Raw genomic sequence first — 243,793 nt, 5'->3', positions numbered from 1 at the left:
GGGACCGCTAAACACTGAGGATGGAATGGAGCTTAAGGATAATCTAGGCATGGCCCAATATCTAAATAAATACTTTGTCTCAGTCTTTAATAAGGCTAATGAGGAGCTTAGGGATAATGGAAGGATGACAAATGGGAATGAGGATATGGAGGTAGATATTACCACATCCGAGGTAGAAGCCAAACTCGAACAGTTTAATGGGACAAAATCGGAGGGCCCAGATAATCTTCATCCAAGAATATTAAAGGAGCTGGCAGATGAAATTGCAAGCCCATTAGCAATAATTTTTAATGAATCAGTAAACTCAGGGGTTGTACCGTATGACTGGAGAATTGCTGACATAGTTCCTATTTTTAAGAAAGGGAAAAAATGTGATCCAAGCAACTATAGGCCTGTTAGTTTGACATCTGTAGTATGTAAGGTCTTGGAAAAAATTTTGAAGGAGAGGGTAGTTAAGGACATTGAGGTCAATGGTAATTGGGACAAAATACAACATGGTTTTACAAAAGGTAGATCGTACCAAACCAACCTGATCTCCTTCTTTGAGAAGGTAACAGATTTTTTAGACAAAGGAAACTCAATGGATCTAATTTACCTGGATTTCAGTAAGGCATTTGACACGGTTCCACATGGGGAATTATTAGTTAAATTGGAAAAGATGGGGATAAATATGAAAATTGAAAGGTGGATAAGGAACTGGTTAAAGGGGAGACAATGGGTCGTACTGAAAGGTGAACTGTCAGGCTGGAAGGAGGTTACTAGTGGAGTTCCTCAGGGATCAGTTTTGGGACCAATCTTATTTAACCTTTTTATTACTGACCTTGGCACAAAAAACAGGAATGTGCTAATAAAGTTTGCGGATGACACAAAGCTGGGAGGTATTGCTAGCACAGAGAAGGACCGGGATATCATACAGGAAGATCTGGATGACCTTGTAAACTGGAGTAATAGTAATAGGATGAAATTTAATAGTGAAAAGTGCAAGGTCATGCATTTAGGGATTAATAACAAGAATTTTAGTTATAAATTGGGACACATCAGTTGGAAGTAACAGAGGAGGAGAAGGACCTTGGAGTATTGGTTGATTACAGGATGACTATGAGCCGCCAATGTGATATGGCCGTTAAAAAAGCTAATGCAGTTTTAGGATGCATCAGGTGAGGTATTTCCAGCAAAGATAAAGAGGTGTTAGTACCGTTATATAAGGCACTGGTGAGACCTCATCTGGAATACTGTATGCAGTTCTGGTCTCCCATGTTTAAGAAGGATGAATTCAAACTGGAACAGGTTCAGAGACGGGCTACTAGGATGATCCGAGGAATGGAAAATCTGTCTTATGAAAGGAGACTCAAAGAGCTTGGCTTGTTTAGCCTAACCAAAAGAAGGTTGAGGGGGGATATGATTGCTCTTTATAAATATATCAGAGGGATTAATATCAGGGAAGGAGAGGAATTATTTAAGCTTAATACCAATGGGGACACAAGAACAAATGGATATAAACTGGACACTAGGAAGTTTAGACTTGAAATTAGACGAAGGTTTCTAACCATTAGAGGAGTGAAGTTCTGGAACAGCCTTCCAAGGGGAGTAGTGGGGGCAAAAGACATATCTGGCTTTAAGACTAAGCTTGATAAGTTTATGGAAGGGATGGTATGATGGGATAGCCTAATTTTGGCAATTAATTTAGCAATTGATCTTTGATTATCAGCAGATAAGTATGCCCAGTAGTCTGTGATGGGATGTTAGATGGGTTGGGATCTGAGTTACTATAGAGAATTCTTTCCTGGATGCTGGCTGGTGAGTCTTGCCCACATGCTCAGGGTTTAGCTGATCGCCATATTTGGGGTTGGGAAGGAATTTTCCTCCAGGGCAGATTGGCAGAGGCCCTGGAGGTTTTTCGCCTTCCTCTGCAGCATGGGGCACGGGTCACTTGCTGGAGGATTCTCTGCAGCTTGAGGTCTTCAAACCACAATTTGAGGACTTCAATAACTCAGACATAGGTTAGGGGTTTGTTATAGAAATGGATGGGTGAGATTCTGTGGCCTGCATTGTGCAGGAGGTCAGACTAGATGATCATAATGGTCCCTTCTGACCTTAAAGTCTGAGTCTATTTATTTTGCAGGATGTTTAACCCTTTCTAGGCATGCAACAACTGATTTTTTTTGATCCTCACTGTTTAGTAAGTTACTCTGTACGATCCAATTTGCATACTGAGTGAGTCAAGGACAGGAGCTGCATGGGCCACCTTAACACTGGCGATTTGACTGAGTGCTTTACTCTGCAGCCTTAATGCTTCTCTATAATGGGGTGTTTTTTGTGATGGAATAAAATACATTAAATACCATGGAGTATTTGTGTTGTAATATAGTCTATCTAGTCTGGATGCTTAGGGCACTGCTCCTGCTGTTCTTACTGTACCGGACTAGAGAGCCAAGTCTGACAAAGGTTGACATGTATTGGGGATGGGGGAAGGATGCTTCACCCTCCCTCTCTAGGCAGAGCAGGGTGCACATTTTAGACCAGATTCCTCAGCACCCAGGAGTACCTGCAAGGGTTTTTCCCTTCCCTTCTGTTAGCACTTTGTCTCCTCCAGGAGGAGTAGGCTATGTTATATTGACTCCGGTGTCAAAGGGAGGATATTCAGACAACTAGGGTGGCTGCGCCATCCCTGCCCTGCAACCTTGAGTGCCTTACAATGGCTTGCTGAGATAGCTCCCACTTGGGCCACTCACAAACAGCCTTCCCATACGCAAGCCACACTCTGAGTATCTGTGTGTAACTGCAGCCTGCCAGCTACACCCTGTCTCTCACCAGTCTTGGTTATACTGCAGGGTGACCCCAACACAGCCCCAGTTCTGGATCTCTTGTCAGAAATGTATGTCCTGTACTGCCCAGCCATCTCCTGGACAGTACAAACATTTTAAGTCCATTATTCCTTTAAGGGAATAATGTATCTGTTTATTACTTTAAATGGAGTTATCCAGATGCTTCAACTTAAGCACACTGAATTAGATAAAACAGTAAAACAGTTATTAACTACAAAGAGGGAGATTGTGGGTACAAGTAAAAGAGGCCTAGAAGTCAGAAATGGTTACAAGAAAAATAGATAAAATGCTTTCTAGTGCTAACTTAGCAAACTATATTAGATTCAAGACAAATTTCTCACCATATGCTTCTAGTAAGGTTACTGACCAAACTCTTCAGGTCAGGACCCCTCTGCCCCAGAATCCAATGGTGGTTCTCCTTTGTCATCTTAGGTGCAATGCCAAAGGCAGACAGGGAGAGAGAGGGGGTGGTGTTCCTCGTTTTTATAGTTTCAGTTCTCTTCTTGTAAAATATTTCCATTGGAGCACCAGAGGACAAAGAGTCCATGTGGAAGGATGTTCCATGCTGACTTTTTTCACCTGTTAGAGCTTTCTTTGTTTTTCCTTCCTGCTGGATCACTCTGTTTACTACCTAAATGCAAATTAAGGCAAGCATACAATCCTTCCTTTGGTTAGGACAGACCTGACTTCTGCCTGGGTAGGGCTGTGTGGTTTGAACATAGGTATATCTCCATATAATAAAAAAAATATTAACCCATCTCATAGAGCTGGAAGGGACCTTGAAAGATTGAGGCCAGTCTTCTGCCTTCACAGCAGAACCAAGTAGCATCCCTGATAGATTTTTCTACCATATTCCCTACATGGCTCCTCCAAGGATTGAACTCACACCCCTGGGTTTAGCAGACCAATGCTCAAACCACTGAACTATCCCTACCCTAACCCCCCCTGAGGGGAATATTTTAATTTCACATACAGTGTTGCCACGCGTATTTTATCAGGACAATATGTACCAGCAAATTGAGTTTTCAGATAATACCTTACAAAACCTACCTTGTACAAAGATTATTACACTACTATGCAAGGTGTGAATACAGAGGTGTATTCAGTCACAGAAGAGGTCATGGCAGTTCTCTGAATGGTGCTGCTGACAGTGCTAATGATATCAGCTGTAGAAAACTCACTCACCTTTGCTTCCTGGCATTGGGTGAGAGGAAGGAGAAATTGCTAGTTACAAGGTATAGGAAATGCAGTCTGAGGTCTGTCAAGCATTGACTGATGTGGAAGGGAGCAAAAGTACAGCTAGGTGTGTGTGTGATGGGGGAATTCCTGGATTTTCTTAATGAAAAATGAACTGAAGTGCTCTTGGCAGTCTGGATTGAAGATTCTTCACAAGGAAATGGTCAGTGGTCCCCAACCTTTTTCATCTGGCGGGCGCCAGACGACGAGCCACGGAGGACTGTGGCGGTGGACGAGCATCCGCCGAAATTCCGCTGACAAGCGACAATGTCAATAGGCGTCGTCGCTGAAATGCCGCCGACAAGCAGCAGCATCCAGAGGTGTCGCCGCCAAAATACCGCCGAAAACTGGCAGCATTTCGGTGGCAACGCCTCTGGATGACACAGCCTGTCGACGGCATTTCGCCGGACGCTTGTCCACTGGCCAGTATGTGGGTGCACTTAGACGCCCCAGAGGCACCATTGAGGACTACGTTGGGGACTTCTGGTCTAGATTGCTTGCTTTGGTTTTTAGGGTTTCACCTAGACGGCTTCTAAAGTCTGCAGGATGCTCATGGATTGCTGAGAATTTGGGAAAACATATAGACCCATTCTAAGAGTAATTCCCCAAACACTGCAAAACATTGTAAAAGGCACCAGTCATCATGGAGGACAACTGTTTCCAAGGTAAATATTCCCATTACAAGAACAAAATAAAACAGTTTTCAAAATGTTGAAATAACTTGGCTTTCTCAGATGTACAAATCAAAAACATGTTGTTGTCCAACAAGCCTCACACTTGCAAAAGCAAATTTTAAAACTTCTCTAGCAGCAGTGTATGACCAATATTTCAGGTGGATGGAGTTAGTTCTGGTACTGTTCAAGTGGAATCAAAATAGGACTTATAACAAAGCAACCACAACCTTAGCTACTCACAGGTGAGAGTGATGTTAGTTTTCTCTAATTATCACCTCCAGGTTACTTAAAAGATTACAGGCAGTGTGTAATTCACTGAAGCTACATAAGGCCAAAGGTTGCTGCTCCTGAAGCTAACTGAGGAACACACATACAGAGGCGGCTCTAGCCATTTCGCTGCACCAAGCACGGCGGCATGCCACGGGGGTCGCTCTGCCGGTCGCCGGTCCCGTGGCTCCGGTGGACCACCCGCAGGCGTGCTTGCGGATGCTCCACCGAAGCCGCAGGACCAGCAGACCCTCCGCAGGCATGCCTGCGGGAGGTCCACCGGAGCCGCCTGCCGCCCTCCCGGCGACCGGCAGAGCGCCCCCAGCGGCATGCCGCTCCAAGCACGCACTTGACGTGCTGGGGCCTGGAGCCGCCCCTGTACACATAGCCAGTTGAAAAACTGGTCTCATTCTTTTGAGAGGGAGCAACTTGTGTCAGGCGACCTTGGTTGCCAGGGGTCCTGAGATTAAATCTTGGGCAAACCATCTGAGATGGGGAAGGTGGTACCTTTAAATTTTATAAAATATTTCTCCAGACTAACTTATAAAATCCTTCACATGGGGGACATAGGCTCCAACACAGTGTCTTGTTGATAAAGCAGGCTATCTTAGGCCTTTTCTACACAGGAAAGTTGCACCGTTTTAACTTACATGGGTTTTAAAACGGATTTAGTTAAATTTGTATAAACTCCGTGTGGCCTAGCAAATAGAGCACTGAACTGGGACTCAGAAGACCTGATTCTATTCCCTGCTCTCTCACTGGCCTGTTGGGTGATCTTGGGCAAGCCAGTTAACTGCTCTGTGCCTCAGTTTCCCCATCTGTAAAATGAGAATGATGCTATTGATTTCCTTTGTAAAGTGTGTTGAGACCTACTGATCAAAAATACTAGACAACAGCTATCCAGACTACTATTTTTTCAGTATAAGTATGTTTTTTTCCCAGTTTAGCTTAAGTCTATTGGGAATAAACTATGGCACAGCAGATTTAGATTAAATCTCAGGAAAAACTTCCTACCTGTAAGAACAGTAGGACAATGGAACAGACTGCCTAGGGGGGTTGTGAAAGCTCCTTCATGGGAGGTTTTCAAAAGGAGGCTGTAAAGCCATCTGTCTTGGATGGTTTAGACACAACAAATCCTGCATCTTGGCAGGGGGTTAGACTAGATGACCTTTGGGTCCCTTCTAACCCTCTGGTTCTATGAAATTTCAGCTTAACTGCAATAAGCCTCTCTAAAACCAAAATAAGTATCCATACACCCAGGGATTGCACCAATTTAACTAAATCAGGTTAAATACACACCTTGTGTTAAACTGGAGCATCTTCAAGTAGACAAGACCTTAAATTCAGGTCTGGGGTTCAAATTCTGGACATTCCCTGTAAGAGCATGAAAGCTGTAGTCCCTTTAAATTTGATGACTGGGTCAAGCCTAAGTCATATCAGCAGAGATTTTCAAAGGAGCATAAGGGATTTAGGCATCAAAACACATTTAAAATTCAATGGGAGTTGGGCTTCTTGAAAGTGTCAGCCACGGTTCTTCCCCGGATGTACACCGTACATGGAGTCCAAATCAGAGTTCTGGCTTTTTTGTCCAGTGCTCTGTCTCACTTTGGATATAATGTAAGTGATGAAGAGAGTTCAGTGCGTACTGACCTAGGCATTTAAAAATATCCTGAACTGAAGTGTGCCTGTTCCTCTCCCATCTGGGGGCCAGGCCTTTCATAGAATCATAGAAGATCAGGATTGGAAGAGACCCCAGGAAGTCATCCAGTCCAACCCCCCACCCAAAGCAGGACCAACACCAATAAAATCATCCCAGCCAAGGCTTTGTCAAGCTGGGCCTTAAAAAACTCTATGGATGGAGATTCCACCACCTCCCTACATAACCCATGCTTCACCACGCTCCTAACGAAACAGTGTTTCCTAATATCCAACCTCGACCTCCCCTCTCCCTAGACAGACTTATGTGTAGTGCTGGGGAGGAGCCGGTGGTCGTGGTACATGTAGGTACCAATGACACAGGGAAGGGTAGGAGAGATGTCCTGGAAGCCAAATTTAGGCTGCTAGGGAAGAGACTGAAATCCAGGACCTCTATGGTGGCATTCTCAGAAATGCTCCCAGTTCCATGTGCAGGGCCAGGTAGGCAGGCAGAGCTTCAGAGTCTCAACGCGTGGATGAGACGATGGTGTAGAGAGGAGGGGTTCACGTTCATTAGGAACTGGGGAAACTTCTGGGATGGGAGGAGCCTATACAGGAGAGATGGGCTCCACCTAAACCAAAGTGGAACCAGACTGCTGGCACTAAACATTAAAAAGGTTGTAGAGCAGTTTTTAAACTAGGAGATGGGGGAAAGCCGACTGCTGCAGAGGAGCATGTGGATCGGACACAGACTTCTCTTAGGGGAGAGTCTGATGATAGAGAATCTCCAGGTTATAGTCAGGAGCAGAGGACAGAAAAGGATAATGTAAGGGCCGGATCAGATGATAAACAGTCACATAAAAAAGAATCTGGCACATCAGAAAAAGGCAGACTAATAAACAGGGACAAGTTTTTAAAGTGCTTGTACACAAATGCTAGAAGTCTAAATAATAAGATGGGTGCCTTGTGATAAAGGAGGATATTGATATAATAGGCATCACAGAAACCTGGTGGACTGAGAGCAATCAATGGGACACAATCATTCTGGGGTACAAAATATATCGGAAGGACAGAACAGGTCATGCAGGGGGAGGAGTGGCACTATATGTGAAAGAAAGTGTAGATTCAAATGAAGTAAAAATCTTAAGCGAATCCACATGTTCCATAGAATCTCTATGGATAGAAATTTCATGCTCTAGTAAAAATATAACATTAGGGATCTATTATCAACCACCTGACCAGGACAGTAATAGTGATGATGAAATGCTAAGGGAAATTAGAGAGGCTATCAAAATTAAGAACCCAATAATAGTGGGGGATTTCAATTATCCCCATATTGACTGGGAACATTTCACTTCAGGACGAAATGCAGAGATAAAATTTCTCGATACTTTAAATGACTGCTTCATGGAGCAGCTGGTACGGGAACCCACAAGGGGAGAGGCAACTCTAGATTTAATCCTGAGTGGAGCGCAGGAGCTGGTCCAAGAGGTAACTATAGCAGGACTGCTTGGAAATAGTGACCATAATACAATAGCATTCAACATCCCTGTGGTGGGAAGAACACCTCAACAGCCCAATACTGTGGCATTTAATTTCAAAAGGGGGAACTATACAAAAATGAGGGGGTTAGTTAAACAAAAGTTAAAAGGTACAGGGACTAAAGTGAAATCCCTGCAAGTTGCATGGGCCCTTTTTAAAGACACCATAATAGAGGCCCAACTTCAATGTATACCCCAAATTAAGAAAAACAGTAAAAGAACTAAAAAAGAGCCACCGTGGCTTAACAACCATGTAAAAGAAGCAGTGAGAGATAAAAAGACTTCCTTTAAAAAGTGGAAGTCAAATCCTAGTGAGGCAAATAGAAAGGAGCACAAACACTGCCAACTTAAGTGCAAGAGTGTAATAAGAAAAGCCAAAGAGGAGTTTGAAGAACGGCTAGCCAAAAACTCCAAAGGTAATAACAAAATGTTTTTTAAGTACATCAGAAGCAGGAAGCCTGCTAAACAACCAGTGGGGCCCCTTGATGATCAAAATACGAAAGGAGCGCTTAAAGACGATAAAGTCATTGCAGAGAAACTAAATGGATTCTTTGCTTCAGTCTTCACGGCTGAGGATGTTAGGGAGATTCCCAAACCTGAGCTGGCTTTTGTAGGTGACAAATCTGAGGAACTGTTACAGACTGAAGTGTCACTAGAGGAGGTTTTGGAATTAATTGATAAACGCAACATTAACAAGTCACCGGGACCGGATGGCATTCACCCAAGAGTTCTGAAAGAACTCAAATGTGAAGTTGCGGAACTATTAACTAAGGTTTGTAACCTGTCCTTTAAATCGGCTTCTGTACCCAATGACTGGAAGTTAGCTAATGTAACGCCAATATTTAAAAAGGGCTCTAGGGGTGATCCCGGCAATTACAGACCGGTTAATCTAACGTTGGTACCGGGCAAATTAGTCGAAACAATAGTTAAGAATAAAATTGTCAGACACATAGAAAAACATAAACTGTTGAGCAATAGTCAACATGGTTTCTGTAAAGGGAAATCATGTCTTACTCATCTATTAGAGTTCTTTGAAGGGGTCAACAAACATGTGGACAAGGGGGATCCGGTGGACATAGTGTACTTAGATTTCCAGAAAGCCTTTGACAAGGTCTCTCACCAAAGGCTCTTACGTAAATTAAGCTCTCATGGGATAAAAGGGAAGGTCCTTTCATGGACTGAGAACTGGTTAAAGGACAGGTAACAAAGGGTAGGAATTAATGGTAAATTATCAGAATGGAGAGGGGTAACTAGTGGTGTTCCCCAAGGGTCAGTCTTAGGACCAATCCTATTCAATTTATTCATAAATGATCTGGAGAAAGGGGTAAACAGTGAGGTGGCAAAGTTTGCAGATGATACTAAACTACTCAAGATAGTTAAGACCAAAGCAGATTGTGAAGAACTTCAAAAAGATCTCACAAAACTAAGTGATTGGGCAACAAAATGGCAAATGAAATTTAATGTGGATAAATGTAAAGTAATGCACATTGGAAAAAATAATCCCAACTATACATACAATATGATGGGGGCTAATTTAGCTACAACGAGTCAGGAAAAAGATCTTAGAGTCATCGTGGATAGTTCTCTGAAGATGTCCATGCAGTGTGCAGAGGCGGTCAAAAAAGCAAACAGGATGTTAGGAATCATTAAAAAGGGGATAGAGAATAAGACTGAGAATATATTATTGCCCTTATATAAATCCATGGTACACCCACATCTCGAATACTGTGTACAGATGTGGTCTCCTCACCTCAAAAAAGATATTCTAGCACTAGAAAAGGTTCAGAAAAGAGCAACTAAAATGATTAGGGGTTTGGAGATGGTCCCATACGAGGAAAGATTAAAGAGGCTAGGACTCTTCAGCTTGGAAAAGAGAAGACTAAGGGGGGATATGATAGAGGTATATAAAATCATGAGTGATGTTGAGAAAGTGGATAAGGAAAAGTTATTTACTTATTCCCGTAATACAAGAACTAGGGGTCACCAAATGAAATTAATAGGCAGCAGGTTTAAAACAAATAAAAGGAAGTTCTTCTTCACGCAGCGCACAGTCAACTTGTGGAACTCCTTACCTGAGGAGGTTGTGAAGGCTAGGACTATAACAATGTTTAAAAGGGAACTGGATAAATTCATGGTGGCTAAGTCCATAAATGGCTATTAGCTAGGATGGGTAAGAATGGTGTCCCTAGCCTCTGTTCGTCAGAGGATGGAGATCGATGGCAGGAGAGAGATTACTTGATCATTGCCTGTTAGGTTCACTCCCTCTGGGGCACCTGGCATTGGCCACTGTCGGTAGACAGATACTGGGCTAGATGGACCTTTGGTCTGACCTGGTATGGCCGTTCTTATGTTCTTATGCACCATTGCTCCTTGTTCTGTCATCTGCCAGCACTGAGAACAGCTGAGCTCTATCCTCTTTGGAACCCCCTTCCAGGTAGTTGAAGGCTTCTATCAAATCCCCCCTCACTCTTCTCTTCTGCAGACTAAACAAGCCCAGTTCCCTCAGCCTCGCCTCGCAAGTCATGTGCCCCAGCCTCTGATCATTTTCGTTGCCCTCCATTTTCCATCCGAAAGTCAGTACACACTCCCTCTCCGCTGCTGTAGTTCAGACATTCAGCATGAAATGATATGTGCCTTAGGATCAATGAATGGACAACTGTCCTTGGGATTGTCAGAAGAAGCATGGATGGGGTCAGGAGGGAGGACATGTACTGCAGGGGCCATAAGCTTGGTTCTGCCTGAGGAGTGGGATGGAACGAGGGATATGGAGGTCAATGCATAACAAAGATGCTGCCATTAATTGGCAGGAGTCAATTTACCTGCAAGCTTTCTCCACACAAACACCTTGGTGTGCATACTCAGTTTTCCCTGTGGAAAGGTTTCAGGTCTATAGTTCACTCTGGAAGGGGCTCTCAGAGAGAAGGTATTTTTTGTTTAACACTTATCCACAAAATAGTTCTTCCCCAGGAGGTGCACACGTTCATTTTCTCTATGAAAAAGGCCAAGATACGGGTTTTTTCCTTTCAAAAGATTCACACGTATGAGACTCCACATGCAAAGTCTCAACAGAATGTTTTCTGTCAACAGAGCTTTAATGACAAATACTGGGCCATGCCCTTTGCCCTGTTCCACAGCTCAGCAGGGAATTCCCCTAGCCGAAGAACAGTCTTCCCTTCCCTTGATAAGCACAAACCAGCTCCTCTCATTTGCAATTGTATAACATACCTGTGGTAACTGCACAGAAAAATCTTCCCAAAGATTCTCAAAACAGTGGTCACTGGGCACTTGCTAGCAGTAAATGATGAGGTGGCAGGTCACATGGTGTTGGCTCCTCCTCCTTGACAAGAGTGATCATGTGCTTGTTAAAAAGTATTAAACATGTCTTGTCATGCCAGCTAGGAGTTTTATTACAGAATTTTAACAAATAGCTGACATAAAACAGCTCAAAATGAATACCACTCCCACCCACTGCTACTGCTTACAGGAATTGTACTAGGTGTATAGCACCAGCAGTAGGTTAAGTGGATATTAGCAACAATACTATCACTTTTCCAGGAGCAAATGTCCAACGTATGGTAACAAAACTCATATAAAAGCTAAACCAAATAACCTTATCTTGCATTTTACTGGAAGCTCAGGTTCTTTCAGATAAGCAAGTTCAGCTCTGGGAACTTATGGTGACAACATCCCCACTGATTTTAACTGCCATGGTGGAGTATGGAGTAAGAGGCACCTCTCAGATAACAAGATCCCCCCACTGAGCTTCAGCTGAATACAAGAAAGCCAGGGCAGAAACTTGAGTGCAGGTGTTATGTATCCATGTTGTCTGTGACTCTCTGGAGATGGGCAGCTGTGTTCTCCATTAGAAGGAACTCCCAAGTGGACTTTAGAAGTAGTCACAAGTAGAGCACACTGCAGCAATCCAAGATGGAACTGACATGATGTAGAGGAGAGTTGTTGGATCTTCACTGGAGGGGAAATGGATGTAGGGCTCTGGACAGAGGCAGATAGTGAAAGGGAATATGGTCCACAGATGGTGTTTGTCAAGGATTAGAAATCAGCGAGGAGGTAGGAATCAAAGAGTAGTAACAAATGTCATTTGCAACTTGAAAAGAGGTTAATGGATGCCCACAAGCATCTGTACTAGGAGGACTGGTGGTGTTAAATAGTTTAATGATTGGGGAAAGGGGAGGAACAGTGAAGTATCAGTTTGTGATGGACATGCAATTATTGGGGAGATAGCCCAAGCACTGTGATTGGTGATGCTGATTTCCTGGGATCTGTATCCAAATAAAACACTTATAAACAGAGTGGTGCTGTTAAAGTCAAGAGCTGCACTACTGTTAAATTTAAAACTAATTCAGGGGTGGAGATGACTTGTAACGATTTGTAAGATCATTACAGTTAAGTTAGAGCAACTCAGGGTCCTGTTCACTAGTGCAGGGAGACATAAGTTGTCTAGGCAATTTAAATCCAATACTAGTCACAACAGCAAGGAGTCTATGTGTGTGTGTGTGGGGGAATCACGTTTGTTATAGGGCCCATTACCCGTACCCACTAGACTAAGTCACGTCTGTTCAGAAGGGCCCCACACAAATGCACAGAAGAAATCCCACTGTTTCTCAGAATGAGCAATGGGAGAGAATAATGTGATCGTGCATTACTGAGCCAACAGAATGCTGTGTGACTATAGTGCCTATTATGAAAAGATAGGAGCATACCGTTATTTGTACAGAAGTGGCTAAATAAAACTGGAGGTGGGGGGGAGAGGTATATTCTTCTCATTTGATGCAGGACCAGGGATGGTGGGAAGTTGGGGAGAGAGGTGGCTTAAGTTTTCATCACCTTTGCAGCCTCTTTCTTGTGGAGTTGGCTCACAGCCACTTTGGTTCCTGGTGCAACATACAGCTGTCTAAATTGGTGTCAATGACATCCTGCTGCTTATAATCCCAAGAAGTTGGAGAGGAATGGGGGAGTCAGTGTAGAGTCATTGCCCCAGTGTTGTGCCACCTGGGCATTCCCAGGTTAGGTAGATAGTTAAGCCTGCTTTCTGGCTGTGTTGTGCCACCAGAGCAACACAAAATAGCTGTACTGAAGGGGAGAATTAGGGGCTTCCTCTCTAAATGAGCAGATGCAATAGTATTCTTCTCACTAGATACAGCTAGAGGAGTCTGGCAAGTACGGCTCTATTCTGGCAGTGACAAGCTGACAATTGTATCACTACTTGGCAGATATGGCTTTCACTGCCTCCTGTTCAGCATTTCAAATGTCTCAGAAATCATCCAAAGAGAAATGAGATTCGATGCGGCCAGCAGGGAATGAAGGTTTATGTGGATGACATCATAGGTAAGGGAAGCCTGTGGAACAACTTAACCTAAGGCTAGAGCAAGTTCTGAAGGCTACGAAGGATGCGGGACTAAAATTAAAAAGATAAAAATATATGCAACAACAAACTGGCTATGGTTCTTAGGACATAGGATTGATAAAGAAGGGGTGGGGTTAGCAATAGAAACAAAGCCATAGCTGAAAGGTCGCCTCCTACAATCAGAACTGGGGCTGTTCCTCTGTATGGCTGAATGCTGGAGAATCTTCATACTTAATCATTCTCAAAAGGCCAAGTCTTTTATGAATTGCTTAAAACTATGTGTGAATCTGGAATAAAGCACAGAGGCACACTTGTGGGGTTTTAAAATATCTGCTGACCACATTTAAACTGTATTTTATGATCTACAGTTCTTTCTACAGATGCTGGTAGCTATGGTATTGATGGGTTGTTACTCTAATTACAGAATCTGTGGAAATTGAGCAATTGGAATATGATTTAGAAAAAATACTGGTTTGAAATTTTCAAAGTCAACTAGAAGACTTAGCCCCAGAACATTTGTAGGGCTAAATACCCTAGAGGGCTTTGCAAATCTTGACCTATTATGCATTCAGATTCCAAGAGCAGGTGTGCTCAAAGAGAGAGAATGTCTAGCAAGCATGTGGCCATGTAAGAGAGTCACAGGCCACATGTGTGAACTTGATAATGTCATGTTGGTGACAGACCACAAAGTGCTTGTATTTTTAATAAACAGTATAGACCCAAACAAGATACATATTAAATACCAGAGATTGCTCATGTGTTTGAGATATAAATGTATTGCAGAATAGACACATAGGTGACTGTCCACCTTGTTAGAAAGACCACAGAGGTGACTGACACTGCACCGAGGAGCTCTAGCAAGCACCCAATTCTCCAGAGGCGTGGGATGATGTAGAAGCCCACATATGTGCTACTTAGCGTATCCACTCACTCTCACTACAGAACTGATTCAAACAGCTGCTTGGGCTGATACACCACCGGAAACCAAGGTTATAGTTGGCTTAATTATTTATCAGAGGCTTAGCATCCAGTCTATGATTTGTTTGTTATGAAAAGTGAACTTTCTGAAGATGAAGGTTGATTACGTATAGCATTTGTACTGTGTTCTTACAGTCCTTGTAAAGGATACATTGGGGGAAGGGATAGCTCAGTGGTTTGAGCATTGGCTGCTAAACCCAGGGTTGTGAGTTCAATCCTTGAGGTAAGCCACTTAAGGGTGTGGGGCAAAAATTGGTCCTGCCTAGTGAAGGCAGGGGGCTGGACTCAATGACCTTTCAAGGTCCCTTCCAGTTCTAGGAGATTGGTATATCTCCAATTATTACCTTTACATGAGGAATATTAAGCCCTCAGAAATGCTGGAAGGAGCCCTAATGTCCATGTGATAGCCCACTTGTAGGGTGAAAACATTAATCTTGCAGAATGACCTGACAAACACAACTCAAAAAATTTCCCATTGCCACAGGGCTACCCAATAGGCTTTGGAAAAGAACACTAGATGTGTGTGAAGAGGAGACATGCTTGTTTGGTAACCACTATTTTTCTAGATTTGTAAGAAGTCCACTTCTTGCTAGACCAGGGGTGGGCAAAGTTTTTGGTCCGAGGGCCACATCTGGATGAGGAAATTGCATGCAGGGTCATGTGAGGGGGGGTGCAGGAGGGAGTGCAGGATGTGGGGAGGGGATGCAGTGTGCAGGAAGGGGCAGAGGGCAAGGGGTTGGGGTGCAAGAGGGGGTGCAGAGTGCAGGAGAGGGCTCAGGGCAGGGGATTGGGGTGAAGGACAGGTTCAGGGTGTGGGCTTCAGCCTGCCACTGAGCAGCTCGAGTGGCAGCTGCAAGCAGCAGGGCTAAGGCAGGTTCCCTGCCTTCCCTGGCTCCACGCCGCTCCTGGAAGTGGCCAGTACCATGTCCTTACAGCCCCTGGTGGAGGGGGGGGGGCAGAGGGCTCCATGCGCTGCCCTTGCCTGCATATACCTCCCACAAAGCTCTCACTGGCTGCAGTTCCCTGTTCCCAGCCAACGGGAGCTGCAGGGGGTGGTGCCTGCAGACAAGGGCAGCGCACAGAGCCCTCTGTCCCACTCCCCCAGGGACTGCAGGGACGTAGTGCCAGCTGCTTCCAGGAGCCGCGTGGAGCCAGGGCAGGCAGGGAGCCTGTCTTAGCCCCGCGGCGCCATGGGCCGGATCTGGCCCGCAGGCCATAGTTTGCCCACCCCTGTGCTAGACCCACCGGTAAACAGGGCTTAGCAAAGATAAAAGGATTTTTTCTTAATTTGAGATCTGGAAATAATTTCTGACAATGGGACATAAGTTGCCAGTTCTGAATTCCAACTTTGGGGGATATAGTACGTTAAGGACATTAACTCCAGTCTTCACCATCCACAAAGGAATGCAGTGGCAGAGAAGACAGTAGATATTAGAGAATTCTACAACAAAAAGACCCCGTACTAGCTCTGCTGAGCTGTAGGGCAAACCTTCACGTTAGTCATCAGAGTTAACTCAGGGCAGCTGTTCATGGGTTGACAGCTAAGAACAACATTGCTATTCTCAGAGGTAAATTTTAGGTCTGAGTGGCCCTGGTCAAAGGATGTGAAGCTGAGAGGTGCCAAATCTAAAAGGTGTTTTCTTTTGGCTTTCTTCTTTAACTGTCAGAATACTGCCTGGAGCTTACTCAAAGGTAAACTAGGAAACTCAGACCTGAAAAAACTGGATGAGAAGTACTGAACACCACTAGTTCCTAACAGCGGAACAAGCTGCACACAGAGATTCTATTTGGTCAAAACTAATTAAGGAACTCGGTACAGAGGAAGAGGAAGTATCTTCAGCTGGTTCCAAGCCCAGCAGGACTGACGTGACCCTAACTGCAGTGGTACTATCACCACTGCCTTAGTGAAGGGAGGTAATCCTGTTGAATCCTACGGAACAGCACTTTCCCTCTCTGGTATTTGAATTTTCAAATGACATAACTGGACAAAACCCTCAAAGTCAGAAGACAAGACCTAACTGTAGGTGGAGCTGGGATATTTAATTTTTATTTATTTAACATTTTTATTACCTTGTTTACACTGGGGGAAAATGTGAGGATATGTTTCCTTAAATCTGTAGCAGAAAGCCAGGCAGTTGGAGGCTGAAGGACAGTTGTAGGAGATGCCTATAGGGAAATAGAAAGAGAACAACTTTAGGAATAATTCTGTTTTCTTTAGTTTAAAACAGTTCTGTGTTAGAAGAAAGTAACTTTTTTCTGTGGGGGCATGATGCTAACTGCTTGGGTTTAGGAAGGAACTCTACTTACATGGGCATAATATTCCTTTATTGGTCCATTGGAGTTTTACTCCATTTCAAGCATCTAGTCCTCATCTTGCCACCAACTGGGTTATCTAAAATCTAATAATAGGCTAGGATCAGCTGTGGACCCAGTAGGCCCCTAAAGCAGCAATATATTTTGGCAAATGTCAGGCATACTCCTTCAATTGATGGTTCAGCCCAAGCCTCCATACATACATCTTAATGCTTTCCTTTTTCTTCCATCTCATCTGGATTGTGATGTAGTCAGTTCTCTTTCAGCCAGAGCTCTATCTTGGTCAGGCCTGGGGAAAATAATGATGTTGTATAGTACAATTACATGGACAAAAGCCTTAGTACTTTGTTTCATCACCATATTGCTGCTACTGCAACCCTTGCCCTCTTCAGGGATCTGCTGGGTGCCTCTCCTCATTGCCAACTCTGTGCTCCCTCACTCAGGGGCTCCCTTTCCCCAGCTGCCCAGAACTGCTGCCTCCCTCAGGAGGAAAGTCCCCACCCAACGGCAGGGCCCTGTTCTTGGTTTAACTCTGACCCCGACTCACTATCTGCTGCAGGGTGTGGAGGTGTGATTTGACAGACAGCAGGGGATGAGTAGGCCTAAGGCTGCCACTATGGCCTCTCCTCCTTTCCCCCATTCTCCTGCCTCCCTTTCCCAGCCCTTCCTACCCCATCCCCCACTTGCCTCCTTTCCCATCCCCCAATTCCCTCTGATATCTCACTCGCCCCCCCCCCCCCGTCCCCCTGCTGCCCCTTCCCCTCAACTCCCTCTCCCGCCTCCGGCCCCCACATACTCCCAATCCTGCCCACTATCTCCCGCAGCTCTAATCTCCCCCCCACTCCCCCCGGCTCGAATCGCCCCTCCAGCCCGCACAGTCCCCGGCTCTGATCTGCCCCTTCCCCGCACTGCCTCAGTCCAGCCGCCCGCTCCCCTGTCGGCGCGGCCCCTTTAATTCCCTCGCTCCTTTCCCCCTCCCCCTCCCCCTCCCGGCCGCTCCAGCCTCCATTTTCCAGCGGATCCGGCACCTGGAGGCAGTGGCGGCGGGAGCGGCCCAGACCCCCCAGCCCGGGCATGGCTGCCAACATGTACCGGGTCGGAGGTAAGTCCCCCCCCTCCGGGGGCCCGAGTCTTCCCCCCCCCCCCGCCGGCCGCTCCTCCCCGTGGGCGAGCGGCGCGTCACGGCCCCCCCACCCCGCCGGGAGCAGGGGGAGTCCGGGCAGGGGCCGGCGGGGACAGGGTTTGGGGAGGGGGCAGAGTTGGGGCTGCTGGGGACGGGTGCGGTGGGGCCAGGGGGCTGTAGGGGTGGGAGTAGAAGTTGGGGTGGAGGTGGGGCGGGGCTGGGTTTGGGGATTGTAGGGCTGGGGGCAGAGTTGGGGGCTGGCAGGGGATGGGTGCCGTGGGGCTAGAGGGATTGTAGGGGTGGGAGTAGAATGTGGGGTGGGGCTGGGTGGGTTTGGGGCTGGTGGGGGCAGAGTTGGGACGAGAGGTGGGGGCTGTGTGTTTGGGTGTTATGGGGTGGAGTTGGGGGCTGGTAGAGGATGGGTGTTCCAGGGCCAGGAATTGTAGGGGTGGGGGTAGAATTTGGGGCTTGTGTTAAAGAAACTGGGGGTGGGGCTGGGTATGTTTAGTGATTGTAGGATGGGGGTTGGCATGCGATGGGCGCTCTGGGGTGGGAAGGGGTTGTAGGGATGAGATGGGGAGGGTTAGTGTGTGTGGAGTTGGGGGAGAGGCGGGTGGGTGGGGTTTAGGGATCTGGTGCCGGTAGAGGAAGAGTGTCATGGGGCTGAGAGGGTATTAGGGCTGGGGAATTGGAGGGGGAAGGTTCATGGGGTGTGTGGGGTGAGGGCTTGGGAGGGAGTGGGGTTGGATGGGGTGCAGTGCTGAGGGTTGTGGAACTAGGGAGATGTGTGGGAGCAGAGTTGGGGGTGGGGGAGTGTGGAGCAGAGTTGTGGGCTGAGTGTTGGGGATGGGGGTTGTGGGTTGATAAGTATGTGGGGGGGTGCAGAGTTGGGGGATGTAGGAGTGAAGAGGTGCTTGTGTGGCTTTGCGTGGGCTGAGGTGGAGGACTAGGAGAGGCTTTCTCAGTAGTTCGTACAGTGTGGGTGGGGTGCTGTGGGTGCATGGAGTATGGATGTTTGTGGAAATAGTTCTGCTGGTTTCTGTCTTCTCTCCCCACCATTGTTTTATGGTGGCTTTTGCTTGACTCCTACCTCTTCCCTTCTAGGCATCCTGCTCAGAGTCCCACACTTCTGTCTGACTGTCCCATGTTTAACTCATGTAAGGAGAAAGGAGAGGATACAGGAGTATGGGGTTGAATTATAGGGAATTTAAACTTTGAAAGGGTGGCCTGGTGTGGATTCATCCTTATCTGGTTTCCTGGATGACAGCTGTGCTGTGGAGCTTTCTTAGGGCTAGTCTACACTTACCTGCCGGGTCGACGCGGTGAGTTCGACTTCTCGGAGTTCGAACTATCGCGTCTAATCTGGACACGATAGTTCGAACTCCCCGCGCGCTCCGGTCGACTCCGGTACTCCACCACTGCAAACGGCGGTGGCGGAGTCGACCTTGGAGCCGCGGACTTCGATCCCGCGGCGTCTGGACGGGTGAGTAGTTCGAACTAGGGTACTTGGAGTTCAGCTACGCTATTCACGTAGCTGAACTTGCGTACCCTAGTTTGACCCCCGCCCTTAGTGTAGACCTGCCCTTATTCCTGGGAGTGAGGTGGGGAGGAATAGTACAAGGGGGTTCTGTTCTGTATCAGCCCCCCGCATCTAAGAATGCCCCATTTCCTTTGGCATCCAGAGGCCATTATGGTGCTATCAATTCCAGGAAAAATGGATTAATGAAGAAGATATGGCAGGAGTGACAGGCAATGCAGAGAGTGGCAGGAGACCAAGTCCTAGTCCTGGCTTCCAACTATTGTCCTTTTTCCTAATCTTTCTCCCTCACCTTGGCCTAGCTTTTATAGTCTCTTGCTTTTGTCTCCCCATTAGGTACCTCTTACTTTGTCACATCTATCCACATCTCTGATTGTATTTGGCTTGGTGAGGAGATATGATGTGGCTCTCATCTGTCATAACTTTGCCTCTTTGGCTTCAGAGAATGCTGAGCATAACTGCTATGGATTGGGTTTATTGAGGGCAGGATTTTGAAGGAGATAAATTGTAGAGGTTTGTGTCTCTTGGTTCCTGTTGTGATTTATAAAACAGATTACTTCACATGGATTGACCATTTGTTTGGCATTTAATTCAGTCTCACAGGTCTTGCTGGAATCTCATCTCTGGAGCATTGAATGCCAGGAACCCTGTTCTGTGGGTCATATTGTTTAGGGAAAGGCTATTAGCCAAAGTTACCACTCCCCATTATTTTACATATGGATGGGGCCTTTACTTGACACACAATACAAGCCCTATATAGACGATCCAGCAGTGTCTAGATGACTATTGCTATTTGAAGACATTAGTTCAGTCTGAGCTAATGAAGGAGGTTGTGTTGGTTGTATCACCTTGAAAGGAGAGAACCTCCCATTTCAAAATTGGTTACGTGTGCACATCTCGAAAGGGCCATCTTCATACGTTTCTGATTCCCTGATGAATACTTGTTTTTGGTCGTCCAGGCTTATTGTTGGGAGTTACTTTAGCATCCATCAGAATTACTCCTGGGGGAATTCTGCGCCCTGCAGAAAATACATTCTTCCGGAAAGGTGCTGCAGTTGCAACTTTCATTCACCGGGAACTGCTGTGGCACCAGAACAGAGTGGCTGCTCTTGGGTGGGAGAAGCCCCAGCTCAGATAGGGAAGAAAAAGAGGCTACCTTTCTCACAGTGCCTAGCCCATGGGGTCAGGTCGTCAGGAACGGGATATGGAGTAGATGGATGTACAGTGTGCGGCACATAGGGCTTCTGGGGGGTCACAGATGTGGGGGGATAGATGGGTGGTGGCTGAATGGGAGTGGGGGTACAGGGCCACATGGGGATGGGAGGAGGGGAGTACATGGGTGGAGGAGGGTGTCTGAGTGGGGGTGCAAGGACAGATGGCGGTGAGGGAGTGCAGGGACATATGGGGCAAGTGTACCTGACTGAATGAGAGGCTAGGGGTCAGCCAGGGTCTGCATGGTGGAAGCTCACTAACAATCCCTACTCACTCCCCAAAAAACCCTTGTTCCATACATCTCCAACCCATACCCAACAACCCTCCCAAGTTCACGCTCAGGCTCTTTCCCAGTAATGACTTCCCTCTCCTTCAGCTCCTCCATTACCCCTGACTCCCCTGAGCCTTTGTGGTGCTTCTGAAGGGTACAGTAAATACATTTCTGTATTGTAGTTTAAATGAATTATTACTCAGTTGTGTATTAATATGCCTAGTAAGGAATCTGTTAGTCAAAAAACCTGAATCTTTTTTGTTGTCTGTATTGTTACAAACATAGTTGCTGACAGGTATTTTGAAATAAATTACCAAAATAATTGAAATTTGCATGATTATATTATTTTGACAAATAAAATATGCAGAATTTTAAAATATTGTGTGCAGAATTTTTAATTTTTTGGTGCAGAATTCCCCCAGGTGTAGGGAATGATGACCGTGGTATATTGACTAAAGAGCCAATGGCTGCCATAATCATAATCGGTGTGTACTAGATAGTTTTTGTCTCAATAGACATAGGTGGCAATACTTTCTAAACTTATTTTGATGTTGGGATTGGCAGAAGTCATAGTGAAGATTCCTTTATTATAGTCTTGTCATAAACTTGTGCAAACTGTTGTCAGGGCTCACCTTTGCTGCAGTAGATGTGTGGAACCTATTTTATTTCTGTCCTTGGAAACTAACAGCATTTTCTAATATAGACTATAATGCACCTAGTGGACCTCTCTGTCTTTGTAAGACACTTTAGCTATCTTTTACCCTCTAATGTTGACACAGTAGTTTCTAAATATCATCTTCCTTAAAACCATCCTTGCAGTCACCAGGGTGTATAGATGACCTGCAGCAGATGAAATGTAAAATAAAGATGCCACAGCATCAGGAGCAGACATTAAGCACTGAGTTTGACTGATCACCCTTGAACTGTTAGAAGTCATGTGCCTTGAATATAATAGAAGTGGAGAAGAAAAGCTTCACCATAGCATCTATGAAAGCCCAAACAACCTGAAATCTTGTGGGTAGTAGACAGCATGGTGATTGTGGTCTGCTTTTGTTTGGAAGCAGTCAAATGTTTGACAAGATTGATTAGGTTTGCAGTGACTGGCTGCCTGTATAATGGCAGATCCTTCTGGATTTCCTGTTTATACAAATGTAGTTGAACAAATGTGACACCTAAAGATAGCGGAGAGCTTTGGGCTGTGACCTACAGCTTGGGGTTATGTCCCTGCTAGCTAGTGAAGTCATGAGGTGGATAAGTTTTATGTTCACTGTTATCTGAGTGCTAACTCCTCCACTCAGTAGGGCAACGTATCAGAACAGTTATGTCCATGTTCAAGAAGCCACCTCTTGATACTGACAGTCCTGCTAACGATAGTCCTGTCTATAACATCTTCTTGGAGAAACTTAGTGGAAAGGTTCTTGCCTTATCTGGAGTTTTAAGAGTTACCGTTTGATTCAGGTGTTAGGCCTGGATATAGAATAGAGTAGAGCTAATTTTGTGAGTCTATCTTACTGTCTTACAAAAGAAAAAAAAGCCACATGATATCAGTCTTTACAATAAAAATATTGTTAATGCATCATTAGGGACCAGGAGTTGACTTTTTTTTGTTTTCTCCTATGTGATATATCACCTGTAGAATCTGTGGAACTCCCCAGGATTTTCTTCTTATGGCCCCTATCATTATAGTGTCTGATCGCCTTTCCCATATTAGTGAATTTATCCTCATGACACCTTAGTGATATAGGCAAGTAATATTATCCACTCTCTTTCAGATGGGGGAACTGAGACACACAGATTAAGGAAGTTTGTGCCAGAGCTAAGGATTGAATGCAGATCTTGGGAGTCCCAGTCAGTACCTTAACTGTAAGGCCATCCATCTACCTTATTCCGTCACATCTCCTATTCAGTGTGTATGTGAAGTTGATAGATGAGATGGTGAGAGTGCAGTGTTATCAATATAACACTCAGCTCTGTATCATATCTCTTTCCTCAGACCCAAGTGGTGGTGTCTGCTTTCCCAGCATTTAGCTGAAGTTGAGTCTTGGTTGAAGCTGAACTGAGGAGAGGAAATGTTGGGTTGAAGGAGTGAAATAATCAGCAGAAATGGTGAGAGTGAGGTCTGCTTCCTTGAATGTGAGGGTAGGCTTGCCATTTGCCAACAAGCTTTGCAGTTTAGTGATCCTATTCAATTCATGGCTGCTTCTGGATTATCAGGGCTCAGCAGTAGCCAAGCGTGGGGTTTTTCATCATCTCCTTGCAACTTTTTCTTTATGTGGAGCTTTCCCACAGTGTTCTAGGATTTTGTCCTCTCCAGTTTGGACTACTGCAATGTGCTTTAGTTTTAGGCCACACTTGAAGACTTCTAGAAACTTCTGCTGGTTCCGGCTATGTTACCATCTTAGTTAGCAGTGTTTTTTGGATTGGCCATATTAGTACAATTGTGTCAATATGCTCCAGAGACTTTAAATATCTTCCTGTATACAACTCAAAATATTAATTTTTTTGAGCCCTTTATGATTTGGTCCTGATTACTTTGTCTATATCTGTCCTGGTACACTATCATGATAGTTGAGATGAGCTAGGAAGCAATTTACTGATAGCTCCAGACTTGTATGTGAATGGAGCTGGGTACAGAGCATTCAAGGTGGGGCATTTTAAATCTAGACTTCACTTTTTTTGTTCTACAGAGCCTGAGTTACTGGTCTTCAAAATATGTTGCAACACCTCTTGATTCAAGCTTTTTGTGGGTGTGTTTTGGGGTGGGGAGGGTGTATAGTGGCAAGGGTTTTTTTTGTTTGTTTTATGGAATAGGTGACACATCTAAAAAATTTTCTGGAACTGACATTGCAAATATTATAACTTGTTCATCTCCCTGGGGGGTGTCACAAATAGGGTTTATGCATTTATAGCCATCCTCAGAAGGGGACACAATCAACTTAGTCACTTATTTCTGAAAACATTGGACCTGTTACTGATGATGGTATCGGTCAATTCCATTATCAGAAAGAACATAAGAATGGCCATATTGGGTCAGACCAGTGGATATCTAGTTAGTGCCAGATGCCTCAGAGGGAATGAACAGGGCAGAGCAATGTATTGAGTGATCCCCTGTTGCCAGTCTCTGCTTCTGGCAGTCAGAGGTTTAGGGACTCCCAGAATATGGGGTTGCATCCCTGATCATCTTGGCTAATAGCCATTGATGGACCTATCCTCTATGAAACTCTCTAATTCTTTTTCAAACACAGTTACAGTTTTGGCGTTCACAGCATCCCCTGGCAATGAGTTCCACAGATTGACTGTGTGTTGTATGAAGAAGTACTTCTGTATGTTTGTTTTAAATTAATAAATTTCAGGTGACCCTCTGGGTTTTGTTTAATGTTAAGGAGTAAATAATAGTTCCCTATTGACTTTCTCCATACCATTCATGATTTTTATAGACTTCTATCAAATCCCCCCTAAGTCACCTCTTTTCCAGTCTTTTAAATCTCTCCTCCTATAGAAGCTGTTCCATATGCCTAATCATTTTTGTTGCCCTTTTCTATACATTTTCCATTTCTAATGTATTTTTTTTTTTTGAGATGGGGCAACCAGAACTTCAAGCAATAGGTGTGGATGTACCCTCAACTTATATAATGGCATTGATATTTTCGTCTTAATAGCTCTCCCTTTCTACCTTTCTACCTTTCCACAAAGATTTCAAGATCTTTCTTGAGTGGTAACAGTTAATTTAGACAACATCATTTTGTATGTATAATCGGAATTACGTTTTCCAATGTGCTTTACTTTGCATTTATCAACCTGGAATTTCACCTGCTATCTGGTTGCCCAGGCACCTAGTTTTCTAAGATCCCTTTGTAACTCTGCGCAGTCAGCTTTGGACTTTACTAAATTACTCAAGATAGTTTTGTCTGCAAACTTTGCCACCTTACTGTTTACATCTTTTTCCAGTTCATTTATGAATATGTTGAACAGCACTAGTCCCAGTACAGAACCTCGGGGGAACCTGCTGTATTTCTCTCCATAGTGAAAACTGACAATTTATTCTTACCCCTTTGTTTCCTGTCTTTTTTAACTAGCAACTGGTCCATGGGAGGACCTTTCCTCTTATCGCATTACAGCTTACTTTTTTTAAGAGCCATTGGTGAGGGACTTTTTTAAAGTCTTTGAAAAAGTCCAAGTACACTGGATCACCCTTCTCCACATGTTTGTTGACATCCTCAAAGAATTCTAATAGCGCGAGATGTGATTTCCCTGTACTAAAGCTGTGTTGACTCTTCCCCAACATATTATATTCATTTATGTGTCTGATAATTCTGTTCTTAGTTTCAACCAATTTTTTTGATGCTGAAGTTAGGCTTATTGGACTGTAATTGCCAGGATTGCTTCAGGATCCTTTTTTAAAAATTGGTATTATGTTAGCTATCCTCCAGGCATCAGGTACGAAGGCTGATTTGAGTGATAGGTCCCATACCACAGCTGGTAGTTCTGTGGTTTCATATTTGAGTTCCTTCAGAACTCTTGGGTGAATACCATCTTGTCCTGGTGACTTCTTATTGTTTGTTTAATCAGTTTGTTCCAAAAACCTCCTCAACTGACACCTTAATGTGGGACAGTTCCTTAGATTTGTCACCTAAAAAGAATTATTCAGATGTGGGAATCTCCTTCAGATCCTCTGTAGTGAAGACCAATGCAAATAATTTGTTTAGCTTTTCTGCAATGGCCTTGTCTTCCTTGAGTTCTCCTTTTAGCATCTTGATCTTTCATCGTTTCACAGCTTGTAAGCCTGTTTTGTATATCAAAAAAGGGTGAGAGTAAAACACTTAATTACCCTGGGTTTACAATTTTTATTACAGTATCTGATAACATTTCTAAGGCTTTGTCTACACTAGCACTTTTGTTGGTAAAACTTACATAGGTCAGAGGTGTGAAAAAAACACACTCTGACATAAGTTTCACCGACAAAAGTGCTGGTGTAGACAGCACTACGTCAGGAGAGGCTCTCCTGCTGACATGGCCAATGACGTGTGTTGGGTTTTGTTAATTATGCTGGCAGGAGAGCAGCTGTGCTGCTGTAAGGTCTATAGTGTAGATGTAACCTAAGTCTCTCCTATCTTTTAAATTGACTAGATATTAAGTTGAGCGTTTGTAAGGTTGCCTAAGCATTTTCATTCTAATTGGTCCTTTTCAGTTATATACATTTGTCATTCTTTTTCATCCAGAATTTTTCCATTTGTGCCTCTTACAAAGTGGGGGGTGGGGGTGTGTGTATGTGAGAGAGAGTAATTTCAAAACAGATTTTTAGATGACAAAAGTAGAGTAAAATACATTTACAATTATTAATCAAAAGTAAAATAAAGCATATTTTAAACACTTCAGTAGTTTAGGGTAGAAACTTGAAATTTGGTACTGTGTATTCCTGGGTTGGACTTCAGCCTTTTTTGTAAAATAGTGTAGTAGCTGCTTTTATTTGCAGAGAGATGATAATCTTTTTACAATAATGTGATTGTGATGTCATAAAGTTGAAATTACTTAACCAAAGTGTCAAATGGGGGAGGGGGCTTGATACATTGGACTCACTATCTTATTCCTCTCTAATTTACAAAGTTGATTCTTAAAAAAAATTCAGTCTTTTCTGATTTTTTCTAGTGAAGTTTTAATAAGAGTCTTGAGTAATAATTGAAGATATACCAATCTCCTAGGGCTGGAAGGGACCTTGAAAGGTCAAGTCCAGCCCCCTGCCTTAACTAGCAGGACCAATTTTTGCCCTAGATCCCTAAGTGGCCCCCTCAAGGATTGAACTTTACAACCCTGGGTTTAGCAGGCCAGTACTCAAACCATTGAGCTATTGTAGTATTAAGGGTCCAGTACTTTACAAAATTAACTACAGTAGATCTTGAATACCATGAAATATTTTTGAAACAACATTGCTTTTTAAAAACTTGTTTTCTTACTAATTTTTAATCCATAATTGGTCTATTGGACTGTCCATCATTATAGTAGAACCTCCTTAATTCTTCTTAATTACCAAACAATTAGGAAAATTGCATGAGAAGTTTGTCTTTTACTGAAAAAAGCATTTCAGTATTAAAGTCCCTTTTAAGAGTAATTTTGGTTACTCTAATGAAAGTGTCATACTTTAAAATCATGCTTAGATGAGTGATTTCCATTAGTAGATAGCAAGTTTCTCTTGCTGGAAGTAGAAACAAAGCTTTTTCACAAATACCCAGTAGTTGTGATAGAAGCTAATGATAAATGGCAGGATGCTATTAATTGGTGTTGAGTATTAAAATCTGAGCAAATGTAAGCCTTGAATATTTCTAATAAGCCTTTTCTCATCTACTTCTTTTAGTAACATCATAATTTTGAGGTAAAGCCTAAGTTGAACATGAAGGAAAAAGTGTTGCTCACCCTTTCTCAAAAGCTACAAGAAATGTCTTTCTCTTTTTTCAGGAGAATTTTTAGAGCATTCTAGGATCATTGAAGATGCATTTTTTTTACTCTATGGAAATTTAAAATACAACCCGCAAAGAAACTCACCCACTGTTCTGTTTATATATGCTTTTCTAGTTGCAAAAGTTAAAGTTGCAACTTTCACTCACTCATAAACTTCTCAAACTAGATCTAGTCCCAGTTGGCTGAAAATATTCCTCTATTCAGAGCTTTTGAATCTTGCTACATATCACTGGTTTTGACTTTCATCTTGGGCAGATCTTTTCTTAACACAAGGACTTTGCAAGACCCCTAGTAGCCTGCTGGCTGTTAGACTGAGCAGTCATCATATGTGAAACCGATTATGGAAACCACATGATCAAAAACTTCAATTCCGCAATGGCAAAATATGTCTCTGAAGATGCCCCAGGCTCTATAAGGGCATTGAGCAAAAGTATGTACCTGACTATTTTTGGGGTATGTCTACACTTTGTCTATAGCTATGCCAGCACAGCCCCATAGTGTAGGTGGAGGCTGTGCTGACAGAAGGGGTTTTTCTGTTGGTATAAGAACACCTCTTCTTTAAAGATAGCTATGTTGATGAAAACCCTCTTCTGTCAAAATAACTTTTCAGGGTAGATGTAGCTATGTTAGCATAGCTGTTTTAATTGCTGCGTGGTATTTTCATACCCCTGACTGATGTAGCTATGCTGATAAAACTTTTCAGTTTAGACTATAGGTCTTGTTGGAACCCTAGGCATGGCTAAGAGTGTGAACCAAAGTAGGCCTTGTCAGAATAGTAACATTGAGGTATCAACTAACCAAGTAAGCACTTCCTGACTGGAGAGGATGGTACAAGATTACACCGACCCCCTACTAAAGATAAGGAGTGGATGACAGGATAATGGATGAGGATGTTTTGTTTGAACTAGCAGGTACAAGATGTAAGGATGGTAACAATATCTGAAGTGTAATAGGTAACATGTTTGTTTCAATGTATGAAAAGCAGAAATCATAGGAGGGGCAACTTTGTATTGGCCTATAAGACATCATTCTGTTCTGTTGATTACGTTGATACCTTGTTGCAGGCATACATGTTAGTGTACCTGTAACTGTTGAGACAGGGCACTAGGGCTGTGTCTTGTTGATGATAAACCTGGCCGACCACCTTGGTCATCAAACCGAGCCTGTGATCTGTCTTTATAAGTGACATTGAGGTCAGCTGAACTAGCAAACTGCACTCTCTCCTGGTGCAGCTAGCATCTGATCTCCACGAACAGCGTAGGAGCAATGCATCAGCACACCCAACAGCATTAACAGTGGTGACCCTAACTGCTGATGTGGTGACCTGACTGCTCTGAGGGTCACAACCTGAGATGGCAGAAAACTTGAAGCTACAAAATCCCCACAAACAGCACTGGAACAATACACCAGCACAGCCAACAGCACTAACAACATGGGTAGAAGTTTGAGCGCTCTCACTTAGGGCAAAATAATTTACTTCGTGTGCACTTCCCTGGACGTCGTCAGGCACTTCAGTTTAATGAAGAAGCTGGAACATAGGGTCCAGTCTCCTATACTCTTTGGCCTTGTCTTCACTGTGAAAAAGAATGTGTCCTTATCTTGAGTTAAATAACAGGCGGTAAAAGCCAAGTGAAGGTAAGGCAGTTTGTAATTGACACATAAGTTAACAGGCTGCAGTAAATGCAAGGCTTCTCCATAGTCTTTAACTCAATCTGATACCTTGTGTGAAAACTACAAACTGCCTTCTCTTCACTTAAGACATTAGTTAATTTGAGATGACACCTTTTTTCCTAGCAAAGACACCCTTTTGGTGCTTTAATATAGTACTGAATAACCTCAGGGGCTCTCCTTTTGTAGCCTTTGAAAAAAACTTTCAGGAATTTAAAACCATTTTTTTAATGGCCATCTAACCTAGCCAGAGGGTGCTGCATTTTAGGCTCTTTAGAAAGGAAGCCCATGCTCAGAAAGGAATTCTTCTCTTTGTCCTTAACTGCTGGTCCACCATAAAAAAGGGAAAACTTGATAAGAATAGCAGGGGTCACAAAAAAGCAGGCACTCAGCTCACTTTTCTGGCAATAAGGATATTTGCCTTTGAGGCTGAGGTAGCTGAAGAGGGAACCTAGGAAAGGTTGTTGTCCATATGGTTTCAAAATGGCTGTTGTAAATCCTAGATACACTACTGGAAACAGCACATTCTCAAGAGAGCAAAGCTTACCAGAAGGGCACTAAATCCAATATAAAGGATTTTATATCTGCTTCCAAAAAGAAATTAAGTATATCAGTCCTCTTGTTGCCAATAGTAATGAAGTATTAATGGAAAAGCTCCTGCAAGCCCAAGAGATGAATTAAATAAGCCCCCAAAGTCTTTATGAAAGACCAAGGCACACTAAGAAGTTCTATTGTGGCACAATGCGTCTTGGTTCTAAAACCTGATTATGATGGCATCATATTCACCTTTGCATCTTCTCCTCTGAGATACTAGGTGGATATTTCCTGGGTAACTTGGACTCGGTCTTGCATCCGACGAAGTGGGTATTCACCCACGAAAGCTCATGCTGCAAAACGTCTGTTAGTCTCTGAGGTGCCACAGGATTCTTTTGCTGCTTGGACATTGAGCGGAGGTCATTGAAAAGGATAGTTTTCTATAATAATAACTCTTGTTTTCAAGAAACTTTTCAGTTTGACAAATACACGAGCATATGGTACAAACTGAATACCTGGTATAAAACAAAGGACCTAATAAAAACCCAATCTGCCAATATACCTGATATATTAGGTTTCCTACAGGGTGATGTTTGTATAAGGCATTTAACTTGAGACTCACTAACATGCTTCAACTGTCTCTAGGCCACTGGGAGTGGATTAACAGGGATTGATTTCCTGACCACACCATATGAATGATTTTTAAGAGCAAAAGTGCTTCTTAATCTTCCAGGGCACTACCTGGAAACTTAATCTTGTTTTTTATGTCCTCATAGAGTCCTCTTTCAAAACCCTACTAACACTCAGTGTCTCTATCTTACCTTCAAGTTAGAATTCCTAGTGGCAATTACACCATTTCACAGCTAAGAGTCTTACTTATGGAATCTCGCTAATATAGCTGTCTACCATTCAGAGTGGACCAGTGTTACTGTAACTGCTATTTTTCATCAGTATGGCGAGGACATGCTTGGTTGCTTTTTGCCCCTGCCTGGTGCACCCAAGGGGGGAAAAAATGAGATTGACTGGATGGAAGAAGGGCATTTAGAGCACAGCTAGGATAAGAAAAGGTTTTTGCAAAAGTGCACAGATCTGTTTGTTCTCTATTATCTGGCAGTCAAAAGGGGGATGGGGGGGACCATTCAAATTCCTCCAGTGCTACATTGTTAAAGCTGTGTATTAAAAAGCTTATAAATTCAAAGCTATTAAACCTCCTGGAAAAACTGTGGTCCAGATTAGTCTTTTTTTTTTTTTTTTTTTTTTTTTTTCCAGCAGAAAATTCTTATGTTTCCAATGAAGAGATTTGAAAGGTGGCCGTGGGCTTCTGTTCATGCATTTTCTAGACATTTATAAACTAGATATACAGTCTTTGCTGAATGCTACCTTTTATGAGGGAGGTACGAATTTCAAGAATCCCCCTCTCCCCCCTTCAGCTGTGTACTGCTTTTGAGTAAGGGCTTGACTACACTTGTGAGTTACAGCGCATTAAAGGAGCCCCAGGTGTACTAGCTCACTGCCTGTCTGCACTGGCAAGGCACGTAGAGCGCTCTAACTCCATGGCTAGAGCGCTCCTGTTATTTCACCTTGGCGAATAGAATAATGTTTGATGCGCCCCTACTGGAGCGCCACAGCATCAGTGTGGACGAGTTGTTGCATTACTGTGCTCTGATCAGCCTCTGGAAACGTCCCGTAATCCCTTAAATCAAGTGGCCACTCTTGTCATTGTTTTGGATATGCCCTTTGAAAGCTCCATTTGACAGCCAGCATGCTTATCTGCTCCGAGACAAAGCTACCATTACTGTGGAATGCTGTGTGTGATGAGAGAGAGGTGGGGAGAGGGGTCTGTTGCTGTCTGAATTTACAAGACAGCATGCTGACATGCTCTCAGCCCCTCCAAAACCCACTCTCCCCCCACATACACACAACACACTCCCAGTCGCACTCCATCCCACCCCCCTTATTTGAAAAGCATGTTGCAGCCACTTGCATGCTGGGATAGCTACTACAATGCACTGCTCTCTGTGGCTGTTGCAAGAGCTGCTAATGTGGGCACACCAGTGTGCTTGTGGCTGTCAGTGTGGACAGATTGCAGTGCTTTTCTTACTGCACTCTATGAAGGCTGGTTTACATCTGCAAGTGTAGCCATGCCCCTAGTTTCGGGAGTGGTGAACTAGGCCATTGCTGACAGATTTAAAGCTGACTCTCCTTGTTTTCCTTTTCTCAATGGCCAGATTGATCAGGCCATCTTTCCCTAGATGTAAATTCTCCTCATTCTGAAGAAAGTGGAATTGGGATGTAGGATTACTATTTCAGAATTTAGATGCACAATCTTAGATTAGTTAAGGGGAGAAGCTAGACTGATAGAGGCCTCTCCCTGGTTATTGATGGACTTATTGGAAATAGTGAACCTAACCACTGAGAGAAGAAATTGCTCTTTCAGGAACTAACCATGTACATATAAATATGCTGACTTTTTAAATCTGTCCTCATGTTTCAGAGATGTTCATGTCTTTGCAAATTTCTACTCAGTCTTCCTCCACACACCTCTTCTGGAAACCTGGCCTCCTCAAATGCATGGGTCCTTCACTCGTGCACATAAATCAGACAAAAAAATTTGGAGTTTGTAACTTTTTCCCCCCCTCTGGGTGTCTATCTCATATCAAATGTCATCATGTGGGTTTACACTATTGTAATTGCAAATAGAATTTGGCCTAAAATGAGTCACAGCTCCGCCACACTCCTGCCATATTTAGTGTGCCTAGAGAGCCACTGCTTGTGCAGTACATAGTCTCTAACTGGGTGTTCAATGCGTGTGTGTGATTATGTTTATAAAGGCTATTTGTATAAAGGAAGAGCCAAAACTAGGGGTATTCCTGTAATCCGTCATTTCTTGACTTGTGAATATTTCTGTTTGCAAACTTAACTTTCTTTTAAAGTAATGGAGGTTTTAGGGGGTGGAGGTATATTGAATTTATTGTATATAATTATATACACTCATCCTAGTTTTACAAGTTTCAGAGATACATCCTATACTTAAAATGGGGACTACTGCAAGAACTGATATTATTGCAGAACCAAAATTTATTCTAACTTTGTGTGCGTGCATGCACACAGAAGTACTTGGCATTTAGATATCATGGTAATGTTGCCTTACCTGGCTTCTAGCAAGCGGGGTGTTGGCTTCCTGTACGCTTGTGTAAGATCTAAAGGTTGAAGGCCCATTGGACTCTTGAAAGAAGTATAAGAAACTAAAAATGTCAGTTCATTAATTTAAAGGGAAGGTATTTGTGAAAGTGTTGCATGTGCTGCATTTTATGTAAAATGTCTGCTGTTTCTCTTATAACTGCTTGTCTACACATGAAATTATACCTGAATTATTCTGTGTGGGGGGACACATTCTGGAGTAAGGCTATTCTACACTAAAAACTTAGATGCAAATTACACTGGCATAAAGCTGCTGCAGTTAGTATATCGCTTGTGCTTGTGCACGCTCATTAGGAGTGCTTGTGTCGTTGCACAGTGCAGTGCACCATGGGTAGGTATCCGTGTGCAACCTGCCATCATCCAGCACACTGTCTTTTGGGAAGTTTTGACAGTACAAGGTAGGGCAGAAATGAGTCAGGAATGGGTGACTGGGAGTAAGGGTTCAACTTCCCAGAGTGCAGCTGTTTACATCCCATAATGTCACCTATATCCCAAAATTTCTGAGCCTTTAAAAAAAAAAAATCCCACAAACCTGCTCAACCCTCCTCGCTGTTCACCATCTCTGACAGAAAGCCTGGAGCCTGCGTGGCTCCGCGCTACTTGTCATAAGTGTTGCAAGCACAAGATGCATGATCCTTTGGTATTTGCAGAACTGTAAGAGGAATCGAATAAGTGAGGAACATGGTGATTTCTTGGAGGAGAGATTGCTGCGGGACATAGTGAGAACCAGTTCAAGGTTATTGGTGGCATTAATGGAGCAGCTGCAGATGGTGAAATGCTGCTTCTGGAAAATGAGCACTCACTCATGGGATTGCATCATAATGCAGACTTGGTATGATGAGCAACGGCTGCAGAATCTTCCCCACCTTTTCCTTTCTGTTCATGCCAGGGATTTGTGATTCGGGCTTCTTGGAAGTATCCACGGGGTCTGCAAGTTGGTGGCAGGGTTTCTACCAAATATATCCTGCAGCTCTTTGTGAAAGTGGCAGGTCTGTGGCTTGACACCAGATTGATTGATGGCATCCTTGGCCTTCTGAGATGCCTTCAGCAGATCCTCTGCTTTCACGTGGCACTGCTACTGGTCCCTATCGTACTCCTCCTCCTGCATTCCCCGTGCAACCTGCTCTTACGTGTCCATATTACTATGGGTGGTCCGTTGTGCTTGCATAGCCTGTTCTCCCCACAGGCCCAGGAGATCCAACATCTGTCTACTTCAAGCCAGAGTGCATCTGGAGTGTGTGGTCAGCTGGGCAGTTGCACACAACAGTGGAGAGTTGCTAGGTGTGCTTGCCAAGCTGAAAAATTAGGAAAAGACATTTAAAAAATTCTCCAGGCTTAAAAGTGGGGATGGGCTTCTGGTCTCCATCATCTCTGGGCAGTGAAGTTCATAATTTTGACCAGAACAGTCTGTGTCGAGCTCTGTGGTACAGTGGCAGAAGGACTGTTAGGGTTGACATAAGTATGTTAGCTCATGCTGCATTGGTCTCAGTACATTGACCTTGGCTCAACACCTCTTGGGGAAGTGGTGTTACTGCTTTGCTGTAATGGGGCACTTACATTGGTGGGAGACAAATTTAGGTGTAAACACCTGTACGACTAAGTCAATGCAAGGTGTCTCACGTTGACCTAACTTTGTAATGTAGACCAGGACCTCAGAATGTCCCCACACACAGTTAAGCCCTTATGTATGCTAAAACCTGGAGGTAGAAAACAGATTTCTTCCAGCAGCTTACAGGCAGTCTCTGGATTGTGAAGTTTCAGAACTCCAAGTGGAGTCTCTGTAAACTAACACAGTGGAGTGTGAGATGTTAGTCATTGGCAGAGCTGCCACAACTTATGCAACAGTAATCATTTGCTGTGATTGAGTAGCAGCAACCCATACTGCAGCTAATATCAGGTGGGGCAGACTGCTCTAGTAATAGGGAATTTGTTAATGACTCAGAGGCATTCCCTGAGATGTTTGAATGACTGTCAGGAGACCACTGATGATTCTCAGTCCAATGGATTCTTAGGTGGGAATGTTAGGTAGTTTATCAGTCCTTGGACTAGGCTATACCAAGTGATTATGAACATCTTAAATTGCGATTCTGGGTGGATTTGTGCTCAGTGAGAGGACAATCACCGCCAATTCAGATCTGAGAAGTTGCAGTCTTTTGCCTCAGACAACAGCATGGAAGCCTGGTGGTCCCTGTAACCATTGAGAGCAAGTTTCTGGATCTCAACAAAGTGGTGAAATTGGTGGCTGGGGAGTAACTCATCATTTACTCATCAAGAGTAACTGCTTCATTTTGCCAGCTCTGAGTAACTGCTATGTTCACACCAGGTGATTAGTCATAGGAGTTGTGCTCTGTCTCACAAGCCATGGAACCTTTTATAAGCATTACGCTGTTAGAAGTTGTGTGTATCAATTGCCAATTATTACATTCCAATCTTGGGTTAAAGACCCTTTTCTCCATCATCTAACCATCCTAGGTTTTTCTTTCCATCTGACATAGTGGTCACTGAGCCAGGTCACTCTGTTTATAGTGTTTGTATTCATCCTAAAACTGAAATACTCTGAACCCTCAAAACATTAGCTTTAATGGTCTTAAATGTCTTTTTAATGTGCTTAGTCATATTAAAATAGGAAGACTTATCCAGGTCTCAGACTTCATGCAACAACTCAAGGTCCAGAAGACTACATCTGGCAGAGAGAATTTGAGCTAAAGCTTTTTTTAATCAGGTTTGTTGGCATGTGGCACACATTTGACAACATCAGTGGAATCTGAAGTATCTAGTGATTAGTTGTGCTGCTTGTACAATACCTGGTACTCATGGACCTCATCATTTGTGAGGTATTCATATACTACATACACTAATGAAAATATCTTCAACAGTCCTGTTAGATAGGGAATTAAATAATATTTTCCATCTTTACAGCTGGATATCAGGCAGAGAGAGGTTAAATGACTTGTCCAAGGTACCACACAAAGTCTGGCAGAAGTGGAACTGAACCCAGGTGTCATCATAACCTGAGTTGGACTGTTAGGATGCCATACCTTTTACAACCCTTATGAAAATTCTTTGGTTTAGAAGATGATCAAGCCAACCTTTTTTTGAGCTGGGCATTCTGGAGATAGGTTCGTTCATAATGTCTGGGTATTGGTGTTATTTTATAGCACTCCCAAGGTGTGCTAGGTAGTTCACAGAAGACTTTGTAAATAGTGGTCCTGGCCTGAAGCATTTCTAATCTGAAATTCTGAAGTGACTGAAAGTGATGGTGAGGCACTAGGGAGAGAGGGACAAGGGTTGCAGCAGTAGGCCCACATGAATATTAGACATCTTAGTGGTTCTGTGTTGTGTGAGTGTATATAGGCGAGTCAATAATTGTGGCAATTGTAGAAGTGTTTTCTGTGGACTGAACTTACTGGCATTCTGCATACAGCACTAATAGACTACTCTGTCAGGGACAATTACTCTATCCCCTAGGGGAAAAAATGGGAAATTGATATATGCCTTTCCACAGTTACCTTCTGGCTACAAAAGTCTTGTTCCAGCTTGTGGCCCAGATGTCAAAGTGAACAAATGTTTTCTGTGTTCAGTTTTGTAAATGCAACTCACAATTAGCATCTTAAGTTCCTCTTTGGGAAGGGGTGTGTTTTCTCTTGCTATTTCTTTGTAGACAATAGATTCCTGGTTAGGATTCAGGGGCAGAGTGTGGGTAGTGAAGAGGAAAATCACATAGAAATCCCCAGCTGTAATCTGATTGTTTTACCTTGGGGCTGCTATAAAGGTGGAGGGATGTAGAAGGTGCAGCTTACTTCTTTTGAAAATTGTTATCCACAGATACTATAGTCAATGGAATATATAGCAGAGATGCCACTAATTGCATTATATATGCCTGTTAGTTGGGTAGAAGAGGTGCTTTCCAGAGAGAGACTTTTTACAGTAGACCTCTAATTAAAATGGAAACTAGACTTCAGTCATCTGGTTACAAATTGCTGTACAAATCAGCCTGTAATATGCTTCATGCTTTTACTTACTTTTATAGAATATATTATAAATAATGGAAACTAGAATAACTGCAGAGAAATGAGGGAGGAGGTTTTGAGAAGATGACTGAGATGTTTAACTAGTAATGTGGCAGTTGGATATTAACATCAGAAGAAAATGAGAACTTGAAAATTAAGATAATGTGGGCCTTTTATGTCTTGACGATAGACTAAATGACCTGTTGAGCCAATGTCAAGATGTTCTCTGCACCATCTTTTGTTGATGACTTCATTTCTAGTGATCTTTTTAGAGTTCCAACATCCATGAACTAATGGCTGGCCCACCTTACACAGTATCCATAAAGAGAAGGTGGTGGTGTTACATCCAGCACCCCAAATTTTTATCAAAGACGGTCTTTGATTTTTCACCCCAATCAGTCTATCAGCCTGCCTTATTCTTCAATGCCTTATTGTTACCAGAGAAGAGCAGGCTGTAGTGCTTATATACTGATATAAATACCTGTAATTGTTACTTTTCCACAGATTAGTACAATTTATCTCAGCAGTTAACCCAATCTCTCACCCAAAAGATTTTAGTTATTGGGCAGACTGCGTTATATGGACCAGAAATTTATATATACTGGTATTAGGCAGAATTCCAGAGTCTTGGGTGCTTAACTGAAACACTCGTCCTTCTGTGGTCTCCAGACTGCAATGTTCCAGTCCTACGTATTCTATATATAGGCTTAGCACCCAGTATCTGAGTAACATCCACGATTGCATTAAGTGACCTGATAATAGCTGCCACGTGGTGTTTGTTCTTTCATCCTCCCTCGGGGGTAAGGTGTGGATAGCGGAGTGTTTTTTGTTTTAATTTTTTATATATACGCACACACATGGTCCTCCATTTGCTGCTCTGTTTACACTTAATGTGGAAAGCTACATTGTGCCTGAGAAGGGAAGTTATCTATCAGTCCTAATCAGTCATTAAGTGCTCTTTTAGGTAACCTAAGCCCAGGTCATTGAACACCTTGAAGACTGAATCCTTGAACTCTGACACACAATTCTGCGAAAAGCCAGTGTAGAGAGTGGAGGACGGGTTTGATGTATATGAATCTGAGGAACTGTTGCAGCTTGAGGTGTCATTAGAGGATGTTGTGATGTTGCACTAAATATGCTTATGAATGTAAATGTAACTGGAATATGCTTTATGCAAAAGATCTCTTGTAAGGTATCATAACAAAGGTTATAACCTACTGAATAGGATGAATCTATTTGTATGTATGTATTCTTGTGTCTGAAGCTAGAAATATGAAGTATAACTCTGGGGTCCTATTGTAATTATGCAAAGTGTGGGCCATTAATGGTGGCTTAGAATCTTGATGGCTCCCATTGTCTAGGACAATTGGTTGTGAGTGGGTTTATTTACCTGCAGGCCTTCCTGTGTACCTGTGGGCAATGAAGAATGAGGTCTCACAGGACATGTGACCATGTCACATGATACTGGAATCCATTTTAAATCTGGTACTTTTCCATTTAGAAGGTGGGGTGGGGACCCCTAGAGAGACAGGATTCTGGCCTTGTGCCAAAGCTATAAAAGGGGATGGAACAGAACAAAGGGAGGCCAGTCATGAGAGACTTGTTTTTCACCTAAGATGTCTGCTGGAACTAACAAGGACTGTACCAGGGGAAAGGTTTGGGCCCAGACTAGGAAGGAGTCTAGTTTGTGAAAGAAGCTTATTGGAACATCTCTGAGAGTGAGATTCTTATCTGTAATCAGTTTCTTAATGTATTAGGCTTAGACTTGTGTGTGTTTGCTTTATTTTGCTTGGTGACTTACTTTGTTCTGTCTGTTATCACTTGAAACCACTTAAATCCTACTTTTTATACTTAATAAAATCACTTTTGGTTTATTGATTAACCCAGAATAAGTGATTAATACCTGGGTGAGCAAACAGCTGTGCATATCTCTGTTATAGAGGGTGGACAATTTATGCGTTTACCCTATATACGTTTTTTTATACAGAGTAAAATGGATTTATTTGGGGTTTGGATCCCATTGGGAACTGGGTGTCTGAGTGCTGGAGATGGGTGACCTGCTGAGCAGTTTTTCGTTAAAGACTGCAGCTTTGGGTGCATGGACCAGATCTGGGTCTGTGTTGCGATAAGCTAGCTTGTCTGGATCAACAAGGCAGGGTTCTGGAAGTCCCAAGGTGGCAGGGAAAATGGGCTCAGAGGTAACTTCAGCACATCAGGTGACAGTCCCAAGGGGGTCTCTGTGACCAAACCCGTCACAGAGATTTCAGAACAAATGGATAAACTCAACAGTAGTAAGTCACCAAGACCAGATAATAGTCGCCCAAGAGTTCTGAAGGAACTCAAATGTGAAATTGCAGAACTACTAAGTGTAGTTTGTAACCTATCATTTAAATCAGCTTCTATACCAAATGACTGGAGGATAGCTAATGTGACACCAATTTTTAAAAAGGGCTCCAGAGGTGATCCAAGCCATAACAGGTTGGTAAGTTTGACTTCAGTACCGGACAAACTGGTTGAAACTATAGTAAAGAACAAAATTGTCAGACACATAAATGAACATAATTTGTTGGGAAAGTGTTAACATGGTTTTTGTAAAGGGAAATCATGCCTCATTAGTCTACTAGAATTCTTTGAGGGGGTCAACAAGCATGTGGACCAAGGGGATCCAGTGGATATAGTATACTTAGATTTTCAGAAAGCTTTTGACAAGGTCCCTCACCAAAAGCTCCTAAGCAAAGTAAGCTGTCATGGGATCAAGAGGGAAGGTCCTCTCATGGATCGGTAACTGGTTAGAAGATAGGAAACAAAGAGTTGGAATAAATGGTCAGTTTTCAGAATGGAGAGTGGTAAATAGTGGTGTCCCCCGGAGTCTGTACTGGGACCAGTCCTATTCAACATATTCATAAATGATCTGGAAAAAAGGGGTAAACAGTGAGGTGACAAAATTTGCAGGTGATATAAAACTACTCAAGATAGTTAAGTCCCAAGCAGACTGCAAAGAGCTACAGAAGGATCTCTCAAAATTGGGTGACTGGGTAACAAAATGTCAGATGAAATTCAGTATTGATGAATGCAAAGTAATGCACATTGAAAAACATAATCCCAACTATACATATAAAATGATGGGGTCTAAATTATCTGTTCCCACTCAAGAAAGAGATGTAGATGACACTAAACTTGGAGGTGTGGTAGATACGCTGGAGGGTAGGGATAGGATACAGAGGGACTTAGACAAATTAGAGGACTGGGCCAAAAGAAACCTGATGAGGTTCAACAAGGACAAGTGCAGAGTCCTGCACTTAGGATGGAAGAATCCCATGCACTGTTACAGACTAGGGACCGAATGGCTAGGAAGCAGTTCTGCAGAAAAAGACCTAGGGGTTACAGTGGACGAGAAGCTGGATATGAGTCAACAGTGTGCCCTTCTTGCCAAGAAGGCTAATGGCATTTTAGGCTGTATAAGTAGAGGCATTGCCAGCAGATCGAGGGATGTGATCATTCCCCTCTATTCGACATTGGTGAGGCCTCAACTGTGTCCAGTTTTGGGCCCCACACTACAAGAAGGATGTGGAAAAATTGGAAAGAGTCCAGCGGAGGGCAACAAAAATGATTAGGGGGCTGGAGCACATGACTTATGAGGAGAGGCTGAGGGAACTGGGATTGTTTAGTCTGCAGAAGAGAAGAATGAGGGGGGATTTGATAGCTGCTTTCAACTACCTGAAAGGGGGTTCCAAAGAGGATGGATCTAGACTGTTCTCAGTGGTACCCGATGACAGAACAAGGAGTAATGGTCTCAAGTTGCAGTGGGGAAGGTTTAGGTTGGATATTAGGAAAAACTTTTTCACTCAGAGAGTGGTGAAGCACTGGAATGGGTTACGTAGGGAGGTGGTGGAATCTTCTTCCTTAGAGGTTTTTAAGGTCAGGCTTGACAAAGCCCTGGCTGGGATGATTTAGTTGGGAATTGGTCCTGCTTTCAGCAGGGGGTTGGACTAGATGACCTCCTGAGGTCCCTTCCAACCCTGATATTCTGTGTTGGAGTCATTGTGGATAGTTCTCTGAAAACATCCACTCGATGTGCAGTAGCAGAAAAAAATGCGGACAATGTTGGGAATCATTAAGAAAGGCATAGATAAGACAGAAAATATATTGCCTCTATATAAATCCATGGTACACTCATATCTTGAATACTGTGTGCAGGTGTGGTCACCCCATCTCAAAAAAGATATATTGGAATCCGTGTTCCCTCTAATTTTTCACATGCATGTGCAGAATGAATTTTGTTATGTGCACCAATATGGATGTGAACCCGAGGGGTTCAGATTGTGGTGGGGGAGGTGAAGGCTCCAGCTAAGCGTGTGGGCTCTGGTGTAGGGCTGGGGATAAGGAGCAGAGGATTGGGTTGAGGCAGTGAGGGCTCTGGCTGGGGGTACGGTCTCTGGGGTGGGGATGAGGGGGTTTGGGGTGCAGGAGGGGACTCTGAGGCTACAGCAGAGAGAGGACTCCTCCTCCTCCCCCCCCCCACACCCTCCAGCTCTCTCTCCCAGCAGTAGCCTGGGTTGGGGCCGGGGGAGGAGCACCTCTGCCTTGCTTGCAACAGGTCTGTTCGCAGTCCGGGGGGAGGCCTAAGCTGCGAACCTTCCCTCACTGGCGGCCCAGAGCAGTGGGTGTGGGCTCCTTTATGTCTGCCCACCTCATCACTGGCAGATGCCTTCTGGTGACAAGAAGCAGAAAGTGACAGAGGTCAGAGAGAGGAGCCTTCAACTAGCTGTCTCAGAGGAGTGGGTGGGTGGGGGCGTAGGGTAAAGCCCTGAGCCTAGAGGAGTGCAGGGGAGGGGCCAGAAAGGAGAGGAGCCAGGTGAAGTGGAGTGCCCGGCCGGGCCCTGGGACCCCTGCTGAATGTGGGCCTGGGCCAGGCTGGGTCAAGGCCAGGGTCTTCGTGGCAGGTCCGGGGCTGAGGGGAGAGGAATCTCTCCTCGCTGCAGCCCAAAGTGCCTGCACAGCGCTTAATAGGCCACAGTGCGCCACACAGTTTAGAGGGAGCTTAGATTGGAATTGGAAAAGGTTCAGAAAAGGGCAACCAAAATTATTAGGAGTATGGAATGGCTTCCATATGAGGACAGATTAATAAGACTGAGATTTTTTTCAGCTTGGAAAAGAGACAACTAAGGAGGGATATGATAGAAGTCTATAAAATCTATGACTGGTGTGGAGAAAGTAAATAAGGAAGTGTTGTTTACTCCTCCTCATAACACATGAACTAGGGATTACCAAATGAAATTAATAGACAGGTTTAAAACAAACAAAAGAGAGGTATTTTTTTCACACAATGCACAGTCAACTTACTTTAGAGTAGCAGCTGTGTTGGTCTATATCCGCAAAAAGAACAGGAGTACTTGTGGCACCTTAGAGATTAACAAATTTATTTGAGCATAAGATTTCATGGAGTACAGCCCACTTTATCAGATGCATAGAATGGAACATATAGTAAGTAAATATACACACACACAGAGAACATGAAAAGGTGGGAGTTGCCCTACCAACTAATTAAGAGGCTAATTAAGAGGAAAAAACTTTTGTAGTGATGATCAAGATGGCCCATTACAGACAGTTTGACAAGAAGGTGTGAGATTACTTAACATGGGGAAATAGATTCAGTGTGTGTAATGGCTCAGCCATTCCCAGTCTCTATTCAAACCTAAATTGATGGTATCTAGTTTGCATATGGAACTCCTTGCCAGAGGATGTTATGAAGCCCAAGACAATAACAGGGTTCAAAAAAGAGCTAGATAAGTTAATGGAAGATAGGTCCCTCAATGGCTATTAGCCAGGATGCGCAGGGATGGTGTCCCTAGCCTCTGTTTGGCAGAAGCTGGGAATGAGCAACAGGGGATCATAGAATCATAGACTTTGAGGCAGGGGTCTCAAACATGTGGCCCATGGAGCTCTTCCCTGCGGCGCGCCAAGCTCCCTGCGTGTGCCCCCCCAGTTACTTCCTGTTGCAGCCAAACTCCCCTCATCCCCATAACCCCCCCAAGTTATTTTATATGGCAGCTAAGCTCTCTGCACTGCTCCCCAATGTTTGGGGCCAGGTCTCTCCCCCGGCCCCACCTGCCACCCCCACATGCCTCCCACGAGTGTCCCCCAGCCTCACTTGCTGCCCCCTCACCACCGGAGCCTGCAGCTCATTCGGACTCCGCTCTGCTCTGCTGGCTTCTGGCATCACCTGCTGCTGCAGGGTCCTAGTGCCCCCCTCCACTAGGGCCAGGGCAGGCTGCCCTTCTGCCCTAGTCCTGAGCCTCTCCAATGCCCCAAACCTCTCATCCCCAGCCCCACAGCTCTCACCCCTGCACCCCTTCCTATCCCCAAACTCCATCTCAGAGCCTGCACCCCAGACCCCCTCCCCCACACTAACTCCTTCCCAGAGCCCTAGGCAGGTAGGGGTGGAGTTTGGGGGAGGGCAGGTTCTGGGCACCACCAAAATTTCTACAAACCTGCCACCCCTGGAAGAAGCAGAGCAGGAGTGGAGTGGTGGTGCAGCCCAGTGCAGTGGGGGGGCTTTACTGAGTGTATATATTTTATTAAAACTGCTTGGAAATGACTTTGGGGGGGGGGAGGGAACTCATGGAAGAAAAGAGTTTTTCAAGACAAATGGGAGAATTTATATTTTTTCATAGAGGTAAAAGATAAAATTCAATGCCTTATTTGTCAGCAAACGATTGTTGTTCCCAAGGAGTATAACGTGTGTCGGCACTACGACACAATGCACCGTGAAAAATATGATGCATTCACTGGAAAAATCCAAGAGGAAAAAGTTCAGCAACTTAAAGCAGCATTTGCCAAGCAAAGAAATTTCTTTTCGGGGATTAACAAGTCTAGCGAAGATTCAGTAAGAGCAATTTTTGTGATAAACGAAATAACTAAATCATCGCGACCTTTTTACAGAAGGCTTTTTTGTAAAAGAATGTCTTATGAAGGCCAGCGAAATTTTATGTCCTTATAGGAAGAAAGTTTTTGAAGGCATAAGCTTATCTGCCAGTACTATTGTCTGCAGGATAACGGATTTAGCTGATAATGTGCAAAAACAATTGATTCAAATGGCAAAAGACTTCGAAGCATTTTCAGTTGCTCTTGATGAGAGTACTGATTTATTAGATACCGCACAGTGTGCAGTGTTCATTAGAGGTGTAGATTGCAATTTGAATATAACTGAAGAATTTCTAGACTTAATGCCACTGAAGAGTACCACAATGGGACGTGACATATTTCAAGGACAGGAAGAATGCATTTAAAAAGCTGCGCTGCCAGGGAACAAACTCGTATCTTTGGCTACGGACGGTGCGCCATCAATGTGCTCTGAAAACGTTGGTGTGGCTGGATTATTGAAGACCAAACTGAACAGCCTCAATATACCAGGAATTAGCTTCACCAGTATACATTGTATTTTGCACCAAGAAGCCCTGTGTCATAAAAGTCTACAAATGAAGGAAGCTATGGATGTAGTTGTTAAAACTGTTAATTTTATACGTGCACGAGGGCTGAATCACAGACAGTTAACTTCTTTTCTAGCAAGTATGGACAGCGAACATGGGGAACTTCTGTATCACACTCAAGTTAGATGGCTGAGTCGTGGAAATGTTTTGAAGTGTTTTTTTGCACTAGAGAGGAGATTGATTCCTTCATGAAAATGAAAAACAAGGAGGTCCCACAGCTTGCTGATTCCACTTTTATCTGCAGCCTTGCTTTTCTAACAGATATAACTGATCACCTGAATGCACTGAACTTAAAACTTCAGGGTAGAAAACAGGTGATAACACAAATGTATGACCGTGTTAAGTCATTCAAAGTGAAGCTTACTTTGTGGCGGAAACATCTGACTGCTGGAAATTTGGTTCATTTCTTGACTCTGAATTCCTTTGGAAAAGTTGAACCCAAATACTTGAAAGAATATGCAGAGATCATTTCTAACTTACACGAACAGTTTGATGTGCGGTTTAAAGATTTCAAGGCACTTGAACCACATCTTCAACTTTTTTCCACACCATTTGCTGTTGAAATTGACTGTGTTGCAGAGGAAATGCAGATGGAGTTAGTGGAGCTTCAGTGTGACACCATTTTGAAGCAGAAGTATACAGATGTTGGAATTCCAGAATTCTACAGGTTTCTTTCACAAGAAAGATTTCCCATGTTGTTCTCTGCTTCCGCAAGGATAATGGCAATGTTTGGAATATATGTGAACAGTTTTTTCTCTTCCATGAAGATTAACAAATCTGTGTTAAGGTCAAGGCTCACTGATGACTGGCACTAGAAAAAGTTCAGAAAAGGGCAACTAAAATGATTAGGGTTTTGGAGAGGGTCCCATACGAGGAAAGATTAAACAGGCTAGGACTCTTCAGCTTGGAAAAGAGGAGACTAAGGGGGGAATATGATAGAGGTATATAAAATCATGAGTGATGTGGAGAAAGTGGATAAGGAAAAGTTATTTACTTACTCCCGTAATACAAGAACTAAGGGTCACCAAATGAAATTAATAGGCAGCAAGTTTAAAACAAATACAAGGAAGTTCTTCACGCAGTGCACAGTCAACTTGTGGAACTCCTTGCCTGAGGAGGTTGTGAAGGCTAGGACTATAACAGCGTTTAAAAGGGGACTGGATAAATTCATGGAGGTTAAGTCCATAAATGGCTATTAACCAGGATGGTTAAGGAATGGTGTCCCTAGCCTCTGTTTGTCAGAGGATGGAGATGTATGGCAGGAGAGAGATCACTTGATCATTGCCTGTTAGGTCCACTCCCTCTGGGGCACCTGGCATTGGCCACTGTTGGTAGACAGGATACTGGGCTAGATGGACCTTTGGTCTCACCTGGTGCAGCCGCTCTTATGTTTGTATGAACATCTGAAAGCAACACTGAGACTGGTTTAGTCTCAGGATATCAAACCTAATATTGATGCTCTGGTTGATGCAAAACACTGCCAGCTAAGTGGCCAAAAATAAAACGACTGTCAAAATTAGCACTGACTTTTCACATTACAGTTAAAGAAGTTAATAAATTGACTTTTTTTAATAGCATACTATATTTTAATACAATAGTACTATACTGTTTTTTGTTTTTTTTTTCTGCCTACCTCCAGGTGCTTCCTGCTGCCAAACAGCTGTTGGTGGCGCTTAGCACTTTCCAGGAGGGAGGCGGGAGGAGCGGGGAGCCGCGTGCTCAGGGGAGGAGGTGGAGAAGAGACGGGGAAGGGGCGGGGCCTCATGGAAGGGGTGGAGTGGGGGCGGCACCAGGGGCAGCGAGGGGGGGTGTCAGTGATGCAGCCCTCAGGCCAATGCACTAGTCCTCATGTGGCCCTCGTGGTCATTTGAGTTTGAGACCCCTGCTTTAAGGTCAGAAGGGACCGTTATGATCATCTAGTCTGACCTCCTGCACAACACAGGCCACAGAATCTCATCCACCCACTCCTGTATCAATCCCCTAACCTATGTCTGAGCTACTGAAGTCCTCAAATTGTGGTTTAAAGACTTCAAGGTGCAGAGAGTCCACCAGCAAATGACCCGTGCCCCATGCTGCAGAGGAAGGTGAAAACCCCCCAGGGCCTCTGCCAATCTGCTCTGGAGGAAAATTCTTTCCCGACCCCTGGTGATCAGTTAAACCCTGAGCATGTGGGCAAGACTCACCAGCCAGAAACCCAGGAAAGAATTTTCTGTAGTAACACAGAGCGCACCCCATCTAACATCCCATCACAGGCCATTGGGCATATTTACCGCTAATAGTCAAAGATCAATTAATTGCCAAAATTAGGCTATCCCATCATACCATCCCCTCCATAAACTTATCTGGCTTCAAGACTAAGCTTGATATGTCTTTTGCCTCCACTGCTCCCCTTGGAAGGCTGTTCCAGAACTTCACTCCTCTGATGGTTAGAGACCTTTGTCTAATTTCAAGTCTAAACTTCCTGATGGCCAATTTATATCCATTTGTTTTTGTGTCCACATTGGTACTGAGCTTAAATAATTCCTCTCCCTCCATGGTATTTATCCCTCTAATATATTTATAAAGAGCAATCATATCTTCCCTCAGCCTTCTTTTGGATAGGCTAAACAAGCCGCACTCTGAGTCTCCTTTCATAAGACAGGTTTTCCATTCCTCGGATCATCCTAGTAGCCCTTCTCTGTACCTGTTCCAGTTTGAATTCATCCTTCTTAAACATGGGAGACCAGAACTGCACACACTATTCCAGATGAGGTCTCACCAGTGCCTTGTATAACGGTACTGAAATCGAGGTAAATTGTTTCCTTTGTCTAAAAAATCTGTTACCTTCTCAAAGAGGGAGATCAGGTTGTTTTGGCATGATCTACCTTTTGTAAAACCATGTTGTATTTTTTCCCAATTACCATTGACCTCAGTGTCCTTAACTACCTTCTCCTTCAACATTTTTTCCAAGACGTTGCATACTACAGATGTCAAACTAACAGGCCTGTAGTTACCTGGATCACTTTTTTTTTTCCTTTCTTAAAAATAGGAACTATGTTAGCAATTCTCCTGTCATACGGTATAACCCCTGGGTTTACAAATTCATTACAAATTCTTGCTAATGGGCTTGCAATTTCATGTGCCAGTTCCTTTAATATTCTTGGATGAAGATTATCTGGGCCCTGCCTGTTTAGTCCCATTAAGCTGTTCGAGTTTGGCTTCTACCTTGGATGTGGTAATATCTGCCTCCATATCCCCATTCCCATTTGTCATCCTACCATTTTCCCTAAGCTCCTCATTAAAGACTGAGGCAAAGTATTTGTTTAGCTATTGGGCCATGCCTAGATTATCCTTAACCTCCATTCCATCCTCAGTGTTTAGCGGACCCACTTCTTCCTCCTCCTTATTTATATGGCTATAGAACCTTTTACTATTGGTTTTAATTCCCTTTGCAATGTCAAACTCTACATGGCTTTTGGCTTTTCTAACTTTATCCCTACATGTTCTGACCTCAATAAGGTAGCTTTCCTTGCTGATCACTCCCATCTTCCATTCCTTGTAGGCTTTCTGCTTTTTCTTAATCACCTCTCTGAGATACTTGCTCATCCAGCTTGGTCTGCAATTCCTGCCTATGAATTTTTTCCCCTTTCTTGAGATGCAGGCTTCTGATAGTTTCTGCAACTTTGACTTGAAGTAATTCCAGGCCCCCTCTGCCTTTAGATCCACAAGTTCTTCAGTCCAATCCACTTCCCTAACTAATTTCCTAATTTTTTTCAAGTTAGGCCTTTTGAAATAAAAAACCCTAGTCACAGATCTATTTTTGTTTATCCTTCCATTTAGTTTAAACTGAATTAGCTCATGATCGCTCGAGCCAAGGTTGTCCCCCTACAACCATTTCTTCTATGAGGTCCTCACTACTCACCAAAACCAAATCTAAAATGGCATCCTCTCTTGTTGGTTCAGCAACTACTTGATGAAGGAATCCATCAGCTATTGCATCCAGGAAAAGCACTTGTCCTCCAGTCTATATCTGGGAAGTTAGTCTCCCATGATCACACAATACCCATTAGTATTTACTTTATTAAAAACATTAAAGAGGTCTCTATCCATATCCAGATCAGATCCTCGTGGTCTATAGCGCACCCCAAGCACTATCCCAGGGGAGGTTCTAGTAGCTTTCTTCCCCATGGGATTTTTGACCAGACAGACTGTCTTATCCATTCCATCCCTTCTTATTTCTTTACCGCCTACCTCATCACTGATATAGGATGCTACTCCACCACCTTTGCCTTTATTTCTGTCTTTCCTAAACAGCACATACCCTTCAATACCTGTACTCCAGTCATGACTACTATTCCACCATGTTTCTGTTATCCCTATAATATCCAGTTTCACTTCCTGCACCAGTAACTCTAGTTCCTCCATTTTGTTACCTATGCTCCTTGCATTGGTGTACAAACATCTTGATTTTTTTTTTGCTCTTTAGCTTCGTTCACATCCTGTACCCGATTAGGCCCAGACATTCTACTGCCAGTATCACCCATTAGACTGGTATCTACACTACCCTTCCTCCTTATGTCCATTCTCCTACCTGTGGCTGTATCGTTTCTTACTTCGTTTTCTTCCCTTTCAGTGTTAAAAATCCGGCATGGGGATTACCTGGACATCTCCCAACCATCTCCCCCCAATTCCTAGTTTAAAGCTCTCTTAATCAGCTGTGCCAGCCTCCATCCTAGAAGTCTATTTCCCTCCCTACTCAGGTGAAGTCCATCCCGAGAGAACAGTCCTCTGTCCATGAATGCCTCCCAGGGGCCATACATCCCAAAGCCCTTCTCATAGCATCACTGCCTGAGCCATCTGTTGATTGTCATAATCTTGTCACAGCTTTGTTGCCCTTCTCTAGGAACAGGCAGAATCCCACTGAAGATCACCTAAGCCTCAATTTCCTTAAGTGTCTTCCCCGGCCTGGCATAATCTCTGTTAATACGTTCCAGGGAGAATCTAGCCATATCATTCCTTCTCACATGAAGGACAGTCAGTGGATTCTTTCTCGCTCTCGTTAGGATCCTCTTCAGCCTCAGGTCCACATCCCGTATCTTAGCACCCAGCAGACAGCACACCCTTCTGTTCTCTGGATCAGCTCTGGTTACAGGCCTGTCTATTCTTCTCAGTAAGGAGTCCCCAGTCACAAAGACCTCCTTTTCCTGGTGATGGTGCTATTCTCCGGTCTATCCCCTGTTCTCTCTGGCTGCAAGTCCCCATAATTCCTATTCGCCCTTGCAATCCTCCGCAACCCTTCCCGTATCCTCCTGGGGCTCATATTTGGTGGTGTCTCCGTTGACTCTTCCCCTCTTCCTATAGGACTAGCTGCTCTTCTCTTCTTCCTTGCCCTTTCAGTGACCACCTGCTGTGCCCCTTTATTTTCCAACTCCGCAAACCTGTTCCTGAGCTCTATTTCTCTCTCCTTCATTAGCCCAACCTTTCCTCTGCCTGGTTCTCTTAGTCACCTGCTTCCACTGTCCACTTTCCTCACCCAGCAGTCTCCCCTCAGTTCTTTGATCCTGTTTCCATCTGCAAGTTTGAGCTTTTTCCTTCAGACTTCTCATGTCCTCACTTGATGATTCCCTGTTCTGTTCATTCCCTCTGGGGCCCCTGGCATTGGCCCCGTCAGAAGACAGCATACTGGGCTAGATGGACCTTTGATCTGACCCAGTATAGCCGTTCTTATGTGTTGATGGTAGCCCGTGTTTCAGGAGAGACTCCCTGTCGTTCTGCTCTATATTACTCTCATGGAGCACAGAGCGAGTAAATTGGTTCTATATTTAGGGCAGTAAGTGGTAAAGCCAGTAGGCCAGAACACTTGGTCTCTCCTATCTGAAGTGCCTGATTTCCTCTTGTATTACTTGAGAAGTCACACTGCTTTTTTTCTGTCACCGAAAATGATTTGGGAGTTGTAGCGGATAATCAGCTGAATATAAGCTCCCAGTGCAACGCTGTGGCCAAAAGGGCTAATGTGATCCTTGGATGCATAAATGGCGGAAACTTGAGTAGCAGTAGAGGGGTTACCTCTCTATTTGGTACTTGTGCAACTGCTATTGGAATGCTATTCCCAGTTCTGGCATTCACAATTCAAGATGAATGGTGGAACATTGGAGAGTGTTCAGAGAGAGCTAAGAGCATGATTAAAGGTTAGAAGTTCAATCTATTTAGCTTAACAAAGAGGAAGTTAAGGTGTGACTTGATCACAATCTATAACAGGGGTTGCCAACCTTTCAGAAGTGGTGTGCCAAGTCTTCATTTATTCACTCTAATTTAAGGTTTCTCGTGCTAGTAATACATTTTTAAAAACATTTTTACAAGGTCTCTTTCTATAAGTCTGTAATATATAACTAAACTATTGTTGTATGTAAAGTAAATAAGGTTTTTAAAACGTTTAAGAAGCTTCATTTAAAATTAAATTAAAATGCAGAGCCGCCAGGACCCGGGCAGAGTGAGTGCCACTGAAAATCAGCTCGTGTGCCGCCTTTGGCATGCGTGCCATAGGTTGCCTACCCTGGTCTATAAGTAGCTACATGGGGAACAAATATTTAATAATGGACTCTTCAATCCAGCAGAGACCGATATAACATGCTCCCATGGCTGGAAGTTGAAGCTAGACAAAATTCAGACTGGAAAGAAGGTGTACCTATTTAAGAGTATTAGCCACTAGAAAAATGTACCAAGGGTCGTGGTGGATTCTCCATCTCTGACCATTTTAAAATCATGATTGGCTGCTTTTCTAGAAGATATGCTCTAGGAATTATTGTGGGGCAGTTCTCTGGCCTGTGTTATACAGGGGGGCAGAGAGAGAAGCTCTGTACTAGTGCTTTCTCCCCACCATTTGGTACTTGTGCAGACCAACTGATATTTTCTCAACTGTGTCAGAACCTTTAGGCTCCCAATGTTCCATTGTCCATTTGTGAGCATCTAAGGATGCTGAGGGAGTTGGCTGATGTGATTGCAGAGCCATTGGCCATTATCTTTGAAAATTCGTGGCAGTCGGGCGAGGTCCCAGACAATTGGGAAAAAGGCAAATACAGTGCCCATATTTAAAAAAGGGAAAGACGAGAACCCGTGGAACTACAACCTCACTTCAGTCCCCGGCAAAATCATGGAACAGGTCCTCAAGGAATTTTTGAAACACTTGGAGGAGAGAAAAGTGATCAGGAACAGTCAACATGGATTCACCAAGGAGAAGTCATGCCTGACCAATCTGATTGCCTTCTGTGATGAGATAACATGCTCTTTGGATATGGGGAAAGCAGTGTATGTAATATATCTTGATTTTAGCAAAGCTTTTGATATGGTCTCCCACACTATTCTTGCCAGCAAGTTAAAGTATGGCTTGAATGAATGGACTATAAAGTGGATTGAAAGCTGACTAGATTGTTGGGCTCAACAGGTAGTGATCCACAGCTCGATGTCTAGTTGGCAGCCGGTATCAAGTGGAGTGCCCAGGGGTCATCCTGGGGCTGGCTTTGTTCATCTTTATTAATGATCTGGATTATGGGATTAATTGCACCCTCAGAAAGTTCGCAGATGATGCTAAGATGAGTGGAGAGGTAGATACGCTGGAGGATTGGGTCAAAAGAAATCTGATGAGGTTCAACAAGAACAAGTGCAGAGTCCTGCACTTAGGAAGGAAGAATCCCATGCACTGCTACAGGCTGGGGACCGACTGACTAAGCAGCAGTTTTGCAGAAAAGTACCTGGGGATTACAGTGGACGAGAAGCTGGATATGAGTCGACAGTGTGCCCTTGTTGCCAAGAAGGCCAACGGCATATTGGGCTGTATTAGTAGGAGCATTGCCAGCAGATCAAGGGAAGTGATTATTCCCCTCTATTCGGCATTGGTAAGACCACACCTGGAGTATTGTGTCCAATTTTGGTCCCCCTCTGCTACAGGAGGGATGTGGACAGATTGGAGAGAGTCCAGCGGAGGGCAACAAAAATGATTAGGGGGCTGGGGTACATGACTTACAAGTAGAGGCTGAGGGAACTGGGTTTGTTTAGTCTGCAGAACAGAAGATTGAGTGGGGATTTGATAGCAGCCTTCAATTACCTGAAGTTGGGGGTTCCAAAGAGGATGGCACGAGGCTGCTGTTAGTGGTGGCAGATGACAGAAAAGGAAGCAATGGTCTCACGTTGCAGTAGGGGAGGGCTAGGTTGGATATTAGGCAACCCTGTTTCACTAGGAGGGTGGTGAAGCACTGGAATGGGTTACCTGGGGAGGTGGTGGAATCTCCATCCTTAGAAGTTTTTAAGGCCTGGCTTGACACAGCCCTGGCTGGGATGATTTAGTTGGGGTTGATCCTGCTTTGAGCAGGGGATTGGACTAGATGACCACCTGAGGTCTCTTCCAACCCTATTATTCTATGATCTACAGATACAATTTTCTGAAAACGGTGGCAGTTGGGCAGGTGGTGATAAGGAAATACTACATCCCTTTGTGCAAATTTTGGGGAGGAAACATACAGTAGTTTAAGTAATCCTACAGCATTAAAGTAGTGGGAGATAATTTATTGATGTGACCAGTTTAATTAGTTTTGAAACTTTTCTTTTTCTTTGTCAACCCTCCCTTCCCCCCCCCTCTTTTCCTACCAGTGTTCTGGAAGATGTATATAATTGATGGATAATGTGGAAAAGGCGCTTTGTTTCCTAATCTCTTTCAATTCCTGAGAGAGGCTGTGGGAACTTAACCACATTATGTATGTATAATTTCCGATGCACCAGCAAGAGTAACTCATCTTTACAAGAGTCCCCCACCCTGTAAAGCACCATTTAAAGAGAGAACTCACTGAATTTTAATTTTTTTATAATGAGATCACTGAAGTGTGTCTTTGTAAGACTATTTCTACTCTAGTTGGAAATTTATAGATCTTAAGAGCTATTGAGAGAATGTGAATGCTGTTCCAATCTCTGCTCTTTGGACTTTTTTTACTTGATTTGTAATACTCTATAATAATAAAAAGGCTAAAATAATATAAATATTTCCAACAACCTTCAGTAATGTGGACTGGATCACAATTATCTTCACCTGTTTAACTCGTGGTGGGCCACTTAATGTGTGTGAGACTGATTTGAAACATGTATGGTAAGCGTTTGTGTATATAAATTAAAGTCGAAATCTAAGACCTATTAGCGAACAAAAGCTTTATGGTATCGCTAATGTTTTGGTGCAATGGTTTAAACATATCCCCTTGTGAGTATTTAATCTGCAGAGAGTTTGCTACTGTTGATGCTTGGTGGCTACCTACCACCTACCTTTCCATAGCCACTAAAAAGGGCACACTATCTACCTGTAGTCTGTTAGTGTGGGTGATGCCGAGATTTGGTTACAGATACTTATCATGAACTTGTAAATCGTGCTGTACTGTCCACTTCTTCAAATATAGTTTGTTTTAGTTTAAAAAAGAAACTAACTAGAAATCCTGTATCTGGTATATTTGCAACCATAAACTGTTAGTGGCTGCTCTATGCTAGCTTTTGGCAAGTCTATAATCTCTAATGATAAAACTGTTCTATTTACCCATGCCAGATTTTGTAGTAAGCTCTTGTAGTAAGCTCTTGTGTAATAATAGATGCACATTATTACAATTTTTCAATTAAGGTTGTCATTTTAATTTACATTCTATTGTTTGAGAAATAGTATGCAGAATGTAATTGAAGGTTTGTAATACCTACTTATACAGGTGTGGAGTTAAGGTTGTGTGTTCATATGAAAACTTGGACATTTATTTACTTTTGAGTTCTCAGATTTTCAGTCTTAGAGTTCATGAATGTAATTTCTTTGCACTTAGACCCAAATCTTCAGCCTATTGCTGAGCTAGTCAAGTAACTGGAGTGAATGGCAGCTAGTTGTGTGGGGGGCACAGGGAGAAAGGAATCATTCATCCCTTCCCCATGTCATGAAGCTCTCTCTGAAGTAGTCAACATAGCCCTAACAAGTCTCCTTTTTGAGACAAAGTGGGATGATTTGCATAGCAGCAGATTCCTTCTGCCAACCTGTAGATGCGTTGGGAGCTACTGCGACACAGAGGATTTTTAATGAATCTGTAAACTTGGGGATCATACCCTATGACTGGAGAATTGTTAAAATAGGAACTATATTAGCAAAGGGGAAAAAAGTGATCCAGGAAACTACAGGCCTGTTTGACCTCCATTGTATGCAAGGTCTTTGAACAAATTTTGAAAGAGGTGAACGGTAATTAATACACCATGGTTATACAGAAGGTAGATTGTGACAGACCAATCTAGTCTCCTTCTTTGAGAAGATCACTGATTGATTTATTTTTTTGGACAAAGGAAATGCAGTGGATCTAATCTGCTTGGATTTCAGTAAGGCATTTAATACAGTTTCACATGGAAAATTATTAGTTAAATTGGAGAATATGAGGATTGATATGAGAATTAAAAGGCGGATAAGGAATTGATTAAAGGGGTGACTGCCACGCGTTGTACTGAAAGGCGAACTGTCAGCCTGGAGGGAGGTTACTAGTGGAGTTCCTCAGGGATTGGTCTTGGGACCAGTCATATTTAACATTTTTATTACTGACCTTGGCACAAAAAGTGGGAGTGTGCGCTAATAAAGTTTACGGATGACACAAAGTTGTGAGATGTAGCCAGTATAGAGTATTGAATATACCTGAATATCATACAAGAAGATCTGGGTGACCTTGTAAACTGGACTAATAGAAATGGGATGAAATTTAATAGTGCAGTGTGCAAGGTCATGCATTAGGGACTAACAAGAAGATTTTTTGCTATAAGCTGGGGACTTAGTTGAGAGTGACAGAGGAGAAGAAAGACCTAAGTCTGTTTGTTGATCACAGGATAACTATGAGCCATCAATATGAAAAAGGCTAATGCAGTCCTAGGATGCATCAGGCAAGGTATTTCCAGTAGAGCCAGGGAAGTGTTAATACCATTATACAAGGCCCTGGTGAGACCTCGTCTGGAATACTGTGTGCAGTTCTGGTCTCCCATGTTTCAGAAAGATGAATTCAAACTGGAGCAGGTGCAGCAAAGGGCTGCTAGGATAATCCGAGGAATGGAAAACCTACCTTATGAAAGGAGACTTGGTGAGCATGACTTGTTTAGCCTAACCAAAAGAAGGCTGAGGGAAGATATGATTGTTCTCTATAAATACATCAGAGGGATAAATACCAGGGAGGGAGAGGAATTATTTAAGTTAAGCGCTAATGTGGACACAAGAACAAATGGCTATAAACTGGCCATCAACAAGTTTAGGCTCAAAATTAGGAGAAGGTTTCTAGCCATCGGAGGAGTGAAGGTCTGGAACAGCCTTTTAAAGGGAACCAGTGGGGGTAGAAAACCTAACTGGCTTCAAGACCGAGCTTGATAAGTTTATGGAGGGGATGGTAGGAGGAGATTGCCCACATGCCATTGTAGGCAATCGGTGTCTGCCAGTAGCAAAAATCCCTAACTGCTGGAAATGGGACACTAAATGAGGAGGACTCCTGAGTTACTACAGAGAATTCTTTCCCAGGTATCTACCTGGTGGGTTTTGCCCACATGCTCAGGGTCTAACTGATCCCCATATTTAGGGTCGGGAAGGAATTTCCCTCCAGGGCGGATTGGCAGATTCCCTGGGTTTTTTTTGCCTTCCTCTGCCGCATGGGGCATAGGTCACTTGTAGGTTTAAACTGAAGTAAATTATTAATTCTCTGTAACTTGAAGTCTTTAAACCATGATTTGACTATTTTAGTAACTCAGCCAGAGATTAGGGGTTTATTTCAGGAGTGGATGAGGTTCTGTGGCCTGCAATGTCTGATCTTCTGCACTAGATGATCACGATGGTCCCTTCTGACTTTCAAGTCTGTGAGAGCTGTGTGGCAGATACACTCATGCACATCCCCAACCACTACTCAGTGCGTGCCCCCTCATAAGAAAATTCACTAGTTCTGCTGTGGGAGTGGTTTCCTCTAATTTAGTTATTGTTCCATTAATTCTTAATGTTTGTAAAGTGCTAAACTCCTTCAGATTGCCTGTTCTAGAATTAGTCACAGTCATTTTAACCCTTTGCTCCTACTTCATGTAATGTGCTTTCTTGTGTTTTTAAAAAAGACACTTTCGGGTTCAAATAATACAGATAAGATTCAAACATTGGATCCTTTTCCAAACCAAATACAAATTACAGACTTTTGAGGTTTGTCCATTGCTAACTTTTAAACTCTGAATAGATGCAAGATTTAAAGAGGAAGTGGCTGTTGCAGAGTGAGGAAGAGGATTCAGTCCTTGGTCCTTCATGCCAAGATAATGGTAGCTAACCTAAGGAGCTGAAGATACTCTTTTTGATTTCATGGTGTGGTATCCTTACAGTCCGTCATGATTTTTAATCATTTATGCAACACAAAGTGTGTGCGTTCAGTGATGATTGAGCCTTCCTATGCAGCGTTGTAACTCTTGTCATCACATAAATGCAATGTCACAGATGCAAATACTGCCCTGCATTGGCAAGGTGTCCTGCCCACATTTTGTATCTCTGTAACTTTATTTGAAAGACTAGACCCTGTTTTTTTCCTTAGTACTCTGGTGCATGCTTGCTGACTTCAGTGGGGATGCACTGGTTCATGGACTACATAATACCCCACTCTTGTCTAGCTGCTGAGAGGGGGTCTAGTCAACTCTGATTTATTAGCTCAGCACTCCCCACCGTTCTCCAGCACCCGTTGGTTGACAAGTGAATCATTGCACTGATCAGTGCTCCATTCACTCAGACAACTTGCAGACCTGTATAATCAGTGGTTGAGTGTCATTACTGTGGGCAGTTAGAGGGAATGTTGTGGGACCAGGTTCAGTTCAGTGAAGCCTGAGCATGCTCTCCTATTCTTTTCTACCCTTGCGCCCACTGAATTCAGCCCAGATTACTGTTGCAGCAGGGAATTTCATCGCATCATTGATGTCTCACTCCAGAGGCAGCGAACCTCTGTACTCTTCTTTTCCCCTTAAACAAGAGGGAAAAGAGAAGAAACTCTGGTATTACAGACCATTTTTATGAGAATTTAATATGGGGGCCAAAGTCAGGCTTATAACTGAAAAAAATTCTCAGCTCTAACTACGTAAGTGCCATTGCCTCAACAAACATATAATCATGGCAGGTCCTGCCAGCGTGCTCAGGGCTGAGTAAGACATGGTTCCTTCCCTGAGGGGTTGTTGAGCTTAAAATCTAAATATAGATGAGACGCAAGTTCCTTTTGGATCTGCCCGCATCGTAGATTTAGTAGATTGATATCAAGAGCTACTTTAGTTTGACCTGGACAAGAAATCCACTAATGCTTAATAGCTGGACAGAGGGCTAGTATCACAGGATGGTTGACCCTTTAAGGGGAGTTTGGCCCAATCCCATCTCTGACTAATCACTGCCTCCTTAGGGATCAGGTGATAGGTGGAAGATTACCTAGTCCTCATAAAAATGAGCAAGAGTTCAGTTGCTAAGGAAAAATGCAGGGAGGTAGTCTAGGTGGAGGGAAAGAACCCAATTTATAGGAGACTCTCAGGAAGAGGGCCTGAGTAGTGTAATCCTGTTGGAAGCTGACCCTGAAGGAAAAGGGAGCAGAGAGGCTCACCTTGAGTCCCAGGCAGAGAGTGTGTGGAGTGTCCTACTGTAGGAAGTAGATTGGTCCCTGCAGGAGACCCAAGTCAGGTAAAAGAGCATAACTGATATGAACATGTGCCAAGTGTTTTTATTTTGAAGAAATAAAATCAACACCCTGAAAAAAGGGGGACTAGAATCCTGTAGCTGGCAAGTGTTCTTTGGTGTGTGGGCTGGTGAGAGAGCTCACTGTCTTACAGGCAGTTAAAGTATATGTAATTGCTAAACTTAAAGTAGGAGCATATAACAATTAAGTATATTTGATTGTATCCCATTCCCCCACCTTTCATATATTTTGTCTTAAATTACAAGGTCTTCAAGACAGTTCCTGTTTTGAACTCTCTAAATGTACAGTGCTCAGAAGTTTTGCTTAGGGGACAGATCACTGGACTGGGACAAAGGAGGCCTGTGCTCTGTTCCCAGCTCTGCCACTGGCCCACTGTCTGACCTTGGTCAGGTCACTGTCTCATTCTGTGCCTCCATTTCCCTATCTGTAAAATGGAGATACTAACCTCCTTTATTCAGTGCTTTGAATCTACTGATGAAAAGTGCTTTATAAGAGCTGGATATTATTACTCGATCTCAGAGTTATGAGTTCCCATGCCACCCTCCCATGAGGGATTAATACTAAGTCATATGCATGGTGACAGCACTTTTACTGACATGGCTTATATTTATGGGATTTACAGAAGAAATAAATTTTGGTGTGAGATTAGTAAGGAGAGGGTGTCTGTGGACAGGGGCAGTTTCAGGCATAGAAATAAGGGTAAATAAGAATCAGATAAAGAGAACAAGAGAGATATGAGGCATTATTCATAGGTGAAACAAATGGGAGAGAGGATGAGACAGGCTGGGGGACAGAATTAAGCCAAGTCTTGAAGGCAAGGACAAGAAGCTAGAATTTGATATGGAAGAAGAGAAGAGGTAAGTAAAGGGACTTGTACGTGGGGACATGGTCTTTCGCAGGGAAATATCTTAGACATTGCTTTCTGAATGCACAGATGGCAAGAGAACTTCTTTTGTAACTTACCTCATTTTGAGGGTGGGATTTTACAGCCTTCAAATGTCATTAATACTCGTTTCTTATTAAATGTTAAGTGACGTTAGACTGGATTATGATTATGCATCTCTTTAGTTACTGGATTTAGATGGGTCACTGGAACTGTGCTTGCTTCTAAAATGAAAGTAGTGCAGTGTCATTTTGTGTATCTGAGGTTTTTTAAGCAATGCCATTTCAAGTGTTTATACTTGGAGTAAAACATACTTCTTAACTTTTGGTTTTCTTCTGTATTTTTTCAGATTATGTCTACTTTGAAAATTCTTCAAGTAACCCTTACTTGATACGAAGGATAGAAGAACTCAATAAGGTAATACAGTGCTAATGTATTTTCCCAGGTGTCTGAAACTGTTCGCTGTTTTTTATATTTGAATTGAAAATAACTTCATCTGCTTTACCTCTCTTTATCCGTTTGAAATAATTTGCAGTATCTTTTTTAAGTTGCTAGCAACTACAAAATATTATACCACCTGATCATTGCCTGGAGTATCTGGGGGCAGTCACTCATTCAAGAGGTGCTTGTCATGTGCTGTCTACAAAGGCCAGAGAACACCAACTGAAAGTCATCCTGATGGTGACCTTACCCTCCCACTTTGGCCTGTCAGGCAAGGTTTAGTCTGCAGTTCTTAAACTCCTGGTGCTGTGATTGTTTGATCCAAAGATGAAATATGAGTTGACCTGGGGAGAGGATGAAGAGCCTTGTGGTTTAAACTCCCTGGGAGCCTCTCTTATGAGGAAGTAGATGATCAGATCCTCAAGTCAAACAGCTGAAATCTTTCTCTTCTCATGGTCCCTGGAGCTGGTGTATTGTTTGTGTTCTTAGTCCTCCAAACATTCCTTCTTGCTTGGAGATGAAAAAGCAGCATGATAGGCACTGCCATTCCAGTAGAGCAGATGAAAGGCTATAAGGGGGCTGGGGAAAGGTATCTGAGTCCTTTGGTACTGAGGATGTATTTCAACACAGAGTGCCTGTTCTGAAACTCTCAACTGCTGTCCCTACCACACAGTATCACTTTAGATTTAATTCCAAGTACAATGCTATTCAGTCCCTTGCAGTCTGTGCAGAGGGAACTTGGTGTCATCTTGGGGTTGGACCCAAATTATCCAGTTGCCATCAGAGATTGGCTAAGGAAATTCAGTGGTTGTGGGGAAATTAGTCCTTTTTAAAGCTGCTTTGTTGTATCCTTCAAAAGTTACCTGTAGATTTGCAATCTGGAGTAGTGGATGTGAAATCCAGGTCATCCTTGTAATCACTCCCTTTTGGTATCAGGTCTCCTGTGGAGGAAGTTTGTGTCCCTTCCATGGGAGATACAGTGATAACCACATTTAGCACATACTGAGGAGGTTATCAAAGACCTTGTCTACACTGGCAAGTTTCTGCGCAGTAAAGCAGCTTTCTGTGTGGTAACTCCGAAGGTGTACATACTGCCAACCCACTTAGTGCGCAGAAACTGTACAGTTGCAGCGCTGTAAAAAACCACCCCAATGAGAGGTGTAGAGTTTTCTGCACCAGGGCTACAGTGCCACGGTGGAAGTGTAGACACCCTGGTTGATTACAGCAGTGCAATTTGGCCTCTGGGAGGTGTCCCACAATGCCCGTTCTTGCCTCTCTGGTCATCAGTTTGAACTCAACTGCCCTGCCCTCAGGTGACCAACTGTGAGCCCCACCCCTTAAATTCCTTGGTAATTTTGAAAGTCCCTTCCTGTTTGCTCAGTGATACATGCAGTGGTCTCAGCGCATCTTTCCAGGTGACCATGCCTGCTCCACGCACCAGACCTGGAGCAAAGCCAAGCAGCTGGACCTCATCAGCATTTGGGGAGAGGAGGTTGTCCATTGCCAGCTGTGCTCCAGCTGTGGGAATTATACCTGATGACAGATTTCACGATGCATGACAGAAAGGGGCCATGACTGGGACACACTGCAGTTCAGGGTCAAAGTGAAGGAGCTCTGTAACGACTACCACGAGGCACAGGAAGCAAATCACCGCTTCGGTGCTGCGCCCACGAGCTGCCAGTTCTACAAAGAGCTAGACACAATACTCTGCGACCCCTACTACCACTGCGAAGGCCACTGTGGATACTTCAGTGGCTCATGTGCCAGTTGAGAGTGGACTGAGCCAGGATAAGGAAATCTTGGATGGGGAGGGGGAGGGGGACCCGGAGGCAGAGAGAGGCTCTGAGGTCAGAGAGGCATGCAGCAAGGAGCTTTTCTCTACCTCAGAAGAAGCTAGCTAGTCACAGCTGTCGGAGCTTGGTGAAGCGCAAACAGGAGAGGAGGTCTCTGGTAAGTGGCTTTGATTTTGGGAATCGCTGAAGCAAGTTGTTGGGAGCAGGAGGGTTGTAGAAAGCAGGCTTGTGTCTGTATGATGCGTGTACCACCACATGCCTAGTCTGAGTGGCGGAACAGGGTGTTGATTGACTCCGTCACTTCACGGGAATCTGCCTCAGATCTCCACAAAACTCTCATGGAGATGCTGGCAATCCACTGCCACAGGTTCTTTGGCAGAGCTGCTTTGTTTCTTGCCCCATTAAGGGTAACTTTCCCACACCACTCTGCTGTCACGGGGGGTGGGGAAGAAGCAGGGGTGTGGGGGGGAACCATTGCTGCACAAAGGCAAGCTGCATAAGGACTAGGGTGGAAGCCACAGTCTTGGAGAAGACCCTCCTTTGATTCCCTGCTCACCCTCAGCAGCAAGTTATCATCCATAATGAACACCAGCTTGTGGAAAACGTGGGGACAGTAATGACTATAAGGACCCCGCCCCACAGTACTGGTTTTCTCCAAGAGCCACGTGCCCAGTGTACAGTATGGTCCTGGAACACTGATTTTCCCCTGCCCCTGTGGCTACTCACCATTTTGAGGGGCTTGTGGCTCATGTACACTTGCCTGGGGTCAGCCAGTTAGTGACAGGTTTGTGAGTACTGGCTGTATTTTAAAGCACTGAATCAGTGGTCTGTGTGTTGCAAACAATACTGCTTCTGTAAAATGTTGCATTTTGGCTTCACAGATATGACTTTGGGAGCCCAGCCTCCCTCATTGTTGCCGCTGGCTGAACAGCTGCACAGAATTAGAAAGTGGCCATGAAGAACTAGAGAGGACTTTCTGTGTGATGTCATGACGTACTCTGCAGCCAAAAAATAAGAATTGAAGGAGTGGTGGGACAGCGAGAAGAGGGACTGAATGGAGAATGTGGCATGCCAGAATGAAGCCATGGAGCGTCCCTTAAAAAATATGGAGCACCAAGCAGACACGCTCCAGGTGCTAGTAGCACTGCAAACCCAGCAGCTCCACGCCAGTCCTCCTCTGCAGTTGCTGTCGCAAAACTCTTTCCAATGTGTCCCCCAGACACCGCCAACACACTCTTATCAACCTCCTGGCTCCAATCTATACTCCTCCTCTGCCACAGTCCAGCACTGCGGACTCCCAGTACCCACTGCACTCAACACCCATCCCTCTGCAGTTTAGCCCTGCTGAAGTACAGTACCCACTGCACTGTACTCCAAAGGAGAAGGTTGGATATGATACCTGGACATACATAAATTTTTAACCGTCCTGGAACCCCACCTCCTCGGACCCTCCCTTCCCCTATCCCCCTCAGTGCTGATTTTTTTCCTCTCTCTCCTCCAGTTGTTTTTAAATAAAATAATTGTTTTGGTTTGAAAGCAATCTTTATTCCATTAATTGAAAGCAAACAGAGCCCTGCAAAGCAGCAGGCAATTTTCTTAAGCCTTCATAGTGCATTGTCTGCACCAATCACAATCCCCTTCTAGCATTACAAGCACTGCACTCCCAAGCATAGCAACAAATATTAGTGTCTTTCAGCTTCAAATTGTTGCCTCAAGGCATCCCTGATCCTTATGGTCCTGTGCTGTGCCCCTCTAATAGCCCTGGTCTTTGGCTGTTGCAATTCAGCCTCCAGGCGCTGAGCCTCACCAGTCCAGACCTGAGTGAAACTTTCACCTTTCGCTTCATAAGTATTATGGAGCATGTGGCTATAAGCATAGGAATATTGTCATCTGTCAGCTCCAGCCTCCCATATAGGCAGCACCAGTGGGTCTTTAAATGGCCAAAAGCACACTCAAAAGTCATTCTGCTCTTGCTCAGCCTGTTGTTGACCCACTCTTTGCTGCTGTCAAGGTGCTCCACGTATGGCTTCATGAACCACAGCATTAAGGGGTAGGCGGGGTCTCCCAAGATCACAGTGGGAATTTCGACTTCCACTATGGTGATCTTCTGGTCTGGGAAGAAAGTCCCTGCTTGTAGCTTCCTGAACAGGCCAGTGTGCCGAAAGATGCGTGCATCATGTACCTTTCCGGGCCAGCCTGCATTAATGTCTGTGAAACGCCCACGGTGACCCACAAGCGCCTGGAGAACCATTGAGAAATACCCCTTGTGATTAATGTACTCGGTGGCTAGGTGGTCTGGTGCTGGAATTGGATTATGCGTGCCATCTATCACCCCTCCGCAGTTAGGGAAGCCCATTTGTGCAAAGCCATCCACAATGTCACACACGTTGCCCAGAGTCACGGTCTTTCGGCGCAGGGTGTGATTAACGGCCCTGCACACTTCCGTCAACACGACTCCAGTGGTCGACTTTCCCACTCCGAACTGGTTAGCGACCAATCGGTAGCAGTCTGGAGTAGCCAGCTTCCACAGTGTAATCCCTATGCACTTCTCCAACAGCAGGGCAGTTCTCATTCTCATGTCCTTGTGCCGCAGGACTGGGGTGAGCTCATCACACAGTCCCAGAAATGTGCTTTTCCTCATGCGAAAATTCTGCACCAACTGCTCGTCATCCCAGACGTGCATGACATTGTGATCCCACCATTCAGTGGTTGTTTCCTGAGCCCAAAAGCGGCGTCCCGCTGTGGTCAGCACCTCTGTGAATGCCACAAGAAGTCTCATGTTGTAGCTAGTACGCGTGGCGAGATCAATGTCAAATTGCTCTTGCCTTTGTAGTTTAAGGAATAACTCCACTGCCACTCGTGACGTGTTAGTGAGAGCGAGCAGCATATTGGTCAACAGTGCGGGATCCATTCCTGCACACCAAAGAGGCAGAGCGCGCAGTACACAAACCGTTGAAAGATGGTGCCAAATGCAGACGGAAGCACAGGGATTGCTGGGATGCGAAGCAATGCATCACAGGCCATTGGGACAGGACCCAGGATGCCCCGCGACCCCCTCTGCCTTCCCATAACTCTTAGCGGCAGAAGAGGAAGAGATGCTCTGTGGGATAGCTGCCCAGAGTGCACTGCTCTGAATACCGCTGCAAGTGTCTCAGTTGTGAACACACTAATGTGCAGGCAGCTGACAATGTGAACACAGCAGCAGCAGTTTCCCTTCAGCACTTTCTGAGCGGTGCTGTAACTGCCAATGTAGACATACCCAAAGATAGACTTATTTGTGTTGCGGCAATATTGATGTCTGAATCTTTCCTCTGGAATGGTCAGGGAACTAAATTTCTGGGAGATGCATATAGCAAGTCATAGAGTTCATAGAGTTAATAGAATTCAAGATCAGAAGGGACCATTATGATCATCTAGTCTGACCTCCTGCAAGATGCAGGCCACATAAGCCGATCCACCCACTCCTTAGCAAGCGACCCCTGCCCCATGCTTCGGAGGAAGGCGAAAAACCTCCAGGGCCATTGCCAATCTTCCCTGGAGGAAAATTCCTTCCCGACCCCAAATATGGCGGTCAGCTGAACCCCGAGCATGCGGGCAAGACTCTCCAGCCAAACCCTCTGGAAAAGGTTATATCATACCATTGACCCCTTGTACTATTTACCAGTGTGGCACTTAATTGACCTATTGACTAAGCCCGTTATCCTATCATACCATCTCCTCCATAAACATATCTAGCTTAATCTTAAAGTCATGGAGATCCTTCGCCCCTACTGTTTCCCTCGGTAGGCTGTTCCAGTATTGCACTCCCCTGATGGTTAGAAACCTTCGTCTAATTTCAAGCCTGAACTTCCTGACTGGCAATTTATATCCGTTTGTCCTCGTGTCCACATTAGCACTGAGCTGAAATAATTCCTCTCCTTCCCTGGTATTTATCCCTCTGATATATTTAAAGAGTGTAATCATATCTCCTCTTATCCTTCTTTTGATTAAGGAAAACAAACCGAGCTCCTCAAGTCTCCTTTCATACGACAGGCCTTCCATTCCTCGGATCATTCTAGTGGCCCTTCTTTGTACCTGTTCTAGTTTGAATTCATCCTTCTTAAACATGGGAGACCAGAACTGCACACAATACTCCAAATGAGGTCTCACCAACGCCTTATATAACGGGACTAGCACCTCCTTATCCCTACTAGAAATACCTCGCCTAATGCAACCCAAGACCGCATTAGCTTTTTTAACGGCCACATCACATTGCCTACTCATAGTCATCCTACGATCAACCAGGACTCCTAGGTCCTTCTCCTCCTCCGTTACTTCCAACTGGTGCGTCCCCAGCTTATAACTAAAGTTCTTGTTAGTCATCCCTAAATGCATAACCTTACACTTCTCACTATTGAATTTCATCCTGTTACTATTACTCCAGTTTACAAGGTCATCTAAATCTCCCTGGAGAATATCCCGATCCTCTTCCGAATTGGCAATACCCCCCAACTTGGTGTCATCCGCAAACTTTATCAGCCCACTCCTACTCTTGGTTCCCAGGTCAGCAATAAATAGATTGAATAAAATCGGACCCAAAACCGAGCCTTGAGGAACTCCACTGGTAACCCCCCTCCAACCGGACAGGTCCCCCTTCAATACTACTCTCTGCAGTCTCCCTTTAACCAGCTCCTTATCCACCTCTGGATTTTCATTTCGATCCCCATCTTTTCCAATTTAACCAGTAATTCTTCATGCGGTACCGTATCAAACGCCTTACTGAAATCCAGATATATTGGATCCACCACATTTCCCTTGTCTAAAAAATCTGTTACTTTCTCAAAGAAGGAGATCAGGTTGGTTTGGCACGATCTACCTTTCGTAAATCCATGCTGTAATCTATCCCAGTTGCCATCGGCCTCATGCTCCGGAACCACTCTCTCTTTTAAGATTTTTTCCATGATTTTGCATACTACAGATGTTAGACTAACAGGCCTATAGTTCCCCGGGTCACTTTTTTTCCCCTTCTTGAATATAGGAACTACATTAGCTAATCTCCAGTCAGTCGGTACAATCCCCGAATTTAGGGATTTATTAAAGATTATCGCTAACGGGCTAGCAATATCCCTCGCCAATTCCCTTAATATTCTAGGATGAAGATTATCCGGGCCCCCCGATTTACTTCCGTTAAGCTGTTCAAGTTTGGCTTCTACCTCAGATACCGTAATGTCTACCCCCATATCTTCATTCCCATCGGTCCCTCTATCACTATTCCTTAGCCCTTCATTAGCCTCATTAAAGACCGAGGCAAAGTATTCGTTCAGATATTGTGCCATTCCAAGATTATCTCTAATCTCCACTCCGTTTAAAGTTTTAAGCGGTCGCACTTCTTCTTTCTTGGTTTTCTTCCTATTTATATGGCTAAAAAAACGTTTGCTATTGGTTTTAATCCCCTTCGCTAGGTCCATCTCCACTCGTCGCTTTGCCTTTCTCACAGCTTCCCTGCACCCTCTGACCTCAATAAGGTAGGTTTCCTTGCTGATCCCTCCCATTTTCCGCTCCTGGTACGCTTTCTGTTTTTTCTTAATGACCCCTCTAAGACGCTTGCTCATCCAGCTCGGTCTAAAACTGCTACCTATGAGCCGTTTCCCCCTTCTCGGGATACATGCCTCTGACAACTCCTGCAACTTCAACCTGAAGTAACCCCAGGCGTCATCTGCCCTTAGATCCCTAAATATGTTAGCCCAGTCCACTTCCCTAACTAGTCGCCTTAATTTAGTAAAGTTAGCCCTTTTGAAATCATACACCCTAGTCTCAGATGCACTATTGATTATCCTCCCATTTATTTGGAAACGAATTAGCTCATGATCACTTGAGCCAAGGTTGTCCCCTACAACAATTTCCTCAACAAGGTCCTTGTTACTCACCAAAATCAAATCTAAAATGGCATCCCCCCTCGTCGGTTCAGCAACCACTTGGTGAAGGAATTCATTAGCTATCACGTCTAGGAAAAGCTGAGCCCTATTATTATTACTAGCATTTGTTTCCCAATCTATATCCGGGAAGTTAAAGTCCCCCATGATCAAGCAGTTCCTATTGGTGTTTACCTCCTTAAAAACATAAAGAGCTCTCTATCCGTCTCCAACCTAGATCCTGGCGGTCTATAGCACACCCCAATCACTATCCCGGGTGAGGCTCTGGTAGTTTTCTTCCCCAATGTGACCATTGCCCAAACAGACTCTGTATTTTCCATTGCATTGCTAGTTATCTCATTACATTTCACCTCATTATTGATATACAGTGCTACTCCCCCACCTTTACCTTTGCATCGGTCTTTCCTAAACAGCACATACCCTTCCATACCTGTACTCCAGTCATGGCTACCGTTCCACCATGTTTCGGTTATTCCTACAATATCCGGTTTCAATTCCCGGACCAGGAGCTCCAGTTCCTCCATTTTGTTACCTAAGCTCGCATTGGTGAACAAACATCCTAATTTTTCCTGTTGGGCTCCTCTCACTCTTTTCACCCAACTCGGTAGGGACACAGTACTTCCAGTATGACTTATAGATCTAGTATCCGTCCCCCCCCTCTTCCTTACACGTAACCGCCCCCCTCTGGCTATATCTGTTGTTATCTTGTTGTCCTCACTCCCAATGTATAAATTTGGCGTGGAGAGCACCAGGACCTCTCCCGACCGTCTCCCCCCAGTGTCTAGTTTAAAGCTCTTTTAAGTCATAATCCCTATCAAGGAGAGACATTTTCTCCACTACTATGAATACTTACTTTCCTCAGAAAAAGAGGTGGGTCAGGATTCTTGAGATCTTAATGGCTCCAGACCAAGTGTGGTATTTGGATCTATTGACAGTTTCCTGGGAAACTTTCCTCCTTTCTCCCTGTCTTACAAAGAAGGTCAAATTCTCAACCCAGATCTAGAAATCTGCCATCTTGTGGCTTGGATTATGGGTCCTCACATTTTCAGAATAATCCAAAATTGTTAAATATTTAAGATAAACTTGGTCAAAGTCTTCAAGCCTTGCACCAGAGACCTCTATGCCTCTGATTGGGATCATTTGTACATGTGCACATAAGTGTTGCCTGATGTTTCTAATTCTAGATCATTTGATAAAATTAAAGATCTTGATTGTTGTCCTTCCACCATTAAGGTTTTAGTAGCTACCTTATATATTGGCCTCATATTTTTTTGTGCATGGAATGGCACTCCTCATTCACCTTTGGTTTTCTGGGTGGGCTTTTACATCTCTTCCCCCAAACTGCCAGTCTAAGCAGCCTTGAGATTTAAATCTAGATCTTGAAGAACTCATCAATGCACTGCTCTGGGATACTGTAGCTTAATTTTTTTGTTTTCTTCATTCAGGCATTTTGGGGAGAAGTCTACAAGAGAATTGAGATCTGCTCATTGTTCATGCAAATAGATAAAAGTATGCGAGCAAGCCTGTTTGTTACGAACAGAAATATACAGCCAGCTTCAAAAATGGTTAGGTATATTACCTTATTTTAAGAACAACAAAAGAGACACACATACAAAAACTCGCCCTTTTTCATATAGTTAAGTATCCGAGGGGTAGCCATGTTAGTCTGGATCTGTAAAAGCAGCAAAGAGTCCTGTGGCACCTTATAGACTAACAGACGTTTTGCATGCATCCGACAAAGTGGGTATTCACCCACGAAAGCTCATGCTCCAAAACGTCTGTTAGTCTATAAGGTGCCACAGGACTCTTTGCTGCTTTCATATACCGTATTTTCCGGCGTATAGGGCGACGGGGCGTATAAGACGACCCCCTAATTTTAGAGTTAAAATATAGGTTTTTGGGCTATACTCACCCTATAAGACGACCCCCCCCCCCTTTCCGAGGTCGTCTTTTAAATCCCAGCCGCGGCGGGGAGTCAGAGGGCTCTGGGCTGCCCGCTGCGGCGGGGAGCCCAGAGCCTTTTAAATCCCAGCCGCGGCTGGGAATCAGAGGGCTCTGGGCTGCCCGCTGCGGCGGGGAGCCCAGAGCCTTTTAAATCCCAGCCGCGGCTGGGAATCAGAGGGCTTTGGGCTGCCCGCTGCGGCGGGGAGCCCAGAGCCTTTTAAATCCCAGCCGCCTGCTGTTATACCCGGCGTATAAGACGACTTCCGATTTTGGGGGGTTGTTTTTAATATAGAAAGTCGTCTTATACGCCGGAATATACGGTAGTTGTCATTGACAAAAATATTGCTGCCTGTTGCATTTTTGTTGTTGCTGTTTTTGGAACTTCCCTTGAGCTACTTATTCTTCAGTTGGGAGAACCTTGCGCATGTGATATCAACTTGGCAGATTCTTTCTATCCCTTCAAACTCTGAAGGGACAGAGAAGGGGAACCTTTTGGAGTTGTTTATCTTTGCAACTTAATTTTTTTATTGTACTTTTTTGAGACATTAACTTCTGACAATGACTTTGATTGGCTAACCTTTTTCTTTTTTTGCGGGGGAGAAGCTTTTGTTTCCCATTAGATTAGGAATTGACTGGAAAGTTGTAGGAGTGGTAAATTATTCTCTCGGGTAGTGTGCAATCCCCAGTGTGTGGCTGGTTTGCTCTCCTACTGAAACTGCTGCCCTGAGACCTAGGCATGACAATTCTGCAGGAGAAGCAGAATTACAAAGAAAAGACCAGATTCTGATCTCCTTACTCCTTACTACTTGAATAGTACCTGACACCACTTGGATCAGTTTTAGAGTAAATGGGACACTGTGGAATAAGGTTCTACTGCGTTTGAGACAGGATCAAAATCTGATCCCATGTAGGTTTTTTTTTCTTCATTACTGTATGAGGTCATCCAGTCTATTTGGCTAAATCCTTGTTTAATCTACAGGTACGGTTAATTAAAATCGCCTGCCTCAGGCAATCAAGATAAATGGGTGTGAGGTCAGGAAGGAGTTTCCTGCTGGCAACCTTTGTGTACAGCCCAGTCTAATTTCTCAGAAGCCTTTTGAGATCTTGTTGTTCTTCCTCTGTACCATCCAGTATAGACCATGACTGAGAACAAGAAATGAGATTTAGAACAATGGTCTGTTCTGGTATGGTAACTTCTATTTTTCCATATTGTAGAACTGCAGAACACTTGCTTAGTGTTTCATTTTCTATAGAAATGCGTTCTATTTGTAGCAAGGTTCATGTATTTGATTTGGAGTACTTATAGCTAAAATTTCTAAATACTTTAATGGATTTCTAGTTTAGTAGTTTGAGATCCAGTTTTTTATTTATGCCCAAGAATAATTTTTCTACTCACTGTTACAGACGGCCAATGGAAATGTGGAAGCAAAGGTGGTGTGTTTCTACAGAAGAAGGGATATATCAAGTACGCTTATTGTATTGGCTGACAAACATGCAAGTAAGCTTGTTTATTTTAAAACATTATTGATTATAATTTCTACATTTGGATGAAGTGGTGATGCTGTTTCCAAGATGCATGTATCTTGGAGCTAGGTTAATTTAAATTTATGATCCCCATCCTAAGCAACTAAGTAGTATCCAACAATTAGTTGTATCATTTGGTTGGCTGAGTTCTGACCTTTTTCATTTAAGAAACAAAGACCTGTTGAAAAGTCAATTGACTGGGTGTCATTTGGTTGTCACAGGGGTGTGTGTGTGTATATATATAAAATATAATGTATGTATGAATGACAGCACAACATTTATTATTACATTGAAAACATTTGAGGAAAATTATACCAACTATTAACGACAGTTTATAGCTGATAATAGCTCACCTTAACTGATCACTCTCCTTATAGTGTGTATGGTAACACCCATTGTTTCAGTGTGTGTGTGTGTGTGTGTGTGTGAGAGAGAGAGAGAGATATCTATCTTCTTACTGTATTTTCCACTACATGCATCCGATGAAGTGGGCTGTAGCCCACGGAAGCTTATACTCAAATTTGTTAGTCTCTAAAGTGCCACAAGTACTCCTGTTCTTTTTACCAACTATTAAGTTGCTTGGGAAAGGGAAATATACTCCTTACATTTAAACAACAACTGGTCATACTTTGACAATCACTGAAATCTGAGAACATTAAAAAATGGCCTGTTAGTTTTCTATCAGAAATTGTTTTTGACAGGTTTAAAAAATTAGTTAAAATTCTGACTATCATCAGATTTGCCTTTGAGCATGTTTAGTACAACTTCTAAAAGTTAGTGATCTGGGGACATCCCACCATTATGTAATGTCTTGAATTTATGGTCTGTTAGGAGGTTGTTAATTTCCCAGCTGGATGGAGGTCTGAAGAGAGCTGGTTACTGCTTAGTGATTTGAACACTGTAATAATTCTGTTTAAAAATAGATGAGAATTTTTAGTTTCATGATTAAGCATTGGTACTTTCTGACATTTCAAAGTTTTTTGTTTTTTTTGTCCATGCAACCTTCACTTGGCCTCCCTTGGGTGTGTGCCTTATGACAATCTTTACTTGCATGCTCACAAACTATTCTTCAGTATGCTATGCCATAGTTTTTCCCTTCAGCCTTCTAACTACACATGTATCATCTTGTAGTACTGTATGCTCATCTGTTTATAACAGAGTTTCATAGGCAGAATGTGTGGCATATCTACTTATGTAGAGAGAAGTTAATTTAAAAAGAAAATAAGATACCCAGCGCAGCAATGGAGCTTAGTTACATGTGTAGTTTCTTCTAGTATCATGTTACTCTGCATATTCCAGAGAGATACTCCTTTTCTTTCTTTTTTTTAAATAAAAATAACAAGAAAAGTAGTTAAACTGTGGCTGAAGTGTTTGCGTAATTGGGAGAAGCTTATACATAGGTTTACCTTAAATTACAACTTAAAATCTTTCAATATCTATGCCGGTTATCACTATCATCTGTCTTTAAATATTCTATTACTGTTTTATAACATCAGATACTTAGCACTTTGAATTGTGCGTACATTTCAATGTCATCTAGTGAGAAATTATTTTCACTTGGGCCTATATTAACTATCAGATCAATAGAGTACAAATTCTGTACGCTTGTTAGAGAAACAGTTTAACAATATTTTAACCTGCCTTTTTCCCCAGTATTTGATGTCTCCTTTGAATTTCTCTAAAATAGCATAAGTATAGATATGTAAATTACAGATTAGCTAGCCATCTACTTAAGTCCTCGGTCAAACAAGAAATAACAAAAACGTTTACTAGTAATAAAAATCGGACTTCCTTCCAAAACAGCTGAAATACTACAATGGATGGGTGCTTTTTAGGTGAATTAAAATTTTAGGACTAAGATGCAATACGTTACTGTGAAGGGGTACCTCTATCTCTAAAGGAGGAAAAATAACCTGTTAAATGATATGAGTACTGACAAAAGTATTAAAATGCGTACCTTACAGATCCATCTTCTTCCTAGTAATGATGAAGCCAAAAATCTGGGTACTACACTTCTGAATACTGCCATCATGTCATTGGAAAGACCCAGTAAAACTAGACCTGGGCATGCTCTCTGCCTTCAAAATAGCTTTTTTCATATTGTTTGTAACAGGTTTGAATGAAATGAAATCTGTTCTGTGCTCATACAATTACATCTCGGTCCATGTATTCGTATGGTACTGATATGAGATTTGTCTATGTTTTAGGTCAGGGGTCCGCAGCCTTTCAGAAGTGGTGTGCCGAGTCTTCATTTATTCACTCTAATTTAAGGTTTCACGTGCCAGTAATACATTTAAACATTTTTAGAAGGTCTTTTTTATGTCTATAATATATAACTAAACTATTGTTGTATGTAAAGTAAATAAGGTTTTTAAAATGTTTAAGAAGCTCTATTTAAAATTAAATTAAAATGCAGAGCCCCCCGGACCAGTGGCCAGGACCTGGGCCGTGTGAGTGCCACTGAAAATCAATTTGTGTGCCACCTTTGGCATGCATGCCATCGGTTGCCTACCCCTGTTTAAGTGATTTTTTGTGGGGATCACAATCCATAGTTTTACTGATTCTTTCTCTAGTGTCAGAGCTGTTCCATTGTTTAGGAATACTGAAGTTTAATACAAACCTCCCTGCAAACAAACTAAATATGGTGACTCATTAATGTGTGTCTCAGTTCAATACATTAGTAAATGAAGTGACAAGAATTGTTGAAACTTTGAGGATGAAGATGAGAAATCTTGCTGTTAGCCACCATTAGCCATTCTTTGAACCTGCAAGTACAGATTTTTTTTTTTCCCAAATGAAATGAACAGTTTTGATCCAAATGGAAACTAGAGCATTGCTTCACTTTCATAGCTATTTGGAAGACTGTCATGAAGATCCAATTATAGAGCAGTGCTATTAATGGAAACATCACATAAACAGAGACAATATATGTCAGTTTAGATTTCCTTTTCTATAGTTGTTCTGTGTTGTGTTATTTTGGTAGAGGCACCCCAGTTCATCTCCTCCCCCCCCCCCCCCAGTCCTTTTTGTGTGGCTTCAATTGTTCCTTTTAAAAAGTAAAAATATGGTTGTAATTAGCAATCAATACTTTCTAAATAATTTATAATCAAAATATTGTATTAGGAAAAAACTATAAATAGCCTGCATGTTGTAATGAAATTACTCCTAATTTCCTACAAAAATTCTAATACAAATACTTGATCAGAGAGAATCAACATTGTCACTGATTTCTGAGTTGATTGCATAATGATCCCTTTTCATAAAGTGTCCTGCTGCCTCATTTTGTTGCATTTGCAGTAGATATACGTATCTGCATCACTGATCTTTTAACTGCCTTTGTTCAGCTGATTAATGAAGCTGTGTGACTGCAGACCCTTCTGGATTCAATCAGTCTTGTAATTTCTAAGTGTAAGTCTGCTATTGATGCCTTTATAATTTTAGACCTACTAATGATATAACTATGAAAAAGAAACTAATGATATAACTATGAAAAAGAAACACACATATGTCAAACTCAAATGTTGTGCAATTTAGGAAAACTTTTATCTATTTCTCACTTAAAATAGAGAGATGGAGAGAAATGATATTCAAGTCAATAAATGTCATTAAGTAAATAGGAATAAAATAAATTTTTCAGTATAATCCATCAGATACTTGAAACTACAGAAACTTAAAGAAAGGTGCAAGGGTTTTATTTTGCAGCCACTTTCCAAGAGGAGAAGTGACGTGCCTTCTGCAATGATGTTTATAAGTTTGTACCTAATGTATAGAATATGATTCCTATGTCTGAACTGCAAACTTAAGGGTTTTTTTTTACCATCTGATGTGAAACTTGTCTGGGGTTATGGTTGAATAATGATGATTGCTATACCTTTTCTCACATTTTCCATTCTTTAGATTCCATAATCACTTCATAAATTATTCAGAGGAATCGCTTGAAATGTAGCTGCCTCAGGGGTGGAACACAATTCCTATTTAACAGGTCTACAGCAGAACTGCACAACAGTTTGGGACAGGAAACAAAGAATAAATACTGTATCCAATTGACATTGCAGGGAGAACGTAGGAAGTCAGAACACATGTCTGTTTTATGTAATTTACTCTGCTGGTCTCCTCAGCAAAGATTGTATGCCACAACTAACAAACTAGGAGGAAAACACTGGAAGCATGTATGCATTTATCATTTACTGGAACGTTTCCAAACAGTTGTAAAAGACCCTCTCCTCCTAATCATATCAGCTTCTTCTTTTGCCATTTGTAACAGTGGTCACAGAACCAATGCTTCATTAGTTTGTCCCAGTTCATAAAAATAAATGAATAGTTGTTAGTAGTGTAGAATCATAAAAGATTAGGTTCGGAAGAGACCTCAGGAGGTCATCTAGTCCAACCCCCTGCTCAAAGCAGGACCAACACCAACTAAATCATCCCAGCCAGGGCTTTGTCAAGCTGGGCCTTAAAAACCTTTAAGGATGGAGATTCTACCACCTCCCCAGGTAACCCATTCCAGTGCCTCACCACCCTCGTAGTGAAATAGTGTTTCCTAATATACAACCTAGATCGTCCCCACTGCCATTTGAGACCATTGCTCCTTGTTTTGTCATCTGACACCACTGAGAACAGCCGAGCTCCATCCTCTTTGGAACCCCCATTCATGTAGTTGAAGGCTGCTATCAAATCCCCCCTCACTCTTCTCTTCTGCAGACTAAACAAGCCTGGTTCCCTTAGCCTCACCTCGTAAGTCACGTGCTCCAGCCCCCTGATCATTTTCGTTGCCCTCCGCTGGACTCTCTCCAATTTGTCCACATCCTTTCTATAGTGGGGGGGCCAAAACTGGATGCAGTACTTCAGATGTGGCCTCACCAGTGCCGAATAGAGGGGAATAATCACTTCCCTCGATCTGCTGGCAGTGCTCCTATTAATGCAACCAGGGGCGGCTCCAGGCCCCAGCATGCCAAGCGCGTGCTTGGGGCGGTAAGCCACTGGAGGCGCTCTGCCGGTCACTGCGAGAGCGGCAGGCAGGCTGCCTTCGGCGGCTTGCTTGCGGAGGGGCCGCTGGTCCCGCGGGACCAGCGGACCCTCCGCAGGCAAGCTGCTGTAGGCAGCCTGCTTGCCATGCTTGGGGCGGCAAAATGCCTAGAGCCGCCCCTGAATGCAACCCAATATGCCGTTAGCCTTCTTGGTAACAAGGGCACACTGCTGACTCGTATCCAGCTTCTTGTCCACTGTAATCCCCAGGTCCTTTTCTGCAGAACTGCTGCTTAGCCAATCGGTCCCCAGCCTGTAGCGGTGCATGGGATTCTTCCTTCCTAAGTACAGGACTCTGCACTTGTCCTTGTTGAACCTCATCAGATTTCTTTGGGTCCAATTTGTCTAGGTCACTCTGGACCCTATCCCTACCCTCCAGCATATCTACCTCCCCCCCAGCTTAGTATCATCTGCGAACTTTCTGAGGGTGCAATCCATCTCATCATCCAGTTGAATAGCTTGAGTAGTTACTGGCAGTTTTGCTATCTGCTTTCAGCAGCTACTGTTCAGTTGTCAGGCCTACATGATGGTATATTCTGAAGTTTCAAAGCTTCTAAAAATAAGTATCTTATAGCAGGAAGATGAGATTCAGACCAATATGTTAGGTGCTTGAGGTTTGCTTGCCTGAGGAAGTTGCTAAGTCTGTGTGGTTTCTATACCAGCAGCGAGTGTGAATACATTTTGAATATAGCCTCATGAATGAGGTCTTAGTTGACTCTGCCTCCCCAAAGTTTGGAAGTGCCTGGATCATCGGTTCAGAGTTCATCTGAAACAAAATCTAAAATGAGATTTTTGTTTCATCATTACTAGGAAGAACTTGAATCTACCTCTTCGGGAAATTCCCAGAATTCTGAGTTAGATTAGTGTCTCTCTCTCCCTGAATTAACATGGAAATCGCCATATGTCAAGGCTGATTCCCTACTCTGGCACTTTGAGTGCAGAAGGTGGGGGCCCACAAGGACTCTAAAAGTTAATACTGGCCATTCCAGGTTTGTATTAAATTCCCAAGATTACAGGTTTTCTTTGACCTTGGATTGGTAGATGCTGCCCCCACCCAAATGCAGAACCCCTTTGAGAGACCAGGAAGGCTCATTTGGGAAAGGGGGTGGGAAAGGAAATCAGCTGTGCCACCAGCTCATTAAACATGTGCACAAACCTCTTAAGAGAGACAAATTCAGTTCTGTTCTTAAAAAAAGTAAATTTTATTAATAAAAAATAAAATACATCTGGGAACTTAGGCATTTGCTAGATTTAAAAAAAAACAAAAAACCTACAAGGATTAAGCATTAAGAATAACTTTTCTTGAGGTCCATTTTAAAGGTTACAAGCAAAACAAAAGCCCCTGCGGTTAGCACAGAAGAGTCCACAAGCCATAAAGAAATAAAAAGAGAAACTTAATTGCATCTTCCTAGACATTTCCTGATCTACTTACATATCTGTGGTTTCAAATGAGTAGTTTCTAGGTATGATACTGATGATTTTTCATACCTGGCCCCAAGCTTCTTACAGCACGATTGCAGCCCTGTCTGCCTCTCCCCAGAGAACAACCACAGACAGACAAAAGGGGAGTTGTTTCAATTTTAAAAAGTTCTAGCCTTCCCCTTGGCTTTTCTGGTCAGATGTCGACTCAATTCCTTTTACCCATGCATAGTAGTGAGACTTTTTAAGCTTTTACAGGTAGAGCAATTAGAGAACAGCTACTAAGAGGGATTTTATAGCTACTGGCTACCTGGATGTCCATTAAAGGGAGCTACCCCCTGTAACAAAGCAGCCTTTGGCGGGACACTACTGAGTATCAATTCAGGACAAATTGCTTAGAGCACGGCAGTTACATCCCAAGGCTGGGGGTCCTTCACTACTGAGGCACACCAAACCAGCCAAACAGAGAGGACTTCGGTTTTATCCCACTGGCTAAGCAGGAGTCATACAAGCAATTCCCGTAGACACTCCAGTTTCTCAGTATCACTACCAGCGCCACTCCTTATGGCAAAGGTGGGCAAACTATGGCCCGTGGGCCACATCTGGTCTGCGGGACCCTCCTGCCTGGCCCCTGAGCTCCTGGCCTGTAAGGCTAGCCCCCGGCCCTTCCCCCGCTGCTCCCCTTCCCCTGCAGCCTCGCTGCGCCACCGGCACAAATGCTCTGGGTGGCCGGGCAGCAGAGCTGCAGAGCCATGGCCTGACCCGGTTCTCTGTGCTGTGCAGTGGTGTGGCTGGCTCCAGTCCCAGCCGTGGCACTGGTGCTCCAGGCAGCACGGTAAGGGAGCAGTGGGGGTTGGATAGAAGGCAGGGGAGTTTAGGGTGGGGGTGTGGATAGGGATTGGGGCAGTCAGAGGGTGGGGAACGGGGGTTTGAATGGAGTGCGGGGTTCTGGGGGCAGTCAGGAAGGAAGGGGTCGGATGGGGCAGTGGGGGCAGTCAGGGGTAGGGGTTCCGGGGGAAGGGGTGGTTGGATGGGGCAGAGGTCCGCAGGGGGTGGCATTCAGGAATGAGAGGAGGGGTTGGATGGGGCGGCCGGGGGCAGTCGAGGTGGGGGTTCTGGGGAGAGGGGATGGAAGGGTTGATGGGGCAGGGGTCCTGGGCCATCGGGGGCAGGAAGTGGCGGGGGGTGTGTGGATAGGAGGCAGGGGCCACGCCACGCCGGGCCACGCCACGCCACGCCACGCCTGGCTGTTTAAGGAGGCATAGTCTCCCCTAACTGGCCCTTCCGAAACCCGATGCGACCCTCAGGCCAAAAAGTTTGCCCACCCCTGCCTTATGGGGATGAATGGTTATGAAAACCAATACCCCAGTAAAAGAGAAAAGGTTCTCCCGATCCCAAAGGACCAAGCTCCAGATCCAGGTAATATACAATTCAGATCTTACCCACAACTCATGCTGTTGCCAGTCCTTTAGAATCTAAAATCTAAAGGTTTATTCATAAAAAGAAATATAGAGGAGAGCTAAAATTAGTTAAATGGAATCAATTACATACAGTAATGGCAAGGTTCTTGGTTCAGGCTTGTAGCAGTGATGGAATGAACTACAGGTTCAAATCAAGTCTCTGGAGTACATCCACAGCTTGGATGGGTCATTCAGTCCTTTGTTCAGAGCTTCAGTTTGTAGCAAAGTTCCTCCAGAGGTAAGACGCAGGATTGAAGACAAAATGGAGAAGATGCAGCTGCCTTTTATAGTCTCTTGCTGTGCAGCCTGTGCTTTCTTTGTTCCAGACAGAAGCTACCCAGCACATGGCTTGAAAGCCTTAGAGTCTTCTCCATAGGCATGCCCCTGCATGCCTTGCTGAGTCATAAGTTGTATCTGCCTTCTCTCAATGGGTCAGTTGTATAGCTGATGGTCCTTAATGGGCCATCAAGCGGGCCAGGCAGTGCTGAAACCAAACTGTCTGGGGTGTCACCCAGAAGCATAGCACAAGTTTGAAATACAGACAGGAAACAGCCAATACTTATAGCTTTAAATATACAAAAATACCTGCATACAGATAGTATAATCATAACCAGCAAATTATAACCTTTTCATAGATACCTTACATGACCTCCTTTGTACAAGATTTGGTGCCACTATAGGACCTTGGTTGCAACAATGATCTATATGGTCACAGTTCATGTCAATAACATCACCCCCCCCCTTCATTTATCACATCATACTATATCAGAACAGTACTCCATCTATTCCAATATCCAGTCTGTGATAGTGGCCACTACCAGCTCCTTAAGAGGGTATGCAAGAAACCCCATTATAGACCATTATAGAATAACACATTACCTGCCCATAGAGTAAACTTCTTCCTAGCGAGGGGTGTGTGTGTGTGTGTACGTACGTACACACACACACAAACACATTTTTTTTTTCCCCCTCGTGAGGGTCGCATGGAGAGTATGGAGGACCAGATCTCCTTTTCCTCCGCAACAGGTTTCAGCTAATCCTGGGGGATTCCCCAGCATTTCCAGGCCAGTTGCGAGATGTAATCCCTCCAGCATGTCCTGGGTTGGCTTCTGCCCTGTGGGATGTGCTCACTGTAGTTCCAACGGAAGCTTCCCAGGGGCATCCTTATCAGGTGCCCAAACCACTGCAGCTGGCTCCTCTCGATCCCAAGAAGTCACGGTTCTACTCCTAAAGCTCTCCTGAATAGTTGAGCTCCTCTCCCTGTCTCAAAATGTAAGCCTAGCCACTCTGTGTAGAAACCTCATTTCTGCTGCTTGTACCCATGATTTTGTCCTTTCAGTCATTACCCAAAGTTCATGATCCTAGGTCAGGATAGGGATGCTTCATCTGAGTAATCCGCTCCCGCTTCACCACCATGGATCGGTACTGTTGCTGCCACACCAATCCGCCAGTTGATTTCATGCTCCCGCTTCCCATCACTCATGAACAAAACCCGTAGATACTTGAACTTGTCAACTAAGGGCAGCTGCTCTTCCCCACCCTCCCCCCCCCGCCCCACCTGGAGAGAGCAGTTTACTTTCTTCTGGGAGTGGACTATGACCTCTGATCTGGAGCTGCAGATTCTCATCCCAGCCGCTTCACACTTAGCAGCAAAATGTTTGAGTGCACATCAGACACTGCAGTCTGAAGAAACAAGAAGGATAACATCATCTGGAAACAGCAGAGATGCCACCTCCGAGTCTAACAACTCAGAGTTTAAAGACTGGGACCAGCACCCTGGGTTGTCAGCCCAGCGGTACTGCACCCGCCTTCCACGCAACGTTGAAGAGATGCATTAACTATGACACCCCAACATTATCCGGTGCTTGCAACAGCTCCAGGCAGATCTTGTCATCCCTGCTGCCTTACCACTATAAAGGCATGTTACCACTGTATCGACCTCCAGCATCAGAAATAAATCCAATCTCGCCAGAGGTTTCTGGCGCTGCATCATTAAAGGGAGAGGGTACATGTCCATCGAGTTGAGTTCCTTAAAGTGCTCCTTCCATCTCTCGATCTCCTCAACTGAGGTCAGCGTTTCACCACCCTTGCTGAGTACAGTGTGAGCAATGTCCTGCCGACCCCTCCTAAGGCAACAAACTGTTTGCCAGAACACCTTTGAAGCCATACCGTAGTCATTTTCCATGGTTTCTCCAAATTCCTCCCAAGCCTGGGCTTTCACTTCAACTACTACCACAACTGCAGCCCTCTTAGCCAGCCAGTACCCCTCAGCCATATCAGGAGTCTGGTTTGTGGGCATTGCTTGGAGCATTGATCTCCTTCTTCAACTTGACAGCTTCCCTCACCACTGGAGTCCACCAGTGGATCCTAGAGTTGCCACCATGGCAGGTGCCAACCGCCTTCAGGCCACAGCTTTTTGTGGCTGCCTCAATGATTGAGGCCCTGAACATGGTCCACTCAGACTCAATATCCAAGACCTCATCCGGAATGCAGAAGATGTTCTTCCGGAGGTGGGAATTGAAGTCCTTCCACCAGTTGTTCCCAGGGAACTCACACTGATCGTTTGGGCATCCCATGTCTGTTTCTGTCTGGGGTCTCGTGCATCGGATCCAACTTCCCACCAAGTGTTGATCGGTTGCCAGCTCTGCCCCTCTTCACCCGAGTGTCCAGAACATATGGCCTTAGGTCCAACGAGATGACTATGAAGTTGATCATCAGTCTTCAGCCCAAAGTCCTCTGGTACCAAGTACTTTTATGAGCAACCTTATGTTCAAACATGGTATTCGTTATGGAGAATCTATGACTAGAACAGAAGTCCAATAACAACTCACCTCTCGAGTCCACACCAGGGAGGTCGTTCCTCCCAATCACTCCCCTCCTGGTATCTCCATCGTTCCCCACATGAGTGTTTGAAGTCCCCCAGTAGAACTATGCCTTTTTAAAAAATAAAAATAATAAAATTAAAAAAATCCTATGTAGTATAATTGTTGATCTCAGTAGAGATTAAAAAACAAAATAACCAGCTGCTTACACACCACTCAGGGTCCCATGTGATTTTTATAGGCTTATTAGACATGGAAAAGACCTATTGGATTATCTAGTCAATCTATGCAAATACAGCATTCTTCAGTATGTCTTCTAACGTTTTTGTCCAGTCTGGTTATCAAAGTCACAAGTGATAGGGCTTCCAGAACTTCTTAGATGATTTCATAGGTTAATAGCACTGATTTAAATAGCTTTTTCCAGCTATCCAGCCTGCATTTTTTCTCTTATTTTATTATTTTCTCATCCTATTGTTCTTACTTAAACTAAGACTATTATGCTCAATTCCTCTTCTCCAAATATTGTAGTCCTGCCTCCCTTTTTCTTATTGCTTAGCCAAGATGTGTGTTAGCTCTTTTAATCTTTGAGTCCATCTTGTGCTTGCTTTTGTATTTTTTCTGAGCTTTTTTCCAGTTGTTAATATTTTATAGTAATGTGACACCTAGAATATAAAGGCACTTAGCCCTTCCTCCCTCTCTGATTTTTATATATACTCCACCATGCATTGATCCATACCGCATTGCAAGCTTGTCTCTCTCTTCTTTATAGTCACTATTACAGTGGCACTGTACATATGATGTTTAATTTGCCACCCACTGCCTCTAGGTCTCTCATAATTATAATTGTTGCATCTCGACTTTTTCCCTCCAATTGTATATCTGCATTTTCTAATTAATTTTCCCTACATAAATTAGCTTTCACTTTTCCAAATTTATTGAGAACTTGGATAGAAGAAGTGACAGTCTCTGTATCTCACCTTATTATTTCTTTGTCTTCACTAGTGTTCAAGTTTCCTTCCAACATAGTAACTACAAACTTTTTTTAATGTGCTAGTAATGATTCTTTTTCCAAATCGTTAATACAGATGTTAAATAAAACGGGACCTAACACAGATCCGTGCAGAACCCCTTTGGGCACCTCCCTACACTTGATATAGTGCATGTTCCTGTTCGTGTAAAGTGTTTGTTTTTAGTTTTCAGTCTGTGTTCCAATCCTAGATAAGAAGAAATTAATTTTCAAGTAAGATTTTGTGTGACCATGTATCAAATGCTTGTTCAAATCCAAGTATATTGCATCTACTGTGTTCCATAGTCACTTATTCTGTAACTACCATAAAAGCAGTCAAATTTGTCTGAGAAGATTTGTTCTTTAAAAGGCTATAATAGTGCCTTTTCCTCATTTAGTCATTCTATAGGGTGGTAATCCACTGCATTTATGTAACATCTGAGTAATTGAGCTGTGAGGGTGAAGCACACATAGGCTTCAAAGGTAAATCTGCTTCCCAATCTGTGGCCAGGGACAGCCACCAGTGTAGTTGCTGAGTCTTTCTGCATGTGCAGAGTATGCAAAGATACCTTTGTGTGGTCACTGAACCCATGGCAAACCCTGCACAACTTCAGTGTGGTGCTGATGGCTTTGTGTTGACCGTTTGCTTATACTAGTACTGAATTCATCCTATGTTCTCTACACTTTTATTATGTCTAAATTCATCAGGTCCATGCTTTTCAATATTAAAGGGGTCTCAGCAAGAGGGGCAAATATATTTGCATACAGCTTTTTTTTATTCTTCAGAGAGTTCCTACCCAATTTTCTGCTAAAAAGCTTTAGCAATTTTGTATTGGGCTTTTCTTCATTGTTACCTTATATGAAGTCTTTCTTTCAAATGTACTGTACTGTGCCTTTTTATTTTGAAAGGCTGTGCACAGCAGGGCAAGCGCAAAAGGAAATGCGTGCTTCACAGCTCCATGTTACATTACAAAAATGAGCTAAACAAAACACTACTTGGATTAAGTTCTTGGTTGAAGATGAAGAAAATTACAGTTTGGGATTAAATTTGTTTTGCTAGGCTTCATTTTTGTGTGTTGTAGATTTGATTGACAAATGGTGATTAATACACATTTTTAAAAAAGGTTTTCAAATACACTAGAGCAGTGGCTTTCAAACTTTTTCTGGTGACTCAGTTGAAGAAAATTCTTGATGCCTGCGACCCAACGGAGCTGGGGACAAGGGGCTTGGGGTGTGGGAGGGGCTTAGGGCTGGGGCAGAGGGTTCGGGTGTGGGAGTGAGAGCTGCAGGGTGGGGCCGGGAATGAGGTATTCAGGGTGTGGGAGGGGGCTCTGGGCTGGGGCAGGGTGTTGGAGGGGGTCAGGGCTCTAGGCTGGGGTTGCAGGCTCCGGGGTGGGGCTGAAGATAAGGGGTTTGGAGTGCAGGAGGGGAATCCAGGTTTGGGGGTGCTCAGGGCTGCGGCAGGGGATTGGGGCATGAGCTGACCTCTGGTGGCTCCCGGTCAGTGGCGCAGCCAGGGTGCAGAGGCAGGCTTCCCGCCTTGTGGACCATGCTGCGCCCCGGAAGCGGCCAGCAGCAGGTCTTGCTCCTAGGCAGAGGTGCGCAAATGGCTCCCCCCCCCCATTGTCTGGTTCCTGGACAATAGAAGCGTGGAGCTCAGGGCAGGGGCAGCACACGGAGCCCAGTGCCGCCTCCTCCTCCCCCCTGCCCCCGCGGCTAGGAGCCGGACCTGCTGCTGACCACTTCCAGAGCACAGCGCTGTGACAGATCAGGTAGGTTCTAGCCTGCCTTAGCCAGGCAGCACCACCGACGGGACTTTTAATGGCCTGGTCGACAGTGCTGACCAGAGCCGCCGCTACCCAGTCCCTTCCATTCCGTGACCCAGTTCGAAAACCACTGCACTCGAGGCATTGAGAATTATTTTGAGCTCCTCAGCATAGCACTTCTGTCTCCAAACTCTTTAAAAGATGCCTTTTAGTATGAGGATACATTGCTTTTGAAAATTAGAATGGGAGGGTTTTCAATAGCTCAGATTTCTTGTTTTCTAGACGCACTCAAATGTAAGCATGATGGGGATTTTCCATGTTTTCTTTTAATATTTGTGTTCACTAGTTTTCAAACAGCTTGGCCTATGACTTGCTGATGTGTTTATGGATTACTGCTGGTGTATTGATAATGCCGGTCACCAGCCATTATATGAATTTTCTATTAAAACGGAGTTTACTTAAGTGAATAAATTGTGAAACCATGCAACTGTGACAGAAATTTAAATCCTGTGTTCCATTTCCTAGGAAAGTATTACAGTGTAAATCAGGGGTGTGCAAACTTTTTGGACCGAGGGCCACATTAGGGTTGCAAAATTGTATGGAGGGCCGGGTAGTGAAGGCTGTACCTCCCCAAACAGCCTGGCCCCTCCCCCCTATTTGACTCCTCCCACTTCCTGCCCCCTGACTGCCGCCCTCAGAATCCCTGACCCATCCAACACCAGCTCTTGTTTCAGAATGGTAAAACAAAGTGAAATAAACTGTGTAGAATCTGAGAAGCATGTGATTTTTGCTAGTCTCTTTAGCAGAATGGCCAGTTTAAAACCAAATGTGCAACTTAACATTTTACAGAATTGAGATATTCCCTTTATATTCCTTGGTTTGGGATAATTTTGAGGATTATAAATGACTAAAATTTTTGTGTGTGCAATGTTTCTATACAGCAGTCAGATTTGTGCATGTAAGTTCTAAGAGTAGGGAGGGATGAAGGAGTATTTCTTGGCAACAACTGTTGGAGTAAGCTGCAGGCATAAGATTGCTCAACCTTTTTTTGAGAGTAGTAGTGTAAAGAGTTTTTGTTATGTACAAGATTTAACAGCTCAGTCTGCTACAATCCAAAAATTCTCCCACGACGAACGCAGAAGCTGAGCTGAATTCCGTAGAGGGAAAAATTTCCTCTTTTGCAGCCTCTCGTGATTGGATGCTGTGCCCTTTCCTAAAGTAGTTTGACTCCAAATGCTGTATCTAACATAAGTGAAAGATGTCACTAATGACAATGCCCTCTAGCAACCATTTCCCACTGGGACATTGTCTGGATCCAGTTGTTTTGCAGATAAGTTATGTATCAGTGTGGATGTAGTTTAGCATATAGATGTGAATTTGGGACAGTATATCTGTGGTACCAAAGAATTATGGATCAAAAAGTAAAATGGATCATGAACATATTTTATAGGTCAGTCATTGAAATGGGGTAGCACTGCCTGCTGTTGGATATTAGTAGTGCCATTACAGTAGCTGGCAAGGCTGGCCCTAGGCATTTAGTTGGCATCTCCACACTTGTTCTGTGACTCTTCTTAATGCTGTGGTTGGTGTGAGCTGCCTACTGCAATGGGCTGCAGCTCTTGGCTGCAGCAGTAAGAGACAAAGAGGAAAATGGCTTAGGTACCATGTATTGTGGTTATTTATGGTTTAATTGTGGTCTTGTGGCAATACATTCCAATTGGCTAAGAGGTACCGTTTGCAATGTGTGTGATATTAAGCTTTTTTTTCCCCTTGTGTAACTAGGGGAAATGGAAGAAGAGATGGAAAACCCAGAAATGGTTGATTTACCAGAGAAACAGAAGCATCAGCTAAGGCATCGAGAACTGTTTCTCTCACGACAGCTGGAATCTTTACCTGCCACGCACATAAGGTAATGACCTAATTCTTCTAGCACTGTTTAGTCAAGAAGCAAACAGTACAATATTAGTCCAGTATTCTTCCTGTGTAAGAATAAACATTATGCAAAAGTTAGTAATGCCATTGTATATATCATAAGTTTAATATTTTTTTCATAAAATGTGATTTCTTTCTTTTTTTAGAGGCAAATGCAGCGTTACTCTGTTAAATGAGACAGAATCCCTTAAATCATATCTGGAACGGGAGGTATGAATCCATTTTGCGAATTGCAAAGCTTCACCGGGTTATTTTGCCACAGTTTAGTATTGGTGGCTTTCTGCAAGTAGCCCAATTAAGAGGTTTTCTTCTTTTCTCATTTCTGAGGTTCACTGGGTGTTGTCAGGGCCACTAAAAAACATTAAGGTAAATAAAATTGTCTGGTTCTGCAATTTTCATTTTGCTGTAAAATTTTTTGTGGCTCTAGCAGGCAAAGCCCATTATTTAAATATATATTTGTGACAACACTAAACCATTCCTCCTTCTATAAAGAAAACCATACTTATTTTGTCAGCCCAGCAGTCTGAAAGTTCAAAGATTAAGATTCACCTGTTGACAGGAATAAACTGAAATATGTAATAGAAGTTGCTGCTAGCAACCATTATAGTTGAGACTGCAAAACAGTTTGCCCTATTTTTGCAAGGTCATTTTCTATAACTGTCTACTGAGACTGAAATTTTGGTTGGTATCTTTTCAAAGTTAAATTATTTCTGGAAGATTAAATCAAATCTATTCTTGAGTTATAGGAAAGTGGGGGGGGGGAATACCCCCCCTTTTTTTCCCCTAACCAATCTATTTTTAATGCAACAGCATAACTGCTAAAGCATCAGACTTGAAGCTAGGATTAGACTTTCAGTGGTAGTGAGACTCCTTCAAAAAATTTTATCCATCCTCCTTAATGAGGAGCATGTGCTCTAGTATGCCTGGGAAAGAGAAAACAAAGATTGTCAACAATTGGAAAATTACTTGTGAACAAACTCAGTGGACATCTGCTGAAGTTTTAGCCAGGGCCAGCTCCAGGGTTTTTGCCGCCCCAAGCAGCAGGGGGATGGGGGCGGGAATCGCGATCGGCAGCAGCTCCACCGCGCAGCTTTCTTCTTCGGCGACAGGTCCTTCCCTCTGAGAGGGACCCGCCGCCAAATTGCCTCCGAAGAGCCTGACGTGCCGCCCCTTCCCCTTGGCTGCCCCAAGCACCTGCTTGCTGAGCTAGTGCCTGGAGCCGGCCCTGGTTTTAGCAGAGGTCATTGGAGCCTCATCTCTTCTATGATATTAGTGCACATACTCTCTCTTTCTAGCCTGGTGGATGCAAAGACAGTTTGTCATATTGTGCACACTGGAAAATGTATATTCTTCTTTTTCTGATTTAAATGCACCTCTTACTATATTATTGATGCTGTAGAATATATACATCATAGGATATAGAAGCTATTTAAATTGTCTGAATTAACATTATATTGGAACCCTAGGCCTAGATTTTTGATAGTGACTCAATTTTTGGTTATCCAGATTGATTTTCAGGAAATGTTAAGCACCCACCCTCTGGATGTCAGGCCTATTAAAGAGGTCTCCAACTGAAAACCTAAAAATTGGGGCATCCCAAACCACTAGTATCTGCTTAAGATTTAGGCCTCGGTCCTTACTTTCTGGTATTTTTGTGAATTTAAACTGTGCAGCCTTAATCTTATATTAACACATTTATGTGTGTTTAATTTTAGTTACAATTGACATCTCTGAGCTGCCCATTGGTATCAACAAAGTTGTTGGAATTTGACCTGACAGTCTGGGAGCTTCATTTCAGAGATTATTAGCAAGTTTTTCTTAAATTTTATTTATATGGAGAAGTAAAAGTGAATTTTGTATGATAGTAGCATTACAAACATCTGCAAGGGTGGTGATGTCCTTTGAGCAGACTTAAATGTTACATAAGTATGAGACAGGAAAAATCTATTGATTGAAAACATTATGGCAACAGCTGTTAACTTGTTTAAAAAACCAAAACAGGTCTTACAAATTGTAAACTGGAATCTGTTCCTTGATCAAGCTTCCTTATAAACACATTTCTAACCTACTTTAATACTTGTTTAATAGTCAGAAAATTAAATTGAATCTGATATTCATGTTTAAGATTTTTTTTTAAAAAAGTGACTTACTTGCTGAATATTCAGTTTTCTTTTCAGAATGTTAAACTAGAAACATGGTGAGTCTCACCTAAGGCTGCCAAATGGACAGGGTGTCAAACAAGGCCTGTTGAATTCAGAAAATGGTCACCAGCAGCAGGTAGCTGAGAAAATGCCAATTGAAAGCGCAAGCTTAGAAAGCCTAGTTAGTTTCATTATTTGATGATAATTAGTTGTTTAGTGCTCTTCGTCCTACAGATCTTGAGACTCTTTTCAAAGGAAAGAAGTATATTTATCCCCATTGTAGAGATGGGTAAACTGAGACAGAGGTGAACTAATGTGCCCACAGTCATGCAGCAGTTCAGGTACAAATCTGGGATTAGAACCCTGGTAACTTTCCCTTTGAACTGTCAGAATTCTGGGCTGAGTGATGTTGGCTATTTTAAAAACTGAGCAGGCATTTTGGAAAGAAACTTCACACAATAAGAGGTTTCATGAAGGTGTTCTGTTACCACGGCAAGGACCTATTTTAGTGCTAACAAACTTAGTAGACGTAGAAGATTGAGAGAAATGGAGAGTTTTCGAAAATGTGTAGAGCGTGGAGAGAGCAATGAAAAGAGAGGGCTGAAGAGAGGGGGGAGAATAGGACACAATTGCCCTCCCATAAATTCATAATAGGTGGTGTAATACCTGCCTGTCCCTTCCAATCTCCTTACCTTTTTTCCCCCCATCCCTGAAAACTACACTTTCAATTTTAAACATGGCACTGAAAAAGAAAAAACAGTGTCCTAGAGATCTGGAATCTGGCCCCCTCACATGGTTCCTGCTCCCGGGAGAGGTGGAGTCAGACCCAGGACTGTGTATCCGGTAGTAAGTGAGACATACAGGCTAAACTTCTGGGGGAGGTCATGGGCAAAACAAAAGTGATCTTCAGCTGGGTAGCGGAGGATTGCTTAGTTACCCCTTCCAGTGGAAGGTTTTGTTTAAACTCCTTGGGGCAGGCTAGCTCTGACACCACTGCTGGTTCAGATTGCATTTGGAAGAGGAGAAGAATAAGGAGGAAGCCAGGGGGAGAATCTGAATTTACTGTAGTCGCCCATCCCAAAGAGGTTGGGATGGGAACACAGAACCACTTACAAGGGTGGCAGAAGCACTTAATCTAGTCTTTCCTCCTCCACTCCACAAGTTTTATGTCCCCAACTATTTCATTGCCTTGCAAGCATGCGTCCAGCAGCCTGGGAGAACTTTGTGCCATGGATGGCTACCCAGGCTGCTTACTAGTCTGTGAATGGCCCTGAAAAGGAAAAAAAACTGTAATATGTTTCAAATGTGTTTTAATTGAGCTGGCAAAATCCAATTAGCAGACTGCCAAGGCAGTTAGCTAATTAGTATTTCTGACCTTAGATTAGTTGGTTCGAATTCCCAACTGACCAATATCTCTTGATTTCTCTATTTTCCTTAGAGAGATTGGGGGTGAGGGGGAGAATATCTTCCTATTGGAGTAACTTTTGCTACTGAAAGAGGCATTCCTTCATGCTCTATGCAAGCTTGAAAGCTTGTGTCTTTCACCAACTGAAGTTGGTCCAGTAAAAGATCCTCTGACCGATAACAGCCACAATAACACTGCAAACAACAAAATATTTTCCTGTCCATGTCAGCCATTTTTTTTCTGGCCATTTCTCTTTCCCTACTTTTTCTGTAGGTTCCTTTGGCTTTGCTCTTTGGCTAATGTTACTGACAAATTAGGGTGGGGTCAGGGTCAGAAAGGAACATTCAGAACACATGTGCCACACCTCATTTTCTTCATAGTTCAGTTCTAATTTCAGCAATCCATTTTGATTTTTTTCTAAACATGTTGAGCATAAATGATATTTTAAAAAAATTTAATTTTCTCTTCTCTTCCTTTCAAGCAGTGTTGTGAAAGAGGCGTATACAGTTTTTACAGCTAAAATGAGCACAGACTTTGTGAAAGGACTATGCCATTTCCTATGTAGGTTTCAGTGTAACTTTTTCCAGCATTTTGACTCTTCTGGAGATGGTCTAATGTGACTTCCACCACCAGGTGGTGAGGAGAGTCTAGCTGGCCTTTTGAGGTTACGGAACTCTCAGCTTCCCTGGAGTATTCTTTGCTTTTGGACTCCAGTAAGAATGAGACTACATTGCTACAAACTTAATTCCATAGGAGTAGTTTTTTGAAAAGCCTCTTTAAAGAGCAGCATACAGCAGAACTTGTGTTCTTCCTAGTAGTGTCTTAGAGGAAAGGTGGCAGGGGCTTTGCACCACCGCTTGGGGCAACAGGCTCCCTTGCACCTTGCTCAGGGAGCCCAGGTGTCCATCTTCCTTCTAATGGCTGAGAGGAGGACCGTAAGTCAAGACAATTTTCAATATTTGAGATCTTTATGTCGATGAATCTGCTACTAAACTTAAGAAAAACAGAACTTGGCATATTTCTTTTGGGAACAAGGATGAGAACAGTAGAGAGGGTTGGGTTTTTCTTCCTAAACAGAAATGGAAAGATTTTATTTTTTTAAATATAAATTTGTTTGGAAGTTTCAGTAAGTAAATATCTACATTCTCTAGCCAATGAAATGTACAGTAGCCAACTTATTGTTAGAGGGAAAGGAATGTAGAAGAGTTACAGCCGGACAGTAAAAATGCAAATCCCACATGACAAACCATTTTTTCCAAGGCTAAAGTTTTAAAAAATGGATGCTTGGAGTTGGCTCCTGGATCAGAGATCTGATCTTCCAAAGTGGTGAGCACCCAAATTCTGCCTATAGAGGTCACGGGAGGCCATGGTTACAAGGCACATCAGAAAATCTGTCTGTTTATTTAGGTGCTGAAACATACAGCTAGAAGCCTTTAGACTCCAATTTTTGAAAATCTTGACTGAAGAGACTTTATAAATCAGAACTGGAGTCTGTGTTGTAATAGAATTCTGCACGTACATTCTGCCTATGCCCTACTGCTGACATGTCCCCTCTTTCCCTTATTGGCAGGGGTGGAGGGTAGGTGGCAGAAGAGGTGGCAGAACCATCTCACTCTAGCAGAGAGTTCATCTGCACAAGCAGTATTCTTCGCTGGCCATCTCACTGCTTTAAGGAATGGACTGGAGTATCTGGCCTCCTGAGCTGATAGCATGACATGCTACATTGCTTTGCTTGTGTATTTGCTGGGCAATCTGCATGAGAATGATGACTGTTACACTAGATATACTAAAAAACAGGAGTACTTGTGGCACCTTAGAGACTAACAAATTTATTTCAGCATAAGCTTTTGTGGGCTACAGCTCACTTCTTCAGATGCATAGACTGGAACACACAGACTGGAGATATTTATACATACAGAGAACATGAAAAGGTACTCCTGTCTGTGTGTTCCATTCTGTGCATCCGAAGAAGTGAGCTGTAGCCCACGAAAGCTTATGCTGAAATAAATTTGTTAGTATCTAAGGTGCCACAAGTACTCCTGTTCTTTTTGCGGATACATACTAACACGGCTGCTACTCAGAAACTAGATATACTGCAGCCTTAGGCCTGGTCTACACTGGGGGGCGGGGTCGAACTACCTTAGTTCGAACTTCTTACCTGTCCAGACGCCGCGGGATCGAAGTCCGCGGCTCCCCCGTCGACTCCGCCACCGCCGTTCGCGGTGGTGGAGTTCCGGAGTCGACGGGAGCACGTTCGGAGTTCGAAACGCGATAGTTTGAACTCTGAGAAGTCGAATGCTACCCGTCGACCCGGTGGTAAGTATGGACATACCCTTAGAGATGGATACTCTGGGGCTGAAACACAAATAAAACACTCGCATTTGTAATACTGAGACATGCAAAACAAAACCCCCCTTTACTTTTGTTTGTGACAATACTGACTTAATAACTGACAAGATGGTGAGCCTAATTCTCATCAGCACTAAAGCTGCCTTGCACGGCTCTGGCATCAATTACATTTACACCCACACTGCGGCCCCTTTATACTGTCAGAGTGATGTAAAGCGCCATTGGTGTGCATGAGAATTAGGCCCAATATTCTCATTCAGATTCATATAGGCCCTGCTCCAATAACTATTCAAGTCCAATGGGAAGGTTCCCATTTTTGTGAATGGAGCTTAGGATCAGGCCTTTAAGCACCAGTATCATGCTCCATATTGTGCAAGACACAAAATAAGACTATTAACAGGCTTGGAGAGTTCAGTCTAAAGTGGAAATAGGATGGGTGCTCCCTCTGCTGCAGGAGATCAGGATGGACTCTTTCCTTGCTGTAGAGACTATGCAAAAGTTTAAAGTTCTTGGATTTGGTAACTGGATACTATTATTATTGGAGCAATAGAATACAGCAGGAAAAGGAAAACTTCATTGATCTTTTCTTGTCAACCTTGGATGTGCCTGTGGTATGTGTTTGCACAATCAAGTGGGGCTCAGGAAGCAGAAGTGACTTGCAGCTGTAAGCCTTCAGGCTACAGTAGTCTACCATGTGGCTGAATGTGTGTTGTGACCTAACAATGGCTTCTTCTGTTCCTTGGGCTTGTACAACGTATTGTCCTCCATTGAGTCTCAAAGTGAGCTGGAGTGCGCAATACCGCTATTCAGCAGCACTACTTTATTTTCCCTATGTATGGGCTCTATGGATGGGCAGCAGGGAATGGTATATTGTGTGAGGAGTCCACATACCCTCACAGTGTAGGTAGATGCCAAAGGGCTCATTGGTTGCTCTCTGGAATATTGTAAGGCACAGTCGCATTTTTAATTGCCTTAGCAGTGCCATGTGGTGTAGTCTCCTGCGAGAGGAGGAGAATTCTCCACCATAGGGTATTAATTTTAATGGTTTTGTTTAGATCCTTATACGGTGTATGTGTCACTTTTTTCTGGGATGTTAGTCTCATTGTGGTGCCAGAGCCTCATTTGCATCACACAAGAGGAAATTGTGCTCATGTTAGCTATAATGACTGTATATATGTTCCTAAGTAAATGAAGCCATTTGGGAGGAGTACCGTTTTATTTTCATAAGAAAGTCATAGTATTTCATTTTGTTTTTTTAAGACTGGGGTTTGGTTCATAGTTCATCCACCTGATTTAAAAAAAAACAAATCTGTAATCAAAAACTGGCCACTAGCTACCAATAACATTAGTAATGTTGCTTGCCTTTTGTCTTTGTTTTATTTTTAGGATTTCTTCTTTTATTCACTAGTGTATGATCCACAACAAAAGACACTTCTGGCTGATAAAGGAGAGATTCGTGTTGGAAACAGATACCAGGCAGATATAACAGACTTATTAAAAGAGGGTAATTTCCATGATTTTATTAGAATTGTCAAGATACCATGTTGAAAATGGCTTTTGTTTTGTTTTGTTTGTTTAATGGACTGTTGGCTCATGGGTTATGGAATCTTTCACTTCTAGGTCACATGATGGGAACTATGTCCTGGTTTTTTAGAGGCTAATCTGGTGTGACCAGCTGAAGGCAATTAGTTGGGTTTCAGTCCAAGCTCAAGTGGGCAGTTGTCCAGGTCATAAAAGCTCTTGAAACAAATTGGATTAATTGGTTCCGTCTGAGCCTCTTCTCCTTCTTCTTCCTTTTTAATTTTTATTTAATTGAGATTTGCCTTGGGGAGCCCAGATTTTCACCACACACATGAAAGGTGTTTTTGTGTTCTGAATCAACCCTCTCCTCACACCAAGGGTCCTTCCCAACCAATCACCCATTAAATACTGTCTACCCATTACTCCTGGGTGCCCACTCCCAATAGCCATCTAACCACCCATCACTTTTGGCTGAGATCATAGAATATCAGGGTTGGATATTAGTCCAACCCCCTGCTCAAAGCAGGACCAATCCCCAACTAAATCATCCCAGCCAGGGCTTTGTCAAGACTGACCTTAAAAACCGTTAAGGAAGGAGATTCCACCACCTCCCTAGGTAACCCATTCCAGTGCTTCACCACCCTCCTAGTGAAAAAGTTTTTTCCTAATATCCAACCTAAACCTCCCCCACTGCAACTTGAGACCATTACTCGTTGTTCTGTCATCTGGTACCACTGGGGACAGTCTAGATCCATCCTCTTTGGAATCCCCTTTCAGGTACACCGCTACATCAATATAATGCTATCTGATATAACACAAATTTGGATATAACGCAGTAAGCAGTGCTCCAGGGTGGGGGGCTGTGCACGCCGGTGGATCAAAGCAAGTTCAATATAACACGGTTTCACCTGTAACGCGGTAAGATTTTTTGGCTCCCAAGGGCAGTGTTATATCGAGGTAGAGGTCTAGTTGAAAGTAGCTATCAAATCCCCCCTCATTCTTCTCTTCTGCAGACTAAACAATCCCAGTTCCCTCAGCCTCTCCTCATATGTCATGTGCTCCAGCCCCCTAATCATTTTTGTTGCCCTCCGCTGGACTCTCCTTTTTCCACATCCTTCTTGTAGTGTGGGGCCCAAAACTGGGCACAGTACTCCAGTTGAGGCCTCACCAATGTCGAATAAAGGGGAATGATCATGTCCCTCAGTTTGCTGGCAGTGCCCCTACTTATACAGCCCAAAATGCCGTTAGTCTTCTTGGCAACAGGGACACACTGACTCATATCCAGCTTCTCATCCACTGTAACCCCTATATCCTTTTCTGAAGAACTGCTTCCTAGCCATTCGGTCCCTAGTCTGTAGCAGTGCATGGGATTCTTCTGCACTTGTCCTTGTTGAACCTCATCAGATTTCTTTTGGCCCAATCCTCTAATTTGTTTAGGTCCTTCTGTATCCTATCCCTACCCTCCAGCGTATCTACCACTCCTCCCAGTTTAGTGTCATCTGCAGACTTGCGACGCTGGAACTCTCACCTATAAAGCAGGAAATCCTTAATCACTCCTGGCATGAACTGTGTTCCAGGACAAAGAAAATTGTGGAGATTTACAGCTGTCTCCTGATGCATGTAAGGGAGAGGGAGAACTGTAGGAATTATTGTCCCTTTTCCTGCAGGCCCAAGGGAAGGGAGCTGGAGCTCTGGGGATCTTTGCTTTCCAACACTCTCAGACCCTGAAAGAGGGGAAGCAAAAAGATATTCACTCTTATCCCCTCCAGCTCTCTGTCTGGCTCTCTTTCCCCCCCCCCCCCCCCGGGGGGGTGCCTTCCCTTCTCCAGAGGGGGAACAGCTGCGAACCACAATGCAAGGATCTCCATCAAATCTTCTGATTGTGCCATTCTTCTGGTCAGAGGTGAGAAGTAACATTGGTGCTTTGATCTGTGCGTTGCTGACATTATCTAGCTTAGTTTTAGACCAGGCAGAAGGGGGTGGATCTCAGATCAGGGTTTCTATTTGCTCTGCTTGGGAAACTGGCATGTTTTAGCTGCAACTGGGCTAGCCTTCGAACATCAGAGGAGGACGAATTAACCTTTATGGGCCACCCTCTCCACACATTGGGACAACAGGGCTAGGGGGAAGAAGAATCTTCAGATCTTCTGTAGAGAATAAAAGGGAGGCCAGTGTTCACTGGGCTGGGAAGAAAAGAAACTATAGAGAGGGAAGATGGTGGAGGAAAAGATTTGCCCAACAGTGTGCTGATGTCCTTCATACAGCTCCACTCTGCCCCCCCACCCCATCAGATCAGCTGATGAATGTGTGTATTTCTGGGGCTGCTGTGTGTGGAGGAGTTGTGGATTTGGGGGGGGACTGGAGAGAGTGTTTGGGATGAGGGGAGAGAAAAAAATGGGAGGAAGAAAGGTAAAAAATGTGGGGGAACAACAAGGAAAATGACACAGGGAAGGTGGAAGTAAAAGGTTTAATAGAGGGGGGAAAAGAGGTACACTAATATAGAGACTGTAAAATGTGGCAAGCCTTAAAGTGGAGGAGAAGTGAAGGAAGAATAGCAATGAAGATGTGCATTTAAAAATTTATTTAATGGCCAAATGAGTATGATACTCGTACTGTGTGTTAGTCTGTATCTGTAAAAAGCGGCAGAGTCCTGTGGCACCTTATAGACTAACAGGCTTATTGGAGCATAAGCTTTCATGGGTGAATACCCACTTCGTCAGACGCATACTGTGTGGCAAGATCCCAATTTCTCAGCATTCTATTATCATTGTCAATCATATTGTATGTTTCAACTTTTGCTTCCTAGTATTTCCAGGGGTTGCTTGGGTCATTTTTAGAATGGAAGATAGTGATGATATTTAAGAATACATTTTTGTTTAAAAAATATTAAAGTATGCAATATCTTTCTATAAACATAACATATTAAGCATATAGGTCAACTTTTTCTGCATGACATGGTGAAAAAAGTTGTTCAGACTGTCATTGTATTGCTCTTTTGGCCCACATCCCCTTATCATTGATCAGGTGACCATATTGTCTGGGCAGCAGTTACAAGTCCACTTCTCCATGTGCCACAAAACTTGAAAATGAACATTATTATGGAATAGTGTGGGTATGAACAGGCTCAGAAAAATTTACCAGACATCCTGACTACTAGCCAAAGCTGATCCAGTGTGGTCTAGGGACACAGCTGTGGTGAGAACATAGCATATATAACATATATCTTTCAATAACAGTGGCAGAGCAGATAGCTGTGTATCTGGGATGCAGTTGCCACAGGCAAATGGGTGAAAGGCTTTCCAGCCACGGCCACACAAACAGCAAGATCATGTGCTTTAATAGACCAAGGGCCTGGCAGTTACATATTTTTTGGGTGGGATGAAATACAGAAGAAAAACACTTTTATTCTTTCTGAAAACTGCTATGCCAAAACATTTCTAACTTGCATTTCAACCAGGTGAAGAAGATGGAAGAGATCAATCAAATCTTGAAACAAAAGTTTGGGAAGCATTTAATCCACTAATAGGCAAACAGATAGACCAGTTCTTGGTGGTAGCACGGTAAGAAAATTTGGCCTTTCCTTGGGGAAAAAACTAAAGAACTTTAACTTTTTTTTGGAGGGTGGGGGATGGGGGGAGGTAAATTTTGGTGGTGATTTCTTGTTTCACCTTCTCCTGTCCCGAACCCAATGTTCATATTTTCTCTCTCTCTCTCTCCTCGTATGAACTTTTTTGGTTGCTGGTTCACTTGCTCCTTTTTTAAAAAGGTGTGTTTTGCTTGCCTAAATGGAGTATGTGACTTGAAGTGCAAGATATGAGACTGCATAGTTGTTCCCAATCTGAGGCAGAAAATGCAAATAAAATATGGGAATTATGGACAACCATATCCTGGGAGTTACTTGAAATACCTATTTTAACATTTTGATGGGAGTGTGGTAAGGATTTTCAAATAGCATTGTTAGATTATGCAGATGATGTAGATGCAATTTATTTTGGGGCAAAATCTTCAAAATCTGTACAGTTAGTAGATATTGAAAATGTACATTTTTCCAGCTAAAAACCCCACCCCAATCCATGATGATTTTATTAAAAAAAAAATAAAAAAATCTTGATCTCATTACTCTGAAATGTTTTCATGAACATAGCATATATTTGAAAGTTTTTCACAGTAGAACCATTAGACTCCAATTTAATTCTGTGAACGAAAACTTAATTGTAAAATGTTAAATGGGTGAGGATATCAAATTTCTTCTTGTGCCTATTAGGTAAGTTTACAGAACTGTCTGAAAGCCTGGAAGGAAAGGGGAATGGGTGAAATAATTGGAGAGAGAGGTGTGGTTAGTGAATGGACTCGGATGTCATTGGATGTTGAAGGGAGGAGACTGGGTGGAGTTACGAATTGTTAGTGGAACTTGGGGTATGTCTGCACTACGAAATTACTCCGATTTTACAGAAGTCAATTTTTGAGAACAGATTGTATAGAGTCGAGTGCATGCGTCCACATTAAGCACATTAATTCGGCGGTGTGCGTCCATAGTACCGTGGCAAGTGTCGACATTCCAAGCGGTGCACTGTGGGTAGCTATCCCGCAGTCCCCGCTGCCCATTGGAATTCTGGGTTGAGCTCCCAATGCCTGATGGGGCCAAAAATTTGTCGCGGGTGGTTACGGGTAAATGTCATCAGTCAACCCTCCCTCCGTGAAAGCAATGGCAGACAATCATTTCGCGCCCTTTTCCCTGGATTCCCCGAGCAGATGCCATAGCACGGCAAGCATGGAGCCCGTTCAGCTCACTGCAGCAGTTATGAGCATTGTAAACACCTCACACATTATCGTGCAGTTTATGCAGAACCAGAAGCTGAAAACCCAGGCGAGGAGGCGATGACAGCGCAGTGATGAGGACATGGACACAACTTCTTTCAAAGCGCGGGCCCCAGCAACGTGGACATCATGGTGTTAATGGGGCAGGTTCATGCCGTGGAATGCTGATTCTGGGCCCGGGAAACAAGCACAGACTGGTGGGATCGCATAGTGTTGCAGGTCTGGGATGTTTGCCAGTGGCGCCGAAACTTTCACATGCATAAGGGCACTTTCATGGAACTTTGTGACTTGCTTTCCCCTGCCCTGAATCGCAAGAATACCAAGATGAGAGCAGCCCTCACAGTTCACAAGAGAGTGGCAATAGCCCTCTGGAAGCTTGCAACGCCAGACAGCTACCGGTCAGTCAGGAATCAATTTGGAGTGAGCAGATCTACTGTGGGGTTTGTTGTCCTGCAAGTAGCCAATGCAATCACTGAGCTGCTGCTATCAAAGGTAGTGACTCTGGGAAATGTGCAGGTCATAGTAGATGGCTTTCCTGCAATGGGATTCCCTAACTGTGGTGGGGTGATAGGAATATGGGTTCCATCTATCTTGGGACTGGACCACCAAGGGAGGTTTGAGGGGAACCCGGGCCCGCCCTCTACTCTGGGTTCCAGCTGAGGGCCCTGTGGTTTGCAGCTGTCTATAGTGCCTCCTGTAACAGCTGCATGACAGCTACAACTCCCTGGCCTACTTCCCCATGGCCTCTTCCAAACACTTTATCCTCACCACAGGACCTTTCTCCTGGTGTCTGATAACACTTGTACTCCTCAGTCCTCCAGCAGCAGCATCTCTCACTCTCAGCTCCTTGCGCCTCTTGCTCCCAGCTCCTCACACACGCACCACAAACTGAAGTGAGCTCCTTTTTAAACCCAGGTGCCTGATTAGCTTGCCTTGCTTGGCTACAGGTGTTCTAATCAACCTGTCTGCCTTAATTGTTTCCAGAAAGCTCCTGATTGTTCTGGAACCTTCCCTGTTACCTTACCCAGGGAAAGGGGACCTACTTAACCTGGGGCTAATATATCTGCCTTCTATCACTCTCCTGTAGCCCTCTGTCCTGACCCTGTCACAGTTGGCAGACAATGCCAAAAATGCAAAGTTTCAAGTATCTGGGCTCCAGACTCTGGGTAAAGGGACGATGAAATTAGACCTTGGATAATAAATGCCTGGCTCAAATGAAGAGAGAGAAGTGGTGTAATATGTGACAGGAGGATACCAATAAGATTAAAAGGGAAAATCTATAGAATTGTGGTGCATCCGGTTTGAAAGTATGGCTGGAAGTATTGGGCAACACAGAAGAAAAATGAGCAAATGATCGCATCCACAGAAATACAAATGTTGAGATGGATGAGCGGTGTAAACAAGAGAATCCACATGAGGAATGAGTATGTTGGAGACAAGCTCAAAGTAACACTCAGAAATGGAAAAAATGAGGGAGTGCAGTGTCATGTAAAATGCATCCCTGACAACTATGTGGATAAGCATCTAACAGATCAAGACTGAAGGAAAAAGAGGCCAACTCAAAAAGAAATAGTGGGATGTCATAAAGGAAGACATGTTAGCATATGGTGTGATAGAGGATATGGTACTGAAGAGCGCTCTTTGGACTGAAGGACTTGTAGAGTGGACACCATTTGATGCAGTTAGCACAAGCAAGAAAAAGCCTCAATGAAGGAATTTAGGGAACAAACGAGTGTGTAAAGGGAAATGATTCTTCTAAAACAAAATACCAAATGTTGTTAAGAAGCAAGATGGAAAGGGCTCATACTCATCTCAAAGTGCACAAAATGGTTTATTTTCCTGATTCTTGAATGTGCCATTGAAGGGAACTTTCATCAATATTTAAAAAAATGACTAGCAATTTTTGCTTGTCCAGTTTGAGAGAGCTTAAAGTGCTAGATTGAGTGCTTAGACCTACCGAGGAGCCAAGGGTTGACCTCAGTTGGCTAAATTGAAGTAAAAATGTTAGCTTGTATCTCTACTACAGAAAATGTCAGAGTTAGCTAATGCTTGTTTGTTGTTGGCTAACATGTTTTTTCTTATCTAGACATACCCTTTCTAGTCCTGTGCATTGTGGCTGAGCTAAGTTGAATTCACTGTGGCTTTAGTAAGTTTTGTGGTGTTCCTCCCACAGCATTTCTACTTTCTTTGAGGTGTCTGAGTAGAGAAGCAAAACTTATTAAAGCTAGCGCCTCGGACACAACACAATGGATTCTACTGGAACAGTGAGAGGGAGGAAAATCGAGAACAGATAATTGGGGAGTAACAGCTGGTGGGGAATAAGGGGAGGCAGATTAGGAAAAAGGGGAGAACAACCTTTTATATAAAAATATGCTTCTTGCTAAGACTCCCACCCATTGATATATCTGAGAAATTTGGAAAGACCTGATAAGCTGAGTGTGACAAGTGGTGAATGTGAATATGGTGAAAGCTGGGAATGAGGAAGGTCATGGGAATTTGGGGGGCCTAATGAGTTTTTGTATAATGGGCATGGTAAGCTGGAGAGGCTGGCATGAAGAGTTGGATTGCTGTCTCCCTCCACCGCTGCCCCTCTCCCCCAAAACTGTGCATGTAGGACATACCTGGCAGAATGTGAAACTGTTTAAATGTGAATAGACTGTCTTCTGAAACTTTCTTAGAGGAATGATAATTGGATCACTGCTGTCCCTCCTTCCACCTGTTATCTTGGCAGCTATCTCTTCTCCTTTGTGCCTTCAGTTAATTAAAACCTGCTCTTATCTTCATGGAAAAGGTTCTGATGTGCCGTTTCCAAGTTCAAGGCTGACCTACCCATATCTCTTGAGGGGTGGGGAGACAAGGATGCATCCCAATGTGATCCTGGAGAATTTCTCTCTCTCCTTGTGCCTCCTGCTATGCATGAGCATAACTTAGGGCCCTGTGAGCTAAGCAGAATGAAGCATATGTAATAGCAAGCCACGTGATGAAAGGGATCTCTGGCTCAGAGCCGGAACATAACAGTAAGTCCTGATATGAAGTAATGGAGACACAAAGTAATGGAGACGAATGCCAGAGCTGTTCACTGTGAGCCTGCTAGCCTCAGAAATAGTGTGTGTGGATTTTCCTGTATTCACTTTGCATGCAAGGTTAATGTTCTCTTAATCCTTTTCAGCTCTGTTGGTACATTTGCCCGGGCCCTAGACTGCAGTAGTTCTGTCAGACAGCCAAGTTTGCACATGAGTGCTGCTGCAGCTTCCAGAGACATCACACTGGTAAGATTAAGAGGATTTTGAGAGAAATGTAAAATATGCACCTCTGCTATGGCAATAGGCACATGGAAGGATGGGAAGGTGGATTGTGACTGAAATTCAGCTACTGCTTTTGTAAAGGTGCAATTAGATTACTGCCAACCCGTTTTTTGAATTTTATTGCAATGTTTTCTGCCCAGTGCTTCTCAGTCATCTCCTGTGGTGTACACACACTAAGTAGCTGTCTTGAAAACAATAGATTAGTTGGCTGTGTGTAACATGATAGCTTTGAAACACTGCATCCAATCAATTCCAAAAAAATCATGGAATATTCTAGCCATCAATGGGTGAAAAAGATCAGAACAGAAAACTTGGCTATCAAATATATTGTTCCCTACTAGTGTTTGCTAAATTTCAGTACAGCCTGTTCCTTCTCTATATTGAGTTATTTATAACTAGGGCCCTACCAAATTCACAGCCATGAAAAATGCATCACAGACTGTGAAATCTGGTCTTTTGTGTGCGTTTACCCTGTACTCTACAGATTTCACGGGGGAGACCAGCGTTTCTCAAATTGGGACCCAAAAGGGAGTTGCTGCGGGGTGGCAAGGTTATTTTAGGGGGGTAACAGTATTGCCACCCTTATTTCTGCGCTGCCTTCAGAGCTGGGCAACCGGAGAGAGGCAGCTGTTGACCAGTTGCCCAGCTCTGAAGGCAGTGCCTTCATGCCATGCCATACCATACCATACCATGCCACCCTTACTTCTGCGCTGCTGCCTTCAGAGCTGGGTGACTGGTGAGTGGCGGCTGCTGACTGAGAGCCCAGTTTTGCAGGCAGCAGCGCAGAAGTAAAAGTGGCAATGCCATGCCATGCCATCCTTACTTCTGTACTGCTGCTGGTGGCGGTTCTGCCTTCAGAGCTGGGTTCCCAGCTAGCAGCCACCGCTCTCCAGCTCTGAAGGCAGCACCACTGCCAGCAGCAGCACAGAAGTAAGGGTAGCTGTACTGCAAACCTCCCCCCCTCCATAACCTTGAGACTTCTTTTTGAGGTCCTTTTTGGTTCAGGACCCCTACAATTATAACATCTGACATTTCAGATTTAAATAGCTGAAATCATGAAATTACGATTTTTAAAATCCTGTGACCATGAAGTTGACCAAAATGGGCCATGAATTTAGTAGGGCTCTATTTATAATAAAGTTCACAAAGTGGTGGTATTGTAAAACATTACTTATATCACAGTGATTAGTATTTAATGAGACAAAAAAGGAAAATTCAAGCTATGTATCAGCTTCCTGACAGCGAGATGCATGAACTTGTTGAAGAGTCTCCAAAGGAAAGTATTGGAAGCCCCAGTGCTTGGATCATTTCAAGTGAACAGGACAAAGCACTGTAGAATAAATTCATAATGCACAAAACTAAGAACAGTTAAGGTTCCTAAGGGCAAATAACCTGTAACTTAAAACCACCGGAAATAGAGTAAAGTCTTCACCCTCTATCATCTCTCTCACTCATCACATCCCTACCCCAAGCAAATCATCAGTTATCAACCACAGACAAGCTTAACTCTGACCTAGTTGGTGTGGTTTTGATTGGGGTGGTGTTTGCACTTTGGAACTTCAACTGTTTTTAAGGGATTTTTGGTTCTATATTAGGTTGCAGTTAGTAAGGTGCATTGATTTTTTTTTGTTTTGTTTTTTGTTTAATGTAGTTGCTATTGATTGTGAGTAAAAGAAGATGCACAATAAATTTGAGTTTGTGTGGCATGTCCTCAAAGGCCCCCTCACCCCTGCTTCATCCATGGATGGAATCTAACAGGGCTTTCCCATTTGCAGTTTCTACGATTGTACCATTTCATTATGTTTTTACATCTAGTGACTGAATCAGATTACTGCTTGGGAGTAGATGAGTAGAAATTATGGATACATGGGATCAACTTTTCCAAAAAAGCACCATTACTAGATGACCATAGCATTCATTTACTAGTAATGAATGGTCAGCCTAGGACTGGGGAAGTTCTTACTAATATATAGTAGTGGAATATTTTGCCCTGCCCCCGATTATAGCATGTGGGATATGTATAACACATCTGATTCTTGTCACTGGTTTCATTTCTAAGCATTTTATTATTTGCCCATCTTCTGTTAATTTTATTTTTTAATCTTCTGTTTAGTTCCACGCTATGGACACTTTGCACAGAAATGTCTATGACATTTCCAAGGCGATCTCTGCCCTTGTGCCACAGGGTGGGCCAGTCCTGTGTAGGGATGAAATGGAAGAGTGGTCTGCTTCCGAGGCAAATCTCTTTGAGGAAGCACTGGAAAAATATGGAAAAGACTTCACTGACATTCAACAAGATTTTGTAAGTATAAATTGAGGCAGTGCAATTTAATTGTGCTCTGCTCTGGGACTTCATCTCAAACAGCGTCTGAGCTAGAGTGGCACTTGGCCTTTTGTTCCTTGAATGGCCTGAAGTGGAGCCAGCACAGCATGATTTTACCTACCCTCTGCCCCAGTTCTGAAGTGAAGGCACTGTACTTGAAAGGCATTTATTTTATATGGCCACCAAGAATGGTTGGTGCCCCTAGCAGGCACTGACTGCCTTCCCTGTTAGGAGGAATTATAGTCTATAAAACACTTAGCTGAAAGGCTTCTGTCAAAAGATTCTTGTGAATTTCAGGGAGACATCAGCTTCTTGTGATGACTGTGGCTTTTTCTTCATATCCGTAGCTTCCATGGAAGTCCTTAACCAGCATAATAGAATATTACTACATGTGGAAAACTACAGATAGATATGTTCAGCAGGTAAGAGAGATTCAGCACAGCCCATTGAATTTTAAAAGGAGCTGCTTTTGTCTTTAAAGGAGGAGTATTGCTGCTTTGAACTTCCCATTGGGAAGGTGGATTTCATAGTGCTCCAAAGCACTAGAAATATCTCCCTTGCCACAGAATTCTTCAGCCATCATATAGAAGTCTGGGAAATATGTGGGGTTGCCATGTGTGTTCCTATCATGTATGCCCCATAATTTCCTGCCTATGTTAGAGGAGCTTTCAAATGACTCTCTGGAATTTGTCTCAAAAGTGTGGGAAGGGGAACAAAACTAAAATCTTCGTATGTTGCTGTATTTAAGGTCAGCATTAATTTTAGCAGGAAGTTACCCAGGAATTTCTGTGTGAGAGGAGGATGGTGTGTAAAACAGCCCTCCATTGACTGTTCCTTACTTCGGTTCTCCAGTCTGGGAGCCATGAGGAGGCAAAGTGGTTGCTGTTCATATGGAGGTGGTTCTGTGCAGTTGGAGTATTGTGGGAAGAGGTTGATGCCTGGCATTCCTTAACTCACACACTTACCAGCCAGTTTTGGCCACTAGTTGCGCTCATTTCATCCATCTTTGTCTAACTGTGAAGATAAGGTGATCCCTTAAATAGAATACAATACAGAAACACAAAAATGGGTTCTGTAGAAATCTGGTTACTGAAAACTAGCTGTAAGAGTTGGGTAGAGTGGCAGAAAGGTTAGTTGCGAAGGAAGATAAATGTGGATCAGTGTAGGTATTTCTGATATACCCACCACCATAATATTTAGAAATACAGCGAGGAGTCTGGTGGCACCTTAAAGACAAACAGATTTATTTGGGCATAAGCTTTCATGGGTAAAAAAACCCCAAATAAATCTGTTTGTCTTTAAGGTGCCACCGGACTCCTCATTGTGTTTGTGGATACAGACTAACACGGCTACCCCTCTGATATTTGACATATTTAGATCTAATACTCTATTTTACAATCCAGTTGTACTTGAGAGAAGAGTACAACAGTCATATTCTGCTAACTCTCTCCAATGGAGACTTTGCCTGAGGGTAAGGATAGATGACTGGCCCATGTGTATTTGGCCTGGAGTTATGGCCCTGTATTGCCACCTTTACCATCCCTTTTCAGAGTAGAACACTTTCATGGTGGTACTACAAATGGATCAGACAGATTACATAATGAACAAACACACACACTGTATCAAATGCTTTTAACATTGACATTCTCAGCTCGCCACTGACTGTCCAGCTAACTCTTTCTGTGAGGAAGATGTAGACTCACTCCCTTCCAGCAAGATAAAGCGTTAAGCACTTGGGACAATGAAAGAAGCTGGTGTGATGGGGAAATGTTGACAGGAACCTATCCTTTTCTTTCTCTCCCCACTGTGGGCACCACTGGCACAGTGGTTGGCTGCTTCTTTACTGCTATGTGTGGCTATCATTATGGGGATAGATACTGGATAGGCACACTTTCCGTGTACTGCTGCTAAGGCAGATGCTTTGAGGGGAATCTGCTTGTCTCCTTCCTTTTGTAAGGTACTCCTTGATTATACAATGAAAACAGCCCCCTGGAAGTGGGGGCAAGGTGGCTGTTCTCTGTGAGAAGTCTGTCAACCAATGAAAATTGTGCTGCCCACTCCCTAGTTTATTAGAGTCAAAATTGTGTATCTGTCTGATCTCTTGTGTATCACTGGCCACTAACACTACCCTGCACCGCACACTGAACCCAACACTTTGATCTAATTTCAGCTATTACAGCCCATAGCAGACTAGACTGTCAGAGAATAGGAGGCACCAAGGTGCACCAGTGCCTGAGTTCCCCGTAGTGTTAGGGAAATGATTGTGAGATATAGCCAGACAATCCTGGCAAGTGACCTGCAGCCATGTGTTCCAGGGCAAGGTGAAGAATCCCCAAGATCATTGCAAACCCTTGGGTCTAGCCCTTGATCTTAAAATCTCCAATGTGTGTGTTTCTGCTTCATTTACAAACTGCAGACCTTTTGTTTACTAGATAAATGATGTGATAACCCTATGCTGCAAACTTATTTTGGGAAGGTCTCCAACAAAGTTTGTATATGTTATGGAAACAATGCATGTTTCCATTCCTTTGATAGATAACATGCATAGGATAGGCATAGCATCTCCTTTTTGGACAAAAATCTCTTCACAGTTTTTGAAATGATGCAGCTGGTCAGGAGAGTGAGTAAATAAGATGTTGTACCAGTTCAGATTCATTCTGGTTGGGTATGAGCTAACAAGGAGAAAAAGCCCAGAACGCTTAAGAGATCTTTCTTTGAACACACACATTGCTGTTGGACTAAAAGAGGATGCAACGAGTGTCCTTTATGAGAAGTTGTCTGACTGTGGTTTTGGAAACGGATTGGTTGAATTCACAGAAGACACTTTGGTTGACTCTTGATGGCTACAGTTGATTTTTCAATGGATATTTCTGTATCAGAAAGGGAATACATGACTGCTGCTAATGCCAAGAAGTGAATTTCATTCCTGTTCGTTAACAGACTTGTAGGTGCTAGGGGTTGAATTGCCAGACTCCCAGTTAAAATGGTGTGAACATTTGTCTTTTATTTTTTGTGTTTCACTTTAACTTTCTCTTTTGTGTTTAAGAAACGATTGAAAGCAGCAGAAGCAGAAAGCAAGCTAAAACAAGTGTATATACCCAACTAGTAAGTATCTTTCCTTATTGATGAATTTCCCATTTCATTATGGATGTTTTATATAGTAGCATTCTCCTTTGCCTGGCAGTATGATGCATTGATTTTATTTGTAAAACTGAAATAGAGCAGCTATCAAATATCCACGTCAGAAGAATTAACAAACTGGATTATTAAATAGGTGAGTAAGGAGGAATTCTGGTTTTGAAGAATAAATTAGCCATCAGTCTAACTTGGATGTATGTTCATCACCTGGAACCTGTACCCAATAAGTCTGCCATCTGTTGAGTCCAATGGAAGGCATTATATTGTAACAGACTGACCAGAAAATGACCATCTATAGCTATTTTTTACAGCCTACTGGCCAGTGGAATGAATGCACATGTAAATGATATGTCTAGCCTTTTAAGTGTCTGAGTTGTGTGTTTCTTACCAAACACATTGGGCGAAATGATGGCTGTTAAGAGCCAGGGGAATGCATGGAGCAGGTGCTGCAGAGGAAAGCTTAATGCCAGTGGAGTTGGCTAGGAGTGCGCATCCACTGCTCTTCCTAGTGCAATCATACTGCTGCTTGCACATGAATGGAAGGCAAGGCCATGCTCCTGTCTTGCCAGACCACTTGGCCAAGGAATGCTTTAGACAGTGCTGGTGAGCTTCCCCCTTGGAATCCCAAGGCTAAGGTTGCCTCGTGCATGGGTGCACTGTGGGTGGAGGGGCTCTGTGTGTTCTCTTCACCCCAGTATAGCACACTGATACAGGGTTGCCCATAACTTGGCCCTTAGAATTTTTGAGCCTTTTTAAAAAATACAAAATCTTTTTTGACAGTCTTATTTTTCACACAAAATATGGATTGGTAATTTTGTTAGGTTGGGAGTGTAATGGACAAAAAGGGGTAGCTAGTAGTTGCTGAATAATAGGTCTCTTCCGCCTCTAGATTTTGTTGGCTGGGAGATGACTCCTAGAAATGGTGTTTCCTAGTGCTTTGTTTAATTTAATTCTTAAAATCCAATGCAGTGGGACTTCTGCCACTTCCCCTTGGAATCTGTTCCACAGCGTAGTATAAATTACTCTTAGGAATCTGCTTTTGGATGAGGAACTCAAATTTTCCCTTTCTTAATTTCTTCCCTGTACTCCTAGACATACTCCCATGTGTGCTACCCTAAATAATTCCTCTCCCTCTTACCTTTCAAATATTAAGAACTCTTTTTTCATGTGTCCTTTCAGCCATAGCTAAATCAAAATTTATATATTGAGCTTGCAAGTCGATCCCCAAATCCCTGATCATTTTTGTTGCTCTCTTCTGAATTCCTTGCAACATGCCAATATCAATCTGTTAACAGTGTCCAAAATAGAATGTAATATTCAGAATTAAGTTGAATAGAATTTTTCTCCCATTATTATTCAGTGGTAATATCCTTTATGGAAGCTGATACTATTCACGGTGACACTCGATATCAAATTAGACATAAATGCATAATATAACAGCAAAACAAATGCCATTTTGGACAGTAGATACAAAGGATATTAACAGAAAAGACAAATTATTCCCCCTCTCAGTTGCTTTGGAAACATAATAAATGAAATTGTTCGTAGTTTTCTGTATGGGTTGGTTAATTTTCTCTGTGTGAACGGTTTGCCTTTTCCCAGCCTCAAACATACACATGAAAGTAATGTTATTTGCAATTACGCTGATGTCATACCGTGCAGGATACATCTGTAGGCTCCTTCCTTGTATGTTCTTATTCTTCTGATGTGCTAAGAATTTTAAATACCATGAGCCTTGTTTCTTAAAATCTGATTCTCTTGGTCAGGGCTGTAACCTCAGTCTGCAGTTGGTAGGACTTCACACTTTTAAGCCTGCCATCACAGTTCTGCTTGCCCAAGTGGGGAGAAGCCTGTTCTGCCCCATGGTGCTTGATGCATTGTTGAGGATGGTGGAGCATATTGGGTAGTCAGAGCTGGCTGAAAATTTTCAGAACGCTTATCTGTTGGAAAATGCTGCTCAGATGGAAGAAATGTTCCATGCAAATTGTGTCTTCCCACAGAAATGCAGCAGGTAAGCTGGTGAGAGCTGTTTCCTGCCAGCCTGGGCTCCCCTGGCACCTGGGCAGTCTGACTCCCAGGGAGCTGGGCAGCACAGAGAGTTGAGCACCTGGAGAAAGCCAAAACATTCTTCCAGTTCTCCTGAAATGGAACTTTTCAGAATGTTTCCGCCTGCAAAAGACGTCAAAGTTTTGACTCTTTATCCCAATTTGTGGTGGTGAATTTTCTCCCACAATCAAAAGCTTTCATGGCATTTTACAGCCAGGTCTACCAGTCAGCTAATCTGGGGAAGGCTTTCACATGCCATTCCCTACTCCGCTTGTTACCCTCAGCACAAGCACTCATGCAGCGTTCTGGTGAAGGGACAGATGATGGGTGGAAGAGTCCAGTCTGCAAAGTGGGGACCTTCAGCTCTGCTTTGCAGATGCCGTTCACCCTCTCCTCTTGACACAGTACTTAGGGATGAATGCACAGGTGACTTGAATGGTAATGTACTGTAATTTAGGTAATAGGTAAGCCTTAAAGCAAGTGTAACATACACTGTCCTCCACTTCTGACCTTCTCAGCATGCATCATGGAAAGCTGCAGTCCTGTGCACAGCCCTCTTGTCTCCTACAAGTGCTATTACTGCCTGCCTGTCAAATTTCAGATCAAGACATGGCACCGAGACAACTCATGACATTGATGGATTGTGTCTTCCTAGCTATGGATAGTGGTCACGTGCTTGTTCTGATGGATTTTTACTACATTTGGACACTGTGGTTCATTAGGTTATGGTAGGTGTGGGAGGAGTTGCATGGCTCCACTCATGCTGTAGTGATAAACATACTACAAGTACCTAAATGCATAGAAACAGGACCTGGTGTGGCGTTGGCTGGTTAAACTACTGTGCCCATTTCTGTTTGAAGATTTAACAATAATGATCCATGTTTGTCATTTTAGGAATAAATGATTGTCACTTGCTCCAATGCTGACACAAGATCCACCTAGAAGCAAGTAAATCTGGTCAGTGTTTGCCCTAGAATTTGACTGCAAAGAGTGATCTAGAAAGCCCTTAGGGAATGTGTGCACTGAAAACAACAAAAAACCCTGCAGCAATGAGTCTCAGAGCCCTGGTCAGCTGACACGGGTTCATGCTTTAGGGCTAAAAACAGTGTAGGTCTTCCTTATTGGGCTGGAGCCTGAGGTCTGAGACCTTCCCTTCCACCCACCTCCCCCGTTACTGGGTTTCGGAGCCTGGGCTTTGGCCTGAGCAGGAACATCTGCAGTGCTACTTTTTAGCTCTGTAGTGCAAGCCTGAGTCAGTTGATCTGGGCTCTGAGACGGTTGATCTTCCAGGGTTTTGTTTGCTTGCTTGTTTGCAATGAGTGCATGTACCCTAAGGCCTGGTCTACACTAAGGGTGGGGGTCGAACTAGGGTACGCAAGTTCAGCTACGCGAATAGCGTAGCTGAACTCGAAGTACCCTAGTTCGAACTACTTACCCGTCCAGACGCGGTGGGGTCGAACTCCGCAGCTCCAAGGTCGACTCCGCCACCGCCGTTCACAGTGGTGGAGTTCCGGAGTCGATCGGAGCGCGCGGGGAGTTAGAACTATCGCGTCTTGATTAGACGCGATAGTTCGAACTCGGAGAAGTCGAACTCACCGCATCGACCCGCGCGGTGAGTATGGACCTGCCCTCAGTTAATTCAGGACACTTTTCTCTCGGTCTCTGGGCACTTCAGCTGATGGAACCCTAGTTTCCTCTTGTGCTGATAGTGAGAAAGGCACTTAAGAGATGGTAGGAAGAGAAAATAGAGCCAAAGCTGTTGTGTGTTTAGTATCTGTGGTTCTTATATGGCCCCCATTACCAAAGTAATAGGCAGAAGTACCTCTTAGGTCATGTCTACACTGGCAAAGTTACAGCACCAGCAGTTACAGCACCACTCAGAGAGCGCCAAAGGAAAACCGTTGTTGTGTGTTTACACTGACAGCTGCCTGCGCAATAGCATGTTCACACTTGTGGCACTGTTCGGAACGGTGTGATCTGGGCAGCTATCCCACAGATCACCTTTTTCTCTTTTGCTACTAAGACTTGTGGGAAGGCAGAAGGGATCGTAGGCCATCCTGGGTCCTGTCCCAATGCCCTGTGGTGCATCGCTTCGCATCCCAGCAATCCCCGTACTTCCATCTGCATTTGGCGCCATCCTTCAACGGTTTGTGTACTGCGCACCCTGCCCTGTCTCTTTCTGGCTACAGGAATGGATCCTGAGCTGTTGACAAGAATGCTGTTTGCACTAACCAACACGTCACGAGTGGCAGTGGAGTTATTCCTTAAACTACAAAGTCGAGGAGTGTGACATTGATCTCACCACGTGTAGTAGGTACAACATGAGATTTCTTGTGGCATTCATGGAAGTGCTGACCACTGTGGAACGCTGCTTTTGGGCTCAGGAAACAAGCACTGAGTGGTGGGATCACATCGTGATGCATGTCTGGGATGACAAGCAGTGGCTGCAGAACTTTTGCATGAGGAAAGCCACATTCATGGGACTGTGTGATGAGCGCGTACCAGACCTGCGGCACAAGGACACGAGAATGAGAGCTGCCCTGCCGTTGGAGAAGCGTGTAGCGATTGCACGGTGGAAGCTGGCTACTCCACGCTGCTACCGATCGGTCGCTAATCAGTTCGGAGTGGGAAAGTCAACCATTGGAGTCGTGTTGACATCCTGCTCAGAAAGACCGTAACGTGCGTGAGATTGTGGATGGCTTTGCACAAATGGGCTTCCCTGACTGCGGAGGGGCACTAGATGGCATGCATATTCCAATTCTGGTACCAGGCCACCTAGCCACCGAGTACATTAATTACAAGGGGTATTTTTCAATGGTTCTTCAGGAGCTTGTGGATCACTGTGGGCGTTTTTCACAGACATTAATGCAGGCTGGTCCGGAAAGGTGCATGGCTCATGCATCTTTCGGAACATTGGCTTGTTCAAGAAGCTGCAAGAAGGGACTTTCTTCCCAGACCAGAAGATCGCCCTGGGGGAAGTTGAAATGCCCATTGTGATCCTGGGAGACCCCGCCTACCCCTTAATGCTGTGGTTCATGAAGCCATACCTGGGGCAACTTGACAGCAGCAAGGAGCGGTTCAACAACAGGCTGAGCAAGTGCAGAATGACTGTGGAGTGCATTCAGCCGTTTAAAAGCCTGCTGGTGTTGCCTGTATGGGAAGCTGGACATGGCCAATGATGATATTCCTATGTTTATAGCCGTGTGCTATGTGCTCCATAATATTTGGGAAGGGAAGGGTGAAAGCTTCAATCAGGGCTGGACCACAGAGGCTCAGCACCTGGAGGCTGAGTTTGAACAGCTGGAGACCAGGGCTATTAGAAGTGCACAGTGTGGGGCCATAAGGATCAGGGATTCTTTGAGGCAGTAATTTGAAGCTGAAAGCCAGTAATATTTGTTGCTATTCCCAGGATTGCAGTGCTTGTAATGCTAGGAGGTGATTGGTGCACATGATGCAAGAAGGGGCCTTAACATAGCTGTATGTATATTGCTTTGCAGTGCTCTTTTTTGCTTTTACTTAATAAATAAAGATTGCTTTCAAACAAACAATTCTTTTATTGAAAGACAACAACCAGAGGAGAGAGTCAAACAAAAAAATTCATCAGTGGGAATGGGGGGTCTCAAGAGGAGGAAGGGTCCCAGGACGGCTACAGATTTGTGTATGTCCAGGGATCATGCCCAGCCTTCTCCTTTGGAGTATGATGCAGCGGGTGCTGTACTTCAGCAGGGCCAAACTGCAGATGGATGGGTGTTGAGTGCAGTGGGTATTGGGAGTCCACACTGCTGGACTGTGAGGAGGGAGGAGTGGAATGCTGCGGGTAAAGAGTGGAGCCAGGAGGTTGATAAGAGTGTGTTTGGCTGTATGTGTGTGTCTGGTGCGGGGGCAGAGTGCATGGGAAAGAGTTTTGCGACAGTGGCTGCAGAAGAGGGGGAGCGCAGAGCTGCTCGGTTTGAAGAGCTAGTATCGCCTGGAGCATGTCTGCTTGGCGCTCCATAACTGTTAAGAGCCGCTCCATGGCTTCTTTCTGGTGTGCCACATTCTCCTTTCGTTCCCTCTTCTCGCTGTCCCGCCACTCCTTGAATTCCTTTTTCTCGGCGGCAGAGTGCATTATAACCTCATGCATAAAGTCCTCCTTAATTCTTCTTGGCTGCTTTTGGATTCTTTGCAACTGTTCTGCTGCCGATAAGGGAAGCTGGCCTCCCAAGGTCAGCTCTGAGAAGTTTAAATGCAACATTTTACAGAAGCAGTATTGTTTGCAACACAGACAATACTGTTTCAGTGCTTTAAAACACAGCTAGTACTCTCACACCTGACACTAACTGGCTGACCCCAGGCAAGCGCACACAAGCCACAAGACCCCCAAAATGGTGAGTAGCCAGAGGGGCAGGGTAAATCACTGTGTTCCTGGACCCTGCTGTACACTGGACACATGGCTCTTGGGCACTTGGGGAGAGCCAGCACTGTAGAGGGAGCCTGATAATCATTCCTGTCTCCACCTCCTGTGGAAAGTGTGATCATTATGGAAGATATTTCACTGCTGAGGGTGAGTAGAGAATCAAGGGAAGGGTCTTCTCCAAGCATGCCGCTTCTGCCCTGGTCCCTATGCTGCTAGCCTGTGGGCAGCTATGGTCCCCCTGCCCGTGACGGCACAGTGGCATGGGAAAGTTAATTAATGGGGCAAGAAACAAAGCAGCTCTGCCGAGGAACCTCGGGAGCGGATTGCCCAGTATCTCCACGAGAGTTACCTGGAGATCTTCTGAGGGAGATTCCTGTGAAGTGAGGGAGTGTATCAACAGCCCGTTCTGCTGCTCAAACTAGGCATGAGGTGGGAGACAAGCCTGCTGTCTGCAACCTTCCTGCCCTCAACAACTCGCTTCAGCAATTCCCCAAATCAGATCCACTTACCAGGGGCCTCCTCTGCTGTTTGCAGTTCGCCAGTATCTGACTGCTGTGACTGGCTAGGCTTCTCCAGGGTAGAAAAGAGCTCCCGACTGCGTGCATCTCTGGCCTCTGAGTCATCCTCTGCCTCTGGTTCCACCTCCCCCTCTTCATCCAAGATTGGCTCCTCCTGGCTCAGTCCACTCTCAACTGGCAATGAAGCCAACAAAGTATCCACAGGGGACTTTGCAGTGGAGGTCAGGCCACCATAAAGTATCGCATCCAGCTCTTTGTAGAACCAGCAGCTCGTGGGTTTAGCACCAGAGCAGCGGTTTGCCTCCTCAACTAATTTTTTTCCCTGGGTGCTCCAGCCAGCAAGAATTTGAAGAACAGCTAGCCAAAGTCTAAATAACGTGGGTGAACTAGAGTGCCTCATATTAAATGAGGATATTGATATAGTAATAGCTAAAAATGTTTTAAGTACGTCAGAAGCAGGAAGCCTGCTAAACAACCAGGGGGGCCATTGGATGAGCAAGATGCTAAAAGAGCACTCAAAGACGATAAGGCCATTGGGAAGAAACTAAATTAATTCTTTGCATCGGTCTTCACAGCTGAGGATGTGAGGGAGATTCCCAAACCTGAGCCATTCTTTTTAGGTGGCAAATCTGAGGAACTGTTATTTACTCCTCAAACACAAGAACTAGAGGTCACCAAATGAAAAAGCAGGTTTAAAAAGGCTTTTTTTTCCCTCTCAATAAAATGCACAGTCAACCTGTAGAATGCCTTGCCTAGATATTGTGAACCTCATAACTGGCCAGCATGGGGGAAATGGAGAACAATCCCTACAGTCTCTGTGTCCCACCTAGTGGGTCGGGGACAGGCCTAATCCCTTTCCAATTTAGACCTTCCCTTCTGGTGGTGCTCACAGACCAGGTCAACTTCTCCTGTGTCCAATCAGGAGTTGGGGGATGGGGGGAACCCAGGCCCGCCCTCTACACCGGGTTCCAGCCCAGGGCCCTGTGGATAGCAGCTGTCTACGTGTCCTTTATCAGCTGTGTGACAGCTACAGCTTCAACTCTCTGGGCTACTTCCCAATAGCCTCCCCCCAGCACCTTCTTTATCCTCACTGCAGGATCTTCCCCCTGAAGCCTGATCACGCTTGTACTCCTCAGTCCTCCAGCAGCATTCCGTCCCACTCCTTGCTCGCCCTCCACTAACTGATGGGGGAGGTCCTTTTTAAAGCAGGTGTCCTGATTAGTCTGCTTGTCATAATTGATTCTAGTATGTTAATTGGCTCCAGGTGTCTTAATTAGCCTGCCTGTCTTAATTGGTTATAGCAGGTTTCTGATTGCTCTAGTGCAGCCCCTACTCTGGTCATTCAGGAAACCGAAACCTATTCATCCAGTGGCCAATATATTTGCCTTTTACCAGACTCCTGTACCCCACTGTCACATAGGAAACACCCCAGAGAGTCCAAATTTGAGTATTTCTTGAAGCAATTCCTTTGGCTTGCAATCCAATTTAAAGTTAGTGGAATATATTTGTTTGAGGAAGATGACCTCGTCACTGAGCTCTTTTGAGATTTCTTTGTTGTACTGTTGCTGAAATTGTTCAGCTGCAGAAAGTAGATCTTCATTACTAAGGGTACGTCTACACTACAGGATTATTCCGATTTTACAGAAACCGGTTTTGTAAAACAGATTGTATAAAGTCGAGTGCACACGGCCACGCAACGCACATTAATTCGGTGGTGTGCGTCCATGGTCCGAGGCTAGCGTCGATTTCCGGAGCGTTGCACTGTGGGTAGCTATCCCGTAGCTATCCCATAGTTCCTGCAATCTCCCCCACCCCTTGGAATTCTGGGTTGAGATCCCAGTGCCTGATGGGGCAAAAATCATTGTCGCGGGTGGTTCTGGGTACAGCCTCGCCCATCCCTCCGTGAAAGCAGCAGACAACCGTTTCACGCCTTTTTTCCTGGGTGAACTGTGCAGACGCCATAGCACAGCAAGCATGGACCCTGCTCAGCTCAATACCGCAATCTTGGACGTTGTAAACAGACTGCACGAGAATGCGCGAGGTATGCTGAACCAGGACCTGCAAAGCCAGGCGAGGAGGAGGCGGCTACAGCAGCGCGGCGACGAGAGTGATGAGGATACGGACACAGAATTCTCTCAAACCGCGAGCCCCTGCGCTTTGGAGATCCTGATGGTAATGGGGCAGGTTCTAGCCATTGAACGCCGATTTTTGGGCCCAGGAAACAAGCACAGACTGGTGGGACCGCATAGTTTTGCAGGTGTGGGACGATTCACAGTGGCTGTGAAACTTTTGCATGCGTACGGGCACTTTCATGGAACTTTGTGACTTGCTTTTCTCTGCCCTGAAACGCCAGAATACCAAGATGAGAGCAGCCCTCACAGTGGAGAAGCGAGTGGCAATAGCCCTCTGGAAGCTTGCAACGCCAGACAGCTACCGGTCAGTCGGGAATCAATTTGGAGTTGGAAAATCTACTGTGGGGGCTGCTGTGATGCAAGTATCCAAAGCAATCATTAAGCTGCTGCTACGAAAGGTTGTGACTCTGGGAAACGTGCAGGCCATAGTAGATGGCTTTCCTGCAATGGGATTCCCTAACTGTGGGGGGGCGATAGATGGAACCCATATCCCTATCTTGGCACCAAAGCACCAGGGCACCCAGTACGTAAACCGCAAGGGGTACTTTTCAATGGTGCTGCAAGCACTGGTGGATCACAAGGGATGTTTCACCAACATCCACATGGGATGGCCGGGAAGGGTTCATGACGCTCGCGTCTTCAGAAGCACTAATCAACGAATGGCTACGCAGATGGTGTCGGAGAGAAGGGTTTGGATTCTTTGACCATGGGATGGTCTTCCAAGAAGAAGGATTGCTAGGCAGAGACGGGCTCCACCTCACAAAGAGAGGGAAGAGCATCTTTGCAAGCAGGCTGGCTAACCTAGTGAGGAGGGCTTTAAACTAGGTTCACCGGGGGAAGGAGACCAAAGCCCTGAGGTAAGTGGGGAAGTGGGATTCCGGGAGGAAGCACAAGCAGGAGACTGCAAGAGGGGAGGACTCCTGTCTCAGACCGAGAAAGCGGGACGATCAGCGAGTTATCTTAAGTGCCTATACACAAATGCAAGAAGCCTGGGGAACAAGCAGGGAGAACTAGAAGCCCTGGCACAGTCAAGGAATTATGATTTAATTGGAATAACAGAGACTTGGTGGGATAACTCACATGATTGGAGTACTGTCATGGATGGATATAAACTGTTCAGGAAGGATAGGCAGGGCAGAAAAGGTGGGGGAGTTGCGTTGTATGTAAGAGAGCAGTATGACTGCTCAGAGCTCCAGTATGAAATTGCAGAAAAACCTGAGTCTAAATTTAATCCAGAGAAGTATGAACAACAAGGGTAATGTCGTGGTGGGAGTCTGCTACAGACCACTGGACCAGGGGGATGAGGTGGACGAGGCTTTCTTCCAGCAACTAACAGAAGTTGCTAGATCACAGGCCCTGGTTCTCATGGGTGTCTTTAATCACCCTGATATCTGCTGGGAGAGCAATACAGCGGTGCACAGACAATCCAGGAAGTTTCTGGAAAGTGTAGGGGACAATTTCCTGGTGCAAGTGCTGGAGGAACCAACTAGGGGAAGAGCTCTTCTTGACCTGCTGCTCACAAACAGGGAAGAAATAGTAGAGGAAGCAATAGTGGATGGGAACCTGGGAGGCAGTGACCATGAGATGGTCGAGTTCAGGATCCTGTTACAAGGAAGAAAGGTGAGCAGTAGAACAGAGACCCTGGACTTCAGAAAAGCAGACTTCGACTCCCTCAGGGAACTGATGGGCAAGGTCCCCTGGGAGAATAACATGACGGGGAAAGGAGTCGAGGAAAGCTGGCTGTATTTTAAAGAAACCTTATTGAGGTTGCAGGAACAAACCATCCTGATGTGTAGGAAGAAAAGTAAATATGGCAGGCGACCAGCTTGGCTCAACAGTGAAATCCTTGCTCGTCTTAAACACAGAAAAACCACTTATAAGAAGTGGAAGATTGGACAAATAACCAGGGAGGAGTATAAAAGTATTGCTCAGGCATGCAGGAGTGAAATTAGGAAGGCCAAATCACACTTGGAGTTGCAGCTAGCCGGAGATGTTAGGAGTAACGAGAAGGGTTTCTTCAGGTATGTTAACAACAAGAAGAAAGTCAAGGAAAGTGTGGGCCCCTTGCTGAATGAGGGAGGGAACCTAGTGACAGAGGATGTGGAGAAAGCTAGTGTACTTAATGCTTTTTTTGCCTCTGTCTTCACAGACAAGGTCAGCTCCCAGACAGCTGCACTCTGCAGCACGGTATGGGGAGGAGGTGACCAGCTCTCTGTGGGGAAAGAAGTAGTTCGGGACTATTTAGAAAAGCTGGATGAGCACAAGTCCATGGGGCCAGATGCGCTGCATCCGAGGGTGCTAAAGGAGTTGGCCAATGAGATTGCAGAGCCATTGGCCATTATCTTTGAAAAATCATGGCGATCGGGGGAGGTCCCGGATGACTGGAAAAAAGCTAATGTAGTGCCCATCTTTAAAAAAGGGAAGAAGGAAGATCCAGGGAACTACAGGCCAGTCAGTCTCACCTCAGTCCCTGGAAAAATCATGGAACAGGTCCTCAAGGAATCAATTCTGAACCACTTAAAGGAGGTGAAAGTGATCAGGAACAGTCAGCATGGATTCACCAAGGGCAAGTCATGCCTGACTAACCTAATTGCCTTCTATGATGAGATAACCAGCTCTGTGGATGAGGGGAAAGCAGTGGATGTGCTATTTCTGGACTTAAGCAAAACTTTTTTGATACAGTTTCCCACAGTATTCTTGCCAGCAAGTTAAATAAGTATGGGCTGGATGAATGGACGGTAAGGTAGATAGAAAACTGGCTAGATGGTCGGGCTCAACGGGTAGTGATCAATGGGTTCCATGTCTAGTTAGCAGCCGGTATCAAGTGGAGTACCCCAAGGGTCGGTGCTGGGGCCGGTTTTATTCAATATCTTCATTAACGATCTGGAGGATGGTGTGGACTGCACCCTTAGCAAGTTTGCAGATGACACTAAACTGGGAGGAGTGGTTGATACGCTGGAGGGTAGGGATAGGATACAGAGGGACCTAGACAAATTAGAGGATTGGGCCAAAAGAAATATGGTGAGGTTCAACAAGGACAAGTGCAGAGTCCTGCACTTAGGACGGAAGAATCCCATGCACTGCTACAGACTAGGGACCGAATGGCTGGGCAGCAGTTCTGCAGAAAAGGACCTAGGGGTTACGGTGGACGAAAAGCTGAATATGAATCAACAGTGTGCCCTTGTTGCCAAGAAGGCTAATGGCATTTTGGGTTGTATAAGTAGGGGCATTTCCAGCAGATCGAGGGATGTGATCATTCCCCTCTACTCAGCACTGGTGAGGCCTCATTTGGAGTACTGTGTCCAGTTTTGGGCCCCACACTACAAGAAGGATGTGGATAAATTGGAGAAAGTCCAGCGGAGGGCAACAAAAATGATTAGGGGGCTGGAGCACATGACTTATGAGGAGAGGCTGAGGGAACTGGGATTGTTTAGCCTGCAGAAGAGAAGAATGAGGGGGGATTTGATAGCTGCTTTCAACTACCTGAAAGGGGGTTCCAAAGAGGATGGATCTAGACTGTTCTCAGTGGTAGAAGATGACAGAACAAGGAGTCTCAAGTTGCAGAAGGGGAGGTTTAGGTTGGATATTAGGAAAAACGTTTTCACTAGTAGGGTGGTGAAGAACTGGAATGGGTTACCTAGGGAGGTGATGGAATCTCCTTCCTTAGAGGTTTTTACGGTCAGGCTTGACAAAGCCCTGGCTGGGATGATTTAGTTGGGTTTGGTCCTGCTTTGAGCAGGGGGTTGGACTAGATGACCTCCTGAGGTCCCTTCCAACCCTGAGATTCTATGATTCTATGATACTCTGCTTAAACGGCTGCAGCAAGGGAGTTACTTTCCAGACCAGAAAATAACAGTTGGGGATGTTGAAATGCCTGTAGTTATCCTGGGGGACCCAGCCTACCCCTTGATGCCATGGCTCATAAAGCCATACACAGGCAGCCTGGACAGTGGTCAGGAGCTGTTCAACTACAGGCTGAACAAGTGCAGAATGGTGGTAGAATGTGCCTTTGGCCGTTTAAAGGCGTGCTGGCGCACATTACTGACTCGCTCAGACCTCAGCCAAACCAATGTCCCCTTTGTTATTGCTGCTTGCTGTGTTCTCCACAATCTCTGTGAGAGTAAGGGGGAGACCTTTATGGCAGGGTGGGAGGCTGAGGCAAATCACCTGGCCGCTGATTACATGCAGCCAAACACCAGGGAGACTAGAAGAGCACACCTGGAAGCGGTGCGCATCAGAGAAGCTTTGAAAACGAGCTTCATCACTGGCCAGGGTAGGGTGTGACTGCTGTGTTTGTTTCCCCTTGATGAACCCCCACCCCCTTGATTGACTCATTCCCTGTAAGCAACCCACCCTCCCCCTTCGATTACAGCTTGCTTATGGAAATAGTCACTATCGTTTAAAAATCATGTATTCTTTATTAATTCATTACAAAAAGAGGGAGAGAACTAGGAGGTATCCTGGGTGTGGTTTGGGAGGAGGATAGGAGGGAAGGAAAAGGCCACTAAAAAAATTTCACAGTAATGACAGCCTTTTGGTTGGGCTGTCCACAGGGGTGGAGTGGGCGGGTGCACGGAGCCTCCCCCCACGCGTTCTTAAACGTCTGGGTGAGGAGGATGTGGAACATGGTGAGGGTGGTTTATACAGGGGCTGCAGCGGCACTCTGTGATCCTGCTGCTGTTCCTGAAGCTCCACCAGACACCGGAGCATGTCAGTTTGATCACGCAGCAGCTCCAGAGTTGCATCCCGCCACCGCTGATCTTCGTGCCGCCGTCTCTCCTGTCCTCACGTTCGTCCCTCCTATCCTCACGTTGGTCCCTCCTGTCCTCACGGTCACTGGCATCTTTCCTGTACTTTGCTACCATGTCCTTCCACTCATTCAGATGCGCTCTTTCATTGCTGGTCACTTCCATGATTTCGGAAAACATTTCTTATCGCGTCTTTTTTTTCCGCCGCCTCATCTGAGATAGCCTTCGGGACGGAGTAGGGATGCTTGAAAAATTTGCAGCTGCATGAGGGAGGGGAAAAAAGGGAGAGAAGTATTTTAAAAGATGCATTTTACAGAACAATGGTTATACTCTTTCACAGTGAACAGCACTATTCCCCTTACATAGCACATGTGATTTCACTACAAGGTCGCATTTTGCATCTTAATATTGAGTGCCTGCGGCTCTGGTGTTACAGATCTCACAGACGCAGGTCCGGGCATCAGATTTCAGCTTGCATGAGGCCATGGTAAGCCACTGTCTTTCGGCTTCTGCAGCCTTCATATATACAGTGCTTTACCCCTCCCCGCACCGCATGGCTGGTATCATGAAAGCTCACTGCTAATCATCCCCCTTCCCCACCCCCCACCGCGTGGCTGGTAGCTGGGAAGATCTCTGCTAGCCAAATGCGAAAAAGCTCATTGCTATTTCACTCCTCCCCTCCCCGCGCTTGGCTACGTGCAAGGAAGGATTTTTTTAAGCAGCAGGCCACGAACCCAGTAGGAAAAATGCCAATTAAATTCCTGATTTTCAACCAGGTTACCCTGAACGATATCACTCTGCTGAGGATAACACAGCGAGATAAAGAACGGCTGTTTCTTGAATGCCAGCAATCACCGGGACCATATGCAGCTATGCTTTGTCATGCAATGATACCCGATTACTTGCATGCATGGCGTGGTAAAATGTCCTACCATGGTGGACGGAACAAGGCTGCCTTGCCCAGAAACCTTCTGCAAAGGCTTTGGGAGTACCTCCAGGAGCGCTTCATGGAGATTTCCCTGGAGGATTTCCGCTCAATCCCCAGACATGTTAACAAACTTTTCTAAGTAACTTTACTGGCCGCGAATGCATCCCAAGTCCTCAGGGCAAATCAATCATTAAAAAACGCTTGCTTTTAAACCATGTTTTATATTTACAAAGGTACACTCACCAGAGGTCCCTTCTATGGCTTCATTGTCTGGGATAGTGGCTTGGGAGGGCTAGGAGGGTAATTCCGTCTGGGTCAGAAAAAGCTCCTGGCTGTTGGGGCTAACAGAGTGCTATGTGCTCTCTGCAAGCTCGTCCTCTTCTTCATCATCTTCCCCGTCCGCATAATCCTCGGCCATGGCTGAGATTACAACCCCCACCCCGGAATCCACAGACAGGGGTGGGGTAGTTGTGGCGCAGCCCCCTAAAATTGCATGCAGCTCAGCGTAGAAGCGGCATGTTTTTGGCCCTGCACCGGACCTTCCGTTTACTTCTTTGGTTTTCTGGTAGGCTTGTCTGAGCTCCTTAACTTTCACTCTGCACTGCACTGAGTCCCTGCTGTGGCCTTTTTCCATTGGAAATTCTTTCAAATACTTTTTCATTTCGTCTTTTGGAACGCAGTTCTGTTAGCACTGAATCCTCTCCCCATATAGCGATCAGATCCAGTACCTCCCGTGCAGTCCATGCTGGAGCTCTTTTTCGATTCTTAGGAGACTGCATTGTTACCTGTGATGATGAGCTCTGCGTGGTCACCTGTGCTGATGAGCTCTCCACGCTGGGCAAGCAGGAAATGAATTTCAAAAGTTCGCGGGGCTTTTCCTGTGTACCTGGCCAGTGCATCCGAGTTCAGATTGCTGTCCAGAGCGGTCACAGTGGTGCACTGAGGGATACCGCCCGGAGGCCAATAATGTCGATTTGCGGCCACACTAACCCTAATCCGATATGGTAATACCGATATTAGCGCTACTCCTCTCGTCGGGGAGGAGTACAGAAACCAGTTTAAAGAGGCCTTAATATGAATATAAAGGGCCTCGTAGTGTGGACGGGTGCAGCGTTAAATCGGTTTAACGCTGCTAAAATCGGTTTAAACGCGTAGTGTAGACCAGGCCTCAGTCTGTTGAACTGCCAAAGAGAGAGTCAGATTCCAGCTCATTTAAAGCCTTTCTCACTGAATTCAAATGCTGCGCAACTGGTTGAACACCATCCATCTGTGCAGACCATCTAGTTTTGGACATCTCATGCAGTGAAACAGGAAGATATTGCTTCAGAATTTCCCACCTTTATGTGTTTTCCAGTGGTTTGAGAAATGAAGTTATTGGCTTTGAGCTCTTAGCTACTGCTTCACTCAGTTGTTTTTGCCATCTCTTGCTTGCACCACCTTCAAATCTTCTCTTCATAGTGATCTATCTGGTCAATATATAGCCTATCCAAACTTGAATTATTCTGCTTTAAATAAGTAGCTTATCTACTACTGTAAACATGACCCAACTGCTGAAAGGTACCCAAATGCTGAAAAGACTTAAAACAAAGGTTTCAAAGTGGTAGCCGTGTTAGTCTGTATCAGCAAAAACAACGCGGAGTCCATGTGGCACCTTAGGCAGAGTTCTCCCCGCCTGATTCTCCTCCTCAGCCAGAGCCATATCTATCTCATGACATGGCACCTCACAAGAACCAGCCTCAGTTTCCCTACTTTGTCCCCCCGTGGGCGGGGCCTCACTTTTCTTACCCTGTGCCTTGGCCTCAGTGGAACCCTTGGTCAGCTCCTGCTGCTGCCACTCCTCGTGGCCCTTCCACCAGACTGCAAGCCCGTTCTGCGCCTCTATCTCCAGCTCCATCTACATCTAGAGCTCCTGAACCCCCTCTTGAAAAGGTGGGCTATTGAACCTTCCCTGATTCACCAGCTCCTAACTCTCCATCAGCTGCAGATGGAGCCCTCATGCCTCCACCGCCACAAAATGTGGAGGACTTCAAGCAATTCCAGGAACTTTTCAAGAAGGTGGCACTCAGCCAGGACATTCCTTTTGGAGGAAGTCCAGGAGACACAACACAGACTTCTCAAAATCCTCCAACACTCTGCACCCTCAAAGATCGTGCTACCCATAAATGAAGCCCTCTTAGAACCACCTGACATTCTCTGTCAGACCCCTGCCTCCATGCTACCAACAAGGAAAAAGGCTGAACGTAAATATTATGTCCCACTAAGGATGTGTAGATTTCTTATTTTCTCACCCACAACCAAACTCTCTTGTAGTGGATGTAGCGACACAGAACAAAACAGCTCACTCCGCAAGACAAGGACCTCAAATGGCTTGACCTCCTGGGCCGCAAGGTTTATACCTCCTCCACTTTGCAATTTAGAATTGCAAATTACTCCGCCCTCCTCGCAATCTATGACTATGACAATTACAACAAGCTCTTTGATTTTACCTCCTATAGCCTGGAAGACAGGAGAGCGGACTTTAAATCAGACTTGTCGAAGGTCAGTTGGTGTCCAGGACGGCACTACAATCATCCCTGGACACGGTGGACACAGCAGCCCACACTACCGCAACTGCGGTGGTGATGCACAGGTCTTCCCGGCTGTCTGCATCCGGTGTCCCCAAAGATCTGCAGATCAAAGTGGAGGACCTTCCCTTTGACAAAGATAAACTTTTTTCTAAAAAACTAAGTCCTTGACACTATGAAAGACTCTAGAGACACCCTGCTCTCACTGGGCATATACTCCAGGAGACAATGATATCAACCTTATTAGAGGCCTTGCGCACAACAATATCACCGGCCCCAGTCCAGACCATATGATGTTGGGAGGAACCACAACAGACCCCTCATAGGCCCAGACAAAACCATGCGCAACCAGCTACCTACCTGCCTCCCAGCGGGAAAGAAACAGAAATTTTGAAGTGTTTGTCGGGGGTCTGCGAAATCACCCATTGACTCTGCCACTTATTTGCCCATTTGGCCACCACCTCCAGTTTTTTCGCTATGTCTGGCAACAGGTCACACAGGACCACTGGGTCCTGGAAATAGTTCAATCAGGTTACTCTATCCCTTTCATATCCTGTCCGCCCACCCTTCCCCGTCCCTCCTCAGGGACGCCGCTCACAAACACCTACTTCACGTAGAAGTGGCTCATCTTTTACAGCTAGGTGCAGTGGAACCTGTACCAATGCAATGTCAGGGAAAAGGGTTCTACTCTCTCTACTTTCTGACCAAAAAGAAAAGCGGGGGATGGAGACCTATACTGGACCTACACCAAGTGAACAAATTTGTACGTGTACAGAAATTCAAGATGGTCACATTGGACACAGTAATATCCGCGCTAGAACAAGGGGACTGGTTTACAGCCCTCGACCTACAAGATGCCTATTTTCACATACCCATTCATCCAGCACATAGACGCTTCCTGCGATTCACAATTGGACACAACAATTTTCAATACAGAGTGCTTCCATTCAGACTCTCCACAGCACCGAGAGTATAGCCCTAGCCGTAATTGCTGCCCACCTCTGCAAACACGGGATTATACTTTTCCCCTACCTAGACGACTGCCTTATAAAAGGCAGCTCATACGACAAGACATTAAAGGCGACGCATTTTATCATCTCCCTCTTCCACAGTCTAGGCCTGCAAATAAACTTTCAAAAATCCACCTTGATACCCACACAGCAGATCGAGTTCGTTGGAGCTCACCTGGACTCAAATCGAACCAGAGCTTTGCTCCCACACAACAGATTCCTCGCTATTACGCATCTCATACACACGCTTTCTGTTCGCCCCAGAATACGGGCACGAACCTGCCTACAGCTTCTTGGCCACATGGCAGCCACCACCTTCGTAATCAAATATGCCAGACTGCATATGAGATGTCTTCAGGGTTGGCTCAACTCCAAGTACAAACCCAGCAGATACAGCTTCTGCATGATGCTAACTCTTCCAGCAAACGTATTGTCCTCCCTACAATGGTGGACAAAACCAGAAAACCTGCTCTCCCAGGACAACAGTAGGCTTCTCCATCCGCAGCGCCAGAAACTCCAACTAACGGCGTGGTTCCTTCATGGTTTCAAGCCCATGAATTAGCCTGTTCAGAGCAGGTCCAATACGTCATCGTGCACAATAGAAGAGACTCCACTCATAAGACTTGCCTGCAAAAGTGGAAATAGTTCTCCATGTGGTGCTTCCACAGATGCTTGACACCCCAGACCCTGACCCTCCTTGACGTCTTAGACTACCTTTTAAAACTAAAACACGACAGGCTCTTGCTCAGCTCTATCAGAGTACACCTTGTGGCTCTCACCACCTTCCATGATCCGCTGAACAGATATTCACTTTTTGCCCACTCCACCATAAAGTGCTTCCTCACGGGCCTTCAAAATCTCTACCCTGAGATTCACCCACCAGCAGCCTCCTGGAATCTCAACCTAATTCTCTGAGGCCTCCCTTCGAGCCCCTGGCTATCTCGTCCATACTCCACATGTCTATGAAAGTAGTTTTCTTGGTTGCCATAACGTCAGTGAGAGGGGTCGGTGAAATAAGCACCCTGATGGCCTACCCTCCCTACACGATTTTCTCTAAAGACAAGGTTACAATGCGAACCCACCCCAAATTCCTCCCCAAGGCAGTGTCTACTTTCCACCTTAACCAGCCAATAGACGTACCTGCATTCTATCCCAAACCTCACAAGACTCCACAGGAAGCGGCATTACGTACCCTGGACATAGGGTGACCAGATGTCCTGATTTTATAGGGACAGTCCCAATATTTGGGGCTTTTTCTTTTATAGGCTCCTATTACCCCACTACCCTCTGTCCCGATATTTTTCACACTTGCTGTCTGGTCACCCTACCTCGATGTCAGACTGGCAATTGCATTTTATCTAGACAGAACTAAGGCATTCCGTAAATCTCTTAGGCTATTTGTGTCCACTACCGAGAGATCCAAGTGGATCTTTGACTGCATCAGATCCTGCTACCAGACTCAGAATGCTCAACCACCCAAGGGCATCAGAACTCACTGTACTCGGGTGATGTCAGCATCCGTTGCATTCCTCCACAACATACCTATTACCAATATATGCAAGGCGGTCACGTGGACATCTGACCACACATTAACCAAACATTATGCTATCGCACAGGATACCACAGCAGACACCATAGTGGGCCACACAGTACTGTCTACCATTATCACTGCCGCAACTCCAAAATCTCACCAACCATAGTGGGTACTGCTTCACATTCACCTGGAGTGGAGCACCCTCAGGGACAGCACTCAAAGAAGAAGAGAAAGATACTCACCTTGCAGTAACTGAGGTTCTTTGAGGTGTGTCCCCCGTGGGTGCTCCACTACTCACCCTCCTCCCCTCTACTTTGGAGTACTAATCAGACAACTCTATAGTAGAGAAGGAGCTGATGGGAGGGTGCAGGACGCGCGTGCTCAGGCAGACCCTAACGACGCTGTAAGACAACAGCTAAGTGCATGCATCCCGACCAGGCACTGCTACCGAAGATCTCCGATCAACAGCGCTGGGACGCACAGTGGAGCACCCACAGGGGGACACATCTTGAAGAACCTCAGTTACTGCAAAGTGAGAAACCTTCTCTTCCTTTACTAGAGAATGGGGATTGGCTTTTGTCCTTCAACCTATAAGATGCCTACTTTCATATAACTATACACCCATCACACAGGAAATACTGATGATTCATCATAGGTCGAGATCATTTTCAGTATTGAGTGCTCCCCTTCGGCCTATCCTGAGCTTCAAGAGTATTTTCAAAGGTTCTAGTGGTAGTGGCAGCTTACCTTAAGCAGGAAGTGATATTGGTCGTCTTGTACTTCCACAACTGGCTACTCAAGAGCAACACCTTCGAGGCAGTGTTATTGCCATCCAGATGACCCTCGCTCTGTTCCAAGAGTTGGGCCTACAGCTGAAAGTAAAGAAATCCATGCTGGTATGTGTACAAAGGATACAGTTTATAAGGGTATACTCGTACCTCCCTTTGGACAGATTTGTGACCTTGTTTGGTCTGGTAGGGACAATTCAGGGAAGCCCTTGGGTCACAATAAAGTACCGTCTTCAACTCATGGGCTGTGTGACAGCTTGTATCTTTGTGACCAATCACACAAGGCTACACCTCTGCTGCTTCCAGGGTTGGCTAAAAACTACCTATTCTCTGAACAGGGTCAATTTGGACAGGTAGGTGACAGTCCCCTTGCACTTAACAAACTCCCTAGACTGGTGGTAGGAGCAATGCAGCATTTGTGCGTTTATCCCTTTCTGTCACCCAACCCCAACAGTGACTAACCCTGATGCTTCCCTGTTAGGATGCGGGACTCACCTCGACACCCTCATGGTTCAAGGCAGATGGACAGCCCACAAAACCAGTTTCCACATCAAACTGTTAGAGCTAGAAATCTCCCATCAAGGGCTCAAGAGGTTCATACACACTTGAAGTGGAGCATCCATAGGGTGACACATCTTGAAGAGCCATAGTCACAGCACAGGGAAAGAAATTTCTTTGTGGCATAGCTGAAAATAGACCCTCTGTCTCTTGACTCATCATTTTGTGTCTTAACCCCAAGACCATTCTTCCTCCCGTTTTAGATAGGACTATTTGAAGACTCAGTATAGACTAGAAAAATTTCCATGCATGATTATATTCTATCCCTCTTTTATAGGTATGTTAAAACAGTGATCTATACTTTTAATGTTGGTCGAGAAGGATCTTACCAATATCTAAGGATACTTTTAACAAACATTAGACTTTTTTTTCTCCCCAAAAGTGGGCACAAAATAGTTTTAGGCACATGTTTTCAGATACACGAAGTAATGGCCTGACAAAGCTTTATGTGCAGTAAAGAGGAGAAGTGCCGTTCTCTTTTATCACAATGTTATTCCAAAATGTGTTTCTCATGACAGGACCAGAACATCTGGCTGGGTACGTACTTGGATGACTGGAACCATTCCAGTGTACATTGGTGGTGGTATACTCAGTCTTCTAACCAATAAAACCAGTTTAATCTTTAGCTACCATATGTCTTGGGCACACAAGTTTCTCCTTTCAGAAAAGTAAGACTTCAGTTCCTGCTCCCATGTTAATTTAGTGCTGTCAACCAAGTGCATAAGGTTGGTCACACATTGGAAAAATGTCAATGTTTTGTGAGCTGTTTGTCAATTCATGATCTAAGGGAAGCTGGGAGCCAACACTTCTTACAAGGATCTTGTCACTTTAATAGGTTCAAATGTCAGAAGAGACTATATTAAGATCACCTGGTCTGATTTCCTATATAACACAGGCCAGAGAATTTCACCCAGGGTTTCTTGCATCTAGTACACGTACTCCAGTTCAACCACAGATCTTTTAGAAAGGCATCCAGTTATGATTTAAAGACTCCAAGTGTTGGGAAAGCTTACCATACTTGTCGAAAGCAACAAAGAGTCACCTTATAGACTTAGCACCTTATAGACTTATAGAGGTATTGGAGCATAAGTTTTCGTGGGCAAATACCCACTTCGTCAGACGCATGTGATGGAAATTTCCAGAGGCAGGTATAAATATGCAGGCAAGAATCAGTCTAGAGATAACGAGGTTAGTTCAGTCAGGGAGGATGAGACCCTCTTCTAGCAGTTGAGATGTGAACACCAAGGGAGGAGAAACTGCTTTTGTAATTGGCTAGCCATTCACAGTCTTTGTTTAATCGTGAGCTGATGGTGTCAAATTTGCAAATGAACTGAAGTTCAACAGTTTCTCTTTGGAGTCTGGTCCTGAAGTTGTTTTGCTGCAGGATGGATACCTTTAAATCTGCTATTGTGTCTCCAGGGAGTTTGAAGTGTTCTCCTACAGGTTTTTGTATATTGTCATTCCTAATACCTGACTTGTGTCCGTTTATCCTTTTATGGAGGGATTCTCCAGTTTGGCTGATGTACATAGCAGAGGGGCATTGCTGGCATATGATGGCATATATTACATTGGTGGACGTGCAGGTGAATGAACTGGTGATGTTGTGGCTGATCTGGTTGGGTCCTGTCATGGTGTCGCTGGTGTATATATGTGGGCAGAGTTGGCATTGAGGTTTGTCTCTTTGCTCTAGTTCCGTGCTCTATCCACTATGCAGCATTGCCTGCCAGCATTGCCTGCCTGTAAAGAGAATACTTTTGGAGAACCCCAGCTACCTTAAGTAATCTAATTATATTTGCACAAAATGAATTTTTGGTGAAGTAGAATCTACTTGGAGGTAATTTGTAATATGGCAGCAATCAGCGAAATGCAGTCTCATGCAAAGGTACCATATTCCATTCTTCTCCTTCGCAAATTGCCTTTGCAAGTCTCCTTGAGTTGGAATGTCATGCCGTGACTTACAAATCCCAGAGCCATTTCAAATCCATTAATAATCAATCATTAGGGCCTTGACAGTGCATCAGCTGAAGAACAGAACAATTGAACCACGATTGTAAAAAGGCCCCAGTTATTAATTCTTCTTTTTCTGCCTTGCCTGGGGAGCCCTGCAGACCAGAGAAATCCAGAATGTCTGTAGCACTCGGCCGTACACAGACTGTCCCCCTCACCCACACTCCTTCCTCACCATGTTGTTTAAAGGAGAGTAACACAGGTCAGTCTGAAGCTTCTCCTGCTCTTGGAAAAGGCTCTCCTGGCCACTTGTGGAGCCTTTATGCCCCTTGTGTGCCACTGTAGCAGAATCTGCATGTAAAACTTTAAAAAAAAAAATGTGTCTGGGCTCTCTGTCTCTCAGTGACTCGCAATCACATGTAATTAGTTTCCAAGTAAAAAGATGCATTTTTCTAACAGCCCTGGAGAAACAGTGACTGGGGAGTTTTCTTTCTTTCCCTCATATCACCACTTGTCTTAACAATTTGGCCTAGGGAATCTTTATCTTATTTATGCTTGCCCAACGCCATTGTCTCAAGAATAATTTAATATGCAACCTCTTTGCAGATATAACTGATTGGAATTTACTAAATCTTTGTTGATGCTGCATCAGAAGGAATAGAATCTGGCGCTCTGATGTGTCGGCTTTCACTTAGTGAAACGTGGTAAACTATATCACTGAAGTCAGCAGATGAAGTGCTGAATATACATACAGAGCAATACTGCTGTATAAAAAAGTATGCAGCTCAATGGTCTACACGGGCACATTAATGCACAGCACGAGTGTGCTTTAGAAATCGCATCCCAGTAGAGTGTATTCTCCTACTGTTGATGCAAGCCCTAAATGACTAGCCAAAAGTCTCACAGGACGTCTTGGAATTGAACCCAGATCCCCTGTGTTGCAGTCTGATACTTTAACTAATTCTGTTGTGGTTTTGTTGAAGGGAGTGGTAAAATAAGGTCTGTAAATAAATCTGATTCTACCTGTTGGCTTGGAGTGCCATAATCTCTATGCTAAATGGGATGGGATAGAGGTCTTGACCTTTTAAGATGCTTCCTTTCACATCTCTCTTAGGAAATTGCACAGGAAATACCTCTGAATCAGATGGGGAAGACTGCAGTCTGTACAAGGTGTTCCCATTTGGGTTATCTGAGGATTCAGTTTACACCTTTTACTCTGCAGTTCTTTAATAGTGCAGTGGCAGTAGGTGCTTATTTCAGGAGGGCAAACTTTGAGTCTGAATTAGTACTTCTGAGCTCTTGCCTATAAGCTTGCCAGTCTACTACAGAGTGACAGGATTTGAAGAGGCAATTTTCTGAAGGAGAAAGGAAGGCTACTTTACCATGGAATTCTCTGAATCTATTGCCCTTGCAGATCCACCTTGACTTTCCCTCCTTCCTCACCTCTTTAGAGGCTTAAGTAGAATGTTGTTCAGGCAGAGAGGAGCAGAGGGATGTCTGTCGATATGGCCCTTTTGTCACCTAGATTAGAATGTTTTTGGATCAGTAGTTAAGGTGTGCTCATGACCAGAACGGTTAACTACTTTTAAGTGGTTCTGGGACTCTTGAGAAATGGCATGTGACTTCTACAGTATGATCTGCAGAGGAAATGTATTCAGAAAACTCTATTTACTGGTAAGTAATGTTTCTTCTTTTGGAATTCATAAACATGTGAGAAATGCATGTCTTCAGTTTTAATCTTCTGGGCCATATTTTTTGTCACAATCAATTAATTTTTCCCCTTTTTTTGCTTTGTGTTTTAAGTAACAAGCCAAACCCCAACCAGATCAATGTAAATAATGTCAAACCAGGAGTGGTAAATGGTACAGGAGGACAGGCACAGAACATGGGAGCAGGACGGGCCTGTGAAAGCTGCTATAGTAAGTGATTTGCAAATGTAGCAATTGTGCAAGAGCAGCAGAAGTACTCTAGCACTAAGACTAAAGTAAAGCTTTAATAAGCTACCATGCAGGGTGGGGTGGGTGAAATAGGCAGGGTTTTTCTTCACGTAAATGTTTCTAAGTTTTTAGAGTGGGTGGATTTTATTGTAAATAACTGCAAGAGCTGATGTTTCCTGTGAAATAATGGATGGCTCCTGAGTGAAGACAAGTCTTCAATTCATTGGAGAGCTTTATAATGTTTTCACAGCTTTATTATGGTAGTGGAAAGTCCAAAGAGCATGGTTACATCCTTGTATTCACTATGGTCTTATCGGCTAATACGTCTTGGTCTAATAGGCTTCCCTCTCCTTTATGGAGAGCCTTTTAGATGTGCTAAAATGTAGGACTGTATGGAGAGTCAAAATGACTGACTTTTTCTCTTCCCTAAGTAAAGTTGGGGAGGGGATTTCTAAAACAGAGGGGAAAAGTTACAGTTCCCCCCACCTATGCAAAAGGGGTGGTTGTGTTTTGGAGTTACAGCATAAAATATCTCAAAGGCATTACCATGAAGTTTCCCCATCCTAATGACTCTACAAGATGGGGAAGGTAATACCTTTTATTGGACCAACTTCTGTTGGTGAGAGAAACAAGCTTCTGAATTTATACAGAGCTTTTCTTCTGTGTAGCTCGAAAGCCTCTCTCTCTCTCTCTCTCTCACCAACAGAAGTTGGTTCAATAAAAATTGTTACCTCACTACCTTGTCTTTCTAAGATCCTGGGACCACCATGGCTATAACAACACTGCATAATGCCATTATAAAACATTTAATGATGATGCAATTTGCCTCATTTTTGATACAACAGGCTTATGATCTAGTTTTGTTACCTTGTGAAGCTGAAAGGTCTCTTTCTCCTTTGAGATTGTAAAGATGGTTGTAAAGGCTATAAACTTTGTACATCAATTCTGTTTAAGAATATATATATATTTCCACCTTTATTATCCCTAGCCACACAGTCTTACCAGTGGTATTCTTGGGGTCCCCCTAACATGCAGTGTCGCCTCTGTGCATCCTGTTGGACATACTGGAAGAAATATGGTGGCTTGAAAATGCCAACGCGATTAGATGGAGAGAGACCAGGACCAAACCGCAATAATATGGTATGTGCATCCAGTGTAAAATAATATGGTATGTACATCCATTACAGGTGGCTCAGTACTGCAGGTCAGGGAACCGAATGCTCATTCCAGTGAACAGTAATGGAAAAAGTATCACTTATTCCTGCCACACACAACCACATCAAATAATATACAGTAGAACTTCAGAGTTATGAACACCAGAGTTACAAACTGACTGGTCAACCACATGCTTCATTTGGAACTGGAAATACGCAATCAGGCAGTAGCAGAGACCCAAAAAAAAGCAAATACAGTACAGTGCTGTGTTAAACATAAACTACTAAAAAAGGGAATGTTTAAAAAAAAAAAAAAGACAAGGTAAGGAAACTGTTTCTGTGCTTGTTTCGTTTAAATTAAGATGGTTAAAAGCAGCATTTTATTTCCTGCATTGTAAAGTTTCAAAGATGTATTAAGTCAATGTTCAGTTGTAAACTTTTGAAAACGACCATAACATTTTGTTCAGAATTAAAAACAGCCTCCATTCTTGAGGTGTTCATAGCTCTGAGGTTCTATTGTACAACTGTTTAAAGCCTAAACCAACAGAATTATTAGTCAGAACTTGGCTTTTTTATGACATGGTAAGGGTCTGGCCTGTGCAATAATTGATAAGTCATCTTTGTCCACATGTAGTTAAGTATGTAAATCTTAGCCCAAGGCCAACCTTCCAAGATATTGAATGCTTAAATTGGTCCACATTAAAGTATAGGGCCAAAGTTTTCAAAAACGAATAGTGGCTAGGGAAGAGCAGCAGCAGTGCAGATGGGAGAAGGAGTGGAGGGTTGTGTTGTGTTCTTAGCTTGTTGAGTCTTCCCTCCTAATCTCTGCCTCCCACTCTTGTCCTTTCCTCTATCTCTGTGGTTTTCCTTCAGCCTGTATCAACTCCAAGCTCCTATCTCTGTCCCCAGGAGCCTTTCAGAAACTGAGTAGAAGCAAATACTTTACTTTGAGTGAGCATCCTTTAAAAATTTAGGAAAGGGGGGGTTGGATAGGAGGGTGTAGGTGGAAATGACTTTTAGAATGGACTATGTATGTGGTGTTAACTGATGCTGGTTTCTGGTGTTCTGCAAATTTTGAATAAAAATCAGTTGTGGACAATAAAAGTGCTTGTGCTTTTTCCCTTTTCCCAGAGTCTTCATGGTGTGCCAGTGCGAAACAGTGGGAGCCCCAAATTTGCCATGAAGACACGACAAGCTTTCTATCTGCATACAACAAAACTGACAAGGATTGCCAGACGTTTGTGTCGAGAGATCTTGCGTCCTTGGCATGCAGCAAGACATCCCCACCTGCCCATCAACAGTGCAGCAATCAAAGCAGAATGTGAGTATTTATCCAGCCATCCAACTACTTACTATGAAATTGGGAAACCAGAATTTGAGATTAATTCCTTTGGGAAAGACTTGAGTTAGATCTTTCAGAGGTACTGTGGCTAAGCACAGATGACCTGCTGTTACTTATTTACTTTGCAGAAATGTCCTTAACTCATCACACTATTACCAAATAACACATTTGAAATTGCTCAGCTTTTTTTTTAAATGTCACTTGTTTGCTAGTATGCAGCACATTCCCTTGCCAGTGTGTACACTTGCCAAAACATGCACCTACTCTGTAAACATCCTTTTTTACTAGAAAGCTCTCCAGAGGAAAGTTGTTTTAGACTAAGTTAATTTCCAAGACTCCATTCATTTTTTTAATAAGAAAATAAATGTTTTCCTCAATCCCGATATTGTCTTCACAGGCACAGCACGCTTACCAGAAGCATCAGAAAATCCATTGTTGTTAAAGCAAGTTGTTCGAAAGCCTTTAGAAGCAGTACTGCGGTATTTGGGTAAATATGCTACAGGCTAATTCTCCTAACTGTTTGTTTGTGTGTTTTCATACTGCTGGGTAAACTGATCTGGAAAAATAGGATCTGCTACCTTAAAAATTTTGCCCATCTCTAGAAATAAATTCATAACCTTTGGTAAGATCCTGAAATGTTCAGTTTATAGACTATTGTTTCCTTCTCTGGATCAGAGGAAAGTTCAAAATGGCCCATACAGCTTTTCTCCCCTTCACACTATGTAGAGGTGTGGTGGCTCAGCAGCCTACTACCCACCCTCCATCCCATATGCGAAACTCCTCTTTAGCAATCATGAGGCAGCCTCTGGTGTCTGGGTAAGAGGCCTTCTGCTTACAATCCAGAAATGTGATTGGTGGGATGCAGTTGGCTGTCCACAATCCCACTCTGGTGCAGTCTTAATGTAACTCCTAAAATGGGATTCACTGTGCAGCCTCTTCTCAAGTCTAAAAGGCCTAAGGATACAGCGCTTTCTCCATGAAGTGCTTATAGTAAGTGTTATGCAGGAGTTATAGAAGGAGACTGCAGCTCTGCTGGGGCCTCTCCTTAGCATCATAATCACTGCACAGTAGGCAAATGTCTGAGAAGGATGTCACTAGAGTTTAACAGAAAATGAGTTGTCATTTGCTTGCTTGACCTTTCATGCCTCTGAGGGTAAAGATTCTGTAATGGAAGAGGTTTAAATGCAGAAATCATGGTCAGTGAAAGATTAATAGATTTCAAGGCCAGCAGGGACCATTGTGATCATCTAGTCAGACTTCATGCATAACACAGGCAACAGAACTTACCCAAAATAATTCCTAGATTGTTAGTTCTTGCATCCAACTACTGATCTCAAAAAAAAAAAACCAAACCACATTTAGGTGTCAGAGGTGGTTCAGTAGGTAGTCCTCTTCCTCCTGAGTGAGTTTGAATCATGATCCCAGGGTGAAGTTAATATATATTGTGCTGCTGAAGGTTCTGTCTTTCAGATTGCACATAAAATAAAGGTCTCAATCACTTCTGACCATTTTAAAGCAGCCAAACAAAATCCCAGACTGCTTCCCTCTTTTACAAAAGTAGGGGAATTCTTGTATCCTGTCCAAAAATTCCTTCTGCAGTTTTGTTTGGATACAGCATTCTTCTCCTCCTGTCCTAAATAGTTTAGCATTGTTTTGTGCTGTTAAACATCCAACACAGTCTTCCTTAAGAGTGGATGGCATGATTTCAGGTGTGTATAGTTTGCAATGTGAAAAGTGCTTTGGGATCTTTGAAACAAATGGCTGATATTTTATTAGCAACTTTTATCCAAGTATTTCAGTGAATAGAACTGAAATTGTGCTTAATTTGATCTGTTGCTGTTTCGCTGCAAGTTGTTATATAATCACACCTGAACCATACATTGCCTTAAAGAAAGATCCCATATCTGGGAATGCTGTCAAATGAATATTGCAGTAACCCATTATATTTTGTACATTAATTGGCTATTGGTGCATGCCTTGAGTGTGTTGTGGGATGGTGAAGGCCCTATGACTTTACCACAGCCCGTGCTGGCATCAGAGTGGCTTATTAACTGTTTCTTTTGTATTTAAAAAAATTACGGTACTTAATGTATTGCATCCTTCTACTATTCAAAATATAAGGATAAGAGGAATAGTAGGGGAAAAGGCTACAGAAGCCCTTCTTGTAATATTTTTGATGTAGATTTAAAAAAAATCAGTTGTTTTAACTTCCTCTTCTCTTATTACTTAATGTTTGTTTTTGTAGGTAACTGAACTCCTTGACCTGCTACCCTCTCTAGTGTCCTAAGAACTAGCTCTCTCTTCACTGCAGTTTGTGGCCAGACAGCCACTGTCAACTCACTTTTTGTTGAAGCTAAAATTTAAGACTCCCAATTTTGTAATTAAATAACCATTGAGTTTAAAGGGACCAGAGACCACAAACTGCTCCTGAGGGACTGGCAGGTTGCGCAGGTGGGGTCAGGGGCAGTTGTAAAACTGTCATGCTTCTTCCTGGTCGTCTCCTCCAACAGACACTACACAGCCTCCTTCAAACTTGCCTGGTTAGTTTAAATACTGAATTTAGGAGCCTTAAATGAGCACCCAGAACAGCGCTCTAATGTTAAAAGCATCCTCTGGCCACTTCTCTAGTCTTGCTGAGTGATATGGATGGGGAAGTGGAGATTGGCTTTGGTATCTAGAACACTGTCAAATTGCTTCTAAATTCCAGAGAGTTGATTTGGGAGTTACTTTAAGACTCCCATTTCAGCAATTAAACTAATTATCTGTTAACTTTGATAAGAAATTGTGAAGTCAATTTTGTTTCTTTGAATATGTTTATTTATAAAAGATAAGCTTCTGTGTGTGTATTGTGTGAATATTCATTAAATATGGTTTGTCTGCTTTTGTTCTAGATACAGTACTTAACAATTAAAATATTCTGTAATAATAAATATCCCAAAAAATCCCCAAACTGTATGCATGCAGCACAACCAAAATGTAGCCACTAAAGGGAGAGGAAATTTTGCTATGGAATCCTAGGGGAAAAAAACACTCTTTATGAAAAGTACCATAGGATCTTTAATGTTCACACAGAATAGGACCTTGGTTTTTAACGTCTCATCTGAAAGCAAATGCTTCAGTGGTGTGACAGATTTCAATGTGACTCTTAAACTGGAAAACAGGGCCATTCTCCTTTTGATGTAACTATCTTCAGGAGTGTTGTGCTACTTCTTGCTATTATAGAGTCAAGGCTGTGAATCCATAGTTAGGGCCGAGAAAGAGCAACTCATTTTAAACCCCTGTTTTCAGTTGCTTGTAACTTTCTCAACATCTTTTCCTTTGGCATGCCATGCTTGATCTCTGCCTCAGCCAAAAGGTTAGATTTAAATTATGTGCATGTTCTTGATAGTTTTGTTTTAAGTCCTCAATGGCTTGGCCAGTTTAGGAACTGCATTTATAGAATACTGATGAAATTGGCAAAGTTGTAACTTCTGGGTAGCCTGTGGGTGTTGCATGACTTCTTGAAAATGGCTTCTAATATAGAGCAGCCTAGAAATTATCCAGAATCAGTGGAAAACATAGTTTTAGAAAAGGATACATAACAGCCTTCTAGCACCTATTGTAGGATTATATTGCAGTGTATATTACAGCACAGGTTAAACATCCTTGTTGAATTCAGCAGTATATTTACAATGCTTTATATAAGTAGCAATCTTCTGTTATACTTGGGGCCAAATTCAGAAGTGATATATGTGGCAATTAGTGTTCAGACCTCTTTTCACTAATTCAGATTCCTTTGCATATCAGTAGAGTAGGCTTAAGTCAGTATAAGGCAGTTTGAATGTAAGAGTTTCTGTTCATATAAAAGGGGTGTGCCTTACGTTATCTCTGAATTTTGCCCTTTGTGTTTGGGTTTATAGTCTCCATGTATCTACTAATAAAAATAACACACTGCTGTTTTTACAACAGAATCTCATCCATGTCCTCCGAAACCAGACCCTGTAAAGAGTTTGTCCAGTTCTCTTAACAATCTGACTCCTACCAAGTTCACACCTGTCATAAACAATGGATCCCCAACTATCCTGGGAAAAAGAAGCTATGAGCAACACAATGGGATGGATGGTAAATATTTTCTAGTACATGTACATTGTCATCTGTCGGGTGTTTCTTGTGTCTTCAAGGAAAGTGCTCCTATTAATTACTTCCATTTCAGTATTTTGTAAAGAGTATTGCCCAATGGACAGCATCAGTCCTTATTCCAGGGGAGATTGCTTTTTTATTTTTTATTTTAGGGGCCTTAATAGTTTTGAACAAGAAATGTTATGGTTTATATTTCTCTTCTTGCAAAGGCTGGTTTGATTTTGCTTGTGCAGGCATGGATGTGTACAGTCTGAGTAGTACATTGATACAGAGCTGCTAGGCTAGTGGAACTCTGTCTACTTTGACTACATCTTGATGTCAGGCTGGTCTCAGCCTGGCAAACATGAGAGAATGACAAATCTCTTTTTTTATTACTCTTACTGCCATGGGAATTACTACAGAAAATTTCCCAAATGGTTTTTCCTCTTTTATTAAGAATTTACTGCTGCTTCCCTGGTCGGCCCTCTCACTGAGAGTCCTCCTCTCACTGTTGATGGGTCTCACCCCTTCCTTCAGCCCAGTAAATAGCATGGGTGAAGGCAGCATGTGCTTGCAGCAGGAGATGGAGGTACGATTCTCCTGGCATGGAGTCCAGGGCTCTGTCTTGAAGAGCTAGCCATCAGCTGAGAACGGCAAAGCAGGGAACGTGCCACTGGCTCCTCAGTCAAGAATGCGATGGCCTATTCAAATGGCCTTAACAGGAATAGGAAGGTGGGGAATGGCTCAATTAAAAGAAAAGTGTGGCACTTAACAGTGATTGTGACAGGGTGAGGAGAAAAACGTAGTAGCTTCCAACTTTCCCAGAGGTGAGCAAAACTGACTGTCATGCCTTCAAAGACCTCCTTTGGGAGTGAGACCAGATTCTCTCCCATTCTGCTCCAACCCCATAAATTTACTGTGCTGTATTAAAGCTATCTTGCCATTGCATTTCAATACAGCCACACCGGGTTTTTTCTCCTTCACATTTATTCTTAGATTAAATTAGCATTTATATTGAACACAAATTACACAAGCAGCAATGGACATCTTACTGTTTGTATTTAATATTTAGCTTTTAAAAAATGCTACTGTTCAGATTGCTGATATGGTGTTTTTTCTCTTTTCTGTTCATTTGTGCTCTGTCAGGCAACGTGAAGAAGCGCCTATTGATGCCTAGCAGGGGTAAGACCTTCAAGCTGTGCTCAGCTTATGCTAGGAGAGTGTGATTTTTAGTTTCATCTGTTGGCTTCTCTAGTTTGCTTGTCTGCTTTGTGGCTACTAATGCTCTGTGTAAATTTTGTGTTGGTGTCTAAATGTTCTTTGGATAACCTCTGTATCCATGGTCTATGCACTGCTAATTATTTTTCAGCCTTTTTCCCGTGTGGGGCTAGTAATGGTACAACCATAGTTGTTGCATGGAAGTGGTAATGAAATGAAATGTTCACTTTATGCTACTAAATTCCCCAAATTATCCAACATTGTTCTAGCAGTTTTGTAAAAGCTATTGAAAGTTTGGAATGTAATGATAGCTTGGGTGGGTTTTTGGTTTCACTATTTAACCTTAGGAAATGTAGGCTTCAAATATTCTATATGAATTTAAATATCCAACACATACAGATCAAAAAGAAAGCAAAATCTAGTAGGATATACTCTGTCTTTTAGTCATGACCCTTTATAACGTCAGCGACACTGCTAGCTGTTTGATTAGCCAGTGCTGCTGTGCATATCTATCTTTAGCAAGCAAGCACCTGTAATTATAATACTTTGCTTCTACATAGCACTTTTAATTCATAGATCTGCAAGTGCTTTACAAGGTTAGTAAGAATTATTCTTCTTCCAGTGCTGGTCCTATGCATATTCCACTCTGCATATGCATGTGCTCCATGCACCTGGAGTCAGAATTCTTGCAAGCAGCAACCATTTATCTTCACGTGCACCCTTTTCTGCCTTGCGTTTCTAACTGAAGGCATAAAAGGGTGAAACAGACCGGCTGTCTGTCCAATTCCTTCTTACTGCTGCATGGCCTAGGGTGGCAAAAAAAACTTCAGGACCAGACTTCAAAGAGAAACTGCTGAGCTTCAGTTCATTTGCAAATTTGACACCATCAGTTCAGGATTAAACAAAGACTGAATGGCTAGCCAACTACAAAAGCAGTTTCTCCTCCCTTGGTGTTCACACCTCAACTGCTAGAAGAGGGTCTCATCCTCCCTGATTGAACTAACCTCGTTATCTCTATGCTGATTCTTGCCTGCATATTTATACCTGCCTCTGGAAATTTCCACTACATTCATCTGACGAAGTGGGTATTCACCCACGAAAGCTTATGCTCCAATACGTCTGTTAGTCTATAAGGTGCCACAGGACTCTTTGTCGCTTTTTACAGATCCAGACTACCCCTGTGATACAAACATAAGAGGAAGTCTGCTTTAAAGATGTCAAACATAGCTCTGCCTAAATCGAGCAGGTCTGCTCATTCAATCCCTAAGGACTTAGGATGTACCAAATCCCAGGGCCATGACCCTAAAGCCAGAGTTGTATCAGTACTTGACCCCGTATCAGCGACACCAATTCAGCTGCTACCATCCAAGTCAAAAAGTCAGGATTCATCGGTTCAACCACTGTCGGTACCATTGGTTCTGTCTCTCACATGAAGCCTCCCTTCTCTGACCCTATCAGTGTGAGCAGATTGGATCCTATGCATTCCAGAGAGGTCAGAGACTTGTACTACACTGGAGGATATCTTTGCTCTTCCTGAGCCTCAGTTTCCCCCAACATCAGAACCTTCTCTCACTAGGGAGATTGTGACTCCACTAGAGGGTGTTACCAATGGGGAACATGGGACCCATATGCCAAAGAGCCCAGGCGTTTTGCCAGGGAATCACTTTACCATTCTGCTCTGAGGGAACTATGAGAGTTTCATCCTTATCCCACAAAAGAGGAGGACTGTGAACCAGTTCTCCATTACTGATAAGCTTGCCTCCTTCATCTCCTGATGAAGCAGTCAGAGAGGATGGAGATGCCATTGAAATTTCAACGTCTGCAGAACTGCACTTCAATCAGCAGTTGATGCAGCAGAGACAGCTTCTAGATTGATGGAACAGCCATTGTGATGCCCTGAGAATCATGATTATATTCTTTGGGATTTCTCAGGGAGGTCTATAACACCATGGAGGACTTGCCCTTCAATGAAGCTCACCTTTTCACTGAAAAGATAGACGAGTCCTTATGTACTTTAAAAGACTCCAGGGCCACCCTCACTCCTTGGGAATATATACACCTGCCCCAAAAAGGAAGTATCACAAGTAATCTTACAAACCTAGACTGGCGAATTGACAGTTTTATCACTGATGATTTTATGACACTCCTGATAAGAGACAATGGATATAGAAGTCTAATTTCCCTGAACCTCCTGCACCATCTCAACCCCCTCCCCTAGCTAAAAGATATTTTTGACAGGAGTTAGATAGCTACAAACCATTAATGAAACCACCTCGATCCCATCCCCTCATATCCTTCAGAGGTCATTTAGCACTGTTTTCACAACTGGAATTCTATAACAACAGACAAGTGGGTATTAGATATCCAGTCTGACTATGCAATTGAGTTTACTTCCCTACGTCTCCAAAACCGCTATCCCTCTTCATGGACTATTCTTATGAGGGGATTCTCAGGCAGAAAGTGAAATCCCTCCTCCAGCCAGGAGCAATAGAGCGGGTAGTACTTCAGCACCCAGAAATGTACTTCCTAGTCCCCAAAAAGAAGAGAAGCTGGAGACCTATCTTCTATCTCCACAATCTCAACCACTTCACGTGGAATTCTAGCTTGCGAATAGTCACTCTGACATCAGTAATCCCATCCCTGGAAAAGGATATTTGGTTTACAGCTCTCGATATGAAAGATGCCTACTTTCACTTGAATGTTCACCCTGTCCACAAGTGTTTTCTCAGATTCATGGTGGGCACTGACTGCTTCCAGCACAGGGTGCTCCCATTCGACTATGCCACTGTCCCCCATGTATTTACCAAGGTCTTTCTGGTAATAGCAGCTCATTTCAGATGGAACAGCTTCGCCATCTTCTCCTATCTCAATGACTGGCTTCTTGTTGCCAGGACGTGTCAAGAAGCCTATGAGTTGACCTCATTAATGCTTCAGCCACTTTTTTCTCTCTAGGAGTCTGTCTGAACCTGGAAAAGTCTATCCTTGCTCCAATGCAGACTATAGACTTCATGGGGATCACTTCTAGATTCACTCACAGTGGGAGATTATCTACCAAGAGACAGGTTTTGCACTATGAGCCACATGATAGACCAGGTTATGCGCAAACCTCAAGCTCCAGTGAGAACTTTTCTTTCCTTCCTGCGGCCCATGGCTTCATGCACTTACATTACCCCATTTGCCAGAATCCACCTATGTTTCCTTCAGATGTGGCTCCACACAGTGTATTCACCAACCAAATGAAGCATAATTACCAAGGTAACAATTCCTTCGAGTAACATGGTAGATGATCCTCATCAGGTATGTGTGAGCATCCCCTTCCTACCTTCCTTACTAGACAAGATGATCATTTCAGACATCTCCCTCTTAGGCTGGGAAGCCCACATGGACAGTCATATGGCACAGGGCACTTGGAAACCGGGATGCATACCAACCTTCTGGAACTTTGAGCAATCAGAGAAGCTTCAAAGGTTTTTCTGCAATTTATCCAGTCCCACCATGTCCTCATAATGTCAGACATGACAACCACCTCTTACGTTAGTAAGCAGGGAAGGGTGAGATCCATCTCCCTGTGTAGAAGCAGTCACCTTAGGGAATCGAATCATCCTGTCAGCAGCGTACCATCCAGGAACTCAGAATGTGTTGGGGGACACCCTCAGTAGGCCTTTTGTGGTCAATCATGAGTGGGGATTGCATAATTCAGTGGTTAACAGAATCTTCACTCAGTAGGGGACCCCCACCTCGGATCTGTTCTCTTCCCAAACAAACGGAATGCAACATCTACTGTTCCAGAGGAGCTGTGGGTCTACATTTGCGAGGAAAGGCTCTCCTTCCCTTGGTCAGGACATTTCCCCCAAACGAAAAGGGAATGAAACATCTACTACTCCAGAGGAGCTCTCCATCTCATGGCTTGGTTTTCAGATGGACATCAATATTAGAACATTCCTGCTGTGAAGACTTACAAATCAGCCTTAACAGCAGAAAAGATTCTACTGGGAAATGCTGTTTCGCCAAATGGAAGCATTGTCGCATTGAGACACAGCAGAAACACACATCTCCTGAGTCAGCCGATATTCCAAAATAAGGGTAATGTCGTCTTTCCCTCAGTTCTATATGAGTCCACATGGCAGCAATCAGTGCATGCCATCCACCATCAGATGGTTATTCAATAACCCATTGACCGGCAGATTCTTGAAGGGCCTAATCAGAACCTTCCCACTAGTAGAGAACCCTACTCCTCAATGGGGCTTAAATCTTATACTTTTGGCACTCTCAAAGCCTTCCTTCAAACCATAAGGTGAGACATTGAAGGGGTAGGTATCAATGAAAGTTGCATTTGTTGTGGCCATTGCTACAGCCAGAAGAGTAGGTGAGCTGGGAGCTCTAATGGCAGATTTGCCATACACTGTATTCTGAAAGGACAAAATTTCATTTAATTTATATTGGAAATTTCCCCCTCCCTGGAAGGAGCAGAGGAAACTTAATTTCCCCCAGCTCTCACTTTCTATCCTCAAAAGACAAAACCAATCAGAAAATCACCTAGAGCAGGGGTGGGCAAACTTTTTGGGCCGAGGGCCACATCTGGGTGGGAAAATTGTATGCAGGGCCGGAGCAGGGGGTTGGAGTGTGGGAGGGATTGCAGGGTGTGGGAAGGGGTGCAGTGTGCAGGAAGGATCTCAGGGCAAGGGATTGGGGCAGCGGTGGGGTGCGGGGTGTATGGGGGGGCTCAGGGAATGGGTTTGGGGTGCAGAGTGCAGGAGGGGGCTCGGTAGGGGGTTGGGGTGTAGGAGAGGTGTGGAGTGTGGTGGGGGCTCAGGGCAGGAGGTTGGGGTGCACAGGGGTACAGGGTGCAGCAGGGAGCTCAGGGCAAAGGGGTTGGGGTGCAGGGAGTATGAGGGGGATTAGGGCAGGGGGTTGGGGTGCAGGAGGGGTGCAGGGTGTACAAGGGGGCTCAGGGCAGGAGGTTGGGGTGCAGGAAGGGTGCGAGGTACAGGCAGGGGCTTAGGGAAGGGAGTTGGGAGGTGGGGAGCAGGAGGGCTCTGGCCCGGCACCGCTTATCTAAAGTGGCTCCGGAGTGGCAGCGGCGCGCACCAGAGCCAGGGCAGGCCCTGCCTGCCTGCCCTGTGCCCGGCCCCGTGCCGCTCCAGGAAGTGCTGTGGCCCCGGGGGCGGGTGGAGGGCTCCGCATGCGCTGCCCTTGCCGCGCCTCCAGGTATCTCCCCCAAAGCTCCCATTGGCCGCGATTCCCTGTTCCCCGCCAGTGGGAGCTGCGGGGGGTGAGGCCTGCAGGCAAGGCAATGCACAGAGCCCTCTGTGCCCCCTCCTCCCCCGGCCTGAGGCCCGCAGGGACATAGTGCCGGCTGCTTCTGAGAGTAGCACGGGGCCCACCACGCCATGAGGGGCAATCCCGCGGGCAGGATCCAAAGCCTGAGGGGCCGGATCTGACCCGCGGGCCGTAGTTTGCCCACCCCTGACCTAGAGGGTGTTCTCTATATCAGAACTAATCCAAAGTCAAACTATCCCAGAGATTCTCTAAATGGATCTCGGGCTGTATCCTGCTCTCTTACCAGTTGTTGCATCTTCCTCCTGCTCATGGGGTGAGGGCTCATTCTGCAGGACTGCAAGCAACTTCAATGGCATCACTTCAGGAAGTGCCGTTACTTGACATTTGCAGGGCAACTACATTGCGTTGCAGCCACAAGTTCGCAAGGTATTATGGTCTAGTGCAGAATATCTTCACTGATGCATCCATTGGGACAGCAGTCATCCAGACGGCTCTCCAGTCTGCATTTTTGCACCCTCCTCCTAAGCAAGTACTGCTGGTCAGTCATCCACACTGGAATACACCTAGGGACCAGCACTTGAAGGAGAGGAAGTTACTTACCTTCCACCACATGGAAGTTCTTCGTTATGTGTGGTCCATATCTGTATTCCAGAACCCACCCTCCTTCCTCTCTGCTTTGGATCTTTACTAGATTCACAAGAGAGCAGGAACTGGAGAGGTGATCAGTCCATTTGGCTCTTTATGCTCTCAGTTGGAAACATGAGGAGGACAAGTATGCATGCATGGACCAGCAGATACTGCTTGCAAGAATTTGCCGGTTCCGGGTGTGTGGAGCACATGCAGATCCACAATGGAATACTTGTGGGTACCATAGATCTCAAAGAACCTTCAGTTACTATAAGGTAAGTAACTTCTTGTCACAATTTTTCAAATGGAGAAACTGAGTCAAATTGGTCTTAAGTGATGTGCCTGCACACCAAGAAAACGTAAGAGCTGGGAATAGAATCCAGCTATCCTGACTCCTAGTCCGTTGTCCCTGCCATGACACTACATTGCTCATGTAGACGACGACATGTTCTACTGTGCATGTACAGAACAGAATTTTCAAAGGATCTTGACTTTATTAAATAAAAACATTTCTCCTACTAAGCAAAGACGCTGCTTTTCTAAAGACTATCTGTGCCAGGTCTCAAGTTTCACACTTCCATTTCTTACTAAAGCTGTTTTTAAAAAAGCATGGGAAGATTCTCATTTCCCCCTGGTCATAGCAGGTGAAAAATGTTTTCCCCTCTGTTAAAGATTGAGAAAAAACTCATCTCCTTTGGTGAGAAACCAACCACTGAGAGGTTTTTTTGTGTTGGAATAATTTGGAAAACTATATTTAATAAGAGTGACTGGCATCTGCTGTAGACAGTGCAGTGAAATCAGCCTATTAATGCAAGTTTAGGTTATGTTCAACACAAATCAGGCAATGCACAATAAATATTAACTCAGCCACACTGCACATCCCTTGAATATTAAGGTTACATTAGCAGCCTAGTTCATAACTGAAAACATAAACATGCAGTGAGGGTACGTTAGAGTTAGCATAAGAATCTATTTTCTGATTCTTAACTGTGCACTAACGTAGCCCTCAATGTCATTTTTAATGTTCTTTTGAGGGTGAATTTAAATAAAGTAATAAAGAAAACTCTCCCCATTCACCCATTAAGTCTCCTCCTGGACCGCCTCACTCTCCATGCCAGAACTAAGGGATGTCCAGGGGAGCTCCAGCGTGTGGAGTAGCTTGCTGACTTTCTACAGCTCCTGCTGATAAGATGGTTGTGGTCATGATTTCCGCTCCCTGCTAAACAGCTGATCCATCAGTGAAGGAACCGCTGAGTCATTCAGCAGCTGAAAAACGTCAGAAATCCTGACCAAGTTTGTCTGGCCTCAGGGTGTGAAGCGGAAGAAGAGAGAATCAATTCCTCCTCCTATAAGGTGCGGCCTCTGGTAATGTTTTGCTATTAGAGGTGGAGAGTCCCTGAGGTAGGGTTCCAAAGTGTCCCCTTGTTGGTTTGAAGATTTTACTGTGTGTATTTCAATGACACTTAAAATCTCCCTTTTGCAAATTGCCCCAGCAGTGAAGTCCCTGGTCAGGCTGGACCAAACGAGTGTTGTGTGGTTCTTTCTTCCCCCATTGTGATGTCCACTGGGCTGCGTTGAGATTAGATGCTATTAAAATTTTAGCAGATGTGCACCCTGCATGCCCACAAGCCATCATTTAATTTCTTATCATTTTTTATCTGCAGCTTCTAAGTAGCTCAGTGGTTCACTCCTGGAACCTGCTTGCACTCTTTCTGCATTCTGTTAGCTTATATATATCTTGTGGTCTAGTTTAAAAGTAGTTTAGAGTTGTCGGTTTAGACTTAGTTTTTATAGGAAAAATATTTTGGAGACTTTCCAATTTATAAATTTTGGTTTTCTGATTTTTAGGACAATAGAAGCCTCAACCCAAGTAAGAAAGCAGGATCTAAACAATGGACCAGATCTGCTTGGCATAGGAGAGTGAGGGCATGGTTCCCTGATTCTGTGAGCCGGTCTGAGCTCGTCCCAGTGTAATTTAGAGCAGCCGGGGACTGGGATAGGCCCAAAGTTAAAAAAGGAATCACTTTTACACTGAGACCACTCCCAAAAAAAAACATTGGAAAAGGTTTTAGGAAAGTGAAGATAGGGTTACTGCAAATTATTATACTGCTGTATTATCAGAAGCAGACAGGCAGGAAATCCCTTGTAAATAAAGAAACATACTGGAACTGTGAACATCTACTTACTCTTGGGAGTCCTTTTTTCTAATGGTCCATTATATAGATTGCTAGGCTGGTTCAGACTTTTATGTCTTGGGTCTGTGCTAGAAAGAGGCACAGAAAGAAACAGATGGCATTTTCAGATGCTGTTACAACAGTACTGCAGGAGTAGTGGGGCTCACATAACTAATGCTTGCTTCCAAATTACCTGTTATGTTGGTCTCTGGGTTAGTGCTTTTCAGTGAGATATGTACTTAGAGCCACCTACATTGATATTAGTGAAATCACTTATCTCTCACCATCTAACATACTCTTTAAGGGGCCATTTGTGAAATGTGTTTCCAGCCACTGTGGACAGGCAAAGCTGCTTCAGTTGGCCCCTGGAAATGAATTTGCTCTCCCTGAAGGAGGGTAATATAACTAATGTCAGTCAATATGGGTTTAGGGAAAATAGATCCTACCAAACTAACTTGATTTTTTTTTGTATGAGATTACAGGTTTGGTTGTTAAAGGTAACGGTGTAGATGTAATGTACTTAGAGTTCTATAAGGCATTTCACTTGGTACCACATGACTAAGGCTAAAATTACAGAGGTCATGCAAGTCATGGATTCTGCGACTTCCAGAAACCTCTGTGACATTTTCCATTTCAGCCTTAGAGCTGAATTTATTTAGCTTAACAAAGAAAAGTTTTAATAGGGTGACTTGATTAGTCTATAAGTACCTGTGTGAGGAACAAACATTTGACACATATCTTTTCAGTCCAACAGAGAACTGGTATAACATCAGTCAGGGTTCTCCCTAGGGGTGTGCAGGCCTGGGACAGCCCATGCCCTGCCCCTTCCTTTAGCCCCCCACCCCATGCCCCGCCCCACTCCACCCCTTCCCCCAAGCACGCGGCCCGCCCCATCCAACCCTGCCCCCACAAGTCCCTGCCCCGCCTCTTTCCGGCTTCCGCCTCCTTCCCCAAGAGACACCAGGAGCTGGTGGAGCGGGGCAGGCTGGGGCCGGATCACTCGCTGCTACCAGCGCCTGTCCCCCCGTGACCCCGCATCCTGAAGCGTGGGGCCCTCCAAATTGTGGAGCCCGGAGTGGTTGCCCTGTTCTGTCCTATGGATGGGATGGCTCTGACACCAGTGGCTGGAAGATGAATCTAGACAAATTCAGACTAGAAATATGGCATATCAGTGAGAGTAATTAATCACTGGAACAATTCACCAAGTGTCATGGTGGCTTCTCCATCACTAGCCATTTTAAAATCAAGATGGGATGTTTTTCTAAAAGATCTGCTCTAGGAATTATTGTGGGGAAGTTCTCTGGCCTGTGTTATGCAGGAGGTCAGACTAATTGATCATAATGATCCTTCTGGCCTTGGAATCTATAAACCTGACAGTGGGCAGCACCAAGGTGCCTTTGCTGAGATTCTGTGCTAAGGCTCTTTAGTAGTGGACCTGTGCATCCAGGTTCTGGGGGAATAGTTTCTCAGCTGACTGCATTAGACTATCAGTTGGACAGGTGTGCATGTGGCCAGGAAGTAATGTCACAGGTAGTTTTTTAATACAGTTAGGATGAAAGAGAGGATATCTTGTGGGAATTTAGATCAGGATTTTCAAACATGGGTGCCTGAAGTCAGGCACGTAAAATCATTATACAGGCACATTCATAAGTGACTTGATTTTCAGAGGTTCTAACATCTTTCACTCCCTTTTACTTCATTTGGAATTGAGGCTGTTCAGCACCTCTGAAAATCAGGGTACATATTTAGGTGCCTAAAATATGGATTTAAATGCCTTACTTCAGGCATCCTGATTAGAAGATTTTGGTCTCGGATTTCTCCAGCCTTTAATGTGGGTAGTCAGGAGTCAGAAATGTAGGACTTGCTTGCAGTATCATTAATCTGTAATACAGGAGTGGAACATCCTAAATGCAATCTGATGCTTCTACACCAGGTAACCCCTCTCTCAGAAAAATAAAGGTTTAGAATGTTGTCTGTTCCTTGTGGTATGGATTTTAGGTCTTTATAATTATAAATGATATGCTCAGTTATTTCTTCTGTTTATATTTTTATATTATGAATGATGTGAACAAAAATGCTACTGCCTTGTTATAACTCATAGCAACAAAATAATTGAACCAAAATAATTCCAGCCATATGGAAAAAGTAACATGAAATATCTGGTTTTATTCCTTCATGTAAATCTGTATTAACCTCAACTAATAAATCCCTCATAGTATGAGGTGGTAATAGCACTTGGGATTTTTTGGGACCAGAATCCTTTTGATACATTTATTGAAGGCTTAGGTCTACATTTAATAATATGATTGGTGGTAGCAATATCATTTCCACATCAGCAAATCTAACGTTGGGTTTACTTGCAATTGAATTAAATTTATGTTCTTTTACTTTTATCTCATCTCTGCCCCTCACACCTGATGGGAGAATTTAACTCTAGACATTTAAGAATTAGAGAGTCAACCTCGTAATACTGAAATTTCATCTGAGTCTTTAAATGGGGAAAAAAGATGCAGTCTAGCAATCTAGTCCGCATCTCTGTCTTAGTTACAGCCAAACTTTGTAAAGTTCAGAATATGGATTCATCTGGTTAAGCATCAAAAACTAGTTGCCACTCAAATTATAGGAAACCTTCTAGAAGCACTACAATGCACTTCATTCCCCTTCCCCACACAACACTACCACTACCCACAGGCCTTGGCTAACCTGTTCCACTGCCACCTTCAATACTCTCAGCTTATGGGAGAAGCTTAGTGGTTCTATTTCCAGGAGTGGATTCTGGGAAACCTGTTCTCTCTCAGATCCTATTGGAGGCAACTTCTGAGCATAGGAGACCTTCCTGGCTCCCTGTTCGTTAGCACAGGGCCTGGAATCACTCTGCAGATCCCACTGTTTCCAGCATTTTAAAGTACTCGGAGTCTGAGATGCCCCAGGTTCACTAGGGTATTTACAAATTTATTAACTTGTCATCTGTCTTTTGATTTTAGTAGCTTTTTTGAATGTTCTGGAATAAATAGTCTGCCAATATCTACTGCAAGTAAAACTCCCCACTGAGAAAGATGAAGGCCCCTTAACTACAGGCTGTTAGGGTACCTTAGACACATGTCCTGATCATTATCCAGTGGGTCTACATGGAATCTGCTCTTTCTGATACCCAAAAAGATGGAGGCTTTATGCCCAGCCTGGATCTCTGAGTCTTTAGTATTTCGCAGGGGGGAATCCTACCTCCTTTACAGGAAGAAAACTGATTTTGAGTTCTCTACCTTGCAGATGTCTGCTTTGCAGATTTCTAATAAAGGAACAATTTTGACAGTTCCCTAGATGGGGACTCTATCCCCCATGATCCCCAACTGTTTTTCAGAGTCATTGCTTCCTAGGATAATCAACTGAATGTGGGTTCCCAGTGCAGTGCTATGGCCAAAAGGACTAATGTAATCCCGAGAGATATAAATGGGAATATTGAGTAGGAGTAAGAAGTTATATTTCCTCTGTATTTGGTACTGGTGTGACTAGTATTGGAATACTGCGTCCATTTCTGGTGTCCACAATTCAAGAACAATGTTGAAAAATTGGAGAAAATTCAGAAAAAAGTTGTGATTTAAAAATAGGAAAACATGTCTTAAAGTGAAAGACCCAAGAAGCTCAATCTATTCATTAAGCTAAAGAGAAGGTTACGGTGCGGGACTTGTTTAGTCTATAAGTACCTACATGGGGAACAGAAATTTGATAATATAGGGGTGTTTGATGTGTCAATCACAGGTATAACTAGATCCAATGGCTGGAAGGTGAAGCTAAACAAATCGAGACTAGAAATAAGGCACAGGGATAGTAATTAACCATTGGAAGAATTTACCAAGGGTTATGTGGATTCTCCATCACAGGAAATCTTTCAATCAAGATTGGATGTTTTTCTAATGAATATGCCATAGTTCAACCTCAGCTGTGGGACTTGAAGCAGGAATTAATTCAGGGAAGTCCTGTGGCCTCTGTTATGCAGGAGGTCAGTGTAGATCTTAATCTTAGTCTGCAGAAGAGAAGAGTAAGGGAGGGATTTGATAGCCTTTAACTACCTGAAGGGGGGTTCCAAAGAGGATGGAGCTAGCCTGGTCTCAGTGGTGGCAGGTAGCAGAACAAGGAGCAATGGTCTCAAGTTGCAGTGGAGGAAGTCTAGGTTGGATATTAGGAAACACTGTTTCACTAGGAGGGTGATGAAGGACTGGATTGGGTTTCCTAAAGAGGTTGTAGAATCTCCATCCTTAGAGGTTTTTAAGGCCCGGCTTGACAAAGCCCAGGCTGGGATGATTTAGTTGGTGTTGGTCCTGCTTTGAGCAGGGGGTTGGAGTAGATTACCTCCTGAAGTCTCTTCCAACCCTGTTCTTCTATGATTCCATGATTAACGGTCCTTTCTGCCCCCTCACCACCCAAATCTGTGAACTATGTGTATTGCCTTTTGGGTTGGCTTTTGTGCAGTATAGTTGTGGCCATGTGCTTATCTGGATCAAAGAGACACGTTTGGAAGGGCAGTCAGCCACCATTGGGCTGCCAAAATCTCAGTCATTCAAGATGAACTACCCAAAGTCCCGGTTTGTCCATCCAGAAACCATTTAAATAAACCAGAGCCCTGCTCACTGCCATTTCATTCCAAACCTTCCTGCTGCCGGACAGGAGCCTGGATGCAGTGGTTCTCCAAAGTTCGCAGATACCTTAGTGCAGATGTTGATCCTGATGGCGATAACAGCATTTGTGGTACACGATGGCATGCCTACATGAGAGACCCCTTAGTTGAAGCTGTCAGTGGTGTAAAACCACACAGAGAGTAGAAAAAGAGTCAGACCCCGAACAAAAGGAGGAAATGGCAGGTCTTGGAGACATAGCTATATGCCAAGAATTAATTATTAAACAGATCTTACTCTGGTCAAAGATCTGGGTTCAGAAATCCCTGCAGCAGTAGCATACAGCCATTGACCCTAAAATCTCTGCAGTGTCCATAATGGTGAATACGGTTGCTGGCAAGCAAAATAAGTGCATGGAAAGGGTTAGTGGGGAACTGAATGAAGACTTCTTTCCTTGAAGATGAATGTCTGTGAGTTCACAAGAGATTGCAGCAACTGGAAAGAAAATCAGAAGAAATAGGCATTCAGATGCATGGAGAGAAATGGAAGAAATCTCCTCCCCACAGTGAGGCCTCCAGAAGACAAAGGAGGAGAGCTCCCTATTCTTTTAGAAACTGAGAAGCTTGACCTGATGTGTAGACATTGGAGGGCTGAATCTGGACTGGGCTCACTGAGTGCTGGTAATGAGTAGCCTTGGGCAGTGATTATGCAGCTCGGTAATTCTGTAGATAAACTAAAGATCTTGGAAACCCTGTGACTATGCAATACTGTGGAAAGATTGAAAAGTGAGATTTAATTAGGATGGAAAATTAGTTGGGGGAAGGGATCAGTTGGATGGAGGAGAATATTGAATACTGTGAAAAGCTTACATGATCAGTTAGATGGAATAATGGCTTGGTAAAAAGACTGTTCAGCTGCACAGAGCACAATTTGAAATGAAGGTCAGGCAGATTCAAAAACATAAAGGAAGTCAGCATGCTGGGTTCCCATCCCCCCACATAATGTTCTACTCAGTGGAGATTAGTGAGCTGCATTTGCACAGCAGGGCTGAATCTGTGCAAGGGGAAATAGAAAGAAGCATTTTCATCCTCAGAAAAGAGCGTGTTCTATTTGGCCAAGTAGAAATAAAGCAAACATTGAAGAGAGCAGAACATTGTTTCAGGGCAAATTTCCCCAGCCTTGAAAATAAACTACTCAGCAAGTCTTGGTATTTAGATAGCAGTGGGATACAAGTGTTCTGATTCTGGATTCCACTGGCATTCCCTCTTACTGAAATGCAGTTCTGAACCATCGGAAATCTTTCAAAATGTAACTTCAGTATTACTGAGGAGATGGATTTAGTTGTGTTTATACATATGCTAACCAGACAGAGCCAGTATAGCTATAGTTATTTAAAATCATCTAATTATTCTGTATGAGGAATAGAGTTTGTGACTGCTCTTAAGAATTTTGGTAGATCTCATTTATTCATTCTAGATCTGGTTTTTGAATTAGCCCTGAAGGCAATTGTGCCCGAAGCAGAACTCCCATGAGAGGTGGAAAACTCTTACTCACTGAGGGATAGCTTGGGCTGTGCCCTTGTATAGCCATGCAGGGGCATAGGAGAAAGTAAGGGTCTAGCCACAATAGCATCCTGTGTGCTCATGGGAGCACAAGGACTGCATCCCAAATGTTTCTCCTCAAGGAGCTACTATGGGGAGAATGGGTGGAGCCATAGCTTCACCCGCTTGCACATGGGTTAGTGGAGCTGGCTGGCTTCATGAGGGCAAATATTCTACACCCTTCTAAAGGGATGTAGTGAATATTGCCACCAGCACAACTGGGGCGATCCAGGTAGCATTGTTCATGCTGCCTCCCAGTGCTTCCTGCTGGGAGGTGAGCATATGCACCACCCCTTGCTGTAAGTTGCATGCTAAAAGCACAGTCTGTCCTTTAGAAGTCTCCTCTCCTCTGCACATATGCACTTAAGAGATAAGCCACTTTGTGGGAAGCAAGTTGAACTGCATGTCCTCAAGGTACAATATTTATATTTCAGTAGTGCGCAGAGGCCCTGATCAGATTTGTTGTGCTAGACTCTGTACAAAGTTAAGCATGAGCCTTGTCCTGGAGAGCTTAGTCTAAAAAGATCAGAGGCAATGGAGACAAGTATATAATTTTTATATTTATAGCAAATGGTGAGATATATAGATACATTTTCCCACCTGGCCTCAGACTCGCCATTATATGCTGATTAGGTTTTTACTGGTAGTGTGGTAAAAGTAGGTCTGGAGAGAGACTACCACCCCCTCCTCCAAATTTCAAGGATCTATTCAGGGAGAGCACTCCATGCATATAAGGGACAGCATGGAGAAAGGCACAGAGAGGTTTGTTTAGAGTGACCGGATAGCAAGTGTGAAAAATTGGGAGGGGGAGTAGAGTTGACTATATAAAACAAAGCCTCTGTCAGGACGGTCCCAATAACATTGGGATGTATACTCACCCTAGATGTGTTTGAAGAGAATCCTAGAATCATAGAACTGGAAGGGACCTCAAGAGGTCATCTGGTCCAGTCCCCTCCACTCATGGCAAGACTAAGTATTCTTTAGACCATATCTAGAAGACAGGGGCTGGCATAACTGATGCAATTAAGGAGCAGGTTAGTGACAGTATAAGCTATGAGTGAATCAGGGCTTGGCTACACTTGCAAGTTGCAGCGCTGGTAGAGGCTTTCCAGCGCTGCAATTAGTAACCGTCCACACCTGCAAGGCACATCCAGCGCTGCAACTCCCTGGCTGCAGCGCTGGCTGTACACCTGGCCAGGTTGGGGTGTAGCGATTGCAGCGCTGGTGATCCAGCGCTGCTCATCAAGTGTGGGGACACACCAGCGCTTTTATTGGCCTCCAGGGAATAAGGAGATATCCCAGAATGCATTTAACTAAATTACTCTTTGTTTTGTTATGCAGCCTCTCTTTGTTTTGTTGTGAACTCCGATCGGAGCTCCGTTGAACTGCTTATCTAAAAAACAAACACTGATCACAGCAAACAGGAGCTATCTGTACCTGGCTGTGAACAATCAAATGAGAGGCAAGCAGTTTGCTTGATAGAGAAACAGCATTGGATGCAGGCTGTTTGCAATTAAGACTAAGGGTTCGCGAACATTTTGTGATTTTTTCAATCCAGGGAAGCTAACACACAGTGTTGGCTCCAAAAATCCACTCTCTCCATCTTCCCCGCTCCCTGTCACAGTACACCACAGGGAGTGAGTGAAACAGCGGGGAGTCCGTGTTGGAGGCAGGCTGTTTGCAATTAAGAGTTAAGACTAAGGGCTCGCGAACATTTTGTGATTTTTAAATCCAGGAAGCTAACGCACAGTGTTGGCTCCAAAAATCCACTCTCTATCTTCCCCGCTCTCTGTCACAGTACACCACCCTCCACCCCCCTCTTTTGAAAAGCATGTTGTTGCCCCTTGAATGCTGGGATAGCTGCCCATAATGCAGCACTCCCAACAGCGCTGTAAATGCTGCAAATGTGGCCACACACCAGCGCTGGTAGCTGTGAGTGTGGCCACACACCAGCGCTGGCCCTGCACAGCTGCACGACCAGTGCTGTAACGCCCAGCGCTGCAACTTTCAAGTGTAGCCAAGCCTTCAGTAGGGAAGGGACAAAGTTGTGAATGGCCTTGAAGATGACAACAGGTAGCTTGGACTCATATTTGTTATATGGTGTTCCATTTGTTTGTCCCAGGTTGGAGAGTAGCAGGTAACTGAGCTGCTTACAGTTTCTGTCGTCCAGATTTGACAGCTCCTAAAGAAACAAGGTTTTAAAGTGAACTTCTCTCTTCCTCCACGACCTCGCATCTAGACAGAGTATAAGAATGATATTTTAGGGATGAAGCTGACTACTGCTGACCCATTATGGACTAATCTCCTCTAATCACCAGTGGCCTTTCTCATGTGGAATAGGACCTTACTTCACAAAGAGTTCCATCAGACTCAGTGGGACTACTTGTGGAGCAGGGTGCGACCCAGTATGAGCGAGGGCATCGGAACATGACCATGTAGTGTGTTGGTAGCAAACTGATTCCGTGTAAACAGCTGTAGAACTGAGCATTTCAGGATCTACTGTGCAAGGCCAATAAATACATAATATGCAAGGATAGTGAATGGATGTGGGCAAAGAACAACTTTTTTTATGTCCAGAGAATCCAGTCTGGCCTTTGCTTTATCACGTGTTTGGAGATTTGTTTTAATCTTGCCTCATTTAGTGTAATATCAAACATTCTAGAAACTCAGTCACTCTTGCTCTCCATTAGAATCAAAATAGTTACTTTGTTTTTCTGCTTTTATTTCACATAATCTTTCCTTTTTTAACTTTAAATCTTTTTTTTCCCCTTCTCCTTTGCCAATCTTGGTAGGAACTTATTTAGGTAAGTAACTTACAATTTTAACATTGTGCACAACAGATTTTTATAGCTAGTTGCACTTCTGTAATTACACTCCTGCAAGTTCACCCACTGCACTTTTAAGGTGATAGACATCTAACAATCTGCTCACAGCTCCAACTATGTAAAATACTGGCACTATTTTCTCAACAATTAAAGGTGTAATTGATATAATTTCCATTATTTATTTATACACACACCCTCTCTCTCCCCCTCTTTCACTATTTAAAGTTAAGCTTGAAACTTGTTTCGCAACTTGAAAATGAAGTCTCTTTCCCTATCAGAAAATACTTATTCGGTCATGTGCACATACTGGTTTGTTATGGTTCGCTCACGAATGCGGGACTGCTGATGTTTTTGTTGTTGTTGAGAAGAACAAGATCCCGGGAAAGGCATCTGTTTTTGGGGGTTTGGTTCTGTTTTTGGAGGGGGGCAGAAAGAGGGAGAAAGTGTGTGTGTGTGTGTGTGTAAAAATATTACATGGACTTTGAAAATAAATCTGTGTATTTTGAAAGGTAGCTTAGATTTTAAACTAACTAGTCTTGACAGTGTACGTTTCAGTTGACTTCCTATGTACATTGCAGTTTATCACAGTTACATTTCTGAAAGATTTTTCACACTGCATGTATTGCATGATAGCTCTCTTCAGCAAAGAGAAATAAATACGAAGATTAACTTCTTGCTGTGCTGATTGACAAAAAGAGGATTTGAGCCTATGCGAAGTGGATGTGCATTTTGGGGGAGCAAACTTTAGTGGGTGCATTATGTGGTTGGCCATGCCAAAGTGTAGGGGAGGGAGTTAAAAGTTCTATGTTATAAATTAGGCCATCCTAAGGTATGCCCTAAATGGTTTGGTGTTGGACTGTGGTTTTGATGATGTGTAATTGATGATGTGGTTTTGATGGGGAGTTGTGATGCCACCACTGTGGCACAACGAGGGCTTGCTGGACTCCATACAAATAGGGATTGTGTCAAATAGAGTGTGCACTTTTGTGCTCTTGCAGATTTCCTCAGGTAGCAGGTTTCTCTGTAGTATGACAGAAGCTAGACATCTCACTCTGATGCTGTGCAGTCAGGTGGGTGTAGTGGTGAGTGCCAACTACTCCTTGGCCCCAGCAGCACTGCAGGAGATTGAGTTGAGTGTTCCCTGGAGTCATGAACTCCCTCAGGTCAGGTATCTATTAGATTTTTTTAAAAAAGGAGGGGTAGGGTTGGTGCATAGAGGGCAATGTTTTAGTGTGGTGGCTTTTTTAATGAGATCGAATCTAGGCTTTAAACTTGCCTTTATCTCATTGGAGTAAATTAAATAGAAATGGAATTTAGCTGCAGTGAAATAGAAATTCATTGGCTCCTGGATCATCTTGGAAATATATCCCCTTGCAGCTCTGACACTCTAAGAAAGGCCAGTCATAAGATCATTATAACCTATTGTGACTACTCCCTGTGAAGCAAGCTGTCCTGCAGAATAGATCTTGTGCCAGAGATCAAAGGTTTTGATTCCTGTGCACTATTCAAGAGCTGAGACATACTTTGAGGGCTTTGTGCACTGTCTATAATATGGCAGCTTGTTCTATAGCTATTTCAGTATCATTCCAGAGTCATTTGTGGTTACGGAACTCTAGGTTACCTGCAGATGTGCAGTCAAGTTCTTGACTTAATTTGACCCCTTGAAGTTCCTGTGGTGGTCATATTTATCTCACTCTGAGGCTTTAGAAAAATTGAAAGGCAGCAGACCACTCTCCAGGGCGATGAGTTTTTTCTTATTGTTCTGTGGAAATAAATCCTAATCTTTGAGATTTCTGAAAGCATCTTAGTTTCTGTAGCCATCTGCCTTGTAGCTTTTATCTCTAAAAAGAGGGAAAATCTGGTTAGTCAGGGTAAAACTTGTGGTCATCAACAGCCTTCCTCCTCAGTTTTGGAATGTCACTGAATATCCCATTAGAAGCACGCAGCTTGATGATATGCCAGAGGAACTTGAAATAAACCCTGTATTTTCCTAGGTTTCTCTGCTTTTGGTGGCAGTCAATGCCATGTTTTCAGGCATGGAAGTCTATACCTTCAGATAGTTGGATTTTAGAAAACGGTTATCCCAGACCCCCTTCCCTGTCCTTTTTCCAGGATCCCTGTAATGAGACACGGTTAAGAGAAAAAGTCTCCTTTTAAATATAGAGGGCTGTAGAAGGGCTGCCAGAGCCCTCTGCATTTTTGTCCCTAATATATACTTAGGTCTAAGACGTGTGTGTGTGTCCCTCACTGCCTCATTTTGTGTGTTTGGGGGAGAAGGGTGTCTGTGTTCCATTCTCAACCCCTGAAAAGTTGAACAGCAGCTCTGAGATTGTATTTGGAATATGTTATAGCTGTGGTACTGTATCTCTGCTACTGTGAAGCAATAACTATTGATAAATGGTGTGTTTTAAATGGCCAGTCATTATTTCTGATGTAATTTTCTGTCATAACACAATTAGTTTTTTTAATGGCTATTGCTGTATTTTTTCCTTGTCTTCTACATTCCAGGTATATAAATTTGTTGAAAGGGAACAATCTCAAATAGTTAAGTATTGGTGTATTGCCTTCAGATATATTAACATCAAACATAGTGTAATAGCAAGGCTATAAAAATTGCTTTGAAAAATGTATCTATTTTATGTTGCTGATTACTGGATCAGCAAAATACACAATTATATAATGTGGCCACTTTTTGCTGAAAGGAGCAGCTTATTTTTGAGGCTGAGTCCATATGTTGGATGATTAACAGGTTTTGGGGTTGTTGGTGTTTTTTTGCTGTTGTCTATGGACTTGAAGCACAAACTCTTGGAACTAGTAGCTTTCACCTCTGAGTCTTGCTTTTGTCACTCTCAACATGTGACATCTTCGTCTTCTCACCATGGAGGATCTGAGTTACTACTGATCTTGGAACTTGGGAGTAGCCTTGCTACTGACTACTACCTGTACACCAACATCCTCATTTGCCCCAGTAGCTACCTCTCCTCTCTGAATGGAAATCCTTTGACACCAGCTGCCCCTGTGGCCCTGTCTTCGTTGGTATCAAGTATATTGAGCCCTGTGCCTTCCATCCACAGAGCTCAAAAGTTTTCACAAACGTCAGTTGGTTAAACCTCTCAATATCCCTGTGAGCAAGGACAGTATTATCCTTGTTTTGTAGAAAGGGAAACAGAAGTACGAGGTGATAAAGTGACTTGCCCACAGTCACATACTGGATAAAATTGCAGAGCAGTGACTAGAATTCAATCTCCTGATTTCCAGTCCCAACTTGCAACCTAATGACCGTGCTCCTCCCAACAGCTGTGTCAAGCTCTTTGTCTACATCAACTGGCCATTCCTGCTCCTGCCTTTTGAATGTGACTGCTGCTTAGGTAGAGACTTACATTCCCTTCACTAACCGAGCTCCTTTCTGATACTAGATGTATCATTAGTTGACATCTCCTTCATTAGAGACACAAGGTAGATGAGGTAATAATTTTTTATTAGACCAACTTCTGTTGGTGGAAGGTACGCTCTTTCGAGCTAAACAGAGGTCTTCTTCAGGTCTGGGGTCACCTACCTTGTGTCTCTAATACCATGGGACCAACACAGCTACAACAGTACCACAAACAAACATTAGGTGATCTCCAGCTCTGAAGCTGGATGTTTGAGCACTGAAGTGCCAGAAAATGAAGCCATGTGTGCATAGGTGCTGGAACTGGGAGTACTGCCGCACCTCTTGATTTTGAAGTGGGTTCCATCATCTACAGGGTTTACAGTTTTGTTCAGTGGCTCTCAGCATCCCCCAATACAAATTGTTCCAGCACCCCTGCATGTGTGAATGTGTGCATTTGTCTTCATATGTTGGTAGTTGCTTATATCTGCCTTTTTGCAGAAAGGTGCACTGTTACCGTGAATGATGCAAACTACTGAATTTATGGCAATATTACAATTAAGACCACCCAAGCACGCAAAAATAGGGAAGTCCAACAGTTGTATTTTTTCCCTGAAACATTAACTTGGCCTCGTTTTATATCCTATATGTTTTACCAGTGTACTTACTAAGTATGTTTACGTTATACAAAGGAATCTTCAGATGTAGCCAGTTTTGAAGTAGGCATCTATCTGACGATTACGGTTAGAATCTTTTAAAACAGGAGGGTGGGTGATTGGGGGTGTGTGTGTGAGAGAGAGAGAATTGTTGCTGAATTCTCAAATAGCAGCAGGGACTTTGCTCAAACACATATATTTTTAAATAAAAGTTCATCTTTGACCAAAGACCAAACAAGGAAAATTTCAGGCTAAAAGGATAATGTTGAGAAAAGTTGTGTGTGAGAAAGCAAGGTTATAATGGAAATCCATTTTGCAGTCAGTAGCTGCCTGTTATAATACATATTCTCTTTATGCCTAGAACAATTCCTTTCTGGGCCGAAAAGCGGCCCAATGATGCTCATGTGCACTGCAGTTGATGAAATGTGATTTAAAGTTTTGGGAATGTACATGCTGGTACAATGTAACTGATGTAGGTAATATTAAAAAAATCATTTGAACTTACCATAAAATAGTAAAAAGGTGGTGATGGAAAGATATATTAGGTTACCTAGGCCATTCCCTGCCATACCTTTGCTGCAGCTCTATACCAAGTCTTCATTTTCTTACATACTGATACTTGTATGTATCCAGTAGTATACCTGTTTGCTAAGAGCCCTGGTTCAGTTTACACACTAGCTCTGCACTTAAAACATGGACCTTTCACAATGCAATGGAATATCTAATAATATTACTGGACTACCATTTACTACATCAGATCATTGTGCCTGTAAGATTTGAGTTACTGGAGTATCACCTTGTGTGATGGAGAGATTGCTGAGCTCTGTGACTGTCGGAGCTAAGATATTGGAAGTCTTTACTTGTGACAGGGTCTTATGGACTGAGCAGTTCAGTAGATGCAATCTGATTGTACATCCAGGAGATAAAATAGCTCCTTGGATTTTCCCAGATGATAGTAAAGATTTTACTCTTTGTTCCTTTGATAGTGCAATACTGTCCTTTTCTTTAAGTCCATCATAAAATCTGAAAACTGGAGCTGTTCCCAAGCTATTGAGAAGTAGTTTCCAGATCTGAAAGAGGGGATTTGATTTTGGTGATGGTTTCCCATGTATTGTCCAGTAAGACATGAGTGACTGGAGAAAAAAGTGGGTAGCATATTTAAGCTTTTTGGCCTTCGTTTTTTAGATTGCATTGTTAGGGATGCTGTCTTCTCAGTTATTTCTCAAGGAGGGGAGAGATTAGGGTGATAGAAAACTGCCACATCAAACAAACACAGCTATGTTTGCATTTGGGTTGATTTTCTGATTTTGTATTTTTTCTGTCTTGGAAAATCACTGCTGTCTTACAAGCTCTATTCTCTTTCCTGTTTGTTAGGTCTGCCTAACCACGGACAAACCAGACAAATGGTAAGAGAATGTTCATTTAAACCAAAAATGGGGGAGGGGGGGAGAAAAACCCCCCAAACCGTAACTCTCTAGATAGGCTTTAAAAGGGTGCTCTAGTTTTTTTTGCTTTTGCTGTTCACAGCTATTCATACTTTATCACTTTTTTTTTTCTTCAATTAGCCAGGATGGTTTTGTGTATAAAAAACAGATCTGGGTGTTTAAATGAAAAAAAGACACAGTGCAATCTGTATCAGTGAAATTCTGTTTTGAATGGAACATTTTGTGTGTCCACTTGTACAGAAGTCAAGAGAGTGGCTGTTTACAGCAAAGCCCTGAAATGTGTTTTAGGTGGAGTGTTTCATTGAAGGAGAAAGGGATGACATGACGGAAGGGTTTTTGTTTGGCAAATGGTTTCTTATTTTTTAGACAGTTGGCGTGCAAGTTGTCTGCTAAGAATGTGTGTTTTTAAAAGTAAAAAATCATCTTAGCCTTTCATCCATTATGCTGAGAGCTTTATCAGGTGACAGAAGCAAATAGCCAGTCTAATTGATGGGTTTCTGGCAAAGTGCTTTTCATGGAGTGCTCCTGGGGTCCAATTCGCCCCCTTTCAAAGGGCCAGCACAAGGGTGAAGAGCCACTTTAAGCCATCAAAATGGGATGTAATGGCATAGTCCTTGTTATAGTCCTCTTCAGTGGAAAGAATTTTGCACCCTGGAATTTTTGCCACAAAGCACCCTTTCATGGTATTGCTATAGTGGAATTTGCCCTGTTTGGTAAATTGCCACAATGTACTAGTGTGAATGGAGGCACTCAGAAATTAGTAAATCTGCAGCAGGTTTGAATGACAGCTATTGAATAATGATCGAGTATTATCAAATCTAATGCTTCTGTCTTGGGTAGAGTATATCTTATGGCCAGGATTTAATTTTGTCATGCTATTTTAGTTGTAATAACAAAGCAGATCACTTTGTTTGTCACATTAGCATTTGATAAGATGTGGTGAATTGTATTTTAATTGAATTCAGTTACACCTCTTACTGCAGAGGAGACTGGCTACTTGTTTGTGTCTGCTGTGTAAACAAACTCACAGTGTAGTGGGAGAAATATAAGAAATGGCCAAACCCCAATCACCTGCAGGGATAAAAACACTGAAATGTCTCGCTGCTCTGCTTGCTTGATAAAATGTTCTACTGAAAATGAAAGGTCCATGTTTCAGGATGTAACAGTTGAAGTGATTGCTCTGTTTGGGGAGAGAAAAGCTAGACTCCAAGCATTTCCGAGAATTTTCACTGCCGTCGTTTTCCTGACACTTAACACAATGGAGAAAATAGTCTTCACACAGCAATGAAAAGGACTCTCCTTCAGAAATCTGGCAACACCATATTTCAAACATTGTTCCCCACACCACAAAAGTAAAAGCTGAATTTCTTAAAGTATTTTGATGGCTTGTTTTGGTGCTGAAATTGTCTGAAATACAAAGGAGGTAGAAAAATATTGAGAAAAAATAAGTTGTCTATGCCATTTATATAATATAAGTGTGACACTTGCCTCCAGTTTTCAAGGAGTTAAGAAAGAAAAAAGGATTTAGCTGTTTTATAGACTTTTGTATTGGCTGAGAGAGAAAAATAGGAAAATGCATCTAACTCTAAAGCAGCCAATGGCATTTATACTAGGGCTGCTAGGATATATTGTCAAACCTTTTTTTGAGAGAAAATTGGGTTTTTGACTAAATGAAATTTTCACAAAGTATCTGGTTTCTGCAGAAAATTGTCAAGAAAAAACCCTTATATTCCCTCTTGTTGCCCAATATTTCAACTTGGGTATGCTGGTAGAGTACCTCTTGGGAGTTGTAATTTAGGTGCTTCATGTTCGCATTCTCCTGTGCGTTCCCAGTCAGACTACATCTCCTATGGTGCACCATGGCCGGGGACTCCCATGATACGCCACCTCCTCTTTCCAAGAGGGATGATCATCATGCCTTATGGGAGATGATGTTCTCCATGAGACACTAGGGCTGAATTTCCTAATCAGAATTTTCGGTTTTTCGCTGCAATTTTTCAGGATTCCAATTCCCACCCCCCACTCAAAATTTTCTATGGACATATTAGTTTTCACAAACTTATTTTCACTTTCATCAAAATTTTCTTTACCTCTATAGAAGACTTTCTGAACAGTTCTAATTTGCTCACCTCAAACTTTCCGTGCCTGATTCTGCAACTTCAGTCTGTTATGAGCACTGTTAATTTCTGTGGAATTTTTCTAAATAGTATTTATCGTGAGTACAAGTGGCAGAACTGGGCCCCAAGTGATTCAGGACAACCATACTTCAGTAGTTTAATTCCTTGCATGCCCACACCTGCATCTTTATAAAGGTAGAACTATAAATTTCAGTGCAGTAGCAGGGACTAACTTCATAAAGCAAGTTCACTATACGTGGGGGCATCAGAATAAGACAAATATCACAGCGAGACCTTCTGATGAGCATCTTAAGGTCTATGATTTTAGGTTTTCTAAAAGAATTTTTAACTATATAGTCCCCTTCTTAAAAATGAACATCCTTAAAGCAAAAGGGATGCGGGTCAGTGCGCGAGCTCAGTATAACGTGAGTCAGATTTTTAAATTTTGCTAGGTGTAAATCCAGATTTCCTTCTGAAATTTAATGGAATTACCTCACATTTACAGTAGTGTGACTGAGAGCTGCATCTTGCACTCAGTCTTCCAAACTTGATGTGATCCTTTTGTGTACAAATGTAGGTTTACTGGCCATACGATTTGTTCCTATTTTTTTACTACAATCCTGTCCTATTGTAATTTTAAGAGGGCCTCAGCTTCTAGTACTAGTGGCCAGTTGCTTTTTCATGAAATTTACATTCACTCATGGGCAGGAGGGGGAGAACTTGCAATGAACTTTAATATCTGATTTGGCAGCTTTAAATCCTTCTCTCCTCTTGTTTGATTGTTTGTCACATGCCACCATGGATTAACTGCAGTCCATAATTTTACTTCTTTATATATTGTTAGGGACCAAGCCGAAACTTGCTGCTCAATGGGAAATCATACCCAACAAAAGTCCGATTAATCCGTGGTGGATCCATGCCTCCAGTGAAAAGGAGGAGGATGAATTGGATTGATGCTCCGGATGATGTGTTTTATATGGCCACTGAGGAAACCCGGTAAGGAATATATGCCAATCGATTCTCACTGGGGAGGCTGCCTGTATGTAACTCCTTTTGGTCTCTACCTTGCATTTATCACCCCTAGCACTGTTCATGCACACTGATGACATGTGTATGACTGCTCAGAAAGTCTCTTCACCAGGCCTGGTGTTGCATATTTAAAAACTCAAGCAGCTGCCTAAGATGTTTCAATAGAATGGGTCTCTGGCCGATTGTGTGCCACTGCAGCACTCAATGGAAAATGGATTCATAGGGACATAAGACTGGAAGAGACCACCTGGGTCATCAAGTCCAGTCCCTTGCTGTCACAGGCAACTTATTATATAATCCTGGTCATAAATTTCTTAAACTCCATCTCAAAACTAGTTGGGCTGTTTGCTCCTCCTCCTATTGGAAAGCTTTTCCAAAAGCTCACTCCTCTGATGGTTAGAAACCTTCTTCTCCCTGGAACTGAACATTGCTCCTATGAATGCTGTTGATTTGATTCGGAGCAGGTGTGGATTTCTCTCTGACTTTGAGGCCTAATGAAGTGAAGAGCGTTGTGGTTACTTGGATCGACTTGGTCACCTGCTGAGGTGATCTTCCTCGAATCAGCCAGTAGTTGAGGCAAGGGTTGAGCTGGGTTCTCTGCCTTCTTTAAGGAACTGTCATTATTGGCAAGGTTTTGGTGAATATCTTTGGTGCTGTGGAAAGAGCAAAGGGTGTAGAAGCCTGTACTGGGAGTGACATGTTCTTCTTCGAGTGATTGCTAATGTCTATTACACAGTAGGTGTGCGTGCTCGCCACGTGCACTGGTGCCGGAAGTTTTTCCCCTTGCAGAACCCGTAGTGGGGAGCGCCCCCCATGACCCTTGGAGTGGCGCCTGCCTGGCGTAGTATAAGGGGAGCTGCGCGCTTCCCCACCCTCAGTTCCTTCTTGCCACCAGTGAAGGTGCGTTGGAACTGCTCTGCTCCAGCTTTGCTGTAGCTTGTCCCCAGAACTGTTTGGTTCATTTAATGTTAGTACCTGTCATTAGTTAGCAGTTTAGTTAGTAAATGAGCCTGGGCCAGGGCATGCTCCGCACCCCAGGGTTTAAGTTGTGCGCTCTTGCAAGCGTTCTATGCCAAGGAGCGACCCACATGCAGACTGTTTGTGCTGCTTGGGAGAAACCCATATCAGCGAAAGGTGCAAGATTTGCAAGTCATTTAAACCTCAGACCAAAAGAAGCAAACATTAGGCTCCAAGCCATCCTGACCCCGGCACGCTGGCGCTGACTCCGACCCCGGCACGCTGCTCCAAACTGGTACCTGGCAACCCTCCGGTATCATCGACCAGTCGGCACCGTTCCCCATCCACAGGGCACACCAAGAGGGCCAAGAAGACTCCCTCTTCACAGCGGCACTGAGGGAAATCTGGGACAGAGGCTAGGCCCATGTTGGGTAGTCCTTGTTCCCCACCAGGGCCCTGGCCTCTGACTCAAGCTGAGCAAAGTAGCCCAGTCCCTTTGGAACAGGCCTCTCCAGATGTCCGGATGCTTCCACGCCTGAAGCCCTCCAGGCCCTCCACACCTGGAGCGCTGCTGATGTTGACCCCGTGCTCCAGAGGCAAGCCGCTGCTGGGATCCCTGCAGCCGCCTCCGGCCCGGTACTGGTCTCGGTCGAGGGAACGTTGATGACGCCGATCACCGCCCAGCGACCGCTCAGGGCAGAGTCCAGGTGGATCGCCCTCGATGCTGACCAGACTGTCTGGCTGGGTTCCGTCTGTCCGGGACTCACGGCACCGCTCGTCCTCAAGGACTGAATATCGATGGGATCACGGCAGGCATTACCATTGGTCCTCATCTCGGAGAGAGGACCGCAGTAGGTCACGACACGATCGTCGACGCAGTTCCCGCTCAGCCTCCCGTTCCAATTCTTCACCAAGACATCGCAGCCCTGGGCATCGATCGCGGGCGTCTCGCCATCATGGGTCCGCCCGTCGAGGCCGTTCGCGGAGCAGCAATTACAGTCAGTACTAGTCCTCCACGTCGAAATCGCGGTCCTGTGGCCGTCATAGATCCCAGCACCACCACTCCTCCCAGTCCAAGGACAGCAGCAAATTTTACGCCAGGCCGGTCTCGATCCGTAGCCGTCCCTCAGTGGGCCAGGCTGGCCAACCCAGACAGTCGGTCCTGCCGGTGCCACAACAGGTGCAGTGGCACCGAGCGCCATGGCCGGCCGAATGGTACCAGTGGGCACCGTGGCCTCCTGCGCAGCCCCTGGTGGGGGCTTCCTCAGTGTCCAGAGCTTTGGAAGCACTGTCGGCCTCCCTTTCCAGACCCCTGAGGAAGGAGTCGGTGGGATGTACGTCCTCAGCACCGTGCTCAGAGACCGACCAGGTGGTGGACCCTCTGCTGTCGGCCGACACCCAGAGCACCACACTGGCCTCTTCGCCCCGGCCGGAGGAGGCGATTGCGCCCCCCCTCCCCAATATCCTGCAGGAGGACTCTAGGGCCCACCAAGAACTCTTAAAGAGGGTGGCAGCGAGCCTACACCTCTAGGCAGAGGATATGGATGAGCCCTCGGCCTCCCTGTTTAACTTGTTATCCCCATTGGCACCTGGTAGGGTAGCCTTGCCTCTCCATGAAGGGGTGGCTAAGATTTCAAATGCTCTGTGGCAAACACCAGCCTTGTTGGCCCCCATCTCTAAAAAGGTGGAACGTAAGTACTTTGTACCCACTAAAGGGCTCGAGTACTTGTATACCCACCTGGCGCCCAAGTCCTTGGTGGTCGAGTTGGTCAACCATAGCGAACGGCAGGGTCAGCCAGCCCCGACCCCAAAGAACAAAGACTCTCGGAGACTGGGCTCTTTCGGAAGGAAAATGTATTAATCTTTGAGCTTCCAGTTACGAGTGGCGAACCATTAGGCTCTCCTGGGCTGGTACGAATTCAGTCTGTGGGGCTCCCTGCCTAAGTTTGAGGACTCCCTCCAGGAGTGCGATAGGAAGGGGTTTAAGGCACTAGTGGAGGAAGGGACAGCGGCTGCTAGGGCGTCCCTGCAGGCAGCTTCAGATGCTGCAGTCACGGCCACATGATCGATGGCCTCCATCCCTGAGACGGGCATCGTGGCTCCTGCTCTCTGGGCTGTCCAGCGAGGCGCAGTCTTCCATGCAGGTTCTCTCGTTTGATGGGAAAGCTCTGTTTGTGGAGGAAACGGATACAAGGCTGCATGGCATGAAGGACTCCCGCACGACCCTCCAGACTCTGGGCCTCTATGTCCCAGCTCCGGCAAAACCTAAATTCAAGACTCCTGCCCAAGCAGCCCTCCTGAAGTACGAGGCTGCCGATAAGAAGCAGCGGGACTATTAAAGTATCAGAGGGGTAGCCATGTTAGTCTGGATCTGTAAAAGCAGCAAAGAGTCCTGTGGCACCTTATAGACTAACAGACGTATTGGAGCATGAGCTTTTGTGGGTGAATACCCACTTCGTCGGATGCATGTAGTGGGACTATTAAAGACGCCCTCAGAGGCAGTCTCTGGCCTGCCCCCCAACCTGGGTCCTCCAAGGGCAAGCAGGCGGGGAAAAAGGCATTTTTGACAGGACGCTTGGGGGTACCCCACCAGTCCTCATCAGGGATCCACCCCCAATAAAGCTTCCTTTCTCCAACCAGTTGTGTGCTTTCCTCCTGGAATGGTAGCTGCTAACCTCAGACCAATGGGTCCTCAATGCCATTTCCCGGGGTTACACCCTCAGGTTTACTTCCTCCCCGCCCAACCACCCCCTGCCCCCGTTCTTCTTGGAGGACCTGTCACACGAAGCTCTGCTCGAGCAGGAGGTGGGCCGGCTCCTAGGACTAGGAGCAATAGAGGCGATGCCTGAGGAGTTCATGGGCAAGGGGTGGTACTACCATTATTTCCTTATCCTGAAGGCCAAAGAGGGGCTCAGGCCCATCCTGGACCTTCGAGGTCTGAACCAGTACATGGTGAAGGTCAAGTTCTGCATGGTCTCCCTGGCCTCCATCATCCCCTCCCTGGATCCCAGGGACTGGTACGCTGCCCTCAATCTACAGGACACATACTTCCACATCCACATATTCAAGGGGCACAGATGCTTCCTCCATTTTATGGTGGGACAGAATCATTACCAATTCACGGTCCTTCCGTTTGGTCTATCCACTGCCCCCAGGGTGCTTACAAAAGGCATGTCAGTGGTAGTGGCCTACCTCAGATGGCGGGGGGTCCAGATATTGCCTTATCTGGACGATTGGCTTGTCAAGGGCACCTCCCAGGCGCAGGTGAGGGATCACGTGGCGCTCCTCCTATCCATGTGCACCAAGTCCACGTTAGTCCTGGTCCAACACATAGAGTTTATCGGGGTGCTCCTGGGCGCAGAATCGTCCTCCCGCCAGACCTTTTTGAGATCCTGAAAGGCCTCATAGACTCAGTCACAAGGTTCCCAGTGACAACAGCAAGCGTTTGCCTGCAATTCTTGGGTCACATGTCGGCATGCATATATGTGGTCCGTCATGCCAGACTCAGGATGGGGTCCCTCCAGCTTTGGTTGGCCTCGAAGTTCTCCCAGGCCACAGACAGGATGGACAAGGTTCTCACCATGCCGGATTCTGTGATCGCCTTCCTACAGTGGTGGTCTGCCCCAAACAACATGCTCCAAGGGGTCCCATTCAAGGACAGGGCCCCGTCATTGGAGCTGGTGTCCGATGTGTTGGACCTGGGTTGGGGGGCCCACGTGGGGAACTTTCAGACCCAAGGTCTGTGGTCGGCTCAAGACCTGACCCTACGTATAAACGTCAAGGAGCTCAGAGCGGTGCAGCTGGCATATACAGCCTTCTGCTTGCACCAGGAGGGCAAGGTAGTCAGGGTCCTCACAGACAACATGGCTTCGATGTTCTATATCAACAGGCAAGGCGGGGCCCGATCCTCTGCTCTCTGCCGTGAAGCCCTCAGGCTGTGGGACTTCTGTATAGCCCACGACATCCACCTGAAGGCCTTCCACCTACTGGGCACCCGGAACGAGAGAGCGGATTGCTCGAGCAGGGACTTTTCCTCACCACACGAGTGGTCCCTCCACCCGGAAGTGGCCCACCAGCTCTTCCAAAGATGGGGAACTCCCCATGTGGACCTATTCGCTATTTGGCAGAACCGGCGATGGCCCCTGTTCTACTCCGGGTGGGGGTTGGGGAGGGGCACTATCTCCGATGCCTTTCTCCTATCCTGGTCAGGTCAGCTTCTCTACACTTTTCCCCCGTTCCCCCTAATCAGCAGGGTCCTGGAGAAGATAAAGTCGGACAAGGTCCTCCTGACTGCCCCAGCATGGCCCAGGCAGAATTGGCACGGGACCCTCACGGGCCTGGCGGTAGCTGGATCGTTGCCCCTCTGCCTGGACCTGCTCTCTCAGGACCAGGGCCGCCTCCTCCATCCCAACCTAGCGGCTCTTCACCTCACGGCGTGGCTGCTCAGTGGTTAGATGGAGAGGAAAGGACGCACTCAGAGCAGGTTAAGCGCATCCTCCTCGAAAGTAGATGGCCCTCCACTCGCTGCACTTATTTGGCAAAGTGCTCCCAGTTTTCTAGGTGGGCGGTGGACCAGGGTGTCTCCCTGGTGACTGCGCCAATCCAGCTTATCCTTGATTACCTCTTCCACCTGAGGGCCCAGGGCCTGGCGCCCTCGTCAGATAAGGTGCACCTGGTAGCCATATCGGCCTTCCATCCGCTGGTGCATGGTATTTTCCCATGTTATGACTGGCCAGTTCCTTAAGGGTTTGGACCATCTTTTTCTGTATTCTAGACCCCTGGTCCCACAGTGGGACCTAAACCTGGCGTTGACTTGTCTCACGGGGCCCCTGTTTGAACAGCTGGCCACATGCTTCTGGCCTCATCTCTCGTGGAAGGTGTCCTTCCTGGTTGCAATCACGTCAGCCAGGCAACTCTTGGAGCTCAAGGCCCTGACCGCCGTACGCAGTCTTTCCTAAGGACAAGGTCCAGCTCCGCCCACACCCAGCGTTCCTCCCAAAGGTGGTCTCTGCCTACCACATGGGTCAGGACATTTTTCTACCGGACCCCTGCCCTAAGCCTCGCGCGTCCAGTGGGGAGCGCTGTCTCCACACGCTCGATGTGTGGCGGGCTCTGGCTTTCTACCTTGAGCGGACTAAGCCTTTCAGAAAGTCCTCGCAACTGTTCATTGCCTCGGCTGAGCGCGTGAGGGGCCAGCCGATTTCCACTCAGCGGCTTTCCAACTGGATCACTTTGTGCATCCGTTCCTATTATGAACTGGCAGATGTTCCCCCGCCACCCATTGTGAGGGCACACTCTACTCGGACGCAGGCCTCTTCGACTGCCTTCATGGCCCACGTCCCCATCCAGGACATTTGCAGGGCCGCCACATGGTCTTCGGTTCACATGTTCGCCTCGTACTATGCGATAGTCCCCCAGACCAGGGATGACGCCAGGTTTGGCAGGGCTTTCCTCCATCCTGGGAACTTGTGAACTCCCTACCCACCTCCAGCAGATATAGCTTGGAATGACCTATTGTGGAATAGACATGAGCAATCACTTGAAGAAAAGTCGGTTACCTTTTCCGTAACTGGTGTTCTTTGAGATGTATTGCTCATGTCCGTTCCACATCCTGCCCTACTTCCCCTCTGTTGGAGTTGTCTGGCAAGAAGGAACTGAGGGTGGAGGGAGCGTGCAGCTCCCCTTATACCGCGCCAGGCAGGCGCCACTCTAGGAGTCGTGGGGGGTGCTTCCCCCCTACGGGTACTCTAGGGAAAAAACTTCCGGCACCGGTGCACATGGTGAGCACGCACATCTATTGTGGAATAGACATGAGCAACACATCTCGAAGAACACCAGCTACGGAAAAGGTAACTGTCTTTTCCTACCAGGAATCTGAGGAGTTTCCTGTGGACTGGCTAAATGGATACTTGAAATAGGCATTTTGCAGGTAGAAAGCCACAAACCAGTCTTGAGGCTTTAGGGGAATTGTGGAGGCTAGAGTCACCATCCTGAATTTGAAACAATGGATGAACCTGACATGTTGAAGATCCAAAATGGGGGACAGCAGCCTCCTTTCTTCATTGGAATGAAAAAATAACGGGAATAAAATCCTCTGACCCTGAACTCAGGGTCCCTGAGAAGGAAGAGGGAAGGTAGGAGGAGAAAGGGTATGAAGGGGCTGGAACTGAATAGAATACTGCTTCTTCACAAGTACCAGGACTCAGTGGTCCGAGGTGATTGCAGTTCAGGTTTCCTGAAAACATGAGGGGTTACCAAAGGAGGAGAGGTGGAAAGGAAAATACCTTCGGTGGTTCTGTCATGCTCTCCACATTGGTGTCAAATCTGCTGCCTTGTAGAAGCACTTGATTGTGGGGGCAGCTGAGGCAGGGGATCGAAGCTCTTTCTGTAATATTCATGCTGTTGTATTCCGTGGCCAGAAGGGGGGAAAAAAAAGTTGAAACTTCAGAAATACCAGGTTTTGAATACTAAATAAAAATTACTGATTTGGAATGAAAACTTTAAATCAAAATTATTCAAATTGAAATTTTTCATTAGAAATCTTTTTTAGAAAGAAAATGTGTGTGACTCCAACTTTATAAAAACATTTCTATGCATAAAAATGTGGGAATCTCCCTTTTCCAATTGGATGAAATTCTTGGCTTCATTGCAGTCAATGGCAAAACTTCTATTGGAGTTGATCAGGTTTTCCCCTCTTGTTTCTGGTTCTAGCAGAGCACAAGATACCAAATATCCCGGTAATGACATTTTTACACATAGGAAAGCTGTTACAAACACAGGATTAAATATTACCCATTCTTGGTCTTGGGCCTGTGTAATTTTGGCAGAGAAATTCCACATTTGAGGGGAAAAGAGAATCTCTTTGGCATTTTTTTTTTTAAGTGGCGGCTGTTTGAACCTGTTCTGAAGTTTGAAATGTTAGAATAAGTCAGAGGGAGTTGGCTTTGTAGGCAGGTGAGGTGGCCAATGATGATTTATTTATAACATGGCTCTGAAATTTATCAGTAGATATTATTGCCGTGGGTGTATACATAAGTTTATAATGGAAAATATTGGGTTTCTGTAACTATTGCAGACATTCCATACATCTGCTACAATAGAGGCTTTCATCCTGCAAACACTTCCATATGCAAATAGCCCACTGAAGTCAGAATAGAAATCTTTGGGCTCTTTGGAGAAGAGAAGTTATAGAAATGGCAATGCTCTTTTTTGATGGGTTAATAAAAGAACAAAGTGAGAAGACTTAGCTGAAATAAATATCATCAGCCCAGCCTATTAATGTGTACGGCCTCCTGAGAGCACTCCGCAGAATAGGAAATAAATGCCAGGATTTTCTGTCTTTGTGACAAGCTCCTTTTTATTTTCACTGTTTGTAGGAAAATTCGCAAGCTGCTTTCATCTTCTGAAGCGAAGCGAGCTGCCAGACGTCCTTACAAGCCCATTATCCTCCAGCCAGTCCAGGCAGTCCAGTTACGACAACCCATGAATGATGAACCCATAATAATTGAGGATTAAAACAAACTGAGCAGCCCTCACAATGCCAGTGGGTCTGCCTGAAAGAATCTCTCCTCTGATACATACTTGAGTTTTTATGGCTACAGTGTTGAACTAACTGCTGAAGATTGGAAACCTTTAAGGAACGGTTTTGCATCTTTTAAACCCCTAAAAGGAACTCAGCCCTATCTGAGCCCTGATGACCACAGACTGCGCTCTCTCTCCTGCGCACACTCTTTCCTCTTTTCTCCTCTCCTCTCCCTTTTTTATTTTTTGGTAGCCTATTTTCCCCTCTTGCTTGTAGATTACTCTGCCTTTTTGTAGACTTGGGAGGGAAGATCAGTTTAACTTATTAAGAGAACATGGAATAGTAATTTTTAGCTTTGTTTCCTCTGACCTTTGAAGAGCTAGAATCCTTTGTTTAGTGACTGAGCTCTCGTTGCTAACCATTTCTACGAGGCTGTGTTGTAAGATTTTTTTTTTCTTTTGTGGACGGTGCCATTTTTATTTCATTTTTGTTATTTCTTTTGTAGATAAAGTTTTGATCTGTAACTCAGATATTTGGAAATAGAGGATTTGAAAGCCAGCTACAGGTTCAGCTAGTTTTCTTGGTTCTGTCCCTTGTGTTTTTTGGATAATTTGGCATGGCCAATTTTGCTTGTGCTCAGGCACAAGACAGAAACAACTCAGGCTGAAAAAGGAGTGAGCTAAGAACTGAAGAATCTTGCAGAACATTACATTAACACTGAAGAACTGAGGCCAGGTTACTGGAACTGGCTGTTTTATTCCAGTCAGTCCCAGGGAGATCTGGCCTGTGGCGTTTTTTACAGTAACCAGAATTTTGTGTGCTGCCTTCTGTCCGCTTCTGGAATCCTACGTGCTATTATAACAACAAGGACCAGCAGTAGGCCCTCTAGTGCAACTAGTGTAATGAATTGCTTTGCTCCGGCTCCAAGAGTCAAGTCCACCAATGCCCAGGGACATTTTGCTTTGAATTCTGAACCTGTTTGTGCATCAGTGTTTTTGGACACACCTCTCCACGGGAAGCCTGGTTTCTGTTAAATTACATTACTGTACATCTCCCATCTTGAAGGGAATTTAAAGTTAAATTACAACTGGGTTTTAATTAGAACAGACTGTGTCTGAAATTGTGTTTTCCCCTTGACATTTTTGTGTTTGAGGTTTGTTTGGGTTTTTTTGCATCTCCTGAACATATTATGTATTAGCAAGTATGTAATTTTTTTCATGTGTCTTCTCATGGCAGTGCATTTGCAAAATGCCCTGCTTTGTTTTGACAGGTTGTGAACTATCATTTGCATCTTATGTTGATCTGTACATGTACCTGCCTCAAGCAGACACAGCACGTTATAATCCCCAAGTCATTCCATATGTGTCAGCAGTGAGATGAGCCAAAGTTGTATTTGGGTTATCACAGTCCAGCCATGATTCTGTGCAACACTGCTACCCCTCTGGGTGAGGTCGAAAGGAATCTCCACAGAACAAAAACAGTTCAGTTAACTTTACTTAATAAACCTGGAACCTGAGCTTTTGTGAAACTGCTGTTTTTTGTCTCTGTTCTGAAATGTTAACTCAAACTTGACCTTTGCCAAGGCACCATCTGCCTGTAGAATGTGGAGCTGCACCTGCTTCCTGGAAATTGCTTTGATTGAAAAGTGCTTGGATAACTGTGCTGCTGTGAACTATAACTTCACATGTGTTTGGCCTGTCAGTCTGTTATTTTGGACAAGCCTAATTCATAGTTTGATCCCACCAATATACTCAGTGTACGTCTAACTACGTTTCAAAACCTGCGGCAGCAACTCAGAGTCCAGCTCTAAAGATTTAGGGTTGCGCTGCGGCACTAAAAACAGGTATGTAGACGTTCGGGCTTGGGTTCTGAAATTCACCCTGCTCCCCGACCTTCAGAGCCTGAGCCTGAACATCTACACAGCTGTTTTTAGTGCTGTAGCATTAACCCAGGCTCTGAGACTCATTGCCAGGGGTTTTAAAATGCAGTATAGGCATAGTCTGAGATACTGCTAACCTTTTAGAGTCTGAAAGGTTAAATTATTTTTCTCTCCTGCACCATGGCTCTTTTAGGAATGAGGGTACAGGACTCTGAAAACTGCCCTGCATGCAAACAATAGATTTGACACTGAAGCTTTTGGATGAGCCTATTGTATGTGTGACCCATACTATCACACTGAGCAAGGGTGCAAGTGTGACATGGGTGGTTATACATGTAAGTTGAGCCTCTCTTATGGTGAATTAAAAATTCAAAAACAAATAAAAAACATAGAGACCCAAAATAGTGCCACTGTGGCTTGGCTTAACAAAGTAAAAGGAGCAGTGAGAGGCAAAAAGTGGAAGTTAAATCCTAGTGAGGAAAATAAAAAGGAGCATAAACTCTGGCAAATGAAGTGTAAAAATATCATTAGGAGGGCCAAAAAAGAATTTGAAGAACAGCTAGCCAAAGACTCAAAGTAATAGCAAAAAAATTTTGGGGAACATTGAAAGCAGGAAACCTGCTAAACAACCAGTGAGGACAATTGAGATGCTAAAGGAGCACTCAGGGATGATAACAAAATTAATTCTTTGCATTGGCTTCACGCCTGAGGGTGTGAGGGAGATTTCCAAACCTGAGCTATTCCTTTTAGGTGACAGATCTGAGGAACTGTCCCAGATTGAGGTGTCATTAGAGGAGGTTTTGGAACAAATTGATAAACTAAACAGTAATAAGTCACCAGGACCAGATAGTATTCACCGAAGAGTTCTGAAGGAACTCAAATGTGAAATTGCAGAACTACTAACTGTAGTCTGTAACCTATCATTTAAATCAGCTTCTGTACCAAATGACTGGAGCATAGTTAATGTGACACCAATTTTTAAAAAGTCCTTTGGAGGTGATCCCAGCAGTTACAGGCCTGACTTGAGTACCGGGCAAACTGATTGAAACTATAGTAAAGAACAAAATTGTCAGACACATAGATGACATAATTTGTTGGGGAAGAGTCTACATGGCTTTTGTAAAGGGAAATCATGCCTCACCAATCTACTAGAATTTTTTAAGGGGGTCAACAAGCACGTGGACAAGGGGATCCAGTGGCTATAGTGTTCTTAGATTTTCAGAAAGCCTCTGACAAGGTTCCTCACTAAAGGCTTTTAAGCAAAGTAGGCTGTCATGGGATCAAGAGGGAAGGTCCTCTCATGGATGGGTTAAAAGATAGGAAACAAAGGGTAGGAATAAAGGATCAGTTTTCAGAATGGAGAGTGGTAAATAGTGGTGTCCCCCAGGGGTCTGTACCAGGACCAGTCCTAGTCAACATATTCATAGATGATCTGGAAAAAGGAGTAAATAGTGAGGTGGCAAAATTTGCAGAAGATACAAACCTACTCAAGATAGTTAAGTCCCAAGCAGACTGCAAGGAGCTATTAAAGGATCTCTCAAAACTGCGTGACTGGGCAACAAAATGGCATATGAAATTCCATGTTGATAAATGCAAAGTAATGCACAGTGAAAAACTATCAAATGATGGGGTCTAAATTAGCTGTTGCCACTCAGAGAGATTGGGGATATAGTTCTCTGAAAACATCATATTGCCTCTGTATAAATCCATAGTACACCCACATCTTGAATACTGTGTGCAGATATGGTCAGCCCATCTCAAAAAAAATATATTGGAATTGGAAAAGGTTCAGAAAAGGACAACAAAAATGATTAGGGGTATGGAACGCCTTCCATATGAGGAGAGATTAATAAGATTGGGACTTTTCAGCTTGGAAAAGAGATAACTAAGGGGGGATATGATAGAGATCTATAAAATCATGACTAGTGTGGAGAAAGTAAATAAGGAAGTGTTATTTACTCCTTAAACACAAGAACTAGGGGTCACCAAATGAAAAAGCAGGTTTAAAACAGAGAGGCTTTTTTTTCATACAATGCAGAGTCAACCTGTCAAACTCCTTGCTAGAGGATGTTGTGAAGGCCACGACCATAACAAGGTTAAAAAAAAAAAAAAACTAGATAAATTCATGGAAGATAGGTCCATCAATAGCTATTAGCAAGAATGGGCAGGGCTGGTGTCCCTAGCCTCTGTTTGCCAGAAGCAGGGGAGGGGCACCAAGGGATGGATCACTTGATGATTGATTACCTGTTCTGTTCATTCCCTCTGGAGCACCTGGTATTGACCACTGTCAGAAGACAGGATACTGGGCCAGATGGTCCCCAGCTTTTGAGGTCCCCAGCCATAATAAAAATTAAAAATGACATGAAAACAAAATAAGGCACCAAAAAAAGACGTAATTTGAATATTTTTTATTTAACAAATGCTTTTCTAGCCCTTTTCTGCACAAATGCACTAATTGAGGGGGGGAAAAATCTAGCTTTCATGCAATGTCACAGTTGCTATTAAACATGGCGAGCCCATTCAAATGTTCTTGTCCCATAGCTGAACAGTGATACTTCTTTACCTGCTTCAACACATTGAAGGTGCGTTCACCTGAAGCCACTGATGCAGGCAAACTGACAAAAATACACAATGCAATTGTGATGTTAGGTGTGACAAAGTTCCTCCTCTGCCTTGGTGGGTCCTGCGCTTTTTGGCGGATTTGCTCGCCTCAGAGGTTCATGGCAGCCCCTCAGTTTGGCCACTTCTGCTAGAGGCTCAAACCTGCCATTCACTCAGCTCACCTCATCATTGGCCAGCATAGGGGAAATGGAGAACAATCCCCGCAGTCTCAGTGTTCCACCTAGTGGGTCGGGGACATGCCTGATCCCTTTCCAAATTAGACCTTCCCTTCTGGTGTTGCTCACAGACCAGGTCAACTTCTCCTGTGTCCAATCAGGAGTTGAGAGGATGGAGGGAACCCAGGCCCACCCTCTACACCGGGTTCCAGCCTGTATCAGCTGTGTGACAGCTACAGCTACAACTCTCTGGGCTACTTCCCAATAGCCTCCCCCCAGCACCTTCTTTATCCTCACCGCAGGATCTTCCCCCTGAAGCCTGATCACGCTTGTACTCCTCAGTCCTCCAGCGGCATGCCGTCTCACTCCTTGCTTGCCCTCCACTAACTAATGGAGGAGGTCCTTTTTAAAGCAGGTGTCCTGATTAGTCTGCCTGCCATAATTGATTCTAGTATGTTCATTGGCTCCAGGTGTCTTAATTAGCCTGCCTGTCTTAGCTGGTTCTAGCAGGTTCCTGATTGCTCTAGTGCAGCCCCTGTTCTGGTCACTCAGGGAACAGAAAACTATTCATCCAGTGACCAGTATATTTGCCTTCTACCAGACTCCTGTACCCCACTGGTCTGGATCTGTCACATAGGAAACACCCCAGAGAGTCCAAGTTTGAGTATTTCTTGAAGCAATTCCTTTGGCTCGCAATCCAATTTAAAGTTAGTGGAATATATTTGTTTGAGGAAGATGATCTCGTCACTGAGCTCTTTTGAGATGTCTTTGTTGTACTGTTGCTGAAATTGTTCAGCTGCAGAAAGTAGATCTTCATTACTCAGTCTGTTGAACTGCAAAAGCAACCCCAACAGGGTACAAATTAGTTACAGTGACTCAAATCGACCTGTAAGACCTGATTGAATAGAATCAATGATGACAAGGAAGACATTGACCCTAGAATGCTGCTCGGCAGCAGATTCAATAGGTAAGTTATGATTGGTGGAGAACTCGGATGAAATTCCAGTATTCTGTGCAACTAATTTGGACTCAGGATCGCATCCCATTGTTCACAAATCTGTTGAATGTCATTGATAAGACTTGCAATGTTATCCCTCTCAACATCAAGTGTAGCATGGTGTGCTTCGATTATTAGGTTAGTAGCTTCGTCCACAAAGATGACATCAGAATGCATTCAAATTTGGACATGTGCTTCTGAATAGACTGAAGTTCAGTTTGAACCTGTGCAGTGAGATTGAGATTCCAGCTCATTTAAAGCCTTTCTCACTGAATTCAAATGCTGCGCAACTGGTTGAACATCATCCATCTGTGCAGACCATCTAGTTTTGGACTTCCCATGCAGTGAAACAGGAAGATATTGCTTCAGAATTTCCCACCTTTATGCATTTTCCAGTGGTTTGAGAAATGAAGTTATTGGCTTTGAGCTCTTAGCTACTGCTTCACTCAGTTGTTTTTGCCGTCTCTTGCTTGCACCACCAAATCTCCTCTTCATAGTGATCTATCTGGTCAATATGTAGCCTATCCAAACTTGAATTATTCTGCTTTAAATAAGTAGCTTATCTACTACTGTAAACATGACCCAACTGCTGAAAGGTACCCAAATGCTGAAAAGACTTAAAGGTTTCAGAGTGGTAGCCGTGTTAGTCTGTATCAGCAAAAACAACGAGGAGTCCTTGTGGCACCTTAGAGACTAAGAAATTTATTTGGACATAAGCTTTTGTGGGCTAGAACCTACTTCATCAGATGCATGGAGTGAAAAATGCAGGAGCAGGTATAAATACATGAAAGGATGGGAGTTGCCTTACCAAGTGTGAGGTCAGTCTAATGAGACAATTCATTTAACAGCAGGATATCGAGAGGAAAAATAACTTTTGAAGTGACAATGCCACCAGTGAAGGTGCGTCAGAACTGCTCTGCTCCAGCTTGGCTGCAGCTTCCCTCTTGAACTCTTCATAGTTAGTAGTACCTGTAGTTAAAGTAAAAGTAGCAAAGAGTCCTGTGGCACCTTATAGACTAACAGATGTATTGGAGCATGAGCTTTCGTGGGTGAATACCCACTTCGTCGGATGCATGTAGTTAAAGTAGTTTAGTTTAGTGTTAGCTTAGTGTGCCTGGGTCGGGGCGTGCCCCGTGCCCTGGGCTTTAACTTGTGCGACACTTACAGACGGCTGATGCCAGTGAGTGATCTGCACACAGACTGCTTACGCTGTCTGGGGGAAACCCATCTCAGTGATCGCTGCAAGATTTGCAGATCCTTCAAGCGGCAACCCTTCAGTGCCTTCCACCAGCCGGCACCACTCCCCGTCTGCAGGACACTCTAAAAAAGCTAAGACGACACCGGAGCAAGACCGGGGGAGAGACTAGACCCACATTCGGCAGTTCTTGATCCCCATCGGTCTCCAGGCCTCTGACTTAGGTTGAGCAGAGTAGCCCAATCTGCATCGACCTCCCCAGATGTCCGGATGCCCTCCATGCAAGTGGCCCAGGATGTTATGTCTCTGCTGGTACCAGGGGCACTGCCACCATTGGCTCCCTGGTCCGGAGGCAAGCCATTACTTGGATCTCCTCAGTCGTCTCCTGGTTGGTACTGTTCATGGTCTAGGGAAGGTTCCTGACGCCACTCGCTGCTCAGCAACCAGCCCGTGTGCTGTCTGCACTGGTCCCCGTCGACCCCCACCAGGTTGTCTGGCTGGGTACTGACTGGCAGGGGTTCCTGGCACCGCTCTGCCTCAAGGGCCCATAGACCTCACAAGAAGAGCGTGCCCCATCGACACTGGGACAGACGGCACCAGAGGTCCTTGTCTCCGAGAGGCTACCATAGCCCATTGTGGTACGGGCATCAACGCTGTTCACATTCTTCATCTCACTCCAGGACCCCACCATGGCACTGCTCCTGCAGTCCCAGGCATCAATCACCGGCACCTCGCTGGCACGGATCCGCCCGTCAGAGCCGATCATGGAGCAGTTGCTACCAGCGGTACTCCTGCTCCTCCACGCTGGGATCACAGTCTTGTGGTTGACACTGTTCCTGACACCACCCACTCCTCCTGGTCCTTGGAGCCCAGGGCCTAGTGCTCTCGTCCGTCAAGGTGCACTTGGCGGCCACATCGGTCTTCCATGCTATGACTGGCCAAATCCTTAAGGGATTGGATCGTCTTTTCCCATGTTAGGCCCCCAGTCCCACAGTGGGACCTGAACTTGGTGCTGGCCTGGTTGACGGGTCCCCCGTTTGAGCTGCTAGCTACATGTTCCTGGTCACACCTCTCGTGGAAGGTAGCTTTCCTGCTGACGATCATGTCAGCTAGACAGGTCTTGGAGCTCAGGGCCCTGTCCTCCAAGCTCCCATACACGGTGTTCCACAAAGATAAGGTCCAACTCCGACCGCATCTTTCGTTCCTCCCCAAGGTGGTCTCCACCTACCACATGGGTCAGAACATCTTCCTGCCGGTGCTCTGTCCGAAGCCCCATACAGCCAATGAGGAGTGCCACCTCCACATGCTGGATGTGAGACGGGCTCTGGCCTTTTACTTGGAACATACAAAGCCGTTCAGTAAGTCCTCACAGCTGTTCATCGCCTTGGCCGAACACATGAGAGGTCGGCCGATCTCCACGCAGTGGCTCTCCAACTGGATCACTTCATGTATTTGTACCTATTACAACCTGGCAGGAGTCCCCCTGCCGCTGATTGTGAGGGCACACTCGACTAGGGTGCAGGCCTCGTCAGCTGCCTATTTAGCCCATGTCCCTATTCACGACATTTGTAGGGCTGCCACATGGTCTTCGGTTCACATGTTCACCTCGCATTAGGCGATCGTCTCCCAAACCAGAGAGGATGCTGGGTTCAGCCGAGCTGTACTCTGTCCCGAGAGTCTGTGAAGTCCTACCCACCTCCAACAGATATAGCTTGGAATCACCTATTGTGGAATGCACATGAGCAATCACTCGAAGAAGAAAAGGCAGTTACCTTTTCCGTAACTGATGTTCTTCAAGATGTGTTGCTCATGTCCATTCCATACTCCGCCCTCCTTCCCCTCTGTCAGAGTTGTCTGGCAAGAAGAAACTGAGGGTAGGGGGAGCACGCAGCTCCCCTTATACCGCACCATAGCAACATCACTCCAGGGGTCGCTAGGGGTGCTCCCCTATGGGTACTGCTAGGGGAAAAACTTCCAGCACCGTTGCACGTGGCGAGCACGCACACCAATTGTGGAACGGACATGAGCAACACATCTCGAAAAACACCAGTTACGGAAAAGGTAACTGTCTTTTTTTTCAATTGAGAAATTACAGATATGGTCTAATTTCGTACTACATATGCAACAAGGAGGCCGGTGGCATCTTAAAGACTAACTGATTTATTTGGGCATAAGTTTTTGTGGGTTAAAAAAAAACCCACTTCTTCAGATGCATGGAGTGAAAATTACAGATACAGGCATAAATATACTGGCACATGAAGAGAAGGGAGTTACCTTACAATTGGAGAACGAGTGTTAACAAGGCCAATTCAGTCAGGGTGGATGTGGTCCACTCCCAATAATTGAGGAGGAGGTGTCAATACCAAGAGAGGGAAAATTGCTTTTGTAGTGAGCCCAGTCCCTATTCAAGCCCAAATTAATGGTGTCAAGTTTGCAAATGAATTGTAGCTCAGCAGTTTCTCTTTGAAGTCTGTTTCTGAAGTTTTTTTGTTGATGTATGGCTACTTTTAAATGTTGTTGAATGTCCAGGGAGATTGAAGTGTTCTCCTGCTGACTTTTATATGCTACCATTCCTGATGTGTGATTTGTGTCCATTTATTCTTTTACGTAGAGACTGTCCAGTTTGGCCAATGTACATGGCAGAGGGGCATTTCTGGTACGTGATGGCATATATCATATTAGTAGATGTGCAGGTGAATGAGCCCCTGATGGTGTGGCTGGTGTGTTTGGGTCCTCTGATGGTGTGGCTAGAGTAGATATGGGGACAGAGTAGGCAACGGGGTTTGTTACAGGGATTGGTTCCTGGGTTAGTGTTTCTGTGGTGTGGTGTGTAGTTGCTGATGAATATTTGCTTCAGGCTGCGGGGCTGTCTGTAAGCGAGGACTGGCCTGCCTCCCAAGGTCTGTGAGACAGGGATCGTTTTCCAGGATAGGTTGTAGATCGTTGATGATGTGCTGGAGAGGTTTTAGATGGAGGGCTGTACATGATGGCTGGTGGTGTTCTGTTATTTTCCTTGTTGGGCCTGTCCCATAGTAGGTGACTTCTGGGTACCCATCTCACTCTGTCAATCTGTTTCCTCAATTCCCCAGGTGGGTATTGTAGTTCTAAGAATGCTTGATAAAGATCTTGTAGGTGTTTGTCTCTGTCTGAGGGATTGTAGCAAATGTGGTTGTATCTTAGGGCTTGGCTGTAGACAATGGATCATGTGATGTGTCCTAGATGGAAGCTGGAGGCATGTAGGTAAGTATAGGGGTTAGTAGGTTTCCAGTGTAGGGTGGTGTTTATGTGACAGTCACTTATTTGCACTGTAGTGTCCAGGAAGTGGATCTCTTGTGTGGACTGGTCCAGGCTGTGGTGTTGAAATCCAGGTGGAATTCTTCAAGGGCCTCCTTCCCGTGGGTCCATATGATGATGTCATCAATGTGGCGCAAGTAGAGGAGGGGCACTAGGGGATGAGAGCTGAGGAAGTGTTGTTCTAAGTCAGCCATAAAAATGTTGGCATACTGTGGGGCCATGCGGGTACCCATAGTGGTGCGCTGACTTGAAGTTGTCCCCAAATCTGAAATGGTTGTGGGTGAGGACAAAGTCACAAAGCTCAGCCACTGGGTGCACCATGGCCTCATCAGGGATACTGTTCCTGACAGCTTGTAGTCCATCCTTGTGTGGAATATTGGTGTAAAGAGCTTCTACATCCATGGTGGCCAGGATGGCGTTTTCAGGAAGACCACAATGCATTGTCATTTCCTCAGGAAGTCGGTGGTGTCTTGAAGATAGCTAGAGTGCTGGTAGTGTAGGGTCTGAGGAGAGAGCCCATATAGCCAGATAATCCTGCTGTAAGAGTGCCAATACCTGAGATGATGGGGTATCCAGGGTTTCCAGGTTTATGGATCTTGGGTAGCAGATAGAATACCCCTGGTCTGGGTTCTAGGTGTGTGTCTGTGTAGATTTGTTCCCGTGCTATAGCAGGGAGTTTCTTGAGCAGATGGTGTCGTTTCTTTTGGTCTTCCTCAGTGGGATCAAAGGATAGTGGCCTATAGAATGTGGTGTTGGAGAGTTGCCTGGCAGCCTCCTGTTCATAATCTGACCTGTTCATGGTGACTACAGCACCTCCTTTGTCAGCCCCTTTTGATTATAATGCCAGAGTTGTTTCTGAGGCTGCGGATGGTGTTGCGTTCTGTACAGCTGAGGTTATGGGGCAAGTGATGCTGTTTGGGAGTGGACCACATCCACCCTGACTGAATTGGCCTTGTCAACACTGGTTCTCCACTTGTAAGGTAACTCCCTTCTCTTCATGTGCCAGTATATTTATGCCTGTATCTGTAATTTTCACTCCAATCATCTGAAGAAGTGGGTTTTTTACCCACGAAAGCTTAGGCCCACACAAATCGGTTAGTCTTTAAGATGCCACCGGACTCCTCGTTGTTTTTGCGGACACAGACTAACTCGGCTACCCCTCTAATACTACATATGAAGTAGCTTAAAGTGGCCACTTGAGGGCACCAAGTCTGCAGTTTCAGTAACTGGAACAATGTGAACACATTAATATGACTACTAGAATGTTACTCTGATTATTTAAAATCAGACTGGGCAATCTCCTGGAGGATATCCCATAGTGCACTGGCCTCCAGGGGTCACAAGGCTGCTGCTTAATAGGGCTTCCCTAATCTTTGCTCTCTTGTGGCAGACTGCATTTAGCCTGGCCTTGGGAGAGGGCAGAATAAGATTTTAATTTAGCACCTGGTGGGTCTTGCTCTATCCCAGGAAGTGAACTATGCTGAGATTCATGAGGGGCAGATCTCACAGCCTGCATCCTCAGCTCTAGTGCTCCTTAACAGCCTGATTGCCCTTACCAAAACCCTGTCAGGCCATCTCCCATTGCGATCCACTTCCCGCATCTCGCCAACAGCTCTCCCTCCACTTCGAAGGGGGCTTTGAAAACCGTTCTTCCCCAGTAGTAGTTATGCAGGGCAGTGGTTCTTGTCAGGACCTTGTAAGCAGGGGAAATGATTCATCACTGGAGTCCCTACCCCAATCAGCTGCTGGACTTTGGCCACGTCCCTAATCAGCTGCTGGGACTGCTGTCCAGATGCCTTCCTGAGCTAAGTTCTTAAGGCCAAGTTCTAAAGAGACTCTTAAGGGAGCTACCTGTAAATTACATCACATGACCTAATTAGATTCAACCACTTAGAGATGATGTCATATCTCTGTGATTGGCACCCTCTAAGTCAGTGGATCTCAATCAGGGGTACGTATGCCCCTGGGGCTACTCAGAGGTCTTCCAGGGGGTATATCAACTCCTCTAGATATTTGCCTAGTTTTACAAGAGGCTACATAAAAAGCGCTAATGGAATCAGTACAAACTAAAATTTCATACAATGACTTGTTTCTACTGTTATATATAGTATACACTGAAATGTAATACAATATTTATATTCCAGCTGATTTATTTAATAATTATATTGTAAAAACGAGGCAGTAAGCAATTTTTCAGTAACAGCTTGCTGTTTTGTATTTTTGTCTGATTTTGTAAGCAAGTAGTTTTTAAGTGAGGTGAAACTTGCGGGTATTTAAGACAAATCAGACTCCTGAAAGGGGTACAGTAGTCTGGAAAGGTTGAGAGCCACTGCTCTAAATTTTATTTTGCTGCCCATTTCCATAGTATCTGAGTACCTTCCATGTAAATCAATAGCAAAGTCCCTAGTGGAGTTTAGGGAGTCTCTAGCATTTCTCCCTTGATGAGGTCAGCAGCCTTCTCGTTGGGGGTAGGTTGTTTTTAGGGTTGGGAGGGGTTTGGAAATAAAAAGGATGTTTGACTTGTGAGTGTCACTTATGGTGAAAGGCTGTCTCAAAGAGGAAGGCTTGGCAGCATTTCCTGAATCTGGTCAGACTCTGGATTAACCTGATCTCTTGTGGAAATTGTCCCATTGTTGTGTCCCCTTGACTGAGAAAGTTTGGACTCAGCTTTCAGATGCTTTGTGTGATGCATTGCCCCAGGGGAGCAGACAGATAATAGATCTAAATTCTGTCTTTAATGTAGCTTGGGCTTGATCCATTAATTGCTTTGAAGCTCAGGACCAAGGCTTAAACCGGCATTGGAAGCTGATTAGGAGCCACGGAGGGACTTGAACACAGGCCTGATGCTCTCAGCAGCCTCAGCCATGGAGAAAGTAGGCAGCTATGTTCTGTACTGATTGGAGTCTGTTCATCATCGGTCTCAAGTAGATATTGTGGGGATAGTATAGATCCCTTGGAACCCTGCAGGTGAGGGCCTTCCGAGAGCAGGTGTGGTTACCCATCACCACTGTGGGCACTGCTGGAGAGAAATGAATGGAACTGTTGTAGAACTGGGCCATGCACTCGCTGTGTCTTGAGGTGGGTGAGTAGTACCCTGTGGTCAAGTCTGCAGAGAGGCCCAGCAGCGTGAGCACAGGGATCTTACCTGTGTCCATGGCCCTGAGCAGATTCTTAGTGCCACTACAGCTGTCTCTGTGCAGTGCCTCGTCTGGGCCCTGATTGTTAGGCATCCAGGATGTTGGCTAATGTCACGTTGTTGTAGGAGCTTGGTGGTTACTTGCAGTCCAACTCGCATGCCAAGGAATGGGCATTAGGGGATGGAGTGGGAACAAACCATTAACATGTGAGGTAGGTAACGGTTAGTTTCTTTCCCTGCTACAATCTCTACAGGCCCCTCTGCACAAGTAGCACCAACTTACGCTCAGACTGATGGTGTGTGTTCATGCCCACACATCTACAATGCGATTCTGTCCTGCCCTGAGTGCTGCTGTGCAGCCATCAGGTCACTGCTAGCTTTTGGCAGAGTGCCCTTTCTTTGCCCGTGCTCTGCCTGTTTTACCTTTTACTCCTGAGAGCAAGGAGGTAGGCATGCAGTGGGCCTGAAACTTCAGCCAAAGTGTGGGGGGCTCAAACTCCCTTAACCTGGCTCACTTCGCCTTCAGTGGAGCATGTCAGACTCAAAACTTGCTGCACACTGTAATAGGACAAGCAGCCTCAAGGTATTTGTTTAGCCAGTGCAGCGATGTTGTGTAGGTCAAACATCAATAAGCAGGCGAGTCAGTTTTACGTGGTGATCGGCCCAGCTTCAGCAGCTTACCTCTGAGCTAGAGTGTTGGAGGAGGAGAATTCCATTAGTTTATTCAATGGGGAGCATGAGAAAATGCTGTGGGTACGCTGCATCTTACACTTGGACCATTAATAGTCGAAGTATATTAAGACCATGGCATTTAAGAACATCTGGATGAATACGGTCTCTTGTAGCAAATCCTCGGATTGAGGGAAGCATCTTTTGTGTGCCTGTTGTGACAAGTGTGGCCCAGCAGGCCTGTGCTGATTTCTTGAGAGTTCTGTCAGTAAATGAATGAAAGGTAAACATGCTATCGCTGACTCTTGTAACAAAATAGCAGCATAAACAATGAGAAGGAAAGGTGTTTCCACTATTTAGGCAAGCTCAGATCTGGCACAAACACAGAAGGATTTTACCTTGTTAATTTTCAGAGTAGCAGCCGTGTTAGTCTGTATCCGCAAAAAGAACAGGAGTACTTGTGGCACCTTAGAGACTAACAAATTTATTTCAGCATGAGCTTTCGTGAGCTACAGCTCACTTTTTTTTTTTTGACATAGGTCTTTCCAGGGGCTCGTAAGCAAATCAAAATTTTCTGTCTCCCAGCTCACCTGTGCAAAACCTATCGGAGCCTGCAGTGATGGGGATCACCCTGGATTTCCACCCTCTGGGAAGGGAAGGCTCACTTGCTGCCATATTTATGCCAAGGCAACATCTAAGGCAAATGTATAGTATGAGCCAGTTGTCTCCGCTGCTGTGCCAGTGGAATAGGATTGGAACAGCAAAGCATTCCGATGAGATTCTTCAGATGGGTGCTGCCCCAGTCAGCCTGTTCACTTCCCACAGAATCTAAAAAATTAGATTTTTTTTATTTTTTTTTTGCTTCAGGCAAAGGGAGAATCCATGCCCTAAATGACATCTTGCGGCATTGGAAGCATTCAGGTTCAGACAGGAAGAATCAGGCTTCTAGGTGTCCTGTTCATCAGCTGCTGAGACTGTCTGATGAAACCAGGAGATGGGGGAAAGCCGACTGCTGCAGAGGAGCATGTGGATCGGACCGAGAGCTCTCTTAGAGGAGAGTCTATTGATAGAGATTCTCTAGGTTATAGTCAGGAGCAGAGGATGGAAGAGGCTAATGTAAGGGCCAGATCAGATGAGAAACATTCAAATAAGAATCGGACACATCAGAAAAGGGCAGACAAATAAACAGTGACAAGTTTTTAAAGTACTTGTACACAAATGCTAGAAGTCTAAATAATAAGATGGGTGAACTAGAGTGCCTTGTGATAAAGGAGGATATTGATATAATAGGCATCACAGAAACCTGGTGCACTGAGGACAATCAAGGGAACACAATAATTCAGGGGTACAAAATATATCGGAAGGATAGAACAGGTCATGCGGGAGCTGGGGGGTGGGGGAGTGGCACTATATGTGAAAGAAAATGTAGAATCAAATGAAGTAAAAATCTTAAGTGAATCCACATGTTCCATAGAATCTCTATGGATAGTAATTTCATGATTTAATAAGAACATAACATTAGGGATCTATTATCAACCACCTGACCAGGACAGTGATAGTGATGATGAAATGCTAAGGGAAATTAGAGAGGCTATCAAAATTAAGAACTCAATAATAGTGGGAAATTTCAATTATATCCATATTGACTGGGAACATGTCACCTCAGGACAAAATGCAGAGACAAAATTTCTCAATACTTTAAATGACTGCTTCTTGGAGCAGCTGGTACGGGAACCCACAAGGGGAGAGGCAACTCTCGATTTAGTCCTGAGTGGAGCACAGGAGCTGGTCCAAGAGGTGACTTTAACAGGACTGCTTGGAAACAGTGACCATAATATAATAACATTTATCATCCCTGTGGTGGGAAGAACATCTCAACAGCACAACACTGTGGCATTTAATTTAAAAAAGGGGAACTATGAAAAAATGAGGGGGTTAGTTAAACAGAAATTAAAAGGTACAGTGACTAAAGTGAAATCCCTGAAAGCTGCATGGACGCTTTTTAAAGACACCATAATAAGGCCCAACTTAAATGTATACCCCAAATTAAGAAACACAGTAAAAGAACTAAAAAAGAGCCACCGTGGCTTAACAACCATGTAAAAGAAGCAGTGAAAGATAAAAAGGCATCTTTTAAAAAGTGGAAGTCAAATCCTAGTGAGGTAAATAGAAAGGAGCATAAACACTGCCAAATTAAGTGTAAAAATGTAATAAGAAAAGCCAAAGAGGAGTTTGAAGAATGGCTAGCCAAAAACTCCAAAGGTGGTAATAAAATGTTTAAGTACATCAGAAGCAGGAAGCCTGCTAAACAACCAGTGGGGCCCCTTGACGATCGAGATACAAAGGAGCGCTTAAGACGATAAAGTCATTGCAGAGAAACTAAACAAATTCTTTGCTTCAATCTTCACAGCTGAGGATGTTAGGGAGATTCCCAAACCTGAGCCAGCTTTTGTAGGTGACAAATCTGAGGAACTGTCACAGATTGAAGTGTCACTAGAGGAGGTTTTGGAATTAATTGATAAACTTAATATTAACAAGTCACCGGGACCAGATAGCATTCACCCAAGAGTTCTGAAAGAACTCAAATGTGAAGTTGTGGAACTATTCTAAGGTTTGTAACCTGTCCTTTAAATCGGCTTCTGTACCCAGTGACTGGAAGATAGCTAATGTAACGCCAATATTTAAAAAGGGCTCTAGAGGTGATCCTGGCAATTGCAGACCGGTAAGTCTAATGTCAGTACCGGGCAAATTAGTTGAAACAATAGTAAAGAATAAAATTGTCAGACACCTAGAAGAACATAAATTGTTGGGCAAAAGTCAACATGGTTTCTGTAAAGGGAAATCGTGTCTTACTAATCTATTAGAGTTCTTTGAACGGGTCAACAAACATGTGAACAAGGGGGATCCAGTGGACATAGTATACTTAGATTTCCAGAAAGCCTTTGACAAGGTTCCTCACCAAAGGCTCTTACGTAAATTAAGTTGTCTTGGGATAAAAGGGAAGGTCCTTTCATGGATTGAGAACTGATTAAAAGACAGGGAACAAAGGGTAGGAATAAATGGTAAATTCTCAGAATGGAGAGGGGTAACTAGTGGTATTCCCCAAGGGTCAGTCCGAGGACCAACCCTATTCAACTTATTCATAAATGATCTGGAGAAAGGGGTAAAAAGTGAGGTGGCAAAGTTTGCAGATGATACTAAACTGCTCAAGATAGACAAGACCAAAGCAGACTGTGAAGAACTTCAAAAAGATCTCACAAAACTAAGTTATTTTGCAACAAAATGGCAAATGAAATTTAATATGGATAAATGTAAAGTAATGTACCCTGGAAAAAAATAACCCCAACTATACATACAATATGATGGGGGCTAATTTAGTTACAATGAATCAGGAAAAAGATCTTGGAGTCATCGTGGATAGTTCTCTGAAGACGTCCATGCAGTGTGCAGAGGCAGTCAAAAAAGCAAACAGGATGTTAGGAATCATTAAAAAGGGGCTAGAGAATAAGACGGAGAATATCTTATTGCCCTTATATAAATCGATGGTAGGCCCACATCTCGAATACTGCGTACAGATGTGGTCTCATCTCAAGATATACTGGCACTAGAAAAGGTTCAGAGAAGGGCAACTAAAACGATTAGGGGTTTGGAACAGGTACCATATGAGGAGAGATTAAAAAGGCTAGGACTTTTCAGCTTGGAAAAGAGGAGACTAAGGGGGGGATATGATAGAGGTATATAAAATCATGAGTGATGTGGAGAAAGTAGATAAGGAAAAATTATTTACTTATTCCCATAATACAAGAACTAGGGACCACCAAATGAAATTAATGGGCAGCAGGTTTAAAACAAATAAAAGGAAGTTCTTCTTCACACAGAGCACAGTCAATTTGTGGAACTCCTTACCTGAGGAGGTTGTGAAGGCTAGGACTATAACAGCGTTTAAAAGAGAACTGGATAAATTCAAGGAGGTTAAGTCCATTAATGGCTATTAGCCAAGATGGGTAAGGAATGGTGTCCCTAGCCTCTGTTTGTCAGAGGGTGGAGATGGATGGCAGGAGAGAGATAACTTGATCATTACCTGTTAGATTCACTCCCTCTGGGGCACCTGGCATTGGCCACTGTCGGTAGACAGGATACTGGGCTAGATGCAGGGGCGGCTCTAGAAATTGGGCTGCCCCAAGCAGCGCGGAGCGCTGCGCCGCCCTTCCCCGGTCCCGCGGCGGGTCCCCTCTTCCCGCGGCTCCGGTTGAGCTCCTGCCGGCATGCCTGCGGCAGGTCCACCGGAGCCCGGGACCAGCGGACCTGCCGCAGCCGCGCCTGCGGGAGCTCAACCAGAGCCGCGGAAGACGGGACCCGCCGCAGTCATGCCTCGGCGCAGGTCCGCTCGTCCCGGGCTCCGGTGGACCTGCCGCAGGCATGCCGGCGGGAGCTCAACCGGAGCCAAATGCCGCCCCCCCGGGAAACGGCCGCCCCAAGCGCCTGCTTGGCGCGCTGGGGTCTAGAGCCGCCCCTGGCTAGATGGACCTTTGGTCTGACCCAGTATGGCCGTTCTTATGAAGACCCCCTACCTCTCCACAGTCATCAGGGAGATCAAGCCATAGAGGGCAATTCTGAGCACCCTTACTGGCCCTGGTTCTTTGGTTCAAAAAGTCCCTCCACTGTTACAAGAAAACACAGTAAGTTCAGATCATCTCTTTTCTTCTACCCTTAGCTACACAGCATGAAACCCTTTCTCCTACTACACATGCTCATGCAATGGAGGTGGTTTTAAATGCACCCTCATATAAATTGCTACCTCCCAGTCATAGATAAATTGATTCGAAGGCCAGAAGGGACCACTGTGATCATCTAGTCTGACCTCCTGCATAGCACAGGCCAGCAGGTCATTTAGAAAAGCAACAATCTTGATTTAAAAATCATCAGTGATGGAGAATTCACCATGACCATTGGCAGGGCTGGCTCCAGGCACCAGCGTTCCAAGCAGGTGCTTGGGGCGGCAATCTGCAAGGAGCGGCAGTCCCTGTGTTTTTGCCTCCAAGCAGCACGCCGAATTGCCGCTGCGGACGGCGTGGGCAGTCTGTGTGCTGTTAGGGTGGCACGCACGTTTCCACAGCGGTGGCAATTTGGCAGCAGCTTCTATGTTCTAAGACAGAAGCTGCCGCCGGATTTCCGCTGCCGCAGAAACGTGCGTGCTGTCCTAATGGCACACGGACTGCCCCCGCCATCAGCGGCGGCAATTTGGTGTGCTGCTTGGGACGGCAAAAACAGTAGAGCCGGCCCAGACCATTGGTAAGTTGTTCCAATGGTTATTTACTCTGACCATTAAAAGTTTATACTTGTTTCCAGTCTGAATGTCTAGCTTCAACTTCTAGCCATTGGATGGTATTAGACCTTTCTCTGCTAGACTGGAGAGCCCATTATAATACCTGTGTAGGTATCTATAGACTTGTGTAATCAAAGTCATCCCTCAACCTTCTCTTTGTTCAGCTAAATAGATTGAGCTCCTTGCATCTATCACTATAAGTCAGGTTTTCTGATTCTTTAGTCATTCTCATGGCTCTTCTCTGAACCCTCTCCAATATATCAATATCCTTCTTGAATTGTGAGCACCAGATCTGGACACAGGATTCCAGCAGTAGTCGCACAGGTGCCAAATACAGAGGTAAAATAACATCTTTGCTCCTACTCAAGATTCCCCTATTAATGCATCCCAGGATTGCAGTAGCTCTTTTGGCCACAGCATCACAGTGGGAGCTCATGTTCAGTTCATTATCTATCACAACCCCCAAATCCTTTTCAGAGTACCTGCTTCCCAGGATAGTTCCCCATCCTGTAAGTATGGTCTGCATTCTTTGTTCCTAGATGTACACATTTGCATTTAGCTGTATTAAAACACATTGCTTGATAAATTGGGTACAAGCAAACAATCTAGAAGATTGCTGTGAATCAGTGACCTGTCCTCTTCATTATTTACCACTCTCCCCAATTTTCGTGTATTCTGCAAACTTTATCAGTGATGATTTTGTTTTCTTCCAGGTCATTGATAAAGATGTAAATGGCGTAGAGCCAAGAACCAGTCCCTGCAACACACCACTGAAAACTCACTCATTTCATGTTTTCTCATTTAGTTCTATTTTGAGACCTATCACTTAGCCAATTTTTAAACCATTTAATATGTGCCACGTTATTTTTATACCTTTTTCATTTTTTAATCAAAATGCCTTGCAATACCAAGTCAAACGCCTTACAGAAGTCTATTATGGCAGCACTATTACCTTTATCAACCAAACTTGTAATCTCATAAAAAAAAAAATCAAGTTAGTTTGACAGGATCTATCTTCCATAAACCCATGTTGATATGCATTAATTACATTATCCTCCTTTAGTTCTTTAGTAGTTGAGTCACGTATCAGCCACTCCATTATCTTGCCTACTATCAATGTCAGACCGGCAGGCCTATAATTACCAGGGTTATCCCTGTTTACCCTTTTTAAAAATTGGCACATTAGCTTTCTTACAGTCTTCTGGAACTTCCCCAGTGCTCCAAGACTTACTGAAAATCAACATTAATGGTCCAGCAAGCTCCTCAGCCAGCTCTTTTAAAACTTATGGATGCAAGGTATCTGGACCTGCCGATTTTAAAAATGTCTGACTTTGGTAACTTCTGCTTAACATCCTTCAGAGATGCTAGTTAGATGTTAAGAGTGTTATCACCATATGATGAGACTTCATCATCTTTCCTCCCCCCCCCCAAATACATAACAGAAATATTGAGTAATTACCTTTTCTGCATTATTAATGATGATTTTAACATTTCCATCTAGTAAGGGACCAATGCCAATGTCAAGATTCTTTTTGGTCCTAATAAATGTAAGGACTAGAGATCAAAGTGTGTTCTCTTGGTATTATACTGTGCTGAGGGGCACCGGCTGCTTTTAAAGGGGAGGCGATAAAAGTTGATGAAAGGAAAATACTGAAATATTCATTAGTTTATAGAGAGAAGTTGGATAGTCTGGCAAATCCAGACAATGGAAAACAGGAAGGGAAGAAAACTAAAAGGACAAAACTAGAGACAATTTGAAAAAATAGAAATAAGCGAAAAACATGGGGAGGAGGCTACAATAAGCAAGAGTAGAGAGAGACTGAACACACTATGGGAAAAGGAAGAGACAACAATATGGTAGGCGTGTGTGAGTTGGCAGAGTGGGACAGGAAGCAGAAGAAAAACTCCATCATGTGGCCCGAGCAACTGGAAATGGGCAAGATCACCCCTATAGGAAAATGGCCCCCCTCGCCCAAAGCACACAGGCAGTAGAGAGTCCCTGCTGCCCTCAGAAAGAGAACATGGCTGTTGGATGTGGACCCTGCTTGGCTTGCTGTTCTGCCCTGAAAAATGGCAGCAAAGACCTACCAGCTTGGATTTAGAGCAGTGGTTTTCAACCATTTGCGGACCTCTAACATTTTTTGAATGGAGGTGCGGACCTCTTTGGAAGTCTGAGAAACAGTCTGTGGAGCCCCAGTGGTCTGTTGACCACAGGTTGAAAAATCACTGCGCTAGATACAGTGAGACGCAACAGGCTCCGTCTGCAAATAAAACATGGTTTCTTCTAACTTCCAGCCCTGAAGTCTCAAGCTGGGATCTGAGGGTCGGGTCAAGCCAGGATTCTTTGCTGCGTATGGATCTCCTGAATTCTGCCTTCTGCCCCACCCCTGCAAATCTATTTCTTCCTTTATTAGCACCTTTCTCAGTGGTTCTTCACAGGTGTGTGTGACTCCCAATCAAATTCAGTAAGATGATGCACAAGAGGAAATACTGTGAATGGCTTGCCAACTACAGAACCAGTTTCTCCTCCCTTGGTTTTCACACCTCAACTGCTAGAACAGGGCCTCATCCTCCCTGATTGAACTAACCTCGTTATCTCTAGCTTGCTTCTTGCTTGCCTATATAAACCTACCCCTGGAAATTTCCACTACTTGCATCCGACGAAAGCTCATGCTCCAAAACGTCTGTTAGTCTATAAGGTGCCACAGGATTCTTTGCTGCTTTTTAAGAGGAAATAAATTCCAGGTGCCTCTTCCATAGCCAATACTAACTCTGCAGAAGGAATATTAGGAAAACATGAATAAGGGTATGTCTGCACGGCAAACAAAGGCCTGCGCAGTAAGTCAGAGCCCAGGTCAACTGACTCAGGGCCTTGGGTCTTGTGCTGCAGAGCTAAAAATAGCATTGTAGCTGTTCAGGCTCATGCTGGAGCCTGGGCTCTGAGATCCGGGGAGTGCAGGGGTCTCTGAGCCTGAGTATCTACACTACACTGCTGTTTTTATCCCTGCAGCACAGGCCTGAGTCAGTTCCCCCAGGGCTCTGAGACTTGCTGCTGCAGGGTTTTTTTGCCATGTAGACGCACCCTTAGTCTCCCTTTTTACGTCAGCTGTCGGATTTTGAAGATGACACTTGTGCATTTCTAGCTCACCCAGTTTAGAGGGAAAAAAAGAGAGATGTTGACATGACGAGGCATTCGATGTTGCTAATGGTAGTGCATGGACTGTCTCTGGATGGGACAGATTTCAGAGTAGCAGCAAAAGACAATGGGTTGTGTACATTGGCCTATACTGTAAAGGAGCATCTCAAAAAGGCACCTATGCTATTCATGGGTGTGTCTGTGTGCATAAAAATCTGCATTTTCTCTCACAATGTACATTGGCATATGCAACTACCTATCTGCATGCACAACTAACCAGACAGTTTGTATATACACCTGTGGATTTGTGAGAAGTTTGGCACAGTGTATACAACTCGTTCCCCCTCTTTCCCAAAATCACTGTTATCACGTTCTGATATGGAGGCAGTTTCCAGTCTCCCCATCCTCCCACCCCAAGTTATGCAGAGTTTTATTTATCCTTTCTGGGTGGTTAAGACTCATTTTATACCCAAAAGCAGAAAATGCGTCTCTGCATTTCATTTTTCTCCAGTCATGACTGCTGTACTGCCCATCTTGGGATCCCCCTGCGCCTCCCAGTATAGCCTCACTCATTCTGCATTTGGTAACTGCTGCTTGTTTTGTATATTTGATTGCAACAGGAGATTTAGTAGCAAGACGCAGGGCTGCCCAGATGATTTAAGTGGCCTGGGGCAAAGCAATTTTGGGGGCCCCTTCCATAAAAAAAAGTTGCAATACTATAGAATACTATATTCTGGTGGGGGTCCCTGTGGGGCCTAGGGCAAATTGCCTCACTTGCCCCCACCCTCTGGGTGGCCTTGGCAAGACGCTTCTATGTAGTAATTGCTGCATTCTTCAGCATGTAGGCAGAATGAAGTCTTTCTAGGGTTAAGTCCAGTTTCTTGAGCACTGCTTTTGAATAGGGTTATTTGTACTAATTTCAAGTTTTGACTTCTGGGAAATGTGGCCATGTGGGAGTGGAGTATGTGATAAATCAGACTTTTGTTTTAATGTACCAGATCATTTGGTGCTTTGTGGGGGAAAGAGTCTCTATTACTTTGATCAAGTCCCAGTAACTGGTTTCTTTTTCTGTATATTGCTTTGCAGGGAGTCTTATCTTGTTTTGGGTTTGCAGCCAGTGCAGAGAGCTTGCGATTACATAGTACCAGGGCCGGGTGAACAGTGGGGGGGGTGTTCATAAAAGCTGCTGTGATTTCTAAATAGATTTTTCACTCCGGCTGTGTTTGCATATGTATAAAAAAGGTAGCATGGGAACCGCAGTTCCCAGAGAGATGCAGTTGCACAACTCACATGCACTTGATGATGAAACTCAGTTTAATTTGGGAGGAAGGGCTTTCTGAAGGTGAGGTTGCACAGTCAGGGAAGAGGACCGAGGAGCATTCTGGTGACTATTCACACGGCTCCACTAGTGAATACTGAACACTTGAAGGATCACTTGCAGCAGGCTGTTTGCTGGCAATCCATTGCCGTAAATTTGTTCACACATGACATTTGTTGTGAAATGTAGACCAGGGAAAATAATTGGAGTCAGATTTGGTTTGTGAGTAGATGGTTCAGACCCAAGGTAAAGAGGCAATGCCCAAGACTTCAGCCAGCAGAAGTCAGCCTCTCAGCTGACTTTAATTGAGCTGAATTGATTTACATCATCTGAAGATCTGGCCCTATGATCTCTGCAGAGTGTTGAGACTTATTTGTCCAACGGTGCGTTGCATTAGTTCTCAAAATTCCAGGAGCAGGGATCGTAACGAGGTTTGGCTCGTCCACCAGCTGAGTTCTGCATGCTGGCCTCGTTCAGCATTGCCTCAGGAATGCCCAGATTAGAGATGCTGTGCTAGGTCCTTGGTGGGTATAAATTAGCCTAGTTCAGATCACCCTCCCTTCTTCAAGCACAGGTTGGTTGGAAGCTTGCATGAGCCTTAACAAGTGGTATTCCTTCAAAAGGCAAATAAAATGCTGCTGCTCTGTTGCAGCAGCTGCAAGGCTACTGGTACCAGGATACCAATTTACAGCAACACTTGCTGGTAGCTAGCCCACATACCAGCAGCAGTCTCCATATCCTGAAATCTGAGAGTGCGAGCAGCCCTGTCCTTTCATGGGAGCTTTGACCATCTAGCTTGGAGGAAAAGTGGAAATCTCGGCACCAGCCAGTTGAAGTGCACAGGAGCCTATACTGGCTGGACATTGTCCCCAGGAATGCAGATGAGGGGGCGTGGAAGCTAACTGGTTCCAGAGTGCTCTTCTTGTTTATTACTCACCAGCTGCATATCTGCAGAGGCAATTGGTGTTTTCTCTGAACAAATGTTTAGTGTTTTTCTGGGCCTTGGAGCCTGAGCTTGCTTTGCTGAGAGAGATCCAATTTTCCACTACTTCTGAAGAGCTCACCAGGTTGAACAGAGCTGGCCCTACAGATGAGGTTTATTCATTTGCCTCATGAAAATAGTTTTGTCCAGTCTGCTCTCTCTGAATCCAGAGAGGTTTCTGGCTGGGTTGTGCAGGTTCTGGATTCTATCATAACTTCTGAGGGCGGCAATTTTCATTCTTGGGCATAGCTTTCCAGCCCTCAGGACTTAACTTTAAACACCATGGTTGAAAGTCTTGGCCTGAATTCAGTCCTTTAAAGAAGTGTCCACTTCTGATAGGTAGATAGGTGGCAAGCACCCAGCAGCTCCCATTGGCTGGTGTGTGGCTTCATCAGTTCAACTCCCCATTGGAAAACAGCCAGTTTGAGCTTGTTGTGCTCCGTTTGTGCTCATCTCAAGTGTGGGGCTCCTGTGTCCACATTGGGTCGCTCACCTCTGTAGTCTTTCCCATCACACTGGATGAGTGGGGGTCATGGCTCCAGTCACCCTCCAATTCCATCTGATGGTTGGCATGCCGCAAGGTAGCATTGCATTTAGTGTGCTCAGCCACAGAAAAGCACCGAAGGCCTCTGCTTCTTCTCTTGGTGGGCTCAGCAGAGAAGCAGCTGCTACTGATGCTGGACAGGAGCTGGAAGGTCTTTGCATACCCTCAGATTCTGTTGATCTACAAAGTCAGGCAAAGACAGAGCCAAGATGCAGTTGATAGCCGTGGCTCAGACTTTACAGTTTCCAAACTCCTGGAGCGAATGTCAGACCCAGTAGTTCTGCTTCCCATTCACACCCGCTCTCCCCTGTTCGCAGGGCCGGCTCCAGACCCCAGCGCGCCAAGCGCGCACGTGGGGCGGCATTTTAACGGGAGGGCGGCAGGCGGGTCCGGCGGACCTTCCGCAGTCCTGCCTGCGGGAGGTCCAACGGAGCCGTGGGACGACCGGACCTCCCACAGGCATGACTGCGGCGGGTGCGCTGGTCCCACGGCTAATGTGGACCTCCCGCAGGCATGACTGCGGAAGCTCCACCGTAGGCGCGGGACCAGCGGCACGTCTGCGGGAGGTCCCGCGGAGGCGTGGGACCGGCGCCAGGCAGTGTGAGCGGCGCAGCGCACCGCCCTGCTTGGGGCGGCGGAATTCGTAGAGCCGCCCCTGCCTGTTCGGGTTGGAGTGAGATTCTTCACCCAGACCCAAAGCATCTCAGGCCGACCGCATTCTCCTAGTGTGCAGGGAGCATTAGGCTGGGGGTGCTCTACTGAAAGCCTGAAAGTTACTTGGGAAATGAGAGGATTTCAGCCATACCTACCTGTTCAGTACATTGGCAGACTTTGCATCTGGGCAGCTCTAAATGGAGCAGATCTGAGATGTTCCACCTCTGCCTTTGCCTTAGACTGTTAAAACTATTCATCAGGGTCCAATGGTGACTCTTCCATTTTGCTGCACAGGCCAATGGTCTCTACTTACCTGACAGCAGCTATGTTTCTGAAAGGATTGTTTCATGATTCTGTCTCGTGTGAGCCATCTCTAAGAGACTGTCCCCTTGTTCTGGATAAGCTTGTAGAGCTACCATATGAACCTGTGTTCCACTGTTCTCTACACCTTGTCTGTGAAAACATACACTAGCTGCCACCAGAGAGTTGGAGAGAAACAGGCCCAATGGCTGATCCTCCCCACACTGTGTTCTAAAAGGAAAAGATGGTCCTGTGTCCTCACCCCAACTTCTTGCCTAAGTTGTCTCCAGTTTCCATCAGAAATCAGTCCACTAGCTGCCTCTCTTCTTCTCAGCCTCATTTGCCTCCAAGGATCCCCGTACTTCACGGAATGTACAGGGCCTTATGACGTTGTTGATATAGGACCACACCTATGCACAATTACCTCAAACCTCAGTCAGGGTAAGAGCAGAGATTGGCCCATCTCAGCTCAAAAGCTGTCCAAATGGATCAGACTATGTCTACAAGGTTTTCATGGTCTAGCAGGTTTTCAGCCACCTAGTGATATTACAGCCCACCCAAGTAGGTCTATGTCTGCCTCCACAGTATGCTATTGCACTGTGCACATTGCCAGTATGTGTAAGGCCATTACATGGAGCTCTGGCACTTTTTTACACAGTTTGGCCTCTAGGGCAGATGTCCATTGGAATCAGCTATCTTGAATCCCTTCCGGTATACCCCAGACCCTTTTTCATGGCTCACTGCTTATTACTTCCCCAAGAATGAGGATCCATATGGAAAATTCCAGAAGAAAAGAATTACTGTAGTAAGTGTGTAGCCTGGGGACTATTGCGCTGCAGATGTAGCATAGAAACTATATGCTATGGGACAGCACACTCTCACCTCAACATTGAGTTCACTAGCTGATGTAGAAAAAGTCTACGCTGTGAATTTCAAGGGTGTGAGTTCAAACCCTGCTGATGGCCCATGGGGGGTGAAAACCAAACCGCGTATTAATGTTACTGTAAGGACCCTGGTGTGATTATTGGAATGGTGTATGTCACTAACCACTTTAATTGGATTGAATCTGGGTGTTGGGCTAATATTTTTGTTGCACTTTTATTATTTGTAGGTGGTTAATGGGAGTTGCCCCTTTAAGAGCAGGATGTGACTGAGACAGAGAGCAGTGAGTGAGCCTGCCTGGGTCAGATCCACAAAGTTCAGAACTGGATCTCATAAATGTCTGAGGCTGCTCCATGATTCCCTAAGAAGTCAGATTGGTACCGGAGTGGGGGCTGGGTGCTTCAGGGCATGGCCATTCAGCTATAGGGCACCACTTGGAAAGCTGACCTGCTCAGCAGAGATTACCTGTGGTTCCTATCTCATGGAGGTTTGGTATCTCCTACACCAGGGGTCTCAAACTCAAATGACCCCGAGGGCCGCATGAGGACTAGTGCATTGGCCCGAGGGCCGCATCACTGACACGCCCCCTTGCTGCCCCTGGCCCCACCCCCAATCCACCCCTTCCATGAGGCCCCGCCCCTGCCCTGTCTCTTCTCCACCTCCTCCCCTAAGCGCGCGGCTCCCCGCTCCTCCCCCCTCCCTCCTGGAAAGTGCTAAGCGCCACCAACAGCTGTTTGGTGGCTTGGCGGCGGGGCACTTAGGCGGCGGGTCCCGGAACAGAAGGGGCCCCCCACCGCCGAAGACCGGGCTGCGCTTCGGCAGCGGCGGGTCCCTCTTTTCCCCACCCCGGCCGGTCCTGCTTCCCACCCCGGCCCCGGCGGGTCTCGCTTCCCTTCCCCACCCCCGGCCCGGCCCCGGCGGGTCTCGCTTCCCTTCCCCCTCCCCCCCGGCCCGGCCCGGCCCCGGCGGGTCTCACGCCCCTTCCCCCCCCCCCCCCCCGGCCCGGCCCGGCGGGTCTTGCTTCCCTTCCCCCCCTTACCCGAGCGCGTCTCCGGCGAGGCCTGAGCCCCGCCCCGCTCAGAGCCGCGTGGTGAGGGGGCGGGGCTGTGAGCTCCACGCCGAGCGCAGCGCTCAGCCCACGCGGCTCGGATCGGGGCGGGGCTCAGGCGCTCGGACGGAGACTCGGCGCTCTATGCACCGAGGCTCCAGGAGAGGGGCGGAGGCGGGAGCCTCCGCTTTTCTCTTGGGGGCCCCTGCAGAGCCCGGGGCCCGGGGCAAATTGCCCCCTCTGGGCGGCCCTGGGGAGCTCCGCGGGCCGCATGTTTGAGACCCCTGTCTTACACCATCAGAGCTTGTGTTGCTGCACACACCATCCAAACCCTGCACTGGATACGCAGTTTTTAGTTTCCTGGTGGTCTCAAAACATCTGAGTACTCTACAACTACTAATTTATCTTCACCACACCCTACTGTGGTGGTGGGTCCCTCTTGGACAGCTGTGGAACTGAGTTGGGGAGATTGAAGCCAAAATTGTCAAATGTTTTCTAATTTTGGGTGACACCTAGGTCCTGATTTTTTTAGAGTACTTAGCATTTTTATATAGCAGCTGTGAGTACTCAGCACTCTGGCAGATCTGGCACTCTCAAGCCAGGCACCCAGAAAATGAGAAACACAATTAGTGTGAAAAGTCTGGTTTAAATGACTTGCCTGGCATCACACAGGAACTCTGTGGCAGAGGCAAGGAGAGAATCCAATTCTCCAGGGCAACATTCGATTGCCCTAGCTCCAAGACTATCCTTTCTCTTCCGGAAACCCCCTGCCTCGTTCATCACCAGGGCTGGCTCCAGGGTTTTTGCCGCCCCAAGCGGCGAGGGGAAAAAAAAAAGTCGCAATTGGCAGCAGGTCCACCGCACCGCTTTCTTCTTCGGTGGCAATGTGGCAGCAGGTCCTTCCCGCCGCCGAAGAGCCCGATGTGCCACCCCTTCCTCTTGGCCGCCCCAAGCACCTACTTGCTGAGCTAGTGCCTGGAGCCGGCCCTGTCCATCACATGCCTTCTGCAATAAATGAGGGAGAAATCTTACAATCTCCTTCTCTGCCTAACCCTGATCCAGCCTCTGTACATTGACGACCCTGTGCAGTGAATGAGGCAATGGTCTGCAGTTGTCTAGTAATGCTACGTGGTCATTTAATTAATTAGAGACTATTGCAGTGCATATTCTGCAGCTTCTCCAATGTTTGACTGCTTCACTTGCAACCTAAACAAGCAAACATTCTTTTAGCATACCTTTTTGAGTGTAATTTCTTAGGTTTTAAAGAGGAAAAAAGATAAAAACAGATTCTGTTATGTACAGCCCCCGTATGATCATGTAATTAAAGACTAGCATATGCACAAAGTGGTACAGTGAATGTTACTTGGGCGTGCTGAATTCTGGCATTTCCTGACTTTTGAGTGCTTGACTTTGCAATCTTAATGTTTTAACAGTTATGTCATTTCCTAAGCTTTTAGAAAAGCAAACTTTAAAAAAATCCATCATGTGGAATCATATTGATCTCACATAGGTAATCAGCAGGATTGGAATGTTTAGATCCACAGCACAAACATCTACCCCTTGAGTTACCAGTAACTGGTAGCAGTAGTAGGCTGTTATCCACTGCCAGTGGTCCATTCACAGACGTTAAGACACCCAAACTTTGCCAGTGGGTTTCACAGCTGCTTGCTGACCAGCAGAGGGATGTTGGACTCTGAAATCCTGGATAGTTTTCTAGGTTCTAGAAGGGAGAGTCCTGTAGTGGTTATAAAAACTTCTCCCCAGCATCGCTTCTGCTCTTCCTCAGCTATGTCCCTGTTTCTTCTCCTTCCCACCCCCATTCTCAACCCTCAGTGAAGAATCTCCTTGCACTTAATTTCTGTGCTTTGCATCACAGTTTCTCCTGGCTATTGGGCTCAGCAATTGCAGGGTAAGTCTGACTTGTCCCCTGTAGACCTAGACTTCAGCACTCAGTGCAGATTGAATGAATAATGCTATCAAACTCATGCAAACCTCCATAGCGCATATGCAAACTATTATCAGAAGTTTGACTTGGCCAGATTTTCACAGGCGCATCAACTCCAGGGGACCCCTTCCCTTCCCCCTGCCAAATTGAGTCCCTGCGCCAAAGCACAAACAGTTCTAGTGCCTCCAATGGAACCCCTGAGAAAATTTACCAGAGCAAAATATTTTCCCCTATTCTCATTCTTGGAAATGGCTGTACCAGTTTACCTAAAACTTTGCTCTATTAGCAGAAACCCAGCATAGGTTAAATCCCAGCAAATGCTTAAAGTTAGGCCAAGTTATAAGCAACTGAAAACAGTCCTAGAATAAAAAGTAGGCAACCTTAACTATAGGTCAAGCTGACAGTGGCTCCTACAATTATTGTAGTAATAAAGTAAGTTCAGAATTTAGAATCCTAGAAATGTAGGGCTGGAACCAACCTCAAGAAATCGTGTTAACTTATATCAAAATGTCTTGACTGAAAGTAGCTTAATACAATAAAAGTCACATACAAAAAATCCCCCCTGGATACAATATGGAGGTTGCCCAGAGAAGCACTCTAAAAGTAAAGAAGTGCCAATGTTAAGGATGAACACACAACCTGAAGTTTGTCTATGTCTCATTACTCAGTCTTTACATACTATACTGTAAGTAGTAGTCTCTTCTATGTACATGTAGGATCTACTAATATTTGTGTCATCCTTATGCACAATGGTAATCTTTAATGACTTAAAGCCCAATTTATTGACTTCCAGGGCTGGCTCTACCATTTTTGCCACCCCAAGCCAAAAAAAAAAAAAAAAAAAAAAAAAGCTGCCCAGACTGTGCCACCCCAAGAATGGAGGGAATGCCGCCCCTTAGCATGTGCCGCCCCAGGAGCCGGCACTGGTGAGTTCTGTGGACTTTGGATCAGGCCCTTATATACATAATAGACAACAAGACCTTTTTGTATTAAGTGTATTTAAATTTTGTGCAATGCAACTTACACACCTGATCATAATTTCCCCTTCCCCTCTTGGGTGCAGCTACTCCTCTGAGCAGTATTTTACTAATTGGTGTAATGATTTACTAAGGGTGAAATTCATGCCTGTGTCGGAGGGTAGCAGGAGGGGCCAGTTTCACTCTGAATGTTGCTCAGAGAAATGCTCCTGGAGCTTGTTTTGCCTCTAACTCGCACTGGATTTACAAAAGAACTCCACTGAAGTTAGACGGGTGAAGTTCTGTTAAATGAGGCACCTCAGACCTGTAGAGCTGCGTTAGCAGGATGGGTATTCTAATGCTGTTTGCTTTACGGTGGGCTAGGTGTAAGTCAGCGTTGACTTCAGTGGCAGCAGTTCCGGTTTACCCCATGGGGATTTGGCCTTATGTCTTATATCTAGATATGTGTGTTATTCTGTGAGTACTGGATGTAGTTAGAATATGGTAAAACAAATGGTTTCATACAATTTGTTGTGCCCTTGTTTATCCCTCCCATAATTGATTCTAGTTAAATCTATTTCTGCATTTAACAGTTAAACTGACGTGAGAACTGGCTTTTTTCTGATTAAGGACAGAGGTTGTGTGTGTTTTTAAATGTTTATTTCTTTGTATTGAACAGTACATTAATGGTAGTTGAATCATGCAGTTCTTTGAAGTCAGATGGGAGTTTGGACTGGATAAGCACTGACAGACTGGAGCCAGAAAGCTGTTTATATTGCTCTCTCCATGAAAACAGCATGATGTGGTTACTTAAAGAGCTCTTGCTGCTGGTTTAATTGTCAGCACCTAACACTACTCAGTGCTACTGCATTTTGCTACAGTGCAGCAGTAGGTTGCTTAAAATTAATGAGGTTTTGGTTAGGAAATGTCTTTATTACAGGAAAATAATTAGTAAATTGTCAATATTTTGTATCTTAAAAAAATCCCTACTCAACTGCTCAAAGATATGAGAGATCTTGGCTATGATGATTGGCTAGGTTTGAGTTAAAGACTGGACAATCTGGGAAAGAGGATGCTATAAGGTATTTTAATTCATAGATATTAAGGCCAGAAGGAACCATTATAATCATCTCTTCTGACCTCCTGTATAACACAGAGCAGAAAATTTAATCTAGCAAATCCTGGATCAAGTCCATATCTTTTGGATGAGCTCCAGCATCTGTATTAGAAAGAGACATCCAATCCTAATTTAAAGAATTAAAGTGATTGAGAATCCACCACATTCCTGTATAAATTGTTCCAACAGTTAGTTACACTCCCTGTTTCCCGCCGGAATTTGTCTGCCTTTGGTTCCAGGGGTTGGGTCTGGTTACGTCTTTGTCTGCTAGCCTAGAAAGCTCTTACAGAAAGTTTTCCCCATGTAAATATTTCTAGATTGATCAAGTCCCTAAGGAGATCAGTCTATTTAGTTTATCCAAGTGAAGACTAAAGTCTTTCACTGTAAGGCAGGTTTTCCAGAACATAAGTAATTCCTGTAGATCTTTCTGGAACTTTTCTCCAATTTGTCAACATCCATTTTAAAATTTTGACATCACAACCAGACACAGTTTTCCCAATAATAGTCTCACCAATGCCATAGACAGAGGCAATATGTCATCACAAATTCTACGTGACATTCCCTTGCTCATGCATCCCAGGATAGCATTACCCTGGGAGCTCATATTCAGTTGGTTACACACCATGACACTTCCATTCAGAGTCACAACTTTCCAGGATACAGTTATACATCCTGCAAGTATGACTTAAATTTTTCATTCCTAGATGCATGACCTTGCACGTGGCTGTATTAAAATGTATCTTGTCCAAATGAGCCCAATTTCCCAAGTGATTCAGATCACTCTGTAGAACTGACCTGTCATGTGCCAGTCCACCAATCTTTATCAAGGATTTGGAAGGAAATGTAAAATTGTTGCTGGTAAAAAAATATTGACTAGCATTGTGTCAACAACAGATTCCTGGGGAACCCCACTACGGCTGGCCCCTTTGGGGGAGAATTCCCAGTTTACAGTAATGTTTTAAGATACAGTTTTAGTTTTGAATATTTGACATTGATTAAAAATTACCACTGTGCAAAATCAGAATGTCCTGCAACACAAAGTAAAACATCTTCCAGAAGTCCATGTATGTTACATCAGTTCCTTTATCAACCAGACTTCTAATCTTATCCAAAAGGGTAACAAGTTTGACAAGACCAGTTTTCTGCTTGGCATTCATCATAGACTCTCAGGGTTGAAAGGGACATCAGGAAGTCATCTAGTCCAACCCCCAGACACATTTTTGCCCCAGGTCCCTAAATGGCCCCCTCAAGGATTGAGCTCAAAACTCTGGGTTTAGCAGGCCAATGCTCAAACCACTGAGCTATCCCTCCCCCCATTACCTATGTTACCATCCTTTAGTTACAGCCTTTTAGTAACTCATATGCAACAAGAAGCCAATGGGGTCATGGAGGAGGCCCCTATTTGGCCCTACACAGGGAGGGCACTTCTGGAAATTAAAAATGTTAGCATCATGTGCTTCCCTCCCTCCAAAGGTAATAGAGTCTGTGTGAGGGGGGTGTTCACCCCACACTCACCTCAAAGGAGTTAATGGAAGACAGATGGGCCAATTAACCGCTTAGGCTGCAAGCTGGGGGAATTAAGGCTGAGAGGAAGGCACTAATTAGGGGAAGCTCACCTGTGTCAGAACAAGCGGGGGGCTTCTCTGAAGCCAGGGAAGTGATAGCAGAGAGGGGCTGCAGGGAAGGAGTCTGCAGTACCTGCCTGGGGGAAGGGAGGTAATGCAGAGGCAAGTAGCCTACAGTTACTCTCTGGGAGGATGGAGTTGTGGGGCTGACGACTCCAGAGAATGAGGGAGAGCCGGAAGAAGTAGGTAGGAAGAGTTGGGAAAAGATTTGGGATGGATAAGACTTTGGTTGCTGACTAGAGAGTCCCTGAGCTGGAACCTGGAGTAGAGGTTGGGTCCAGGTTCCTCTATCAGCCACGGGGGAAGTGGCACCATAGGGGCAGTGAATGGGAAGACTGCTGGTGAGGAAAGACTTTGATACCCCAGAAGCGGGAATCACGCAGTGACCTGGTTGGAGGGCTGAGTCTTGGAGAGTGAGCAGCAGAAGGGGGCACCTTGGACCTGGAAAGAGCTAATCCTCGGAGCAGCCTGGAGGCTGCACCACCTGTGATGAGTGGGCACCGTGCCAGTCTCGTTTTCTGGACCTCAGCTGTGCTGACAATCCATGTTACTGATACAAGAAAAAGGAATATTGACACCAGCCTCCTCTCTGGTCTGTTGGGCAATCTTGTAAACATCCCTGAGCAGAGCAATACCCCTTCCCCCGAGGCTCCATGTGGTTAGGGGATGAGCAGTACCTTGCAGCATTGGGTCCTTAATGCTTAATTATGGCAGTTGCTCTGGGTCACATTGATCAGATTGAGGGCAGGAAGGAAATTCTTTCATGGGTTTTTGGTAGGCATTTTTAGCTATTTCCTCCTTCCTGGCTCTGTAGTATTGGACCTTGTAGGATTGGGGTGGGGGTAGTTCCTGTGCAGTGCAGCTGAAGAGCAGAAGTTATTGGTGCTCTTGTTGTTTTAGAGCTGTTTCCCCAGCCTTTCCCTGGCCAGGATGTAGAGGGTACGCCCTGCCGAGGCTGCTCCTCCCTTCACCAGTCCAGCAAAGCCCATGCGGGGCCGAACGACAGCCACTGGAAGGGTCAAAACCAAGCCAAAGTCAAATTGCAAGTCAAACCAGAAACAATTTCAGTTTGTTCTGGCAAGATGGATTCCTCCTTACTCCCACTTGTCTTCATGCACGCAAGACCATATCAGGAGGCGCTGATCTGTTTGGGTGGACTTGGATCCATGTCTTACGTTTTTTGTCAGCTGGAAAATGTGCAGATAAATTGAACAAAAAAAGCAGGTATCTGATGCCCAGGTGCCAGTCATGTCTTGGCCACTGCCACTTCTTGGGGCCCATTGCTGAATGGCAGCTGAGCAGGGCTTGCAGAGGGACAAGGGGATGGGGGAGAATTCCTTCTGCATTACCTTGGTTCATGTTCATCTGCCTCCAGCACCTGTGAGGACTTTCACAGCACTGCAAGCCAGCCGGGAGCTTTGCACCAAAGCACAGGATGATACGATGGCTTGTTCCTAGCAAAGCCACGTAGCCAGCCTCTAAACTGGTGTAGCAGAAGTGACTGGCTGCTAGCATAGGTGGCGAGTTGTATGGGCCCGTGGTGCACGTGCTCCACCAATATTCAAGGAGGTGGGCCAGCTGCACCAATGTTTGGGCTTATATTTGCAGAGCCATCTCGTCCATAGGAAGGACTGAGGCAACGACTCTGGGCCCTGCACTTTGGGGAGACATGGGGTCTGGGGGGACCTGGTGCTAGCAGCAGCAAGTGAGCTGGCCCCAGCCCGCCCCATTCTGCTCCACTCTGCCCCACCCCACCTCTTCCCACCCCTTCTCTGCCCATGCCACGCCCCCACTCCATCCCTTCCCTCAAGTCCCTGCCTTGCATCTTTCTGGCTTTCGCTCCCTCCCCCTAGCGATGCCGGGAGCTGGCGGGGCAGAGTGGGGTGGGCCGGGGCTGGGACCCATTCTGGGCACCACTAAAAATTATATAAAGCTGGCGCCCATGGCTGCTAGAGGTTGCCATACTCCCACAAAGGAGACTGGCTGCCCAAAGGCTGATCTCTCAGACACAGAGCATGCTTGTGTGCCCTGCCTGGAAAGTTCCCTGCCTTTATACAGCTTCCAGAGACACGTGTATTCTGAGTGTGACTCTTCCCCCTTGCCTCTCTATGGCACTTATACCCCCTCCATTACTGTATTATCTGAGCACCACTGAATTGTCAATGGATTTATCCTCCCCACTCCTTGGGAGGCAGGGCAGCACTGTTATCCCCATTGTAGAGCTGGGAACTGAGGCAGAGAGTGACAGAGGGTTTATCTACACTGCAAAGTAAAACCCGTGGCAGGGAGGCTCATGCTAAAAGTAGCATCATAGATGTTCCTGCTTGTACTGGAGCCTGGGCTCTGAACCCTGGCAAAGGGGTGAATCTAAGAGTTCAAGGCGAAATGTCTCCAGTGCTATGGGGCTAAAATGAGCAGGAGCCCGGGTCAGGGGGCCTGGACTCTGAGATGTGTGGCTGTCAGGTATTTTTGGCAGGGTAGCCATACCCTAAGTGACTTGCCCAAGGTCTCATGGAGTCTGTGGCAGTGCAGGTCCCTCCTTCCTCTAATACGTTATCACCCCTGTTTAGAGAAGTAGCAACTCCATCCCTGCCTCTCAGGGAGTGCATGGGCTAGCCTTCAGCCTCAGAAAGGAAGTGGGATTCTTCCTCGCAGTGCTCCAGCCCGGCCCAGGACTACCACCAGAGTGTCAGCAGGAGCTGCAGCCTATAACACTTAAAAGGTCACTGCTCTAGTGTCCCTCGGCCCCATGCTGCTGAGCACATGCCGAAGCGGATGCAATGGCAGGCCTGTGTTCATGTCATGCCACAGGTTCACCCAAGGCTCTGCCACTGCAGCTAATGATGGTGACAGCTGCTCAGGGGTTCTTGGCTCCCTCCCAGGAACCAGGCGGAGGCACTTGCTCAGCACCATGGGGAAGCACTGGGTTAGCCTTCCTGTCAGGAGGGCTAACAAGGGGGGTTGGCTCCATGCCGCTGTGCCCGGTTCCATGCTGAAAAGCTCAGGGTAGTGAGGGGGGACGGTGAAAGGGTTAACCCAATTACCAGAAGAAGTTTGGGGAATGGCATGAAGAGAATGTGCACTCTGTGCCAAGCACTTAGCCATCTGAAGAGAGGGTTGTGAAAGCATCTGTCCTTCCCAGAATGATCAGCCCTGCCCTTCTCCACAACTTAAAGCCTTATCTAATACTTTTAGATGCTAATCCCCATAGTGGGGCCGGATTCTTCCCTACCCTGGGTTGTGTAATTCATACAGCTAAGGAGTATTGTGAGAGCCAAGGCGTGAGGGAGCACAGACTTCTGGCAGGATTGCTGAAATGCAATGCTTTTTTCCAAGCATCCCACTTGATACAGTGTTTCAGTGACTGGTCCAACTTCCTCTGCCCTTGTACCATCCACCAAAGCCAGATATACGTCTCCTTCAAATACATGACCCTAAGCATTGGGACCAAAGACACCAGCAGTGCTTTCTAGCATGGGCTAGCTGCAGGGATGGGATTTAACATTCAGAGGAACTGTCTGTTCCATTACTATCTAGCAGCAACACTTTAACTCTGAGTCCTATTCCTCTCCTAGTTGAGGCTGAGATCCTCCTCCTACAGTCACCCACCAGAACTTTTCCAAGCCATGGCCTGTTTTGTCAACATGAACACACCAAGCAGCAGGCATGAGAAGAGCCACTTACGTTCACTCACCTTCAGGAGGTGCTGTCTGGACAACAGCCTCCATACATGGAGCCCACAATAGAATCTACACCAGCTCATTGTCTTAACGTGGGCAGAGGAACATGTCAGAGTTCTTGCCAGTTGCGCCTTTGCTGCTCTGCTAGGACTATAACAATGTTTAAAAGGGGACTGGATAAATTCATGGTGGCTAAGTCCATAAATGGCTATTAGCCAGGATGGGTAAGAATGGTGTCCCTAGCCTCTGTTCGTCAGAGGATGGAGATGGATGGCAGGAGAGAGATCACTTGATCATTGCCTGTCAGGTTCACTCCCTCAGGGGCACCTGGCATTGGCCACTGTCGGTAGACAGATACTGGGCTGGATGGACCTTTGGTCTGACCCGGTATGGCCTTTCTTATGTTCTTATGTTCATGTGGGACTGAGCAGCACTGGAGCAAACAGTAAAAAATTATGCTAATGTGCTATACTCAGAGGCCTGCCATGATTATGAAATATTTATACTGCAGTGGTGCCTGGAACCCAGGCAGATCAGGCTCCAGTGAACTAGGCTCTCACAAACCTAGAAAATGATTGCCACTGCCCCAAAAGAGCTGCTGCTGCCATGCTCTGGCTGCACATCTGAGCTAAACAAGCCCAGACTGTGCAATGCAGGTACTGCAGTTGGCAAACTTGCTGAGTGCCAGAACAGAAGGTGCATTTGCTCTGGACTGAGAACTCTTGAGGCAGTCATAGATTTTCTCCTGTATTTACCTTTGGGGCAGCCACGCCTCAGCTTGTATGGGAGCAGGATCAAAATTCAGCCTTAAACACGTGCATCAGTGTGCTCCTTAGTCACTGCTCAGAGGGGCCTTCACTGGGGTCAGGGGAGTTGTCCTCCTATTTATTGCCCTCCCCACCAAGGCAGGACAGGCAGCTGCCTCTCACAGTCTCCTTCCATATTCGCCATCCACCACCAGCCCCCTACCTTCACTTACCCCCCCATATTTCCCCTCAGTCTCCTGCCCATCATGTTCTCCCTGCCATCAGTCTGTCCACCCTTCTTCCCCTGACTCCTCAGTTGCCCATCCTGTGCCCCAGCCCTTCCTCTCTTCTGCTGCCCTCACCATCCCATTCTAGCACCTCCACCTTCCCTTGTGCCCTGCCTGGCCCCACATAATGAGTAAAGGGCTGCCATCTTTCCTCAGGGCAGCTGGCCTCAGTCCCACTGGGAACAATGGGAAATGGCATCCATCTTTGGTAGTGTAGCCACCATTTCATCTACCAAGGACCATGGCAGCCGTCTTGCTGAGGGCAGCCTGTGGCTCCAGACCTACTGCCAGCAAAGGGAGGTGGTGGCCATTGTGTCCAATGGCAAAACTTCCACAGACCGAGGAAGAAACTGGAAACTCCTAAGAAGTTTAATAATGCGTCCAACTTCCATTAATCACAGGAGTTAGCAACACTGTGACTCTGCCCTTCCCGTTCCCCGCCCCTCCAATGTAGGTCCAGACCCCAGCCTGGGGCTGTGTCCTCAGACGAAGCGAGACAAGGCCCTTGTCTTGTTTAGAAAGCAGAAAGGAGGTCCTCTCCTTACCGTGCCCAGCACACGCCCACACTCCCCACAGGCAGTCTGTGCATCAGCTGTCATGCCAATGGGGCTCTCCTCAGCCATCTGCCTCAGTCTAACCCTTGAACTCCAGATACTGATTGACTAGGAAGTTCTTGCAAGACCCAGTGATGCTCCAAGACCTGCACTCCCCCACCCTGCTGCTCTTGTATGTGATCGCCGGTATGTGGCCAAATTTGAATATCACTGGTGCTTGTGATGCTTGAGCTGTGCACTAGCTTCAGCTCCTGCTCCCATAGCTTTCATGTGGCTTTCTGAAACTTATCTTCAATAGATGGCCAGGACACCTGGGAGCAACTCCAGTATTTAAGATATTGATCCCTGGGCAAGTGCCATAACTCCTTCCTGCCTTCCCAGGCACAGGGCACAGCTCTGTTTGCAGCAGTAAATCCTCAGTGTTCTAGACTCCTGGCAGAGCTGTTACCTCACGTCCATTCTTCCCTCCTTATCGCTGTTCCTGGTTCTCCTCTCTCATCATCATCATCATCGTGACCTCAGAGCTGAAGGGGAGATTACGGTGGTGACTAGAGCTGTAAATCTCACTCACGAGGCAGCGATAGCATGAGCACAGGCATCTGGCTATAAGTGCACTCTTATCAAATACATTCCGCACAACCAGGAGCAGTGCAGGGCCCAGCCGAGAGTGTGTTTTTCCCCCCCACCCCCCATCCCAATATGGACGTGCTGTAGGGAGCCCATGAGGGGTAGTGTCCCCCTCACCAAGCAGGTTAGAGTTCAGCGGAGTGCGGGCTCATGCCTGGATCCGCTCTGTGGCATCTCTGCCAGTCTGTTGTACCAAACTGGCTCTGGATTTAGCTGCAGCTCCTCTGTGTTTGGATAGCAAGTGAATTAGAAGCAGGAGACCCCAGAGCTGTGCATTTAGAAGCTAATCCAGCCCTCCATAGCTGCCAGTAATTGGACCAGAACACAATTTCTTGGTTAACCAGACCCAGGAAATTTATTCAAACAACTTAGGAGGCATTTGTCAGAGGCCTCTAACTCAGATCTATTTATTCCATCCTATTGGCCATTTCCCCCTCCATCTTCCCCCTGCCCCAGCTGTTGACACATTACCCACCTCTGTCCAGAGGGTGATGGGTTTGCTGTCCCTGCCTACCTCGATAACAACTCGGACACAGATGCCTTTAAAGGAAACAAGCTACAAGCAGCTTTCTGTAACTCTGAATATAAGTAGTGAAGTGATAAATCGATGACATATTCCCCCCCCCCCGCCCCCTTCCCCGAGCCTGGAAACAGCTGACAAATTGTGGCATGTGCTTCATGACAGATTCCAGCTGGGAGTGACTCCACTCTGTCCCATCTACCCCCACTCAGCCTGCAGCCTCTTCAGAGGGTGGCTGGGATGGCTGCAGCTGCTAGAAGTAGTTACTAATTTTTACTCTCCGTCTGCAAGGCAGAAAACTAAACCCTTTCCTTCAGCAATAGCCCTGGACCTCTCTAGGTCTCGTAGGCCAGAAGGAACAGTAGCCTTGTGTAATACATGGCATCCCTCTCCCGGGCTCGGCTGCCTGCCTTATTCATGTAAGGCTTCTCAAAAAGGCCTTAAGGGGAGATTTTTATTTTTAATGCAATCAGATCATACAGCTTCCCTAGGCAGGCCTGCTGGTGGGTGTCAGGTAGGAGGGGGAAGAGTTTGAGCACAGAGGATTGTGTGGGTTGCAGGGAGGTGGAGTTCTTCCAAGCCGGGTGGTGTAGGCTGGGAGAGGGTTCAGGGCAGTGGGTCTGAGCTATGGAAAGTTTAGCTCTGAAGAAAAGCCTGAATGGATAGAGATGTGTGTTTGTAGGGGTCTGGAGTTGCTGGAGGCGAGGTCAGAAGGGTCTTGAACATTCTAGTCAGGAGGGGATGGAAGCAATTGATGACTGACAATATGAGTGGATTGAGGTGGGAGGGGGCAGAAGAGAAGGAAATAACTAGATTAAAGGAGGAAAAGTGGGGAGAGCACACTGAAGAGTTCAGCGAGATTATAGGCAGCACTTGGGAGCATTATCTAAAGTTAAGTTTGTCTGACACTTATAAGACCCTGTTTTCAGTTACCTATAAGCTTTGCCAAGCTTTAACCAGTTGTATTGAAGTTGTATAGAGCGGGTTTCTGTCTCAGGCTGAACACTTTTGGAAAGTTTCAGATTAAATGGTTCAGCCATTTCTGAGAATCAGGTTAAGGAAAATGTTTGTTTACCCCGGGCTAAATTCTTATAGCCATTGAACTGAAAAACTCTAGAACAGTGGGTCTCAACCAGGGGTCGGGGCGGGGCCATCCTTAGGCATACGCAGCATACACAGCTGCGTAGGGCACCATGAAATTTGGCGAAGTCCAGCCCTATTCCTCGTCCGCCCCCCGCCCCTGCAAGGGGCAGGGCCGTCCCTAGGGGGTGTGTGGGGCCCTGGACAACTCCCTCCGCCCTGCCTCTTACCCTTCCGCCCTGCTCTGCCCCTGGCCCGCCCCCATTCTGCCTCTTCCCCCAGCGACCCTGCATTCACCGGCAGCGGTGGGAAGAGGAGCACCCCAGCCCCAGCCCTCTCTACTCCGCAGCTCCCTGCCGTGGCACTCCACTTCCCGCTGCCGGTGAGTGCGGGGAAAGGATCGCCCCCCCCACACTCACTGGCAGCGGGAATCAGAGAGACGCGGCCCCAGCCCACTCTGCTTCCCTTGCCCCGGCTCCAGCCACGTCGCTTGGGTTGGGGAAGGACCGCCCCTGGCTCTCACTGGCGGCGGGAAGCAGAGCACCGTGGCTGGGAGCTGGCGGAGTAGAGTGGGCTGAGGCCAGGCTGCTCTGCTTCCTGCCAGTGCTGGTGAGTGGTGGGGAGAGGGGGGTCCCTTCTCTCAAGTTCCCTCCCCCAAGCGCCACAGCTGGGGCCAGGGCAAGGGAAGTGGAGCGGGCTGCTTCCGGCCCCCCGCTAATATCCCAGGCCACTCTGGGCCTGTGGGCCCCCAAAAGTGCCCCCCAGCTCCTCCCTCCCAGACCCTGGTGGGGGGAGGCCTGGGGCCCCACCCAGCTGAAGCCCTGGGCCCTGAGTCCCATCACCCAGGTCTGAATGTGGCTTTGTGGGGGCCCTTGTGGCATGGGGTCCCAGGCAATTGCCCTGCTTGCTACCCCCTAAGGCCGGCCCTGGCTTTTTTATGCAGAAAACCAGTTGTTGTTGTCTGTTACAGCTCCATTTTGTTTCTTAAAGCTGTCCCCTTACTCCATTTTGTTCTTGTTCTCCTCTATGGCCGCCCCTCCCTGGCTGTTAAGTTGTTTACCAGGGCCTCTGCCCTTCTCAAAGGGAGGGCCCCTTAAGTTGTTTAACAAAAGCCATTGCCCTTCTCAAAGGGATGGCCACTTGTGCTAAGTGGGACCACTGCCCTGTTCAAAGGGTTAGTCCTGTTATCACCTTGTTAAAACCTGGGCTTGGTGTAGGGTAGGCTCTGTCCAAAGCTGCAAGACCTATTGTGTTTTTAAGATCCTGGGCATGAGTCATACCTCTGGGCTCAGGACTAGTCCAAACATGCCTCTGTGGCTACCTGCAGTTTTTCCCTGCTTGCTCTCCTCCCTGTGAGAAGGGGAACCAATCAGAGTTACTGGCGGGAAGCTGTCAGGGTTTGCCTTTAAAAACAGACATTTTTGAACAGACTTCAGAAAGGTTCTTGCATTGCTGCCTGGTCTGATCAACCAGGGGTTCTGGGGGTCCTTTCTCCGCTCTCGTTTTATTTTTGAGCGTACCCCCGTTTTTGAACCCCCTCCCCACGAAGAACGAATTGCTGCCTGAGAGATCTCCTGATTACCAAGATTGTACCGAGCCTTCTGATGTGCTTGCTGTTTCTGCCTCTGCTGCTGCCTTGGGGGATGGTAAGAATCCCTCTGTGAAACTTTCTATACTTTTATTTTATTATTTTAGCTGCTGGCTCTGTCTCCCCAGCACACAGACTCAAGCTAAACCTTGGTCTGTGTCTTAAAACCTCTCTTACACCCTGCCCCCTATCCTGGCTGCTGGCTCTGTCTCCCCAGCACACAGACTCAAGCTAAACCTTGGTCTGTGTCCTAAAACCTCTCTCTTAAACCCCGTGGCACTCTGCCACTGAAAATAAGTTTGTGCTGCTGCTAAGTTCTGCTCCTGTGGGCTTTGCCTTGGACTGTTTTCAGCTCTATCCACTGCTGCAGTCACCCCCCCACCCCCTTTGGAGCTGTGTCCTGGACACACACCACTCAGCCCTCTGGAACTATCCTTAGCATAAGGTGCACCCATTAAGTTAAGTTTAGCATTATACTTTGTAAGTTAGGCTTAGAGAATTGTTGCATTGTGTTTTAATTTGTGTAGTCTTGGTTAAGTTAGCTCATAGATAAGATTTTGCTGTGTTCTGTATAATTGTAATTGTCTGTCTTCCCACTGCAAACACACACACCCCCAGCTTCTCTGTGTCTTTCTACCTTGTTACACTCTCCCTGCTGCTTAAGCTTGCAACCTGTTTGCTCTGTCTCACTAAGTTTAAATCTCTAGCATAAAACCCCATTGGTTACTTTCTTCCTTTCTGGTACCCCTCACATTCTACATTTACACCACTGTGACACATTTTTACCTGGAATTGTTTGTTATTTAACACATTTTATCCATAACTGTTAGTTGGTTATATGCTGCTGTGACACACCTTTTTACATAGAAATCGCTAGCTACCTGTTACATTCATACCTCAGTGTTAACTGATTACCCACTGTATTATATCCTACTGTGTTGTACCCCACTATTGAAACCCCCTTACTGTTTACCAAAAAAGAAACCCCTGCCCAATTGTCTACCTTAACAACCCATACCCCTCACTATTGAATTTTCCCTGTTTTTTGTATTTTCTTAATAAAGTTTATTTTGCACCCCACCCGTGTGGTAATTGTTCCCCAAGACCCCATATACCTGCTGGCAGGGACAGTTGTGGCACAGGTGGGCCATGGAGTTTTTATAGCATGTTGGGGCGGGGAGGCGGGGGGGGGGTTGAGAACCCCTGCTCTAGAGGCTCCATGCTCTGGAAGAGGGACATAAGACCATAATGGCCATCTAGCCTAGTGTCCTGGCTTCTGACTGTTGCCAATGCCGTGTGCTTCACAGAGACTGAATAGAACAGAGCAATTATTGAGTGATCCATCCACTATTGACATGAAAGTTAATTTTGGGGTGCAGTATTGTCCTGATATCAAGCTGTGCCTTTTCCTTCCCCTGTGAAAATCCATCCAAATTTGACCAAGTTATAAGCCTCTGAAAGTCACAGCTCACATATGCGCAGAGGCTGGAAGCATTGTTCTTTGAAGGCTTAATCCGCACTGAGCATGCTCAGTCCCGGCACGACTTCTATGTGCCACCCAGGCTATATGTCATCTACACCGAGGAAGAGAGCGTTCATCCTTTCCAGAGCTGCAAGGCTGGAGTAGGACTTTTCCTGCAGTTCCTCCTATGCATAACTGGTGGGCCACCATGGTGCCAGGCACAAGATCTGAGACCAGGGGAGAGACTCTCTGCCTTGTTCACTACACACCTTCCCACACCTGCAACAAATGAGGCAGGGGACCTACAGACAATAGTGTCCCCTGATTCACCCCAGAATGCCCCCCATCCCATGCACTGAATGAGGCAGAGACCCTGTGGAAAAATTAGCATGCGCTCATGTAATTAAACACTGTCATCATGCAGGTCGCTTCCCAACTTCTGAGTGACTGGGGGGGTCTCACCAGGCTATCCACCAATTAGTTACACCATCCCCACCCACACAATTAATGCAGGGCATACCAAGGCTAGCTGACACCCCATCCCCACCCCAGTACATGGTGAATGTGAATGTGGCTCTCCCTTTTCCCCTCCAGCTGTGTCACTGCTGAAGCTTCTGGGGGGGGGGGGGGATGAGAGGGGAGGAGCCAAGTTGCACCCCAGAGTGAGGAGACTGTGGGAGAGAGGAACTCTCCTAGGCTGACACATCATAGGGAGAGGTGAAGTACTTAGGAAGAGCCTGGCATAGCAGCTCTGAGCTGGCTCTGGTCACCCCCCACCTCCCCCAGGATTAGGGCCATGTTTAGGCATATGCAGCATACAAGGCTGCGTAGGACATCTGAAAATTTGGGGCACCCCTGGGTCTTAGTGTCCACCTTCCCCTTCTTCCTATCCCTGTTCTGACCTTTCCTGCAGGCGCCCATCACAGCTGGCTGCTGCAGCCTGATGAGTCTTCCTCCAGAGAGGATCTAGTACTTAAAAGTGAAAAAGCTGCCAGACCTATTAGCACAACACTGAAACTGTTAAAGAGCCATTCAAAAGGTAATGAAGCCATTTAACAGGCATTTGCCAACCCCCAGGTATATACTGTCAGTTTCTGAATTTACTGACAAAAACAGTTGTGCATTACTGTAATATTTACTTTACTCAGAACATGTTAGTCTACAGCAGTGCTTCTCAAACTATCAGAGGTGGCGGACCGGCAATTTTTTTCCCCAACGTGCCAGGGACCGGTACCATATTTGTGCCATATTATTATCGTTTTCACGTAGGCTCGTAACACATCAGATCAGAAAAACTAACATTTGTCACTGTATTAATTGGCATGGGAATGTGGCGTAAATGCAGAGATGTTCCCATTTAAATACACTGAAGACTGACTGAAAGGCTGTGTGTCTGTGCGGATAGTATAAAATGACTATTATTCGTTTACGATCCAAGAAAATATTATTTGAACATTCGTAGTAATATTAATTTATATTGGAAACAATATAATGAATAAAATAAAAGTTGGCAGCCATTTTTTATTTTATGTTTATTTTGTAAACAAATAATACAATATTACAATACAAATAAAAAAATTAAAAAATCAAACCAGCAAAGTCTCCTAACAAAGATATTATTAAAAAAAATTATTAACACAATACTAGGCATGTTAAAACCTTAACCTTTACTAATGTGAAAGGTGAGCCTGCTTCTTCTTTGTCAGTTTATCCAGTTGTGGTTCAATTGAGGCCAGTGCCACGCGCAGTGGAGAATGACTATCCATACTATGCCTGTACTTTGTCTTAATGACACTCATGGTTGAGAAGCCAGTCTCGCAGAGGTATACTGAAGGAAATGGGAGCAGAATTTTCAGAGCAATTTCAGTAAGCTTAGGATATTCTGCTTTCACTTTTATCCAAAAGGAAGCGAGTGATGTTGTAGTTTTGAAACTCATCTTCAATCTTTCATCAGCAGCCAGCGCCAACAATTTATCCTCCATAGTGACAGTTAAGTCATTTTTCAATGGAATAAATGGATTTTGGATCCATCCAGTCCCTTTCCATGGATCTTCTGCTGGAAAGTAAAACTCAAAACGTTCTGCCAAATTCATCAAGTGTTCACTGATGACATTTCGTAGAGATGTAACATCAAGTTCTTCGCCTGCATTGGCAATGATTGTCGCTAAGTTGTGAAACGTTATAGCAATCTCTTGACATTTGACTCTTCCATGCTTTTAGCTTTCATTTCTATCCGTCAATCTTGTCTGCCATCGTAAGACACGAAGCCATCCTTCTCTGCATGGAGGTGTTGAGATCATTAAAGATGGCAAAGATATCAGCCAAATAAGCCAGCTTGCTAGCCAATCCACATCTCGGAACAATTGTGACCAATTTGGCTTTTTGTCTTGAAGAAACTCGGCAAGCTCATTTCAGAGCTCAAATACTCTTGACAGGACTTTTCCCCTTGATAACCAATGTACATCGGCATGCAATAGGAGCTATTTATGATCAGCTCCCATATCATCACATAATGCAGCGAATAGTCTCGAATTTAAAGCATTCACCTTTACATGGTTCACAATTTTTATGACCTCACTGAGCACACTGTTTAGTTCTGTTAACATTGTTTTTGTTGCAGGACTTTCTCGGTGAAGGAAGCAGTGTGTCGACTTTCATTTGGGTGCAAGCACTCCAGAATGCCGTCCTGTCATTGTGGCAGCGCCATCAGAACATACGCCTACACAAAACTTGAAATCCAACCCTTATTTGTTAACGCTGTAGTTGCTCACAGTCTTGAACACTTCAGAACTAGTTGTTTTTGTTCATAGTGAAGCAGAAAACAAAAACTCTTCCTTCAAACCACCCTCATGTTCAAAGCGCACATACACCATCAGAATTGCCGTATTAGCAACGTCTGTACATTCATCAAGCTGCAAAGAAAAGTACTTTGCTAATTTAATCTGTCCTGTGAGCTGATCTTCCATATCGTGAGCCAGATCATGAATTCGTCGAGCTATAGTGTCATTTGAAAGTGGCACCTGAGCCACTTCCTTTGCCGCCAGCTTGCCCAGCATTTCCATGCAGACATCTTTAATACAGCCTATCACTAGTGTCTCACCGATTGTGTATGGCTTTTTAACCTTAGCAACGCAAAGCGCTACTTTATAAGAAGCTTGCAAAGCACAAGTATTTGTGTGTGACACTTCAAAGATCTGTTTCTGACAGCCTTTTAAATCAATATGCTTTCTTTCGAAGAACTCTTTCGGCTTTGAACTAATTTCATTATGTTTTGTATTTAAATGCCTCTTGAGTTTGATGGCTTCATTGCGTCATTAGCCAATACATCGCCACAAATAACGCACTGCGGTTTTGGCACTCCACCATCATTCATGGCTACAAAACCGAACTGAATGTATGAGGAGTCATATTTCTGAGTAAAGCTAGTACGGATTCTTTTTGTTGACAATACTTTGGTTTCATTTACATTGCTGTCATCTGATTCAGAATTACTTGCGTGTTCAGCAACCGGATGTCTCTGCTTGATAAATATGTTGATTGGGCCTCGCTTCACCATCTGTAAGTTAAGCATAAAAATAATTAATATAAATTCCGTTACTCTGAGTATATACTTAATTTATGATATTAGGATGAAAGCTGAATAAATACAGTGGGAATGCTTTTATTGAGAAATATGTGTGGGAGAACATTGATTAATAGGGTAAGTAATGTTAGGATAAGAAGATAATATAAATTTTAAAATTAAATTGCAAACAGGATAATAATTGGAAAGTTAAGATGGTTTGAACATATGGAAAGAATGAATAATGAACATCAAAAATAAGATTTACCTGTCTGAAATATATGGAGTGAGAAAGCGAGGAATTTCAAAAACTTCCTGGCAGAAACATGTAGGTTTGATTCTAGAAAAGAGGAAGGCTATAAGTAAGAACAATGAGAGCGTATATGAAACCAGATATGGAGGAAGCGAGGATGTTATGCTCATACAAAACACATAGGATCTTTTCAGGGGGAAAAGGCAAATACATCCCATTTATTGAAAATACAAGTTAGCATATGCTTTTCAGTCTCTCTCTCTCTCTCTCTCTCTCTCACACACACACACACACACACACACACACACACACACACACACACACACACACACACACACACACACACACACACACACACACACACACACACACACACACACACACGTCCTGCCAGTTGATGTTTATAGTTACCAGTCTGTTGTAGCTCGAGTCAATCTAATGGCCAGTTAGATTGAGCACGAGTGAGGAGCTAGGCTCTGTCGATCACGATCCGATGCTCCGAGGCTTTGCAGGACTGAACCCAGAGTTCCATGGCAAAACACCCCAGCTTTATAGTTGTAAATTCCCATTTGAGTCCATGCATTTTGCAATGTCATCCTGTAATCATTAGTCCTTAAGTGGTGTTAATCTTGGGGTTTTCTGCTGTTATCATTTGATGGTTATTGTCGGGCTTCCCTTCGTTATCTCCTATTTGTTATCTTGCCTTCGGGGGTGCCTGCCTTACCTCTGAGGTCATCAATGCCGCAGCGGGCAGCCTAGAGCCCTTTGAATCCCGCCTGTGGCTCCAGCGGCCGGGCTGGAGCTGGGATTTAAAGGGCTCAGAGCTCCCATGGCTCCGGGCAGCCCAGACCCCTTTGAATCTTGCCCATGGCTCCGGCGGCTGGGCTGGGGATAGATTTAAAGGGCTCAGAGCTCCAGCGGCCGGAGCTCCAGGCCCTTTAATTTGCCCCTGAGCCCCAGGGGCTCCCAGCCACCTCTGCAGCTGAGAGCCCCGGGTTGATTTAAAAGCCCTGGGGCTCCCAGCCACAGCTGGTGCACCAGGGCCTTTCAATTTTGACAGGCCCCGCCTCTTCCGGTTGAGGCCACGCCCCTCAGGACTCCGGCAGTATCGGTAAGTCCTGTAAGTTACTTTCACCCCTGCATTCGATACAATGGATGTTTTGTGATCTTTCCAAGTCTCTCACTTTTTCTTGACCATCTGGACATTTGTGATGGCTTTCACATGTTATCTTTTCCTGATGCATTCATTCCTCATTCACACAAACAGTCTCCCACAGAAACCTTCAAAGGCATACAGACAGCAGTATTTTATATTCAGCAAAATACATTGTAAATCAAGCCTTGCTAAATCTTATAACTAAAACAATTCACACTGGGGCTTCAGGCCCTCAACATTTCTCTAATCTATTTATCATAGACACAATACAAAATCCTGTCTCTTACTAACTAAACTTTATAACAGGTCCTAATTGTAATGCATATTGAAAACAGGATCCCAGTCTCAGACGATCATTCCTTTCTGTTATTCAAAAAGGGTATAACACATTTTTTTGTTGATATAGATTCCCCACTCAAATGGCGGTGGCAAACGTATCTTTCTCCTGGTTAAATGTGTGTTGTAACACCGTGAAGGAGGAGGCATCTGTCTGGAATACTGAAAGCTGCTTTTGGATGTGCACTAACGGCAGAAACACATTGGGTGTTATTTATGAAAAATTAAACACAACATACTTAGAAACATTCACAGTTTGTTGCATAACGACGGGCCAATGCACTGAAAAATTTTGTGTTTGTGATTTTAACAGCAAATTGAAAGGCACTTTGGGGTTGATGGTTCTCCAAACACCCGCAGTGTTATTGGTAAACACATGTGCTGCAGTGGGGGCATATTTTAATGCCTCCCCTTCCCAACAGATGTGTTGACCCATTTTATAAGAGCGGACAAGAAGAAGAGCAGCTGACTTATGCTGAACCTGACCTAGAGAAAGGCCATGTTGGTGCAGTGGCGTAGCCAGGTTGTAACATCAGGGAGAGCGAACACATTAAAAAAGGCACCACCTGACATTCTTGTGTTCTTATTTTATTTTGTACTTAAAATAAGAACACAAGAATGATCCAGCCACAGAAGGGTTTGCACAGCCAGCATTTCACAGGTTATACTTAGATATACTTTAGATTCACCCACAAAAGCTCATGCTGCAAAACGTCTGTTAGTCTATAAGGTGCCACAGGATTCTTTGCTGCTTTTACAGATCCAGACTAACAGGGCTACCCCTCTGATACTTGACAGAATACAGTAGTTTATAATTGTCACAGGTTTAAAAAAAATATTGGCCATTTTTTCCAGTTACTAATTTCATTTTAAAATCAATAATGAAATGCACTTTATTTATAATAGATTGTAATACTAAAATCACCAAAAAGGCATCTCTCTCTCCCTCTCCCTTTCTCTCTCACACACACACACAAACCCTCCCTCTTCCTGCTACAGGAATGAAATCTAGACATCCCATAAAATAGCTAGTTCCACATTGTTCTTCAAACCTCAGATCAGTGAAATGCAGCTTTGCATTTGAGATACTATATGACTGTAGTACATTTTGCACTGCCTGCATCTACACTGACATCAGGAGAGGAGAAGAGGACAAGACTGTCCCTAGCATATATCATTTTTTAAAAGAGGTGAGACACACCCACCCACTATCAATGCAACAAGAAGGGAGAACCGTAGCTGGGGCCAAGAGAGAAGATGCAATGAAACCCTCCTGTACACACAACTGATATCTGAAAAGCATCAGTCACTCTGCCGATCAAAGAAAGAAAGAGCAGCCAGTATTCTGACAGGTAGGATCCTTATGACCTATATAGGAGAAGTGCAGTTTCTAAGTAAACTGTTGCAGTTTCCTAACACAGTTTTCTTATGGACTTATTTATTAAGCAAAAATTAAGATTAGGAATCTGATTTAAATTATGTAAATTTTCAGTTTTAGTTAACTGTGCAACTATTGCAGCTACCTTTATTTTACTCCTGCCTTCATAACAAGCTACAGAGTTATAACAGATAATTACAAAGACTAAAATACATGCTTTAATATAATTAGGACCGGGCCACCCAAGATGAAAACTACACCATGGAAGAGTCCTACAACCAGGTATTTGAGGCCAATGGAATCCTCAACCAAAATGTGAGGAAGGAGAAGAGTACACCCTCTAACTTTTGACAATAATTCAAGGTCAGCCACCAAGAAGACCAGCACCATTCATATTCTGGTTTTGGATAAAACACCTGATCTTGCCTACATCATAGAAACCTTCCTCCTTCCAAGCCTACACCCCACTACACCCTTTAAAGTAATCATTAAACAAGTTCTGAATCAGTAGTCTTTCTTCCCAATTTAGTTTGAAAAAAAAAAGCTGCAATGTAAGTAGCTATGGGAGAGAACAGTGCAACTACTAGGTATCGGTGGATGAAAAGTGTGCTAGTAATGTCCTGGATATACTGGTCTGTTAAGTGTTATTGCTTTTAATATGCTAATGCAAACACTGTAATAGAGTATTAATGTCCCAATGTACTGTAGCTTGTTTTAACTTACCGTAATACTAGAAGTGGTACATGTGAAGCTCTCTTAAAAGCTGACACCACAGCAGTGATATTCCTAAGCCAGCATGCGTAGGGCTGGGGGTGGGGAAGGGGAGTGGATCCAGGTATAAGTAACATCTCTCACACCAAACAGGAACTTTTCCATAGTTCATTGCAATTTGGAAGTGTGATTATTATACCTTGTCTTATAAACACCAAACACCATTACATATGCACAAGGTCAATAATCCCCCCCACCCCCACATATATACACAGTTGTGCTTCTGCATATAGTATCTATCTGAGATGAATATTGAGCTCCCAGCTCTTCAGGAAGCAGTAAAGAGTCGGCAGCCAAGCCACAGGTTGAATCCTATTGCAAATGGTATGGGTGACGCATGAGGCATTCTGAAGCAAGAGGAGATTACTGGAAAACTTTAAGTAAGACACTGAAAGAATAAAGTTTTCCTAGGTTTTGTTTCTGTCGTATTTATTGTAGTACGTATAGTAAGTGTTTAATATTAAAATCAGGCAGTAGGGTTTACAATGTTATAACAAAAGATTATGCTATTACCATTATCCAGTCAACTTGCACACTACTATTTTGAATTAGTGATAATTCACAGAGAGAGAGAGAAGAAAGCTGAATTTAGAGAATAATTATTAACCAGATTCCTGGTTATTGATCAGCCACTTTGCTCCAGTCCATAACACAAAGCACCATAAAGCCAGTAGAATATGGCCAAGAGAATATTCACCTCAGATTGGCATCTGCTACACTCCCCCTTCCCCCCCATTCCCAGTCACCACTATTCAGGAGATAGCTAAGTGAAAAGGTGGCATGGCTGAAGCATTTAGCAGGGAATTGAAAACTAGTATAGAGTACAGTAGCCCTGAGAACACTGCTTAATTCTGAGCACTAGGTGTGCAGCTAGTCAGCAGTGAGATTGAGGACTGAGGAGACACAACTGGCACCTTAAAGCATCTTTACCCCTCTTTCCTTCACAAGCTGCACTAAGCACAGTTTAGATACAGCCCTGTATCTGAGCCACAGTATCTGTCACACTTCTGGTTCTCATGGAAATGAGTACACTTCGTTTATAAAAGAATGCACTAAAGTATTTCTCTCTTTAAAAAAAAAAAAGTCTTTACTGTTCTATCCTAAATTTTTGCACAAACCCAGTGATGTCCATGAGAGTTCTGCACATAGATCAATGCCAGTATATAGTAGCCTCCAACATATACACAGCTTCCCAGTGTTTTATAGTGAAACATTCTCTCGTCTAGACCAGTTTCATAATTCTCTACAGATTTGTCACCAAGATCAAGGACTGCAATGAAAGGAGAAAGGCAAAAGGCAAAGGGGAGGGGGGGAGAATCAGTTATGTGTTTTTACAGCTTTGTACAGACAGAGTCTGTAAGCCAATATTATTACTGAGTTAATGAATGATTGCATTGCTTGAACTCTTTTCCTAAAATGCTGATGTTCTAGGCGACATTAAGTTAAGAGAATTTTTTTATGTTAGATTAGATTTAGTTTTAGTTCAAGAACATATCATGTTTATGAACAATCTTTCTGAACTACTCTGAAGTCTCTTTCATTGTGATCTAAAAAACTCTTAAGAAACTGAGCCAATGAGACAGAAGTCAGTCATTACCTTCCATATTAATCAATCTTGTCATTATTTCATAAATTAAGCCTTAAATACTTTTTTTCACACCAAAAAAAATTCCATCTCCCCTACATAACTGTGTTTTTTTCTAGTTTGTGGGAAACAGGTTGCTTTCTGAACAGTGAAAAAAATTATAAATACAGGCCTCACAAAACTGCATTTCCAATTTTAACTTCTTTGTGTGTGTGTGTGTGTGTGTGTGTGTGTGTGTATATATATATATATATATATAAAGGAGGGGGGCCATTGGGAACAGTTACCTTCAGTCCTTGCAAGCATCTTGCCCGGTCCTGAGCACTCAGTCCTTGCCCGGTCCTGAGCACTCAGTCCCCTTCAGTCCCTCAACAACCTGCAGCAGTGGCGAGCTGCCTCCACACGCCTGCTGCTCCTCAGCGCCCCTCCCTCCGCCACACTGGGGGGCTGTGCTGCCGCCCTTTCCCCTCCCGGCAGAGCCCACCCCTGCCTGGGCAGCGTGTGCCAAGCGGGGCTCGGCTTAGCAAGCTGGGCAGCTGCGGGTGGGGAGAAGCCTCCTCCTCCTCCTCATCGCTGGGGAGTCAGGCAACCAGCCGCCACTGCCTGCAGCCCCGGAGCGAGCCGGGCTGGGGTGCGGAGCCGAGAGCCAGCCAGCGTCCGCACGCAAAACCCGGCTCCGGTGCCCTGTGCTGGCTGCACGGAAAGGCGCTACTTTTGGTGAATGTGGTCAGGGGGAGCAGCCACTCCCTCTGCTCCCCCTAGCTACGCTACTGTGTTGGTGGGCAGAGGAAAGTGTTTTGATGAGTTTGCAGCCATAGTGCAGCCTCCTGTGGTGGGAGGCTCATACTTGCAATTGGTCAGTTCAGTCTGTAGTCTAGGAGTGCTCCTGGGTTCCACACTGACGCTGAGCTCTCACATAGCAGCATCCACCAATAATGCTTTCTACCATCTCTGCCTGGCTAAGAAACTCCGTCCCAGCCCAAAAGACAATCAACTGGCCTTGTTATTCACATGTTCGTCGCTTCCCAACTGGACTACAGCCATGTGTTATACCTGGCTGCGAAACCTTCGGCACTTAGGAAAACTTCTCTCTATAAAATATTATAACACATCTTCTCCCTCATGTGGGCTACCATGAGCCCATCAAACCTTCTCTGAGTTCTACACTGCCTTCCCCTTGAATACTGAGGTGAGTTGAAAGTCTCTCTCAATGGCCTGGGCCCATGATATCTAAAATAGCCTAAGGCTCTGGAATGAAGCCTGGGTCAACAGCTCTATTTTCTGTCCCACTGGAGCTATACCACAAGGGTGCAGCTCATCTGTGTGGATGCCAGAGCTTTCCTGGGGGCTGGCCTGAGACCATGGAACAGACTCCCACAAGAACCGAGGACCATCACAAACCTCAACATTTGAGCACCAAGTGCAAGGCACATTTCTTTGGCCTACTTTCTCCAATAAAAACACCACGTCATCCAGTGATACATCTCGGTTTTTGAGGAAGAGAATGTGGGCACATAAATCACCAGCTCCCGAGAAGTGTGACTTTATCTGCAATTGGTTCCCCATCACCCTCCAGCCTGAGCAGCCAACTAGATGCTCCAGATCCAGGAGGCTGCAGGTGACTGCACAGGCAAGAGTTTGGTTAAAGAAAACAAACCTCAAATTCTTTATTGAACAAGCAAACGGTTGAACAGACCATCATCCAGCCCTTGCCACTCATGAGCCACATACGTGACAAGCAGCCATAATTGCCATCAATGGGGCCTGGCCACAAAGACCAATATCTGAATCACCGAGAAGCCCTCTTCTTGTGGCCGGACTGGACACATGGCTACACAAGGAAGATTTTTGCCATCATCAGACAACACAAATCATTGATTGAGATTCTGGTGTCTGAAAAATTATACAAAAATGACCCTTTTTACTCCACAAACCTGCTCTGGTGTGTTGTCAGAATCCCACTACTTACTTCAGTGATTAAAAAAGTCTCTCTGTTGTTTTGCTCCAGTTAGCTCAGCCTAGCCTGCACAGCAATAGTTTTACTCTGGCTCATGCACCACTAATAAATTTGTTAATACATTTCTGAACGCGGAGTCTTGTGTTTCTGCTGATGCATAAGCCAGAAAGAACCCAGCTCAGCTGGCAACTCCCATGTTTGTCAGCAAAAAACATATTTTAGGTGTAATCATTCATTCATTCATGCCCGTCACCCCAACCGGGGTATGGGCCGCCAACCACAGATCTCCAGAGTCTTCTATCCTGGGCCATTCGCTCTAGCTGGTTCCAGGTATAGCCCATTTTTTTGCTATCAACCTGAAGGTCGCGTCGCCAGGTATTTCTTGGGCGGCCTCTTTTCCGCTTGCCTTGGGGGTTCCACCGCAGTGCCTGTCTGGTGATGTTGGTTGGCTGCTTGCGTAGTGTATGTCCTATCCAGCCCCACCTTCTCCTTCTAATTTCTTCCTCTGCTGGGAGTTGACGGGTCCTCTCCAAGAGGTGGATGTTACTGATGGTGTCTGGCCAGCGGATCTGGAGAATCCTTCTGAGGCAGCTATTAATGAAGGTCTGGATCTTCCTGGTGGTTGTTTTGGTTGTCCTCCAGGTTTCAGCTCCATACAGTAGGACTGATTTCACGTTGGAGTTGAACAGTCGAATCTTTATTGCCAAAGACAGCTCTCTGGAGCTCCAGATGTTCTTGAGCTGTAAGAAGGCTGCTCTTGCCTTACCAATCCTTACTTTGATGTCTGCGTCTGTGCCACCCTGCTGGTCGATGATGCTACCTAGGTAGGTGAAGGACTGTACTTCTTCCAGGGGGCGTCCATTCAGTGTGACTGGGTCGTTGCTGATGGAATTGATCCTAAGGATCTTGGTCTTGTCCTTGTGGATGTTGAGGCCAACCTGTGATGACGTGGCTGCCACTCGTTGGTCTTCTCTTGCATCTGCTGTTTACTGTGTGAAAGGAGTGCAAGGTCGTCGGCAAAGTCCAGGTCATCAAGCTGGGTCCACAACGTCCACTGGATTCCGTTCCTACGCTCGTAAGTGGATGTCTTCATAATCCAATCGATGACGAGAAGAAAGAGAAGTGGTGACAACAAGCATCCTTGTCTGACTCCGGTTCGCACCTGGAAGCTGTTTGTGAGCTGCCCTCCATGGATCACTCTACAGTGTATGCCGTCGTATGAGTTCTTGATCAGGTTGACCACCTTTGCTGGGATGCCATAGTGCCGAAGGAGCTTCCAGAGGGTCTCTCGATCCACGCTATCGAACGCTTTCTCATAGTCAACAAAGTTGATGTACAACGAGGAGTTCCACTCCATAGACTGCTCGACTATGATGCGGAGCGTTGCTATCTGGTCCGTGCATGATCTGTTCTGCCGGAAACCTGCCTGTTCATCTCGTAGCTGTGGATCGACGGCATCCTTCATTCTCTCTAAGAGGACTCAGTTGAAGACCTTCCCTGGCACCGACAGGAGTGTGATTCCTCTATAGTTGGCACAGTTGCTGAGGTCTCCTTTCTTGGGGATTTTGATGAGATATCCCTCTTTCCAGTCAGCCGGAATCACTTCTTCTTCCCATATCTTCTCAAAGAGGGGGTACAGCATTTCCACTGAAGTATCCAGGTCTGCTTTCAGGGCCTCTGCTGGGATGTCGTCAGGTCCAGCCGCCTTACTGTTCTTCATCATGGTGATGGCTTTTCTGATCTCGGCTCTGCTTGGTTTATCGCAATTGATTGGGAGGTCCTCGTTGGCTGGGTCGATGTCTGGTGGATTTGGTGGTGCTGGTCTGTTCAGGAGTTCCTCAAAGTGCTCAGCCCATCTGTTCATCTGTTGTTCTATTCCTGTTATAGACTTTCCCTGCTTGTCTTTAACGGGACGTTCTGGCTTGCTGAACTTTCCAGACAGTCGCTTGGTAGTATCGTACAGCTGTTTCATGTTACCGCTGTATGCTGCCTGCTCTGCTTCTGCAGCCAGTCCATCCACATAATCTCTCTTATCCTTCCTAATATTCCTCTTCACTGCTCTGTGGGCTTCAGCATACTCTTTTTGAGCTTTGGCCTTTGCTGCTCTAGTCCTGCTGTTGTTGACTGCTGCCTTCTTCTTCTTTCTGTCTTCTGTCTTAGTCAAGGACTCTGCTGTGATCCACTCTTTCTGCTGGTGTTTCTTAATTCCAAGCACTTCCTGGCATGCTGACCTAAGCGTGTCTCTCACTTTCTGCCATCTGTTGAGTACACTGTCTTCCTCTTCCTCAGACCGATCCTGTAGTACTGAAAACTTATTCTTCAGCGTCAACCCAAAATCTTCCTTGGTCTTATGGTCCTTCAGAAGGTTGACGTTGTACTTCGCTCTTCTGTCTGACGCGTCTATCCAGTTCTTCTTCAGCTTCAGCTTCAATCTGGCCACCACTAAGTGATGGTCGGACGCCACGTCTGCTCCTCTTCTAACTCTAACGTCCTGCAAGGATCTTCTGAACTTCTTGCTAATGCAGACATGGTCGATCTGGTTTTCTGTCATGCCTGCTGGCGATACCCAGGTACTCTTGTGGATCCGCTTGTGAGGAAAGATGCTGCCTTCTATGACCAGGTTGTTAAGTGCACACAGATCCACAAATCTCTCTCCATTCTCACTCATCTCTCCCAGAGCGTGGGTCCCCATGACTTGTTCGTATCCTGTGTTATCAGGTCCAATTTTGGCATTAAAGTCTCCCATAAGGATGGTAATGTCTTTGTCTGGGAGAGTCTCTAATATTTTCTGGAGTCGGTTGTAAAAGTAGTCTTTGTCCTCCTCTTCACTGTCATTGGTTGGAGCATAGCACTGAACAACATTCATCTTAATCCTCTTCATTTTAGTTCTGAAGGATGCTGTGATGATCCTGGGACCATGTGCCTCCCAACCAATCAGTGCTCTCTGTGCCTGTTTGGACATCATGAAGCCTACTCCCTGTGTGTGGGGTGCGTTGCTCTCTTCATGTCCTGAATACAGCAACAGCTCTCCTGTCAACAGTCGTCTCTGTCCAGCTTGCGTCCATCTTGTCTCGCTAATGCCTAGTAGGGTCAGGTTGTTGCTCCTCATCTCTGCTGCAACCTGCGCCGTCTTTCCTGACTCGTACATGGTCCTCACGTTCCATGTGCCGATGGTAATCCTCCTGGTTGTAAGAAGGGTGATCGGCTTAGTGGCTTCCTCGTGGCTTTCACCACCCAGCGTCATGCATCTTCGAGTTGAAGACCCTTCTTTTTCCAGGCTAAAAGTCTCTGTTAACTCTATTGTTGGCATTTCTGTAGCAAGCTGATTTTTACGGGGTGGAGTTGCTAGCCCCACGCCCAACCCTCCTCCTTTACCCTGACTTGGGACAGGCAGATGGCCCCAAAGGACCTCTCTGGTGGAGTTTTTAGGTGTAAACTGAGCACATTTTGCTCTGGTGTTTCTGAAAGGCAAAAAATATGAAACCCTAGATGCTATTTTTTACAGTCACTTTCCAGAGCAGTTCCAGCTTCTGCTCTAGGTGTTGCTAAGTACACAGTGAAATACTAGCCACAAGTACCCCAATGGCCAAGACTCAAAGACTGACTCTGAGATGGTCATGTGACTGACTGATAAGTGTGGTGTAGTGAAAACTCTGTTAAAATTGTAAGCTATAACTTGAAATTCTCAGAGGGTTTCTTGGTCCAGCTTGAAGACTAAGGGGCTTTGTAGGGATGTGTGTGTCCTGTGTCTCTTTCAGCAGCCAGCCTGCAAAGAGCCAGCCGAGAATGAGGTGGGCTGAGTTGTGTCTCACTCCTTAGGGAGCAGCCTGGTTTCTCTCTCTGTGTTAACGTTCTGGATTTTAATGCAACCTTCCAGAAAGATAAAAACAAACTATTCTAACTTCTCGGTGTGCTGCCAGCATAACAGCTGCAATGCTCTTAAGGAGACTTGGCATTTGTACTTTGGCATTTGTGCTCCCAAATATAGGAAAGCTGACTATTGGCTGATTATGATTTGGCTGGCTGAGTAGGGCTGGCTGGTTTGTTATTTAATTTGCAATTCTTAATAGTAATACTCTATCTATAGATTCTTTTTATCCAAGGGTTTCAAGGTGCCTTGGAAACATTAAGCGTTGCATATGAAGCCGGTAAATATTACAGGTGGGGAAACTGAGGCAGATAGAGGCTGGGTAACTTGCCCAAAGGGTCTGATAGTAAATCAGGAGCTGCCCAAGATTAGAACCCAGGACTCTGCTCCAATCCTGGCTGCCATTTCCCCTTCCACCCTGCCTGATGTCTTTTATATTTCAGTATTTAAAATATTAAAATTAACATTTGAAAATCCTTGTGCAACCATTTATGTTGTTGAACACACAGCCTGAAAAACAATGCAGACTCGCACACTCTACTGCTTTGTGCAGAAGTTATGCAGGCTGCAGCTCATAAAGAATACCCCCTTGTTTTGGTGAGCCCGTGTAATTGGATAATTCTGGGAATACAGAAATCAATAAATATCAAATATTAATGCCTCATGCTGTCATATTTATTTAGCCAGCAAAGCTGTAAAGTGAAAGCTGCTCAGAAAATCTGGCTGCTGTTCGTGGTGGCTCTTTTAATGAGAAGAGGCTGAACTGACAGGCTATCCTGCTGTATGATTGGTGGAAAATGGGTCATCAGGGGAATAATTTCCCACTGACTTGCCATAGAGCATACATGTACTAGGAAAGCTCATGCTAGGACTGGTAGACTGGAGAGCCACCAGGAGGATGTGTTAGATCAGGGGGGATCACGGGAAAAATTTTGGTGACCTCGGAGTGCAGCCACCAACCCTTGCTGGCACTCTGACAGTTTTCCCTAAAATAGTTAATTAACTTTAGGAAAAACAAATACATATGCACAGATCCATGTCCAACTCATTGTCATTTATTTATGTAGGTTTTTATTACAGACTCAATAATATAAGTAATGTGCAGTTGTCTCTATTCTTTACTGGACCTTAACAGAACAGAAACAAGGTGCTTTGCATGTTCTTTCTTTCTTTCTTTCTTTCTTTCTTTAAACATTTGCTAGCTAGTGAGTCTGTTTCGGTGAAAAGTGATATTTGTATGTTTGTTAACACTGCTTCCCCTCCCCCCCCGCCCCTCAATCACCGCCCAGGAGGCTGTGATCCTACGAAAGGCCCCTAGTGGCTGCATTTGAGAAATGCTATGCTAGATCCATGTCCCTTCAACAGTGTTGTACTTTCCTTCCCAGTTCTGTGAGCAGGGGTGGTAGGCTGAGGTGTTGATGAAGACGCCTCTTTCTATTCTTTACTTTGTGGCCTAGGATGCCAGTTTTGGAATTTGTTCTGCATTTGAAGGAAAAAAAGGCCAGAAAGAGCAGTTGTGATGTAACATCAATTGCTGTTGCTAGGGAAACCCAGACTGCTCACTCAGGTCTTGGCAGGTAAGAGAAGGCAGAATCAATTGCCCAACTGTTGGTTTTAATATGCAGCTGTACCTGTCATTTGTTTAAGGATGCAGAAAGGTTTTTCTACCTATCTGTGGTCTTAGAGTGGTTGGTTCTTCTGAGCAGTTCTAGTGCACCTATAGACAATGAGATGCATTGCTGTCCAGTTGCCAAGTGGTGGCAGATTTGGGGGCCTGGCGGGAGGTGAGTTTCCTATTGGAGGAGAAATGGGTTGCACAGTTAGGATGTTTTCATATTTACTTACCAGATAGACATGTGCTCTGTTTACCTGACCAGAAGTGGTCACAAACATTGTCAGGTCCCCTTTGCAGAGACCTCAGGCTGTCACCACTCTCCTGATCCTGTCTGCTTAAAAACACTGTTCATTCTTTGTGGCTAGTGCCCCTCACCTGGGAAAGCCCTAGTCCAAAGCTGTTCTCCCAGGTATGCCAGAGGAGCCTGGGTATTAACTTTCATGCAGCTGTTCTGAATCACAAAGGAGCCACAGAAAGATCTGAGGCATCTGCAGACAATCCCCTTAATGACTGTTTGGCTGTAGCTACTGCACAAGGTCCCTTTGCCTCTTACCAGAGAGGATTGCACACTGCATGTATATATCTCAGTGGCTCATAACACGCATGATTTTGGCACCATTTGCCATGTATGTCTGTGTTAGCCCCAAACTCCACAAGGGATGTATATCTTCAGGGGCGGCTCCAGGCCCCAGCACACCAAGCGCATGCTTGGGGTGGCATGCCACGGGGGGCACTCTGCCAGTCGCTGGCAGGGCGGCAGGCGGCTCCAGTGGACTGCCCGCAGGTGTGCCTGCGGAGGGTCTGCTGGTCCCACGGCTTCGGTGGAGCATCCGCAGGCGTGCCTGCGGGAGGTCCACCGGAGCCACGGGACCAGCGGACCCTCCGCAGGCACGTCTGCGGGAGGTCCACTGGAGCCACGGGACCGGCGACCGGCAGAGCGCCCCCCGCGGCATGCCGCTGTGCTTGGGGCAGCAAAATTGCTAGAGCCGCCCCTGTATATCTTGATCTCACTTTAGGAAATTATATACAGCCTCAACCCCCATTTCTTTGGGTCAGCCCCCTTCTCCCACGACAATCTAGCAATCCCTCTTTTCCACACAGTCTGGATGTCTCACACAGAATCTGTGGCCCTTTACCTTACAATTAAACTAACAGTAAAAGGAAAGGGTAAAAAGAGGGAAATATGAGCACTCAGCACAAAATTGAGATGTTGAGAACAAACTTGACTGAGAAATCAAAGAATATGGAGAAGAAATTATTGAATAGCCTATACACCAATGCTTGGAGCCTGGGTAACAAATGAGAGGAATTGGAATTGCTCATTAATGAGCATAAATTCGCTTTAGTTGGTATTAGTGAAACCTGGTGGGATGATTTGCATGACTGGAATGTTTAAATCAATGGTTATAACCTATTTAGGAAGGATCGGGTGGGCAAAAGGGGAGCGGGAGTGGCACTCTGTCAAAAATGGCATTACCTGTTTCTCAGTCTCTGATAACTTGGAAGAAAACTATCTTGAATGCTTATGGATCTGTGTCCTTGCAGATAAAGCACAAGATGGGGCATTAATTGGTATCTGCTACAGATTACAGAATCATGCTAAGGTAATGGTTTTCAACCTGTGGTCTGCTGACCCCTGGGGTCACCCCAGACTACGTCTAAGGGGTCTGCAAAAGGTTGTCATTACCATAGAACAGCGGTTTTCAACCTGTGGTTCTGTTGACCCCTGGGGGTCCTCAGACTATGCCTAAGATTTTGATTGAAGTTCCATCGAAATATTTTAGGGGTCAGCAAATGAAAAAAGTTTGAAAACCACTGTGCTAGGGAACAGGATGTCCATCTCCTTGTGCCCCTATCTCAGGGCCGCCCAGAGGGGGGGGGCAAAGGGGGCAATTTGCCCCGGGCCCCGGGCTCCACAGGGGCCCCCAAGAGAACAGCTGAGGCTCCCGCCTCCGTCCCGCTCCTGGAGCCCTAGCACATCAAGCGGCATCCTCAGACAGCGCCGCATCGTGTCTCCGCCGGGGCCCCTGAGCCCCGCCCCGCTCAGAGCCGCGTGGTGAGGGGGCGGGGCTGGGAGCTCCGGGCTGAGCTCAGCTCCCTCCGCTCGGCGTGGAGCTCCCAGACCCGCCCCCTCACCTCGCGGCTTTGAGCGGGACGGAGCTCAGGCCCCGTCGGAGGCACGCTGCAGCTGTCGGGCAAGGCGCTGAGACTCTGGGCAAGGAGGGAGCTGGGGGTAAGAGGCTGGGGCCGGGGGGGTTGGCTAAGGGGCAGGGAGTCCTGGGAACAGTCAGGGCACAGGGAGGGGGCAGAGGTTGGGGAGCGGTCAGGGGCAGGGAATGGGGGTTGGATTGTGGGTGTTCTGGGGGGGGTGGATAGGGTCAGGGCCGCCCGGGGGGGGCCAAGAGGGGCAATTTGCCCCAGGCCCCACAGGGGCCCCCACGAGAGTTTTTCGGGGCCCCTGGAGCGGGGTCCTTCACTCCAGGGGGCCCGGAAAACTCTCGCGGGGCAGAGCGCAGGAGCTTCTTCGCTCCCGGTCTTCGCTGGCGGGGGGTCCTTCCGCTCCGGGGCGGAAGGACCCCCCCCCACTGGCGAATTACCGCCGAAGCGGGACCCGCCGCCGATGTGCAGCCCGGTCTTCGGCGGTAATTCGGCGGCGGGGGGCCCTTCCGTTCTGGGACCCGCCTCCGAAGTGCCCCGAAGACCCCCGGCAGGGACCCCCCCCGCTGCCGAATTACCGCTGAAGACCGGGCTGCACTTCGGCGGCGGGTCCCGCTTCGGCGGTAATTCGGCCACGGGGAGTCCCGCCGCGGGTCTTCGGGGCACTTCAGCGGCGGGTCCCGGAACAGAAGGGCCCCCCGCCGCCTAAGACCCCGGGCCCCTGGAATCCTCTGGGCGGCCCTGCCCTATCTACAGTGTGTAGGGAGAAAAACTGTGTGATCGTGGGGGACTTCAAACTGAGCGACATGTGCTGGAGAAGTAAAACACCCTTAGAATTTCTAACCATTATCGATGCCAGTTCTCTAACTCAGAAAGTGTTGCATCCAACATGGGGAAATTCTGCCCATCTTGCAGTGACACCAGGAGCACCTGCTCTCTTGGGCATTTCAACCCTGCCCTGCCCTACGTGGGGTGGCAGCCCAGAGAAATTTTGGGTCAGGGAGTGGAGGGGAGAAGCAGATACCATTCTCACAGGATGGGAGGGGAAAGGAGAGAGCAGAAAGAGCCCGCTCCCTCTTCTCCCACCCCCATGAGCAATGGGTCAGTCTGCTTTGTGCTCCCTCCTGCCCCCCACCCTCCCCATGAGCAATGCATCACTCTGCCCTGTGCTCCCTCCTGCCCCTCTCTCTCAGAAGCAGTGGCTCACTATGCTCTTCCCCCCACCTCCCGCCTTCCCTGAAACACCAGGCCTGGAGGGAAGGGACCTGTAGGGACCGGGGGATGGGTGGTCATGTCTAATGGTTAGGGTCAGGCACTTGGAAATGGAGCTGGGTCAGAGGCAGATTGCCAAGCCAAAGTTCCGAGCCGGAGACAGTCAGGTACCAAGCCAGGGTCAGGGATAGAGTCAACATTGGGGGCAGTATGTAGGAGCAGGGACCTGGAGTGAGACAGGAACTGAGAATAAACTAGGGTCTGGGATAAGGAGGACAGAAATCAGGAACAGGCTGGGAGACAGGGGTCCAGAGCCAGGCAAGTAGGCAGGAGCCAATGTAGCAGCCTACCAGTGTGCTCGCCATGAAAAGGAAATTGAGCAGTTAAAACGTCAGTTGACCGTGTATTTGGTCCAGGTGGCGAGCCTCACGGGGGATGATTCAGGTGACCCATGTGATTTCTCCCTTTGCGAGGATCCCCAAGGGTGGGTGGATTTTGTTGCACCCCCATAGCAGCCCTCATTAAGACCAAGGAGAGGTCCGCTAAACAACTTCAAGAGGGGGCTTGGGTCCAGACTCAGTGTGGACATCTCCATGCTGGCTCGCAAGCTTGGCCCCTTCAAAACGGAAAAGGTCGCTACCTGGTTCCTTTCCCTCTGGAACATCATGCATGTAAATAGTTTGTCCCAGCAGGAAATAGAGCGGGTGCTCACCTCTGCCAGCCCGAAGCTGGCCTCCACCATAAAAACCATGGTGGCCGACTTGCAGGGAGAGGGGTTGCTTGTTTGTCCCAGCAGGAAATAGAGTGGGTGCTCACTTCTGCCTGCTCCTTCACGGCCTTCAGCCCCATAAAAAAAGTATGGGCCCCTGCTATAAAAATCCAACCAAGTCTTTGGGAAGGTTGCCTCTGGGACTGGGTAGTCCATCACAACATGTAAAAAGTGGTGGCTCTCCCAAATAACACGGCCAAGCGGTATGTGCTGACTGCGTCCCCCAACTATCAGCACATATAAATTGCAAAGGGTAACACCTGGCAACTCTGGCCTATAACCTCCCTCTAATGGTGTGTAAAAAAAAAAGGCAGTGCCAAGCCGCTTTTATAAGGTGGGTTAGCACATCTGTTGAAAAGGAGAGGCATCAAAATATGCCCCCACTGCAACACATCTGTTTACCAATACCTCAGCATGTCTTTGGAGAACCACCGACCCCACGGTGCCTCTCTACTTGCTGTTAAAAATTGCTGTTTATGTAAAAAACCAACAGTAACCCTTGCCACCGTCTTAAAAAAAAATAATAAAAAAGCTAAGTGGTAACCCCTCCCAACAAAATGTTGATTTGGGGCCAACGGGGGGACTGTCACACCCCAATGGCCCAAGGGGGTCCCCTGGGAAGGCAAATCAGCACTGTATATTGCTAAGGCTATTGCAAGCATCACAGGGCATTTTGGGAAGGGTCAAAGGTGTAAATAATGTAAAATAAAAAATTCTTTTGCAGGTCACATAAATCCAAAAAAAAAAAAGGCAAAAAAACGGGTTAACTCCATGCTCCTGCTAGGCCTAAAAATAAAATGCTAACTCTGGCCCTCTCAAGGCCACAACACACATCTAACTCTCGTCTGCCTGCCAAAACAGAGGGGGGCCCCGTAATTCACCAATCAGCTGTTAAAAAAAAATGCAGCTAAGCAAACCTGCAAAGGCAGCCCATAACAAGCAAAACAAGTAAAGGCCAGCACAAAAAAAACAAACAAAAAAACCCCAACAAAGTCTAGTTTAAAAACCACAAAAAGCTGGTTTAAACTGGTACAAAAACCACGAAACACAAAGGTCACGAAGCAAAACACCCCCAAAGGCACCCAAACCTTAAAAAAACCCTCCTAAAAGCTGGAGCAATTCGAAAATCGCAGCGGCTCTCCAAACAACCTATGCCCAAAACAAAACTCCCGGCCACCCTTCTCCCCTCTTCTTCTTATGTTACACCCAAGCTTAGCCAGCCTAGGGTAAAGCATGTGTAAGTATAAAAGTGGGTTAGGGCTTGGGGCACTAATCTTTCTTCCTTCCTCTAAGTAATGTGGGGCACACCCCTCACTCTCCACTGTTATTTTATTATTTTATTAATAAAGCTTTAAATTAGACCCTTGGTGTGTTTCATCATCTCCTCCCCTAAAAATCCTGTGGCTTCAGCCTAATCACCAAACGTCTCAGGCAGATTGGTAACAGAAATCTGTCACAAGGGCCCTTTGTGAGCTAGAGCTTTGTTGGCCCTCTCCATCAGTTGTTCAGGTGAGCTGCTGGGTGGTGGCTGTGATCTGAGTACTGCCTTGGGCCCCCTGCTCCCTCACATTGCACCCTGACGTGGTAGTTGGCCAGGTTTCTGAGGCTGGGAAGACCTCAAATACCAGTGGGAGATAGTATGAACTCTAGGAGTTCTAGGGAGGACTTAACAAAGGCACATTTTTCTACCTTCACATAGAGGCCATGTTGGTGCAGCCTCTTTGGGAGGGAACGGACATGTATCCTGTGGTGTTTGGTGTTGGCCAAAAGGAATAAGCATGTCACCCAGGTACGCTACCACATACTGGTCCAGGATGTCCCTGAGTACATCATTAATAGCCCTCTGGAACAATGTGGCTGCAGTTGTCAAAGTGAAGGGCATCACAAGATAGTCAAAGTGACCATAACATCTTCAAAAGGTGGCCTGCCATTTGTCCCCAGTTCTAATACATATGAGGTTGTATGACCTCGGAGGGGTAGCTTTGTGTATAGCAGGGCAGTGCTCACGTGGTCCATTAGCTCAGGGATTAGTGGTAACGGGTATCGGTTTCTAATGGTGACATGACCTGGGTCCCGATAGTCCACACATAATCAGAAGCTTCCATCTCTTTTTAAGCAAAAAGGACTGATGTTCCAACAGGCAAAGTGGATTTATGTATAAAGCCCTTGGTTAGGTTCTTCTGAAGGTATGTGTGTAGTGCAGCTAGTTCAGGCTCTGACATGGCGTATTTACGGCTGGCCAGAATGTCTGCCCCTGGGTGTAGCTCTATTGGCCAATCACAGTCCTTGTGTGGCAGCAAAGTGTCTGCTTTCTGTTTTTTAGAAGACATCTTTGTAGTCACTGTATTTGGATGGAAGTCAAAGACCAGATTCAGCAGGTGGCTCTGCAGAGCCAGCTACCCTGGAATGAGACCTCTGGGGAACTACTGCACACTTCCTGGGGTTAAGCAGTGCTGCTGCTGGCAGAATTCTGAGAGAAGTTCAACTCCAGGATCAGAGGGAAATGTGAGGAATGGATGGCCCTTGGATGTCCTTGGATACTGACTTTGAGAGGAATGATTTCTGTAGCCACTGAGCCAGAGGATAAGAGGGAACTGTTGATCATCTCTATCAGATCCAGATAGATCTGGTTTGCGCCATAGGGAAATCTGTAGTGGCTGGGCTGTCTCTGCATCGATACAGTTGTCTGCTGCGCCTGAGTCGATAAGGGCTTGTGGTGGAGGAAGTGGTTGGAGGTGACCCAGGATTTGTATTTGTAGATGCGGTGCCACTTGACGGGGGCCGGTGTGTGTTTCTGTCAGGAGCTCAGGTCGGGTTTCAAGGGGACATTTTGTCAGGACGCTCAGGCTAGCCCCTTTCACTAAACCTGGGCTGGTTTGTTTTCTGGATTCCTTTGGACTGGGTTTAGGGTGACCAGATGCCCCGATTTTATGGGGACAGTCAGATCACAGCCACCACCCAGCAGCTCACCTCCTGTCCCAATTTTTCACACTTTCTATCCGATCACCCTAACTGGGTTCCTCATGGGCCAAGTAGAGGTTGCATAGCTGTTATGCTTATAAGAAGCACATGGGATCTTTTTCAGGGGAAAGGCAATATGCCACGTTTATTGAAGATACAACAATTAGCATATGCATTCAATAACACCACACACACGCACGCGCGCGCACACACACACTGTCCCGCCAGTCGATGTTATAGTTATCAGTCCAGAGTCCGGATCAACCCAGTGGCCAGCTAGGTTGATCACGGGTAGGGAGGTGCCGGGATCCGTCGGTCGTGACATGATGCTCCAGGGAAGTCTTGGCAGGACGAACCCAAAGTTTCATGACAAAGCACCCTGTTTATATTGTGATTTTCCTTCATTGGGACCAATGAGTTTTGCACCATCATGCTGTAATCAATTGTTGTTTGATGAGAGCTTGTTTTCTTAAATTGTCCTTCTCATTCTTTATCACAGCTATCTTGTCCCCATTGATAGGTGCCTGTCTCATCTTTAGAGACGTCAATCTGCCCTCCTCTCACATTTCAATAGGGGCGTGTTGCAGCCTCCTGGCACCTTTGCGTCTGTTTCTGGTGGTTCCTCCCTCATACATCTGGCTCAGCGATGGCCTTCACACTTATCTCTTTACACATACATTCCTCATTCACACACACAACAGAATTAATTTACACAGAACATTTTGAACAGGAACATCAAATTGCAATGCACAAGAAAACAATCATGGCATTCTTTTACTTATTTTAAAATGCTAAACCTACAACAAAACAATGACCTTAAAACTTCTGTTACTGCCTTGAAATCAGCCCAGACACAGATTCCAGCTGATGCATCTTTACCAAATGGCCCATTAGGCCATTCCTTTCTGCTATTCAAAAAGGTTGGCTGGCAGGATATGATCAAATAATACATCAATACATTTCATGCATGCTACATTATTATTCTTTATCCTTCATTTTAAATTATACAAAGTACATAAAACATAAAATCCTACTACTGCATGACCCACTTCACCACACTCATAACACAGGTTAAGGCGTCACCGGTGCTTTCTCTTCAGAGGGGAGTTGTTGGCGGGTTAGGTCTATCTGCATCAGTTCAATTGGTGAGGCAGAATCCGAGAGTGGGGGGTAAAGTTGTGACCTCCTCTTCTTTCTTCCAGTCACTCTCACAGGCAGTTTTCAGTACAGATATAAGATCTTTGACAGTGTCCAGACCTACTGGGGTCTTGACTTGGGCCACTTCGTCCTTAAACTTGTCCTGCAAGCCCCATTGCAACTGGCCTAACTGGGCCGCCTCGTTCCATTCTGTGTCTGATACAAGACTGTGGAAATCAGCTATAGGAAGTGGCCATACCCGACCCTTGTTGGAGTTGCCGCAGGACAGCCTCAGTGGAGCGAATGTGGTTAGGGTTGTCAAAGATGGTCAATATCGCTCGCTGGAAGGCAGCCCATTTGGACAGAACTGGACAGTTGGCTTCCAGCGCAGGAGAGGCCTAGTCTAATGTCTCCCCTGTCGTCAGGCTGACTGCCAGGCCTAGTTTCTTATGGTTGGAAGCATGTAGCTGCGGTCGAAGGCAGAACAAGAGTTAGCACTGATTCATGAAGCCTTGGAATTTGGAGGGGCTCCCATCGAAACACTCAGACAGAGGGATAGCAGGTCCCAGCTGAAGTGACAGCACAGCTGGATGGGCCCAGAGCACAGCATTTTCTGTGTGGAGTTGATGGATTTGCTCCTGCAATGCCTGATTTTCAGTGG

The 243,793-nt window shown here is 45.1% G+C and overlaps 1 protein-coding gene and 1 long non-coding RNA gene across 8 annotated transcripts; one reads left to right on the top strand and one right to left on the bottom strand.

Moving 5' to 3' along the window:
- Positions 1 to 3,042: 3,042 nt before the first annotated feature.
- On the bottom strand, positions 3,043 to 17,990 carry LOC120370109. 4 transcript variants are annotated; one of them, XR_005583625.1, is made up of 6 exons: positions 17,927 to 17,990; positions 17,038 to 17,123; positions 16,829 to 16,920; positions 16,592 to 16,687; positions 11,404 to 11,515; positions 3,043 to 3,456 (listed from the first exon to the last, which is right to left on the bottom strand). It is a non-coding gene; the product is annotated as an uncharacterized LOC120370109 (long non-coding RNA). The 4 variants fall into 4 exon arrangements; XR_005583624.1 differs by having other exon boundaries at positions 11,404 to 11,536; positions 17,863 to 17,947; XR_005583622.1 differs by having other exon boundaries at positions 17,863 to 17,947.
- On the top strand, positions 17,830 to 175,619 carry MTA1 (metastasis associated 1). 4 transcript variants are annotated; one of them, XM_039484274.1, is made up of 21 exons: positions 17,830 to 17,936; positions 59,266 to 59,333; positions 70,411 to 70,504; positions 85,811 to 85,937; positions 86,107 to 86,170; positions 93,242 to 93,359; positions 96,834 to 96,936; positions 101,364 to 101,463; positions 103,613 to 103,801; positions 104,170 to 104,244; positions 106,869 to 106,927; positions 131,933 to 132,048; positions 133,055 to 133,206; positions 134,352 to 134,541; positions 134,960 to 135,049; positions 138,511 to 138,663; positions 139,807 to 139,842; positions 156,963 to 156,974; positions 162,396 to 162,427; positions 165,428 to 165,579; positions 173,946 to 175,619. In XM_039484274.1, the coding sequence occupies exons 1-21, from the start codon at positions 17,909 to 17,911 to the stop codon at positions 174,082 to 174,084; spliced, it is 2,097 nt and encodes a 698-aa protein (XP_039340208.1). In that variant the 5' UTR covers positions 17,830 to 17,908; the 3' UTR covers positions 174,085 to 175,619. The 4 variants fall into 4 exon arrangements, with proteins under 4 accessions (XP_039340208.1, XP_039340210.1, XP_039340211.1 ...); XM_039484276.1 differs by lacking the exon at positions 156,963 to 156,974; XM_039484277.1 differs by lacking the exons at positions 156,963 to 156,974; positions 162,396 to 162,427 and having other exon boundaries at positions 173,946 to 174,083.
- The last annotated feature ends 68,174 nt before the right edge of the window (positions 175,620 to 243,793 follow it).

Source organism: Mauremys reevesii, linkage group 8 (assembly GCF_016161935.1).
Source record: "Mauremys reevesii isolate NIE-2019 linkage group 8, ASM1616193v1, whole genome shotgun sequence".
In the NCBI taxonomy this organism is placed as follows: Eukaryota; Metazoa; Chordata; order Testudines; family Geoemydidae; genus Mauremys; species Mauremys reevesii.
This window is presented reverse-complemented; position numbering and strand designations above follow the sequence as displayed.

What these genes read in the sequence shown, in the direction of transcription:
- MTA1 (XM_039484274.1), top strand. Translation starts at nt 17,909, where the DNA reads ATGGCTGCCAACATGTACCGGGTCGGAG. An exon ending in AATCATATCTGGAACGGGAG is followed by an intron (nt 86,171 to 93,241) that starts GTATGAATCCAT and finishes TTTTATTTTTAG; the next exon opens with GATTTCTTCTTTTATTCACT. An exon ending in CAGATAGATATGTTCAGCAG is followed by an intron (nt 104,245 to 106,868) that starts GTAAGAGAGATT and finishes TTTGTGTTTAAG; the next exon opens with AAACGATTGAAAGCAGCAGA.